A 228,554-nucleotide genomic window follows, 5' to 3' on the forward strand; every position below is an offset into this window, starting at 1 on the left:
TAAACTGATGTTCACTCGTCTTTTTTTTTACGACATACTGACGGAAGACGCGAGACCGTGACCGGAGGTTACGAGGCTTGTTGGGCGCATGCAGTTGCATGCGCCCAAGCGTGTCGCGTCCAGAGACTGCGCATGCAGAGCGACACACCAGCCACGGGAGAAACACAGAAGGAATACTTCTGTATCGTTGCGGCAGGCCTCTCTATACAGAACTCGTCCATCTGAGACAAGCAGCGAGGTGTTTCACAGCGCGGTTTGTGCCGCGAGATCCCTTCTGCGGTTTCTGACTAACCTGCGCTCGACTTTTGCTCGCCATCCACACTTCCCGCGGGACGGAAAGCCCGTGAAAACGAGCGACATGTGCACCGTCCGAGGAACCACAGCGCCCCTCCGGCATCTGAACCGCATTCGAGTGACTTTCTTGGTCTTTGTTTCTGCCGCAGCCTTGTTCTGTTGCTTCGGGACGGGCGCTGTCGCCGCTGCATCTCCGGTCGGGTCTCGCTACGCGCTCCCCCTGTGTGCCGCCTGCCTGTCACGCCCTATTTCGGCGTTGGCCTCTCGCTTTAGAGGTTCCTCCTTCCCTCCTTTTTCTTCACTGCGTGAGGCACGCTCTCTGAGAGTGCCAGCCAGGCCGTCGGGGTCACATACACCCGCGCTTATACCGTCCTTTCTGCTGTCGCGCCCGTCGCTCCACCCGCCGCGTGACACCGAGCACTTTGCTAGCCGCCGAAACTCCAGTCAGTCCACACAGCCACCGTTCGCTGGTTTTAGGCCGCTTCGGGTCGGCAGCGGCCACGTGAGACACCGGCGCTTTCGGGCGTGTCCTGAAGGCGGTGAGCCGAAACCCGAGGCCCGGCCGCGGAAAATCCGCGCGGACGATCTCCTCGTCCAGCGGGGCATCGCAGAGACGCGGAGTCAAGCTGCGTCGCTCATTCTGCTTGGCCGCGTCGCTGTTTTCGTGGCGAAAAAGAAGCCAAAGACCCCAGCGCACGGAACCGGTGACGCGCTGCCCAGCGGGACCGAGGATCCTCTGGGCGCGCCCGGCGAAAGGGGAGAAGACACAGACGCACACGAGAACCAAGAAAGTCAGCCTCTTCCTGGTCTGCAAGAGCAAGATTCAGTCAGGGCCTCGATCCGCCTACTACGGCAGCCCGCGAGCCCGCAGTCCCCGTTTGTGTCGCACCACGAGCTCCTGCAAGCTTGGCATCGCGTGATCTCCAGCGGTAAGCACAGTCTTCTTTCACTTCTGTCCCTCGGATACTCAGCCTTTGGTGCCCGCCCAGGGTGTGCCGACAGCGTGTTGGAAGAAACACCACACGCGCTCTGCTTCTTCTCTCTTTTCCGGCGCAAGGCCGTAGAGGCCGACAGGTTTTCGCTTGCGCGATGGCCTCTACCTGTGATCTTCCTCTCCTCAGCTGCAGGAGCCTAGATGCATCCACCGTGTGGTCGTGCAGGGATCAGCACTCCGTTTTTTTCTGTGCGACTCAGATCCTTCGCGATTTTCTTGTTTTTCGGGGCTTTGCTTCACTGTCGATGTTGTGCTGTCTTTCTGCCCTTCAAGAAGCGAGCCGGCGGTACGAACACGCGCACAGACTGGCGTGTTCGGGCCAAAGTAGGACGCCTTCATTGGAGCTCCTTGGTGTCAGATGGAAGCTCTTTTTCCCATCTTTTCTCCCTGGCGTGCGCGGATTCACTTCTTCGTTTTTCGCTCGTCTGGGCTGCCTCAGGGACCTTCCGCGTCCTCACGAAGGCGGGCGAGGCGCTACGCGCAGTTGACGGCCAGTGGCCTTCCCTCCTCTTGCACCCCGAGCCGCGGTTCGTGAACCGCGCTGGAGAGAAGCTCGAGGCCTTCCTCGCCAGCTGCTCCACCTCCCCCTCGCCTGCTGAGGCGGCCTCTTCTCTGTCTTCTGCCGCGACGCCTGGCGCTCCGTATTTCAAGGGCCTCTCTGCTTCCTGCGCCGCTTCGGCGCCGCTGTCTTCCGCAGCCGAAGGCGCGGAGCTTTTCTCTCTGAGAGGCAAAACCGTCCTCGACGTCGGGTCCTCGACTGGCGGCTTCACAGACTGCTGCCTGCAGCGGTGAGTGGGGTCGTTGCCCCTCCGCCGGCCTCCTCGCGATTCTCACGGTCGCGTCTGGAGTGCATGCATGCGGAAAAAGGGACGCGCGGGTGTGAGGCGCCTGTCTTTTAGGGCGCGTCGGGCACCAGAGAATTGCCGCGCTCGCGCGGCAATTCTCAGCGGGGATGAAAGCTGGCAGACCGAAGGCTGAAACGCATCAATACCTGGCATGCCTCCTTCGCTTGTTCATCAGGTGGTGCCATTAGTGGTTCGAGGCGGAGATGTGTCTGCGTGTGTTTACAATTCACACAGAGAGTCGAGTATTTTGCATTCATCTCAGGCGTAAAAGGCGACAACTACTTCTGCAGTGACAACAACGATACATGAAGTAGCTATGACCGTGATTTCCTACTCTGACCTCTCCGTAGATCAGCTGTTGACCAGGGAAAGAACTTGGTACTCTGTTGTAATTTTCTCGGGGGTACACACAGTTGAAGACGCGTACACGAGTTTCTCGCTCCGCTCCGAGGAGGCGACCTCCAACCAGGAGCGTGGCTAACTGGCATGCGAGACACGAATAACAAGACGACATGGTGCCCTGGAGTTTTTTCGTGTTTTGTAACCTGCAGAGGCGCTCAGCAAGTCGTTTGCGTCGACGTGGGTAGAGGCGAACTACATGCGAGTCTTCGCTCGGATTCGCGAGTGGTTGTTCGAGAAGGCGTAAACGCGCGGTAAGGAATTCATCGCCTTGCTCTACACTCACAAGCATGCAGCCACGACGCCTCGCTGCGGTATCTGTTCGCTGCGACATCCCCTTACAGATATTATTAGTCTCTATTTGTTCATTCTCTGGTGAAGCAGTTACAGAGACCGAGCGAAGCGATCGGTTTTCTGTAACATACTTCGGCGCGTACCACACGCCTGCACATGCTTGCGTCCTTGGGCATAGACATACGCATGTTTGCACGCCAAGCCGCGCATGCATCCGATGTCAATACTTCGCCGCGTGCGCGTGCTTGATCTTTATTTATTTATCTATCGTGACTTTTGCTGCGTTTCTTGCCTGGAGCCCCGCACGTCTCGTGCTCGCGAGCTGCCGAAGATGGATAAGTTTCTGGGCGAAGCCTCTGCTGTCTTTGCCTGGGCGCGCCGCGAGGGCTTGAAGGACGGGGCGCTTGTCGTCTCGTGTTTCGAGTTTTCGCGGCGCGGTCTGAGGACGCGGGACGGCGGGAGAGCGCAGGTGCCTTCTTCTGCACACTTGATCGCTGAGGCCGCTGTGAGAGAGACACACAGATTCACATTTTTGAGGCTTGAGGCGGCGGGCATGTCTTTCCTTATGTATCTATCTATCTATATCTATCTGTGTATTTTTCTTTATCTATCTATCTATCTATGACTATATCTATCTATGTCTATATCTATATATCTAGATCTATCTATATCTATATCTATCTATATCTATCTATCAGTATCTATTTGTGCCTCTGTCTCTTGCTATTTATACTCATGCTTCTCTGTGGAGGCACCACGCGTGAGCGGGTTCGCACCTCCGTCGATCTGTTGTGAGCTGCCCCTGTCTGTGGTCGCGCGTTTCTTTACGTATCTGCATTTATACTTCAGTCTGTTTGTCCCTTCGGGAACGCCCCCTCCGCGGATGCTTTTACCTGCGTCGGCTGCTGCGTTCTGTGGCAGCGACTAAAGGGAGGTTTTTCTGCGTGTGGACTCCGCAGTGGCGGACTCTATGTCCGTGGTATTTTCTATAGGCATTCACAGGTCTGAGCTCTTCGCAAGTTGGGGGGGAACTTCGCTTTCACATGCGTTGCGCGGCTCGGGTGACAAGCCCTCCGCCAGCGCCTGGAATTCAGATGCGGACTGCGAAGCTGCTTTCAACTTTCAGATCTCTTTTCCGCTTCGCATTCTGGTTCGTGGCGCAGCTACCTCACGGCAGAAGACGTGGGCCGCAAGGAGTTCGATTTTGTGGTCGTTGACCTCTCGTTTATCTCCCTGAAGAAAGGTCAGCTGTTTTCTCTCCGCTCTTCTTCTTCGCGGCATCACTCCGCGCGTGGCGACTCGCACGCGCCGTCGTCCTGTCTCCTCTCACGTCAGCGCTCAATCCCTTTGCTTAGCGACGTCCTCAAACATGCATGCTTAGGCTTAGATTGCACTATCTCTCTCTCTGTGCTCACGTTAGAAAAGGAGAGACTAGTCGGGATGAAGTCCCTCCACTGGGGCCTTCTCAAAGGACACAGTTGCTTGCGCCCCACTCTGGCTGCTGTCTGGTTTCGCGCCCTCTGGCCTTCTCACAGCCCGTTTTCTTAGTTTTTTTGATTCCACTGCTTTGCGCACTCAGCAGATCATCGCGGTTGATGTGTCTGCTGGAACGGACGAGGTGCATTTCGGCAGACTGGCTTCTGCGTTCCAGGCGCCTCCGGGGCAAACGAGGCTTGTGCGTCCGACGTGTGGTCTGTGAATCTCTGCTCGCAGTCGTCGAACGCGTCTGGAGTTTTGTAAAACCCGAGGGAATTCTCATTCTTCTGGTGAAACCTCAATTCGAGGTCACGCCGGTGAGTGCGGGAACAGACTCGTCTTTGTGGTCATATGGGTGTTTAGTTCGACGGCTTGTTCGCGAGACGCAGCCTCGCCTACACGCCCGTGTATATGTGTGCCTACCTAAACCTGTCGACCATATCTATCTATCTATGGAACTACCTATTCATATTTATCTATCTATCCATATCTATTTTTCTATCCATCTATCTATCGACACTTCCGTGCTGGAGACACTTGCCTTCTTCGTGGGGCTGCACATCTCAGCCTGAAACGTAGATACATGTAAATATATGTACATATGTATTGTGAGCACTGCTTGCCTCGCGAGATGCAGATGCAGTCGGCTCCGCAGAAACGTTTGAGAGATCAAGAGAGTTGAACTGTGTCGTTGTTTTCTCCGGCGCCGGTGTCTTGGTCGGAACGCACGTTCGATGCGAGCGGCCACGCTGCAGGCGCGCGGGTGTGGTTTTGAGAACGGTGGTGCGAGGGTCCCTGTTGATCAAGGCGTCTACCCGTTTCGCGTGACTGGAATGTTGGCATTTGCCTCTCCAAGTCCGAGGCCGCTTCAGGTCGCGCTGGCCTTCGTTCCTGACGCAGTTTGGTTCATCCTGGCGCTCGGTGTCTTCACCTTTCCGCCGTGCGTGCGTGTCCAGGCTGAGGCTTCGCGCTTCAGAGGCGTTATTCGAGATCCCGGCCTTCGCGCGCGCGTCGTCGAAGAGATCCGCGCCTTCTGCGTTGCCTCGCTGCGCGGCTGCGAAGAGCTGGTGTCTCGCCCGTCTGCCGTCCGGGGGAAGCGCGGGAACATCGAGCAGTTCCTCGCCCTCCGGAGGCGGTTGCAGGGCCAGAGCCCATTAGAAAGAACTCGACTTCTCCCGCCAGCTGAGACGGCGCACTGAGCACTCAGTCCGACCCGTGCTGGTCGCCAGTGTGCGCTGGCAGTCGGTCACACACCGCCGCGTGGGACTCGCAGCGGCAGCCCGCCGAAGAGACGAGAGGACGGAGTCTCTCTGGAAGGCGCTAGCACTCTGCGGCGCAGGGGGGCGCGGACGAGCAGGCACTAAAGACGCGGGAAGACATCGACGTGCAGGCAGACCCGCGTCTGTGTAGGCTCTCCGCGTTTGAGACGTCCGCGATCCTGAGTCGAAGGATCTAGGGAGGATGTGTCTTCGCAGAGCCCTCCGTGGAGGCGACAACTTCTTTCAGTGCCTACCGGAATCCCGCTCATTTTCGCTGGAGCTTCTTATCCGCGTTTTACACAAGCCAAGTGCCACAGACTGCTTAAGACGGAAAAACGGCACCACAGCAAGCTCAGCTTGTGTTTCGATGAGCGAACCAGGATATTCGCGCCAAACCGGAATACACAGACAAAAAATACTCTGTTCATGCTCTCCAGCCAAGAAGACTGACAATGTAGTTGTCTTACCAGTGCCGCCGCAGTGCGGCCTCAATACACCGTACGTAACATACATATATATATATATATATATATATATATATATATATATGCTTGCGAGAGAGCGAGGAAAAACCTACTAAAATACCCACAACATATATATCTATCCATATACGTGTTTACACGTGCAGACGGCATCTGATCAATTACTAAACGTGCTTAGCCACGTAAATTCACGGCGACCACTCAAGGATACCCCGCCTCATGACGACACATCCACTTCACGGTGTACATACACCTGGCAGAGCCTGTCGAGAGACTCAGAGGTCGCCAGAAACATTCGCAGACGAGCTGCCGGCAACTGCAGTGCCCCAAAAATGACTTCCGTTAGCAAAACGTCTCAGCCTGCCGCATACCTGTCTCAACACTCGCACACTCCGTGCTGCACCTAGCAGCACATCATCGGGTGTAGGTACAACTCAGCTCAGAGCCGTGGAAAACTTCGCCTCAAACGCGATCAAAAAGAAAATCCATGCAGAGTTGAGACGCACATCGCAACGCGTGGTCGTGTCTTTGTCTCGGTTATCCCTTCCAGTTCGATGCTGCTGACCGCTGCAGCATCTGAACAACATTCTGGCCTCGCTGTCCAAGTAAGTGAAAACAAAAATCCATCGACGCCGGCTGAAACGCGTCGAATGCGAATTGATATTCGTGCAGTCGATCCTCAGATCCACCACTTTTTGCTGTCGCAGACAGTCTTCAGAGAAGCGATTTCTAGGCCCAGACCTCTTCGACGATGCGTTTGTCTGCAACGAAGAAACACAAATCGAAATCGAGAAGTGAACAGTTGCAAGCGAACTCCTGACCGGATAACGGGAAAGATAACATGAGTTGCAGCATCGACTTGCCCCCCATCTCCAACACGTCTGTTGCCCTACGATGCAACTCGCTTCCCGTCGGTATTCGCGTATACACATATATACATATATGTATGTATATATACGTGCTAGCGTGCACATTTATACTAGAACGTCTACCAGTTAACAGACACAGCAGGCACCACGAGGGAGAGGACGGGATTGCCCTAGCGATTTCCCCTCGCCCCGACGCCTGTGGCCCGGTCCTCTTCACTTTGTTTTTGACGCATCATGTCGTCGTCTTCCTTCCTGGTATTCCTCTTTCCGCACTGCGCAGTCACTCAAAGCCAGCTCCGCCACGTAGGCCTACACCATTGCAATCGCGCCTTCTTTCCCGCGTTTGCACTCTCACTTTCGCGTCTGGATTTTTAGGACTCTCCCTTCCCTCGCTTACTTGTACGGAGGTTGTGGACGAACTCCTTCGCCCTGGCTTCGTCGTTTCCAAGCTTCTCCGCCGCTGCGTGCACGAGTGCCTCCGTCACGCCGGCCGCCATCGCGCTGCGCCTACGCACCACAGAGGAAGAGAAGGATGCGAAAACGAAAACGCTCAGCAGAGAAGGGACGCTTTGCGGCAGACGAGAGTCTGAAGGACCCCGGAAAACCAAAGGACCACGAACTTCTCGAAAGTCGCGCGGGAGAGACTCGTGTCTTCTTCATCGCGAGAACCGACGAGCCGAAGCCACGGTCACGCGAGACAACACCAGAAAAGCAACACACACCTCAACAGGGAAGAGCCTCAGGCAACGCCATTCGCGGCTGCGCGTTCATCACGCGAGGCCGCCCTTTTAGAAACGAACATTTCACCTTAAAAATGAAGAAAGCCCCTCGACTTACCCACAGATGTAGACGATGCCCCTCCGCTCGTGCACGAGGCGCCAAACGAGGTCTTTCTCCTCCTGAATCTTGTCCTGCACGTACTTCCTTGGTTGCTGCACCACACGCACACCTTCCAAAAGCTCAGCTGCCATGGAGACTAAAGTTAAAAATACTGTTTTTTTCAACTGAAGTGTTGCAGGCACGTTTTGTTTTTAAGCCACGAGACTCCCGCTCAATCGAGGAGAGCTCCTGGAGCAGCTTGCGTGACGGCACAGCCTCGAGGCTGTCAAGTGTATGCATGTATGTCTGTATGTATATGTATGCATGTACGTATACATACATATAAGTTCAAGTTCATGCGACTGTTTATTAAAAATATAGGTTGAAAATGCGACGGCGGCGAGAGAGCTGGGTGCGTTTGAGGCTTCTCGACTCCTCACCCCGCTGTCCATGCGCTAGCTGCTCACGAATTTAACGCACTTTCTAAAGGAGCGTCCTCTCAGAGTGACATTCGTACATGACTGAATAGACGCATTCCAAGCTTATTGTTTGTGAACATCGCGTAGATCCGCTCGGGTTGCAGAGAAGGGCAGCCGCGCAGCGACGAACGAACGCCAAGGAGAGAGAGGCAGGACGCTGGAGGTAGACACACTTACGTGTATGCATGGATGCAGATACATACTATATCTATATCTTGATATATCTCTGTTTATATACTTGTTCATACGACTCAGTGTGACGCGCAAGGCTCATGCCAGAAACCTGTGAGACCTTCCGCCGGCTGTCGGAAAAGAGCTTCCGTGGTCAAGGCTTACCCCGGGTTGTCGCGAAAAGGCGAGCAAGAGGTGTGTGAGAATCTTCTTGTTCTTGTGCGAGTCGACGCCCCTTTCTTCTTCGTTCGAGGGCGGCGTGTCGCTCGCCGTCCGCGCCTCGGCGCTGTCCGCGAGGCTGCCCGGGTCTGCCTGCGCGTAGCGGAGGAGTTCGTCGCGGTAAAGGAAGTCTTTGTCCGCCCGCTGGCAGCCGAAGAAGAGCACGACAGGCCCTTGCCAGCCTCCGAGGCTCTCGAACTCGCGCAGAAACGCGATAAATGGGGCGATGCCTGAGCGAAAACCAACAATCTGCCAGCCCTATCTCAAACCATGGAGACTACGAAGCTATTATTTACACTGGTGAGTGCCTCGGTGAGAGATTCAGTCAAAGCAAACGCCATGGTGTATACTACGATCCTTACTGGCAGGAGCACAGGCGAGACCACACAAACGGAGGCGCGGCCTACGCCGCACCCGCCCGCAGATGAAAAGCCCGCAAATCGCGCAGAGGGACGCGAGAGCGATATCGAGCGAGCGCCAGACGTCCAGCGTTGCGTGCAGCGTGCGAAACCCCAAAGGACAACAAGCTGCAGGGCTCGACAGCGACTTTGACACCACCAGCGAGGCGGACACAAGGACAAAACTCCGTTCGATTCTATCTTGAAAAACTGGGAAAAAAGGAAACTTGGAAAGAGAAAGATACCTGTGCCCGCGGCGACCATGATGACGGGCGTGCGGACGTCGGCAGGCAGGCGAAACGTCGAGGGCTTGATCAGGGCCTTCAGGACGTCTCCCGGCCTCAGCTGCTGCGTGATGAACGATGAGCACGCTCCGAGGAAGAGTCGCTCCTCCTGCTGAAGCCGCGCGGGCCTCGTCTCCTCATGCACGGCCGAAGGGCTTCCAAAGATCTTGAATCCTGAGAAGAACACAGGCAAAGCCGCAACAAACACTGGTGCCGGTGATAACTGAGCCTATCCGCACCCGCCAAGCCACCAGTTCTCTGCTTTCGATTCCCTCCTGTCTATCACTTCTTCAACCTCGGTGCTCCTGGAGGACCCTCTCCCTCTCGCAAACAGACACCCGGCTGGGTCGCCAAACGTCGAAGGCCTGTCCCGTGAAGAGGCGCGATGCAGACGCGCAAGGCAGCGCGTCAAAACCGGAAACCTGAGGACGAAGAAACGCGTGCGGCGTGCATCAGCCGCCCCGCCATCGCGCCTCATCGCCAGGGTGAGAACGTCCCCCCTACGCCGGTAAGGCGCTGTCGTCTCACGGGGCGAGCCGAGCTCCGTCGCGCATCCCTACCCTTTTCCTCGAGCGACGCCGCCGCGAACTGGAGGCCGTCTGTCCTCTCGGAAACGAGTCCCACGCAAAGCGACACCGACCGCGCCCCGGGCTCGAGTGCGAGGGCCTTGGGAGAGGAGGCGATCGTGTAGGCCCGCGGGGTGTGCGCGGCGGAGAGGAGCGCCAGCAGAAGGCCCAGCTGGCGAGTCTGCAGAGACGCTTCCGCGGCGCGCTCAGCCGATCCGCCGAAAGATCCGCGCCGAGAAGCTGGGGCCGAGGCACCAGCAGCAGGCAGGCGATCGACGAACGGGCGAGTGAACGACGGCGCAAGCGTCGGTAGAAGGTCTCGCAGCGTGAGCAGTGGAGATCTCACGCAGGCCTCGTAGACCTGCTGGGCATGCTGAGAACCCATTGAGAAGCGAGTCAGGCGAAGGGCGCCCACACACAGCAAACCCGTATGCCTCGTCCGCATTTTATATGCGCAGAGATTTTTCTGTATGCGCAGCCTTTGAAACGGAAGCAAAGCCACCGCTGAGACACGCTCAGCTGCGTCTCTCTCCTCTTCCTCTCTCCGGCGGCGTCCAACAGCGGAACCCGCCCGCCGACGCATACGCATGTGCATACAGATCCACACGTATATTAGCGTATATACATATCTACATCCAACCAAAGAGGGCGTATAACCGAGACAGTGCACTTTTACAACTATATAGAACTATACTATACATATGTAGAGGACAGCCTGGCGTGATAGTCTAGCGAGGTTCCATTCGCCGATTTCGGACACCTCGGCTTTTTCTCACAGGATCGTCACAGCAGAGACGAAGCCACTGCTGCCGTTCTTCGGGGTCTTCGATCCACAGCGACAACGTGGCGAGCGAGAACTTGGGGAGCTGCCCTGTCAGGTTGCAGAAGAAACCTAGAGCGTCCTGAAACCGCGTGACAGACACGCAGGAGCATCCGGGGTGCCGAGGCGACAACGAGTGCCCCAGGAAGCGAGTCTCTACCAGAGGAGAAAGCGCGAAACGAAAGGTGGACTACGGAGCCTCGCTTCGGTGTTTGCATGCGTTTTCTGTAGCGGCTGCGGTTGCGAGAGACGAAAGCTGCTGCCTATTGATTTGCATCCTGCGTGAAACCGCTTCGATTCGCTCTGTGCGTTGGCCGTTTCCAAATCAAAAGCGAACTCTGTTTTCTGAAGATCAGGACGCTTTTGAGACGAACCTCGAGGGTGCAGGGCGTGGGAAACGGGGCGGCGTACGTCAATGAAGCGGCGGACGAAGTCGCGAACGAAGCGCCGAGCACCGCGGCGCTCGGCAGCCAGTGAACGTAGTCAGAGAGCGCAACGCCTTGGTCTTTGAAGCCGAGGAAGCCATGCCACCAGGCGATCTGAATTTGAAAAAAAAAGCACACATGGCGCGTGCGTCTTCCCGACAGTTCGCGGAGTGTCCGCTGAGTGCGCGTAAGATGATAATGATTGTGAATATGGAGCCACCTGAACACCACCTATGAATATATATTATATATCACAGAAGGTCTGCTTCGGCGCCACAGAACTCTTGCGCCAAGCCTTCGCATGCCCCACGCCGCTTTCTGCCGCTTTTAGGGTTTAGGGTTTAGCCGAAGCGCGTGGCGTCCGCGGGGAGTTTTTTTCCTTGCCCGTCCAGCGTATATTCGAAACTCCACAACTGTGAACTTGCTGAGCGCACATCACGCCATCACTTTGGCACTGGCCTTCTTGATGTCAGTCTGTTCGGAGTAGACGGACAGATATGGTGTTGGCGGTGACGCACCTCCTCAGCGGCGTTTCGGTGCAGGCAGTACATGGTATCGGCGGCGCGGTACTGAACGGCGGGGAAGTCGGTGATGTCCAAGTTGACTTCAACGGTGCTCTCCACAGGCGCCTCCTTCCGCCCCGGCGCCTGGCGCGTCGCCCCACGGGCGGGGCTGGTCTCCGCGGCTGCAGGCGGGGAGGTGCAGGGCGTCACGCGCTGCCGCAGTTGGCGCACGGCCTTCACCGGCATCTCCTCCATGCAGAAGAAGAACTTGGCGCTCGTGCCATGGGGTACCTGCGCGAACGGCGCCAGCCAGGCCTTCCCTGCCTTCGCCGCAGCTTCCTCCTCCACCCGCTTCTGCTCAGCAAGCAGCGCCTCCGCCGAGGGCCCCGCCAGCAGGCGGAACGAGGCGTCGGTGTCTGAGAAGCGAAAACGAAACACAGAGAAAGAGAGAGGGAACGACGCACCTAAAGGGTCGCGGCAAGGAGAGTGGCGCCCGCAGGGAAGAGGAGGCCCCAGCGAAGCGCGAAAAGAACTGTAAAAAAGACGAATAGATATCACGAGACGACTGTCCTCGGAGACAGCAACATGAGCGAGGGGAGCGGCAGTGAGCTGCTAACAATGGAGATCGAAAAAACAAGCAGGTGAACCGCAAGGCTTCGCCTCCAGAAAAGCGGAATCGCATCCATACAGGAGGATCCCGCGACTCCCTACGAAACCGTGGCTTTCTGCGAGGCTTGAGGCAGCGAGAAACGCAAGGCGTTCGTTCTGGCGTCTGCGCCGCCCGCCCGCGTGCTGACGTTAACTCCGAGCCAACTGACAACAGCCATGCAGAGTCAACCATAAACGTGACAAAAACAGACTTGTGGGCGTAATACATGTGTAGCTACCCAGATATAAATATAGTGGGATGCATAAGCCGCTGAGGAAGGGCTGCGTCCGAGCCGGACTCAGCGCGAAGACTCCGTCTGGGAGAATGAGGCTCGATTCCGTGGACCCCACGGAGTAACGAAGGAGACATCGAAACAAGGAGAGACGGACAGATGTGTGGCCTGCGAGACTTACGGCGCTTCGCCCACGCCTCGACCCTCTTCTGGAGCTTCGCAATCGCCGCTGAAAACACGCAGAGACGCGAAGAAAGCGAGAAAAAACTCAGCCAACAGTCAGTGCATCATGAAGAACAGCACACACGAGGGCAAGCGTCGGTGAGGAGAGAGCCCTGCAAAAGACGCAGAGGTAGCGCGCGGGGAGCAGAAAGAAGGCTCCAGACACTCTATAGAAGGCCAGAAACAGAATTCTTGTAAGGCGCGAGGGTTTAGGGCTAGCGCAGAAAGCCGCAGACGAGGCAGGAAGCGCGAGAGCCGACCGCCAGCCGGCAGGGAAGGAGACCGGTGACGGAGAGGCCAACGCAGAGAGTCTCAGCAGACGCACATGCGTGCGCGCATGTCTGGCTCAAGAACAAGTCCATCCGCCTCTGCGCGCCACGGAAGCCGCAGCTGGGGAGGGAGGCTTAGAGTGCACGTCGGCGATGAGGAAGCCTTGACAAGCGTTTGACGCGTGAAGCTCCGACAGCGCGAGAAAGAGAGGAGACAAAGCGGCATGGCGTGGAGCGGACAGACGGACAGTGGCAGCCCCAGCAGGCTCTCCCGCATCGCCGGAGGGACGTCGCCACTCCGCGCTTCGGCTCACCGTCTTCTGAGAGACTGCCTGCGACTGCAGCAGCGCCGATCGCGGAAGCGGCGCGCGAGAGGCTGGCGCTCGGGGTGCTTGGAAGGAAGGCCTTGTCGCCTTCGGCGCCGGCCTCTGCTTGCGCCTCGCCCTCATCGCTTCTCTGCAGGAAGTCGAGCGAGAAGCTCCTTCGCCGCAGGACGGGGGTCTCGCCTGCCGCCACCCCGACACTCGACAGCGAGCGCAGCGCGGCTGGAGAAGCCGGAGAGAGAGAGGCCTCTGCCAGCACGGCGGACGCGCCGGAGGCCTCCGCGGGGTTCTGGGTGTCTTCCAGACTGCCGCCCTCGTCCACCAGCGTCTTCAGCGCAGGGAAGAAGAGCTCCTCAAGCCATCGCGAGAAATCCGCGCCCACGTCGCCGGCGCCGTCGCCCAGCCCCAGCGGACAGAGCAGGCGAAACCGCGCCGAGCCGGAAGCGAGGGCGGCGGGCGAGGCGGAGGCTGAAGTGGCCGCCGCTTGCGCTTGCTGGGACTGGATCTGCTCCAGCATTTTGAAGGTGCGGCGCCCCATACGGTTGAAGCGCTCGTAGTCAGTGCTACCGAGGCCAAAGACCGCGCAGTAGCCGCGCATCCTCGGCACCGCCGTGGACCCGCGAACGCTCTTCGAGTACGCCTTCAGCTGAAGCACGGAAGCCAGACACAGCGACCCAGGCGCGAGCATGCCAACGGGGCCAAGCAGCAGCAGCAGCGTTGGAGCTCGTACGCGTCCTCAGGTCTGCCTTCGGACGCGCAGACGACGCCCGCAGAAAGGACAAGAAGCCGAGAAAAACGACACAAACTGCAGGAGAGAGAGGCGAGCACGCAGACCCGCCTGGTGACGGCGAACCGGACCCGTAGGTGCCTCTGGGTTGAGGCTATCGGTCACACATTGCGGATGCTGACTTCCCAGCTGAGCTTTGACATCTCTTTACTTTGACGTCAATGCACTTGGAAATGGACGTTTCATCTCAACTGGCACACCCGCCGCAAGAAACAGCTGACAAGCGGTCAGAAAGCGCATCGGCCTCAGCCGAGAGGCGGAAGACAACAGACTGAATCGGAGAAAGACGTTCAGGAAAGCAAAAAGACGCTAAGGTGAAAATGCGCTCAGCCTACCCAGTCAAAGAAGACGCGTGCGTTGTCGGTGGGCTCGCCCTCGCCGTAGGTGGCAACAACGAGCACTTTGTATCTCTGCGCGAGAAACGCGTCGGGGTCGAAGTCCTAAAAATGAAAAAAAAACACAGAAGCAGAGATCGACACGGGGACGCTCCGCCACAGCGCTGCACTGGAGACAGGCACCTCAACAATACCGGATTTTTCTGCAAGAATAGGCCTCACACACACACAGCAAGCGATGTAGGGTCGTAGAGACGCGAGAAGAGGCCGCGAGCTCGCCGCCGTGGCGACAGCCACCTTGCACACGGCGGGGCGCGCATCCTCGCGTTGCAAGAACGACAATGAACGCAAACATGCGCAGCAGAAGAAATGCGAAGTGCTCGTAGGGTTCCTGAGTTCCGAGTTCAGTCCTGGCGTTGGGAGGCGGCTGAGCCCTAAACCGTACCTCGAGGTCAATCACCTCAACACGCTTGATCCCCTCGACCTCCTCAGTGACGGCGCTGGCGAGCTCCTCGCCAAATGCCTCGGCAGTGCCGGACTGGCTGCCAAAGTACACGAAGAGTGTGTCGCTGAAGACGACATCTTCTTCGGCGTCTCGCTGTGTCCCATGTCCAGCGACACCCGGCTTGCCGCCGCGGCGCCGAGGTCGCGACGGGCGCAGCAGAAAGTAGCAGAGAGCCGCAGTGCCCACTGCGACGCCCGAGATAAGCAGGAGACGGGAGGCAGAGCCGCCAAGAAAGGAAGAAGACATCGCGGCCAGGGAAGGGGAGAGGGGGGGAGGGAGCAGAGAGCCACTGTGGAGGGAATTCAGAGGAAGCAAGGGGGAGACAGGGAGATCGGACGACAAGAGGAAGTGAAGGGTAGACAAGCGGCGCAAAGCGGAGGCGCGGGGAAAACAGGAAAGAAGAGAGAGAGATTAGGCGTCCAAGATGAGAAAACTGGCGAGCAGGAGACGGCACTGAAGCGAGGAGAGACTCGGCGCGCGGCTGATGGAAGCAAGCCAACTCAAGCGGCAAGGAAACGGAAAATGGCGGAAAGAATAAAACCGAAGACCCCAAGGCGCCTCACGAAACAAAGAAAATGGCGGACGAGGCACTGGAAGGGAGCGGACGCGCTTTCCACGCAAGGGGGTCACCCCACGTGCGATGGGGACGGAGACAAGCAAGTATAGAAGAAGACATCAAGAGGAAACGGGATGAAACCGACGACTGGCAAGACGCAAAGATGAGAGCCGAGCCAGGAGAGAGGAAGACGCGGCAGAAAATCACGAGAGTCGGCATTGCTCGTAAAGACAAACCCGGCTCGACGCACACACTCCGCGTGTGGGCTTCTCCGTGGAAAATCTGAGTCTTACGAAGGAGTCAGGAAAAGACACGAGGGCAAGCACAGATGTAAGCGAAGAGAGGGGAAGAGAGAGCGGTTTTAGATGGCACACCATGAACGGAAGCGAGAACGAACGGCGCGCGCTGGGGAACGTAAACTAGCGCATGCACATGCAGAGAGACTGGAGAGACGGTGAGAGACACGCACACGCTCCAACAAGTCGGCAGTTTTAGCCATTCAAATATAAACTCCTGATCTGGCTCTGGCTGAGAGTTCTACGAGATGGAAAACAGCGCTTTCTCGCCTCCGCGACGGTGTTGTGCTGCGGCCCTCCGTGCCGCGGCGCGGACTCTGCGAGAGAAAAGATGCCCGGGCTTTCCACCTCGTCATCGAAAACCCGAGAGGGACGCTTGGAAAAGCTGCAGCTTCCTCTCAAGAGACACAGCTACAGCTTCCTCCCAAGAGACACAGCTACAGCTTCCTCCCAAGAGACACAGCTACAGCTTCCTCCCAAGAGACACAGCTACAGCTTCCTCCCACGAGACACAGCTACAGCTTCCTCCCAAGAGACACATCTGCAGCTTCCTCCCAACAGACGCAGCGAGTGCGGATGCAAGGAATTCGTCACTTGCAAAGACAATACAGCACTGGAGCCCACGCCCCTGAATCGATGCCACTCGCGACCCCTGGAGATTCGGCACTACAGGTTTCAGGGCGACCCTGTCTGCGTGTTTCCCCTCGTAACCCAGAACCAGGTCAAAAAGAGATGTGCCATATTAGAAGAAAGGGAGGCATCTTATAAGGAAGCCTTCCAGTGCGTGGAACGTTCTTTTTGCGCCTCGCGCGGCCTCTCGACGAGGACGAACCCAAGGCCGGAGAAACCCACTGCCAGCGAAGAACTCGAGACACTTTTCGAATGCATCAGAGGCGGTCGCCGCGTGCGCTCTTGAGAGTTGCTGCTCTGGACTGGTTGCGCGGAAAATCTCCCAGGCTTCGAAAGCTTTTATGCACGGTAGAATTGTCGATCGTCTCCGCCAGCAGCGAACTGGCGCGTTGCCACGCAGCGATAGCCGAGGCGGCCTCGAGTTCGCGAGAAAACGGAGAAGGCAACGAACCAACGAACCCATCTGAATTCAACAGGGACTCGCGGTAAAGCTGAACCCGAATCCCTGGCGGGGGCGTTTCGTCCAAGAAGTTTGCGAACTACGACTCCACTTTGACAAATGCATTTCTGCATGGGGAGCTAGCGCTGGTCATCTCACGTCCTCTACAGAGCTGCTTGCCCTCGTTCGGTGGCGGAGACAGGAGTATTCATCGACTTTTTCTGCGGAGTACATCCTACGAGTTGGTTTACTGGTCTAGATCTCGAAGGTCTTCGTACGCGTTCGCATGAATCAGAAGTAGAATGTGGGGGAGGCCGGAACTTTTGCTGGGCTCAGCGGTGCATCTAGGCCTAGACGTAAATTTTACCGTCCTTTCACCTGGCCGGATACAGGCGGATAGTCATCGTGCGTTGGAGCAAATGCCATGGTTTCGATTGCAAAAACTTTATTCACAGACAAACTCTTCTACACGGAACTCCCCCAGTGCGCACGCGGAAACTGAACAGCGGCTTCATCTGCCCGTGGTAACTTCTCTGTATATATATAATACACATCTTTATTTGTATACGTGTATGGCTATATAGGCGCAGGTATGTGTGCAGCTTGGTTTTACACACCCTAACCGGGTAGCCTTCATTGTCAGGGCAAAGACAGCTACGATCTGTCTGCTTTTGAAAATGGTGTGGAGGCAGACGCTCTCAAGAGGGAGCCGCTCAAATATTCGACACCATGAGGTCGCGAACTATAAACGAACGCATCTCCATGGTGAGATGCCTGTGCATAACGCCGAACTACATCCGACGGCTAACTGGGCGCAGGACAGCCGCCCCTATGCGTCTAAAGATACTGAAATACTACTTCCCCTCTCCGCTTGCGTACGCGTATATTTGTGGAGGTCAATGCCTACATGGAGACAGCCCTATCTGTATCCGGTCATACAGGCGTCGCCACAGATTTTGAGGCCAGCATGCATGCATCGATATGCATACATATATATATGCATGCACAGCGGCACTAGATACGGCTAGCTGCGAGAGCTACACCGGCCCTCGCCCGCCTTAGCGTCTTCTTGGGGCCGTTTGGGAGCGTGTCACGTCGTAAATATATGTATATATCTATGCCCCTATGAATGCATGTATGTATGTATGTCTATTTGCATGCTTAATTATGACCCGCATGCTATAGTGATACATCGCACTATGGCAGGTAAGCAACCGCGTAGGTGCATTCAGGAGTATGACTGTCGCGATTGCGTTTTTCGCTTTCGCCTCGATAGTGTCCTGTCTCAATTCTGGCAGCCACATGTTCTCATGGATCAGATCATGTCCTAAACTGCCGCCCTGGCTTGGCTGCCACGCGAGCTTCTTCCGAGACGTGTCTCTCACGCAGGCCAGGCAAGGGGTAGCGAGAAGCCGGCGGAGCAGTGCTAAAAACCATTCGAGTCAAATGAGAAGTTATGTGAGACGTCCACAACACTCTGCTCAAGACACCCTTGATGCGTAGTTCGCCCCAAGTACCCCGCTGCCGACCTCGAGACGTATTTCCCGTCGGCTCCTGCCTCCCGCAAAGCGTCTCTCCACACGCTACATTGCAGGATTTCATCCTCCACAGCAACGGGGGTATGTCCGCACATATATCAGTAGGAATAAACAAGGATGTAGGGGATCATGTGACATGATACCGCTACGCACACGCTCTGAGAAATATACATATACATATATACATATGCATATATACATATATATGCGGATATACGCTTGCCCGCTTGCGCATGCACGACTACGTATATATATATATATATATATATATATATATATATATCAGGACGCGTCGTCGCCGCTTTCGTCTTCCGCCTGCTCGCGTTTGACCTGAACTCTGGAGGCGATCTTTCCTCGGCAGATGGGACACTGGGTGAGGCCCTGACTACAGGGCTGGCAGAAGTAAAAGTGGAGACAGGGCGCCAGAGCGACACTGCGCGTCCGCGAGACGCAGATGATGCATTTGAGAAGGCCCTCGAGCTCGCTTTCCTTCTCCTTCTGCTTCTCCAACTCGACCCGCAGTTTCTGACACTCTGAGGAGAGCGCGGCTTCGCGCTGTACCTGGCGAAGCGCACAAAGGACGCGCCGGCACACCTGAGAAAATCCGAAAGGCCCTAAGACGCGCCCGACGATGGGAAACGCCCATGCAGCGCTCTACATCACGAAGGAAAGATAACAGAGACCCTCCCCTCGAGTCGTGAAAACTAACAAAAACCGGACGGACTAACCAGTATATACATATATATAATGTTCGTCCCTATACATATACATGTATATATATATATATATATATGCGTACATAAACGTGTTGCGAAGCCATGTGAAGACGGAGTGTGGAGCTTCAAAGCAGAGGCCAGTGAGAATGTAGTCTAGCTTCGAAACGCCTTTGGTACGGGGTTCCTTTCGCGCGACTTGGCCGTCCGTGGAAGGCGTCTCTCATTTCGAGGCGCGGCCTTGGTCCTACCTGCGTCTTCAGCCTGGCAAGCTCCGCGCGGAGGCCCACGACGCGCTGGAGGAGCTGCGACTTGGGCAGAAGCGCGAGCCAGGCACGCGGGTTGACCTGCTGAATCCGCGGGTGGACGCAGGCGAGGATGAGCAGCGGCGCGAGCGCAGAGGACGCGAGAGGTGCCGCCTGCGACGGCGGTGCCAGCAGCGGAGCCAGCAGAGGTGCGACGGCCTTGATGCAGTGCCTCGGTGACGCGAGCGAAGACCGCTGACTCCCTGGCGCCCCTCGCGGGCCGCCGCCACCCGCCGTCTGAGCTCTCGGGCTCTCGCTCGACGACAACAAGCCCTTGCTCTTGGATCCGCGCGGCGAACCGTCCTCCGCCGACGCCGCAGATGGCAGTCTCGTCTCCGCAACGGCGCCTGCGCGCTTCCTGCCCCTCGCCGTACTCTGGCGCTCCCCGCGCGCGTCGCTCGAGTGCGTCTCGCACTCAGCGCAGGCGTCAAAGTCTTCTGCTCTCTTAGCCGCCACCGGCTCCGGGCCTCCCAACTCCAGAGACGCAGTCCCCCGGTCGCCCGAGGCTTCGCCATCGGCGAGCGCAAGCTGCTGCCTTTCTCGCGCGAAGGCCGCCTGCCGCACAGCAAAGGCCTCCGCGAAGTCGCTGAAGAACACCGACACACCGCAGAGACAGCGCGACGCACCGGTGCCCGAATGTACGCCGGCGCAAAAGTCGCCGCACGGCCGCGAGACGCAGAATCCCGCCACGCGCACAGCCTACGCACCGTGAGGCAAAGGGAGAAGAAAGAGCACGCGCCGGCAGGCGCGACGGAGTGAAAAACGGCCGAGAGACCAAGAGACAGATACGTGCGGAAACAGACAATGCGACAGCTGTGTCGCTGCGGCAACTGCCAATGAGTTAAATAAGCGGGCGTTCCCTTCCAACTCCCCGGCCTGCGCAGGCATCCTCTCCCCGTCGACAGACTTAAAAAAGCTACAGGACTTCTTCCTCCGAGATAACGAACTGTGGTGCGCAGAGAACTCTGCGGGGTGTGTGTTTGAGAAGGAACGACGTACTCCGCCGGAAGCAGCTTTAGATCCATGGGGTTGCGCTGCATCGCCCCCAAGTGTCCGACTGCGAGTTGTTGGAGCTTGGCCGTCGTCGCCAGCGGAAGCATGTAAAACGTCGCAAACGGCGGGACATCGCCTGCAGACAGAAACACTCCGAAGGGGGAGGGGGGCGAATGAGCTTCAGACCCGAAAAAAACTCGGAGAAAAGGTGGCAGCAGGCAGGCAGAAAGCGCAGGCGTCACGCGACACCGCGAAGCCAGCTCGCGGAGACGCTTGCATACGTCTCTGCACGTGAATGTAGGCGGCAAGCGGAAATCTGTAAGGTGACGTTCGTGCGGAAAACATGCGAACTAAACACGGTAATCGACTACGCTGGATACCCCGCAGATGCGGCGCGGAATCTCCCTCTCTGCGTGGCACAGACGGAAGGAACTAGGCATGCGAGCAGACGAAGCGACGATGAGAAATAAGATTGGTGCTGCGGCGCCGCTTGGGCGCGGCACTGAGCCCCTGCATCAACGTAGCCAAACGCGGACTCAGAACAGGCACATGCGAATCTATACATAAATATATATATGGCTGGACGCCTCCTTTATTTTCCTCTTCGGCTGTAAACGGGGGGTGCTGGTTCTCTTTCTTACGGAAAGAAGGAAAGCGAGAAAGAAGCGCTTCATTTTCCTCTTTCGCGGTTGCCATGCACGCGCCGTCGCCTCGATTCATCAGCGCTCCTCCACTTGCGAAGTGTCTCTCCGTGCCTTGCGCGTTTTGCTCCACGCCTGTGGCGGCCGTCTCCGCCTTCAGCTTTCGGCGTTTATTCGAGTCCTCCTTCGCTTGCTCTGCCGCGGCCGCCTCAGGCTCCCTCTTGACCGCCAGGGCGCGCGTTCCCGTGAGAGTGGAGCCCCTGACCGCAAGCCGCCCCGAGAGGAGACCGCGAGGCGCTCCTTTCTCTTCGGAGACGCGCAGCGAGGCGCGCGACTCGGCCTGCCGCAGGCGAAGTCGCTCGTAGGCGAAGCGCCACGCAATCCATGAGTCCAGGGGCACGACGACGGCGCGGCGAATGTCCGAGCTGTTGATTTGCAGCAGCTGAGAACAACGTGAAAACAAAAGGCCGAAAGGCTCTGAGTGCGCCTTCGAAGCAACGACTAAACACCTCACGCGCTTCGCTCCCCGTTGCAGCGAACTGCGCCGCGGACGCGCGAGTGACCCACCCGCTGCTACAAGCGTGTCCGAACGAGAAACTACGTATCTGCGTTACTCGCCCTCTCTATTCACATATATATATATATATATATATATATATATATATGTATATATGTATATATGTATGTATATATATGTATATATATGTATATATATATATGCATGCGCGTGGGGCGGCGCAACCGTATTTCAGGCGCGATGGAGAGGCAGAGCCGGCGCTACCGCGGAGCCGACCAGACCTCCCCCTCGAGGCATAATTGCTGAGAGAAGCATCTGCGTTGACTGAAAAAACTGGGCGCGAAGGCGGCAGAAACGTCTCACCGTATCATCGTCGTGGTACACATAGCGCACTGCGTAGAGCGGCTCCTCGGAGTTAACTGCCACAACCATCCCTGCGGGCAGACAATAAGGGACAAACACATAAAAAGTCGGGGCAACTGGCGACGCGCCACAGGCGGAAAAGGACGATGAGTGACGCTCACAAGGCCAGCAGGCCGCGTTTGCGTTCAGGGGTCGACGCCGCGGAGGCACCCCGCGGCGGAGAAGCAAACCGAACAGGGAGAGGAAACAGCAAACTGAGGCAGGAGGAGCGACTCTGGGGCGACGAGGCGATAGAGACTCCGCAGCCGCGTAGCGCAGGCGAGAGAAGGGCACATACACTGAACACGAGATGAAGAATGAGGCAAAAGGCGTGAGGCGAAGGCGGGTAGACGGCGGGTTGGTGTCTTACCGACAAAGTCAGAAGGGTCGCTGCCTCGATGTTCTTCTTCGTCTCGAAATTCGCACAACTCCCCCGGCAGAAGGACGTTCCCGATGACGTCGACAGGCATTGTTCCTACTTTCACCTGGCCTCTCGCTTTCTCGTCGCCGGCGCGTCCCTTGAGCGCCGTGGAGGCGCTCGCGAATGAGTCCGTGGCGGCGGCGCCCTTTTTCTCTGTTTCTGGCGCTGACTCAGAGGCTGCTGCAGTAGCGGAGGCGCGTCTCGCACCCCTCCTTTGGACGGGTGAGGAGCCGCGCGAGGCTTTCTTCCTGCTGCCCGCTTCCTCCGCTTCGCTTTCCTTCTCCTCGCCTTTCGCGCGCCTCGTCCCGCTGCTTGCCCCGCCTCGCCTTCGGATCGCCTCTCCTCCCCGCGGCTTCTGCGTCTGATGCATACCCCCCTCGTGTTCGCCCGCGGCCGCCCCGGCGTGTTCGCCCGCGGCCGCCCCGGCGTGTTCGCCCGCGCCTCGCGGGTCTGAAGGCCCCTCACACGGAGCTCCATCTTCGGGCGCCTGCGCGGCGGCCAGCTCGCCCTCCTCGGGAGTTGCGCGGAGATACGTGTGTAGCCGCTGCTCAAACAGATGCGGATACAAGGCCGCGGCCTCAGCCAGATCGGCCGCCGCCACAGGGAACGGACTACAGCAGATCCCTTCTCGCGCTTGCCCCGCTTCCGCGCTGCTGTTCCTCTTTTCTCTCAGACGCCGCTCGATGGCGCCGCGAGACGCGCTGCCTTCCTCCCTCTGCCCGAGGCTCAAGGCTCCGCCTGCCCCGTCCTGCTCGCCAGCGCTCGGGTGCACCGGGCCTCCCGCAGGCGCCCCTCGGAGCACGTCACTTTCCGGTGCAGCCTCGATGCGGCTTATATTCGGAGACGCTGCGGAACCCGCGGCAGCAGACGACGCGTCGGCCGAAGCGGCTGAAGGCCGCTGGCCAGTGGTTGGGTCTTTCTTGATTCTCCTCTTCGCTGCGCAGGAGAAGCGGCGGGCGCCGTCGGCACTCGCTGCACGTGTGTCCTCTGGCGCTTCAGCGGCTGACGCACTTTGTCGTTTTCTCCTCTCGAGGGACAGCTCTGGAACGGGCGCCGCGTCGTTGTTGACATCGGCTTTGTTTGCTGCGTTCCCTGCTTCCTCTCGTCTATCCCCTCTACTTGTCGCGCGCCGCCAAGTCGCCGGTGGCTCCACATTCGCCTCTTCGCTCTCGTCCTCCCCCGCTGCGTCATTTCCTGGATTTCCGCGGCTGCTTGCCTCGCTGCGGCTCGCCCTTCGCGCGCCCGCTGGCCTTCCGCGTCTTGCTCGCGTCGCCGCTTTCTTGGCTTCGCCCTCTCCAGCGGCTGCCTCGCCGTCTCCTCTGAATGCGAGGCGCGTAAGTCGCCGGCGCGTCCTCTCATCTTGTGTGGCTTCGCCCGTGACGTTTTTCACTTTGTCCGCGGCTCGCACCCGCTCAGCTGCTTTCTTCGCGGATGCGCCGCACGTCCCTGTCTCCTTTCCGGCGCCGGCGGCCTCCTCTCCCCGACTCGCGCGCGCCTTGCGCCCTCGCCGCAAAGGCGTCGCAGGCGCCTCGCCCTCCGCCGCGCTCCCTGGAGAGCCAGCGGAGACCAACGCCAAGCGCGGCGACGTGCGCCGAGCATGCAAGCTGTGGGGCGGCGGCGCCGACTCGGGCGCGCCAGGTGCTGTCGACGGATACCGTGCGCGAGACGAGGACGCTGACGAAGCTGAGGAGCACGAGAGGCGGCGAGGCGTGCGGGGAGTCGATCGCGTTGTCGCTGCGGAGTCTTCGAGTCTTCGAGACTTCTCGCTTGTCTGCGCCCTCCCTTCGGAGCTGCCGCCTCCCACCCGCGTTCGCTTCTTGCTCCCTTCTGCGCGGCCCTCTGGCGCCGCAGTCGCACTACTGGGGTCGGGGCAAGATGTGGCGTCTGCCTCCCGTTTTCGGTTCCGCTTTGCATGCGCAGTCTCGCTGACAACTGCCTCGCCTCGCGGGGTCGCCACTCTTCCTCTGCGGCTCCCTCCAGGGGCTAGCTCGGAATGCCCTTTATCCTCGCCCCGCCCTGTTGCCGCTTCGTGCGGTGTCCGAGGCACTTCGCCATCTCCATCCGCCTCGCTGCCTGACTGTTTCTGGCGTCCACGCGGAGCTGCAAGGCCCCACGTCTCTTCGCGATTCGCCGCTCTCGCTTTCTGCGACGTGTCTTCCTGTATCGAGCCACGGCGCGTCGCTGCTGTCTGTGGCCTTCTCTCCTCGCTTCCGGGATGAGCACTCGCCGCCGGCCCCACAGGCGTCGCGTCTTTACGCGCGTCTCCTTCGTCCACGTCTTCTCGCTTTCGCAAGGCGAGTTGACTCGCCACAGACGCGGCCGCGGCGGTGATCGCCTCGCTCGAGACGGGCGCACGCGCAGCGCCGCGCCGGCGGCTTCTCGGGCTTGTTGCGTCGAGCCTCTGGGCTCCAGAAACGGTCTCGCACTCGCGCCCAACTCGCGCGGCGCGCGGAGACTGTCTCTCCGCCGCGGAAGGGCCCTCAGAGACAGGGCGAGGCACGGTCGCGCCTGCGGGTCCGGTGGGCGCCGCAGGGCAGTCTGCAGGCGCGGGGCGAGACGACGCAGAGCTCGACGCGTCTGCGACAGTGTGCGCCCAGCCTCCGCCATACTTGAAGGGGGGGTACGGCTGCAGAAAGCGCAGCGAGATGAAGTCTTCCTCGTTGTTGTCGTAGACGAGTTTGCACACGAGAGTCTCTGGGCAGCCGTGGAGGATGCGTGCGGGCCAGTACCTGCGAGGGAGACACGGTGAAGCAGGCGAGGAACCCTAAACCCTAAAACCCAACTCGACGTCAGACGAGCTTGCTCGCCCTCGAGTTGTCTCCCCCTCCTGCCACTGGGGGGTTCAGGGGTTTCGGTTTCCGCGCGTTCTGTTCAGATTTTGCGCTGCGACGAACGCGTCTCCTCTCCTCTTCCGGCTATCCCTTCGTGGCGCTGCCGCACCCGCGCTCCAACCCGCCCCCCGACATCCCAGTCTCGCTTCCGCTTGCATCTCCTCACCGGCCGCTGAAGTCCGTCCGTTGCGTCTCGCGCGTGGGCTTCCACCAGACCCGAACTTTGGAGCCGACAAGCATCGGGAGAAACGTGCGAATCCGCAGGTACCGCAGCAGAGTGAAGTTCACGGTGGTCGCCGGCAGGCTGAAACGGAGCAACACACACGACAACCATATTGTGGTGCGCAGATCGCACGGCCCCTCCGCAAGGACGCAGCGACCGCCAGGCGGAGAAACATGCGCCAACGTAAGTGTGTAGGGCCGCGTCCGGCCCGCTGCGACGCGCCAGCCAAGTGGATTCGGCGGTCACCGGACAGGCCAGACGACCAGAGGATGCAGAGCTGGAGATATGGCGGAGTGTGAGCTCTTTGTGGATCAACTGCTGGCAAAAGCATCCTACAGTACGAGTTTATGCCGGATCCCAGTTCCCCTGCGCTTTGCGCGACCACCTCTATCACGGTGCAACGGCTGCTGTCGATACCCGGGCGTTTCTGAACGGGCTCACGCACACGCGGCTTCCGCTACGCTGTGCGCCGATTCGAGAGAGATACTTGGATGCATGTGTAAGTGTAGCTGCGGATATGTATATGCGAATCCCTAGCATGCGTCGAGACATGGGCGGCCAGGCACACCTGCGCAGAAGTCGGGGGCGCACCCATCGCCCAGTATCGCGTGCCGTCCCTCGTGAGTGAGCCGCGACGCCGCCTGCGACATCTGCGTTCGTCTTACCGGGAATTTGGTGTCTCTCGGCGCGGCGCAGCGCAGGGAGGTCTCACCTTTTTGCGGTCACTGCCGCTGCGCTCTGGGTGGCGCTGTGAGGCGCAGACGGCGACCAGTGGCTGCCGCGGAGATGCGCGAGGGGCGAGACTGCCGCTGCGGAGCTGCTGCAGGGCGGAGCCGGCAGCGCAGCTTGCATGAAAAGGTGCGGCGGGATCGACAGGCACTCCGAGAGGTCGACGCCTGGAAACGCGAGATGCAACACCCGCAGAAACTCAGCCACGTTACTGCACTGCTGGAGCTGTCCGCGTTTTCTTCTCTCGAGTACCGACAGTTCGTTCCCGACTCTACTCGCGGGAGAGGGCTAACAGGGGCGGCAAGACGCCCGCGAAAAGAAGGCCGAATGCAGAACTGAAGAGCGCGAACCCAAGCCGCGAAAGCGCCCACGCGGCGGGGCAGAATCGAGGCGCAGTGAAAGGGCAACCAACGACCGCTCCAGTCCGGTCGCAGCGGCGGCGCCGAAGGCCCCCCGACCCGGAGTGCACCCAAACACAGGCGTCGCACGTTCTGCTCCTCCTCAGTGGCCAGGGGGCCCAACCGGCGCGGGCGGGGGAGGGGGGGGGGGGGGGGGGGAGGACGCAGGAGAAAGAAGAGACATGCGGTCGACTCACCCTCGAGCCACTGGAGACAGTTGTAGACGCCAAGGCCCTCGACAGCCTTGGCGAACCTTTCCTTGGCTGCGCGGGCCCAGCCGACTTGTGCGACTTTAAGAGTCTGGAGGCGATTGCGTCGCAGAAGAACTTCGAGAGCGGGCACCGCGGAGCGCTCGCCTCCGAGCCTGCAAGCGCAGAGATCCGAGAGGGGACCTCGCAGGACACCGTGCCGCGTGATAAGCACTCAGCGCGGAAACCCCGTCGGAAACGCAGAGCGCTATGCTCAGACGAGGAAGCAGCCTGCGCGCGAGGCGCCAGCCGGAGTGTGAGAGCGCGACAGAGGAGTGCCGCGGCCATCCAGAGAAGGCACACGATGGATCCATCTCGAAAAAACGAAGGTTTTGGCAAAGACCCACGAACTGACCTTTTCGACAAGGTGACAGAGGGAGGCTGATGAAGCAGGGCGAGGAGTGTCACCTCGGAGAGGAAGCAAACCAACGAGAGAAACGACAGAAGCAGATGGAGAGGAGATGGAGGCAAACATATGCGAGTTGCGTCTCCCCTCGCCCTTTGGCTTCGAGGCCTTGCTCACATGTTTTCAGAGACATCGAGGTAGCGAACGCCCGTGGGAAGTTTTTGAAGCATCGCAGTCAGCACATCGCCGTCGACTCGACAGCGGAGCGCCACAGACTCCAGCGTCTCCGCACTCGCCTCGAAGACTTCTCTGGAAGCAAAAATGAAAACGACAGCGTTGCCTGTTATGCCAGCTGAGATCTCAGCGCTTCGCCAAAGCTCCGCCTCTGACAAAGAGAGGCAAGCGACGCACAACCGACTCTTGTCAAACTGCGTCGCTCGACCCCGCGCTCCCCCGTCCTCTTCTCTGCATTTTAAAATAGATACCCCGTGAAGAGACGCACGGAGGCATGCGAAGTTTGCGGTCTGCATGCCTTCGGCCTGACATCTCCTCACGGAGCCCCCTTCCCCCCCTCCTCCCTCCCTCCCCCCCTCCTCCCTACCTCCCTCCCTCCTCCCTCCCTCCCTCCCTCCCTCCTCCCTCCCTCTCCCCCGCTCTCTCCACAGACAAACAACAAACTCCAGCGAGAATCAACCTCTTCAGCGAAGAGACGATGCGCCCGCTGATTCTCCACGACAGAGGCAAGCCTCACCCGAGAAGCGCAATCATCTTCGGCGTCCACTCGACGCCCCAAAGGTGCAACTGGAGTTTGCAGAGCCTCGGGAACGCCCGCAGCTCTTTCAGCACGGCGACGGCGACCTCGGCGGGCGCGTCGTCGACGAAGACGCTCGCCAGCGCGCCGCCGCGGAGCTCCGCGTCTCGCGCGTCCATCTGCGCGCTGTATGGGAGGGCGCCCGACGGAGAAGAGGGCGACGAGGGAGGCGAACAAAAGGTCGGCGAGGTCAGAACAGAAGAAGGGGGAGCTGCCACCGCAGACGCATGGAGAGGAGGGGGAGCCGCGCTCAGTCTGCGAAAACCCCGACGCGAAGAACCCGCGGTCGTCGTCGGCGCGCAGGGCTCGCGCCCGTCGCCGGCACGCAGAGAGACAGCCCCTGGCCCTGAGGCCTCCGCTGGGGGCAGGCCGCGGCCGCAACGAGGCGAGGACGCAGATGACGCGAACGAAGACGGAGAGCTCGCCGACGAGGGTGAGGGCGCGACTTGCCTCTGGCGTCGCTCCGCCGCGCCGGCCGCCGTCTCCTCCGCCTTCTCGCCTTCCCTGTCCGCAGACGGCGGCAGCTTTGCAGCGTCGAGGCTGAACGACGACGGCGAGGCAGTGCCAAAGGCTGAGAAGGGCGACGACGGCGGCTGGGGGCCAGACAAAGAACAAGGCGACTTCGACGGGAAGAGAGACTCCTGGGCTCGGGTGCGATGCGAGGCCAGCGCGCCCGCAGGCGTGGCCGTCACCGCGCAGAGAAAGGACGCCAACCCGGAGACTTGCCGGGGCTCGCGAAGGCCCGAGAGCGTCAGGCGGCGGCTGTCGGCTCGATACATTCTGAAAACAAGGCGAAAGCACTGCGCCGCGCCGCAGCTACTACAGCACAGAGCGCGAAGATCGCGACCCACCCCCCACGCGCCTTGCAGACGCATGTTCAACTGCGTTTGCATCGGCCTTTTTTTGCGGCGAGTCTCGCTGAACCCTGCTCTCTCCGCGGAGCCGCCTTCTTCTGGTCGGCTCAGCAGGCTGAATCGTCTCTGAAGTCCCTCTCACGAGCTCGTCCTCCTGGGGTTCCTTGCATTCGTCTGCGCTCTTCTCCTCCCTCCGCGGTCCTCTCAGCTCGCCTCCTCCGCGGAGCCGGTCTTTCAGTTCCCTCCCTGTTTTTGCAATCTCTCTTTGCGATCTTTGGCTGTCCGTTTCGCGAGGCTTTCTCGTGGCTCTTACCTGTAGAGAGCTGCGTTTTGCGCGCCCTGGCCACCGCGCCAAGACGCTGGCGAGGTGCTCGAGGCGGTGTCCGCGTGCCCCGGCGCAGAGTCGGCCGAGGGCGCCCCGCTCGCCTCCGAGAGTCCGTCCCTCCCTCTCGCCTTTCCAACCGCGAAAAGCTCTTTAGACGGCGCGTGATTGCCCTGGTCAGGTGCCGCCCCTTGGGGCGTCGACGACGCCCCTGTCGCGCGAGCTCGCGGCGAGGAGGCTTGACGCGATGGCAAGGCATGCGAGGAATCTTCGGCAGAGACCTGACCGGCACAGGAGGGGAGACGAGCAGAGGAGGCCGAGAAACGGCGTTTCAAGGGGAGCGAAACCCCGTTCTGTCGCGGCTCGAGCGACAAAGAGGCGCCCGGCCCCACCGCGACCGTCGGCGAGGCGGCCACCGTAGTCGGGACGGTAGCTGTGCGACCTCCTGACTTGTCCATGTCTTAAGTATTGAGTACGAAAGTGTCACAAAGGTCACGGACGAGACTAGGCTAGGGTGTAGAGCCCACTCGCAACGAAGGGGTAGAGCGTGAAGAAGGCGTGAAAGACAGGGCGGACTACGAAAACTTGACAAACGCCACGCGACAACACGGTAAGGACGTCAAAGCAGCCACGTACGCATGACAAGAACACTCTGTTACACGGCAGAATTTACATCCGTGTGAAAGCGGCTATACGCATATCAAGGGTGCAATTCCGTCAGGCCGGAAGCACTCCCGGTCGCAAAGAAATTGCCGCCGCTTCATCGCCAATCACACCGGAGGTTCCACGGAGTAACGTTAGCAGGCGAAGCGCACGCGCCTGCGCGTCAACAAGAACAAGCATATCTCGTGCGTAGTCCCCGATGTACATCGACAGTCTAGTCTGCCATCCTGCAGCGTGGACGAAGAACGACATGTTTCCCGCAAGTTGCCCTTTGAAAGGTCAGCATTCGCCTCGGCGCTCGGTTGAGAGCTGCACACCACAATACGGCTAGACATCCGCAGGCGATATACACGTTTGTATACATTTATATATATATATATATATATATATATATATATATATATATATATATATATATATATATATGCATACACGGTATTTCTACTATTGAATGCCGGTTCTGTCAGAGAAAGCTCACGTATTCATGCATGTGTACACACGTGCATAGATGATGATGAGACCAGGTGACAAATGGGTCGAGGGAGCTTCCCTCCAGTCGAGAGCCCACGCAATACCAAGTTGCCAGGAATCACTGCATCGATTATCATTGAGACGAAAGCCGTGGCGCGGCCTCATACGGCGATGACGGAACCGCTGAAAAAGGGGGCGCTCCAGAGACGAAACATTGAAGAAAAGAGACGTGGGAAACACGGGAACCGTACCCTCGCCTTCTTTCCACTTTCCTTACTTTGGTGCACCGTGCGGAAAGGATACTCGACATCTTCTAGACCGAATGAAAACACCTAAATTAACAGAGGGCTAAAACGAGGGAAGGCTCTCACGCGAATAAAAAACGGCTGCGCCTTTCCGCTGGATCCGAAAACCCATCAAGCATCAAGTCTCCCCATTCCGAGGGCCTGGAAAAAGTGCCCGGAGCACACGCGGAATAGGAGGGGTAACGAGCCTTTGAGAAAAAAAGCTGAGGCCGGAAGGGAGCTGGGAAAGAAGAGAAGGCGCGCAGGGGGTCACGGTCATTGTGGCAGGTAGGGGCGTGTATGAACACTTGCCGGAAATGCTACAGCGAGAATTTTTATCGGCCACAGGCGGATTTGCTCTATTTTTCCACCCGAGAAAGCATATTGCAGACCCAAGCAAAACATTAAGGAGCGAGCCTCCGAAGCAGCTTGTTCAGAGGGCTGCGCCATTCAAACAGCGATACATGTCGCGGTAGCGGTGGAGCCAGGACGACAGTGGACGCGCTTTTCGCAAGGTCCACAAGAGCGGGCACTCTCAAAAGAGCCTCCGCAGAAACGTGAAACTCAAGCCTGCATGCTTGACACGAAAGCGGACTGAAACGATCCTTGGAAGTAGCAAAGGACTCGGAACAGTAACCGGTCTTGAGGGGCCCGCCCGCCCTGGGCAGCATGAGAGCGACCGCAGGACGAGGCGGCAAGTGTCCTCCACGTGGTCTAGGGGGAAAAGGAGGCGTGGCGAGTCCCTTCTAGATGCGCAACCTGCAGTCCCGGAGTCAGCCTGCATACCCTGTCGCGTCGCGATAGACGCTACGAGAATCACGAGAGGTGCAAACACCGAGGCATTCGGAGCGGACACGTGAGGGACGCTCCTGCTATGTGCTTCGAGTCATCGTCTAACACTCTTCTGATTGGTAGACGATAGATTATCTTACGGGTGTTTTCTGGTAATGGGCGCAACGGAAGCAGTGTCACGGCCGCATGTTGGACGCAGCCGCCACCACAGTCGCTAATGCCTAATTTGTTGAGGAGCCCAAGGTCGGAGATAGATGCCAGGCTACCGTCAGTTGTGGTACGTGGGCAAGTAGGAAACAGAATACTCGAGACAGACTTTCTTCATGTCTCTCAGCACGCCACGAGGAACGTGACGCCCTCAATAGACAACAAACCTCCGTGGCAACCCTAGCTAAATCACGGAACCTGCCAAGCCTCTGCTGTTGGTTAAAAGGGATGCGCATCCCTTTCAGGTTCAACAGTGCAGTCACAAGTATGCTCCATTGCAAAGGGGAAAAGGCATGCACCTTGCAAGATTAAGGCATATCGGAGGCAACGCCGGAGACGGGTTCTACAGAGACGACGCACGGGACTCCCACGCCGCGTTTCCCTTTATTTATTATTGAGTCGTGGATATCAGCTTTGAACCACGGATGTACACCACCCAACAGCGACTAGTGCCCCAGCCTGCCAGACAACGCACTGAAGAATAGATCATTATGTTTATGTGTCTGCACACGTATCACAGCTGACGGTGATTAGCATCTCTCTCTCGCCTTGAGTCCATCAGTACGGGCATCTGGTCGTGCGAAACTCGCCGCGAGGAAACAACAAACCTCTCATAATGGGTAGTGGCCCCGTTTGAGGCGGTATATAGTTGCACTGACACTTTTTCGTAGTCCATGTATTGTGCTTATGGCTGTACGTTCTTGGCTCAATCACGAGACTACCTTACTCAATCTTGTTTTGCCCGCGTCGTACAAAAAACACATGGTAGCTGACTGATCGATTGATTTTGATAAAAACAACTACTCGAAAGCTGACAGTATTCTCTGCTCCCAAAGCTTTTGTAAAATATCATGGATCAAGGCACAGGGAAAACATACGGTAACAAACACGTTTTTGAGTCCGGCCTTCTCCATGCGCGGCCCCAGTGTTCGCGATCGCTGTGCGTGTCTGCGGCTGCTTTTTGCCTTCTCTGTATCACAACTAATTCATCGTGGGTGGATTCCCTCCATTTTAAATCCCCCCTAGAACTCATAGTACGACTCAAGGCGTCTTCGGGCTGCACATGGCATGCTCTGCTTCCTTTCAGTTGCAGTCTGCAAAGGCGGGCGGTGCACAGTTTGAGGAGTCACAGCTGACTACAGTAAATTCAATACCAGTATCCTTCCTCCTCCATCAAGATATTCATCAAACCTCTGTTGTAACGTGAATTTGCGTTATTGGAGGTCAGGAAGTTGTACAACGAAGGTATAATGCTGCACATATGTTGTTTCCATTTCCCGAACACTGGAGTCTAACACTTTGTTTTCCCGTTTCAACGCATGTACGTTTGACAGTGTATGCATTACTGCACAGGTAAGAGGTTTCCTAGCGTGAGCCAGCATCTCGGAGTCAAGAAGCATCGATCAGCGCCTTGCTGTTTTCTTCTTGTGGTACTGCACTCGGGAGACAGCGGGCGTTTCCCTCTCGTCCGCTTAGCGGCAGCGCGGAACCGGTTTTGTCAAGCCTTCCTGCCTCAATAGTGCCAGAGTAATCTTGCTTCTTCGTCCCGTCCCCTGCGTCTTACATACTAAAGGAGGATCTCCTCTATCCTTGACTAAAACGGTTGGGAAAGAATTCCGACCGGCTGTCGATTATTCCGCGCTGCCATGTCCGGCACGCGGACACAGCTCATCTTCGGCGGTGCAACATCACGTTTTGCTCGTATACCAACGTTTTTTTCGCGCGTTTAGTATCCGTCAGGCGTCTCCGCCGCAGATTCTTGTTCGCCTTCGCCTCTATCTCTAGGGTCGGCCTCCTCCCCCCGGCACACTTCAGGTTTAGCCTCAGCGTCTTCCCTCCCTCGCCTGTCTCCCATACGCTCAGCTACAAACTTCTTTCTATTTCCTGCGGCCGCAGAAAGCGTCCAGCCTCCGTTTGCACGCTCAGATTCACGGTGCATCTGTAAGCCCTGCTGCGTGCATCGGCATGCTGCCCTCGCAACTGGAGCCGTTCCTGCCACCTCCGCTGCTGCGTCCTTCCGTTGAGCTCCCCGCTCGTGCTGCCCTGTTCTGCACGAGATGTCCGCGCCTGGTGGTGCGTTGCCCGCGTGCGCCTGCCTCGCTGCGCCCGGATCGGGAGCTCGCTTCGCAAGCTTTTCCCCCTCGTCTGCAGCGTAGGTCTCCGCTCCACCATGTGGCCGCCTCGTGGGATAGGCACCGATCAGCAGAGCGTGCGCACAGCCAAGCTCTCAGGGGTGTCTTCTGTGCGACGTGATGACGCGTTTCTCCCTTTTGCCGCGCTGGAGGAACGGAGGTCCCGAGGCTCTCCATCCGAGCGCTTTCCGTGGTCTCGGGGCCGCCGCAGCAGCCCTTTGCTGTCGAGTGCCGACGGGCGCCGGCGCGACGCCGACGTCCGCAGTCAGCTCGGCGGCAACAACAAAAGCTTCGTGGGCTCCACTGTCGCGGCACTGCCCTGGGGCAGGGGCTACCAGCAGGGGTCAGGAGCCCCGGAGAGCGGCGGCTTCAGGGCCTTCCCCTCCAGATGGAGGCATCCCTTCTCATCCCATGGCGGCGGAGGCGGGCACAGTGCAGCAACGTCCTCGCTCGCGGGTGACCGGGGTGTCGGCGGAAACTCGGTAAGGCGCGAGAACAGGCAGGTGGAGGAGAATATGCATAAGACGATTTGCAGAGACACGCTCTTCCGAGCGGCTCAAACCTCGCACGAAACGATCCACAGTTCGATGAGTCGCAGCATCTGCAAGGCCCGCGCTGCCTCTGTAGGCTCCTTAGCCGTTCGCATCGCATTACATTGTGTCCGCTCGTCCGCCGCCGGCGCCTTGCCTATGAGCGCGGTAGACGACAGACTACGGGTAGAGCGCTGGCTTTCGGCACTACACGAAAGTTGAGTTTTCCGGGGGGGGTTGCGGCGGGTCGTGCTGCTCAGCACTTTCGATGGAACAGAAGCTCGTCAACAGTTTGTGTTGCGCGTACCCGGGCGCGCTGGCAGACGCCGAAGCTGGGAAGCCGCCACAGCCCACGGCAAAAAGCGGAGACCTCGAATGTGAGAGGCGCGTGCGCTCACTGCGATCCCCTATTGACTGCCTGCAACACACCTGTGTAAAGGTGTTTTCCAGGGTGGCTAGAGTGCTATCAAACTACTTACACGCAAACACTTGGCTGCATCTATTCTCGACAAGGAACCCTTTTTATCCGTGCATGTCCCGTGTGCCCTTTCCCTCGCGTCTCTGCCGACCTCTGTGTGAGAGCTTTCCCGGCGCCTAGTCCCACCCTTGTGCCTTTTCTGTGTGCTACTGGCCAATTCTGTTGTCGCCTTTCGTCCTGCAGATGATGAACGCTTCGTCGTGCGCAGACATGGAAGTTCCGCGCGCAATGAGCCGCACGTTTTCTCAGCAGGGGTCTTCGTACCTCTACGGGCCTGCTGGCCCGCGCGGCGCGGCGGACGGGGACGCGGCGCCGGGGTTGCGGGCTTTCGACTTGGTTTCAAAGGCGAGCCCGTCCAAGATGATTGAAGAGCGGCCGCAAGACGATGAGAGAGAGGAACCCGACAGTGACGATGAAGAGCGCGACCAGTCCGAGTGTCTGCGCCTCTGCCGGAAGTGGCTGCGAGCCGTCTTTCCTGACTCCTATCCGCTGCTCTGGTTCCTCATCCAGGCCTCCGTCTGCTTCGTTCTCTTGCTCGTCGGCCTCGGCGACGGCAGCAACAGCAGCCGCAGCGATTACGCCCTCGGGAAACTCGACTTCCACTGGATGCCTGGCGAGGACGTCACCGACAAAGCCAGACCGAAGCCGCACATCGTAGGAACTAAAGGCGGGAGGTCTGAAGGGGACGCGACGCCGCGCGAAAAACTCTGCGAGCTACACGAAATTCTGTCTCGCCGTCCACCTTTAGTCTGCTCCACAGTTATCTCCCCTGCACACGTCGCCAAAACAAACACAGAGAAAAAACAAATATATATATATATATATATATATACGGAAGACAATAGTATATATATATATGTATTCAGAGGGGCACGCACGCCAAGAGGCCTTGAGAGAATTCAGGACTGAGGAAAGTGCTGGCAGTAAATGTTTACGGAGCTCAGGGCGTTGCAGTGGTGTTGCTCAAGCGCCTTCGAAGATGGCTAAGCGATCCACGTTCCCCTCGCGTCGCGTGTCTCGATCCGAATCATTGGAGGCACGCCTACGGTGTTACGCGCTGCTGACACGCGGAGATAGACAGGCATGTGTTTGGTACGTTCGCCATGCAGTTGGGCCCGAAGTATGCTGTCTGCCAGGCAGACGTCAGGTGGGGTCGGGGTGTTCGAGTTCACGGCAAGTGCAGACTCAGGCGACAAGAAATGAGTCCTTGGCGCTCGGTTGCTGCCCACTCGGCTGCCCCTCCGATACAAGCAAGAGCCTCTTCCTCCTTCTGTGCCGGCCTTTAGATCGGCGACATCGACAGCGAGAGGCTCTTGCTAAACGGGTCTCTCGTGTTCATCTGCGTGACGCTGCTGAACCTGGCCTTCTGGCTCTGCACCATGGCCGTGAGGTGCGAAGGCGGGGGAAACCGAGGAGGCGCGATACGCTACCAAACGAAAACCTGCGCTCGGAGAGGCCATACGACCGTGGATGCATGCGTTGCTTGTCTGTTCATCCCCAGCTTATATGACGCAGATGCGGATTTCCTCAAATCCCGACTAGGTCGCGCGGGCTGCATACGTGCTGCGGTCTGTAGCGGATCGAAAAGCTTCATCTGCAATGCGTAGTCAGACAGAAACGAATATAGCCGTTATTCCCGCTTACGCACTCGCTGTATTCGTCGTCACGCTCCACACGCCTCCAAGCCGCGTGGAAAGCATCGAGTCCTTGGTACTCCCCCCATTTGCACGTATGGGCATGCATACACCTTTGCGAGTTCGTCTCACCTCAGTGGCTCGTGATGCCCCTTCATTGTTGCTCGCCTTTCCTCTCTCCCCCCCGCACGACCGGGAATTTCGCCTTCGTCGACCGCCGCTCTCTCGATCAATTCCTTCGTGGTTTCCGGTGGCTGGAAATCGCGTCTCAGCCGCCCGCGCTGCTTTGCGTTTGCCTCTCTTCTTCGCGGCAGAGTTGTCGTCATTACGGGCTTGCTGAATTTGATTTGTTATGAACGCCCGGCGGCGACGGCCTTCGCGTCGACTGTGGATCCCGAAATTTTCTACGTTGCCTGGAGCGTCTTCATTTACGCCTTCTGGAGAGGCCACACTCGATCGAGTGAGATTCTAACTTTGAGGGCCTCTCCACAGTTACTACGTGTTCCACCTTCAGTGTGCCCAGCGCAGATCGAGCTTCGTTTTTACCTCTTTAATCTTGTACTTGGACATAAATCGAGCTCCCGGCATGCCTGCACGCGGGGGTTCCCGCCGGAAAAGTCTGTTTTATGCCCGAGTATGACCTGCGACCGTTTGGGAGCAACTCTGTGAATGTTGTTCATATTCAAAACAATCATAGGCTTCTTCCCCAAATGTGTGTGTATCCAATCTCTATCTGCATCGCCCACGAATAACGACTACGTGCATATATATACACACAAATTGCTTATACATACATGTAACGACACACTGGCCGCCATATAACTCTATCCACACGCAAATCCGTTCTCTCTCTGCCAAAGGCCTGAGTACATCTTCGTTCCTTTTACGTTCGTTCGCTTGGTTTCCATCTGCTACCCGCGTCTCCTGGATGGCATCCTGTTTGCGCGTTTTCTGTATCCGTTATTTTCCGCCACTTTGTTGACGCTTTTACGGTTCTCGATTGGCCTTCAGGTGCCGCTCGCCTTTTCAGTTGCGTTTTATCGCTTCGTTCCACGTGGCTATGTGATCTTTGTCTCCCATTTACGTCTCCGCATCTGCCGGTTTCGATTTCGTCGCTGGATTCCCGTTCGTTTTCTTACCTTCAGGCCCTCTAGTGCTTGTCCCGAACAGCCAAGAGAAGACAGAGATCGAGCCCCTCACGTTCTACCGGCTGTTTGGCGACGAGTGTTTTTTCACCGCCGACATGCTGCGCGCGATTAACCTGACCAACGTCGTCTATCTCGTTCTCTCCGTTCGCCGCGCCCTGTTGGCACTCATGCTGTTTTTCTTCGAGCTCGGCTTCCTCATGAACATGAATTCTCAGCTGGTCAACTACCTCACCAAATACGCGCGGATTCGCAAACTGAATGTAAAGTGGTACGAATGAAAACTCCACCTGCAGCATCCATTCCCTTGGCCATAAATCTCCTAAATTGTCATGCATCTCGAAAGGCGCATACGAGCAAGCATGACGCGAACACCTTCTTGATCGTGTGGACAGTCCACAGGAAACGCCAGAAGAGATATGGACTCTGGAGCGATCAAGTATCTGTTGCAGTCATGTGTTGCAGCAGAGAGCAGTCCGAGCGCTGTTGACCGTCTCACACCCACGAGCTTGGCATTGCTTAGGGCACTCACGCATTCGAATTCGAGCACGTATATCCACAGGGGAACTCTCTGGACCCGAGGCGCCTCCCCTGCCGATCGGTGCTCGGACTTCGCTGCGCGTCGTGGATGGAATCATATCTCGTGACTTCACGCTCGACGCGCATTCGAATGTGACGCATTTTCCTTCGCCATGTCTTTCGCCGCTTTTGGCTTGACTATGCCAGTCCCTCCTCACTCGCGCGGGTGTCTCCCTCTCCTCGTTCTCGTTTTCCTCCACCTCCGTTTTCTGTGCCTTCGTTTCCGTCGGCTGCATGCAGGTCGCGCAGCACCCCGCAAGACTGGCATCGCTCGACAGAGTCTGCGGCGTCTGTATGCAGCAGCAACGAAGACGGCCAGCGCAATCTCTTGTCGCAGGTAGGCAAGCGGGGATCCTCACTGAGTGAATGAACAGAACTTGGCGTGGAAAACAGCGTTGAAGCTCTTCCGAGCAAGTGATCGAGATGCACGCTAAACACAAGGCAAAAAGGCCGTAAAGACGTGCCGGGACTCCACAAACAGACAGCCGGAGATGCCGCTGACAGAAAGGGAGAACTCTCGAAGCCGGGAGTCCAGGGTTGTTTCGTGTCACTACGGCCCACGTAGCTCCTTCCTCTCTCTATGCGTGACGCGCATCGGGACGGCCCCTCCTGGTTTCCTGCCTTGCATTCTACACTCTGGCTCTTAGTAAAGAATAGCTGCTTCTCAGCCTTATGCTCTGAACTCGTGATGCGCTTCTCTCCGTGATGTACCCTGCCTTTGAAGTAGGAGGCGAGGCCAGACGACGACACCCTGCGGGTGACCACGACGGCGCAGTCGTCCCTGGGCCCGCTGCCGTCGTTTCTTCCTCTACGAGATGTGTCCGCGAAAGATCTGCTCAATCTGCAGCCGGAGAATCCCTTCCTCCCTCCCTTGTCTTCCTCGTCTGCATCTGCTGCCTCCTCAGCCGCTTCGTCCGCCTCCGCGTTCGCCTCTCCGCCGTCGGCTCGAGCCTTCGCGTCTGCCTCGCCCTCCGAGGCGGTGCGCACCCCTCGGGGCCCTGGCCTTGAGAGACAGCAACTAGAGAGGCAGCGAGAAGAGAGACAGCGAGAGGAGAGAAGCAACAGACGAGCGATGGAGGACGCGGGCGCGCCAAACGTGGGCGATCGCCCAACGGCTGCGGCTTGTCTCGAAGGCGATAGTGCCCCCTCGAGGCCCGGCGCCGCGGCGTCCAGTCTCCACGCACCTTCACAGGGCTCTCGAGAGCCCGCACAGACGTCTCCGGCGGCACACGCCTGCCGCGGGTCGGGAGAGAGGCTCTGCGAGGGAGAGACAGAAGTCGAGAGAGAGCGAGTGGAGCAAGGAGAAAGCGAAGATGTAGTCCCACGCAAGCCCGACGAGGAGGCGGAGGCGCCCAGAGCCTCAGTCAGAGAGGGCAGGGCTCTGCGGGATGCCGAAGACTGGGGAGGCGAGCGAGAAGACGACTCCAGAAGCGCCGCGCCTTCCGCGAGAGAGGCAGCGGAAGGGCGAATGCGAGAGAGTGCCCTGTTCATTCTGCCGCCTGAGGATGAAGAGGAAGAAGACGTGAATGAGGGCACTCAGGCGTGGGCGACGCGGGCGAGAAGAGGCTACGACCGACAAACTCAGATCATGCGGTTGAGAGACAAAGCTCGCAAGTTCTTCCGCGACTGCTGGAGGCGCATCGAACGCTTTCAGCAGCAATACGCCAGGACGCGATACAGCGGCACGTCGCTGAGAAGCCCGCCATCGTCTAGAAGAAAGTGAGAAGTTTCCTCTGCGAGTGGCAACCGAACAGGAAACACTTCTCCCGCTTGCCGTACCCGCCACCCTTCGGGGACTCGGCCCCAGAGCCAAAGACCTCGGGCGAGCGCCATCGGCTGGCGCGGCGAATGCGTAAAACTTAGAAGTGCCTCCGAGGCGGAGAGAGCCGAACTGACGTTTTTCTTGTTGGCTCTTCTCTGCCTGTGCCTTTCACCTGATAGGCGCAGCGTACCCAACTTCCAGCTCCACAACGGCGGCGACCGCGCCGCTTTCTACGCAGCTCATGGTTTCTTCGTTTCCACGTTTTCCCGGTTTTCTGTGCAGTTCGGGGTTCCCCGGCCTCCACCTTGGCCCTTTGTTTTTTCCCTCGAAGCGCGGCGCGGCGGCGTTGCTGGAGCGAGGCCCGATCACCTTCGGCTCGCCGCATCCTTCTCCGCGGCTCGACGACCTGCTGGGCGACGCACTCGAGAGGGCAGACGGAGACCGCGAGGCGGAGAGAGAGCACGAGTGCAGGGGGCTTGGAGGCGGCAACCCAGCCGCGGCGGGGGACAGCGGCAGGCCCGCAGCCCGAGGCGCCTTATTGCCGCTCCACGCGCACCAGCACCGCCCGATGAGCGCCTTCCGCATCCGCCACTCCATCACCAAGAAACGAATCGAACAAGAAGTCCACGGACAAGGTAAGGGGCGAGAGGGGGGGGCACCCCATCCGAGAATCGCTGCAACGCACATGCAAGGTACATAGAAGACACAGTAATGTTCAGGGCTCAGAGTTTAGGGTTGGGAGACTGAGGATGCCAAGGTCAGGCATTATTCAAGGCTCGGTTATGCGAATCAGTATCCGTTTTCACGTTTCGTCCAGCCCACATGAGTTCGCCTCTCCCAGTTCTGTGTCTCAAACGACCACGGGGGTGTGATCAGATGACGGCACGGGCGACCCCCAGAACACGCAGGCAGACAGAAAAATCCCTGCGTAGACGAAGGACAGAGAGAAGCGACCGCACACTGCCTCAGAGCGGGCACTCGCCCGACGGGATCGAACGAAAGGCATGCAGCTTCGTGCGGCCGGCTCGCTGAGGGGCGTCCAGTGTCTCCCGCGGTTTCCACAGGTCTCCCTCGACCTCTGAAGGCGCAGAGCATTGAAGCGACAAAGACATCGAAGGTGCAGAACTGGTTGTCGATTCAGTACGCGCTTCACCACCCGCCTGCGTTGTTTATCCACGGCCGACGCATCGCGCTGACGAACAAGAAGATCACAGGCACGATCGCGGAGCTGTTGTTCAATCAGTTGGTCAAGGAGAACCGACAACCGCCTGGCTCCTCCTGCTCGCCGTCGCTCGTTTCCGAGCTCAACCACGTGTCCTATCCGACGGACAGCCAAGCCTTTGACTCAGCCAAACCCGAGAGCGCCGCGGCCGAGCCGACCAATTCTGCGCAAGCCACGACGGAAGACGCAAGACGTTCCACAGCTAAGCCGACGCTCGCGCCGCCCGCGGAACACATGGGGCTCGCGAGACGCACCACGAGCACGCAGACGCTTGCCCACGAGGGGAGCGACCGAGCGGGCGAGGTCTCAGACGCAGCGCTTCTCCGCCCAACCCGAGGAAGCAGCGACTGCAAGCGGGGCGGCGCAGGTGAGCCAGATGTAGGGTCGGCATCAAGCCGGGGTGCTTCCGTGAGCAGCGCAGGCGACTTGGGAAGGCCTGAGAAGACCCGTCTCTGCGCCTGCCGAGAAGGGAGCCGATGCGCCACAGGTGACAGCGAGGACGCAGCTGCATGCGGACGCAGCGAGCGGAGGAACAGGCGCGGCGCACAGACCGAGCCAGGAGGAATCGACGTGAGATCAAGAGGAGGTCAAGACGCAGACTGCGCGGGCTGGGACAAGCCGCCAAGAGAAACGGCGCCCGCCCTTGCAAGCTCGCAGGTGAAGCTACGCGGCGACCCGCAAAGCAGCGCAAGGAGTCAAGGAGCAGGGGTTGAGTCCGCTGCACTTCGCTCTAGCTCCGAACGGGTTGGTGCCGGCAACGGCGGGCACGTCCCAGGTGCTGGTGCGCCTTGTAAGGGCACGGCCGAAGGCGGAGGCCGGATAGGAAAACGAACCTCAGGCTCGGAAGAGCCTGACGGCAGAAGGGGCGACGCCATGTGCACAGCCACAACGAAGCCCAAAGCGGCATCAGTGGACGCGAGCTCGCCTCCTGCATTCGCCGTTCGCTCCTCCTCCACAAGTGTTCCCTCGGCTGCGCGGCATTCTCTCCACGCCGCCGCAGAACCACGGGGTCCGCGAGGCGGCAGCGTTGGCCTGGCGGGGGGGCCAGAGGGTGCGGAGCCGCTTGGGGCGGCTTGGGAGGACGAGGAGGGATGCGCCTCCAGTGGGGACGACGTCCAGCCTTCCTTCGCCTCTGCGCCTTCCCTAGCCGCCGAGAGGCCGCCGCACGCAAAGAGCGAACTCTGCGCGGCTGGAGGTGTCGAGGAGGCGGCGGTCGCGTCCCGCGTGGGGAAGCGCTCCGTCGCGCTCGAGGGCTGGGCGAGAGCGCGACGCGAAGCAAACGAAGGAGTGAGGAAGAGACACCGAGAGGGGGAAGGGGCTGCGGACGCTGAGGGGGCAGGCAGTGCATGCTACGCCGGCGTCGACAGCCAGCGACGCGAAAAAGCATTGCAGGGAGTGCCAGGCGGCGAGCCAGATCTGCACGCGACAGCGGCACAGACAGGAGGAGTTGGCGCCGAAGCGGATGTGTGGGAAGCTGACGGCAGTGCACCCACCTGCCCAGATAAGAAGGGAGACAAGCGAACTCGGCGCAGCGACGCGTACATAAGATCGCCTGAGTGGAGGGCCCGACGTGCGTCCCGCCCTCGGGCGCCCGTGCTGGGAGGAAGGCACCTTGAGCCATCGGAGACAAGTCCGGCTTCTGCTCCCGACCCACACAAGGGCGACGAAAGGAGCGACCGGTCCTCAGACGAGCCCGAAGAACCCCGCTTCGGAAGCCCTGCGTTTTCTGGCGAATTTGCGCCGATCCCCCTCGCCTTTCGGGCCCTAGGTGCGTCGCTGCCAGCGGAGCCGCCCGACGAAGATGGCGCCGGCGTCGCCCGGGACGAGGGCGAAAGGTACGGCCCCCCCAGTCTCGCCTTATCCGTCCTGACCGAGCCGCCGACAGTGTCTCTAGGGATGCCCCTAGCCTGCGCTGAGGGCCGCGAAGACACCTTATCCGTCGAAGGAGCAGCCAGGGCGCTTCGCGTCTCGAACTCGCCTTCCTTGCCTTCCGGTGCTGGCTTGCACGGGGCGCTGCGGCGTCCCCCCGACCGCCGCGGTCGGGCCCCAGGCCGCACAACCGGGACAGACGCGCCGCTTCGTCGCACGTTGGAAGAGCCTCCACGACCCCGAGCACCCGTCACACCGATTGTCTGTCCGTCGGTGCCTTGCGGCGCCTGCGGACAGGCGCGGGCCGCCTCGAACCTGTCTCCAGAAAAGAGACAGGCGAAGTCGGCCGACGAGGGGCGCTCAACGGCTTTTCCTGACATTTCGCGGTCCGCGAAAACCGCGAGAGACGAGACTGCCGCCAACAGTCTGCGGCCGCGCGCCGGCGCCCCTGCTCAGACCCCGAGAGACTCTTCGGCGGCGAGGCCCCGCAGACGAGGGCAAGTCGAGGCAGGGGGAGAAACTGAAGCGCGCCGCGAGAGGCTGAGACAAGCAGAGAAAGAGGCCCGACCAGGAGAAGACGGAGAGACTGGAAGGAACGATGCGGAAGCGGAGACAGAGCAAGGCAGACGGCGACAAACTGAACCCAGTGCTCCTCTCAGAGGGCCGACGGCCGATTCCAGGCACCATGAAAAAAACGCCGGCGACGAGGAGGCATCTCGTGTCCGCGTTGGCGAGCCCGTAAGGGTCGCAGAAGTGCCGGCGTTTACTTACGCTCCGGTTTACGATACAGAGAGGAAGAAAGAGACAAAGGCGTTCGCCTCCACGGTCGGGCACACGGGAGCTTCTCCGCCGTCACAGGTTTTCTCGTCTGGCGCTTCCTCGTCGAAGGGCGGCGTTGAGGCGGAGGCGCTTCGCCGCTCGTCAGCCCCAGCGCGACGCTGGCGGTCTGCGAATTCCCCGTCCGGATCGTCTTCTGCCGCATCTCAAGCTGCTACTTCTGCCTCGTGTGCTGCGCAGGCGCCCCTCGAGGCTCTAGGATCCACGGCCGGCAAAGCAGACGCGGGGAAGATTTTACGCAGGGACGACGAGGAGCATCTCCTCGCCCGCTCTGCGTCTGCCGAGGGCAGCCAGGAACTGCCAGAGGCAGCAGACGGGCAACCAGGTAGAACGATCACGAGAGGGGCAGAAGGGTCGAAGCCGCCAGCGGCCTCGGGCAGCGGGAGTGGGCACGCTGCGCCTTCGGCGAGCAGGCCCCTTGCAGAGGGAGACGAAGAGGAAGGGCGGTCATCTGGAGACGATAGGTGGGCTAGCTCTCGAGGGGAAGAAAAGCCGAGACCGAAAAAGGACGAGAACAGAGCCTGCGGCTGCAGGCTTGCGGCATCATCAACGTTTGGTTCGGACTCGCCGTCCCCTCCCCCCTGTCCTCCGTCGCCTTCGGCACTCTCAACAAGCCCGTCGTCACGGCACTCTCCACTATCGTCCTCTCTGTCTGTGGCCTCCGGCGGCCCTGTCTCCTTTTCCAGTTTGCCATCCTCACCCTTCCCCCACGCCTCTCCGACCTGCGGGCCGCCTCCACCATGCAGCGCTTATCCTTACCTCGCTGCGCCTTCTCCCGGGACTCCGCTGTCATCATCTTCCGTCCACCTGCTCGCGTCGATTTCGAGTTTGCCTGGCGCCTCGTCTGTGCTGACGCTCGCCCCCCCGCGCCGGCAATCTACGCCCCAGCCGCTTCAGCCGCGTACCCGCAGGGCTGCCTGAAGAGCGCTCATGCAACGATTTCCAGCAGACCCACGCCAGAGCCGAGCAGCTCACTTCCTCCCAGTAAGTCTTTCTCCGTGCCGCCACCGTCGCCGTCGCTGTCGTCGCCGTGTTCTCCTCGGGCTTCGCCGTCTCACGCGACCTGTTCCCCTTCTTCCTCCGCGGCCGTCGCGTCTGCTCATTCGCTCTCTGCATGGGCTGCCTTCGCACGCCAGTTCTCGGGGCCGGGCGGGCCTTCTCGTTCTCCGCCAGGCTCTCCATCTTTGCCCTCTTTCACTGCATCGGGTGCCTCTGCGTCGTCCCCAGCTTCGCGCTCGAATCTTGGGGGAAGCCTTCCCTCTATCGATCCCGCCGCCCACATGGCTGACGCAAACAGCTTCCTCGGAGCCGCGCTGTCACACGACACGACCGAAGCGCTCACTTCCAGGGAACAAGGCCCCGACAGGGGGGTCGCGTCGGCTGCCCGTCTGACTGAGGGAGAGCGCATGCGGAAGGATTGCGAGGCCTCAGCACCTGATGCATCCTCTTCGGTTTCCTCTCCTGCGTCACCTGAGGCAAACGGTGCCCTCGTCGCTACCTCGGCGCCGCTTTCTCGGGGCGCTGCGTGCAAGGGACAAGGCGCTTGGTCATGGGCGAGCCGCTCGGGCATGTCGGCGTCTGCTTTTCACGTTCCTTCATGTGCGTCTGCCTTTCAGCCTTCCTCCGGCCTCAGCCTTCCTAAGGCCTTCGCGGGGGCCTCCTCTCGCCGCAGCCCCGGTCCGCCTCTCCCTCCCTCAGGCGGTCCAAGTGGCTCCCTCCGGCCGCAGCCCGCGGGCGCGTCCTCGGAGGCCGCGCGGGCGCCGCTGGCGCTGGCTAAGCGGCAGGTTCACCACTGCGCGAGAGTGGAGACTGCTGGTCGAGAGACAGGCCGCGAGCCAGGCCGCGAGGAAGCCGATGCCAGTGGGGAGGCGGGGCCTGCACTCACACCCCATTCTGGGCCTACGGTCGTCTCTGATGTACGCGAGGGGGAGCGGAAGGAGAAGGCAGAAGCGCGTGTCACTGAGAGTCGCTCCGCAGCGCAAGGCGCAGGCTGCGATTCTGTGGCAGACGGAAGGGGGGCAGAAGACGCTGAGCGAGCCTCCTTTGATGCCATCGCCGAGGACGGCGACGCACGAAAGGAGACCGCGCGGAGCCGAGAAGGGGAGAGGAAAAGAGAAGGCGGAGACTCAACGCAACTGGAAACCACCCAAGCGGCTGAGCGAGCAGGCGCCTCCGGGCAAGCAGGCGGAGGATGCACGAGTGGATGGCTCACCAGCATGAGCACAGCGAGGCACTGCGTCGAGTCGGTAGACGAGCGCGAGAGGAAAGAAACGGACGAAGTCTACCTGGGCCGGGAGACGATTGAACTGTATCTGCGGCCAGAAGAAGCGGAGGAATTCATGAAACAGGTCGATTTCGCAGGTGAGAACGGAGGGCGTACGCGAGGTACTCGTTTGACAGGTGTCTTGCGAGTCGCTCCTTTTCGTAGAGTAGCGCGCAGCTCTGGCTGACTCTTCCTACCGCGACGCGGGCCGCAGGAATCCAGTCTCACGCGCCGAAACCGGCGATCTGGCTGTGAGATCGGCGGCCATCAAAGCAAAACGTTCAGCGGCCTCCGTATGCCTTGTCACTACGCGCATCTGCGCAAGGGGAAACAACAGAGTGGCGAACATATTGGCTAAGTAGCAGGCGGCCAACCGAAAATAGATACAGTGGCACGTCTAACTAGATGCCATTTTCGGTACACCAATACATACATATCTATACATATACGTATCTATATATATATATATATATATCCACTGTCAGGACCGTTAGAGGAGGGATGACGACTGAGCGTTAGGGATGACGGCTGAGACTGGACTAGTTGCTGTGGTCAGGTCACGGGAAAATCAACGCGGAGATGTTCAAACGCGGCATTCTCAACATCTACAACGCTCGCAAGCGACTCGTCCGCGGTCTCCGAGTGAGTCGGCGACCTATCTCTGCGGGCCGGCCCGGCCCCGTGGCCGCGGCTGCGACAAATACAAGACGCAAATGGAAGCAGAAAATCGCAGAGACGGCCGCTCGCGAACAGACGAGAAGAGGGGAGGGTGAGAAATAAGCGCCTAGGAGAGCTAGAGAGGGCGAAGGGAAAGGAAATTGGCAAATAAGACTGGGCACTAACAAGCCACAGAAGACGCCGTATCAAGCCCAAATGAAACGGGAGCGAGCTGGGCAGCTGGCAGATGTGGTGCGCGGAGCGCAGAGGGGCGTGAAAAGACAGAAAAGCGGAGAAGAGGTTGAGGGCAGAGGCCGTAGAGGCGCCCAAGAAGCGCCACCACATGAAAGGAAAAGAAAAGGCAAAGAAGGAAGCTGGAAGGGCACCAAGAGGGCGCAGAGCCGGGAGCAACACGAAGCCGAAGCAGCATTGAGAAGATGGCAAAACATCGTGCAGAAAGAGGGAACGAAACGCAGCTGCACGATGGCATGTACATATCATCATCGAAGTTAACGGTATGCTCCTGAAAGTAACGGCACAAGCTGTAAACAAAGGATTTCTTAGCTTAAACTGACGAGTCAAGTCAGCACAAACCACGGTGCTAGGTTCCTAGCATCGCCGTCTCGCCAGTTCTGTCTTTTCTCACTGCAGAGTCAAGGCAGCGTCGCGTCCACGGTGCTGCGAATGATTTCTCTCCTTCTCTGGTTCGTGTGCGCCGTCGTCATGCTCCTGGTCATTGGCGTCGACATGAACTCTGTCATCGTCTCCGGGGCGGCCTTCCTCTCAGCTCTCACAGTTGCACTCAGTACGGGAACGAATCCAAGCCTTGCCAGCGTTTCTGTCTCACACATTTGCACTCCCGTCTGGTTCGCCGGCTCTGTATGAAGATTATGCGTGTGCGGATGTCATGTGGAACACATATGTCTCTGTACTCATACGTATGTATATATATAAATTCTGGGAGAAACGTACCTCGACAGTAGCTTGGCATATCTCTACGGTTGCAATTCCTAGAGAGGAAATACGCCTCGCTGTATAGGTTTAGATCTACTCTTCTTGATCACCGCTTTATCCTAAAGCTACGTTTCTTCTGCACGCGTGTGACGAGGTGTTCCATTGCCACGGCCCCTTGCTTCCCCGCTGGATTGCCGCACTACGTAGTGGCGGCTAAAAAACCTTCTGTGTCTGCTCGGATGTGTTAATGTATATGCCTCGCCTCTGCGTGACGGGGTCCGGCGGATGAAGACACGGAGAGTCAGATGCCATCGAGGTGTGTCTGAATCAACGGAAGCGCCTGCATCTTTCTGTCGCGGCTGCGAGGCCTGCAGACAACCTTGCGTCCTCTGTGTGTATCGCCGCCCGAAGGCCGCACCCTCCCGATGCCTAACACAGACTTTGAGCAACTGCATCTGGACGTGCTTTCCCGTCTGTGTGCATATGGTCACTTCTTCAGCGTGGCGGGGATTCGGCGATCTGCTGGCGGTGTTTGCGACTCGCATGCAGGCTACTTGTATCAGCACTTCATCACAGCCGTCATCTTCGTCGCGCTGACGAATCCCTACAACATCGGAGACCGCATTCGCGTAGACGGTGGCGAAATCCTCACAGTGCGAAAAATCCGAACGTATACTACGGAGTTCGACACCGTCCACGGCCGGCCGGTAAGACGGCGGAGAGAAGTTTTCGTAGACTCCACGAAGACCGCGATCCACCGAAAGCCCGCGCGGAAAAGCACCCGGTGGCACCCATTTACCAGACAGAGGGCCGGACGTGTATGCGTGTTACTTGAAGGGAGTTCGAACGCGTATTCGGACGCGTGTATACATACTAGAGACAAATGAGACGACGTGCGTTGCCTGTGGCAAGAAGCAGCGTGGGTGTCGAGCAACATGAACACACACGGCGTCATGTGAGGCGCCGGCATGCTGGCTCTCAGCCAGTCGACAAGATGTGTGTCAGATCATCGAGTGTGTGCGCCGCGACGTTCATTTTCAAGGGGAAGAGGAACGTCTGCATTCAGATAACGCGTTTTCGGGGGGTACTGATATTGTCGTCGTGCGGTCGAGGGTGTGGGAAAGTCAAATCGCAAACGAAGGTGTCCTCCCAAGAGTTCAAAAGAGCTACTCAGCGATGCTCGTGTGGATTCGCCGATCTCACGTTTTCCCAGGTCATTTACAGCAATTCCGTCCTTTTCTCTCGCGTGCTGACTAACGAATCTCGCGCAAAGAACAGCGTCCTCGAGTTGAAGCTCCGCGTCGGCATTGGCACTCCACACTGCCTCATCAAAGCACTGGAAACGAAAATGCGGAAGTTCGTTGAACAGCGACCCATGGACTTCGTGAAAGATTCGTTCTGGGTCGTAGTCCACCATGTCCAACCTGGAGAAAGCATCGATGTCCGTGGGATCCACTCGTGGTGCCTGGCAAATTCTGCGTTGTGCATCGAACCATTCTCCACGTATCAGCCGAACACCTCGCGCAGGCCTCCGCTCTAGCTTCCCCCATCCCTTGCACAATATATAGAGATAGATTCAGAGAGAGAGATATATGCAAATGTATTCGCAGACGTGTGCAGTGTCCTTTTGTATGGTGGGCGGCGAAAGCCGGAACAGGAGTTCGTTGGATGAAACAGAAGACAGCATGCTGCTTAGCGCATGTAATCGCATCAGGCACATTGGTTGAGGGCGAGGCAGTCTACAGAGCGCAATATCGCCGCACCTGCCACGTCATGTTTCCAGGTAGCGTAAAAGAGCGTCGCGCGTCCCAGTGTTTTCGACTGGCGCGCATGCAAACTGCATCGACGCCCTTGCTGTCTTTCTGTTCTCGACCTTCTGCAATGAAAGACTCGTAACGTCTCTTGGCTCTCTTGTTTTGTCCTGTTTCTGTCTCCGCTTTCTCTACGGTGGTCGCCAACCCTTTCGCGCCTCTTGATCCCAGTATTCACTCTGGATGGCATGCGTGGAGGGATGGGGAAACTACCGGCGCGTTTTAGACTTGCGCAGCGAGGTTTACTTCTACTTGGCCAAGCAGTTGACGAAGCTGGGAATCTCCTTCCATCTGGCCCCCCAGCCTGTGTCAATTACAAACGCGTCGCCGCCTCCTGTTCAGATGCGGCCTCTAGGCCGAAGCAGCTCCCCGGTTTCTCCCTCAGCGATCCGGTACATGCACTCTCCCGCGGCAGCGCTCCGCCACCACACGTCGAGTCGCAAAACTCCGTCTCCGCAAACATTTCATGCTCTGGCGGTCCAGGCTATTGTGGAAGGACACGAAAGCAGCAGCGACGCTTCGCTCTCACGAAGATTCCCGCCACAAGAGTCAGCGTATCCGCCACGTAGTGATCCAGCAGAGTCGCTGCAGACCGGTCGATGGTGGCAGACGGGCAGCTACTCCCCGCAAACTGCAGGGCAGTCTCCACACGAGGCATGTCTGTCTTTACACATCGGTCCCTGCGCCTCACAGCCGCACGGATTCCCGCCAGGAGGCGCAGAGCAATCACGCAGCAATCGCCCCCCCTCACAGATGCTGCTGAGGACTCAAAGCGGCCACGTATCTGCAACTAGATTTGACAGAGCGTCCGGCTTGGGCAGTCAGACAGGGAATGCCGCGGGAATGCGATGGCCCAGCCACACCAGCAGAAACACTTTAAATATCGGGCAAGGTCGGCGGGACGGGAACCCTCATCACGAGGAAGGAAGTGGCGAAACACGTGAAAAAACGCCGGAGGGGAGACACTTACGAAGAAGCGACAGTCGGGAACAGAGACGCAGTGGTAAGCAGCGGAGTTACTGAGGGCGCATTCGCCCGCAATACGTATACGAACATTGCGCACTGGGCATGAGTCACTGACGGGCGTGTGACAGAGTAAATGACCACCTCACTATTTTTTGTGAAGGCGCCTACCTACGCACAGAATCCGCGACAGGCACCACGCGTATGCTCGGGCTGCCCAGTGCTGGCGGATGCTTCACTGCACTCTGTCCCAGGGGGGGCTACCTACTATGTCCTGATACTAGGCACGCGAAGCTTTGGGAGCCGGTCGGTGAGAAGAGGAATCTTCACACAGCGGCACCGTACTAAAACGTGAATGCCTTCGATCCCCCTGAGTGACTTTATGTTAGGGAACACGGACCAAGGCGGACATGACGCTCAGCAGGTAGCGACATTTGTCACTATGCCACAGCACCTAAAGCACCGTCCCTCTTCGCGAGCGGTGGTGGCCTCAGGAAGATTTCCCACTAGATTGTCATCGCACTCTCCAAGCCAACGGAAGGACGAGCCTGTTTCGTCCCCGGTGTTCCCAAGAAGTCTGTGTGGATCTCGAAGAACGCACGACAACCCTGTTGATTATCAGGGAGCTCACGTAAGCCTCTTGCCCTATAGTCCCGTTGGAGCGGTTCGCCGTGTGTTTGCGGAAGACTTCAGCTGCAGCCCCGGCACCGATGCTGCTCTTTGTTTCCCCGACGATCCTGGAAACCGGAAAATAGAGGGGGAAAAAGAATTTGGGAGACGACGTCCTGACACTGTCAGACGACGACGGATTCAACATGGCTCGGAGCTTTCCAGTAGCAATTAAGTGTAGCTGGCCTCCAGCTGTCGGTCCATGATGAGTGTCTGCACCCCCCAGTTTTGGTACTTCACAGCAGCGGCATTGGCTGGAAGAAGTATACAGACTTCTTGAAGTACGTATTTCGAAGTTGCCAGGACTTTGCATGTCTTCGTTTCTGCCCCAGTAGACGAGGAGAGGAGTGTGTAGTTCGGCCACCTGAATCTATTCAGCGAAGTACCTGCGTTCCACTTGCCCCCTATTTGAAGTGCTTGACAACGAGTGAACCGTAAGCAACCGCAGCTCTCTCAACAGCGTTTGTCGCCTCCCCGAGTCGGGAACTCAGGGACAGGCAGGACTGGGCTGGGATAAAAGGTCTTGCGAACTCGCGCAATGCCGAGTACGTGCCTTCCACCACGGGGCTACATCAGCGATCCCCGGGAGTGCAGAAAAACTAAAAATCCGGCCTGAGGCCATGGTTCGTTATTTGTTGCCTTGCGCAACTTCATTCCTGTTCCCCTAGTCACCCGCGAGAGCGGGTTTTGGAGCCGGCAGGGCTTCCTTACTCGTAAGGGGGGATGCCGTCTACATAACCCGAGTTAACTTGCGCGTCACCACTCGGCAGTTGCAGATGAGTGTAGGATCCATTTCTACAATCGAACTAGATGCCTCTGGATTTGTGCTGAGGTCTAGCCGTTCAGGGCGTAACTAATGCGGACACGGCCCCCGCGTCGCCTTGTCTGAAACAGCTGCCGAGAGCGTCTTGCAGCCGGAGAGGGGGCAAGTCCGCTGGCGGCTTGTGAATCTGGGGAAGCTTGCGCCGTTTGTTCGAGTTTACTGCGACAACGAGGTTCGCTGTGATGGAAACTCGGGCGCCTTCCGTGGGTAGTCATTGGTGACCAGTGTGCGCCACGGGGACGTCGTAGAAATATTACTCGGTTCTTCATATCTATATTCGTGCCGCGCTGACACCAGTGACAACCGTGGCTAGAGGCTGCGGATGAGCCGTCCCTACCTCGGCGCGATCCGTTGCAGTTTCTCGCTTCTTCACTGTGCCTCAGAGCTGCACGGAAACTGGTCCAGCCGTCTGGCCGCTTGGCCGCCGAAGCAGCACAGCCACACAAAAATGGTGGAAGGGTGCATACAGTCTCGCTGGACTGGCTTGGCCGCTGAAAGCAGACTTGTTCAAGACGTACGCGAACGTAGAGTGGGTCCCTCAGGAAAAGACAGCTGTACAGGCCGCAACTTCACGCCATTTCAAACACGTCCGCGTCGTGAACTATGTCCGCGCAGCCTTGCGCGGAGGCAGCTCAGCAGGAATCGGCGCCAGCAGAGCGTCCCGCGCACAGCCAGTGCGCCCTTGTGTTCACTACCCAGAGACGATTACGCACAGCTGGGCTCAAGGGGCGTTCCGTACCGAGGCTTCCACCGATGCGCGCCGAGCGTCCGCTTGCGCAAGCTGATGGCCGGGCATGCCAGCATTTTTCCTGTAAGTTTGTTGTTGGCGGGTGGTAGAGAGAGTTACTGTGAGGCAGCTGACTCCAGGCAAGCGGAGGTCTCCCCAACCGCGATCGTTTCGTTCTTCCCTGCCAGGCTCTGCTCACCTCTTGTTCCCGTTACCATCCCCTGGGGCGACACCACGCCGACGGTCGACTTCTTCAGCGCTTCGTTCCGCTTTTCCCCCGGCGTGCCTCTCCTCCTCGGCGCAGAGCTGAGTGCCTTTTCCTGGACAGATAATAGGGGCCGCGTTATCGCAGAGAGTTTGCTTTCACGCGCATTTTCAGAGAGGACGCGTCTCTTGTTTTTTCCGTCGGGTTTACCGAGGGAGACATTGCTGCGTGGCCTGCACAGGAAAGATGCCCAAGATCTTTTGCCGTTTGGCCTCAATAATAAACGCCGCGTTTTCTCGTGCTTTTTATGAGGAGGGGTCCCTCAGCTCCCTTCCTTCTCCCTTCGTTTAATTCGTGTATATCTGTTTGGCGGCACGCCCTCGCCTCCCCCGCCCGGGGGCCCGCTGTGCCCGCGAAGAAATCCATCTCTACGCTCTCTGGTACAAAGCACGTTGCAAGGCAAAGGAAAGCGGGGAAGTAGAAAGAAGAGTCTCCCGCTTTTCTCTCTGGGGTGCTGTAAATCCTCTGCCGAGGAAAGTCACGCCGTAGACTCAGGCGATTTACCCGCCATCACGCCGCTTCCGCGTCTGCCTGAGTCGCAGCTCTAGCACGTCGTGGCGGGCCCTGACAACAAGCGGTATCTGGGGGGTCGAGCATCAGGTTCCACGTGAAGCTTCGTTCTAAGGGTGAACTTCTGCTGGTGTCTGCAAACCTCCTGGGCTCGGTTCCTAGCTGTCGGGAAGCCTGGTAGCTCCGGATATCGATGATCTCGTACATGCTTTCCTCCTGTCCCCTGCTACCCTCCGCGGACGGGGGGGGTGAGCCTCATGGGAACCCCTATGTCTTGGTCTCCGCAGCATCGGCTGCGCGCGTATCTCACTAGTAAGCCGAAACACCTTTTGCGTGTTGGGAATGGGAATCCATCTAGAGCGTGCGTCCGCCTCTGTGGCGGGATGGAAGCAGTTCTGAATGCGCATCCTCTCCTCCTCATGGATTCTTTGGCAGCTTATCGTACTGTGAAGCTCACAGGCTGCTGGGGAAATGCTGGCTCTGTCTCTGGTGCACGAGGCGTAGCGTTACAAAAAATTGCACGCATACTGTGGTGCCCCCGCCTCGGGGGTGATAAGTATGAACGCCACTGTTGCGACGCGTCTCGAACATCGGGGGGTTTCTAGCGGAATTTATACGGACAGAGGCTCTGGTATCTTTTGCATGTCTCCACGAACTTTCGCAGATATCCTCACAGCTTTTTGCGGCACTTTCGCATGCCTTCTCATTAGTTATATCTATAGCTAGAATATCACTACACCCGGTCGTGGGCGCTCAAGGGATAGAGACATCACGCGAGAGCCAGTTTCGCTGAGTTTAAGCGATGAGAAGCTGCGCCCCATCCGTGCCCATATGTCTATGTACATATGTACATATTTCTAAATACGCATGTTTGACGGAAGGCAATATCTGGGTTGCTGTATGTTCTGAAGCGCGCTGTGGCGCCCGCTGCTGTGTGTGCGCAGGTTTGGTCTTCTCAGTTTGTTCCTTCTTGGTCCTTTCCTCTGTGAACCGGCCGTTGTCCTCCATACAAGCCCCCCCTCCGACTTCCCTGTCTCGTGTTTCTGCGCCTGGCGCGGCTTCTTGGTTTCCGCTATGGCGCGTGGCTGCTGCGTCGGATGCCCCAGCCTCGCCCGAGGACGACGTCATCCAGGATGATGACGGTGGCGACGGCGATGAGGCGCATGAGGAGGCGGGTGACTCTTCGCCCGATTCGACGGCGACGACCGATTCGACGGCGACGACCGATTCGACGGCGACGACCGATTCGACGGCAACGACCGATTCGACGGCAACGACCGATTCGACGGCAACGACCGATTCGACGGCAACGACCGATTCGACGGCAACGACCGACTCGACGGCAACGACCGACTCGACGGCAACGACCGATTCGACGGCAACGACCGATTCGACGGCGACGACCGACTCGACGGCAACGACCGATTCGACGGCAACGACCGATTCGACGGCAACGACCGATTCGACGGCAACGACCGATGCGTCGACAGGGGAGGTCTCAACGGTCTTCTCCAGCGCAGTGGATCTGCAGGGCGAACGGCCAGTTGTCTCTGAATCGAAGTTCGCAGCCGCCGCCCAAGTGCTGGAGCAAGAATTCGATGCAGACGTGAGCGACGGCCCATCTCCAGACGCGATCCGAAGCGTCGGCGACAACACGCTGGTAGAAGAGCAGGCTGCCACGCAGGCCAACTTCGTCTCCTACCTCCAGTCGCGTATCGAGGATGTGCCTCCAGTAGGCACCGCCCTTGTAGACCGTAAGTCCAGATGGATCCAGTCTTGGCCGCACGTGGAGAGAGGGACCATTCGCCTTGGCGCAAACGCGAGTTCTTCACAAACGTCACTCGCCTGAACAGATGCGCACGTTTCCGCGAACCTGCAGAGAGAGGAGAGTCTTTTCGTGCGATGTGGCGCGCAGATGCCAGATGCCTACAGAGGCGCGGGGGGGAGGGGGGCGGGGGTGGGGGGGGGGGGGGATGGTGTGCGCTTGTCGGCTGACGTCGTCTGCAGCACACAGTCAGCGAGACACTGACATCGCGTTTTAATTGGACATGTCCTCAATGCAGATGTTGGCATGAGCTTTCTTGAACGGCTCCTCGGGGCGTGCCTTGGTGGTCTCCGGAGTTTAAGCGTCGGTGCCTGTTCATGGGTAGCCGACCCAACTGTTCGATGTCGATGTGCAGCCGCTCGCATGCATCTGGCGGAGATTATGCTGGAGCTGAGCCGCTCTGCAATACCCAGCGCCGATGAAGCCGTGACGTGGATGGAGCGAGGAAGGGAGCAAGTCGGCGAAATGGCCGCCATCGCTGACGCCGTTCGGGCAGACAGCGTCCGCGAAAAACTCCAGGCTGTTCTTCACCTGAAAGCCCATCTAGACTACCGAAGCAGCAGGCTAAATGGGCAGATGGAGACCAAGCCACGCAACGCCAACATCATCAGTGTAAGTGCAGGTGCAGCCGCGACGTACACCGCCACTGCCGCGTCATATGGAGCAACGATCTCTTGTTTGGCGCTGCGTCCTGTGAGGAAACGAGCTCGCGCGCGGTCGGCGTGAAATGCATCCTGAGATGAGGGACAAAGCTGGAAGGGTAGTCACTCGGAAGGGAGGAACGAAAGAGGCGGGGCGAGAAGAGGAGGAGTACCGGAATCCGCCGCTGCCTGCGCACTCTGTGCGGCCGCGCGGTTTCCCGCTCTATGTCGTGGAACGAACACGGCGGGCGGTTGTCTCTGGCGTGCGCAGTCCTGCGGACAGCATGGCACCGCGGGGGTTTAGGGTTTCTGGTTTACTCGCGCGTCTTCACTACAGGCACGCATCCCTTCGTATCTCCGCACCCCACGCCTCTGTGGGGGGGGGGGGCTGGTCATGCGGCTGCGCGTGTGGCGGTTTCTGTTACGTGGTTTCTCAGGGTTTTTTTGCTGAACTGAAGCGGGTGAAGCGCTTCGCCATGAAGCGCGTGCAGAAGATCTACGTCGAGGGACGAGCGCTGCGGAAGGCGTTTAACAAGCAGTGGGCGAAAGTCAGGCCCGCAGAAGAGCGCCTGCAGGCCGCCTTGGAAGACGGCAGGGATGCCGTACGCCGCAACCTGTCAGACTTGGCCAAGGTGGCGTTGGGGCGCGCGGAGGCTTGCCGCGGAAAAGAAGACGTGGTCGCCTCGGAGCGCCGCAAGCTGGCGCACATGCTCAAGAAAGCGAAGGATGCCGCAGGCCAGTGTGAGAGCATCGGCAGGGCCGTCGCCGAGCAGCATCGCCAAGGGCTCGTTATGGAGCCGGCTGTGCTTGAGAACGCGGACAGAGCCCAGAAACTCGCCGACAGCCTCTTTAGCGACATGGAGAGCGCAAGACAGAGCTTGACGGAAGGCGTGGCGACCTCGAGCAGCGTCGAGAGCTGCGCCCAGACAGCGCTAGGGCTTCTGGATTTGGAGCCTCTCGCTTCCTATCAGGATGACGGCGTGCAGGCGACAGTAGCAGAGGCACGTGAGGCAACGAAGAAATTCCTCGAGGAGCACACGCGGCAGGCGCAGCAGCTGCTGGGAGACGGCGGCGAGGCGTTTCAAGCAGCTTCAGAGGCGTTCGTCGCGTGTGACGCGGCGACAAATGCCTACTGGGTGGCGGTTGAGGCGGTCACGGAGTCACCGTCGGCGAGCGAGTCAGGTCTGCGGTTGCTGCATGAAGCGTTGACAGCGAAACTGGCGACGGTGCAGAATTTTGTAAGGCTTCTCAAGGAGCTGGAGTCTCTTGTTTCGGAGGTGCTCGCGGCAGAGACGCCAGTCACCGTCGGCGGCATGAGGGCCGCGATTTTGGACTTGAATCGAGCCGCCGCTCGTCTGAAGACGCTCGAAGTTGTGGTCGTTTGGAGTCATATCGCGCGAACGGCCATGGATGTTTTGCCGCCGCTGGAAGAACGTCTCGCCGCGGCACAGCGGCAACTCAGCGCGGCACCTCACAGCGAAGCCCTGCAGCAGCTGAGGTCGGCGGTCGCCGCCGACCTGCAGGTGTGTGCGTCAGGCAAGGCGCTCGCGGCGCCGTTGGCGTCTCAGATCGACAACTTGACAGTGCGCATGCAGGAGACGGTGCAAAAAAAGAGCGATGCTCTCGCGAAGGTCGAGAAAGCCATTTCGAACGCATTCGACAATATCGCGAAATACCTTAAGTTCGTCTACGAGCATGCGAGGAGACGGCCGCTGACCTCTGAAGCGGAGAAGCAGTTCGTGTCTGCGCTTTCGTCGCTGAACCCTCGCGCGCTCGCGATTGCCCGCAAACACTCCGAAAAGAGTCGCGGCAAAGAAATGCGGAAAGCAGACGCGGCGTCTCTCGTGTACTACATGCATGCGTCTCTCTCTGCGAGTGTAGCCGTGCAAGCGTTTCGCGATGTCCGCGAGATGGTCACCTTTGCCGATGCGAGCGGTTTGCTTGAAGAAACCAACACGCTGCGGGCGCAGCTGCGGGAGGTGCAAGACGTGATTGGCAACTACGTCGACCAGTGGACGCCGCAGACGGTGATCAACAGGCTCAACAATGTGCAGGACTACCTCACGGAAATCGAGACGCGCGTGTATAGCGCCGTCAAGTCTTTGAAGAAGCACAAGAGGGTGCTGCACCAGAAAGCTAGAAAGCTCGCCACGTTTACCGGGAAGTTCTACAACGCGACTGGGCAGATTCTCGGCAACGACTTGGCCACTGCAAAGAAGTACCTGTTGGGCTCTTGGGCGAAGCGCCGCGAGGTGGCTCGCGACTTGGTGGAATACAAGAAGGCTGGCGTGGCGCTGATGCGCTTGGTGGATGGGAGAGCAGGGCCGATGAGTTTTGACGAGGGCGAGGCCTTGATTCAGCACGCCGAAGAGCTCAAGTCGAATGCCCAGAGGCTGTGGAGACTGCTCAAGTCAATCTTCCGGGCGGTTCGGAGCAAGCTGAAGACGATGATGCGGCGAGAAGCTTTCATGCCTCTCTCTCTGAAGGCCAAGTCCGTTCACCTGCGCGAGCAGATTGACTCTCTCGTGAATGGCTTGTGGGCTGCGGCGCAGGCGACGTATCAGACGCAGGTCCAAGTCGAGGAAGCTGTCTCAACTTGGAAAGGCGCCGCTAGTCAAGTTCTCCAGCGCGCCATGATGAAGAAGCTCAGCTCGATCCGGGAGAACGAGACCAAGATCTTGAAGCACGCGGCGGCGAAGCTCAAAGAGACGACTCACCAGCTGGAGATAGCGGCGGCCTTTGCCAGAGGGGATCAGGCGCCTGTTGACCACCAGGAACGCAACGCCTGGGACGAGACTCGCGAGATGCTCCTGGGCATGGAGCAGTCGCTGGCGGCGACGTTGCAGTGGGGATCGAAAGCGGCCGCATACGTCACGGATGTAGGTAAGTGGCTGAAGGCTCGCCCGCGGGTGATCGACGACGAGGCCGCCTCCGAGTCTCGCAGAGCTGCAGTGAAGCTGCACGCGCACACCGCCGAGGTTCTCGATCAACTAGAGCGGGCTGTCTACAACTTATCGACCCTGCTTCGCACAGGCATAGCCGACAACGCGGCGGCAGGGTTGGAGATTTTTATCAGCGAGCAGGAGCGCCTCGGAGCGGAGCTCGAGGATCGCGTCAATCGCCTGGATGCCCTCGCGGCGGCCATGGAAGGAGCGATGAAGGAGGCAGCATCAGAGACCTGGCGAAAAAGCGCGGGGGAAGACGAAGCCGCGGAGGAGCAGTTGGCGGCGCTCACAGAGGACATGCGGTCGCTTCTCGCGCAGTGCGATGAAGGCACTGGAGCGCCTGACGACCCCGAGGCGCTTTCGGCCGGCATCGACAAGGCGGAGCGTGGAGCGACGACGCTGGTGGAGAGCGATACGCATCTGGCTCGCGTCTTGGATCATTTCAAGGAGCTTGCTGACGGCAACCGCGCCAAAATCGGCCTCCTTCGGGATGCCGTGGCGAAGGCGGAGAAGACTGCAGATACGCTCCGGCCGGTGCTGAGTTCGCTGGAGCGAGAACTCGAACTCACCGCGCTGATGAGAGCGACGCGCGCGCGTAGCGCGGCTGCAGCCGAAGTGGAGAGCGAGGTGGCGGTTGTCCTTCAGAAGCTGCGCGACGAAATTCCTGCGTTGCAAGAGGCGCGAGGCCGCGACATCGTGGAGGATGAGTGGCGCGAGGTCTACGAGCTCACTCAGCAGGCGATTCAAGTCTTGTACGAAGCCGGGGAGAAAGAGCCTGTGTGGGCGCAAGAGTTGGAGGGGCTGAAGCAGCAGCTGAGCCGAATCAACGAAGAGTGGGAGCAGACAATGCGAAAGGGGCAGGTGAACCAAGATCTGCAGCAGAAGATAGATACCATGTGGCAGCTGGGTGAAGCGATGACAAAGCAAACGCAGCAACTCACCGACTTGCTGGCGGCCGAAAAACGGGCTCACGGCGAGCTCCGCGAGCTGGTCGACGTCGTGTCTAGACGCATCTCGCGCCACACTGTGCGTCTCCAGCTGAGCAAACTGGAAGACATCGCCCGCCAGGAAGCGATTGAACGTGAGCTCATCGCGACTCTCCAGGGGACTGCCGGCGCCATGCAGCGGCAGCTGGAGGATGTGAGGGACTTGCTCGTGTCGCAGAGCGCGCGAGACGAGCAGGGCGACACAGCCCTTTTGGAGGCGGCGCCGACAGTCGATGCCGCTGTGGAGCCAGTCGTCCGCGCCGTAGGCGACGCCCTCTCAGACGCGCAGGCACAGCTCCAAGATGTGCGGAGACCCGCGCTGGAGTCTCTGCTTCGCGCGCTGGCGGCGCCGGACACTGTGGGACAGGAGCCTGTGGAGGCACGGGTCGCCACTTTGGGGCAGAGCGTCGCAGAGGACCAAGAAACCCTGGAGCGTGTTGGCAAAACCCTGGCGGAAGTCGAAGACCTTCGGGCCACCGTACAGCGGCTGGATGCTGAGAGGCGGTCGAAAGAGAGTATCATCGTTCTTCGCAGCCTCCACCCCGATCTCGAAGAGAAGGCCGCGGAGCTCCTTGCCGGAGAGCAGAAGCTGGAGTGGCGAGCGCGTCTGCAAACACACAGAGGCTCTCGCTTCGCTGCCATGTTCGCAGAGTTCCTTGGCACGAACACAGAGGCAGGCGAAACCGCAGAGCTGCAGGGCGACGAGCTGGATGCGGCGGAGATCGACAACATTGGCTCGTGGCTGGAAGAGAGCGTGGAGCTGCTGCAACGCGCTGCGGAGATGCGGACGACCTGGTCGCCGAAGTTGGAGGAGCTGAAGCACGCTTTTGAGCTGTCAGAGGCGCATACGGCTCGCGTGACTCATCCGGATGCCCACGACAGTGTCAAGCCGAGTGCGGACAGTGTCGAAGCGGAGAACGCGCGTGTCGGGAAGCTCGTCGGCGAGGTGCTCGCGGCAGACCGTGCGACCGATGAGGCCTGCCGGCGACTCCAGCGGCATATTGAATTGATTTCGGGGAAGTTCCGAGTGTTTAAGAGCAAGGTCAACATCGTGGCCAAGCGCGACACACAAGTCCAACTGAAGGACTTTATCGCTCAATTCACAGACCGTCTCCGTGGCCTGCGCGGGCAGCTCGACGAGTTCCGCAGTCTCCTGGCGAACCAGCGCCCTGCTCTAGCGAAAGCGGGCGAAGAAGGCCCCGAGGCCGCGATCTCCGCGGAAGATCTGGAAGAAGCAGACCGTTGGGCGCAGAGGGTTCAGGCCCTCAAAGCGCAACTCGAGGAAACGTGGGCGGCGTATGCAGACGACCGTGAGCGGCTCGCGCAGATCAGCGAGGCGCTGCAGTCGCCGCTGGTGCCCACCGAGGAAGCGACGGAGTACGCGGCTTCCGCCAGCCTCGCGCCGCTGCTGAGCGAGCTGCTGAACGGCGCCGAGGAGAATCGCGTGCGCGCGCAAGAGGCAGAGGTCCTCGCGCGCAGCATCGCCGATGACCTGAACTCCCTGAGATCAGAGGCGCCCGCCCTGCTGGAAACTGTTCAGGCTGGCCTCCGAGTGTATAGGCTGACGGTAGATCAGGCGCTGCTCAGGAACAGGGTAGACGAACTTGTGGCGTCAGCGAACGAAAGCGGGCGCGAGGCTGAAGGCCTGATTGCCCAACTGCGAAGCATCGTGGCGTGGGCTAAGGGGCGGGGGACGGTTGTGAGCGCCTTCGACCTCGACGACGATGCGCGGCAGGCGATAGGGACAGCGCGAGCGAAGCTGGCGGCCGAGAGCGTCGCCCGCCTGAAGACGGAGTTTTCTGCTGTCTCCAGCCAGATTGACACGTTGGAAGAACAACTGCAGGACGCGGAGGAGATATCGGGGGGCGGCGGGCGTCTGTCTGAGGAGCTCGAATCTGCCAAGCTGGCTTGGTCGACCGTCACCGAAAGCGTGGACAGGGCCGGGGATGCGGTTGAGTTCGCAGAAAATAAAACCGCCGAACTCGACGCGGCGCTGAGAGCGGTGTTCGACTTGCTAGCGGATTTTTCTGGGTCTGTTGCGCGCGAAGGCGTCTTTGGTCTTCTTGACGCGGAAGAGAGACGGAGGCGAGAGATCGAGCATGTTTGTCAGAATGTCCTCGCCTTGACCCACGAGATGTCTGCCGCGCAGAGGGACGCGGCGAACGCCGACGCCGAAGATGGGGATTCTGAAGAGACGGTGCAGCTGTTTGATCGCGTGGACGGTTTGCTCCGCCGCAGCAAGGACCTCGATGAGGCAGAAGGTCAGGTCGCAAGAATGGCGTGGGAGATCAGCCAGACGGAGGAGACGGCGGATCAACAGAGCGAGTGGGAAGAGCGAGAGGACACGCGAGACGCGCTCGTCTCTCTCCGCGCAGTTGTGTCGCAGAACAAAGCCAGCCTGAGCGAGTGCAGCTCGCTCCTCGCCGACGCCACATCTCGCCTGCAAGATATCGAACAGCTGCGAAAGGCGCTGGGCGCGTCTAAGTTTTTGGCGGAGTTGCGTAGCCGGCAGACTGCCGTGGCAGAGGCTGCTGCGGAGTTGGCGGATGAACTCGAGGCCAGCGTGACGGAAGCCATTCGCATGGCCTCTCAGCTGAAGGCCCTGACTGGAGCGCAAAGCGCAGAACGCGTTGAGGGCGACGACACAGCAGTGGTGCCGCAAGCCGAGGCCCTGCTGGCTGCTGCCTGGCCACGCGAAAAGAGAGCAGAGGAGGCCGTTGCGGATATGTCGGAGCTGCTCAACGGCGTGGACCGGGAGCTTGTGGGTCTGAAGCCGTCTGCAGCCCAAATGCCTGAAGAGAGCGCCGCGCGACTGAGCCGCGCAGAGCTACGACAGACGTCTGTGCGAGACGAGGTTTCCAAGGTCGACGTCCTGCGCATCTCCCTGCTGCATGCCCTCCAGCAAGTCGAGCTTGCGATGGAGGAGGTGCGTCAGTCTCCCGGGACCGATGGCGAGCAAAATGCTCACCAGGAACGAATCGGGTCGCTGCTTGAAAATCAGGAAGGCGTGGCTGAGGAAATCGCGCGCTACCAAGAAAGCGTCGAGCGCCTTCAGTTGCAGATTGATGGCGTGTTGGAGACGATCGCTGCAGTCAACCGCCCAGACGCCACCCTGCTGGAGCGCGCCCGCGAGCTCGGACCCATCGCAGACGATCTGCAGCACTTGGTGGAGGAGGGCTTGGCGAATGCCCAAGCGCTCTCGGCTATCCTTGCAGAGGCTGACAACAGAGTGAACGCCTCGCGTGCGGAGTGTGCGAAGTGGGAGCCGCAGTGGAAGCGGTTCGAAGCGCTCGAGGCGTCGGTCAGTGTCCTCCTTGGCATGGTTGAAAAGAATGCGACAGCGCTCAGCGCGCTCCGAACCCAGATGGCAACTGCCATTGTAAACGTGGAGGCCATCAGCCGTTTCTCACAGGCATCAGGCTTCGCGTCAGTTCTCGAGGGCGTTGAGCAGGCAGCGGAAAGCACGCGAGCCAACGCCGGCGCGGTGGTGAACCAGGCGACGGAGGTGCGGTCTGCTGTCAGCCGCGCGTTGCAGTCGTGCCGTGCCGCGCTTGCTAACGCAGGCCATGGAGAGGATATCGCCGAGCTCGCGGCTGCACAAGAGGCAGCGGCCTTTGTTCTCGACGACGGAGTGAATCGTCTGAACCAGGCGGCGGCGGAGGTGAAGGGCATCGAAGCGGCTTGGGAGGAGCTGTTTCAAACCGGGACTGTGCTTCAGGGGATTGAGCTCGCAAGCACAGAGCTCGAAGAGCGTCGGCGGCAAGTTCTCGAACGCTTGGAGCCCCTGGGGCCTGTCGTGGAGGGAATGAGACTTTCCCTGCAGCAACTTGGCGCACTGCTTGAGCAACTGGGGCAGGAGGTAACAGAGGTGACTAACGGCATCCAGGAGGTCGTCATCAATTTGAGTAAAGATGTTGCCGGGATTGAGTCGGCGCTGGATAGAGCCCGGCAAGAGATCATGGAGATGACCGCAACTGCAACCAGTGTGAAGCAAGAAGCGAAATCTCTCCTGCGGACGCTCCGCGCCCGCCGGCGAGGGGACCTGCCGGCCGAGGAAAGCGAAGCTCTTCGAGAGGAGCTGCGTCGCCAAGTTGCCGCGCTTGATGCTGACGCGTCTGGATTGTCTCAGTGGCAGCAACGCGCGGCCGCGCTCCACGAGGAGAACGCGCGTGTGAGGGAGGCGCTTCAGCAGCTGCGTGCCAGGAAGCTCGCTGGGGAGCTTGAGGACGCCGTCGCGCGATCGGAGGCTGCAGCCTTGAGCAACGATGCCTCCCTCGATCGTCTTCGCAGGCGACTGGACGATCTTCAACGCGGCTTAGAAGTGGTGCGTGCGGAAGGCGCAAGCAGCATCGACGTCGCTGCGGACTCTCAGCTGCGCATTTTGGTCGACAGCATCGACGCCTTGGCGGCGCGAATCGAACGGCAGGAATCCACGCTGAAGGACCTCGCCGCGTCGTTGGCAGAGCGGGTGTTTCCCGCAGATCTCGCGACCACCGAGCAGCTCTGGGCAGCCCGAGAGGCCCTTCGACCCCTTGAGCAAGAAACGGTTCAGGCCTTGGATACGCTCGAGAGTCTTTTGCGTGAAGCCGCGTCTCTGCAAGAAAGACAGGAGTCCTTGGTCGCGGAACTCGAGAAGGCGGAGAACGCCGCCAGTGCAGACGGGCCCTCGGCCCTACACGCAGTTGCCCGCGAACTCCAGAGACACGGAGCTGAACTCGAAGCGGCGCTTGATAGAGGACGAAGCACTGCCGTCCGAGTTGAGATCTGGATGCGTGAGCAGGTCATGACTGACGCAGTGGAGAAGCTGCTTCATCCGATCTTGGCAGCCAGCGAGCGTCTCGGCGACCTCGTTGAGAAGGCGGAAGAAGAGGTCGCGAGCATCAGGACAGAGAGTTCAAAGTGGCGCGAGATAGCTGCAGACGCCGCCCGCCAGCTGGCCGCGACGCTGCAGAGCGGCGAGGCGGCGTCTGCGGCCGTCGACAGAGTGACCTGTCATTGCCAAGAGGAGGGTCGCTGTCCGTTGAATGAGCTCGGCGCCTTGACGACCGGTGCAGAGAGGATCGTGCAGCAGGCGAGTGTGGCTGTGGGCAGCCTAGAAAGCAAAGTGCAAGCGACTCGGAGCTTGTGGCCCAGCAGCAGCATCGCGGCCCCGGAGTACCTGCAGCCGTATGTCGCACGAGCTCAGGATGGCTTGCATGCGGCTGAGGCGCGCGTGAAGGAGCTGCAGAAGGACGTTTCCTTCATCGCGGAAGATCTGCAGGTTTTTGGTGACCAAGCCGCGGCGACGCTCGAGGCCGTGCGTGACCTCATCGAGCGAAGTCTAGGCGAGGAGATGGCAGTTGTGAACGGCGTCCAGGAGCAGTTCGCTGCGAAGAAGGCGACGATCGAGCGCATGGCGGCTGAGGTGAAGCAGCTGAAGGAGTACCTCGAGGGCCTCGCTGAGTCGAGGAACTACTTGGATGCCGTCTTCACAGCTGACGCAGCAGTCGCGAGGGCCGAGAGTGTGCTTCGCGAAGTCAAGGATGAACTAAGCGACATGAGCGAGGTGCAGCTGGCAGAACCTGAAGAGGGAGTTTCAAACGCTTGTGTCGACAACTGTCCTCTGAAGGGGACTGTTCACGAGTGGCGAGGCCGAATCGAGACGACTCGCGCGCAGAACGCCGCCATCGTCGCGGCCGCCAGGACCGTCGTGGATGAGGTTGAAGCGAATGTCTCAACGGCCAAGTCGCTGCGGGATTCTATCGTCTCCAGCTACGAAAGTGAAGCGGCGGATGTGACTGCCGGGGTCACGTTCATGAAGGTGTTGACCGCTGACTTGCACCGATGTCTCGACGGCCTAGGCCGCGCCCGCGCCCTTCTGGGCGTCGTCGAGGAAATCCAGGTCGCGCTGCCGCAGGCAGGAGATCTTGTGCAGGACGAGTCTGGCGTCGTCTTCCAGGCGCTGGAAAACATCGAGCAGAAGTTAGCAGAGGCGGCGGCGCTGACTGACCAATGCAAGGCGTCGTTACCCGACATGGCTCGTTACAAAGCGCTCGCAGGGGCGAACGTGCACGGCGCAGCCGCGGCTTCAGACCCCGCGGCCTCGGGGGCTGAGACCGCCTTCCAGCTCGCAGTCCAGCAGTCTCGCCAGGTGATGCATGAGCTGGAAGAGGTTGCGCAGGCGGTGGAGGCGGCGCAGTCCAGCTTTCTCGAATTTTGCCGAGGGGCCGCGACGCGCACCGCCGACAGAAGCTTCGACGCGGCGGAGAATTCTGCAGTCGAGATGAAGGAACTCGTCTCCGATGTCAACGACATCGCGCAGTCGCACGCAGCGCTGATCCAGTTGAGCACCAAGCAGCAGGGCTCGAGCGCATCTCGTGATGTGGAAACCGAGGTCGCAGCGCTTCTCGAATCCGCGAACGCAGCGCTGGCCCAAGCGGAGCGGCGGGCGAAGCGGATTCAACAAGATGTGACTCTTATTCGGGAGGGTGTGTCTACTGTCCGTCGCGCGGAGTCGTCTCTGCGACAGGCACTTCTCGACGGCGACCGTTCGTTGCAACTCAGTCTGACTGCCGTCGACGCCACTGAGGACGCTGTGCGGCAACAACTTCTCAGGGCCTCGACGCTCGTTCAAGAGATGGACACTGCCGCGCGAGTCATTCGCCAGTTGCCGGTCAACGGAGAGATTGTCACGGCGAGCCACGCCAGCAAAATCAAGCAGACGCCGGAACCAAAGGTTGGGAACGACGCTGCGCCGGCTCCACCCAGCTCCGCAGTGGCTGCCGAGATGAAGCGCCTTTCAGAGCATCAACAGCGAGCTCAAGCGAGCCTGGTGTTCCTCCGTGACCGTATGGCGAGGCTCCAGTCGGCAAACGAATCCATGGAATGGGCCGTTCGAAGACAGGCGGAGGCGGCAGCAAAGTTGGGTCGCTTTCTGCAGGGAACGAGATCCCCAGAAACAAACACCGAAGGAGGGCGTGCGCGTCGGCTAGCAGAATCCGAGGGCGAGGCGTCAGAAGACTCCGCGTTCCTGCAGAAAAACGGTGCGTCGGCTTCGGTAGCGAGCCGCGCGGCGTCGCTCCTTGCGATTCGCCAGGACGTGGCTGTGGCGAGAAAGGCTGTCGAGGATGTCGAGAAGGCCATTGAGGATTTGTGCAGAGGACAGGAGGATGCCGCGAGGCACGTCCAAGAGCTGGAGGCGGCCGCCAGAGAGCTTGGGACGGACGAGCAGCAGCCAACGAGTGATCCGGCGTTAGACACGATGCGGCGGGAGACGCAGCAGATGATAAGCGATGGCATGCAGCTCTACAAAGAGTACGGAATCCAGCTTTCAGATCTGAAGGATAGGCGCGCAAAGATCGAGAGAGCGATCGCCCGGCAGTCTGAAGTTGTCCGGGAGTTGATCGCGGGCCTCCAGATGTCTCAGACCGATCTGTTTGAAGTCTCGCGCGACCAGGTGAGGAGGCTCTTGACAAAATTCGAAACCGACAACGAAAACGCAAAGCGCTGGATCAAAAACATCCGTCGCATCACGACACAACTCGCCAGTGTGCCTGACGAGCGGGAAGCGGAGAAGGCGCGCCGCCTGGTTCAAAAAGTCAAGTCCGTCGTCCGTGAGATCCAGGGCACGGAGGAGGTCATGCTGGAGGACATCAATACATTGCAGACGCTGGGGCTGGGAGCCGACGCAGCGAGCGACGATTCGCGAGACGCCCTGGGCGTCGTTTACCAAAGGGCTCGCGCCGAGGCGGACTCGCTGCGGCAGCGGCTGTCGAAGCTGACGCGCAACATTCGGGCGCGCGAACGGGAAGCCGACGAGTCCCTCCTGCACAGACTGGAGGCGATCAGTCTCCTGCATTCGCTGGATTTCGCCATCCAACACATGCAGCACACGAGCACGCAAGCGGAGACGCGAAAGGCCGCACTCGGCGACGCCCTGGCTCGAATTGGCAGGATGTCTGCAGCGCTGGAGAAGGCGGGCGGCGATGCTCACAGCAGTGGATCGACCGCAGACGCCGCCTTCTGGATCAAAACTGCCGCAGATGTCTCTGCTTTCCGATCCCGCGCCGAGGAAGCGCGTGCGCAAGCGACCGCGCTCATTGGCGGCGCTGAGGCGTTCCTCCGGGTCGCCTTCGAGGACGTGAAAGACGCGCGTGGCGTTCTGAGTCAATGCAAGGTCGATCTGGAGCCGGTCCTCGTCAGTAGATGCGTGGGCTTGGAAGCCATGCTTGGCGCAGTCGCGAGCACGACGCTCCCCGGTCTCGAGGCAAGTGTCATGGAGACGCTCGAGAAAATGAAGGTCATGCGACAGGCGCAGCACGCGCTTCAGGAGGCTTTGATTGCCCACGCCAAGGAGGCACTCCTAGTCAACGTGCAAAAGGCTAGCGAAGTCTCCGCCAGGAGCAACGATGTTCTGAGGGAAATCCGCGACACAGTCAATGAGATGCAGCAAGCAGTCGCGCGTGCAGGGCTTAAGGCGGGCGCGGCTCGCAGGACCCCGCAGCAAGTCGGAGATGCTGCTGCTGTCGCCGAGCGGGATGTCGATGCGGAAGCAAAGCTCATTAAGTCGCTGCAGCGAATGGCTGAGCACGGGGCAGCGCTGGCGAAGAATCTGAGTATTGCCGCGGATGCCATGAGAGCGACGCTGGTGCCGACAGCGATCGTGGAAGTGCTCCCAGACGCGTCGCTCGCGGCGAGCGTCAATCAGCACGCCAACGACGTTGAAGCTCAGACGCGGGCTTGGAATGCTGAAGCGGCCAGCATGGTGGCGGAGATGCAGGATATTGTAGGGGAGCTGCAGCGGACCTATCAGACCGTCACGCAGTCCTGGGTACGCCACGAGGTCACCGCCTACCTCGCGGTTGTCAGCGCCCTTCTTCGCAAGGCAGAACTTGACAGGGGCGACGAAGCGGCCCCGGTTTCAGAGCTCTTCAGAAGTGCCGTACTTCTGAAGCGCGCGAACTCTCTGCTACGCAGCGTCCCTGGGCCGTGGACTGACGACGCGGCGGCGGACGACAGGCGCGCGGGTCTCGTGCAGAAGGCTCACGATCTGGGTCAGAAACTGGAGAGTCTGATGGACCGGCATCAGTTGAGCAAGTTCGAGGGTGTTGTCTTGTCAACTGGGAGTGCCCTGCGTTCTGTGGACGACGCCGCTTTGCCTTCCAACGTGAAGAAGGCTCTCGCCGCTCTCGGCCGGACGCAGGCTGAGGCTGCAAGACTTCTGCGCATGAGGTCGAAGCTGCCTCAGATGGGGAGCAAGGAGCGCGCACGCTCTCAGCAAGAGCTGCGCTCTCACCTCAATCTGGTGGCGCGTCAAACCAAGGAAGCTCTCAGCATGCTGGAAAGCGTTATGCTTAACGAAAAACAAAAGGGCGATTCGAAGACGCAGCGGCTGATTTCGTCGCTCACGCAAGGCGTCGAGCTTGCCTCGCAGATAGCTCGCGATGTCTCGGAAAAAGCTGGTAGCGGAGGTGACGCCGACCGCGCGTCCGCACTGGCGCGCATCCGTGCCCTTCAGAAGCAGGGCGAATATCCTGTCGCCGTCAAGGAGGAGCTTTCTGACGCTTTTGAACGCACAGCCGTTCTCCTCGAGCACGTCCGTCGCGAAGCCGAGCGTGGAGATGGGGCTTACGCCGCGGGCTCGCCTGCGGATCAGTCTCAGGAGATGCCGGAAGCGATGGAAGGTCTGCGGCGTCTCATAAAGGATATGGACGAGCGCAACCAAGGAATGAAGCAGTCGTTGGAAGCGGCCTTGAAGGCGCTTCAGAAGGCGCACGGCGCGGTCAGGGAGATGAACGCGCAACGCAGTGTCGCTGCCGTTCCCGCGGACGGGGACGAAGTGCCGGCGGCCTACGTGGAAAAGCTCACTCACATCATGGAGGCCGCCGACAATGACCGCAGAAATCTCGAGGTTGGATTGGGCATTGGTCTAGGAATTGTCTTGTTTCTCCTCGTTATCGCCAGCGTCGTATTTGTGTTTGTCAAGAGACGACTCAGCAGACGTCTCAGTGTGCTGTCACGTACCGATGACTCATTTGACAAGGAGGCGAGCGCGCAGGTTGCCGCGCCGTCCCAGCAGTCCAACTAGCGGTGTCATTTCATGATACAGGTATGTGTCCTGGCGAATGGATCCTGGTCGGAACTCGTTCATTGGGGCGCCCACTGCTACCAACGAGGGCGGTCATCCGACATTGTGGGGTCATTCAGTCTGTTCGTGGCAGCTGTGAATCACACCTATCGAAGATCTCTCTTCACTGTTTTTTTGTGACTCGCGGCATGGCTCCGCCCCCGTTTGTGCGGGGCAGGGGTTTCCCAGTTCAGAGTTGAATGTGAACTGTCCCGTGTACAACTTCTTGGCGACGCGGGCGGCCGCCGTCACAAAAAAAAATCACTTGTGTTCGTTTTCTCATTGTCTCCGTTGTTGAGGCAACCGTACAGTAAACCCTAAACGCTAAACATATGGTATGAGCTTCAGAGCGTTATCTGCACACATCCTATGTCTCGTAACATTCTCTTCGGAATTCATTCTCAGGAGTGAAAGGTCGGCAGCGACCGCACGCTTTCTTGCGTTGCGGTTTCTCGCAAAAGACCCCGAACTCAGGGCGACCGAAACAGCATCGCAACACTTGATTTCCGTGCACCAGTTGGAGTGGCCGCTTGAGTAGCGTCACTTATTTGCGAAACAGAACCCGCTGAGTGCATTCGAGGCGGTTTCTCCCTTCAGCGGGTCGTGGCGTGATATCGCCCTGGTGCGGAGGCAGTTCAATGAGCACACGCTTGCGCAGAACTCCGACTTTTCCAGTGCAGCAAGAGTTACCCTCTCGCAGGAGTTCGGACGGTCACCACCGTTGAGGCCCATGGAAGTCAGCCACCCGCCTGTGGCTACATTTCAGTATTCGTGTCGAAGCTTGAAGTCGGCAAGTGTGTTCGTAGCGAACGGATCAAAGTGGTGCAAAGTTGTTTTCCCTCTAAAATTATGCAGGTGAGATCGTCTCCCGACGCGCTTCTTTCCGCTCCGGCGGGCAGCGCTGATGGAAGGCTTATCGCGGGTAAGTGGAATTTGGCGCCAACACGAGAAGACAGAACGATGCAAAGGGCTCGAGTCCCCTTCCTATTCATTCACAAAAAACCCCGGAATCTCAACTAGACAGGTTGGTGCATTTACAGTTTTAAAAAAAATCCCTCTCAGTCGGATATGATGCAAACATACACACGTTTATGCGATAGTGACGATGGGACACTCTCTTAGTGATGGCCTCTTAGTGCGAGATCCGGCATCCATGAGTCGCTCCAAGACAATTCAGAACTTCTGCCACGTTGGTGACTTCCTCAGTAGCACGACTCCCCAGCTCGTGTTGGGACAAGTTACTCGATTTCACAACGGAAGTAAAACGTCTTCCAAGTCCGTGTGATTCCGCCACCCTTGTAGAAGGTCAACAAAAGTGGCCTTCAGATACCTCTGTTCACTCACAGTCGACGCCTGCTGCCGTGGTTTGGCGGGACCCAGTAATTGAAGGTAAGGAAGACTCTGTAAGCGCAGTAATCATGGAATAGGTCGAAGAACTATCAAATGCAGCCTCTGGAGGCGCCGTGGAATCAACCAGAGATGTGACCCTTTCAGGCTATCCGCAGCGCTGGACAAGGCGGCAGCAGAGTTCAGTGGTCAAAAGTCGCTCGAAGAACAAGAACTTTCTGTTAGATTATGATACCTGGGAGCAAGCCCTTAGCATTTTTCTCACGCAGCTGCACTCCTCTCTACATGGTTTTCCCTTCGAATGCAGTTATCTACGCTGAGTGGCAACATCAACTGACCTGTCGTCGTCTTCGCAGCCTCCAACTTCGTAGACCGCGCGGCAGGACTGCCAGCGGACGTTTCCTCTTGCCCGCCTTCTCCAGGCGCAAGAAGCAGTGTTCCTGCAGCGTCGAGTCTTTCCCCTGAAGTTCAGGCAGATACAAATAGCAATACCTGCTTGCGCACTGCAACAAGCTCGGCTCTGGGGGTTGATAAGCGAAATTCGGCACAGCGTGAAGTTATTCTTTCGACGGAACCAGATGTCTGTAGTCTCCGGCGCCCGCCACGCACGGTGGTGATACCGTGGTTAGTCTCACCTGCGAGAGAATTGCTTTCCGTTCCAGCCTCGCCCTGTAGTGTGACGCCGTCCTTATTCGGGACGTCGAACTCTGCGCCGTTATGAAGCAATGCCGCTCCGGGGCACTCTTGTTCTCCAAGAGGTTTCGACAACAGTGGAAAGGACGATTCTTCGCCGCCACTGGCGGTCGTCTGCCAATCCGACGACATTGACGCGTCTGTCGACCTTAGCGGGCTCTGCTGGAGGTGAGAGGAACATGTTGCCGTAGACGCAGCCCTGTTCCAAGGGGCTGAGAGGCCGGGTGCACAAAGTACGTCCCCAGTTATTGATTGCAGGAAAGCGTCCATAGGGACATCTGGCTTCGTGGTGTTTGAGGGTGAACCTGCCATGGCCATCGCGACAGTTGACAACAGGCTGGAAAAGTCAAGCATGTTCAGCGAGCTGTCAGAGCTGGGCGGGATGCCGAGAGGACGCGGATGGCGAACAACTTGGCCGTGGGATCCATTTCCCATTTGCCTGAGCCAGCCTCCAGGGTTGAACGCGGCTGCTCGTGGGTCAAAGGAACTTCCCATTCCTGCTTCTCGTGGACGTCCCACTTGGGAGTGGGGCCGAACCCCGCTAGTGGGTGCATTGCTGGAGAGGCTTCCAGACTGACACTGAAGGGACTGCAGGATTCGCTCTATGACGCCTTCGACACCATTTCCCTGCAAGGATGAGGCAGGTGCGGTGCTGAGTTTGGGCGCGAGCGGGTATGTGGGCGTCCCGGCGTTCTTGAAGACAAAGTCGGTCGCAGAAGCTGACATCTCTGGACGCCAAGTTCCGCTGTCTTTATCAAGCGCCAGAATTCCGGTGGTAGGCTGGCGCCGAGCACGTCCTTCAGCGTTCTTCGGAGCGGAAGAACCGTCACCTCGGATTGAGCAACTAAGAGGCACGTGACCTCCCTCGGGCAGAGGCACAAGGACCTGGGCGACCGGAGGAGAAACGATGGGTTCCGACGCGCCACTGTGGGAAGCCTCAGCCAGGCCAGCGATTGCTGCCGCTGCCGCAGCCTTGGCTTCTGCTGCTGCCTTTGCCGTCGCAGCCGCATGGGCAGCGGCAGCGGCAGCACTCGCCGTGGCAAGGGCAGCTCTCGCTTGCGCGTCTTTGCGGCTGATGCCTGCTGGTTGGCCGTTCTCTTTGCTGCGCAGACGCAGCTCATGAACCCCGTGAGCGAACCGACAGCTCGTTTCCATGGGGCAAGACATCCCCTTGATGAAGAAAGAGCAAAGAGAAGTCTTGAATACGTCCGTTGTGGCGCGCAGTTCGGTGTAGTCGTGAGCGTAACGGCACTTCGGATTGCGGCACACGCAGTTTCGAAGCCACGTCGGGCAAAGTTTTGTTTTCGTGAGGTCGACGGCTTCGCGTTGCTCAGAGAGAGTGTGCGCGTAGTTACACCTTGCTCCCCAATGGCAAGAACCTTTGATGTACCAGGGGCACAGCTTCGTCTTGTAGAAGTTGTTGAACGTCAACTTGTTTTTCTTCTCGTTTTGAAGCTTAGTGCCAGAGGTGGGTGGGCAGAAACCGTCGGGTTTCATACCCGACATCGGAGATGCCATTGTGCTGAGGCCGCGAGCTCTACAGGCAATCTGAACAAAATGAGATGGCGCCAGGAAAATGCTAACAGATCGGTGAGCGTGGTGACTCAGAGATTGTCTTCAAGGCACGCTGTGCAGGCTGGAAACGGTCAAAGCCAGGTTTGAAATGGCGAAGCAGCCGGCCTCTTCGAATCTTTGCTTGTCGACGGTGATGTGGACCAGCCCATGGCTTGAGAACTCTACACTTTGGACACACTGCCATGCAGGCATGAGCAGACGGACACACACCCGGTCTTCAGCACGTTTACCGTTGACGAACTCTAAGAATGTAGATAATACACAGACTCCCGCCTTCGTCGTTGCGAGAAAGGACGACGGAGGCAACAAAAGGCAACGCTGGCTTTCCGATCGACGTTGGAGACGGACTCGTTGCCTCGTCCTCATCGGAAACGTTATCCTAGCCGCCCCTAACAAGCAAACGAGGACAAAGGAGGTTGCCAGTAAATGCGATAACAACGAAACCACCCACGTGATCCGGCACACCGTCAGAAGCGAACGAGTTCCATTTGGCACCCCAACATGGATCACCTCTTGGGTCACATGCTCCAAACACGTGACGATTTCATAAAAAATGTCTACAGCACTCAAAACTGGTCCATCGTCAAAGCAAACAAGTGTCGGCGAATTCATGCCGCCTGAGCGGCTCTGGGCCGTCTACCGCGTCACTGGGCTGGAGTCCACTTTGCACGTATGTGTACGCAGTCTAACGTCTCCAGGCCAAGGGCGGCACCGCGCAGAGCTGCTAGCGGCGGCCGTGCAGGCCTGCCTGAAAACTCCTATTGTGTTGAGATTCGCCACCGCGGTACTAGTGGACTACTCAAAAGCCTCTTGCATCCTCCGTCTACAGCGCAAAATGCAGCAGCCGAATATTCGTCTTCCCTCAAGTGCGGGTGCGGGCTGAGGCGCTCGTGGCAGCTGCAGTCCCAGACTGCAGCATCGTTAGTGACGATCGCCCCTCAGTTCTTTTGCATCTCCATCACAAAACAACACGATCAACCGAAATGCGATAGTGAATTTCGTTGGACTCCATAGTTCCGGAACAGCACTTAATAGCAACGCAATAGCCACACTGTCTGTGATAGAGCAGAACTCACCCCTCTGGTATTGAATGATCTGCCTTCCCCACCTTTAAACGTAGAAAGCAAAAATCCGCAGCACTGAAGCGTTGCATGACTTCAACTGACTGTATTTGTGAATTTTGATTAGTTCACAGAGCCAACACAATCCATCCGGGTGTCTGGCATGTGCTACCATACCACAGTCGGTACGAAGTCGAAGCAAGTTAGTTTGCTGTGAACCGCTGCGTACACGAACTGCAACGCCACGCCTGCCTGGGCCGAATCGAAATTTTGGGCGTCCCGCGAGTCTATCGACTCTGATGAGAGACACGGCTTTGCAAGACGCGGTGAGCCTGCGAGACTCTCCGATCTAAGTTACGCAGCTGTTTCGTGATCTCACGTCTGTATGTCCTTGCGGGCTCTCGGTGCGACAGCTGCTCACCGGCACAGCTCGACGCAACGGAACCGCTTATGCTGGCGGAGGCTCCCCGGGTAGTTAGGTTTGCGAAGCGGCGATACCTGATTCCGCGTAGTGTTTCAGGGTTTAGTGTATAGGCAAACCCCCGCGCCACCCCTCGGGCTACTGCTGCATGTCCGCCTGCGACGTGCGGAATTCCCGGTAGTCAAGAGTTTGAAAAGAGTTACTACACCACGGGAACGCAGGTCAACTGTGAGCTCGAAGAGAAACCGACTCGCCACCGCTCCGTAGATCGCAGCAAATGCAAACGTTCTGCTGTTCTGCGGTTCTCGGCTCTCAGCTGCGAGGCGCCTCTGACACGTGTCGCAGTCAAGCGCCTGCCGCACGCAACGAAGATCGTTATGTGGCTCGGCGTAGCGTGTGCGAATCGGTCAGCTCCGGCCTCGAGGTCCGTCCACGTCTACGCTCTCTTGGATGTTTCAACTACCCACGTGGAAGCGAGTTCAGGCGCCCAACGGTGCGCCATGCAACGGCGCATGCAAACTCGGTAGGGATCTGGAAGGGGCCTGGACACCGTGAGCCCAGCGCTGAGGTCTCTTTTTTTTTGTCCGGTGTTCGTTCCCCCCTCATGCCGGCATCGCCGCTGCTGCCTGATGCATCAAGCGCATGCCCAGGGACCTCGGTCAACTCCGCTCAGCAGGTGGAAGCCCCAGCTGCTGAGCGCGACGAAGACGTCGCCCCCTGCGCGGGGCGGCCGCGAGAGATCCTCGCCATCTTCGCCTACGCAGTTCTCCTCAGCTTCCCCGTGGACAAGCAGGCCTTGGCTGAGCGCGCCGACGCCCCAGGGGTCGCCGAAGTCCGGCGCGCCGAGCGACGACAAGTCAGACGGCGTCGACTGAGAACGAAACGCGTAACGCGAGCGCGCAGCGGCAGCTGAAGTCGCGCCGTGAGACACACGAGGCGCGCCCGCATTCTGTATTTCCGCGCGGCGGGGGGGCAGCGCCCCAGACGTCGCTGACCAGTGAACCACGACGTCGTAGTAGTCGTTCCCTGCGTCGGCTTCCCGCTGTGCCAGCAGCTCGGGAAAGCCGTGCTCCGTCCCCGGCGCGGGCGCCGAAGAGCCCTGAGGGAACGCGGACGTGCCCAGAGCCTCTCGCGGCGCGCGCCAGACAGCTCGAGAGGCGGCTGCCGCCGCGCCGCCAGCCGACGTCCCAGTCACCCAGGACCGGCGCACGCCCGCGTGAGAGGCTGCGGCAACGCCTTCACCCCCCGCCAAAGGCGAGGCTGAGACGCCAGGAGGTCGCTGAGAGTCATCCGTGGAGGATATTCGAAATGCCTTTTCTGGCGCCGCGAATGAGCAAGACATTTGTCCCCCTCGTCAGCCAGGCGAGGCGCCGTCGCGCACGCGCCGTAGAGCTCGAACGGTACCTCTCTCTCGAGCTGCTGCAGCTGCTCTCTCTGGACCCTCTGCCTTTCCTCGACTCTGCGAAAGGTCTCAGCTATGCCGCCACCTCTGGGTGACTTTGCGTCTTCTCGTTCATCTCCGTCCCCCCGCCTTCCTCGCGTCGTCGCCTCCGCAGCGCCCGCAGAAAGCAGTCGGACGATATCTGCGTAGACAGCCACCGCGCGCGCCGCGAGCCCAGACGGACTTCGCACCCTGTGAAGGAGCAGACGGCCGCGCGACGGCGAAGATGAAAAAATCACGCGCTCTCGGCTGTCAAACACGAAGCTGCGAGGGTAATCTGGAGACGCAGCGACTGCTGGGCATCCAGCTGAAGAAGAAAACAGGGCGTCGGCGTACGCTTGCGCCTGGCCTTCGCAGGGCAGGAACCGCGTGACGACGCATGGATTCCTGCCACAACCACAAAACACGAAAAACAAAGAGGCGATGAGACGCCGCGACGCCGGAAGCCCAAAGCGCCCCTCCCTCTCTGTGGGCGGGACCGACCCGCCGAGTCAACGGAGAGCCAACTTCGATTCTAAGAGAACGGGAAACAGTTGGGGGTGGGTGAACTCGAGCCCACAATCCCAGCGGAAAAGAGGCTGCTGAGACAGGCAAAGCAGCGTTTGTGTGTGGAGTGCATTCCCTGCTGCCCCCCTTGGTTCGCAGAGGCATCTCTGCCGCACGCGCGCGCCGCGAAGAGAGTCTGCTCGTCGTGACTCGCCTCTTCTCGCTCGAGCGTGAATCCAACACAAATGTTCATATGCATACTACCGAATTGGTTTCAAGAAGCACCAAATCAGCAGGATGCTGTAGCTACATGCACGACATCGACTGGATATCCGCCGGCTCCTCCTCGCGGCGGGGGCTGCTCTTACGTCAAATCGGCGTGCGGCGACCTCCAGCCAGGCCCTTCACGGGCCTGCTGGGCGCTCGCGGCGGCAGTGCGCGCGCGTCGCCAGTCAAGCAGAAAGAGGTCATCTTTGCCTCGCGCAGCTACCGCAGTTGTCTCGACGCTCCACGAGCCTTGGCGCCGAAACGGGCGGATGCATGTGACGCACCCGCCCTCTTCTCCCTCGAGGGCACGTGCCACCCCGCGCTTCGCGCCGCCAAGTCCGCGATCTCGGTCGCCCTCGAGCTGCGCGGCGGAGGCGGAGGCGGAGGCGAAGGCGAAGCGGGCGCGCCGTGGCGAGCGCGGACTCAACACGCAGAGGCCGCTCTGCGTCTCCGGCGCGCGCAGATCGACGAGGTAAATCCCTCCGCTCCGCAGACCCACGAGCGCGGTGTGGCTTCCTCCCCCAGAGACGAACTCGCACTCGCCCGACGGGGACCAGGGAACGCCAGCAGCGGACACCGGCGACGGGGAGAGAGACAAGGCAGGAAGAGCCGAGCGAGACGGCACGCCGTGGAGCCACGCGGCGGAGACGCACGCGCTCGCCGCCAAGCCGCCGCGGGCCTCTCCGGCGCGGCCGCCGGCAGACGCGAGGCACCTCGGCCGCCAGCGCCACACGGGTGTCAGGCGGCCTCCGTCCGCGAGCCGGTAAAGCTGGACAGCAGGCGCCAGGCCCCCGACGAGAATTTCCAGCGCAGCGCCGGGCCCGACGCGTGTGGCTGAGCAGAGAACGTCGTCCGCCGCCTCGGCGGCGCGCGCAAGAAGTCCCGTCCTTCGCGGGAGAAACGAAGAAAGCGGGGATGAATCCAAGGAGGCAGCAGACGCGTGGAGAGACGCAGACGCTTCAGAGGTCCTCGCCGCCGAAACAGACGGGGATGGTGGCTCAACCCGCGCAGAAGAGAAGGCTGCTGCAGGCGAAGCAGGCGGCGATGCAGAAGGCAAGGTAAAACACGCAGGAACCGGAGAGGGTGATACAGCGGAGGAAGTTGGACTGAAGGCCGAAGGTGAAGACAATGACGAAAACGAGACTCGAGAAGAAGAGGCGGAAGAAGAGAGACTGTCGGAGCTTGCGCGAGAGTGCGTTGAGTCACCGCGGTAATCCTGGAACGAGTAGATCGAAAGGACGCCCCTGCGCGCCGCGGCGCCAAAGTGCGAGACGAGACAAAGAGAAGCAAACACCTCAACTGAGGCGATCGGGCCTACCTCCGCCGGAGCCACGGCCGACGACGGGATGGCAACGGCCTGCCTCCACGTCGTTTCCTGCGCCGCAAGCAGGCTCTGAAAATGACCAAGCGTTTCTTCTGCGTGCTCGAGATCCTCGTGACCCTGCGGCTCGCTCAGCCTCGCCAGAGAGTCAGCGGAGGCGCCTGTCGCCGCCTCTCGACTGGCTCGCTCGCCCGCGCCTTCCGCACAATTCCCTTCTCCCTCTCGCGCGCCCTCCAACAAATCGTCCCCCCCTCGCGCAGCGCGACAGCCGGCGACACGCGGCGCGCCGGCAGAAGAGCGAAGGAGGGAACGCAGAAGGCGCCGCTGGCGGCCCTCTGCGGCCGCGCGTCGGCACTGCTCAAGTTCTCCGCCGGAGAAGATCCTCACGCCGTCCTCCACGACCCCCTCCCCAGAGCGGTAGAACAGCAGGACATCGCCCGACGGGGCTGAAACGGGAGACAACGGCGAAGACGAAGAAGCGCGCAAAGAGAAGAAAGACGAGGAAGAGGAGGAGCCACCAGGAGCGGAGACCAAAGCGGTACGCGAGCGAGAGTGGCGCTGGGGGTTGAGAAGCAAAACGTGCTTCAAACGGTTCAGCCAGAGGCTCTCTCTGGGCGATGAGAGGCCTGAATCCTCTTCGTCTTCACCTGGTTCATCGCCACGCGACTCGAGACCGGATCTCTCGCTGCAGACGTCCATGCCGCCGCCTCCTCCATCCCTGCAGCCTGCAGCGTCTCGATCGAGGTCTCTCCTCGGCGTCCTAGCATTCGGCTTTTGGACCCCACCTGCAGGGTGGCTCCGCGACCGGCTCCGGCGCCGCCCGCCTGCCTCGAGCTCGTCCCCGCCGTCTCCACTCTTCCCCCGCTCCCCTGCGCCCGCGCCTGCGGCGAGGGCAGGCCCTCTCGCCGCGTTCGCCGCCCGGCCTCGCCGCGAGCGTCTCGTCAGCGCACCTTGCAGTCGGAGCGCCCGAAAGAGAAGAAAACAGTTTTTTCCTCTTGGGAGCCAGCTGTCGAGCCGCGGAGCGCCCTCGCGCCCGAGTTGAGGCGAGGAGACCGGGGCAGCGCCCGAGGGCGACGCCCGCTCGGAGGGCGCCGGGGAAAAGGCCGTGGCGCAGGGCGGCAGCCATACACACCCTGCAGGCGCGGCAGTCAGCAAAGGAGGAGCCGGCGGCCAACAGCCAGAAGCCGAGGCCCGCGAGACGGACGCCGCGGCGGAGGGGGGAGGGGGGAGAGAGGAGGAAGCGCCGCGGCAGCCGCGCTCCACGCGGAGAAGGAGGAGGGCGCGGAGCCCGCTGAAAGGGCAGCAGACGGCGAATCGCGAACGTGTGCGGCAGGCACGGAAGAGAGGCAGAGAGGCGCGCTCCTGTAGGGATTCTCAGACAGGAAGAAAAGACGAGACGCGTGCGAGAACGGAGCGAAAGCATCGGGTGAGCGGCCGACACAGTCGCCATCAGAAGCGCCCAGACCTCCCGAGGGGCGAGGCGGAGAAACCGCGCGAGACGCGGACGGTTGTCGAGAGACCCGCGAAGGAGAGGACTCACGCGAAGCGGCTGGTGAATCAACAGAGGAGGAAAGAGACGAGGAGGAAGAAGAGGAAGAAGAAGTCGCGGAGGAGATAGCGATCACTGCAGGGGCGTAGTTCTGAGACGGGTGCGCGCGTTTTTCCCTCACCTGTGCAGAGACGCGTCGCTTGAGCTTTCGTCGCGAGCCCGGAGCCTGCTCGAAGAACGCGGTGTGCCTGCCAGGCACATCGCTATCTTCCCCGCCTATTCCGCAACTCCAGTTCCCGCTCACTCCGCTGTTCCCTGCCTCCACTTCGCTTGCTCTGTCGCGGCCTCGCCGCCTCCTCCTAAACCCGCCTCCTCCTCTGCGTCCTCTTCCCCCTGGCGCGGCCCCCCCCGCCCACAGTCCCTTCCGACCGCCGCCCTCTCGCCCTGTCTCCTCGGAGCCCGCGCTGCCGGCTCCGAGCTCCGACCGCGGCCGCCCCGCCGCCTCCAGGCGCCTCTCGCGCTTGGGATCGAGAGTGTCTGACCCCGGCGCGCCGCGCCCGCGCTTTCGCGCCTCGCCTCCTGCCGACGCGAGAGAGGACTCGCACGAGGCAGACGAAGAAGGAGGTCGGAGAGTCGACGCAGAAGCAGAGGACGACGGAGCGGAGGCGCTTGCACACGACGCCACGCAGACCGAGAGCAGCTGTGATGGCGAGCGGAAACCAGACTTGGAGGCGCGAAAACGCGGTCGGTGTGCGTAGGTATGAGCGGCTTCCTCATCGAGAAGGCCTGCAGGCGGGGAAGGCGTCTCGTGGTCCGCGCGTTCGTAGATGCGGCGCAGCGTGCGGAACGAGTTCTGAGGCTCGGGGTTCGCTGCAGAGATCGCTGGCGGGCGCCGCGAACCCAGAGGAAAGTACCTGCCGCGCGCCGCATCCCAAAAAAAACCCGGCAAATCAGGCGGCGTGGAAGCGGCGGACGAAGAAGAGGAGGTGGAAGCCGAAAAACGCATGGCGACGGCCGCGCAAGTGATTCGTCAGCAGACAACGGCGCTGCAGAGAGATTTTTCCGGGCGCACGCGGACTCACAGACGGCGCCGCGAAGCAAGACAAATAACAAGAAGAGGCGGAGACAAGACGCGAAGGAAGAAATCGTAGTGCCGCGGATGCAGACGCGACGCGAGAGGGAAGGGGAAGGCAGGACGAGGGGAGGCCTGATGTCAGAGCGGGTGGAGTCCCGTTTCCTGGACCGCGTCCTCAGGCAGCCTCTCAAGCTGGCGTGACCTCGTTCTGGGCAGCATCCTTCTGACTCCCTCTGCGGAATTCCTCCTCATTCCACATCAGGCGTCTCAGCCAGCCTCAGCCGGCTCCCGCGCGCCTCCGCTTGCCTGCGTATCTGATTTGCCGCAGCGAGAAGAAGAAGAAGACAAAGGCGGAGGAGCCAGAGCTGCCATCCTCTGGTGTGCCCTCGCGTCCCGGGCTCCTGAGAAACGAAGAAGCGTAACGAATGGCAAGGAACACAGCTTGAGGCCACGGAGCTGGCGAGCCGTGAGTCGCAGCGCAGCGCGGAAATGCGCAGAAAAGGGGAGCGATGAGCGCCCAGAAAGGCCTTCTCATGACTCTAGGCCTCTGCAGTGAAGGGGTACTACGGCGGCGCGGCTCCTTCGCGGCCATTCAGGAGAGCCCAAACGCAGCCGCAGAGAGGAGACAGCAGACGCAGAGTCTTGTGCAGGGCAGCGCATGCTGCTTGCCTCCCTGCTGAGCAGAAAAAGAAGGTGAGGAGGAGAGATGAGGAGGAGGAGAAAGAGAAGAAGGAATCTGCATAGAGTTGAGCGCAGCCGCAGTCGAGTGAGGCGCGGTTGGACGCATGCGCACGCACACTGCGATTTTTCGTGCGAGGACTCGCCGTCGGCGCTGCACCGTTCTTGGCTTTCCCTCCTCTCTTTTGAGTCTTCGCTGTCCAAAAAGTGGAGGACGGCGGCTGGAAAATTGGCGAAACGTGCGAAGAGTTGTGAAGAAAGCAAGGAAGAAGAGCAGAAGAGAAGAACAAGACGAGTCGGCGGCGGCTCCGCGCTTGCCAGAGGGTCGTTAAGGGCTCAAAGTGTGAGTTTTATCCTCTTTGTGGATGGATTGTGTATGTCGCGGTACCCTCTCAAATCAGTGTTGATTGCTGTCTTCGTTTCGCGCACATTCGTCTTCTCTTCTTCGCCGCATATCTCCGTTCTGTGTCTCTCGACGACAGGATAGCTAGACAAACCGGACAGCCAACGCCCTAGCCAGGCTGACAGGCGAAGCGTTCCCTCGCTGCGTTTTTTTCTCGCTGTGCATATTGCCGAGTGAATTTCCTTCTTTCTTGGGTGCTCCTCAGCTGCCGTGGTAGCTTCCTCCCGCAAATTCCGTCTCGCGCCTTGAACTCCGTCTTTCTTGCTTCCTTCTCTTTCTTTCCATTCTCCGGCCGCATCCTTCGTGCATGTCCTCTCGATTCAGTCTTCCTTTCTTTTTTCCTCGGTTCTGTCTCGTGTGTTTCTCTACACACCTCACGTGGAAGCCTAGTCGCTCCCTGGGTCGCATGTCTTCTCCCTTTCCTTGCTCCCCGAGGCCTCGTGTGCTAAAGACTTTCTCTTTCTGGTGTCTCCTCGCGTGCCATGGAAGCGCGCGCGTCTCTGACAGCCTCCGCGTCGGTGCTTCGTCGCTTCCTCGGCGGCGGAACCGCCTCTCCAGGCCTAGTAGGTTGATTCCGCGAGTCTGCCCCTTCTGCCTCTGTTTCCTCTGCATCTTCTACTCGTCTCCGCTCCGCTGTCTCTCTCCCGCCAGCCTCCCTCGCAGGCTCTGCTCCTCCCTTTCACGTCTCTCCGCTTTCCTCTGCTATGCTCTCGCCGCCTCTCGGTACCTGTCGCCCGTCTCCTCTCGCTGCCTCCGCTTTGCGCGGCGCGGAGAAGATGCGGCGGATTCACTCGTCTTCAGGCCCCTCGTTGGGCGGCGACCGTCTCTCCTCTTTGCTTCGCCGCATGCGACGCAGAAGCCCTTTCTGCCTCCCTGAGCCCGCTGCGCCTTCTTTCCGCTCGCAGGCCTCCGCCGCCGCCTACGCGTGGCCGGCAGCGCCTTCGTCGCCTCGCGGTGCGACGGCGTTGGGCTCCGTCAGCTGCTACTTCTCTCCTCTCCTCCTTCCGGCCTCTGTCTCTGGGTCGGGTCGACGCGTCGCCTTCTTCTCGCACGCCACTCTGGCTGCATCCAGCGGCCTCCTCAAGCGCACGGGAGAAATGCGAAAAGCGCAGACTTGCGCCTTCTCGACGGGGAGCGGCGGCAGTCAGGTCGTCCTGAGCAAGGAGAGACACAGTAAGAAGCTGCGCCAAGCCGCGATGCCTCTCGAAGAAGCTGAGAGAGAAAAACCGCGAGTTTCCTCTCTCTCTTGGTCTCCGTAGACCAGTCACCAGGCACCTGTGTAGAGCGAACGTCTGCAAAGATTATGGATATATAACTTGAATTCAGGTTGCGGCGCGGGTTTCCTTCTCCCGTTTGCACGGCTTCTTGGTCGTATTCTCCGCGCTCGCGAGAGTTGCTTAGAAGGCGCGCGTATCTCTCTCAACGATGCGCTGTTTTACGTCACATCGGCCTTGTAGAGTCTCTGCGTGTGCTTGCTCGCTTCGCTTTCTCGCAGGTAGCGGCAGGAATGCAGTCGCGCGCCCTCAGTGTGCCTGCATGCATGCTGCCGATGACACACGTCACAGTTCGTCTCCAGATAGATACACACAGAGATATACATAAGTATGGATATCTATGTGGATAAACAGGTAGACAGATAAATAGATAGATAAACAGATGACGAGTAAATAGATAGATAAACGGATAGATCGATAGAGATAGTTGCACACACATATACATGTAGATACACGTATATGTATTTATGCATATATATGTCTGTTTCTACGCACAAGCATCTACGAATGGTTTTTTGAAGGTGACTGCGTCGCGTCTCTGCTGTCGCGCCTCCAGATCAGCTGTTGATGGCGGAGATCACGGAGTTCGCGATGCGGCCGTGCCGGCCTCTGACGCTGCAGGAGATCGCCTACCTGAAGGGTCCCCACATGCCGCCGCACGCATTTCCCAGCGGCTCGACTCCAGATCGCTCTGTGCTGCCTGCGCCGTCGCCAGAGTCCGTGCTGCCCGCCTCTGCGCTGCCCGCTGCGGTGGAGGGCTCCGAGGCTGCCGGAGAGGACAACAGCGTCGAGCTCTTCCTCTCCGTCGAGCTTCCGGTTCGCTTCGCCAGCCGTATCAAGCAAATCGAGGCCGTGCCTCTCTTCAACCAAGAGCAACTCATCATGCAGGTACCCTTACGCGGGAAGGAAAAGGCCGAAGCAGCGAAACCAGGAAGCCCCTCTGAGCACGTAGAAGAGATTACATGTCGAGACAAGGGCCTGGCATGCAGGGCTTCAGTCACACAGATCCTCCTTTCAGGAGTAGAGAATAAGCGGGGCGGCGGGGGGAGAGGTGGCGACAGGCATTGTATGAAACGATTTCTGAGGAGAGGCGCAGCGCAAAAGAGCCAGGGGGGAGGGGAGGGGGGGACGTCGTCAGGAATGGCGCGTCTTTTCGAGGCGGGGTTGGGCGCCCAGCGAACTCGCGTGGGCAGCGCGCTGTCAGGACTTGGCCCTGGCGCATAGCCTGTCTGCGATGCCTGCGCGCTGTTCTGCTCGACTGGCCTCGCCTTCTTTCGCTTGCTTCTGGCGCGTTCGCGGCCGCTCTATTCACCGCGTGGCTGCCGTTTTACGTACGGTTGCCAGTGTGTGTTTGTGCGTCTCAGGTGCGACAGCTGTACGTAGAAAGCTTCAAACAGCTGCGCATGTGCACCTGGACTAGCAAGGAAGAATTCGCCAAGGTGAGCCCGCGAGCGAGTGCCTTCCCTGAACCCTGAATCCTAAGCCGTAACAGGCGGCGAAGGCAACAGGCGCGATTTCGGCACCGCTGAGCGCCGCTGAAGGCGGCGGGGCGTGTGGGCGGCTTGAGTCGCGCGTCGCCGAGGGCAGGCAGCAGCGGGCTGCGTTTAGCGTTCAGTCGCCTTCGCAGACCTCCGCAGTCTCGCGCCCAAGTAGCGGCACAGACAGCAGCAGCTACCCTGTTGCTCAGTGCATGGAGTGCAGATTCAGGGGCGTAGAGGCAGACAGAGACAGCGGGAATGGATTGGTCAGTCCACCTCTGTGTGGGCATGCAATGAATCTGTGCACGTTCTTGCGTGCGCGTGCCTCTGCGATTCTCGACGCGTCACAGTGCTTCGAAGCCTTCAGAGTTTTCCCCTTCGTGCTGCCTTGCCCGCATGAGGGAGCTGTCTGCATCCGAGGCCTGGTCGCGCCTGGGGCCTACTCGTCTTCAGTTTCTGTCCGCTTTTCTGCTCTCTTCTGTCTGGGCGCGTCCATGTGACAAGTTGACTGAGACCCCGTTAAACTTCTTTCGTCCTTTCGCAGCTGCTCAAGAACTTGAAGCGTCGTCACGCGCCGATCGCGCCCCTTCTGGTCACCGGCATGCGCAACCTGAAGAGGCGCTGGCCGCACATTTTCGTGAGTCTTCAAAAGCCACGCGCGTCTCACGTGTTTCTGAAAGCTCCTTCAGCGAGCTGAAGGCGTCCGTTTCCGCGTAGTTTTGACTCTGAAAAGGGCGCTCGATATCACAGCGTTGATTCCTCCTCTTTCGATTGAGCCTTCATGTGTCGCTGCACCCAGCCTGAGCCGCAGCAGCTCGAGTAGCAGTGAACGAACCGATGAAGTCCTCGCGGTCAGGAAGGTGGATTCGAGAAAGTTCTCCGTAGATACTTGCGCGGGGGTTGTCTCTGCGAGTACCGTTGTCTGACTTCGTTCAAGTAGCTCTTTATGCCTTTATGAATTGATAGATATATGTGTGAGTGCTGTGCGTATGCGTGCCAGTTCAATTCTGGTGGCTGTTGTGTGTGTCTCTACGCGGCCTCATCTGCGGATTTCGGTAATAGAGGCAGGTAATGTGCTACATGGATAGACGGATACAAATATATACGTAGATATATAGATATAGATAGGTGGTGAGTTATAGGTGTGCGGACGTCTCGTGGCTATGGACTTTAATTTGTATTTCGGTGGTGTGTGAACTGCTGCAGACGGACGGATTCGTAGACGATTTCCTTGATAGCTTCTTCCTTTCGCGTATCGGTCAGTTCCCTGTCCGCAGATCTCTTCCTTTTTTCATTTCATGCAGTCTTCCCTACATCCGCTGCATTAGAAGACTGTCTATAGTCGTTCTCTTGCATCTTCAGGGATGTGGGGTATATGTCGGTCGGTGGTTTTCCGCTGGCTATATTCTTCACCTTTCTCGTTCGATTTCGAGTGTATACCCTCTGTAGCACCCTTCACGCGCATGTGTTCTGCTTGTCTATGTCACTTTGTTCTATAGATATAAATGTGTATTCATGGTAGTATCGCATGTGTCGCGTGGAGCTGGGTATAGGCAAGTTCAATGTCTTCGTACCAAGGTGTTTTTCCCTCTCTGCTGTCGTCCGCGTGCTTTGCCCTTGTCGCATGCATACGTATAGCCAAGTCTGCGAGTCGCCGGAGTGGTAAACAATTCGGTGAAATGCTTGGGCAGTTTCAATGGATTTTTTTTCTTTCTTTCTCCTGGTCTCGTGTCTGTCGCAGGCACGGAAATGCTGACAAGCGCGTATCTCTCCCCAAAAGGAATCGTTGATTCTGGTAAGAAGCTGAAACCTTTTTTGGCGTTGCTCTGGATACGCGCGTCTCTCAAACGACTCAGAATCACGAACTTTGCTTTTTCTGCGACCGCCTTCCACTTCGCGGCTGCCTTGTCGCCCGTTCACGGTTTCGATAGAGTCGTTTTTCCGCATCCGCTCGCTCAGCCCGGAGGTCTCTTTCTCTGTCATGGGCGCTACTGCCGCCTCGTCTTTTTGACCTCTCAAATCGCCTCCTTGTGCGCTTCACGATCCAGACATTTTGTGGCGATTGGCAGAGTTGTTCAGCCGGTCTCCGCTTGATTCAAGAGGCTATTCTTCGGCGCTCGACGTGCCTCTGTCTCGTTTGAGTCGTGGGTTCCTCTCTTTTGCCTCGTGTCGTTCAGAGTGCGACCCCATGCAAGTCATCAAAAAGGCCGCTGGAGGTGAGTCCTGCATATGCATCTGTGCGCACGTACACGTACGAAAAAAATGCACTGCATGATCTACGTATTCTTCACTGCGTCTGCGTGTGGCGTTATACATACACATACTCATTCTTGTAGCTCTGTTTAACCTACGGCATGCTAGGCTGCTAATGGAGCGACGCGAAGCGAGGTCTCCTCCTCACCGTCGTATTCGACATCGCATTTGACGTTCTTTAGACACTCTGCGGACAAAATTACTTGGAGGCGCTGAGCTTCCCGTGTGTGTGCGCTTGGATTTCTCCGCAGACGCCGAGAGGCTCTGTCACTATCACTACGGCTGCTGTCCCCGGGTCATGGTGAGAAGGCGACCAGCTCTTCTCCAGAAAAGATATCGCAGCGACATGAGAAAGGTTACCAGGCGAAAATGATGCGATAGATATACGCCGCACACAGACATGCTACAGTATGCACGCGTGACTGGATGTCGTGTATGTATGGGTGTCACACCTAACATTGGAAATCCAGCGGCGTCTGGACGGTGGGTGTGTTTGTTGCTGCGGTTTCGTCTGCTTTCGCTTCTGGTACAGGAGTGGGTCGACTCGCTTTGTTTGCTCTTTGAAACGCTTCGTCCACTCCTCGCGCAAGGGAGGCGCGGCGTGTCGTGGGCGCCAGTATGCCTGCGTGTCTGTCTCTTTATCGCTCGTGTTCTGTCTCTCTCAGTTTTTTTTTGCCGGCCGTTTTTTCGTCTTTTTGGCTAAGACGAAGCGCTTGGTCCTTGCTTGCTTCCGCAGATCTGGAATCACGAGAGAGCGCGCTTCGCCTGCGTGCCGCAGTACCTCTACTACATTCTCTTCGAGCTCTTCAAGGCAAGCGGACACCGTAGCTGACGCAGCCTCAGAGGACCCAGGAGACGAGACGCCGCTGGCTCCTGTCTCCCCCCCCCTCGCGAGAGTCGCTGACCAAAGAAAAGATGAGGGAGCTGTCCGAGCCATGCTCATGTACGAATCGAGAACGCGGCAAGCACATACAGATATACATATATATTCTTGTATTTTTATATTAATATATCTTTACGTGTGGAGATGGACGCACGGCTGATGCTCGTGACTATTCCCATCTGCTTTGTCCGTTGCGTCATACGCCTTTTGCTTTCGCTGTGACGGCGGAAGGGCCGGTGCCCACGTCTGGCTGAACTGCGAGGCGCTTTGTGCAGCTGGCGTCTTTCCGCCATTTTCCTTCGTCGCCCCTTGATTCGCGGTTTCCGAATGCAGCTTGCGATGCATTCAGAACGCGATGCGTGCGACGGTGGAGCGTTTCGGCGGGAAGGGAGTGCACCGGTGGCACTCGTGTGCGTCCGCCGGCGACGCCTCCCCCCGGGGCCCGCGCGCGCAGCGCGTTCAGTCAGCTTCTTCGCAGCAGCCAGCGTCGGCTACTGCGGCGGGCAAGGAAGACGAGACGAATGGCTGGGCGCCGCGCCGCAGCGCCGGCACCTGGCACTCCAGTGATAGCTTGTCCGGTGCAGAAGAGTGCGAATACGACGGCTCCTGTGTGTTTTTCGGGCGCCCCCCTCACTATGAGACCCGCATCACCGAGACGGATACTAAGCTGCCTCCTATTCAGATCGTCGTGTCTGGTGACGACCGCGTCATCGCCATCAAGGTACGGACGCCAGATGGCGGGCAAGTTAACTCAAAACAAAGGGCATTTGCTTCTTCTGCAATTATCAACTTATATAAAGTTATGGTTGGCTCTCCGCCAACCTCGCCTAATAGGCCGACCGTCCAGGTAGCAGGGCGGACGCAATCCCCGCTCCCGAGGAAAGGCGAAGGCGTCGGTACCCCCTCCTGGGACACCCTTTCATCCTGTCTTTTCCTCTCGCGCAGTCGCATTTCGTCAGCGTTCTGGGCAGGGGGGCAGTGAGGGGGGGGGGAGAGCCGCGCGACGGAGACTGAGGCGAGACAGCGCCAAGGTGCCTTCCGTGTGTGTCTGTGTCCGCCGATTCGGTGAGTCGCTTCAGATGTCCGACCAAGGAGGCGGCGTCGGGCAAGAGTCAATCGCCAAGATATGGAGCTACATGTACACCACGGCTCGCCCAGTCGAGATCGGCGTCAGCCAGCCGCCGACGACGCTCGCCGCGCCCCCGCCGCACGAGACCCCGTTCTCGCCGCCCACTGTGGGCTCTCTGGACGCCGCGCCTCCAACGATTCCTGGAGCTGCCGTCGTCTCTTCGCCTTCTGGCGCCGACTCTTCCGGGCCTCGGGATCCCGCGCCGGGCCCCGCCGGGTTCCCGCGAGCCTTGGGCTCCACGACGGCGGCCGGACGCGACGGCCGGCCCGGAGCGCTCGCTGACGACTCCGTCTGGGCGCAGTGGAGCTCGCGGCCTTCGTGCGCCACAGCCGGGCGAGAGGCGACGCCCGCTGGGCCTCCAGGCGCAGCGCCGCCCTCTTCCGGCATGCGTCAGCCCCTTGCTGCTGGAGCGGAAGCGCGAGACGTTCGTTCTGCGGCAGAAGAAAGCCGCGCGGCTCTGGATGGGCCCGCCGGCGGCAGCGACGGTCCGGGAGACAGGACCCAGGGGCCGGCGGCTCCGCCAACCGGCTCGGGCTCCATGGGCCAGTCCACCCCACAAGTGTCTCCGCTCGCCGGCTTCGGCTGCGGCCTGCCGCTCAGCCGCCTCTACGCGTCGTACCTTGGAGGGAGACTCGAGATTCTGTCGCTGCCTTTCCATGGGAGCGACGCATATCTCTATCTCAATCGCATTGGCGACAAGGTGAGGGACTCGCGCGCTGCAACTCCCTCGGAGGCCACAAGAGCAAGCGCGCCTAAGAGAGGGCGAAGGGCTGATACGCAGAGCGACGCAGGTTGGGAAAATAGTTCTCGTGTGAGAAGAGGCTTATGCAGGAAAGGGAGTGGACCAAGGGGACGATAAGTGCCACAAAAGAAAAGGCAGGTGTGCTCGCGCCAGAGACGGTTTGTGAGTTCGCCCCGTGAATCTTCAGAAGCACGCGGTCGGCCTCGCTCTCTGCCTCATTCGCTTTTCCAGTGACTTGCCTTGGGCTTCCGCCCCTCGCATCCCTGTCTGTGTGCCAACCCCTCAGGCCAGTTGTCGTGTTTCTGGCTGATTTTCTTGCAGGAACGCATGCCTCCGGACTCGTTTCCTCACGTCGGGCCCCGAGCGTCGCGCGGGCCGCTGAGGAGTCGGGAGGAGCTAGATCTCCTCGGCCTTCCGCGAGACTGATGCAGAGCGCAAGACGCCTTCGACTTCTATCACTCTCTCTCTGAAGCTCGGAATGTCGACGCAGCAGATGCAGCGAGTTCGCGGAGTCCGCTTTGTCGTCTGTATTTTTGCGTTCAACGGGGAAGCGTGGCTCGCTCCAGTTTTGTTACCTTCCTGATATGGACGCGGAGAGGGAAGTTGGAGGCGACGAGTTGTATATTGTTGTATATGCACGTGGGCATCTGTCTAAAGAGTTTCCGCCTTCTCGTCCTTCCCGGCGCACGAAACGCGGTCGCTGCTGCGTCTGCCGCAAGCCCTAACTTGCAGCGACGAGAGTAGCAGGCGGGGTTTCTGCCCAGACCGTGTGACCAGAGGACTATTTTCGAGGCTGTGCGTTGGCCTGTGCTTCTGCAACTCCTTTGACAAACTGCAACCGGGAGCCACGTTGTTCTAGACACACACGAGTGTGTCTCTCTCTCTTCGGGTGCGTATCTTCCCTCCCAGTACTCCAATACCTGATGTTGAAAACGCGTGTCTGTAGCGGTCCGCTTGAAGGTACTATGTGTGGACGGCCGCTTGCCAGCGGCAGGCATTGGCCCTTTTTTAACAGATATATACGCATAAATGTGGCATTTGTAGTCTACACAGTAATATCTATATATATTGAACCCTGCGCAGGCAGCCCTAGTCCCTCTCATGTGGTGCTGTACATGCACACCGCAGCTCGGGAAGGCGGCGCGTAAGGCCACCAGTTTACAACGGAGATAGCCGTTTGAGCAGCCCATCTGGACATGATCTGTGTTGTGTATCCTTCACGAAAATACGACGGGCCGGACTCAGTATCCACGCTCGGGCGACCGCGGGTTCCGGCCGTCGCAAGGCTGGTGGAACACGCTGTGGCTCTCCACCTGCTGTATACCGTCACTGCGTCAGGAGCTTCCGTAGTGCCAAACTTGTCACGCGTGCTCCCTCTAAAGACAGTGTCCTGTGCGAGAGCAACACTCTCGTAGCCTTACTACTGGATTTGTTCTATGCTTGTACTAGCCATCAGCTATAATGAACGCCATCTAGCACGCGAGGAACGGCTGCTTCTGTGTGTGCGCTAGACAGAGGAGCGTGCCTCAGACGCCACGGCCGCGAATTTGAGGCCCTCGCTCCTGCATACGCGAGTTCTCTTAATCGTAGCCGTGCCTGAAAACTGAGACGACTCTCTCTCTCTGTGTCTGAAGGGCACAAGTTTGCCTGGAGTAGCCTGCGTCCAACCACCCTGGAGAGGCGCTGGCTTCGAAGAATCCTCACACCCGCGGTGTCTCGACGTCGCACGCGGGGGGGCTAGAGGGGCGGCTGGCTCGAAGCCGATTTGCAGAGTTCCTGTCTGGGTTCTACAGAGCCTTCTGTGGAGCATGCTCAGGATTGCCAGAGCAAAAACAGCGGAAACTCTCTGAGTGCGAGTCGGAGGCACCCCGAGAGAGAGCGTGGCTTCTTGCCGATTCCCGCGGCACCCCCCTGCCGCAGCGCTCGGTTCTCAGGAGCTTGCCAGCCGGGCGCGAACATCGGCACGGAGGAGCGATCCCCGGAAGTCGTCTCAGAAAGTTTGATTTCTGCGCTTTTCAGTCCTGCATTCCCGTCCAATCGGACAAAACTTTTTTGGCGCGCTCATATCGATAGACATCGCGGTCCTCTCCAACTTTTTTGGAAACCCCCTACGCGAAAATCAGGTACGTCAACTTCCTGAACCGTTGCACGTGCTTCAGTCCGAGACGCCAACTGCAGCTTGTAGCTAATTGAAGAAAAAATGTCGATAAAGTTAGCTTCTGTCTCACCTCAGAGCATCTGGTAGAGGGAATAAGGAGATTCGAGCTGTTTCGTTGTCATTTTAGGCAAGTCTTTCTGTTAGTGTCTTGGCTTCCAGTTCGTGTATGGCACACGGTTACTAGCGGTGGAGCACCTTGCAGTGCCAAGTCAACGGTGTTTTCTTCGCTCTTTTGATAGTTTTCCCGCTCTTTCTTTTCCATATTTGCAATTTTCAAGCGCCTTAAGTTGCCTGGTCGTTTAGTGTCTCTTTTGCTGCGGTCGTCTTTGTTTTTGGCCAAGCGATTTTAGCTGTCCAGTGGCGTGTGGCGGTCGCAGTCGGAGCTTCGCGGATGTGGCGGTTTTTCCGTGTTAGACAGCTGCGAATATCGTGTCTTTCCCCTCGTCAACTCTCCTTTTGTGCATTGTTGCAGTCCGTGGGTTGTATGTGCCGTGTTATCTTTACTCAGGTGTTAAGATGTCGTCTCCTCAGGAATTCGCCAGCATTGAGCAGTAAGTCCCGCTTCCTTGGTCCTCTGTGAAGTCACTCGTATGTCAACGCTGTGTATCATGTTGTTCTCGGGCTCTGGGTAACTTTGTCCCGTCAGATTACGCTAGACCTTTGTGGGTCGGGCTAGAGGCTCGTTAGCACGATGTCTTGTCCAAGTCAGCCACTGGACACCAGAAATCGAATTGTAGTGTCCGTCTAGTGCACTATTGGCAAATGCAGAGAGCTTCCGTACGGCGCTGACTGTCGCTTGGGGACTATGCGGTGGTGCCTGCAAAGTGTCGATGTACGCGAGCTGTTTCACATGTGCCGCTGTGATGCTCAGGGCTCTCAACAAGAACGACGCGTACGACCTGAAGAAAATGGATACCTTCGTTGACAAGTACGGTTGGCGGGCGCGTGGGGTGTTTCGCGGGTGTCTCGATTCTTAATTGTGTAACGATAGCTTTGCACGAAGATCCATTTGTTACTGTGTGGCTCTCCGGGTTGTTCTGTTCATTTTCCATCCTCGTCGTTCCCTGCTCACACCTAACCTAATCAGCAAGTTGTTTGCTCCGGGTATCGCAGCGTAAATACATGTGTGTCATGCTTACGTTTTCGAAGATACTGCTCGCGTGAAAGATGCATACCGGAATGCGGTTCGACCTGTGTGACTATTATCACTTTCAGAGCGGAAATGCTCGAGACCAAGCGTCTTCCTGAGAAGCATGAACACGACAAGGAGGCCACTGGGAAGATGGTGGCCTTTGAGCGCCGCAACTCAGCGGCGGGCGCTGAGAGCCGCAAGTAGATTTAGAGTTTGCGCGCGAGGCAGACTCTAGGGAACAGAAATAAGGGATGTCGTGCGCATAGCGTAGTTTTTTTTTTTTCGCTGATTGTCCTCGACCGTCTTAGTTCACGTCTCTAGACGGCGAAACGTATGTCTGCATGCGATATATCTCGCGTTCTTTGCTGTGCCTCGTCTCTCTTTCCGGTTCAATTGTGCAAGTCGCAGCCCCGAAATGGAGATGGAATGACGTCTTTTTCTGCGGCGTGGGATGGCTGCCTCCGGGTCTGAACACCGGAGTCGCCCGTTCGCGGTCCCTCAGTTTTTCGTTAGGCACGCACGGCAAAGTGCAGTGAGCCGTAAAGCTTTCTAAATCGTGTTGTGCTCTGCCGCGTGAACAGGCTCGGGTGTGCAGCTGATTCCATTCCGTCGGTCATAAATTCGCACAGTCTTCCGTCACTGGAGAGTGCAACCCACGAAAAACCACGGGACTCACCTCGCTCGGTGTTCGTCTTGTTAAAACGCTGTCCGGTACGGCGTACAGCGTTTTGTACACTTTTGCGATGAACATAAGGTGCTCGCCTCACGCATTGCGTCCGGAGTTCTTCTCCACAAAAGCGTTACAAGAACGCCGTGAGCGTAGGACTTTGTGTGCTAGCACGATTCTGATGCTGCCCACTTCAGCGTGCGTGTCTAGCGCCTCGCACCGAAACACAGTCAGAAACCGCTAGGGCACAAAGACTACCATTCTTCATTGAAGTGAAATGTATACGCAACTCGCGCGGCGCGCAGGAACGGGGAGAAGCTTGTCGTGGTCCTGACTTAATGAGATGACGAGGCAGCGTTGCTGCTATTGCACAAGCTAGGCCAAGTGCGACGGTAGCGGCAATGCTAAATGCTAACTTGTCATCTCAAGCTTGTCTTTCTGTCGCCCCTCTCAGCAAACAACCCTGGCGCGCGTTCACTGTATTTCAAGCAGATGAAGTGTAGGGAAGAATGACCTTCGGGGAGCCTCCCGCGCGTTGCTCTGACGCAGGTGGAGGCAGGATTTCCTTAGTCGCTCGAGTGCCGGCCTTTGGTTTAGATTTCATGTGTTCGGGCCTTACCTGACAGCTTAGCTTCCGCTCTCAATCGCTGCTGTGTAGTTAGATCTTGAATTGTCCAGCTTTTTCGGGGGGGGGATATGCGTGAAGACTTGCGCTCGAAGTAGCCTATGAAGGGACCCGCCTCGCGAGCCGGAGGGCGACGCCCGATGCAGAAGGAGCAGCAGAAGCTTTTTTCAGTGTGCTGCGCTGACGCTGATGCGCGAAATGGTTAGCTGATCCGCGGCCTCGAAAAGAGGAAGCATCTCCTGGTGTCTGATGAAAACTCGGGGTTGCCCACGGCAGAATGCCGCTCGTTGGCTTCCTGCACTCAACGCGCGGGTTGTGCATTTCATGCCGCTGACAATGCGTCCAAGTACCTGTTGGTTGTTCTATGGTGCCTGTTGCGGGGCTTTTTCGCCGTTCCTGGCGCAACTCTGGTTTAAAAAAAAAAAAAACTAGAAGAAGTCACAACAGGGGAGTGTGGAGGTGGGCGGAGAGCCTACACGCCGGCCTACCCCGAGTTTGGACTGACTGTAGCTGACGAGTCGCTACGCCAAGTTAGCCTTTCCCTTGCTTGGCGGACGGGCAACGTTGCCAGATCCCGCATGAAATACACATCAGAGTAAACTGCGCATTGAATATACATTGAATATATACTAAGCCTCCTAGGGGGCTCGAACCCCTGACCACCAGCTTAAAAGGCTGGCGCTCTACCGACTGAGCTAAAGAGGCCGGGTACGAACTGTAACGTGAGGTACACCTCCTTCACCCCTTGTTGAATTAGAACTGGGCGTTTGTCCCTTCGAACGACGGAAGAAAGTAATTCTTCATCCAAAAACAGCTTTGTAGTGGAGCACTTCCTCCGTCTGTCACACGCACCCGCCTCATTCGTCTCTCGTGACGCGACGCTCACGCTGGCCAGACGACACATAATGACCGGCTATCCACGTTCCTGGAACTGCTTTCCCTGTTGAAAGTACGAGATAAAGAATCCTCTGAAAGGCAGTAACATTCACTCGCCGTTCTCGGGAGGCTGGTCTCCTCTTCTGCACTTCTCGAGGGGCACTATGTGCCGCCGGTGTGCAGACCCAGGCCGGTCTGGTAAACAATCATTTACGTGTTTCAGTCTTTTATTTGTTGCTCAGATCATATTGCGCCGTTCGTTCTACGTCAGTCTTCGAAAGCCATAACACTCAATGAAGATATGTTTCTGTAGGGGAGCTAGTCCCCCGCTATTCGTCATCGTAATGAGTGCAGGATATATTGTCACGACATATTTGGCAATCTCGCCCACATTCGAATTTTTTTTTTGCACGTGCACGAACTCAGTTACTACAGTCACGTGCCCTTTCCTGGCAGGTTGCTCTCCACCTGCTCATTCATATAATGTTGCAATTTGTGTGGCTGCCACACTCCTTTATTTGATTCTACTGCAGTTGTGCCTCGAAGCATGTCAAACCATCGCCGCTAGCGGGATGATCCGGTTGTCGTCTGCGGTCGTTATCAGCACCTCCAAAACATCTTGGCAGTTTGAGTCGGAGTTCATCTCTGCTTCGACGGCACGTACCGACGGTTCTACTGGCAACCGGCATCCAAGGTTGCCAGCGATATTTGTTACTCACTGAAAATGATGAGCAGACCAGGCACTTATGTGCATGCGACGTGAATGTGGAGACTGCTACGAAATGCAGAAAGACCAACAAGTTGTCTCCGGTGGCAGATTTACGCACAAGCGAGAGTCGTTCGAGCCTCTGCAAGACTACGTCAAAGTATTTGGTCGAAGGGGGAACGCCTCCGTGTGTCTGTGGGCAAACGAGTAAATTCCCTTGGCTTTTCACTGACATCGGGCATTCTGACGGCGGTACATCTGCCACACTAGTTATTTACAGTTACTGGGTTTCCGCAGTTTCCAAGCGGTACCACCTTTCCTGGTGGGGGGTCGATCCGGCATATCTTCGTGGACAGTCAGAGATCGGGTGAAGCATCCAAATCTGAGGCCCCGGGAGAGGAGGGCGTGAACTGCAAAAGACAAGAGCGTATTGATGAACTTTGTTGGAAGCAAAAAACGATACAGGTCGTGAATCAAAGCAAGGTCTTCCGGAGGCCCGTCGAGGGAAGACAGAGACAGAGACGTTCTCAACCACGCAGAGCAAAACAGACGAAGCATCTCCCTCTTCGACAAACCGAAAAGAGTCTATTTCAGGACGAGAAAGTGTTGAACCGACACTTGACAGAAACAGAGCGCTTACTCGCACAGCCACTCTTCGACCCATATCGCAGGCAGACGACGCGTCAAGCTACGCAATGAGGCACGAACATGGATATGAATATGTGTATCATACACGCATCTACAGTTCATGTACGTGCCATCCCTGGCAAATACCGAGCTCTTGCCAGAGCTGAGAGTTTTTTCTGCACACTCGCGTGCCCGCCGCTGTTTCTGCCTGTACGAAACTTTCATTTGGATGCATCTAGCAGGTTCCTCGCATGCACATACATCGGGCGGGTCGAGCACGTCGCAGGAACGAAAAAACCGCCCTTTCCTCATCAGCACGCTTCTGCATCGGCAGCCGTGTCTCCCGCAGCACTCGCGTCACTCGCTGATGCAACGATTTGTGGACTGCACAAAATACCGTCAGCCATTTAGTCTACGCGAACATCTGCGAAACCACAGCGAACCTCCGTCCTTCAGTTCGATATGTGTACCGCTTCGAAGCATCGCTAGAACCTCAATTTTTGCACTCTGAAAACCTGTCTGTGAGCGCGTCGTGTGTATTCGCTTCTGTTCATTTCTTTGAAAAAATCCGATTCCTATACTTCGGGACCCGTTTTCCTGCGTTCATGTCTCGCCTGTCGAATGAGCTGTCACATGCTGTCGAGGGCGCTACAGCTGTGGCGCACACCATACACCCGAGTGGAACTGCGTTTGGCATTCCCGCGGAAAACGCCGCAACTGCGCATTGTCTCCTCCTCAAGTTCCCTCATCTCCTGCTTTCCTCTGTAGGTGACGCCTCGGATCACCACAAGGCGTGAGCACCTGTTTCGAGTCGGAGGTGTTGGCGCATCCCGTGCGTCTGCTTTCGTTGTTGTCTCGTCGTCGAGCTGACGGCTGGGGTAGGTCATGAAACCCACGCCGAAGTTCGCCACGGCTCTCTAGGCAGTTGCGGGCGAGGCGCTCAAGTGGTAAAGACCACCAGGCTTCTTAGTCACGATTTCTGAAACACATGACGCACAGAGCGAGTTCACAAGATGAAAGATTCGTCGCATCTCCGCCCGTGTCGACCAACCTCTCTCATCCGCGCATGCACGCACGTCTCCCACCCCCCCACGCATATACGGGCATTAATCCATAAAAAGACGATTAAGCCTAAAAGAATGGACGCCTGGCGGTCTGTGCGCCGCTGCGGCTTCTTACGGTCTTTCTCGAGGTTGGAGAGGGCCTCAAATAGCAAGTTGGGTTCGACGATTTCGTGCTGGCCTCCGGTTTGCTGGTGCGAGGACAAGAAAAGCGAGCAGAAAGTATGGAGAAAATGCAATTTCCGGGGGTCAGATGTGTGCGTGAACTCGCACATGGAAAACGACGACGACCAGGCACCCCCCGCGAGTCTCCCCACTACTTCCGGTTGAAGACGGTGATCTCCTCTCGGGATGACTCAGAGGCCGGACGCACACAAGTTTTCTGCAAAACTTCGGGAGTGACCCCTGCTTCACGTTGTAGACCTCGCGCAATGGCACGAACAGAATGCACTCGTTCACACGCAAGCGACGGGCGCCTCTGCTTACTCGCATCAACTCCTTGACCTTGACAAAGATGTCTTCTCGGGTCATGGCCGCTTGCCCTGGCGCGCTGGCGGCGGCGGAGAGGACTTCCTTGATCGCCTCTGTGGCGCGCTGGGCGACCATGCGCTGCTGGCGCGTCTGGCCAAAGTGAATCTGATCGAAGTCGATGCGACCTGAGCAACAGAAACGAAAAAAAAACGCACCTGACCAAGCCCCCAGCTTCCTGAACCAGACATCCGCCGTAGAAGCCCTGCTGGCGCTATCCCGCCGTCTCGCGGCCAATCTGCGCCAGGTGTCGCCCCGATATCAGCGCGGCCGCATCCGCATGTCCCCAGATACACTCTCGCCTTCACGCCTGCCGCCCCCCCCCTCTGCATCTGGTCACTTTTCTTGAATTTTCGCGCTGCACAAGCCCGGCGTCTGTCGCCACTGGAGCACCTACCCGTGTACGGGTCGACCAGAGACTGGTACGTGGCGAGGTTCATCAGACGGACAGCCTCGATCGCGTCTGCGCGCGTGACTTCGCGCGCGAGACGGAGCTTCGCCAGCGCCTCAGAGAGTCGAATTAGAGACTCCAGCTGGCGGATGGTCGCCGTCGGGTGCCTAGAAACCGAGGCAAAAACAAGGCACCAGCCAAAAATCGCGACAGCCGCGACAACGCTTAGAAAACCTCAGAATCCGCGAAAACGCGGATGCCGAAGAAGTTCAGCAGATACTTTGAGAAGAGACACTCGGGACTCTACGCGCTCATCGGCGGACGCGGTGCGTCAAGAGCAAAACACACACCGCGAGAAGACACCGCACGCCCGAGGGGTACCAGAGGCCAGCAGAACGGCAAACACGACTCCGACCCCCACAGCCCTCTGGGCTCCCCAGGCTCGCTCGACAGCGCGCGCCACCCTGTTGCTTTATCAGGTTGGGGTTTCCCTCTGGAGAAAGCCCTACTTGCTGGTCACGTCTCTGTGGCGCATGCGGAGGTATTCGTCACGGAGGTGGTCGCGTGCCTCCAACGTCAATCGCGGCGAGCACCGGTACCGGCAGTAGGCAATGTAGATGCCCAGCAGGCCCGCAGGGATCGGCGGCTTGCTGCTCGCTTGCGACGGATGTGGGTCCTCCTGCGGCGGAACGCGAGGACGAAAACGCAGACAAAGGGGGGACATCCAAGCGCGCGCGGCGCCAGGGAGACACGTGTGTCTCCCTGGAGGGCAACATGCTTTCAGTAGCCAACAAGGGCATGCATATATATATATGCATGCATGTATTATAAATCTATTTGTGCCTACGCACATGTAGCCGAACCTCCCTGGCACGCCCACACTCTAAATATATATATATGAATAAATATAATTGTGTACGTCATGGATGCATGCGTTCGAGTACAGGCCATGTGGGGGTCTCTCGTGCACACCTGGTCGTTGTTTTTCCTGCCACCGAAAGATCTGCACAGACGGTGAGCGAGGAGGCGATCTGTGCGGGGGTCCGCAGTGTCGAGAAGCAGGTAAATCAGATCGAAGCGCGAGAAGAGCGACGGCGGCAGGTTGATGTTTTCAATCACTGCGCGGCGCCGGTCGTATCTGCACGCAACCGGAAGAAAGAAAACAGAACATTTTGTGAGTTTCGTAGAATCAGTGACGGCCGGCGGCGCGAAGACAAGAGACAGAGACGAGAAGCGCGAAATGAAGGGCGAAGAGCGGAGGACACAGGTGGGACGAAGGAGCGGAGAGAGGAGAAGCCGCGTGAAGAAGCAAAACAGAATAAACTACAAACGAATGGGAGTGTAAAGCGTGGAGGCGTAATGCTCTGAGAAACCAAACCCGCGCGCCTTTTCACAGAACTCTCTTCGTTCGTTCAGGAGAGAAACTGGTCCCTGCTTACCGCGAGCTAACAGGGTTCGCCGAAGCGAGAATTGCAGTCCGCGCGTTCAGCGAGGCAACGATACCTGCCTTGGCAACCGTCACGGTCTGCTGCTCCATAACTTCGTGCAGAATCGATCTGTGTGCGCGAATGAAACAAAACAGAAGGAATGCGCATTGAAAACGCGGCCTCTTCCACCTCTTTTTCGACACCCGTCGCTGCATCGCGACACAATCCGAGACGCATTCGCTCCCTGCACAGAGTCGCGTCTGCGGGTCACTACCCCGCGGGTCTGAGAAGGGGCGTTGCATGCATCTGTAGACGAGCAAAATGAGCACGGACATATGCGTCAACGCAACGTACCTTCCCGCTTCCTCCATTTTGTCGAACTCGTCAATGCAGCAGACGCCACCGTCTGCCAAGACGACAGCTCCGCTTTCGAGGACAAATTCGCGCGTCTCGGGATCCTTCGAGACGCACACCGTCAGACCGACGGCGCTGCTGCCTCGGCCGGAAGTGTACATACACCTGAGCAATCCGCAGACACGACGCCCTTTCTCGCTTTTCAAATTTGCAACATCGCCCCCCCGCAGCTACACACACATGAGTGCAACGTGCGTACACGTCGATCCGCATGCACCTCAACTTTAGGAGACAGCATCCGGCGACTCACCTCGGAGAGATCTTGTGGACGTACTGGAGCAGCTGCGACTTGGCGGTTGCGGGATCGCCACAGAGGAGAATGTGAATTTCGTGTCGGGACTTGCTCTTGCTCTTTGCGCTCTGCGACCTGCTCAAGCCTTCGCCCGCTTCGCCGGCGCACGCCGGAAGCTGCGTGCCGCCTACCAGCTGACATAAAATGCCTTTCTTCACGTCTTCGCGGCCAAACAGCGACGGCGCAAAGGAGCGAACGAGCAAGTCGTAAACGTCCTGAGAGATGCGGAGCAGACACGCATACACGGTATACAGCCTAGACCCGACGCACGGCTACAACGACAGTCGCCCGTCGACTCCATTCGACTTTTCGGCGAAACTTTGAGATCATGCCAACGGCGAGGAGGGGAACCAGACCGAAAGACTTCATAATGATACCAGGAGACAACACTCGCTATGCAGTCGATGTCATGTCTAGGGTTTAGGGTTTAAGCGGCTTGAGGAGGGAACGTTGAAACCTGAAATCTGACCTAAACCTGCGACTCCAAGATGAGCGTCTACCCACCCAGTCACGTGTGTGTAAGTCGCCCTGTGCTTCATCCTGGCGGCGGCAGTTGCCTCACGCGGCCGACCGACCCCGCTACCCGCGCGCACAGGCTCCTATACAAGCAGACGACGTCTCTGTATCTGCGGAAATACGCGCTGCTGCACATGTAGAGTTGTTGACTCACGGATCTCTGGCTGATTTCTTTGATTTTCGCTTCGATCTCGGGGGCGAAGTGGAAGTCTTCGCCGTCGAGAGGGGCGGGCGCGGCTCCTCCGGAGGACATCGCGGCGGCCGCAGCCGACGCCGCGTCCGCGCCGGCAGCCAGGCGCGCGCGCTCCTGTTCTTCGCGGTCGCCACCCTGCCCGCCCTCCTGGCTTTCGCCGTCGAGCTGGGGTTGGCAGAGCGAGCTGCTGCGCACAGACTCGCGCGTCTCCTTGCGCGCGTGAATCAGGTTAACGAAGGTGCGGAAGACCGCGTGTTGCAGGCGCAGGCGCGGGTTCACGCGCAGAGGGGCGGCTTTGAAGACACCTTAAAGCGCGAAAAAAAGCCGCCAAACAGCGAGCGAGGTAAGTGAACGCGAGACAGCGGGAGCCCTACGGGCTCCAAAAAAGTGTGTTGCCTCATCCAAACGGCGCACGTGGCTCCGCGACACGCCCGTACATCTCAAATTCGAATGCCAGCCGCACATGCTCGGACGCACAGATCCGCGTCGTGCAATGCATTTACGGTTTAGGCGGAATGCGCCGTCTACGATGTCGCTCTTTGCCGCCGAAGCCGTGCACATCAGCAAAAAGAATACAAATATACTTGAAAAACTTCTTTTGTTGGTCCAAGTTTTGAATATTCTACGCATAAATCACGTGTACGTAAGATATATATATAGGCTGCAGGTGCGCTGGCGCCCGCGTCGCGCGCGTGTCGTGCGTCTCACCGGTGAGTTCGACGCGGTCACCGGGGCGGCAGGCGTCGACAAGGTCGTCGTAGGCGAAGACGGAGATGGACTGCGGCGTTTCGCCGGGCTGAAGTTTTTCGGGGAGCTCGACAAGCTTAACGAGCTGCTTGGAGGCGAAGGCACACTGCTCCGTCCAGAGCTCGAACGTGTTGGTGCCGCCGCAGGCCTCGCATTTCTTCGGCTCCAACACTTCGCCGTTAACCACGCACTCGTAGACTTCCTGCAGACAAGGCGTGTATTCGTTGACGTCCACGCGCTTCTGACCTGAAGAAAAAACAGACCACAAGGCTTCAGCGAGATGCAGCGCCCCCGGACAGAAAAAGCAGCACAAGGCGCTCCGACTGAGCGCGCGTCGCCTCCCGGCAGCTCAGCCCTCACAGGCGGGCTGCGTGCCTCCCAATGGGAAGAATCGTTCTTATCAGTCACCACGCACGCACTACCAATCAGACAACAGCTGAAGCCAAGCCTCCGCGAGGTGCTTCTCTCGAGGCAGGGCGTTCGCCTTCGCACGTCTGCAGATCCCTGCGCACGCGTGTCGCTGGGCGCGCCGGCGCCGAAGGCGAGATAGCCCGGCGCTTGTCTCTCTCTCTGCTGTGACTATGATGCTGGATACCAGGTATCCGCCACGTAACTAGGGCACTGGATAGGATATTGGATACGCCAGCTGCGTAGGTGACGCTTCACTGCGCCGCGTGAGCTCGAGAAACGACACAACCTGCCGCCTACCTTGGCATCTGAAGGCGGCCATCGTCATCTCGGGAAGCACTTCACTGGTACGGACGACGATGCCCTTTAGGCACACCAGCCGGTCGAGGTCGATCGAGGGGTCGAGCGAGCGCGCAGAGTCCATAAGCGCTGGCGGCTTCGAGAAGAGACGAAGGCGAGGCGCCTGAACCAACGCATCAAAGTAAACAGAAACAAACGTTGCGTATCTCCACTCTTCGACGACGCCGGCGGAACCGCACAGGCGATCGACAGCTCGTCCTCTAGCTTGTGCTCCAGTTCCCCTTCTCCGCTAATCCTCATATCGATACCTATAAGTATATCTACACATCTACCCTCGTACATCAACATATATATATATATATGCATGTGTGCATACATATATGCTGGCCTCACACACGCACAGCTGACGCCCCGTTCCCGATATATAATAGATACGAAGGTAGGAAAGCGTGTGTGGGGAAGGCTGTGCCGCGTCCGCTCACCTGCTGCAGAAGAAGTTCCTCGGCGCCCAGAGCGCCCATAGTGGCTTCGTCGCTGAAGCAGCCGTGGAGTTCGCGGAGGTCAGCGAACTTTCTTCGGAGGATGGCGTCGAAGGCGGCGATGGCGTCCTGCGGCGCGTTGACTGCGGCATCGTACAGGTGCCGGTCGAAAAGGAAGAGATGCTGCAGCGAGACATCGAAGGACAGGCCTGCGGGGGCCGACGTGTGCCCCGCTGTGACTGCTGCACCGCGCTTCTCCATGTACTGCAGCAGCTTGATCGCGTAGAAGCTCTGGCATCCCGACTCCGCGTACGCCGGCTCACTCGCCAGCGCGGAGATCGCCAGCTCCTCCTCGGAGAGCTCCAAAACTGGCACACAGAACGCGACAGACACTGCCCGCGATGCGCAGGTGCGAGAAAATGTTTGCCATTTATTCAGTAAATTGAATACAATTTTGAAAAAGTACAGCCTCGAACGCACGCCGCCACGCCGAGACACACACGCGAGCGACGCAGACCCAGACGCCACCACGTGGTCCGCGTCCACGTCCGCGCCCCTTCACATCCACTTAACATACACATATATATACATAAACACATACATATGAGACAACTATGTATCTATATATATGGATGGAGCTTCCAAACCAGCACTCTGCACTGAAGCCTGCGCTGATCTGCAGCTGCAACGAAGGGAGGGCTGGCTGGCGACGGCCGCGCGACCGCTGCGGCCGCGCCTTGGGCACCTGCGTACTTCCTTGCGTGTCTTCGATGCGGAAGGTGTCGAAGAAGTCGTTGAACTTCTTTTCCATGTCGCTGTTCACGACTTCCTTGGGGAGTTCAGGCAGCCGCTGCATGTCGTTGTCCTGCAGCAGGAACTCGCGTCCCATGTCCCCGAGATCTGCGCGGGCGTAGCGGACGCGGCGGACCGCGAGCGGCGTGCCTCCGTACTCGCTCGCCGAAGACTCGAGGCCGCGATTGGTGGTGCTGGACATGTGCGCGGCCTGAGGATTCTCTGAGAGATTCTGCGAGAAGCCCTGCTGAGAAAACGCCTGACTCTGCGTCGCTGCACCCACGCGCGGCCACACACTCGAACGCACTGCACTCTCTGCCTCGCCCCTTCAACTGGAATAAATGCAGACACATACATATATATATATACTAGCAGACATACATGACAGGAAGACATACATATATACTGACTGATCTACATAGGAATACGTATATATGTATAGTGTGTATATATCTTTATGTATGTAAAGAAAGATGAATGTGGATGGTGCGGCATCAGGGAGCGGCGGAGACGCGCATTCTTCTCGAACGGAGGTCGACGCCACGCACGAAACCGTGCTCTAGTCTCGGCAAGCAGGGTTTCGAGAGTGCGTCAAATCAATATTAGCGACTACACTCCAACAGCCACAAACACCTGCGCAGATACGACGCACACCGCCGCCAAGCTACGACCCGCAAGTGTATTAACACGCGGGGATCTCCAGCAGCGCAGAAAGCAAACACGACTTCACACGTGAGACCCTTCTCTCTCTGTGTCTAGTACCCGCGCCATGCGCCTATAGGCACGATGCATGGCTGCGGCTGCGGCCAGGCGCCCTGTGTGCATTTTCTTTTCACTGACTCGGTCGTCTGCGTCTGGAGAGTGGCGAGGACCTCTGGAAGGCTTCATCGTCTTCGGGGCCGCCTTGGCTGCCTTCGCCCTGCGTCTCCATGCCGATGAGAGACCTGCGGCCTTCTCTGTCGCGTCGCTCGTCGTCGCCGCCATCGGTCTGCCCGCGTAGGCCGCGCAGCGGGGTCCCCTCGTCGTGCATTTCCTCGTCCAGTTCTTCCTCGACTTCTGGCTCGCGGGCGAGGGCCTCGCGAAAAGGCGTAGAGCCATCGTCGTCCCGGGCGCGAGAGCTCCGCCGCCGATTGCCGTGTCCCTCCTCGCCGGGGGGGGGGGGAGCGCCGTCGACCGTCGACCGCCGCGTGCTGCGGCTGTTGCGGAACGGCGACGACATGGTGCAGAAGAGAAGCTGAAGCGAGAGTCTTCGGAACGGGAACGGAGCGCAGAGAGACGCGCCTCAGGGAGAGAATGCGCAAGGGAGAAGGGGGCACGTTGAAAGCAGCGAAAAGCGGAAGGACGCGCGCAGAGAGCAGGAGTTCACTTTCGGGGTCGCAGCCAAGGGGTCCTGTGGAGCCGAGGCTGGGGAGCGCGGACAGAGGGGGAGAGGAGGCGAGAAAGGGCAAACGAGAGACTCTGGAGAGCGAAGGATTGGAAGAACGGAGAATGAAGAGTGCAACGGAAAAATCTGCAGCATACAAACTCGGGGAAATCGCGCAATGGCCACGACCGGCGGGAGAGAGCCGGCGGGGAGATCAAACGACGGCAAAATGAGAAGAAACGAGGTGAAACAAGCAAGCAGAAAGAGGCTTTTAGATAAAAGACTACGACAAACGACGCCTCGTTGGAAGGATACAAACAGGGAGGAGCGCAACCGCAAGGAGACAGAATGCGAAGACGCACACGCCAGCTAGAGGGCAATCTCGAGAGGGATTCGTTCGGGCTGTCGGCGAGTACTGCCCCCCTTTCATCCCAGTTTTTGATCAATCGTTCTGTCAGCCCTGGCACTCTCCTCACGACACTCGCGAAACGCCTTTTGCGAAAACAGAGAGGGGGAACGAGGCCCTGGAGCTTGTGCAGAAGAAGCGTCGCACAGGTCACGCGCAGCAGGGGGTCGGAAGGCGACTGAGAGAGATAGAGACACGGGCTCGAGTTTGGCCTCAGGTTGTCGAGAAGGAAAAATACGAAAAAACCAAAGGCAGCGGAGCAGCCCTTCTGCGAGAAAAAGATGCGCGCGAAAAGACGGCGTTAATTTTTCACATCCTCGCGCAGCGCCGCGGAAACTCTGGCCGCCCGCGTAGCGGAAAGCTGGTTTTACCTCTCAGAGGGAGGAAGATGCGCATGGGGGGGTCGTGGAAGAACGGGGTCGGCGACGTTTCGAGGGCAGCAAGGGCAGCAGTGGCGTCCACGCTTTCCTCCCAGAGAAAAAGGGACGGGCGACGAGGAGACAGACGCGCCCTTCATGCCTTTTCTTCCTATGTTTTCGACGGAACAACGGAATGCACTTCGAGGCGCGCGGAGGTTTCATTTGTCCTTGAAGCAAAGGTCTTTCACAAAAACGTGCGTCTAGCGTCAAATTGCCAGTTACCCTTCTCAAATTGCCAGGTACCCTTCCCAAATTGCCAGTTACCCTTCGTCTGCCGCTGAGGCGCATCGAGAGACACACTCTTATTCGCCGCGACTGGTGGTGGGCCTGCCGGGGGCGCGGTTGCCGCCTGTCGAGCGGCGAGCTTGTTTTTTCGATTCTGTGTTCGAAATCGTCTTTAAAAACTCTCACACAATCCAGAGGCGGCACTCAGAGCGAGACCGTCGCAACGCCATGAGCCTGTTACTTCGTATGACGCATAGCTCAGAGTTGAGGTTCAGGAAAAGGTCTGCTTTGGCTCTACTAAACCTGACTTGGGTGCTGCTGAGCGAATTGAACTCGTAATGTCCACTACACCCTGCAAGTCCACACTTCAGACCGAGAAATGCGCGACGGGTGCTCCACTGTGTTGGGAGTGCACGGGCTGTGGCACTGAAAACAGGGTGCACGATATGGAAAGAGGGAAACGGGCAGCGGCGAGATCCAAACATGCCAACGACGAAGTGTATGGACGCAACAAACAGCAAGTTGGGGTGTATATACACGTCTCAACGAAGACGAGAGGAGGCTGGCTAACGTCGAATGCGTATAAATGCGTTGTGTGTGGATGAATGGGGCCACAAGGAGCTAGCAGGCACCAAAGGGGCAGCATCGTTGCGGCGTGGCAGATAAAATCTCTGCTTCCGTGAGAGTGACAGGCTGTGCGCTGAAGCGAATGCTACTTGGCATTAACAGAGACAGGTCCAAGCGACACGACTGCAGAAATTTGCCCCAGAATCCCGCCAAATGGACAGAGATCACGGCCGGTGCGTACCTCTCGTTGCTGCATCCAACGGGGCACGGCTCGGTTGCTCGTGAAACTGAATATAGACGAGTTTATGCTTATAGTGTGCGGGTCGAGACTAAAGGGAGGCAAGGCATAACGATTGGCGCGGGGAGAACTGAGCGCTGCACCGCAGGCGTGTACGTATATATACATATGCCATATGCACGTAGGAGGAGAGGGACAAGAGGAGAAAACAGAAAAACTCAAACAGAGGAGAGCAACAAAACCTATCGTAGTGAGAATTCGAATCTGGCGTCACGTGCGCCTCCGGTGGATAGCTGATGAGCGAGACTTCCCTCGCGCTCGCTCCTCCGCCCTCAGTTAGTTCGAGGGCCCGTGTACACCAGACGCAATGTTTGTCAGCGTGTTATGGTTGCGAGAGTATGATTATTTTGCGAAATCGTGAACACCTCCAGATCGGGTGACGCATGGGAATTTTAAACCAACTGAGTCTCGAGGAACCTTTTCTCATTGCGTGTTCAATTCTATAGCGTTCTAGAGGTTTTACTTGCCGTAAATCTTAGATCGCTGCTATCTACGCCCTTGTCTTTACCTGATGCCTTCTCGCCTAGCACCGCCTATCCTATACATGCGTTCGTGTGACGCAAGCGTTCCCTTCCCGCGCTTCTCGTCCCACAGTGATACGCTCGTTCTATGACCCTTTCTTCTCTCACTCTGTCGTCTCCTATTTGCCCTTCCTCATCCCTTCCCTACCTGCCTGTGATTCCTCCTTCGTGTTCCCCCCCCCACCCTCCCCTCCCCCTTCTATTCCTTCATGTATTCTGTGCCGTCCAGTTCATCTTCCATCAGCTCTGTCAGCCTCTCCTCCACGATACTCTCGCAGCTTCTTCTTCGGCTCTCGCTCTCCCTGTGCTCCTTACTCCTCGCGCAGACCTTCTGGTCCCGTTCTCGCCTTCGGTTGCTTGTGTCCGCAGACGCATTACATGCCGCCTCCGCTGTCCTGTTCAGCCGATCAGATCTCCTCAGCGCCTGCAGACTCCGCTCAAACGTCCCTCTAATAACCTCGGGACTGCGTGAGGGATAAGAGAGAAGAAGAACTCAGAATGGGAGCAAATCTTCTAGCGCTGCAGGCGACTGTAGCGCCGTCGAATCGCCGACTCGCGTTTCTACGTCCGCGGCGCGCATGCATCAAAAGGCCAGCCGCGAGAGTGCGCCGGGGGCCGGTGCCTTTTGCTCACCGCTATCTCGGTAAGACCATTTTCCGCTTGTTTTGCTGGCAGTTTTGCCGATTAAGCGACGACGAAGCTCGTCTAGTGTCCTTTCTTGCCGTGGGTCGGGGATTCAGGTGTATGTACACGGCGGTTCGAGAACGCAGATAAGAGAGCCCTCTCCCGTGGCTGCGGAACGGATCGCGGAAAGTGTCTCGCTCCTTTTTTATGGACACACAGATAGCTGCAGCGAGCGGAGAAGCAAAGACTTCTTCCTTTTCCGCTGGTGTGGCCGCGTGTCCGGCCTCTGCTTCCTTAAACGCGCTTCTTCTTTTGAAAGATCAGGGTGTGCCATCCCGAGCTGTACATACACTCCGAGCAACAGGTCTGTTACAGCGATGCTTCGTCTCTTCCTCGACCACGAAGACGAGTCACTTTCCCTTCCCAGCTCTCCCGTTTTTCTCCGCTCCGGTGTCTCCGCTTCCAGTCCTTTTCCTGTCTCGTAGATCGTCCTTTCCTGGCCTCAGGCAAGTCCCTCCGTGTGCAGACCATAGCCCACCCAGCAGGCTCGCGGCACGCTGGCAACCCGACAATAGATGTGTACAGGGAGCCTACGCACGGGAACCGGTGTAGAAGTCGCCGTCACTTGGCCGTCTGCAAGTTACGTCATTTCGTTCTCTTCGCCCGTCACGCGACTTCCGTCCGTCCGAGCCTCTTGGCGCCGTCGCATGCATCCCGCCTTGCTCGCCTGGCTTCTCTTCTTTCTCTCTTCTCGGGGCTTTTTTCGGGGGGTTCCATTCCGGCCACGCCTTGCCGGCAGCCTCGCCTCTAGTTCGCTGCATTCCTGGCGCTTCGCCTTGCCTCCAGGCCGTCGCGGTGCGCGTGTCTCCTTTCGTTTTTCCGCGGTGCCTGTCGCTCAGATGGGGAATGAGGTCGCGCCTCAGGGCCTCGAGGCCTCTGCGCCGAACACTCTGCTCAGGAGCCACGACAAACTCCTGGCAGGCGATCGCCGCAACCACCAAACGCCCGCCGACAGCGGCCGCGAGCGAGCGGAGGCCGGCCTCGCAGGGCTGCACCAGCTCCTCGCCCGCCGGAATAAGTGAGCGGCAGGAAGATGTCTGAGACGACACGTGAAAGAAGATGGGCGTGTGCGCGGCTCTCATGCGAGGATCAGGGAGGTTTTGCGACTAGTTACATGTCACGCGTTCGATGCGGGTTGCTATATACAGACAGGTACACCTACAGAAACGTAGCTGTGGATGCGTGTCTTCTTGCGGGCACAATCATATATATATATATATATATATATATATACAACTATATACTTGCATATTCGTATGTGTGAACGTCTAGGGGTACTCGCGAAAACGCTGTTTTACTCTGGTTTTGGCGTTCTGCCTCTCCTCGACTCTGCTTCAGACATTCGGGGGCCTCTTCGTCTGCGTGCGCGGCTGAGCTGCCCGCCGCTGTGGCCGTGCTGCGTGACCGGTTTCCGCTGCTTCTCTTTGATTCTTCCGAGCATTTGATCCCTTTGGAGGCTGCGGTTGCGTCTTCCGCGTTGCCTTCGTCCTCTGGAGAGGCAACCCCCGAGGAGGCCGGGCGCAGTCCGCTGCTGTCGCTGCTCTCCTTCCAGCGCGGAGGGGCGCGCGTTCGGTCCTCAGAGACGCTCTGCGACGTCTCCACGTATGACGTCGCGCTCCTCAAAGACGCCTCCTCCGCGGCCGTGGCTGCAGAGGGAGGCAAAGAGGGCGCGGAAGACCTCCTCGCGTGGCCTCCGCAGTTCGCCCCGTTCCTGCCACCCGGCCGCGCAATCGAAGCCAATCCTACCTTCGTCGCGTATGGCGTCCGCGGCGGCGTGCGCGTGATGCCCATCGTCGGGAGCTCAGACACAGGGATCGAGGAAACGTTCAAGGTACGGAAAATGCGGGGAGAAAATCGGGCAAAAACCCTGAAAAAGCCGAGGAAATGGTCCCGAGCCCTCGGAGGGACAGGGCAGCCTCATCGCGTGCACACGCAGCGGGTTGGCGGACCTTCTCCGCCAGCGAGTCGAACCCACCGCCTCGACTGAGGAAGACTGGACTTTGGTTTTGAAGAGGCGGAGCTGCACACAGACAGGCAGCCGCTTCTGCGGCAAATCACGCACGGGAGTTTAGCGATTCGCTCTTTCCGTCGGCGGCGGGCGAGGCCGTCACGCTTACCGCCCGAACAGCTCGGAGAAGACGAAGCTTAAAGAGCCTGAAGCGGTGCGCCGTTTGCGTCCCCGTCTCCGCGTCGTGCAGTGCGATTGTGCTTGGTGTGGTGCGCGTGCTGCGGCTGCAGGCGTCTCTGTACGTTCCGCCGTCGCCGCCCGCGGGACCGCCCTCGCCAAAGCCCGCAGCTGTCTCTGTCTCCCTGTACCAGGGGCGGAAGCCTCAGTTCTTGCTGGTCGCGGACTCGAACAACCTCGTCTCGGTCTTCAAGCTCTCCCCGCCGTCGGCCGCTGCGCCCGCCAAGCACGCGGGCGGCGCGGCGGCGTTTCTACTGCTGCAGCTCCCGCAGGCCTCCGAGCCCGAGGGGCCTTGTCTCTTCACTGCGCCCGTGCTGGGCTCCACCGGGCGCGCCTCCTCAATCTTCGTCGCCTGGGTGCCGCCGGTGCGCGCCGGCGAGGCCGAGGTGGCCTGCTCGGCGGGCGCAGGGACGGCGTCGTCGTTCGCAGACGCCGGCGACGTCTACTTTGTGACTGTTCAAAGGCACCAAGTGACTCTCTGGAGTCTCCCCGTCCTCAGGAGCTACTGCATATCGCAAAACATCAAACCCGAAGAGCAACCCCTTGTGGTGAGAAGTCACCTGCTGCACGCTTCCTCTGCAGCCGCGCCGAACTCTCGCGCGCGCGCCGCGGCGCCACAAGGGCGAGGGACGAAAGCGTGGGCGATCACGATTGGCCTGATGAGGGCATGAGACGTTGGGGTCGTGTGTGAGGAATGCGCACATGCGCCTCGCGGTTTCGCACTTCACGGAAGTGACTCTTCCCTCTCCAGGAGCCTCAGGCGAGGCTCACGGCGAGTGTCGCGTATGAAGTGAATTTCAAAGCATTCTTTGATTCGCGGAGAGAGTCGACATGGAACGCCTGAGCGAAGCCGCGATGAAAGGGAAAAGCGATGCTGCGACGCGGGAGGCATCGTGAGAAGACCTGCCTGCGACGGCCGCCAGCTCCTCACCTGTGTTCCTGGGCTGCGCGCAGCTGTCTGTCTGCGTCCTTTCTTTTTCGCGGGACTTGTAATTTCTTCTGTTTGCCTTTTTTCTCAGGTGGACGAGTCTGTCTTGAGCTGCTGCGCATGCGTCCTTCCTCTGCGCGAGGCGCTGGCCTCGGCGTCGGTGGATCAGGCCCGAGGCGCTCCCGCGGCCTCAACCACTTCGCCCTTTGACACGTTTTCGCTGTCGACTCCACTCGCTGCCGGCAAAGCAGCTGCGTCGCCCTTCGCCTCCGCGCCGTTCCTTCCGCTCGGTGGCGCCGGGCAGCCGCCAGCCTTTTTCGCGCACCCGCAGAAACCCACCAGCGCAGACGCGATCTCCGTGAACGGCGTCTCCTTTTGCCCCGTCTCGCGCTCAATCCTGGTCGCCTTCAACGACAAATGCGTCGCTGCCTGGCGGATCGAGGTGAGCCTCGAAGCGGCAAGTTCCCTAAATCCGCGGTCTGCTGCTTCTCTCGCTCTCGGTGCACGTGCAGCTTTAGCCTCTGGCGATAGAGGGCTCACCGTAGGCCCCGCCACATCCATATTTCTATTCACATATGCATATATATGTATATTTTTGTATATGAGTGTATGTGTATATGTATGTATATGTATATATGCATATGCATATACGTGTAAGTGTCTCTATATGCATGTAGAAGTGTGTATGTATATATGTGTGTGTATGTGCTTGGGCGGTCGCTCGGCGTTGCGTTCTGTTTTGTTGGCCAGGCGCCACTTATGCGTTTCCAGCGACGGCCAGCTCTCTCGCAGTCTGTCTCTTGCCGTGATGTGTTTCGCAGCCCACACACAACAGAGTTCCGCGGGTCAGCTTGGTCGCCGCGCAGTTCCTTCCGGCGCCGCCGATTCCCCCGTCGATGAGGGAAGTCGCTAGTTCGCTCCTCGGCGCCGAGCTTCCTTTGTCGCTGTCGCCAGAGGACACGCCCTCGCGCGCCTCTTCCTCTGAGTCCAGCGGCGAGGCCGTGGCTTCTGGCCTCTTCTTCGGGCTCGCTGTGGGCGGCGCTGCTGCGGAGGCCAGGGAGAAGAAGGCTGAGTTCAATCCGTTTGACGCGTTTCTACTCAAGGCGATCGCCCCGTCTTCGGCCTCCTCGTCTTCAGGCTCCGTCCCGAGCGACCTCGAGGGCGCGGGGCTGCTGTCGCGGCGCTCGCCCGGCGCAGCGGAGGAGGGCGCCGCGACGACGGCGCCCTCCTCCGTGTGTGAGACGGTAAGCGCGCGTGGCGGCCGCGAGTTCCTCGCCAGTCTCTCCGGAATCACCTCCATCAACGTGCTCTACGCCGCCGCGTCCTCGACAGACGCGCAGGAAACGGTCCTCGCGGGAGAAGACGGCGAGGCGCGCGCGGAGTCTCGCGCCCGGGCGGGCAGCTTGGCGCCGTTCCTTCTCGTGGGCACCGCCAACAATTGCTGTCTCCGAGCCTTTCCGCTCTTTCTGCGCGGCGGCGCCGCGGGCGAAGCGGCTGCTAGCTCGCCGCCCCGCCTTCTCGGCCCCGCCGCGCAGACTCTCCTCCTCGACGCCGCCGCGCCGTCCGCCGTCGCGGCTGTCTGCGGAAAGACGACCGAGCTGCCCTGGGCGTTCGTGCACGCCGACGGCGCGCGGCGCTCTGTCGTGTGGGGTGTCGCGGGCTGCGGCGAGCCCGCGGCGAAGGGCGACCGCGTGGAGGCGCAGGAGGAGGACGCGGCCGCGGAGAGGCGCGCGAGTGTGGACTCCTTCGTCTTCGTGTTTGAAGTCAACCAGCACATGCGCGGCGGCGACGAGGCGCCGGAGGGCGACGCAGCAGCGCGCGAGGAGAACGCGGGAGACGCCGAAGGGGCTGTCCAGGACGCCCGCGAGAAGAGGGCGCGAGACGCGCTCCTGAGGCGCGCCTCGCGGCTGCCTCTCCCCGCGCTGCTGGTCCTGCCGTCGGCGTCCCGCATCAAGAATATCTCTTCCGTCTTCTCGCTGTACGCGCCGGCCGCAGCCGCGTCTGTGCGGTCTGCCGCGGGCGACGCCGACACGCTCGACTCCCTCGGCGCCGGCGAAGTGGCGCTCTACAGCTTCTTCGTGAAGGCGGCGGATCGCGACGGCGGAAAAGGACAGAAATACGACTTGATTCAGGGGCAGTCCCACCGCACCCTCCAGCAGCTGTACAGACAGCCCGACCTCCAGTGGATGCTTCTTCAGCCGTCGCCGGCCTCTCCGCGCGCGACCGCGGCGGGCGAGGAGGAGAACGCGAGCGCAGAGAACGCTGCGGCGGAGCTGGTTTCTCCAGCGGAGGTGTACGCGGCGCCTGCGGCCCTTCTGGGTGAGGCTTCTTCCGAGGACTGCGGGAAAGACGGCGAGAAGCAGGAGGGCGCCGCGACCGCGCCGACGGCCTCGCCTGCGCCGGCGGAAGACTCCCCGCTGCCCGCGTCGCGCGAGGCTGCGTCGCGCGACATGCTCATGCGGCTGCTTGGGAAGACGCCGCTGCCGCATCTCTCCACAGCCGCGCCCACGCTCGCGTCCTCTTCGCTCGCCTCAGAGGCGCCCTTCGCTGCGCCGGCATTGGCCGTCGAGCGCGGCGCGGAGGCGCGAGAGGAGCTTCAGGGCGACGCAGAGCGCGACGTGTGCGAGGAGGAGAAAGCGAGCCTGGACGCGCGGGCGGCAGACGGCGACGCCGGCGCGAAAAAAGAAGAGATCGCGTGCTCCGCGGAGGACGCAGAAGCCCCGCAGGAAGGCAGCACGCCGGCGGATGGCGCTGGCGCTGCGGTCTCGGCAGGGGGGAAGAAGAAGAAGGCGCAGGCTGCCTCGGCTGTGGTGCCGCCTCCCAGTGCGGCCGCGCCGGCAGAAGAGAGAGCAGGGGCCAAGGCTGGGGCTGAGGCAGGGGACGACGCGCCTGCGAAGGCCTCTGCGAAGGCGGACGGCAAGCGGAGGACTCGAGAGGCAGCAAAAGGCGAGCGCGCGCACGAGGACAAAAGGAGCGCGGGCGCCGCGCGGGCGCCATCGGGAAAGATCGAGGCGGACGGCCGCGAGACTGCGAAGAAACGGCACAGAGCCGCCGAAAACAGCCAGGAGGAGCCGATAGAGATCAAGGCCTCTGCGTCCCTCGAAACGTCTGTGCGCGAACTCATTGGGCTCCTGCGCAGCGGCCACGCCCTTCTTCCCGATGTCGAGACCGGGGTACAAGGCGATAGCGAGGTAAGCGAAAGACGCGGTTTCGAGAAGCGAAAGAGACAGATGAAACGATGCGAGGAGGCATGGATGCTGGTGAACACATCGTCAAGTTCGTGAATCGGGGTATGCTTTCGATTCGCTGGGCTCTTTGCTCGATTTCCTCCGTCACTTTGGTTCTCTTTGGCTTTTCGGTGCCTTCAGAAGCTGGGGAGCGCCGCCGCGTCGCCGTCGCCGCCGGGGCCTGCAACGAGCCTTGACCGGGCGAGCGGCCGAGGTGAGCAAATGACGCGCAGAACGAGAGGGCGTCACTTGGGGGCGAGTCGCGCCGCCCCAACAGCGAAATCAGGGGAATGACAATCGTTTTTCTGCGCGGTAAGACGCGGCAGATCTGCGGCATGCACAGCAAGAAGGATTGAGGGAAGGGAAGGCTGGCCACGACCTCGACAGCAGCCTCGCGAACTGTCGAGATGCATATAAAGCGGTAACAGTTTGACTGGCAGCACATGAATATACGCAAATATACTCATATTTCTTCATATATACACACACATATGTCTGAAAGTGCGAGCGTGATTTCCGTGTGTTGCACAGACGCAGTGGAGAGGGCGGTGGAGGACTCGCTGAGCCGCTCGTTTCAAACACTTCAAGAAACCTTTTTTGCGAAGGCGCTCGTAAGGAGAAAGAAACACAGCAAAAGATGTTTCGACCGGGAGCTTGTCCTCTTCTCTCTCGCAAATGTTCGCTTCACTCTCAAGGTCACTGACCTGTATCTGACGCCGTCTTTTGCGTCGCATGTCTTCTCTGTCCTGGCTGTGAGCGACGGGCTTTCTCCCGTCTTTGTTCCCTGAAGCTCAAGAGAAGGAGGTCAGCATCGCAGTGCTTGTTTGCTCCATTCTACTGGAAGCGCAGTCGAGACAGCAGTTGCTGGATCAACTCGAAGTTGAACTCGATTACCCATCATGCGGGGGTTGACACATCTGCGGACGGGAGGAGCGTCTCTGTCTCTTTTCGCGCGTCTCAGTCTCTGCGGCAATCTCTGTGCTGCCCGTCCGGCCTCGCGCCTCGCGTCTGGATTCGAGCCTTTATCCTCGTATGAAGACAGCCTTTTTGTCTTCTTTTCGCAGAGTTCTCTGGGCGAGGAGGTCTCGTTGCGTGTCGCCGCCTCTCTGCGGGCGTCGGGCCTTTCCGCCGCCGAGGAGAAGCTGAACCGAGCGAACGACGGAGCAAAGGCGGAGGAGCCCGACGCTGAGAAGCAGCACACGAGCAAGGCGGACGCGAAGGAGCGTGAGAGGCAAAAGGACATGCTGAAGGCAGTCCTCGCGCCAGTCGTCAGCACTGAACTCGGCGCCCTCTTCGCTCAGCACGTCGTCCCCGGCCTCAAAGAGGCGGTGCGCGCCGGCCTCGCCGACGTCAAGGCTGTCATCGCCGCCGAACTGGTAATTCGGAATAGATCGAGAGAAAGAGTGTTTATCTCTATATTCTCTTAGATATTATAAAAAATAATTTGCAATTATTTCAGGATAAAAATGTCAGGTGAATAAGTCTCACGAGTCAAAAATAATTCTCCCTCTTTTTTTTCGCCTTGATTTTGCCTTCTGAGGGTCTTTTGCGGCCGCCCGCCGGAAGGGCGTGCCCACACACGCGCGCGTGGAGATTTCGTGTCTCACCGCGCACGCAGAACGGGCTTTTCGGGCGCTGGGAGTCCTCAGACCGATGCGGAACCCCTGGTTTAGGGCGCCGCAGCTGCACAGACACGCGTGGTTTGATTGCGTTTGCGTGCCTCTTAGGCGGAGTTTCGGCGGCAGTCTGCTCAGGAGGTCGCGGCCATCGACCGCAGCGTGCAGCAGACGCAAGGCAATCTGCAGCAGCTGGCGACGAAGCTGCAACGGCAACTGGAGAGCCAGGCGCCGCTGCAGAGACAAAACAGCCTGAGCGCCCAAAGCCTCGACGCCGTGAAGCACCAACTCGACGCCCTCGAAGAGAGCCTGAAGGCGCAGTCCGACGCGGTCGCGCAGGTAAGTAAGAAGGGCGAGGGCGTGCGGCGCCGGCGGAGACAGTCCGCGCCCGCGCTGAGATATGCACGCCGACGAGACGCAGCAGCACGCGCGAGGACGGGCGGCGAGCAGGAAACGAGAGGGGAGCGACGCCCAAATGTGCTACGAGTAGAGCCCTTTGTTTACAGATAAAGAATCCGCTTTTAAGGAACTGGCATTGTGACTGTTATGTTATCGTAGGGCGCCGGAGGGGAGGCGGGACGGTGGCGTGTGCTGGCGGCTCTGGCCATGGCAACTGAAAGACACGGGGGGAGGGGGAGGGTGGGTTAGGGGAGGGGTCGCGCGTGGGGGTTTGTCGTAGTTCGTAGAAACAGGAAACGTGCGGGGACTGAGTGAAAGCGCAGGGGAGAGGCAGGCAGAGTCATGGATGACTTGTGTGATAGGGCGTCTGTCGGTCTCTGTGCGTGCTTTCCAGTCGATGGAGGGCGTCTCGCAGACTTTGGCGGCCATCCGGCGGCATCAGACGCAGTACCAGACGCAGATGGCGCAGCAGTTTCAGCAGCAGCAGCGAGAGCTGCAGGCTCAGAAGCAAAAGATGGAGCAGGTGTTTCAGTCCTTCCGGCAGCTGCGTCTCGATTTCTGCGCGGATCTGACCAAAACCGAGCAGACTCTCACCGAGCGCTCCGAGGCCCTGGCGGCCTCCGCCGCCTCTGCAGCGGTCTCCGCCGCCTCTGCAGCGGTCTCCGCCGCGTTGGGCGCCAACGCTAACGCCGCGACCACACCCGCGGCGGCTGCCGGGGGCCCCGAGGGGCCTGGGGGCCGCGGCGGAGACGCAGGCGGCCGCGGAGACTCTGCGGGAGGCGACATGGGCGGGGCCGCGAGCGGCGGCAACCGCGAAGAGAGTGAAGAGGAGAAGCTGAAGAAGAGACTGGTGCACTGCCTGCAAGCGCAGAACTTCGAAGAGGCCTTCTCGCTGGCGATCGCCGCAGACCTTCAGCAGTCGACCGGCGGCTCCTGGCTCCTCTCCGTGTGTTCCTACTTCTATCCTTCGCAGTTCTTCGAGCGAGAGCCGCTGCCCCTTAGCCAGGCGGCCCTTCTGGGTACAGTCAAGAGTAAGTGATGAAGGTTTCCGCTTTTTTTTTGAACGGGTAAACGAGGTCGGATGTGCGTAGCAGCGCAACGAGCAGCGTGGGGGCCTGGCGCCTTCGGTGTCGCGCTTCTGTGTACGGGTTGTTTTGTTTTTTTCCGCTTTTTTGCAGTTTTATCTGAAGGCCTCAAGGAAGACCTCGCGGCACGCAAGCGCGCCGCCGTCGAACAGAGAGCGGAGTGGATCTCCGAGGCGCTCTTTCAGATTGATGGACCCATGCCGCAGATCGGCCGATCTGACTTTCTCGACGTAAGAAAGAGGAAATCTTCAATCGCTCCCGGTCTGCGCCTTTTGCGAACGTTTTATTCATGACCATGAATCACCAGAGATTCCCAGAACTCTAAAAAACCGCGGAAATGGAAGACGAGGGCGGAAATGTATTTTGCTTTTTTCGCAGCTGGTGGAAGAGTTCAGGACGAACTTGACCTGGGCTCAGCAACACATGAAGGCAGGCGGTAGCCGCGAGCGTTTCAGCCAGGCTGCAGAGGAGGGACTTGCGCTTTCGCTAAAACAGCTGAAAAGGTGCGTCTGCATGTTCCCTCGCTCAGTTTGTGAGCTGGCGGGCGCGGGGGGGAGGGGGAGGGGCAAGTACCTATCGTCTCACAGTATAAGCAGCTAAACCCTAAACCCTAAACCCGCCTCCAGGAATGATCCCAGATCGAGAACTGTGGATCACAAATCGAATCAACGAAGGCATCATAGTTCGTGGAAAGCATTTTGGGCTGCAAGGCCTTTTCGAAAGCATGCGATTTGTGCGCGTCTCGCCCGCCGTAGATGCGGCGCCTCAGCGGCTCCTGAACAACACGCGGAGTGCGAGGGGATTAAGGTGTAGGGTGTCTTTCGTGCCTTTTCCTAGGCGGCCCTGCTGTCGCAGAGCTTTTCTTCTTTTGGGCTCGGCTGAGGAGAGCTGCGGAGTGCCTTTGGAACGCCGAGAACAGAGTGCGCGTACCGCGAGTTGTCCTCTGATTGTGTCTCTTGCTCCCTTCAGACTTCAGAGAGCAGCGGAGACTGGGCGCGGCGCGTGAGACGCCTGCCGCGATGACGCGCCTCCTTGCCCTCTCGTCGGGCTGTGTCCGTTGTCGCCACCAAGGGAAAATGCTGCATCCGGATGTTTTTCCTTTCTGCTCAGATCACTCAATCTCCGTTTGTTTCTCTGCTTGCGTCCGTGCTTTTAGTTTTCACTTTCCCTAGTGTCTAATTGTCCTAATGTCTCTTTTCGTAGTGTCTCTCTATCGAGGGTGCGCCGTTCGCTTTTGTTGTCTCTTTGCCCCCGATTCAACTCCCCACTGACGTCGCTCACTCCTCGTTTCCCTTTTTTCTGGCTCTCTTTGCCGCGTGGCCTTGTGAGCGCCGCATGCTCACGATGTTTCTGGGGGTGATGAGGCCTGAGCTCTTTGCTCCCCCAAACCTTGACATGCGGCGGATATACATATCCACACATATACATTTATACGCATATGTGAAGGGCAGCAAAAATTCAGATGTCTTCATAGCCTCAGGTTTGATAACTTTTGTAACCATGGAACTCAACGCGTTTCATGAGCAGCGTGTTTAAGCCTGCGAGTCTGCAAAAATTGTAACGCAAAAGGCGGCGAAAAAGATTGAAAAACGGGTGTGGTGTCGTCTGGAGAGCCCACCCGCTTTAGCGTAAGGTGTTCGTTCCCCTTTTCTTCCTCGTAATGTGCGGATCCAACGAAGAAAAGCAAGGACTGCATGCTTGCCTCTCTACACGCATACATATATATAAATATATGTATGTATCTACATACATACGGATATGCGAAGGGCAGCAAAAAGTTAGTGTTTACATAAAGTTTAATAGTTTTTTCATCTAATTTGGTAGTAGTCAAGGCTAGAATGGATGTATATATATTACAGATATAAAATTGCAGCTCGCGTGTGGATATGAGTCTCATTCTGCAGAGCAGTGCGATTCCGCAAAAATTTTATGCAGATGTGTGAATGTCTGTAGACATGCACGCGGGTGCCTGGGGAGCGCGCTGGAGACTTCCTTCTGTGCAGCCTGTGAGGCAGGCGCCCAGGCGAGAGACTCTTGATTCGACACTTAGGGTTTCGGGTTCTGCGCAGTGATCGCGACCTAGAATGGCCGTAGTTCGAAGCATAGCGTCTCAGAGAAAGCGGAAAGGTAAATGCAAGATGGAGCAAAGAGAGGGCTTGCATGAAAGAAGCCGCGCAGACGAAACAGGCAACTCTTCTTTCATCCCGCGCTGGCCTCTCTGGAGCCACGCGTCGAAACCCCCGGCGCCAAAAAAGAGGGTGAGCAGAGTACCCGCCCTCCTCTCCTCTGACTGGTGAAATACGTTGAAATGTAAGGCCCTCTACACAAAAGCGTGGTCCCCCCCCCGCCCTCCTTTAACAAGTCGACTTGCTCTCTCGAGTTGGAGCGTGCGTGTTCCTCGCGGCTTGTTCATTTTCTCGAGTGTTTTTGGCACTGATCCCGCTTCGCTGTCTTCAGCTGCCGCCGCCGCAGCATGAAAATTTGCCTGTAAGGCCCCCGGACTGCTTCTGGAAGGCAGGGTCGTCTGCAGTGAGTTTGACAGTATGTACACCGGCGTTCGCGGCGCCGACTGCGCTGAGGGGTTTCTCAGGGAGCCGCCGGGCGATCATGGAGAAAAGTTGCTGGACGTTTTGTCCGGTTTTGGCGGACGTTTCGATGAAGAGGAGTCCGTTTTCTTCGGCGTACTGCCGGCCGAGGCTCAGGTCGACTTGCTTGTGCGGCAGATCCATCTTGTTCGCCGCGAGGGCAATCACGATGTTCGAGTTGCCGCTCAGCTGCAGCTGTTGAACCCAGACTTGTGCGCGATCGAAGCTCGCCATGTTGGACTGGTCGTAGACGACAATGGCCGCCGCCGCGCCGCGGTAGTACATCGGAGCGAGCGAGGAGAATCTCTCCTGTCCCGCCGTATCCCAGATTTCGAACTTGACGGTGCGCCCGTCGATTTGCAGCGTCTGCGTGAAGAAGGCCGCACCGATCGTCGTCTCCATCGTGTCTGAAAAGGTGTTTTTCACGAATCGAATCACCAAGCTCGACTTTCCCACCGACGCGTCCCCAAGGAGCACCGTTTTGTACGACGGAGGCCGCCCAGCAGAGGCCTCAGAGAGCGAGGCAGAAGACCCCGAAGACGTGCCGCCCCCCCCAGTTAAGTAAGAGGAGACCCCGCCGGCTCCGCCAGACCCGCTCCCGGCGCTGTAGGCGTGAGAAAATGACATGATGCCGACGCAGAGCGGAGGACGCGCCGAAGAAAGGCCGAGAAACAAAAAAAGTGGAGCAGGACAGCAGGCAGAGAGGCCTCGGCACGGACAGAGGTAGGGCGAGTCGAGAGACGAACGGACGATGAACCAAGCCGGAGCTGGAAGCCAGACGAAGCCAGGAAACACGAGACACGAGGGCAGAGTAAAGAAGCGAAGATGAAGATAGAAACAGGTGTAGCCTGTGTAGCCTCGGTTCAAATGCCTCGGTTCAAACGACGTACAGATGCAGAGGCGCAGAAGATACACAAGAGACAGAGAAGGCGGCGAAAAGACAGAGAAAGAACAAAATGCGAGCTTCCCAAGTGGAGAAAGGAGGCGACGAGTTCAGGCAGGAGGAGTTACGGAGAAGCGAAAGCGTCAGTCGTACTCTGTGGCAGGAGAGAGGATCGTGGACGAACGTAGAACGCCGCCCAGGGGCTAGGCTCCCGATGCAGCAAATTTCGAAGTCGGCAGCTCGCCGACACTCCGTCCTCGAATATACGAGAGTTATCTGCGGCGACCGCAAGCGCGGGACTTCGAGAGAGAGGACTGAGACACGCAGAGACGACGGGACCTCGCTGCGCGGCACCCTGAGTAGCCGCGGACGTAAAAAACGACAAAGCGCGCAAAGCAGAGATATAGAGATCTAGCTGAATGAAATGCGCACACAAATATAGATATACACTTATGTCAATGGAAAGATGTTGTAGTCAGATACAGGCACACATCGCTTTACTTTTGCATGTACGCGTTTATCTGAGACTTTAGGAACCGACGGGTCGCAAGACGAGGAAGAGGGAGACGCGAAGACAGAATTCGGAGGCCATGAAGATGAAGGGACACGGCTTTAAAAAGACCTGAACTTTTGGGCGAACGCGGCGGTTGGGGCGCCGGGAGGCAGGCAAGGCAGGCGAGAAGAGAGCCGCGGAAAGCCACAGACATCCGAGGCCCTACGAGATGTGTGCTTCACTGCTTCTCACGAGTTCGTCGTCACCATGTGGCAAGAAGCCGCCTCAGAATGAAGGCATAACTACGGGGTGGAAAGCATAGACAAGGAAAAAGCAAGAAAGAGCGAAAAAACGGGTCTGCGCGGCCTGCGGACGCCGGCAAGCTGCCTTTGTCTTGTTTCGGCGATTCAGCCGCTTCTCGCTTGCGCGTACCCGAAAATGACACTCTGGATGGGCGCAGGAGCTTCGATGCAGAGCCTGCAGATCCGGAGACGCCCAGGACGAAGCAACGAGAGGAAATCCGAAGCCTGACCAAAATTCAGTCTGCGAGTGAAGCCGTGTCCTCGTGGCGACAGCGGAGGGGAAGCTAGTTCCGGGAGCGCATTGTGAAACGGCACAAGATGCCAATGTATCGACAGAAAAATCGCAGGGGAACACCTGCCTCGTTCTTTTTGTCGCCATCCGAGTGTTTCGTCTCTCTCTGAGTGTACGCGAACAAGGGAAGCAGCCAAGACGAAGACTAGAGAGAGCGAGAGAAAATTCGTCTTCCTGTGCTGAAGGAGGGTCGGCGGAGTCGGGGGGTCTATAGACGTCAGCGCCGACAGCCGAACAACAAAGAGAGAGAAGACGCTGTGAAACAAGAACGGTTTTCCCTCAAAAAGACATGGCCGCGTTCAGTCGCACAGAAATTCAAAAAGGCAAAGCCCCGAAAAGAGTACGCTGCTGTGGCTCCGTACAGCGCGACAGCGCGTCCGGCGAGGAGCTAGGCACATGTTCGCTATATAAGCTTTCCAGCCACGTTTTCGCGTCTCTCACGAGAGTGCTTCAGCCTGCCCTCTTCTAACGCGATCTGTTCGCGAGGGCGAAGGCGAGTGACGCCACGTACGAGGCGAAGTCAACTTGGAAAGTGTGAGAAAGCGTAAGGCTTCCGGAGCCGAAGCGCAGAAAACGACTTTTGCATCAAGACGAAAGCAGGGGTTCCGCCGCGCGCGTTGATTCTGTGTGTGCCGGTGTCGTGTTGAAAATCCTGCGATAGAGCTCGTGGATGGCCTTACGGGGCCTGAGGAGGCCGCATCGCTTGACGACTCGAATGATTCGCGAACAGGAAAGAAGAGGCGCACGAAGACATGAGCCACGGGTTTGTGCGAGTCATCGTCGCGGGCCTACACAGAGAGGCTGATCTGCGTCGGCTTGCCGTTTGCTGCCTAGAAAAGGAGTGCTTCTTTGACTCACGACGCCAGTCCGCTGCGCGTGAGCGAGAAGCACGCCCTGTCGTACGCGACGAAGAGTTTCTTTCCAGGCGGAGGCCACCATTTTGGGACGCTTCGCCGCGCGAGGGGCGTTGCGTGAGTTTAAAAAAAGTAAGGCACAGCCCCGAGCAGGAGCCGCCTCGCTGTACTCCTTCTGAGTCCGCCTCGCTCAGGCGCAAGCTGACTTGGGTGCGCATCTGACTGCCGAGGAGTGGGAAGTCTCGATACCGTGCTGCTGACACTGTCGCTCGTCTATTATGAGCTCCTCGGCTGACCCATTCGCACGAGATATCCTATCGGCTAACGACGCCCGCCACTCCCCTCTAGCATGCTTAATAAGCAACTGTTTGATGCTGAAGACTGTCTGCACGCAGGTATGACGTCGCCTTCCTGGGCAGTTCGCGAAATCGAAACGCGCGCTCAAGGAAGTCACTCCGACCTTCAAGTGCAGCCCTTTGGCTGGCAGGCGACGAAAAACTTAGAAAAAACATGCCGTCTAGGAACCCGGCACATCGCTCTAAGCAAGATGACGCTTTGACGATATTGTCGTCAGGATGTTTGCGTCTGGTTTTTACATGGAATGCCATCAATGGAGACTACTGTGGGAAAGTGGTCCGCCGTAGGCAGTATAGGCTACACCCGCTAGCCCCCCCCCCCCCCCCCCCCCCCCCCTTGTTACACCGTCCTTCCACATTCCGCTCTACACCGCTCACGGGAAGAGTATTGCATCTACGGAATCTATGCAGTTCTTGCTCGTCCCTTTCTATCGTGCAATCGAACAAAGTAGCCAGCCACGAGGACAGAGCCAGCTCACCCGTACGTAAACCCTCGCGTTCTCGGACGCAGCACACAAGAGAACGGCCAGAGCACCGACGCTTTCAAAGCGCCTGTGTTTCCGCGCAGTCTCTGCTGCTCAGTGACCGCAGTAACTTTGACTCGTGCTCGGGGTTCTCGGGCTCCTATTGTGTTATGTGTCGTCGGCGAACCCGATACTGTATTGCCTAGTGGGACTTCTCATCCCTCTTCCACCGGTACAACCCTTCCTCCACACCCGCACAGTCCCGAAGCAGACCCCGCGGCGACATGAAAAACGGAGTCGACAAAATCAGGACTCTTTCATCAGTTATTTTCAGCAGAAGCTGCGATGCGGATAGAACGGAATATGAAGTCGAACGTTTTCGAGAAGTAGCACCAGATCGAAAGTTACGAATGCTTTTGTGTTTAACTACGGAATTATGCAAACATGTTGCTAACGGGGCCCTCTCCCAGTTTCTGGCGGGTGGTCCAGCCTACTGCGTATCTCATCTAACCGCGCCCGCAGCTCCTGCTCGCGAGCCACGCAGTTCACCAAAGGAGCATTTGACCGGGGCGCCTCCCTGACTTCTCAAAGAAGGCGCGACGGGCGTCTCCTTTCTTGCAGTAGACGCGCGAGGGAGTGCGCCCTTTCATGATTTCTCTGGAGTTGCGGCTGTGCCAGCTCAAGGCGCATGGCCCTTTCCCTCCGCGCATGCTGCTTCTGCACGCGTTCCGAAAACAGGAACAGCTTGTTCCTTTCCTCCCTTAGTCCCTGGAGCAGACGATGCAGACCCGCAGTACTCGATGAAGCCACTGCCGAGCGTATCCTTTCTTCACGACGCGCTACCTCTAGTTCTTCCCCAACCGCAGGCGTAAGCTGTGCTGCAGGTAAGCCGCGCTCCGCCATCTCTCCTGGCCAGTAACTTTGAGCGCTCGTCTCCTGGAAATGGCGGTTCTTGCCTGCATTCTGTGTGGGAGTGAGCAGCCCCTCCTGCATCCGGCGATGCTGCCGATTCTCCGCTTCCTCTATTAGCAACCTAACGCGGTTCATCTTGTCGATCACTGCTCGACAATCCGCTTCTCTTTGTCGGCACTGTGGACAGCACGGATCCAAAAAATGCCTGTCCGGGACATGCGGGTCGCGAGGGAGCGGGCATGTGGTGAGGGGTTTGGCAGCGCGTGGTTCCTGGACTCCTGGAGTCAGCTTTATCGCCGATTGTGCGTCCAATGTACCCCGAGCGCTTGATCGCGCCTCCTCTGCTTTACCTCCTCGCCCGCACGGATATACGGGAACCGTTGCCAGCTTAGAAGACATGGACGGCACCGAGCTGGCAGGAAGATCTAAATCAAGCTGACGAATGAACTCCTCTAACTCTCTGACGTCGTCTGCCGACCCTGATAGCCGCCGCGGCAGTGGACCCCCGTCAGCGGGCTGGTATTGAGATACGCTTGCGAAGGTAGCAGTGCCGCTCGGCGAAAGATGCTCCGGCAGCGCAGTTGTCGGCGTGACCGCGTGAGTTCTGCGAAGAAGTCCACGACGACTACTCGCCACGCTTTCCGCGTTGTCCCGTGGTGAATGCGCAAGCTCGCTGCAGGCGCCGCAAAAAAGCGCAAAGGCAGTTGCAGCTGCAATGAGCGTCTGACACACACCTCTCCGCGTTTCCATTCCGCTCGATCCCGGTTGCGAAGTGTTTTCACCACTCTCTCCACACACGCGAAGTCAGAGCACTCACGCGCCAAAACTGTTTCTACCCACAAAGCCGAAAACAGGCCTGCAGCCCAGGAGGCGAACCCGGAGTAGAGGAGTTTAACCCCCCTACGGTGCGCAGCCTTGTCCACAACGCCAAGGCGAACCGTCTTCCGAGGGACGGTGGGGTTCTCCGTGACGTCGGGGCAGGCGCGAGTCGGTTTCGCAGTCATGTGTGGCCTGTACCCTGTACATCATTGGCAGCAGACACGGCAGCGCAAAACAAAACCATATTCTGATGTGTCCGGCAAACCCGTTCGTCTCCAAGCGATCATCGGTGCGCGTCATGCTCTGCACGATTGAGAGCGTTGGCGTCACGGAGTCCTCCCTAAAACGCCGACGCGAGTACGAGTGTTCCCGGAAACTCACATGTCGTTCCGGTGTAGGGTGGTACGATGACCCCCATTGGGCTCGGTAATCTGGCGTATTTTCGGTAATTCCTCGACGGCAGGGAGAGAGTCCGCTAAACCGGCGCGCAGGTGCGGAAGCTCGCAGCGACATCCGAAGGACCCTGCTGTTCGGTAGGCCGCATCGCATCACAATCACACCTGACTTCCTCCTCAGGTACTCTTTCAGGAGACGTGTCTTCTTCTATTAAGGCGATGAGGGGTTCCCCGCTTCGCAGCGAAAGGCACGGTGGCCGGTTCAGGCAACTGGCACAAGGATCCATGTGAGTAAAACCCCGTCACATGCAACGAACACCTTCTCAGGAAGACGAAGTTCATCCTCCGGAGACGGGGCGGAAGAGAAGCGAAGTCTCGAGATTGGTGAACTAGGCGTCGATGCCGGCGACGGGGCCCCCTCTCAGGCTGCACCGCGGGCGCGTGGCGACGCATTAGTCCACCCATCTTCTCACACGTCGAAGCATCACAGAGTTTGGGCTGGCGGCGAATGCTGCACACACCTGGAAATCGGGTCTCTTCGTTCCTACTTGTGAGTCGTTGATGGTAGGCAAAGGAGCCTGAAAAGTTGATACTCCAACGCAGCATGAAAGTTTTTCCTGTGCCGCGTAGCACCCCCGGACCTAGCCACCCACCATGCGGGTCGACGTGCGTCATCAAATCATGGCAGCCCTGTTCCCGCTCGACAGAAGCAGTTGAGGGAGTACAACGTGTTGACGACGAGTCAGTCACAGAGCGCCTTGCGTTTTCTTCGTGGTGCAGCCTCAACGGAAACAGACAAAGCCCAAGCGAACCCGTTCTGAGAAAGGCCGCGGAGGGCGCGCAGCCAGCCCCGCGGGAGGGTACCTAGCTTGAAGAGGAAGTGTTGCGTGCGTACACGTGACGCTTTACCTACCAGCGCCTTCTTAGCTTCCAGGCTCCTGGAAAAAATCTTTGCGGGGTACTGAATTCGTGTAATGAAAAAACATCTCCTCGGCGTGCGTTTGTGTGTGACGAGTCCCGGCAGTATAGACGTTCGCCCTACGCACCTGGACGTGTCTGCAGCATATGCGACGACCTCAATCTCGTAATTCCGTATCGAGCCACGAGTCCGCTCGAGCGTGACAAGTTGCTGTCCAGGGCTTTCTGCGGGTGGGGTGTAGGTCCTTGTTTGACGGTCTCAGGTCTCAGGACCCCGTATTTTCCGTTGCTGTGCGTGGAGCCTAGACCGTGTGCCAGTACTTCCCAGGTGCACATGCTCACACGGGTGATCTTCGTCACGATGTTCACTGTGGAAGAAAAGCACTGCGTGGTTTCCGCTCGCGCACCGCCGCGATTTTGTTCCCAAAGCAGATACATCCGCGCCGAGAACCCGCTTCACGCCTTCGCTCTCTCTTCGCAGGAGGCGTGCTCTGCCTGTCCGTCGCAGAGTTTTAAAAACGGGGCGGGCGAGGCCTCGTTCCCAGGCTGGACTTTGTGGGCTCTATCTCACCGCTACTCGCTCTGACGCTATCGGGTGCGCGTCACAGGCGACGACTGAGCATGCGGAAGGTGCCGCTGACTGTTTCAAAAAACCGGTCGGCGCTGTGGCAGCCCATCCGTTGGCGGGATAGCGCCAGATCGGCACGCAGAGGCGAAGCAGACCAGAAAACACACCCTCGGCAGAAGAAGAAAACGACCAACTGCAGAACTTGTGGAGTTTCTTTGTTCTCTGATAGCAGCGTGTGTAGTAGCCAGGGAGCGGAGGCATGGCCTAACCCCAGAAAACGGTGGACGCCGAAGAAACACGCCATGAAGAAACACAGACTACGGGAAGGGGCGAAGGCGCGAGGGTTCATTCCTTCAAGGCAACTCGCGTGGAACCATGGCGCGGAAAACGAAAGCCGTGGTGTGCATGTGTCTGCTTTTACTCCCTTAGGCGCAGCCGAAGAATGCAGCCCCCCCTAAATCGGGCTGGAACGGTGGCAGCCTGAGACACAGCGCTCTGCCTTCACAGGAAGGCAGAGCGCGCGCAAGCTACGATGTCGCCGCACATTTGCGTCTCTCCCTTTCTCCTCGCTTCAGAGTTCGGCTCACGCACGCCGGCGGAAGCGCGGGCGCTAGGGCTAGGCGGCCGCAGTGCGCGAGCGCGAGAGCGTCGCTAGCTGGCGCTCAATACAACGAAGCGACAGGCCCGTGTCGCTCTCAAGATTGAGCTCTTTCGCAGCAGCCGGAAGCTGATGACACACACGCATTCGCACGTGCACCCACGCATACTGCACATGGGGAAATTTCTGGCTTCCTCGGGTTGTGCCGCTTGTGCACGTCGCACCGCACTGTCTACCCGAAGTCACGTCTGCCTTGCATGCGCTGCCTCTTGATTCGGAGCACGGCCCAGAGAGAGCGTCCATAAAAACGTCACTGTCTTTAGGAGCCTCACTGTCCGTCCATGAAACACAAAGGCCGGTCTCTTTTCTCCGCAGGGTCTTCGTTCACCTCTCAAATTGTCACTCATAGCCGTTTCTAGGCCCCTTTTCCCCTCTCTGTCCCTCGAGCGCGTCTCCCGTTCATACCAGAAGGCCCCGGCGGGGGATGGCGGCGACTCGAGTCACAGAACGGCCGTCCTCGCTCGTTTCTGAGAAACCGGAGTGAGTAGGCCTTCACGAAACCAGCCCCGGATACGTGTTTCCGCTCCAGCCCCAGCTCTGCAAAACAAAGGCTTACTGTGTCGTGAAGTAAGTCGTTGCAAATGCGCGCCACAACTTGGAAGCCCTGTTCATCTCTACACAGGATAACCTCCCATTCGCGTTCTTCATGCTCCCTCTCCTTCCTCTCCATAGCGTCTAGGATTTCGTCCGGCGCTTCGTCTCGCGTTTCTTCGTCGGCATCGAACTCGCAGCTCCCTTGCCTCCGCTGCTGGCCGCCCCTCGCCCCGTTTTTTAGCGCGAAAGGCTCTGAAAAAGACGAAAGGCCTGCGAGTGCGCCGGCGCCACCTGGAGTCGCATCTCCTCCTCTCTCACTTTCTTCAGCCTCGCCTCGTGCGACGATGCGACGCCACAAAGGGAGTTTCGCCTCTCTTTCTCTCCAGCGCTCTTCGGCCTTTAGCTGCCGATAGAGGCGCAGCCAATGCATGCGGTCCCCCCGACGAGCTCGAAAGTGTGTCTCTGCCAGGCTCATGCGGGCGCGGCGATGCAGCTTGAGGACGATCCCCAGGCATGCCAGTAGCACCTGGATCGAAACACGAGAAGACTATAGATTACATGTGGGTCGCCGGCGACGCTTTGCAGGCCGCGGAAGCCACAGCTGCCAGCCAAAATTGAAAAAAGCTGTCCTACCGCGAGACAGGAGGGATTCACGAACACATCGCTGCATGCATGCATATTCGCCTACATGCATACCGTTGCACGTGTGCGTAGAGAGAGTCGACGATGTGGGTAAAGTAATTTCAAAAGCACACCGACTCAATGCGTATGCACGCATATATCTATGCTAGTGTATGTATATACATACATGCACACGTGTGGCTGTCGTGGTGCTTTAACACGGGCATCACACGCGCAGGCAGCACACATCGAGCGGCAGTCGCGTCTGAAAAAAGGGAATCCGCAGCAGACAACTCACCTCGACGCGCTCCCGCCTCGGGCGGCTCGCGTCTTCGTTGTCTCCTCGCGCATGTGCGACCGGGCCTGCTGAGACTGGTCCCTGCCCTTCTCGTCCGGCGCCGCACGTCTCCCGCGTCGCTTTTTGACTGCCCGCCTTCCGTTTCTCCTCGAGTAGAAACGCATCTATCCGCGGCAGTGCGCACGCCTGCACCTTCTCCAGCGCTTCTTGGGTCTCGTCGTCCTTCGCGTCCGCGCGCCTCGCAGGCGCCTGTTCGCATTCCTCCGCTTCGCCTGCCACGGGCTCCGGCTGCAGCGCACCGCGGAGAGCCGCGCGCAGCAGCAGGTCGACACTTCGCAGAAGGAAGACAGAAAATCGAAAAAAGTGGGCGAAGAAGCGCACAGCGCCGTCTTTTCCCGCGTCGGCTCCGGCTCCCGGCCTGTCGTTCTCTCTCGCGCGGCTCGAGAGGCAGGGACAAAGCGAGGCGGTGGTGCAAACGATGTCAAGGAGCAACTCAAGAATGTGGCGCGTCACTGCGTGCTCACCGGCATCCGCGGCCGAAGGCGACTGACACCCTCGCTCGCGCTGCGCTTCTTCGGCGCCCTCAGTTCCCAGTGCATGCAGCGCAGCTTCCAGCGAGAATGCGTCGCTCTCTTCGTCGCCGCGTTCCTGCCCCGGGTCGCTCGCCTCTGAGGTCTCCTCCTGCTCGGCTGAGCGGCTTATGAGGCTGAGTGAGAGGCGCGTGGCGGCGCCCTTCGACTCGAACAGCAGCCGGCGAACGTCCCCGGCTGCTGCGGCGACTACAGGACTCCGTTCGTCGAGCTCCCACGCTTTCGAGTCTCCAGACGCAGTCGGTGAGAGACTCCGCGGCGGCAAGGTGTCGGAGGAGGACGCGGACGAGCCGGGCGTTGCGAGGGCAACGAAGAGAGGATTCTGGAGAAAGAGGAAGAGGAGATGCAGGCCGGCGGAAAAGGGAGCGGGGAGGAGCGGGTCGGCATGCAGCCACTGCGTGAGCGTCGCTGTCTCATTCTCGGCCGCGGCGCGGGCTTCTCGCTCGTCTTCGCCCTCGCGGGGTCGTTCAGCCACAGCTACCGCCGCTAGTCTCCTGTATCTTTGAGTCCAGGAGTACGCGTAGTGACCCTGTAAAGTCACCGGGGCGCTCGAAGAGGGGGCTAGACGCGTTGCAGAGGCCGTGGCGTCTCCCTCGCCCCGCTGAAACAACTGGAACGCAGGGCCTGTCCTCGCCAGGGCGTCGCGGAGACAGAACAGAGTCCCCACAACCGCGTGCAGACGTCCAAACACGTGTGCGTAGGCGGAGGAGGAGGCGGTGAGCCGCCAGTCTCCGGTTGGCGCCTCCGAGAGCGGCAGCGGAGTCGTGGAGAAGTGAAGGACTTTCTCAGCGATTGAGCAGACGCTCGAGCCGAGAATCGCGCACCGGACGCAGGCGCCGGCGCATTCTGAAAGCGCGTCTGCCTTGGCAAACGCCTCCCCGCTGCCCGCCGGCTCAGCGCGGCCGTCGCCAATGCTCGCTCTCGGCGAGCCTGCCGACTTCGCCGCGAAGAGCGCCGGGCACGCCAGAAGCATGCGCTCCTGGAGCTCCGTGTGAACGCCGGCTGCAGTACGCAAGAGCGCGAAGAGGTGCGACGGCAGCGAAAGGCACGGCTGGAGCTGGGATGAGGGAGGCGAGAAGAGAGCCGCCCCTGGAGTCTCCTCGCCCTCGTGACTCGTGGTACCGGCCCCTCCCTCGCGTCCTGCGCCGTCGCCGGCGACGGGGCGGCCTTCCGTCCTGTCTCCATCCTTCTTCTCTGCCTCGCGCTTAACCTCTCTGCGTTTCTTCTGCAGCCTCGCCTCGGCGGCGTCCTCGCCGCACTCCGCCGCCTCCTCTCGCCTTCGCGTCCGACGGTCTGTGTCTTCTCGTTTTCCGCGTCTCCCTGTCCCTGCACCCGCGGACAAGGCGAACGGCTTTGTGGCGCTGCAGAGAAGCGAGAGGAGGATCTTTTCGTTCCTCTGAGCGGCTTGGAGGAGGTGCCTTCTAACGTCCGCCTCGGGGGGCGCGGCACCTGCGTCACTGCTGAGCGTCGAGCCGCGAAGCAGCATCTCCAACAACTCGCGGCGCGCGTCCAGCTCGCCCTTCGCAGGCATCGGCGAGAGAGTGACCAGCGAGCGCGCAGAGTTGGGAGGCGACGGAGGGCAGCAGGACGAAGAGAGAGAGGAAGGCAGCACGAGACTGCGCAGGAGATGCGGCAGCAGAGCGCCCACAGACCGCCCACCCAAGAAGGAGAGGAGCGAGAGCGGGAACTGCCGGCAAGCGGCTGGAAGGCGGAAAAACAGAGACGCAGACGACGTGCAAGAAGGCCGTGCAACCTGGCTGCCCTCCGCGTCAGGGCGGGCGGCGCCGTCTCTGGCTAGCGACAAGCCGCTGCGGCCCGAGCGGCCTCGGGAAAAGCCTCCCGGCGCAGAGAAGAACAGCGCCAGAAGCGAAGGCTCGAAGGCCCGGAACAGCAGAGAGAAGTCGCACCTGCAACCGTGAATCCCGGACAAAAGAACGAAGGAATGAGATCTGCCGGCGGCCCCAACAAGCACACTCTCCAGCGCAAACACTCGCACTTCCGAAACACACATATCCGTGTAACTAAGTAAAATGGATCTGCGCACGGACGAATACGTGATCACGAGATATGCATGCATCCACAAGTATAGTAGATTGATGCGTGTTTATGGTGCCTGATGCTCCGGTCACCGCATGCAGACTTCACGGGCTTTTGGCTGCCATTTGCGCTTACGACCATGTGAGCAAACGGGCATTTGAAAAAAACAAATTCATGCAAGCCCGTGGACGTGAGTGAACCAAAGGCTCTTTTTCCGCAAACCAAACGATGGAACCAGAAGAAAACTTCGCTCAGCATTTTGTCACGGAAGGCCCACCAGGAGGTGCTGATACCGTCCGAGGATTAGAACTCCCAATAATATCTGACCTGTAATCCCCGGCGTACCTTACGACCGTTATATGATTTATAGATACAGGAAGGCAGGCAGCGTATGCTGCATCACGGTCTCCCCGAGATTACACCTGAGGTCAACGTCTACCGCGACTGCTCCATCTACTATCTCTCGGCAGAGCTAGATCCATGCATATCTGTAAATGTATGTGTATATGTTGCATGTCGTAGAGACTAGGGAACAGAAGACACGTCGTCCCCTTTACAAGCACATCGATGAATCCCTTCGCTGAACGACGAACTCAGGCGCGATGGGGAGAGGCGCGAGGATGACGCGGAGTGCAGGACACCTCGGGAGAGAGTGAACTGTGCAGCGTGCGCCTGCCTCACCTGTCTCCGCTCCGAAGCGCAAAGTGCCGCATGACGCCTGCGACCCAGTTGGCCATCTGCGCAACAACAAGCGCGACCTCGTTTTCTTTCTCCGCGGGCCGCGGCGACGGGCGGCCTTCCGGCGCCAGGTCTTCCGGCGCCTGGCCTTCCGGCGCCTGGGCGGCTCGCTCCGCGTCTTCGCGCGGACTCGCCAGAGCGGCGACCGCCGCGCAGAGCTTCACATACACCTGCCCAATCCGCGGGCTCCATTCCAGGCAGTAGTAGGGGTTCGCGGCGCCCGCGTCTGGCTTCCTCGGCTGCTCCGCGAAGCCCTTTCGCAGCGGGGAGGGCTCCCCGGAGGGGGGCGTGTCGCGGCGCGAGGGTGCGAAGACGACGGGCGAGGCGACCAGCATCGCGGGAAAGAGCGGGCGGTACAGGGATGAGAGAAGCGGAGGCATCGTCGCACAGAGCGCCGTCGGCGCGGCGCCCAGGAGAAGAAACGAGAGAGGGAGCAACGTTACCGACAGCTGAGTGACGCCGTCCACATGCAGTGCCTGAGACGGCTGGGAGGAGTCTCCCTTCTCGTCGGCTGCCGACGCAGACGTAGACACAGCGCCTTCTGTCTGGGCGCCATCGGCCTCTTCACAGCCACCGTCTCCGCTCCCGCCCTCGCTGCCCTCCCCGGAACTCAATTTCGGGTCTGCTTTGGTCGTCTCCTCGGGCTCGCTCGATTCTCCCTCCAAGGACGCCAATGCCATATCGCCCTCTTCGTTTTCTTCCTCTTCACCGTCCCCACCTTCCTCTTCAACTTCCTCTTTATCTTCCTCGCCGTCCTCCTCTTCGTCTTCTTCCTCATCTTCATCATCTTCCTCTCCCTCGCTGTCGCCTCGTTCGTCTTCGGCTTCTGTCGCTCGTAGTCTGCGTCGCTCGGCGGCGAGGTCGGGGAAGACGAAAGGCAGCGAGATGAGAAGCGAGACAGTTTCGAGAAGGATGGCCTGTATGGCGAGGATGCACGCAGAGGCCGCGTCGTTCGGTTCACTGGGCGCAGGACTTGCTTCCAGCGCCTCGCTCTCGCGTTCTTCGCCTCCCTTCTCCCTCTTTTTTTTCTCCTTCTTTTCTGAGAGAGAGGCGAGCTGACCGAACCGATTTCGGCCTTCGCTCTTGCCCTTCTGAGACCAGGAGGAAGACGCAGGCGGACCTTCGCTGCGGCCCTGGCTGGCCTTCGCAACCGAGTGATGCAGCGTCTCGCAAGCCTCAAGGATGCCGCGCACCAGACAGGACGTCGTCCTCTCTCCGTTCGCGCTCTCTTTTTTCTCCCCTCCCTCTCGCGTCTCGGCCTCGCGCGCGTGGGCGTTGTCGCCGTCCTTCACCTCCGCAGCGCCTTCCTCTCTCAGCAGTTCGTCCACGAATGCGGACCGCTGCATTTCGCGGAGGAAGGTCTGCAGCACGGAGGGCGAGAAGAAGACTTTCGTCTTCTTGAGTCCGCCGAACGCCGCAAAAAGCGCGTAGGCCCCCTGCCGCCCCCCGAGCGACTGCCGCTGCACCGAGGGCGACGCAGGGAAGAGCGACGACAGAACTACCGAGAAGAGCGTCGGGGAAGACAAAGAGAGAGAGAGGAGCGGAGACAGCGCGGCAAGCGCGGTCCCCCCACGAGTCTCTGCGTCCACGAGTCGCTGTGAGAAGTCGCGCAGGTGCATAGAGGGGTCGACCGCAAGAGGCGAGAAGAAAGAGACGAAAGCTCGAAGCAGCAGGTCCGTGAAGAAGACGGTGCGGCGCGACAGCGGCGAGAAGGCGTACTCAGAGGCAGTAGAGAAGGCGTTTAACGCGTTCGCATTCAGACCCAGCGAGGCAGAAGTCTTCTCCACTCGCCCCGCGCTGAGTCCGTTGCAGCACGACGCAGCGCCGAGGCCCGAAGCCGCGGCGGCTGCGGCTGCGGCGGCGCAGGACGCGCCACTGTCAGAGTCCGGGGGAAGGAGCGCTGGGACGCGTCGATCCGCCTCGGTGCCTCTGACGTAGAAAAAGATATTTTCTTTCGCAAGTTTTCGGTGCGCGCTCGAGGCTCTGTGGCAGTCGCGCAGCTCTTCCGCCTGGACGTCGTGTACGCTGCGCTTAATCTGGCGCGCCGCGTGGAGCAGAAAGAGCGACGCAGTGAGGTAGCAGCCGAGGAATAGCGACACGAGAGGAGGCGGGAGACAGAAGGAAATCTGCGTCGCACGCTCCGCGGCTTTGCCGTCCGTGGCGCTCTCTGCAGACGCGCCGCCGCCAACGCCCGCCTTCACTGAAGACAAAACGAGGCGGCGCACGTCTCCCAGCACGCCGACGGCTGGACGAGTCAGCAGCTCCTCGCCTTCGTAGCGAATCGATGAGTAGGCGCCCCTCCGAGCGAAGGGCGAAGGCGGAGCAAGGCCGCGCCAGGAGGGCGCGCAGGACGCAGCGGAGGGCGACAGCGACCAGCCTTCGTCCTCAAGAAGAGGCGCGAGGGGGAAGGACGCGAGGTGAAACGTCAGCGAAGCCAGAGAGAGACGCACTGCGTGGAGGAGGGCGCCGCGCGAAGAAGACGCTGGCGCGCCCGCCGCGCTCTCCGTCGGGAGTGTGAAGGACAGCAGGAACGCAAGCGACGACAGGACGTGCTTGACGAAAAAGAAGAAGAGATCTTCCTGCTGCAGGGAGCAGAAAAAGACACTCCGCCGCTCCCGCCGATGAAAGCGTTCCTCGCGGGTGCGCGACACCGCCGCTCCACCAAAGAGCCACTGGCACACAGTCGCCTTGCCTCGGCCTGCCATCTAGACATCTCGAGCCGCTTATATGAATATATACAAAGAATTCACCAGCTAAGGCACTGCACAGAGTTTGAGGGAAGGAGAGTGGTCAAGACTATTTCGCTGCGAGAGTCACAGAGAGGCGTGCGCCTGCAAGAAAGCTGCCGCGGCGGCGAATGGGATCTCACACGCGGGATCTGACGCCCGAGGTAAGAGTTTCGTGTCGCGCACGTGTGCCTCGATCATTGACACAGGGCTGTGAGCATATCCGCACGCAGCTGATATGTTGCTACCGCGTCCAGTCTCTCTCCCGCCAGAGTCGTTCGCCCGCGAGATCGAAACTAAAAAAACTGACAGGGGCTCGTACACGCGGCCGCGCGTGTGCTTACTTCTAAAAAGCCGCGACGCACATCACGGGAACTACTAAAAGGGATTGTGAATCACGACTATGAACTGAAAAAACAAGTGGAATCTGCTCCGCGGACTCCGAGGCGCTTGAGAGTCACTGCCTTTGGCCCCCCGGCGGCGTCGCTCCAGCTAGGAGGCATGTCTCCTCGACAGAAAAGTAGCAACGTGCTCGGCTCGGCTGCGGAGTAGTGGGCGCCTCCGCGGGTCGTTTGTCGTCGGCTCACCGTTTTGCCGTGGCTCGCCTGGCCGGTTTTTCCGCCCTCCTCGTTGTCCTTCAGCCTCTGTCCTTCGCTCTCAGAGACCTGCAGCAGCAGCAACACGAGGAGGAGACAGCTCCGGCAGCCCTCGCCCGCAGAAGGCGGGGCTTCGCAGGGCGCAGCGCGCGGGGCCGTCGCGAGGGCGCGCCGTACTTTGCCGTCGCCCAGGGCCTCAGCGCCGGCGTCTCTCTGTCTCTCTCCGCCGCCACGGGCGCCCTCCGTTGCGGGTTCCAAGAGGAGCGACACGCGCACGTCTGGCGGCAACTGCGGCGCGCCGAGAAGCAGCAGATGGAGGAGTCGTAGACAGCTGAACATCTGGAAGAGCAGTGACGCGACCTCGTCGCTGTCTCTTCTCTGCGCGCGACGGCTCGGCGCGCCGCCCTCAGAGGAACCCCTCGCGCCTCCAGAAGCCGCCACAGCTGACGAGGCGCTCGACGCTGCGCGACACTTCTGAGCAAACCGAAAAAACAAAAGAAAACGGCGCAAATGAAGACATGGAACGCCGAAAAGCGCTGAAGCCGACGTAAACAGCCGGATGCAGCCGATATATAAATATTACTATATATGGATGCTTGCGGCCTTTTGTGTAAAGAGAAAGAAAAACTCTCAGGGTGGACTTCTCGCGTCTCTTCCCCGCAGTGTGCAAGAGGACGGCTACCAGCAGCGAGCTGCAAGGGCGCCAGTCTTCTGTGCCCGCAGACATCCACAGATGGATGAATAAAGACGTATCGCATACTTCAGCAAGTGTAAACGACAGATCGGCGTCTCTCGGTCGTCTGCACGGAACTCTACACGCACAGAGAGTCAGAAACGGCCGTTTATCCCCAGTCCACTGTTCACGCCCCAGAGCAGACCGTAATATATGCATGCATATATACTAATATATATACATATATATATGCCATATGCCTATATATATGTATATATGCATACATGTATCTTTGACAAACCCGTTCACTGGTATGGAGTTATCTGGGTGCGATAATTCGACATTATATACGTAGAGGCTTGCAGCTGCGGCTGTCTCGCGTGCTTACGGCCTTCAAATCCTCGAGAAGCTGCAGCCAAATTCTGCATGTTTTGCTGAAGAGCTCCCGGAGCTGCTGCACCCGCGACCTCTGCTGCGCAGACAAGCCGGCTAAGACCTGCGCGCGCCGCGCCGCCCCCGGGACGTCCTCGGAAGATTCCTCGCGCCCAGAAAGGCTTGCCCGCGCCGCGGCGGAGAACGCACTCGGAGTAGACGACGCCGCAGAGACCGAAGGCAGGTGCGGGGGGAGCAGCTGAAGCAGCAGCGGAAGCGCGAGAGACGTGAAGGCCGAGACGCTCGCCGAGCCGCACGTGAGGACGCTGATGACGCTGAACGGAAGCTGCAGAAAGCAATCGGCAACGCGAGCGAAAACTCCCTTGGCCAGGTGGATATCTGCTTCCTGTCGAATGCGTGCAGATGCGGGAGACGCGCAGGCGTTCCTCGATGAGATTCACTGCCTCAGGAGAGAGACACGAAGAGACAACAGATAAACCGCGCAGACAGCCAGAGAGGACGACAGAGTAGATGAAAAAAACTCGGCGTCGCCCGGAAGCCTCTCCCTGAGGAGAAAACACGGATACATGGCACGACGGAAAAGCAAACGAACAGAGGAGAAAACTGCGAGGACGTCAGCACAGCGTTGCCCAAAGAACCAAAGATGCCTTTCCCTGGTATGAAACTGATCGCACTCGCAGCTGAGTCGTACGCGTCGCGCGGCCTGCCTTCAGCAGACTGGCGCCCCCGCTCACGCGCATCTGCATGAGTCGACAGCGCGTATGTATAATTATGGTGTAGGCATTCGCAGACACAATTATGCATATACGTGGGTACATATAAATATGTGTATAAAATATAAAAATACATTTATGTATAAATATGTAAGCGCTTCTTTCACTCGCACCTCTTCTTCTCCCAGAAGCAGTGCAGGACAGAGCCGCCGCGCGGCGTCGATCAGATGCAAGGAGTCGAGGCGTGCCTCCGGCTCCAGCGCAGTCAGCCCGCTGAAAAGAAAAACACCAGAATTTGCAAAGCTAAGAGCCAAAAGAAACCCTCAGCCCCGAGAGAGGGCACAAAGTCCCTTAACCCTAGATCCACCTCCGGTTGCATGCGCGTTTTTCTCGTCTCCTCTCTCGAGGCTTTCGTCTCCGCGTCCTCCCCCTCGTTTGTTACAGGTTTTTCCTCCCGCACCACACCGTAAATTTCCATGTTTTTCTCGCTATACCAGGTCTTTTTCCTTCTCTTCGTGTCAGCGCTACGGTGGAAGCGGACATACTTTTGAAGGAATACCGCAATACTTTTTCGGTGGGCGAGAAGAATCTGTTGGTTTTCCTCCTGGCGCTCTTCTTCCGTTCCTCCCGCCTCCCCGGGGCCCCTCTCGCCTCCGACCGCGGTCGCGGCGGAGGCCGCGCGCCGCGACGCGCCCTTTCGGGCCTCCCTCGGAGACAACAGAGACAGAAGACTCGTCCACGCCGAGCGAACTGCAGTGCGCGCAGCTGGGTCGCGCTCAGAGATGCCGCTGCCAAGCAGCGCGGGAAGAAGGCCAGGGAGGAGAGGATTCAACAGAAGGGCGACGGAGGAGGCAGAAGACGAAGAGGCGAAAAAAGGAGACTGCTCCTTCTGATCAGACAAGGCGGCGAGGAGCCGGGAGAGCGAAGCCGATAGATGGACAAGCCCTGTGACGCGGATTCGCGGCGTAGGGTGACGGATCTGTCAGACACACGGAAGCGACAAACGCAAGCACAGCCGAGTCGCCTCGCTGAAGCTATGTCGCTAGACACATCCGAGGCCGAATACACTTTGCGAATCCTCACCAGACATCTGGCTGCCTTCCTCAAGCAGGGCTACCGCACACGCAAAAAAGACGCAAGTTGGGGGTTACGCATCAGTCGGTAAATATGTAAAATAGAAAACGAGTAAATCGCTGTTTCGAATGCACTCCATCCCCATCGTGGCTGCAGAGCGTCCTCTCTCTGTCGCCGCGTTTCGGTCGCGCAGTCGCTCTCACTTTTTGCAAAGCTTCTTCGATTTCGTTCACGAATGCATGGGGATCGACGGTGCCGAGTGCCTTCTTTTTCGCTGACGCGTCTCTGCGATCGCTCTCTGCTTTCTGTCTCCACTGCCGAGCAAGCAGGAAGTTACTTTTCGCAAGGACGCGCGTGTCTGTGAAAGACCCTGGGCGTGTCTTCGGGGCTCCAACAGTGTTTTTTTTCTTCTCGAAGGGCGCGGGCGCCTGCTGTGCGCGCCGCGCAGCCGGGGTCGCGGGCGTGGCTTTTCTGTTCTTTGACGGCCGCGATTTCGCCATCGTGCAGCGGAGAAGAGAGAAGGGAGCAGGCGAAGAAAACGAGAGGAATTAGAAGTAGGAACGAGAGAGACAAGCGCTCCAGAGGGTTCAGAAGAACGCGCGATTGGCGCGGCGCATGGCCTCCTCGCGAGGGGATTGAGCGGCGACAGCCGCGGCGGGGGACGAAACGAGAACTCAACAGAAAGAAGAGGAAGGAAAAAGAAGGCAGAAGAGAGACAAGGACGCGCAGATTTCGAGAACGCTGCCGCGCCGACCGGCAGTTGAGAGAGCCGAGAAACGGGGCGAGGAGATAGATGGAGAAAGCTGCGCGCCCGCTGCTCAGAGGGACGACGGCGGAGAGTGAGGAGCAGATGCGGGAAGAAGGAGTTGTTGACAAACGCAGATGAATCCGAAACGCCTTTTCTCCCTCCGGAAAACGAGCAATGAATTGTGCGAAGGGAAAATAACGCATGCAAAAAAATCCATGCGATATGCGCATGCAATCCCCAGCCCGTACTATTCGCAACTGCACATGCAAGTCGATGCTCGGGTCACTCGAGTGTCGGCTGGCTGAGTAGACCTCTGCAAAACAGTCGTAGAGAACGACTCCGTGTTGTCGGTGCGATCGATGCGGACGAACGCACGAGAGGCAATCGAAGGTTTCATCGGTTGTCTGTAAGGGAGTTTTCGAAAACGCAGAGGCAGGTTGCCGCTGACCTCACGCCTCGTCGAGGCGGGGTCGATGCCAGGGCGCCAGAGTCATGCCCACCCGCTCAGTACAACTCCTGCACTCAGAGGGCGCACAGGTTAGGGTTTGCCTCGAGTGATTTCCTCCTTCCCCGCATTCGACCACACGTCGCTCCACAAGCTCGACTGCTGACGTCTTCTCAAAAAATCTGCGCGCACACCGCAGGGCGGCGCGGCCTGCCTGATCTACGAAAGTGTTCCAAGCACGCGCCGCCCAGGTTCGTGCCGCAACGCGGGGACGCTCGGAGCGTCCCCGCGTTGAACTTGCATGTCGCCCGCAAGCGAGCAGGTGCTTGACCAAGCTGGCTCAATCGCGACTGCGAGGCGGCGCCTCATCTGTGTTCTGCGTAGCTGAAAAAGTCTACTTTCTGCCTTTCTCCTTATCCGAGTGGAAGATCGCTCTGAGCGGCGCGCAGAGCGAGAGCTCAAGGCCGCACCTCCAGAACGAGATCGCCCTCTGATACGGAGAAGGCAGCAAGTAGACTTCTTCACCAGCTCGACTGCGGAGCCCACGCCTCTGCTGCGGTCAGGACGCTTCCGAGACCTGAGTCGGTCTGTGATAGGCAGAGTTGGAAGCCGCCTCTCGGCGGCCGCTAAAGCTGCGAGGCGATTCCCGCCTCCGTTCTCTGCATCCCAGGGCGCGCGCTGGACTGCTCCATAGCTACTTCGCACTTTGCACTACAAGTTTCACTCGGAAAAGAGCCACTTTGAAGCGAGAAAAACGGAAACCTGGAGGCACCCTGGCCTCCACGGCCATACCCCACACAACCCGAAACGACGCATGCGTTCAGAGACTTTAAAAAAACAAGGTGCAGCCGCACAGCGCTCTGCAGGCGTGTTCTTTTAGGCAGGACACGCTCTCCCGAAAAAAGGGTTGACTCTGTCTCCTCGCCACGAGCGACTGCACGGAGAGTGGCGCGGTCTTCGAGGCCGCGCCGGACAACCTCTGCTTCTCGCGCACAGCGGTCGTGTAGGAACTCTTGGCAGAAAGACAAAACTCCTCGTTGATGCTCTCTTCTCGCGTACAAACCGCCACGCACCTCGTGCGCGTCTGTCAGTAGGGGCTCGCGTCCCGCCTCGGATCATCGTGCCAGCAGCAGGATACCGACAGTGGCGAGCGCGGGCACGCCCACAGAAAGAAGCAGACTTCCTCCGTGTCTGTCAGCATCGTTCAGCTTGTGGTTTTTCGGGTTGCACGCCGCAGTGATGCCTTGTGCGGACATATCTACTTGGTTTCTGCACGGCACTGCCTTCGTTTCGTTGGCTTCCCAGCGCTTGTACTGCGACTCGTCGCAGACGCATGCCCACGGGTAGTCCGTGCTTTGCGGATACATAAAGTCAAAATAGGAGCCTTGGTTACCTCCCTCGAAGTTCTGCGGATTTGTGATGTCAACGCCGTTGCCAAATATATCCTTGATCGCGGCGAAAATGTTCTGCGCGCCCACCTCGGCGAAGGCCTGCACACCAAGACGCACGAGGCGCGTACACGTGAGTAACTCTGGGACGCCTCACGTCAGCGCTGTGTGCACATCTTTGTCAGTTTCGAGCACACTTAGCAAGACGGGAAGATCCCCTCCTACTCTGTATCCAACACATATCCTAGCACCCCGGAGAGGCTGCCTTCTCAAACTTCGGTCTCTCCGGGCCCCAGCGGAGGTTTGGTGAGTTTCAGCGCTCGCGCGGGGGAGCAGATCGCGCAAGTGCACTCACCTGTGGATTCTCAGGAACGTGCGATCGCGATCCGTCTACAATGGGGTTCTGCTCGCCTCCGACGCCTTCCTCGGAATGCTCTTTCTCGTCGTCGTCATGCAAGGCATCCGCCTGCATGGCCTCGTGCGCGTGGCCTCTGTCCCCAGCCTTCGATTCATGGTGCTGCGCCTCACCATCGCTCTCGGGCGCCTCGCCGTAGGGATGATCGGCTCCTTCGCCAGAGGTGTGTTCAGTGGCATCCGTGTGGCCGTGTACATCAGCCCGTTCGTGCACAGCGTTATCCATTCGGTGCTGCTCGCTGTCTCCTCCCGAATGAGGCATCTCTGAATGGGACACGACCTCCGACACGTGCGACCCCGGGGGATGTGAATCAGCGGTGCTGTCGCCGTCGCGCGAAGACTCATCCCCGCCAAATGACCCAGCCTCGTGCGTCTCCGCTTCGCGATCCTTTCCGCGGGAGTAGGCGTGCGGCGCGGTCGCCGGGAGGTCGCTCTGCTGCCTGCCGAGCTGCTCGGGCTCTCCGTGCCCTTCCTCCGCTGCGGGCTCCCTCTCCACGCCGGCCGCCGGGTGCGACGAGTTTTCTGAACCAGACTGGTGAGGCAGGTGTGGGGTGATGGCTTCTGCGCGCCCCGTGGTGCCCTGCGACGTCTCGTGGGGGGGCGCCGGTGGCGTCCCTGGCTCGCCGTCGCATGCGGCCTCTAGGTGGAAGGTCTGGATCTTTGGGCAGGCTGAACCGCACACGCATTTCGCAGCACGCAAGAGTCTCAACGACAGATGCCTCTCCCGGCTGCCGGCAACCTTCGCGGCCTCCGGCACACTCTGGCTCTTCATGTCGCCTAGCTACTCCGTTGAAGAGAGGCCGCTGATACACAACTACGAAGCGGGACCTCCCGCAGCAAACCCTCGGCGCGCAGGATCTTTCTTCTTAGTTCCCAGGGCAGACAGAGACAGCTGCACGAGTGCTAGAGGTGCGAGAGGACCTGAGTTACCCTGTGTCCGGTCACGGAGAAACTCGCTCCCGAATCCGTCGCAGCCGGCTGGAGCAGATTCGAAAAGTATGCAGGTGAGGCTGAAACGTGAGAGCTGACGACAAAGCAGCGGACGCTGTTTCCGCTCGGCGAGCCGCAGGCCGCACACGGGCGTCACAGGGGTGGGTGCGGCTCCTCGGATGTACGCCTCTGCGAGGTATCGGCCTACGCTCTGGTTGTTGGAGTCCGAGCGCTTCCCAGATCGGCTTGTCGGGTGTTTCGCATTCGTTCTCTTGGCCAGAGGCGCAGCGCCGAGCTGCAGTCCGTCTCCTCTGAAAGACTTGCTCGACGAACTGCTCAGTTTCACGCCGACTCTTGACTTTAGTCTTGGCGCTGGTGCTCGCGCCGTCGTGCGTGAAGAGATCCAGCGAGCACCCGCCGGCTGAAGAGGCTCCCGACGACGACCTCCAGTGGCGCAACTCCGAAAAACTACGCGCATCCAACACGCCTGAGCGCGGCCAGCGACGAAGGTTTCGTCGGTCCGCGACCGCTGAGAAGTTGTCCGCTGCAGAAACAGGTCCACACGAATGCGCACACGCTGTGAAGACCCGCGACCTGGAGGGCTCGCGGCTTCGGAGTGGCGTGAAGCGTGGCTCCTCCTCGACCTGCTCGACACTTTCCCCACGACTAGGAGTATGCAAGCAGCATTCTTCAGGGTGCAGTCATCTTTCGCGCGGACGAGCCTCTGCTGCTTGTTTAGAGTTGCCTAGTGGGGCGGCTTGTGTGCCTGCAGCGCGAACGCACGCGTGGTGACTGCACTAGACAGCGACCGCGAAACCCCTTGAAGAAAGCAGGAGGAGATCGCCGGCAGCGCGGCCTGCGTGCCACAGGGCCCGGCTGGCGGCACTTCAACTCTTGTGGAGAGAGAACGTGTTGTGTTGTGCACCAGAGGAAAAACAAATGGCTCACCGGTGCGCCACACCACACACACCCGAGTGAGCAGTCGGTGTCGAATTCTCGCAGTGTATCGGCACTGCCCCCCACCCGCGTCTGTCGACTCGTTGTCCATACCTGGTGCGAAAAGCAGAAAGAGAATTACGGCCGCGGAGGTGAGGAGTTTCATGGTGCCTGAAGCAGCCCTCTGGAAACTGCGGCGCGCACGCCAACAGTGTGCCAGCCAACCCCCCGCGGGATCCGCACAACTGAGGTCCCTCGCATAAAGACGGCTGCTGCCTCCGACAGTCGAAGACAGCCGAGGGAAGCGTAGCGGAAGCTAGACGCTAGAGCAGTTTAGCAGCAGCCAGAGGTCCGCGAGGGAGGGCGCCGCGACGTCCGCGAGGGAGGGGGCGACCGCCGTCTTACACGCGAACTGCCGCAGGGCTGCCGGCGCTCACGGGCGAGGGCGCTATTGACGGTCCAAGTTGAGCTGGTTCAGCAGAGCCTCGAGCACGACGTTTTTGTCAGAAGCGTCTTTGGAAACGGACGAGGAGGACGAAACCGTGAGCAGCATGCCGACGCGTCAAAGTGGCGCCCATACGCTCAGGAGAGCCCAGCGACGGGGCGGCAGGGGGCGGCAGGGGGCGGCAGAGGGCGACAGGTCGTCGGTGACGGAGAGGTGCGGAGAAGCTGAGCTCCCGCGTCCCAGGAAAGAAGAAAAGAGAAACGGAAAGGAAGGAAGCCCGCGGTGCTTCGTCTCAATCCATGGAAGTGGCCCGTGCTCGCAGTCTTGCAACGCGACGGACGACCGACGGTTGTCGTTCGCGATGCGCGCCCGCGAGCGACACTGTGAGGGCGCACGTTGCACGTTCCGCGGACTGTTCACCCCGACTTCACGGCAAATTGGCAGAATAGCCAAAGAAGGGTGCGGGTCGGGCTGAGAATCGGCTTGCGCCGTACCAGGCTCTTCGCAGATCGAGGGAAACGACGCTCGACAGACTTCGAGTGTGTGTGCCGGTGAACGCTTGCTGCTCCACGTCGCGCCGCCGCACGGTCCCCGGGAGACAACGTAGAATTTCGCAAAAAAAGGGGGAAAAGCAGTTCGCACCCACGCCGAAGTGGGAGGGTCCGTACCTTTAGGGCCCCCGCTTGGAAAAAGGAGATTCATTCACGGTTTTCCAGCGCGCAGCCCGAACGCGGGTGCCAGGGCCATACTGGCAGAATCGTCGCAGCTAGTCGGCGGCGGTGTCATGCGGCAGCAGCGTCCTGAGGACAGGCGCGATTGAAAGCAATGTGAATCTTGGCCTGCAACGGCCGTCTTCGCGCGCTGTCTCTCTGCAAAAGTGGCATGCGGGTGCAGCCTGCCAGAGAAAAATCTACTCACGTGGTCACCTGCGAATTTCGCTGTCGGCTGGGCTCCAACTCTGTCTCGCCTGTGCTGCGTCGCGGCCTCAGATCCTCTCCACGTATCTAGCTGTCTATCGCTGTGTGCGTCCTCGCTGTCATCTCCCGCTGCTCTCTTTTTCCTTGGCCATGATGCACAGTAGTGTCTCAAGCGCCTCGGCGCGCATGATGCGCCAGCTAGCGGGGGATCGGAAGCAATCTGCCAGGAGTAATCACGTCGATGCTGCTACGCGGAGCGACGCCGTGTAACCGGTTCGCCTGCGTAGTAGATGCCTTCTGACCGACAACACGGCATGTGACGGCTTGCTCAAACGGAAGCTCAACCTGTTAAAATGTCGATCCAATGACAGGAGTGTGTGGCTGCGGTGCAAAACGATGCAGAGAAGGACGGCTGCCTTGTTTATAGGCCACTGGTGATTGCTACGTCCCAGCAGCACTGCGGGAGGAGCTCCCGCGTGAGCATGAGACAGTGGCAGTCTAGCCGAGTTAGCGTGACTCAAGGATACGCGGAAGCTCTCAAGCCTTACGAAGGCTATTGGTAGGCGCCAGCCAGGGACTTGGGAGTCATGGTGCCTGACGGAAAATCCGCGGAGGATTCGGATTGGTTATGAAGGGCTTCTACGTTGTCACTGAGCTACGCAACATCAGCTTAGCATGGAGCTGGCGAGACAGTAAAAGCCTACTGGGCATGAACCTTTGCCAAAAGAGACTTTTTCAGAGTACTGTGGCAGCTGCGTAGAACACAGGAGTCGACAGATTTCTAAGTGATCCATCCTTAACAGGGGTATAAAGTTCAGGGTTGCGGCTTGGCGCTGTTCGCGGAGATAGATACGGATTAACTGAGTCATGTTCGAACGGTGAAGGGGGTGTCCCGCAAATAACAGAAAAGCATCTCCCGTGAAAACACGTAGGGTCATGTGCGTCGAAGCCCTTTTTTTCGGGGTCACAAGAGTGCTCTTTCGTTTTCCACTGGGAACGTCAGACCTGGTTGGAGTATTCCAGGAGCATCGTTGAACAGTCTTCCCTATACGGTTTTCAGGCGTTGTGCAGCACTCGGAAACGAAGGCAGCAGATGCAGGACGGTATTTACTGCAGCAAGCGGGTTCGTGTTGGGAAGATGTTTGCTCCTGTGCGTGTGGATTTGTGTGATGGTACTGAGTAATTCCTGCTGTGGGCGGACAGGCTCGCAAGAGGCGTGTTAGAACGATTTGCTGGAGCGAAGCAACCGGTGGTCTAGAGCATGTGGAGGGGGCGGATCTGTCGGCAGGGCGCCTGCGGAATTCCTCTTTGCTTGGATCGCATGAGATACCGGCCGTGGCAGCTCAAGAGTAGGTAGCCAGTGGGTGTATGTTTCATCAAATTGTCAGAACGCTACCACTCACGCGATTTTCCCTGGCTCGTCGGACGTCCTCAGAGACATAGTCGCGGAAGGAAGGCAAGAACAGATCTCTAGAACACAACTTTGCGACACCCTCATATCCGGGAGTTCCTTGAGCAAGATTCCGACTGTTGTGCGCACAGTGCGTTTTCTGGGAGCTGTAGCGGAGTCAGGGGCAACTGCTGCTCTCTGGAATCGTTTCACATGTGAAGGATGACAGCCGCGGGCCATCCAGCGGGGGCTGCAGCGCTCCAGGTGAACCGAACTGCCCCTAAACGAGTTTGTTGGATGTAGTATGTGACAATGTCTTCCATCGGCAGCGTGTCAGTTGTAGTGCGTTATCTCCTGAGGCACGAATGATGGCGTCGCACGCACGGAAGTCACCCAGGGAACGCCGGTTCGTGTACGCCACGGGCGAGCGATTTCAACACGGGTTGTTTGTCCAGGCCTTCGGCGACAGCCTGGCGTTTGCAGGGTGTTGCGTCCCTCCAGTTCTTGAGCAGGGGGACGCATTGAGCAGCGCCTCTGCTTGCGATGTGGTTCGCTGAAAAGGACACCAACCCTGGAAAAAAAGACTTCCAGTGGTTTCAGTCCGCCGAGGGAAATGCCTCCAGCGCAGGAGCAGTACGCACGCGACGGAATAAAATATTTGGTCAGCGGTACGGGCGCATCTACCCCTGCTGTCGATTTCTAGGCCTCAACCCCATAGGGGCGGCAGATATCGGTGTTGCATGCAGCAACAGTGCAGGTTACGAAGCATAGGTGGGAATCCCGGGTGCGCGCCAGGGAAAATCGAACTTCGGGAGCAGCGTGGTTCATTGTCCAAATTAGTTTGACTTTCCTCTTGTAGGACTGTCTTTTGTTCAGTCGGACACGCGATTTGCTGTTTAGGGCACTCGAGCCGTCTTCCAGGTTTGCCACCTCAGAGGCAAAATGTCGCGCGCTGAGCCGGACGTCGAAGTTCCCGCCGGTGATATCAAAGCCGGCGCGAAGATTTTCAAGGCAAAATGTTCTCAGTGCCACACCATCAACGCCGGTAAGCGAAGTTTTCTGCGGTCTCTCCTCTGTCACAAGCGCACAGTTCGCAATTCACGCTCCACGCACAGACGCAGTGCTACGCATCTGTAAAATTCAATTGCGTCGCCCGGGTGCCCGCGCGTTACCGCTTTTGTGTTCACTGTGTGAAAGGGCGGTTCGTTGTGATGGATCATGCGGAATACGGTTTTTGAGAGTGTCAGCGGTGCAGAAAATCGTTTCTCAGGAGAGTGTCGTAGCCGCCGCAGTACATGCCTCCCGGGGCTTGGGCTTTTTGCTTTGAAAGGGTGACAACCGGTTTCACGTTCCATTCATCTCCACCAGTAGATACCCTCTGGTGGCAGGTTTATCTCGTGAGTGGTACTGCACGCGTTCCACGATCCAGAGTAGAAAAGATGGAGAGTCGAAGAGCTGGGCGGTGGTGCAGAGCTGCCGCTGAAATTCGAGACTCGGTTGGCGTGTTCGGGGCGACGTCCGGGGCTTGGTGTGGATATGAAACAGCTGCGGGAGCCGCGGCAAGAGACGGTTTGCCGTAGTGCAGCTGCTTCTCGGGTCTAAACCTGTACCAAGACTGGGCTTCGCATTCGAAGCGGAAATAGTGGCGAGAAAAAACAGGTGAACGGAAAGTGAGAAGCTTGTCCGATCCACTTTTTGTGTGCAGGAGGTGCCGCGAAGGCTGGTCCCAATCTCCACGGCTTCATCGGCCGTGAGAGCGGCAGGGCGGACTTCCCGTACTCGGATGCGAACAAGAGCAGCGGCATCATCTGGACTGAGAAGCACTTGTGGGAGTACCTGCTGAACCCGAAGACTTACATCCCGGGCACGAAGATGGTTTTCGCTGGTATCAAGAAGGAGAAGGAACGCGCGGACCTCATTGCTTACCTTGTTGACGCATCGAAGAAATAGGCGTAACTAGCCAGCGAACGGAACCGTTTCACTAGCAGCAGTTGCGCACACGGCTGTTCAATTTTCAGCCTCTCACCAGCTGCTGTTCTCTGTTCGTCGCCTCGTTGGTCCGACTGCGTCGAGCCGCGGATGTGATGTCCCTCCTTCCGCGGATACCAGCATGTCTCCCTTTTGTGCAGCTGCAGTTTTTGTTCTCTTTGGAGAGGAACTGAATAGTGTGCTCTCTGAAGCAAAGCCACTAGTTTTCTGCGAATTGTGGGACGCACGCTGTTGGCCATTGACAAGGACTTCACTCATGACGACTGTCGGTAAATAGTACTCTTGGACTGAACGTGTCTGCCCAAATGCTCGCTGCATTCCTTGCGACCCCGAGAGCAATACGAAAGAGCTTAAAGTTTCAGGGTTCAGCCGTATTCCCTGTTACATTCTGCTGTCGGTTCGAGACGTGTGAACGCGACTGTCGTTCACCGCAGCTGCAGATGTGCGAGCGAATCACCCCACGTAAAGGCCGTCGCTCAAAGAAAAAAAAACACCGAAACCACAGCGTTATACGTGGCTAGGGCTAGTCACCAGAGGAATTTTCGAAAGGAGGGCGGCTGGAGATTCTCTGTGCGGGAAGGTTATTCTGCAATGGCACTTCTGCCTTGTATAAAAACACTACGCGGGTGTGCCCTGCGGCAACTTGGTAAACAGCTTGATATCAAGAAAGCCGGAGCGCAACCTGTGCCGGATGATTCCTAAAAGCCTTTTGTGAGTTCTCGGTCAGTGAAAATGAATTTGACCACAGAAGTGAATGGGGCAACTTTGTTTGGTTTCCCCTTCCGGACTGCGGAGGGGCTCGTCAACCACGGCAGAGATGGGCGCGAGAATCATCATCTTCCTTGCTTCTGTCCATGGTTTTCGCGGATGTACGCAGAAGCCTTGCAAATCTGAGGCCCCGTAGTGGTTCGCCGCGCTCGTCTACGTCGCGAAGTGCACACTTTTTTGCGAGAGAAAAGAGGTCGGTCGCTCAGGAGCATAGGCACGGGGATCCAGTGAGGTAGACCGCGACCACACATCGCACAAAAATTCTTCTGGACGAGCGACGCGATTGCGTCCTTTACAGGGAGGCCGGCACCCCTGCGGTGTCGTGTGCTACAAGCATCTCCACGGGCTCGTCTGGGTTGATTATCTGTTGTGTGGTGAAGTGCAGGTCCGTATCTTCATCTCAGCCGCACAGCGACGCCTGCCCTCTCCACCGCTGGGAGAGGTCAATCTACCGCACCACGTGAAGATGCAGTTCGCCCGAGCGAGCACATCTACTCACTCGCACCGCGCCACACGCGGTCGACGATACACACGCCTCATAGCTGATAAAAATGAAATGTCTCCCTGTGGGAACGCCTCCGCGTGTCGTGCACTTCGTGCGGGTGTGGAAGCGCCAAGCAACGTTTGAGCTGGCTGTATGCAGAACGATCTCTTTGTGTCGTCTAGACTTCACTCAGCCTCTTCCCTGGGGAACCGGCATATCCGGCAGGCAAGACAGATGTGGACATTCCAAAAGTAGAGGCTGTTCGCTTCCAAATGGTAAGATGCGTCCCGTAGCGGGCAGAGTGCCTCATCTGCACACTCATCTGCACACGGTCCCGCCGCATTCGACGGCCTGCGACTGTTGGAAGCAAAACGCAGTCACAAGAGGACTCTCGCTCTTCACTCTTCGGCGCGCTCACGGGCTGCAGCACAAGTGGCGGGAAGCACGAATACGCAGCTGGCTTCGCCGTATATTCGTGTTCCTCGATCGAACCTCCTCGGTACCGAGTAGTTACCAGCGCACCGTCGGCTTCCAGTCCCCCCGTCAGCGCCTCTCTGCTTCGTCGCCCTGAGAGTGCAGCAATGCAACGTGCAGCGCGGCGATCGTGCGCTGAAGTGTTCGTCATCATCCCCCTCTACGCGCGTAAAACAGTGTCTCTCTGGCTTTGGCTGCGCTCGCGGTGAAAGAGCCTTGCGCCGAGTGCCGGCGATCGCTTTTTCCCGTAAGCGCATGCGCACCGATTCGCATGCACACGTTCTTCGCCTTTGGGCCGTCCGCCACGGCGCGTTCCTCCTCCTTCTGTTTCCGATGCTGTGCAGCTCCTTCAGCGTTTTTATTCTCTCCCACTTTGCTGTAATTCTGGGGGATGCCAGGTGTCTGAACGCCGCTGCTTGCCGGTTTCTTCCCGTGCGGCGCGTCTCCTCTTCGACTCCTCGCTCGTGCCGAGTCGCTTGGGTGGCGCCACGCGCCTCCTCGTCGCCGCGTTCTCCTTTTCTGTCTCTCCCGTCTGCCTTCCGTGCCTTTCTCTGTCCCCTCGTGTGTACCGAAGTCGTCGCAAAGATGGCTACCCTGCGTCGCGCGGACCTGTTTGACTTGTTCGCCATGCAAAGTGCGAACCTGGTCAACCTGCCTGAGAACTACGTGATGAAGTACTACTTCTTTCACGCAGTCTCCTGGCCGCAACTCCTCAGCGTCGCCCACGACTCTGGCGGAAAGCTCGTCGGCTACGTTCTCGCGAAGCTGTAAGTTGGGGCGAAGCGGTGAAGACTTCAGCTGATTCAGCAGACGCGTGGTGAGCCGTTCTGTAGTTGTTGGCTGCCGCGCCTCTAGCTCGCCTCTTGGGCTTTTCTGCTCTCCCCGAATGAGCGTCCTCACTTGCAGTCGCTCGTCGACTCTTCCTCTTCTCTTTCTCTCCAGCCGTGAGACTCTCAACAAGCCCCTGCCTCTCGCTGAAAGCGCAGCCCGCCGCTGCCGGCTAGGACGCGTCGCTCGCTTGTTACTGCGTCTAATTCCTCTCTGTGTGTGCATATGGACTCCTTCTCGCTGGCATGCCGACGCACAGAGAAGAAGACGACCCTGCAGATCGCCACGGCCATGTGACCTCCGTCGCAGTGCTGCGCCAAAACAGAAAGCTTGGTCTGGCGTCGAAGCTCATGAACTTGACGCGTACGCCGGAACCGCAACCGCAGTGCGCCTTGTTGCATCTCTCCGCTCTTCTTCTCTGGGCGTGTGGGCTGCGATAGCTACGGTTCAGGGAGTCTACGCAAATGTATAAATGACGTCGAGAGTAGAAGTCTGTCGGGCGTCGGTTGTGCATACTCGCGTACATGTGCATATGCATAGATATATATATGCATTCGTGTATGGATTTTAGTGAGATCGTCATCGATGACCCGCTGAAGGTGCCCTGCTGCACTTCTGTCCATAGCGCTTATCTATCCATCTATCTATATCTGTGTCTACCTGTCTTATCTCTATATAGAGGTGTATATGCATATGCGTATATGTTTGGAGAGAGCGGTTGTAGCCGCGCACCTCGGACGGTCGTGTTTTGCAACTTTGTGCAACTTTGGGGATTTTTTTTTCCAGAGCATGGAATGGAGGAAGTCTTCGATGCGGAGTACGCGTCGCTCCACGTGCGCGTCACCAACCGCGCAGCCTACTCTCTCTACAAACACACTCTTGGCTACAGGTGCGTCGCTTCGTCCGGACCCCTTGTTTCACTCGTTATTCTCCTTTCCCCTTCCTTTCTTCCGCCTTTCTGTATTCGCATGCGCGCTCTGTCTTTGTCTGCGTGTGTGTGTGTGTGTGTGTCTCTGCCGTCGTCTGTCGCACCGCCTCCTGGGACGCTGCTGTCCCGCTTGGTTCATTGAGTCTCTTATGTTTACTGAAGATAGAATATCAAAATAATTGCAACGTTTGAACTTCTAGAAAAGGCTTGGTTGTATTCTGAAAGACTTCTGATACATTCCTCTAGCTGGCTGTCATTTTTGTTTTTTCTGCCTGGGTGAGTGCTTCTCCCGGTGTCAACGTGTGAGCGAAAGCCCTGCGCGCCCTCGTTCGTCACGCATGCGCATGCACATAGGCAAAACACATATGTCTTTATGCTTGTGATTCTGAGTTCTTGCTCTGAAGATACCCGACGTTGGATAGTTGTATGCATGCACCCAGCGGAGCTCTGCGCAGGCCCCTGGCCTTCGCGTCTTTCCTCCTGCTTCGCGTGCATGTGCGTGGACGTATGTGGCGCTGTTGATCTTTGTGTCCCTGTCTTCTGCTCGCGGAGCTCCTGAACTTTTTGTTTTTTCTGTCCTCGTTTGCCTCGACAGAATCCACGATGTTGACAAGGAGTACTACGCGGACAAGGAAGACGCCTTCAGCATGAGGAATTATTTCTCTGCAGGTGAGCGTGCAGCACTTGCCGCACAGCGACTTTTTCCTTCGTAGGCGGCTGAAGAGGGTCGCGACAGAGAAAGACAGATTGACAGCCTGTGCGATTATTCGACGCGCCTTTCCCGTTCGCTCTCGGGCGTAGTGTGCAACTGTCTTTAGGGCATCGTTTGGAGCGTCGGCAGCTCTCTCGGTTTTCGCGAGGTTCGCTTGCGCCATGTCGCCTTGTATCCTTTTTTTCGATTCAGGCGCGTGTTGAGCGCCTTCCTCCTTGTGTGGGGCGTCTCTTCTCGGTCTCTGACTCGAATGCACGTCCAGGTTGTCTCGACTTTGTCTATTTTCTGGATTTGTTTCGTCACAGACAAACGGAAGGCAAAGAAGAACGCCGCGGCGCTGACCAGCGCACCGCGAGCCGCCACAGACGCAGCAAAAGCCGCCGACGGGGAAAAGGCCGCGACGGCGTCAGCCTCTGCGGAAGTAAGAAAGATACCTCTTAGAGTATTCGTAGTACTCGCATCGCACCTTCAGACGTGCGCAGGCAACTCTGCAAAGGGCGCCCGCGGCGTGTGGTGTGCCAGACCCCAGCGGGAAAATAGAATAGAACGCTCTGGACATGCATCGAATAAATGAACATGTGTGTCTGTAAGCAGTCTGTATTTTGTTCAAGGTTGCCTCGATATGTATATGCAGGTATGAAACGAACTTGCGGATGATGAAGAGTATTTTTTCTTGCGTGCGTGACGTCATTTACATCTGTATACGTAAGTATATGGTATATTTATATATATATATATATATATATATATATATATATATATATATATATATATATATATGTGGGTTGTGGGGGTATCCATGCGGCCGCTCGGCGTGGAGCCGTCCGCGAGACTGGCCGTGGAGAGTCGGGGAAATCAGGAGGTTGTTTGCCGCGAATTCCAGACAGAGAAATTTTTTTTTCAGTTTTTTTCGATTTTTCAAATTTTTTTCCGGTGCAGGCCCTCGCCGCCGCGACGGAGACCGAGGGCGCGAAGGGACAGGAAACGGGTGGCGGCGGAGGCGCGAGTAGCGCAGGGAAGAAAAAGAAGAAGAAGCGATGAAGATATCTGGTCTGGAGGATGTTACTTTTTGAGTCGCCTTTGCTTTCTCGTGTCTCATCTTGTCTTCTCTTTTGCGCATCGGCTGATCAGCCGAGAACTTTTCTTTTCTGTCTGCTTTCGCGTCGGCTTCTGGCTGTCGCTCGTCCTCGTCTCCATACTGAAGTCTTTTTTTAAATCAAAGCTTTTTCTCTCGGTCTGTCGGGGGGTTTGCCTCGTAAGCTCGCCGACAGTTCGGCTTCCACGATTTTTCTTTTCCTTCGTGGCGACTGTTGTTCACCCTGTTCACTGCGCCCTTTTCGGTTCCCGAACAAATCAAAGCGGTTCGCATCTGAGTCTGGTCGCTTCAAGTCTTCTCGCACTCCAGCGACTCGTTTCCTGTTGGTCTCTTTTGTCCGACGCGGCTCCCTCAGGGTGCTCGCGACTCTGGTGACACTTCTCGAGACTCGCTTCTCCCACGGGCACAACTCTCTGTCTCCGTTACGTCTGCGGTTCCTTCGCTCTCGTGGCGTGCCGCTTTCCTCTCTCAGTCTCCCTGTTTTTCTAAGTGACGTTTCCTCTGCTCTGCGCCCCTGGCGCCGGACATGCTGATCTGGTCGCCGCTGCAAGCGCTTTTTGTTCGGCTTCGTTTCCCTGCTTTGCCTTTGCGCTCTGTCTTCCGCTTTCCGCAGTCGCGGCTCTTCCGTCTTGTCTCGCGTCGCATGCGCCGTTGCGCTTTTACTGCCGTGCGCTGCGTCGTTTACTACCTTGCGCTGCTACGCACCCGTTTCACGCGTGGGAGCTTCTCAGAGACACGCAGAGGCCTTGCGCTTTCTGTTTTTTCCGCTTTCGCGACCGCCGCACCAGTGCTCCTGTCTGGCTAGGCTTAGGCAGGCATCGTCTCAAGGTAGCTGGTCACGACGCCTCACTGAGGAATAGGAGAGGGAGCTAGATTTCAAAAATCTACATCATCAGTCCAGAGTTTGCCGCAATCGGCGAACTCTTTTTCTCTACTCCACTTCACTTTTTCTTTGGAACACAGGTGCTGCAAGGCGAGAAACCTTAGCGGCACTAGACTAAATTGACTGTAAATTGTCAATTTTGATTATACAAAAAAGACAGGAGGTCCCCGTCAGTTCCTTTGAGCTTCACTCTCAAGGCGAGACAGCGGTGCCTAGAAAAGGGTGTCAGAAGCGGGGAAACGCGTGCGTCGTTTGGGCGCCTTCGGCTTCCTCTTAGACATAGGAAGAAAACCACCCGGCTCAGGGTTTGCCTATCAGCTACGCTGGGACGCCTTGTAAAGTTCGTCAGAGTCTGTCGCGCTTGTGACTCGAGCAGCGCAGGCGCGCAGAAGGGGGCGCAGAGGGTCGCGCGCACGGCCTCCCGCCGCATGCGATTGATTTAGAGAGAATCGCAACTCTTTCCCAGAGAAAAGATTGAAAAATGCGAATCACCACAAAACCGAAACACCGCAGCGCGAGCTGAAGGTTCGCAGCCAAACTGACAGCCCGTGCGCAACTATAGGCAGATACACATATATAAACAATGTAATATGCGCATGTGCACACATATGCGTATACATAAATATATATGTATACAGATGGAGCGAGAGAGAGAATGATTTCTGAGACCTCGTTTGCTGCGCGTCCAGCCCAGCAGTCAACCGTTTTCTTAGCGTCTCTCGTCGTGTGAAGAGCTTTCCGTCGTTGTTCTTCCCCCCTCAGCTTCTGCCGCAACTTGCTCTTCGCAGAAGCGTCCACGCACGTCCCTCTGCAATCAAGTCTAGAAAGGGCTACATATATATATATATATATATATATATATATAATTGGAGAAGCAGTCGGTGCACAATGCATTCCAAGCCAAGGAGAGAATTCCTCTCGACGATCCCTGCACGCACCGCGTCCATGCTCTCACGTGACTCATCTACATATATACATATAGGTATATATATATGGATATATAAGTATACCCATATATCAATATGTCAGCATATATGTATAGCGGTCTGTCTACGAAGTGCCTTTGCACGTGTATATAAATATATATATCCATATATATGTATTTAGGTATATATGTCTGTCTGCGGAGTGCGTCTGCAGAGCTTTGCTCAGGTTTCTTTTCCCTCGCGTTGCATTTTGAGGCGATACCACTTGTTGAAGAGGCGCGTGTGTCGCGGAACCTCTTCGTCTTCGGCGAGGGGGCTTGTTCGCATCTGTCCCTCCTCGTCTTTCCAAGTCATCCAGCGAAACTGATTGAAGAGCTCGCGATCCTTCTCCACGGTCAGGTGCTTGTTGTTCCATCGGTGCAGCCTCCACTCTTTCTTCTCCGACGAGAGCTTGACGCCGTACTTGGAGCGCTTCCGCTCGCGGTTTTTCACCGGCAGCAAGTCGCCCACGCCGCGCACTGCTTTGTAGTTGCTAAACGCAAAAACCGCACGCACAAGCAATCATTAGGGTTTAGGTCACACTGCACGCAGCTCAAGAAGGCATAGACAGGTATACACATTTAAATATGAAAACATATAGAGGGAGAGGAGAACGGCGGCGGATGCATGATGCAGAGGGTGACACGTGTGCCCTCTTCGGTCGCAGATCTGCCTCCACACCTGCAGAGACAAGGACGCGACGGCCGCGCGGGCTGTGAGGAGGCCTTTCGAGCACACGCGCACGAAGTTGTGCCTTTCCAGACTCGCGCCGCGCAGCATTTTTCACAAAACAAATATCAAAAAATCTTACAAAGATGCATAGATGCTTTACTAAAATCGAAAGGATCTGCGGCAGCTCCGGGCGCGACGCCTTGGCATTCCAGAGTAGGACTCTCACGCCGCCGCACCAACACAGCCTCCTCGCGCCCGCAGAAACCTCTGCTTGCGCAAACGGCAAAAAAAAGCGTTTTCCCAAGCCGTACACCTAGGCGCATCTAGGAGCAAGTGCGGACGACTGAAAAAGTGAGGAGTAGGAGGGAGGAGACATCTGTAGAAGTGTGCGAGATCTGTGCGACGGCGGCGCGGCATCCGCGCCGCCGTCGCACAGATCAACAGACGCTGTCGGATGGCGAGTACTTTCTGCAGCCTTACCAGCCGGGGACGTCCTTGCATCTGCCGCCGCGCACCAGAACGACGGAGTGGACGTTCAAGTTGTGTCCGATACCCGGAATGTAGACGAGGACGGTGCGGCCTGTGCTGAGGCGAACGCGTGCGACTTTGCGCAGACCTGAGTTCGGCTTGCGAGGCGTTTGCACGCGTACCTGCGGAAAGACGCACGCGAGGCAGACGCGAGGCAAGCGAAAAAATGAGGCTCCACGCGAAGTGCACTCACACATACACACACCTATGCGACTACATACATACAAGCATACATATACATACATGGATAGATAGACATAGAGATAGATACAGATAAATACAGATACAGATATGTATAGATAGATAGATAGATAGATAGATAGATAGATAGATAGATAGATAGATAGATAGATAGATAGATAGATAGATAGATAGATAGATAGATAGATAGATAGCCAGAGAAATATACATATATATAGACAGGTAGATAGATGTGAACGTGGGTAGAAATATATAGGTACGTATAGCTGTGTATCCCGCGTAGTCACAGATGCTGGAGGGAGAGGAGGGCGAGAGAGCGAAGGAAGAAGCGAGGAGCGGACGGCGAAGCACAGAGAGGAAAGAGAGAGATATCAACTGGAGAGCCCGGTCGGGACGACAGTCCGAGAGAAAACTTCAGAACGAAAAACAAGATACCTGCGCACGAACGAGGTAGGCACAGGAAAGGGAGACAACGGCTGAAGAAAATGAAGCGCGCGCTTCTTCCGCGCGAGAAGAGCGGCAAAGAGAAAGACGCAAAACAAACTTGAGATGCGAGCAAAGGGGCGTGGACCGTATCTACTGAATCGCTCGGCAGAAGAAAAAACGCAGCTACGCCGTTTGCAGATTCTGATGCTTGGTGTCTCTACTTCTCGCCCACCTTGACGCAGATGCCTTTCTTCTGCGGCGCGCCTTCCAGCCACTTGCTGCGAACGCAGAGAGGAGAAAGAGAAAATAAGCGCGGAAGAGAAGAAGGCACGCGAGAGGAACGAGGGGGAAAGGCCCGGAACGGGGACATCCCAACGCACAAAGAAAAAACTGCGAATGATCCTGTCGGCTCTGCGTCTTCGGCGTGCTCGAGTCCGCTTGGTCATCCCTAGAAGCCGCTTCTCTCCCTGTGCGTCGCTGCGCTCTCCTTGCGCGAACCGCCGGTCGCCCTCTCCGTCTTCTCCCTCCCACTCTCTCCCTGAGTGTCTCTGCGTTCGTTCGCGTCTGGACTTCCGGCTGCGCGCCAGTTTCGCGCGCAGCCGCGCCCGCGCTTCCTCCTCACCTGCGCATGTTTGGCGGCTTCAGCTTGGGCACCTGCAGCGGCCGGCGCTTGTAGAACAGTCTGCCGCTGATGCTGCGCGTCGAGAAGCTGCGGACGAGGGGGGTCAGGCAGGGCAGCAGCGGCGCCGCGGAGAGCGGAGAGACGCGGGGGGCGCATGCAGCGGCTGGCGGCGCACCGGACCGTGCAGCAGAGGGACGCGACAGGCGCGGGCACGCCTGGGCGGCGGCGAGACGCAGTGGAGCCGCAGGGGCCCGCGCAGAAAGAGGCGAGAGAGACAGCTGCGAGGGACGCGGACAGGGCTCTGGGGAGAGAAGACTGCAGGGCATGGTGGCTCTGCGGGCGGCTGTCGCTCCAAACGAGGCGCGAGATACGGCAGGAGCGGCGCGGAGAGCTTGCAGCCGCGACGAAGAGACTGCGCGCAAGCCGCACGGCGGAGATGCCGCGGAGGCGGAACGAGAGAAAACGGTAGCACGGGTCGCCGCCGGGCGGAGGAGCTCTCCGCCCAGGCGGGAGAGAGACGAGACGAGGCGCTGGAGCCGCATCGCGAAGAAGAAGTCGAGGGCCTGCTGCTGCTGAGTCGTCTCTTCTTCACTCGCTCTCGCTTCCCGTCGCCCGCGCGCCTGTCTTTCCGCGAGACATTCGAGACGCAGGCGCCTTACCAGCTGGGCAACTGTGGGCGAGGAATGCAGAGATCAAGTCGAACCAGGCGCCGCAAACATGCACTCCTGTGCGAAGAGTCGTCTATTTGCGGATGTGCGCTTCGACAGACTCGCGGGCCTGAGAGAGGCCGCGCACGCAGACGTGAAGATGTATCTCTTGAGCAGAAACGGAGGGCATCTCAAGAGAAGAGAGGCCAACAGCAACGAGCCGATCGCGCGAAGCAGGAGACTTGTAGGCGGACGCCTGCGGGCGTCTGCGGAGAGAGGAGTCAACTTCAGAGAAGCTGCCTGACCGAGGAGAGCAAAGGAGCGAAAAAGCGCGCGAGAGACAACGCGCAGAAAAGCAGTAGGGCAGAAAATCGAGAAGTCGAAAAGAACGAAAAGGCCCGCAGATGAGAAAGTGAAGCCTTCTGCCACAGCAGATTCTTTGCAAAAGAAGCAGCGGTGCATGCAGAAGAGAAAATATCAATGCAGCACCTGGTGTATGTAGTTCCTTGCTTAACACCCCCGACCCTCCACATTCCATCTCTTTTTTCTTCTCCATTTTTGAAACGTTTCTCACTCTCGCTTGCGAGTCTCTTTTCTTTTTCTCCCTTCTGTCGTCACTCGGCCGCGGGTCGTTCCAGACTCTCTCCAGGAGGGACTCCACGCGAAGAGCGTCCTTCCCCTTTTCTTCCCCCGCTTTTCTTCCTCCCCCCTGCCTTTCCTCTTCTTCTTCTCCTTCTTCTTCTCGTCCTTCTTTTCTCTGGAGCGCTTTTTGTTTTTCTTTGAGGCTTTTCTGCGCCCCTGTCTCTCCCTCCGCCCCGGGCCTCTCGCATCGGGTCTTGACCTCGGATTCTCTGCGTTGCGACCCGCGTAAATCAATACCAGTAAATCATCATCGTTCATCTCCGCTTTGCTTCAATCGCGGACGCGACGCTCTCTAGGCTTCCGGCTCAATCCGGAGAGAAGAGACATCGCTGGGGAGAGGGTAAGGAGTTCGCAGAAGGCACCTGTCGCCTCGGCGAGTCCGCAGAGACGGCGGAGGCGAAAGAATAAAAGGAGGCGAGAACGAGTACCGAAGTGTGTGTGTGAGAGGAGGAGGAAGACTCGTGAGGTGTGGACGTCCGAAAATGGAGGCAGGGAAAGACTCAAACGGAGCTGTGAAGGCAGCCGCGGAGGAAGGCCCCGAGGGGTCGAAAAAAACGCGCCGAACGCGATGGGGGGAGATGGTAAGTCTATTTTTTTCGTAGAACTGCCGCCCGTGCATCCTTGCCTGGTTTCTATTTAAGAGGGGTGGAGCCTCCTCCTGGCTCGCGCCCTTCGCGTCGCTTTCCTCTTTAGGTGCCTGCGCGCGAAGGCCTGTCGACCGCTCTGTGCCTGCCTTGTCGCGCAGGTCTCCTTTCTCGTGTGGGTGCCTTCTTCTCTGCGTAGACGCTCTTCTCTGACTGTATGGACCCTACCAATACTAGGTTTTTCAACGGTTCACGTACATTCATGGCTAACCGTACAACTACGATAATTGTAGACCTATGGGCTGCCCTCAGTACCTGCTGTTTACTCTAGGTGGTAATACGGGTGACGCTACGGGAAACGCTGGTATGGAGATTGCCCTACACAATACATATTATATTATAGTAACCGTTTTCTTTGCATATCTTTCTCCCAGTTTCTGTGGAGTCTCTGAACTTTCCAGGGGTTAGGGTGCGTGTCTCTCTGTCTGCATTTGCTCTCCGTTCTCTTCTCCCCTTCTTTTTCTCTTCTTCTGGGCACCTCTGCCTCACCTCGTTTTTCCTCTCTCTGAGTGCGTGGCATGTTGTGCGTCGTCATCTCCGTTCATCTCTGTCGTCGTGTCTCTTTTTCTCTCTTAGACCTCGCAGCAGCCGGTCTCCGCGGCGCCGGCGGCCGCGCCGGTTCCGCCGTCGCCTGTCTCTTCGCTGCCTTCTCTCTCAGCGTCGCTGCAGGCGGCGGCGAGCGCGGCGCGGCAGGCGCTTGAGAAGGCGAAGCGCGCGGCGCTGATCCAGAAGCAGATTCAGGAGCAGCTTAAGGGGACGACCCTCGCGCCCAGCAGTCGCCCGCAGGGCCCAGCCGCGACCGCGGTCGAACTCACGGGCGAGAAAAAGGGCCCTGGGGCAGGCGGAGTCTCCGCGATGTCGGCGATCGCGGTCGCACAGGCGACGGCGCTTGCGGCGGCCGCCAAGGCGAAGCGCGACCAGCTCCTCGAGGGCGACAAGAACGCGGCAGCGCAGCCGCTGACGCTGCGGGCGATTCTCGGCGCGGCGGAGAGCGAGAAGGCGCCGAGCGCCGCGGCGGGCGCGGCGCTGGCGGTCGACCGGCCCGAAGGGGGTCTTGGGGGGGGGGAGATGCTGGCGGGCGTGGACGCGTCTGAGCGGCAGCGGCAGCTGTTCCTCATGCTGCATGATCAAGAGATGAAGAAGAAGCAGGAGGCGGAGGAAGCCGAGCGCCTGAAGCAGGAGAAGCTCGCGGCGGTCCTGAAGGCGCGGCCGCGGCCGCTGCGCATCGACCAGTTCGGCAGAGAAGTTGACGAGGAGGGAAAAGTCATTCCCATCCAAAAACGGATCATCCACAGCGACCTGAAAATCAACCGCAGGGCGCAGACTGAAGCCAAGGTGAGACAGAGCGGCCGCCGCGGAAGAAAACAGCGAAAGTGGTCTACGGTGGGGGAGGGGGGGGAGAGGAGAGGGGGGAGGGCAGGCAGAGTCGCGCGGCGGCGAAGGCGCGGGAGAAGACCTCGAAATTTTGTTTTTGCTGGCTGCTGTGCCGCACAGAAAGAGGAGTTGGCGAAGGCCGCGGGTGCACCAGGCGCGCAACACGCTGCGGTCGTGGACCTCCAAGATCAGCCCTGGTTCGATCCTTCCATTCCTGTCAAAACTGCGCGAACCAAAGTGAGTCGCCCTTCTTTGTCTTCTTCCTTGCCGCCCGATTCGTTCACTTCCCCTCGTTTGCGCGATTTTTTTCCGTTATTCCGCGATTTTTCTCAAGCCCGAGTCAAGTTCAGGGTCTTCCGGCGCGTGCGCGACGGAAGTCTCTCACGCAGACGAACCTCTCTCTCCGTGCGGGTTATCTCCGCTGACGTCCCAGCACTTCATCGGGGTGTGGCTGCATGTCGCAGGGAGTTGAGCTTCGCGTCTCCTCTTCTGCAGCGTCATCCGTCTTCCTTCTCTTCTTCAACTTTTTAGTAACGACACGAGCTTTTTTTCTACGCTTGAGCCAACGCAGACGATCCGTGCATGTAGCACTGCTTCTGCCTTCTCTGCTGTGCCTTCTCTTTCTCTGTGCTCCTCTCCTCTCTCCCGCTGTCTCCGTCTATCTGACATTGTCCTCTGCGTCGTTTGCTGTCCGCCGTCGGCCTTCCTCGCCTTGCAATTTCCGCTGATGCGTCTGCTTTCGCTTATTTTTCTCTTCTTTCTAGCGGAAGCGCAAGGCGTTCGAGTTCGTGGAGCAGGGCCGCTACGTCCAGCAGGAGCAGCAGATGCTTCAGCATCAACAATTTCTTGAGAAGAAGGCGCAGCATCGTTCGCGGGAAAGGGGGCAGGGCGCGGATTCGCAGCCGCCCGAAGAGGGAGCTTCACGAGGCTCCGCAGACTCGCCAGCTGAGCAAGTCATCAAAGAAGAAATCGACGCGAAGGAAGACGAGGAGCCGCATGCGCCCGACTTTTTGGCGAAGGCCTGGGTGAGGCATGCGCGCACAGGAGAGGCGTCGCTCTAAGAAAACCTCTCGCGCTCTCGAGTTTCTTTTCAGCTGTTTCCTCGGCGCGGCGGGTTCGATAGGCGGCGTGGAGTCGGCGATTGAAGCGGCGGCGGCATTAACGAGTCTCAAACGCGCGGGCTGAGTCCGCGCCCATCGCTGTGATTCTCGCCCTTCAGGCTTTCGCTTTTGCGTGCGCTCTCTGGCTCGGATTTGCTAGGGGAATTGTATTTAGGTTGTGGTGCTTTCTGCCACGTCGGGCTTTGCCGTTAGTCGATGCTTCAGCTCGTTTTGTTGCCGTTTTCGCCGCATGTTTCCTCTCCCGCGCGATCCCTGTGTGTTGTCTTCCTGCGGGCGCTTCGGATTCAGTCCGCACACCGTGGTGCTTGCGCGTCTGCACCTTTTCTCTGAAGTCGCAGCAAGCTTGTTCTGTCGAATTTCTTACCGCGTGAGAGGCGCGCCTTTTCTGTTTCTCTCTGCAGACGTCGCAGGTTCCGAGCGTGGAGCCGTGGGATGCCGCGATTCTGAAAGTCGACCCTAGCCAGCCGGAGGCGATCATCCCTCAAGACGTAAGTCGTAAAAAAACAGAACGATTTCTGTCAACATAGAGCTGTGCATGTCTCAGTCAGTTGAAAATCTTCGCACCGGTAGGAACTGCAATCCCAATAGTCGTAGCAGCGAAACAAGCTTGAGTCCGCTGCTCGCCCCTCGCTCGCGCTTTAGGGTTCCTGGGGAGTCGCTCAACGCATGCGCGACCTTTGGGTACCCTCTATTTCTTATTATATCGGTATGTGTGTGATTGTTTGAATATCTCTTCCCGACATGCCTCCTGGTTAGAGAACTGTCACTTTCAAGGCGCTCTTCGCGCCTGCATCTGCATACGCACTGCTCGCAGCGTTTTTTCTGAAGATGCTAGTCTACTTACTGGACAAAAATGCCAGAATTAGGGCATGTGTCTCTCGAGTGGACGTTTTTTCTTCGTTTAGAAGCGAACGCAAGCCTCGGGATGCTTATTCTGCCTTTTGTTCGAATGCAGGACGCCCTCAATGTGCTCGTTGAGCACCCCGTGCCTGTCAAGCCGGCGATCGATACCGCGACGAATGTCATCATCAACATGTATCTCACAAAGCAAGAATGGTAAATGAAAAATGTTGCCACTTCCTACTTGGACACTTCCTCGCCGCACAAAGATGTGTATATCCCCGAACAATCAACCCCAAATGTGCCTATAAAACCAGGCAGGTGTCTACATATACATATATATATATATATATATATATATATATATATATATATATATATATATATATATATATATGAGTATGTCGACTGTATGTGTATATATACCCACGTGGGTTATGTGTATTTTTCGGTTCACATCGAGTCGTATATCCAGGCATATACATATGCATACATAATGCATACCTTACATGCATACACGTGTATATATACAGATATATGTGTAGATCCATATATACGTGTATAGTTCTGAAAATATAAGATGCTTCGAAGGTGTTTGTGTTTTTTGGAGTGTTTGCCTTCGTCTGAAGCGCCTCGCTATCAGCCTCATGTCTGCTGGAATTTTTTGTTGTTTTTTTCAGGAAGAAGCTGCGGCGACGGAAGCGTCAGGAGAAAGAGAGAGAGAAACAGGACAAGATTCGAATGGGTAAGTTTTTGCGAGAAAAAAAAACACAGTTTCGTGTCTCGACTCCTTCAGATTCAAGACGGACTTCATCGCCGCGCCCGGCTGCCTACGACGGCGTGTGAAGCACACGCAGAGAGAAAAGCCATGATTCGAAAATGAACCTGACGCTGCGTGCAGACGGCTAGGCCTCTACGTATTCTGCCTTAAACACACAGAACCATACAGGCACCGCGAGGCCAGACAAGCATGCACCCACCGAACGTGATCGTGTCAACGACCACATATATATTCATATACATATATTTGTGTGCATGTCTTTTTGGGAATTTTTTTTGTGACCGCTCCTGAGCGCTGGAGTGGAGGCGATGTGGCGCCGTGTGCGCCGCTTCACCTGTTCCTCCCTCATACAAGCATGTGCATCAGGGGGAATGGCCGCTGTGTAGTTCAGACAGATGAAAACAAAAACAGAGCTGACTCGATGTTTTCTTCTCAGGGCTGTTGCCCCCGCCGCCTCCTAAGGTCAAGCTGACAAACTTGATGCGAGTTTTGGGCGACCAGGCCGTCGCGGTAAGTTTCGTTCTCGTTTCAGATACGACGCTCTGAGTAGTCGACTCTTGATTACGATTTTCCTTTGTTTTTTCATGTTTTTCGTGAATACCTTCGCGTTTCTGGTCTCTTCTTCTTCGCTCGCGTGTGTGTTCGCTCTCGCGTCTCTCTCGCCGCTTTTCTTTTCGTTTCCTGCGTTTCGCAAGCTTCGCTTTCTCTGAGTTCTATAGCGCGGATTTCTGCTCGATGCGCGCAGGATCCCTCGAAAGTCGAAAAGGAGGTTCGCCAGCAGATGGAGAAGCGCCTGAAGGATCACGAGGCTCGCAATCAAGCCCGCAAGCTCGCCCCGGAGGCTCGCAGCAAGAAGCATGCAGCCAAGTGGCAGGTACGGCAAGGTTCCTCCAAGTCGCCTTGTCTATTTCGTCTTTTTCTCGTGATTACCAAGCTCTTCACTGCGCGGCCTCTCTGTCTTTCCTCACCGTCTCCATTGTTTTCAGAAAAAACCAAACAGCGGCGAGTTCCAAGTTCTTCTCTTCTGCCTCAAAGACCTCACCAACAAACGACATCTCTACAAGGTATGCTTCAGGGGCCTTGTCACACAGCCTCTGCAGTGCGTCTACATACACGTATATGCATATACATCTCCATGTATAACTATGTGTTTCTGTAGTCACACAGGCGGAAGGACGAAAAAGACTTTCTTTGGGACGGCGCAGGCTCTCAGTCTGCGCGACTTGACTTTTTCCAACTGCATGCACGCGAGGGCAGCGCCCAACCTCTGGCTGGTGTGTGCGCATGTGTAGGTTTTGTTCCCTCCTTATCAGCAAGCGTATGTCTATGTGTTTATTCTCATATATATATATATATATATATATTTGTGTGCCGTGGCTGCCGCCTCGGATGAGGCCGTGTCTTTTTCTCTGCTTTTGGGAGTTTCAGCGGCCAAGATAAAGACGTGTCAACGGGGCAATTTCCGGTTTCGCGTGCACAGAGTTCAGCGGAGATCTCCGGCGAGTATGCCTGCTGGCCTCTTCTGCGTGTCTGTAAAAACGTCTCGCCTGTGCGTGTAGATCTTGTATCAGAACCAACTCAAGTTCGTGTGAGTCTGCATGCGGCTCTTCAGGTCGACGTAAATGCCCAACAGCTGCACCTCGCGGGTGTCGCCGTCATTTGTCCCAGCTCTCTCAGGACGATTGTGCTCGTTGAAGGTAACGAATTCGAAGTGCAAGCTTCACGTCTGCAGTTCTTCGAAGTGTTTGTTTCAACGCTGAGGGCTGCGCTTTTCCTGCCTCTGTGCTTCCTCTCGTCTTTTCGATCTTGTGTTTTTCCTGTATCATTTTTGAAGAGTTCTCGTCTGTTCCCGCCCAGTTTGTTTGCTTCTCTCCCCTCTTTCTTAATTCTCCGGGCTTTTTTTTTGTAGGTTCGCTTCGGTCGATCAAACGCTTCCGAGCCCTGATGATGCGTCGCATCAAGTGGCGCGAGCTGGAAGGCAGCTCCGCCGTCAACGACGACGATGACGACGTAAGGAAAAGTTTTTAAAAAAGCTAAAAATCTAGAAAACCTCGAGGAGGCACTCGGGACGAGAATGTAGCCACGGAGAAGCCATGCTTTTCCTGTCTCAAGTCTCGGCGGGGGCCGCTTGCCGGTGATGCGGCGACGGGGAGGATGTTCACAGAAAGGATGCGAGACTGACCGCAGAGCAAAAAACAAAGAAAGTGTGAGCGGAGGGAGGTGCTAAGGGTTTCCATGAAGGAAGCGGTTCGCTTGTTTCTTCGTTGAAGTATCCGCTCGGGCGCGCTACTCTGAGCAGCACCCCGCAGAGGGTGTCTCATGGAAGGCAGAGCGGACGCGCAAGAAAGTCGAACTGTGCTTCAAATGGGGAAATTCAAATGTCTTTGTTTCTTTGTTGTTCATTTTTTTTCGCTCGGCAGGACGACGAGGATAAACCGGAGGTCAACGACGACAGCTGCTGTCTGGTGTGGCAGGTAGGAGAAAATCCAGAGACTGGAAAAAGTTTTTTTCACGAAAGAAAAGTGTGTTGGAGGTGACGCGCGTCAAGGCGGGTCTCTCACAGGGCAAAAATAGATATAGACAGAGCTCGTGGGAACCCTCGATTTTTTTAAAGGACACGGAAAACGCCAGCCAGCTTTTCGGTTGTGGAGTGGAGCGAGCCGCGGTTTCGCGAGAGGTGCGAGTCTGCATGCTGAGGCTGGACGTCGCGTGAGAGAGGCACCGGGGGCCTTTCGCGGTGCGGACGCCTCGTCTCTAGCTCCTCGGAGAAGCGGGAAAGCCCTCGTGCGCAAGCGTCTGTGGGTACTTTTTCGGCCCTGTGTCTCCTCGCTTGCGCGAGCTCTTGCGGAAGAGGTTTCTTTTTCTAGAAGAAACGCCAATCCATGTCGCGCGAGATCCACGTAGAAGGCGGTTTTCTCTTTCTGCTCCTCGTTTTTCCAGGGCGCAGTTCGCACAAACAGCTTCTCGGGATGGAAGGTGCATCGCGTCGCAGGCGAGGCCGACGGGCGAAAAATCTTCAAGTCCGCACACGTCGTAAGCGAGCAGGAGGAAAACTGAACAGTGCACTGGAAGAAAAACACATGTCGGAGGCTCCCTTGCCCTCCAGCAACGGAGCGGCATCAACGCGGAGCCACGAGAGGTGTGACTGCAAAAAAGCAGCAGTGAGGTGGACAGCGCGCGGCGCCTTCTTCTAATGAAGGCTGGAAAGAAGAAGAGTAGACTGAAAGGACCGCGCTGTGCGGTAGCTACGGATACGTGCTGCTGTGTGCATATTTTTCGGCGAGCACAGACACGACACCAATGCGTGAGGCGCCGCTTGTCGCTACAATGTCCTGCACGAAATATAGATATTTTTGTTTTGTTTCAGTAGTTGGATGTGCGTTCATATCAATATTTGTGAATATGTATATATTTGGATGTAGATATTCATAATTGTAAAGGTACATGTAGGAGGGCTAGACAGGAAGAGAGGCAAGCGTTCTCGCGTCTGTAAGTGTGTGCAGGGGGCTTGGTCTGGTCTGAGTTTGATTTGTTTTTCTCTCTCTCTTCAGGAGCACTACTGGGATATGGCTCAGAAGTTCCGGCGCGTGAACGAGGACATGTAAGGCGACGCCGCGGAGGCGTGATTTCCCCTTTTCCCAAAAATGCAAGCGACGCAGCCACTTGAGAGACACTTTCAACGTGGGCTGCACGCGACAGTCTATGTCGGTTTCCTTTTTTCGGCAGCGCGTATCTCTGCGAATCTGCTCGTTTCTTTAGAAGCAGGTGAAGCGGTTTTCTTCTCGTTCCCTGGCGACTGTGTCGTTCTCCACGCTGCCGTTTTCTTCTGCGATTCCGGGTGGATTCTTTCCTGACTAGGCGCCGTCGTTTCGTCTTCTCTTTGTCTCTCGTACATTGTCGTGTCGCCTCCCCTCAAGCGACGTCGATCTGTCGAATGAGTTTTTTTCTTCAGCTCGAGTGCGCAGCGAACTTCTCCGTGCTCTGTCTTAATGCCTCGCTGTCGAGAGAATCCGTGCTTGCTGGCTCCGCGTCTTCACTGACCCTAGTCTCTTCGCGTCCTTCGTTGGATGCCGTCTGGGCGCCTGCGGCGCGTCGCTTCCGTCTCCTGTTTCTCCGTTCGCCGCTCGACACTCTGCTCCCTAAACTGCCACTGCCACAGGTGCGCGGGGGCTGAACTGAGTTCAGCAATTTCGAAATCAAACACGCTGTCTCGCGTTCAGTTTCTGAAACTGCAGACTACGTATGCCTTAATAGGTTTATGTATCTCGGTATGTCGCACCCCCCGTCGCTGCACAGCTTCGTGTAGCGGCGCAGCCCACACCGCGTGCAGACTTACGTGCGACTATTCGAAGGCGAGAACGTGTTCCGAAATCAGCGGATAATCTGCGCAGAACGCTGTCTGCGGGCACTGCGAATCGCGTTCCGAGCGAAGGCGGAAACGATTTCCGCGGGTCAGCGCGGAGCTGACGCCGAGGCTGATTGTGAGGCGAGGCGCTTGGCGCTGCGTTTGGCAGAAGGCAGAGAGAACGAGGTGAGGAGAGGGAGAAAAGAGAGACGCATGTGCGTGTATCTTCGTTCTGCAGTTCGCGGACACAACGGGCCCTCGGGAGAACGCGTCGGTTTTCGTCATAATTCGAGACGCATCTCTGCGGTTGAAAAGAGATGAACACCGAAGAAAAAACGGAAACAAACATCGAACGCACCATCAACAGAGAAACGACCACAAAGCAAGTGCATCCACGTGCCGCCCTCGCACGCATGCATCTGCACATGCATCCAACCGCATACACATGGACATACACACGCACACATATATACACACATACACACACATATACATGTACATACATATATATATGTATATATGTATATATTTATGTATGTGCATGTATCGTAAATGAAAGCGTAGGCGCACACAAATGACCCGACACAAGAGTCCTCCACATGCTGCATAGCCCTAGGCATATCTGTACGCCGAGGCAGCGTCTGCACTTCGAAAACAGAAGGAAGCTGCGCACCGAACAACTGAACAGAAGACAGACGACAAACGCCCTCCGTACAAGAGTCGCATGTACGCTTTACACGCCGACGAACACATATACATGAAGATACACGTTCGGTTTCGAAGGGCGTGGACACGATTGAAAAATTCCATTTTCTCTGCGTTCCTGCCGGTCTCGCTTTGCGAGCCAAGGTTTCCCGCCCGCGCGGGGCCCCATGTTCTGTGTCCTCTCTGTACGCGTTTCGTTGAGGCCGCGTCTCGCACCAAAAAGACGGCGTTTTGCAGTCCCATTTCAGGCGCACTGACACTTAGGACACGGCGTCGATACTTTTTTCACGCACGCATACACACCATACATTTATACATATATATGTATGCCTGTGCGTATATGCATGTGTAGGTAAGTTATACACATGCGTGGATTCGCATGCAGGCCCGTTCTGCCACGGCAAGGAAATCAAGACGAGGGCGGGACGCGCTTGTCGTGTCTTTCCTGCTCCTCCAGATACTTGTCGCGGGGGTAGAACTTTCGGAGTTCTTCTTCCTTGATTTTCTTGAGCATGTCTTCGGGGAAGATACGCAGCAGCTCCCACGCAATGTCCAGCGACTGAAACACCGATCGATTCTCGTACGGGCCTTGGCTGAGGAAGCGGTTCTCGAACTTATCCGTGAACTCGAGGTACAGCAAGTCGTCGGGCGACAGCGCCTCTTCACCCACCACGGCCTTCATCGCGCGCGTGTCTTGACCGATGGCGTAGTTCGCGTACAGCTAAACAACGCAGGACGCACGCACACATAGACAGTTCTGTCCAGGCTCTCTCATCAACAAGAAAAATAAGGGTTTACATATATATATATATATTTGTGTACAAATATATACACATACAAATGCATACATATACAGTACATGCTAGATGAACAGCTCGACGCAGAGCGACAGAGGGTGGGTGGTAGCGTAACCCGGCGACGACTTCTGCAGCCTCAGTCCGAGTACTCCAGGTAAATTCTCTTGAAAAACAAAGTCGTTCTTTTCACAAATTCCTCTCTGCATGCCCCCCGGAGGCGAGAGAGAGACGCGAGGACGACCCCCCCCCCCCTCCCCCCCCCCCCCCCCGCCCTCGGCGCCTGCGCGCCTGCCGGCGTCGCGACCGCGAGGGGGCAGCCCCTTCAGCAGAGACAGGTGCCCGCAGCTGCGGGGGAGACGCACCTGGTCAGAAACCTGCGGATGATCTTCGCGAGTCATGCCGCGGCCGATACCGGACTTCATGAGGCGGCTGAGCGAAGGGAGGACGTTGATCGGCGGGTAGATCTGTCGGTTGTAGAGGCCGCGGTCGACGAAGATCTGTCCCTCGGTGATGTACCCCGTGAGATCAGGCACGGGGTGGGTGATGTCGTCGTTGGGCATGGTCAAGATGGGGAACTGCGTGATGGAGCCGTTGCGGCCCTCGACTCGGCCGGCGCGCTCGTAGATGGTGGAGAGATCGGTGTACATGTATCCGGGGTAGCCTCTGCGGCCGGGGACTTCCTCGCGGGCGGCGGAGACCTCACGCAGCGCGTCTGCGTAGGCCGTCATGTCGGTCAGAATGACAAAGACGTGCATCTCGCGTTCGTACGCGAGGTACTCGGCAGTCGTGAGCGCGAGGCGCGGCGTGATGATGCGCTCGATGGTCGGGTCGTTCGCCAGGTTGAGGAACAGCGCGACGCGCTCCATGCTGCCGTTCTCTTCAAAGTCCTGCCGGAAGAACCGCGCAGTCTCCATGTTCACGCCCATCGCGCCGAAAACCACGGCGAAATTCTCATCGGAGTGGTCAGTCACGTCTTTGCCTGACACCAGACTCGCCTGGCGGCAGATCTGCGCGCCGATCTCGTTGTGCGGAAGCCCGGCGGCCGAAAAGAGCGGAATCTTCTGGCCGCGGACGACGCTGTTCATCACGTCGATTGCCGAAATGCCCGTCTGAATCATCTCCTTGGGGTACACGCGGCACTGCGGATTGATCGGGTAGCCGTTGATATCCAGAAACTCCTCCGCCAGCACCCGCGGGCCGCGGTCTATCGGCTTGCCGCTCCCGTTGAACGCACGCCCCAACATCTCCTCGCTAATGGGCATCTTGAGCACGTCCCCGGTGAACTCCGCGTGGCATTGTCGGTTGTCGATCCCTGACGTTCCTTCGAACACCTGGACAACGGCGCGCTTTCCGCGGACCTCCAACACCTGAAGCAACCCCACAAACGCAACGAAACCTAGGTGCGGCGCCTGTCAGACGAAAAACGCACAGAAAACAACCGACAGCTCGCACGCAGCGACCGCGCGCACGACGACTGGGTCAGAGTCACGCGGCAGACGACGCCGACGCGACGAAGCAGACGCCGCGATGCAAAGCCGCGGCCAGAGGACGAAACGGCTCACACACTGGCTCTGTGACAGGGTAGTGTAGTAGATGTATTTGGAGTGCCTCATTATTTGGAGAACGCAGAAATGAAACTGCTTCACAACAGCAAATTTACTGCTGGTTCAAGGTGGGCACGCGACAGAGCGAACCAGCGAGCGGCGCGGGCGCAAGGCGCTCAGCGCGGATTCGAAAGCAAACACACGCAGGACGCGTGGAGCAGAGAGGCGCTCTGACCCGTTGAACGTAGAAAAAACCGAGAAAAAACAGACAGAAATGCCACCCAAAAAGGAGAGAACGAGACAAACGGAGAATGGGGCAAAGAGAGAAAGGGACGCGTGTTGGAAAACTTAGTCAGACGCAGAAGGAAGGCGGTGATGAGTGACGCAAAGAGAATGTGGAAAACACTGTCTCACGCCAAAGGGCGCGCGTAGGCGGAGAGCAGAGGTGCGCAGGGTACCTGTCCCTCTCGGATGGAGCCGTCGCCGAGGTGGATGTTGACGATTTCGTTGTACATGGGAAATTTCACGTCGTCGAGAATGACCAACGGCCCTTCGACGCCTGCGACAGTCCGGTAGTCCAGCCGGGGAGCGACGCGGTAGTCGCGCGTGGCGGCGGCCGCATTCACCAGGGCCGCGTCAGCCTTCGCCTTGTCCGATGCCGACGCCATCTCGAGCCTTGAGAGAGGAAGCTCAGCGCAGGGAGGAGCTTCGAGAGAAGAAAAGAATCGGCAGCGCGGGAGGGCGCGCGAGCAGCACCGCAGCCGGAGCGCCGAGAGACACAGAAAGAGAGAGAAGCTGAGGCGTCCGCGGACAACCAAAGGGCGACGCAGGTGCGGCTGCAGCCCTGGAGGGGGCAGATTTGAATGGAAAGCCGCAGCCGGGCACTGACTGTAAAAAAACGCTCGGGGCGGGAGCGGAGAAGGAGCTTGGAGACGAAACAAGAGGGAAAGAGAGGGAGAGAAACTCACGGAGAAACAGAGAAGAGCTAGAGACCGGGAAAGCGCGGTACGTACCAGGGCCTGCAGCGAGAGATTACAAGCGAATGCGAGAGGCATGTATTTGCAGAGTCGACACTTGATGTATCTCGAAGCGGGGTTCCGCTTTCTCACTGCGTCACGCCGGCAAACGAAGAGATGCAGAGGCCACGGAGGCTTCCCCGAGGCGGACAGTGAGGCGCTTGGCGGCACACACCCCTGAGAAGCGACGGGAGAAGACAGCGGTGGAGGGGAAAACGCAGTTCCTGACCTTGCGCGCGGACTCTGGGTGCGCAGATGCAGCCGACGATGCGGGAGACGAAAGCGGAGAGCGGCAAGCGCCGAGAAAAGAGAGGCGAAAACGGCTCAGACGGCGGAAAGAAAACAGAACTGGGGTGGCGTGAGGCGGCGGGCGGAATCCAGAGGAGGAAAGGGCGAGCGATTCTCTCGGTCCGCTTTAAAAGGCGAGGAGATGAAGGAGCGCGCGACAACAGGGAGATCCAGCGCGCAGAGACTCGCAAAGAACCGCGGCAGAGAGCTGAAAAACGCAGAATGCCACCCCGACCGTCAGCGGTTGTGGCTGGTCTTGGAAACTCGACAAAAATCGTGCGTGATACCGCGCTCCTCCGCGCTCCTCCGCGCACGCGCCTCGCGCTGTGCTGGCGCTCGCCACCCGACACACACACGCTGTGCCGCCGCGGCTTCGCGCACTATGCGCGGATCGGGCTCCGCCGTTTTCGCGGCTTCCGGAACGCCTCTCGCCGTAAACGAGCGCCCTAGGCTTCTCGGCAAGCGCTCTCGCAGTGGACGCGAACACGAATCGAAAAAGGCCGAATCAGACCGAGATTCCCGCGACTCGCAGGCACGTGCGACGTGGACGCGTGAAAAGGGCGACAGAAGGTACGCAGGCGGCGACGCCCGCCGACTCGACGTCTCCTCTGCGACCCCAATCGGCTTATAAGCGGCGGCGCCAAAGAGACCGGAGTAAAAAATGCCGAACTGGGCCAGAAGAGGCTTGAAAGAGATATCAACTTACGACACCTGCTTGGAACCAGACAAGTAAAGCGCAGCAGAGGCCGAAACGAAACGGGAGAGAGCGCGACGGGGCTGCCTACCCGGCGCCTCCCCCCTCTGTCGTCGTCTCCCGTTTCACTGCCGCAACGGATAGCCGCGAAAAGCGTTCATTGAGTAAATATCTGCAGAGCTGTGTGTGTCTTAATCTCTAGACGCCGGTGCGTGTGCGTGTTTCCGAGGGACGGAAGTAGGGGGCATCATAGCAGGGGCCGCGGTCAGGCCTTCGGTACAGACCAGAGGGAGCTCACGGCCGCGGCAGAGAAGGCGCTGCCGCCGGCTCCTCAAACCGAAGAAGCTGTTGATGAACAGGGAACGCCTTGAGAGGTGCGTAAAGGCGTACGGGGTTGCTACTCCCTTCTCTGAGTTTCTACAGTGGCTATCCCCGCCAGGCGAGTGGCTGGCAGAGCGGAGACGCGGCGAGGACTGTGGCCTCAGGAGGCAGCGGGGAACACCGCTGTCACTTTCTGTGTTGCGCGGCGTGGGAGATACCTACACACATCCGAGGTAGATGCGGGAGAATTCGGGTCCTATTCTCCACGAGACTCCGAGGAGAATGCTAGCGGGCCGGCGCTCCTCCCCGTCCGCTGTCGTCTCCCTGCCCGTCTCATGCGCGCGCCTCAGGACTAGGAGGGTGAGACGCAGCACTGGCTCGCGCGTTCATCTCGGTGCTTTCTCTCTACGACTCTGACATTTTGTCAGCTCCGTGCAGGGGAACACATACTTGCGGCGGCATGCGTCCTCTGCAGTCTACCGCGAAAGCAGTCCCACGCGTCTCTGTTTCTTCGATACTGGCGACCCCTGCGGATGTGTACGCCTGTGCATGTGTGAACGGCAGCTGCTCTAGAGGAAGCGGCAGGGGCGTCCCCGCGCCCTATATTATCTGCTCCTCCGTGTCAGCGATGCTGAAACACCCGTAAACATAGAACATGCTCACGCACAATTATGTGTATATATATATATATATAGGTAGGCTAGCACCTCCGCGTGAGTTGACCGTGTAGCGCCCACAAGAAGAAGTCAATGAACTCGCTCGCTCGCCCGAGTGCCGCGGTTGACTGGCGGCGGCCTTCCCCCCCGTCGCGTTGCCACCCTCACCTTTCCTTCCAAGCACTGAATGCACTGCCTGTATCGCGAGCGGGTGGGTGCATTCATGAATAGAGTGTACCTGTAAAAGCGGTGTCCGCATCGCTGCGGAAGATCTTGTGATTGTCGCCGTTGTTCTTCCCTACAGGGAGACACCGGCTTTGAGCCGCAGACGAAGCGGACACGACTTGTAGTCGCCTGCTTTCGGCCGGTTTGACTCGCAGGTGTGGCGAAGGAATCGCGGGAAGAAGCTGTTTCTGCTCTCGTTTCATGTTATTCATTTTCCCCCACTTCTATTATCTTCCAGGTGCGACTTGTTCCCGTCTTCTTTCTGTCTCCACCAGTTCGCCGTTTTTACCAGCAAACCGAGACGAGCAGCGGATAGAGACGCATGCGAGCCCTTCCTGCCAGAGGATGGAGTCCCGGTCTGTCCGCGCCGGCGTGGCATCGCCCGGTTGGCGAGTGACCAAAGGCGGCTGCGGAGAGAGCAGAAACTCACGTTCGTCTTCCACGTCCAGTCGTCGTGTTGCCCCTACTTTCCCATCCCTCCTGCGGAGTCCCTGCTGCATCGCCCTGCGTTCGGCCTCCTTACTCGGCGTCCTCGGCGTCCTGTGGGCGGCGTGTGCGCTCGGGGGGCCAGAGGAAGGGGCGCCGCCTGCAACCAGTCTGCCTGAGCTGGCGACAGGGGAGGAGACCCGTGATGTATCAAGCGGCTTGGCTTCGTCGACTGGTGCCGGAGGCCCGGCGGCGCATGAAGACAAGACCAGCTTCTTCAAGGGGTGGAAGTTTGCCTTGTCGAACCGCGTAGTTGTTTTTTCTCAAGTTGAGGATGTGTTGGTGTCCACAGGGGGCGCCAGGGTCGGCGAGTCGTATCTGTACGGGGATGACGCCCGTCTTCCGCTCGGGGAGCCCACGCCCGGCCTCGCTTCGCTCATGTATCTCCTCGCACGGGGGCCGTACCCCGCCGGCAAAGTTGCGAGAAGCAGCATGGGGCGGCCCATGGCAACTCCGGCGATCTCAGTCGCCTATCCGCTCCTCCTCTCGTCCTTGAAGAAGGAAATGGCGAGGAGAAACACCGCTCTCCACAGAGAAGCGCCTTTTACGGGGGGGCCTGGAGAGGCTGAGTTCCCCAGAGGAGGCGGAGCAGTAGAGGAAAAGCGTGAGAGTGCAAGCGTACAGAATAAGGAGGCGACGCATGGGGGAGGCGAAGAAGAGGGGAGAGCGGCAAGCGCCGAGCAAGCAGAGAGAGGAAAAGAGGAAGATGCAAACATACAGGGAGGCTCATTCCCGAACGTAGGGTTCCACATTCTCAGCGAGATCGTAGACAGGGAGTTCCGCGACGCGGCGAAGAAGGTCACAAGGCTGGCGGCGAGTTCGTGGCAAGCGGGAACCTGGTGGCCTGATCTGCCTGACGAAGTGGACGATCCCACTGGTGAGGCAGAAATTGCCGGAGAAAAGGAAGACAGGGCGAAGCCACACGGGAAGAAGACCTGGCTTGCGGCCAGGTCTTCTTCCCATGTGGAAGACTAAGTATAAGATACGGGGCGTGCATGAGGACTGGCGAAGGAAGGGCGCAGCAGGGGAGGAGGAAGGGTAAGGTTGTTGCCTCGTCCCTGAGTACCATTCTGTTTCCTTGATCGCTCTCTTTCATGCTGTCGTGCGCATACCTCCTCTTCTCGTGCGTTGGTTGCTCCCACATGTGTCTTCAGCCTTCATTTCACGTATGAAGGCCGCCTCGTCATACGTTTCTCCTGCGTTGCATGAGTTTGTGCGGGCATTAGTGCTTTGTTCCGGATGGCCCTTCTTCTCCAGCCTCCGTCATAAGGTGAGTTTTATATGCAGTTGTGTCTTCTGGCCTCTTTTGCTTCTCTACAGCTTTGGCGGCCCACAAGATTGCGACGTATCTGATTCAGGTGTCTCAGAGCGCGATTCAAGCTTTAGGGCTGCGAGACTCCTTCGTCTATTTCTTCTCTGCCACTGCCGCAAGGTAGGATTCTTATCTCATTTCACTGGTTGTTGCGTTTTCAATCCGTGGCGTGTACTTGTCGTTTTTGGTCCTTACTTTGTGACGCTATCTCGCTTCCGCCATGCCAGTAGTCCTGAGCGGCCGTGTCCCTTCCTTTTGGAAGTTCTGGAGCAGTCAGCTCTGAATTCAGCGCTCACCTTCTTTAATCGTCCGTCGCTGGCATTGCTCTCAACTGCCTCCGGTCAGTATCTCCCACTGTTCCCTTGCTTCGATGTACGTTTGCCGCTCTGTGTTGCGTTTCGTTGAGTCAAATGTGCCGCTCCACCAATGGCTCAGGTCGCGTGCTTGTCGTTGCTCGTTCGTCCTCGTGGGAGGCGGGTGGTGTCACTTGTGCATCTCTGCTCTCGAAGAAGAAACGCGCATGGTGTCACTTGTGCATCTCTGCTCTCGAAGAAGAAACGCGCATTCAGCGTCAGCCGTGTTTACTGGATTTTTACTACATACATATTCTTTGCGAACGTAGGTGTGCGACGGAACACACGTTCTAGGTACGTCTATTCTCGTAGAGAGGTACGAATACGGGTGTGTCAATACGCGCCTCAACACTATGGAACGCAAGTACGTTTATGCTTACAACTGCACTTCTGACTGTAAGCATCATGGGTTTTGTTGGTCCGACTTTGCTGTTCCGCTGTTTCCGTGGTTGTCCAGAGGCGTCTTGAACGCGTGCGCAGCAGCGCTGGTGGAGCGAAACCTAGGCGTCTTCTTGCAAGTTTCATCTTCTCCTCCGCCGCGAGAGAACGCGCCCCCGTCTCTTCCCCCTGAGGCGCGTGTGTTCACTATCGGGTACGTGTTTCTTGATATACTCGAGGAAGACGGTGGCTGAATGAGCGGGGCTTCTGCTGTTTGTTGCTTCAGATAGCACTGACAGGTCGGTTCAGAGTGTCTGCCGTGTCCATTCTCGTTGACCGGGATGGCTTCCTCAAGGGCGCAAAGTCAGTCAGAGATGCTTTTCAAGCTCTAGTCACGCCAGAGACGCAGAGATGCGAGCGGCCACCGTGCGGGTGAGACGCATCCACCTCTTTCGGGGCCAGAATTGCAGACTCCAGACATTTCCCCGACCATGGATAGAGGCGGGCGTGGAGAGACGGGGAAAGGCGGTACGCACCAGACGGCGTGGTTTAACAGCAAGCGTGTCTGGGGAGATGTGTCCATCCTTGAGTGTGTTATCTCTGTGAAGAGGCCACTGTCTATTCAAAAGTACTGGCCCGCAGTGAGGCCGTAGGCCCGTGTTGCACTGTGGTGAGTGCCTTGAAGCGGGTGTAGCTCTTTTGAACCGGTTCCACCTACTCGGGCCTGCTTGCCACGCAAAAGGGGCTCGGTGACTGTCTGGATTTGCTTTGCTTCAGAACACTGGGCCAGTCGAAGCCAGCGTCGATCACCGGCGTGGTGCTGACGTACGATGTGGCGGTTCACCAAGTTGTCACTTCAGAGCGTTCCGCGGCTTCTCCTTTGAGCAACATCTCTTCCCACCTTTTAGGGCAACTTGCAGCCCAGTTGCTGCCTAGTGTGCAGCAGGCTGTTGACGCTTCAGCGCGCGGCACTTCTCCCGACGCGCCGCTGCCAGTGATCTTCATCAAACTTCGCGACATCCGCGTCAAGCATACTGTGGATCCGTGGCACGGTCATCCGACAAAATACCTCGACATGCAGCAAGGCAGAACAAGTGGGGGCGGATATGAATATGCTCAGCTGTTTCCTGTGGCAACCAAGGAAGCCGAAACAGAGGAGGGAGAGAATTCAGGTGTCCTCGACCCTGCCACGCACTTACGGGGATCAGTGCCAATCATGCTTTATCGGTAAGAGCGTAGCAGACAAAGACAGGGACAGAACAGCCTCCGAAGTTAACGCGGGAAACTACAACAATTAAGGAGGCCCTGGCGCGCGTTGGAGAGCAAAACTGTAGCAGCAGGAAAGCACCTCTCATTTGTGCGCCCCGAGACGGGGAGGGGGGCGTCGTCGTGAGGGAAATAATTCATATGCCCTGTCATCTTGTACTTCATATGTGCGAATACGTACGTCCGGCTCGGAAATACTGTTTGAACAGGTTGCTGCATCGATGCAGATTCAGCAGAGACATGTATCCACTTGTCGGAAGGCTGTGGCTGCCAGCGGTAGTCGACACGAGCATGACAGTGTTCTCTCCGTATCAGTCAGCTGGTTCTAGAGCATCCTCGCTTCTATTCGTGTGAGCATATCAGCTTGCTTCTTATATTCACATCGGTGAGCCGATCGTTCTCCACGTCTGCTGATTTGCCCTGTGTATTTCCTGGATGTATCTAGAACGCCGATCTCCGCTGCCGCGCAAGCATATGTGATGGATCTTATTGGCAGTGCTGATTTTGCGGAACTGCTTATCACGGTGAGACCAAAAATGCGGTTTGGGTTTTGAAGTGCAATACGTCTGCGTTGTGCCGTGTTCTGTATGGAATTACTGCGCGTTGTTCTTGCATTGCTAGGCGTTTCTCTAGATGTGTTAGTTCGTTGAGTCCACTTTTCGTCTGTTTCTGTCGCACTCTCCGTCGCGTCGTCCCTTCCCTCAAAGCCCCTCGCCTGTTGATTTCTCATGAGAACGGATTTTGGTTAGTGTGCGTTCTCTGTTTGTGTGCATCTCTTGGATGTACCGTAACTCGAGGCTGTGTTTGTTCTGGCTCGCCGATGACATCTCCTCTCTAACTCGATTCTTCTTCAGTATTCACTTGTCTGGCTACCGCGTTGTGGCACAAAAGAGATCTGGACTTCGCTATCTTCCTCTTGAGTCAATACCCGTTGCATCTCAGTGCCTCCCATCCTATGCGTTGAGCGTGAGTGTCCCTCCGCACACATTCCTCATTCTTTGGGTTCGGTAGTGCGCATGTGTGTGCTCCATCTCCTCTTAGACTGTGAAAGATCTGCGAGGTCGTGGTCCGCTTTTCCAGCCAGCGACAGAGCCGTTCGTAGTCGATTTAAAGAGAGACTTGGACGCGTACATTAGCATTGCCAAAACTCCGAGCCTTGTTATGGACAAGCAGCTGGTGGAGACGCATGCGTTGCTCTCTCGGGTCAGCGACGACTTAGGGCGGCAGCGCGTACGCTGCGTCAAGAAGTACGTAGTTCCGCTAAATGCAGACGATCCGTTGTTTGATTTTACAAAGGATTTCTGCTACAACTATCCCGAGATCCTGTACCCGTCGAGTGCTGGAGGGGAAGAGTTCATTTCCAATGCCGTCTCGGTCGGCCTGGCCCTCAGGTCTCTCTTCATAGCCACTGATTGGCCCGGTCTCCGCTCGATAAGGGGTGATGTAGGCGGCGCCCGACTTTCTGTGCCGGCTGTCAGTGAGGCAGTGGAAGGTGAAACTCAGTTCCCTATCCAAGGGACACGCGACTACAAGAGAAGCAGAAGCAGTCGAAAGCGGGCAGCATCGCCCCGTCGGCTGTCACGCGGAGGCGAATGGGACCGAGACGGAGATGAGAGCGCAGACGATGAGCTGTTGCAGTTGGAGGAAACCTTACAGGGAGAAGACCAGACGAGGGAGGCCCCGTCAGAATCATTCTTCAACAACACAGACGACGTTACCCTTGACGAAACAGATTTCGGTATCCAGCCCCCCGCCGTGGACGCCTTCCTGCATGATGCCGCGGCCAGCCATCTGATGACGAGAGGCGACGTTCGGGCAGGCGATCATCGGAGTCTGCCGCAGGATGGCGAACAGGCGAAAAGCAAGGGGGAAATAGGTGCAGTTGGGACCACTGGAGAAGAACTGTCAGCACAAAAGGCCGTCGAAAAGCTAGGGAATGACCCTGTGGGCCCCGAAGCCAGAACACACGAGGATCAGAAAGATAGGGAAGGCGCCGAAATGCAAAGTGTGGCGACGTTCCATGGAATGATTCCGGAGATATTCGCAAAAAGTATGCAAGATCGCCTTGGTCCCCGCTGGATTTCGTTGCTGCAAGTTTTAGGAAGTGTTAGCCTCCTCAAGGACTACCACAAGGTCCTCGCATGGCTGGCATTATCTTCGGATGCTGATGTCCTCATCCTTTGCACGAGGAGGCTGCTTCTCCGGCGTGACGCGGCAGTTTCAGTGGGTAAGCTTGCAGCACATCGATTGCCGTAGAGGACAATTGTTGCTTTAACTCCTTTGCTCTTTCATGTTTGTGTGTAGTATGTGTATGTATGCACAGTGGTCATATCTACAGTGTGTTTCCTGGTACACGAACGTGTGCATAATGTGGCTTCTGCTCGCAATTTCCAAATCTTCTTGAGCGAGCTCGTGACACGAGAGGCCTGTCGACATCCGATTCAAGTCATGCACTAGTCGAAGACGTAGAACAACTTGCAACTTTCGCGTTGTCGCTTTGCTAATGTTGAAGTTCTCTTATGCTGTAGGACCATTTCGAGTCTCACTGACTCACAGCCTGTAGCAGTGATACTTTGCGTATATGATTGGTGGTGCAGCTCTGTCAGTTGGCCTACGGCACCACATCGTCGTAGAGTTTGAGGGTAAGGTGAGAGGGAGTCTTGCAAATCCGGTGGTGCACAGCTTCCAGCGGGCGTACACGATGGCACAGGAGGGGCTGAGGCAGTTTCAGATAGCCCTTGCGTTTTATTCCTCAAAGGGGTTGACGGGCAGAGGGGGTCGTAGTTGATGAAAAACATGCCGTGTGGTGAAGTATAACAACGGTGTGCTGGAAGTGAGGCCGTTGTATGTGGCACTTTCATGAGTCTGTCATGCGGCGAGACAAGACGCGGAAGCAAGAAAAACGAGGCGCAACACGTTTGAGTGCCTCTAGGAAATGGGGCCATTTTGGAAGCTTGTCTCGTCGTACCGACTCTCGTGCTGAACAAGGACAATGCTCATGATGCCAAGTTGGCGGCACCGTCCAATCCTGCCAGCTACTTGTCGGTGCCTCGGCTCGCGTGATTGTAACACGGTGTGACAAGTTGTTTTTCAAGTTCAACGTGTCGCGAAGGTTTTTTCGAGGGTGTGAATAGCCGGGTAAATAACAGTGAAAGACACTGTGTCTACCAAGTCTGTCAGGAAACCATGACGGTTGTAGGCGTAAGTCATATGTGACGCTGAAGAGTGTGCAGATGCATTCGGCAACGCCCGGCAAACAACAGGTCGGGCGTCTGAGGTGGGTCACTTTTCGGAAACGGGTGAAAATTCACCTGACTACCTGTTTCTCTGCTCATGTGGGCGCCACTGCTCTCCCTGATCCATTGACTGCGCAACATAGATGTCATCGCGTGGATATACCAATACCGCCTGAGCTGTATATTGATTCTGACGAAGAACTCGACAAACAAACACGGTTTAGGGCACCAATGGGATTATTAGAATCACTCGTGCTTATTAGATTTTTCGCTGTTAAGTGTTCTTTTTCTTGGACCGGACCCCTAGCGCATACTCAGTAGAGCCCAGCAATCATCGCCGCCCTCACCCCCAACTCACCCCTAGACAGCTGCCCTCCGCCCCAGCAAGTACTAACTTCACCACAGCATCCGAACGATGCTCGGACTCCTCACACCTGCGCATGTAATGCGCACATGGTTGATGCTACACAGAAGTACGCGCTGACGCGCCTCCACTACTGCGTATTTCAACGTCGTTGCGTAGTGCGTAGCGTCCCTTGAGACGATGGTGTTCGCAACAGGAAAGCTACATTTCTGCAATTAGCAGTAATCTCCGGTACCAAGAAGGGATGGCGGCTGTGACGTCTATTACCGATGCCCGTCTGTGTGCATCTCTGCGACTTCCACCCCAGAACCAGTTTATATGAAATTGAAGACACACATAATTGTGATATTTTTGTATGGTACGCTCGCTACCGCTTCTGTCTACTGGCCCGCGGTCGGTCCCGGGGCAGAAACCTGCCTGCCACGCCATTCACTCTGCGCACTTAAAAAAAAAAACCGAACCTCCGGTGAAGAACTTGAAAAAAACACGCGTGGCGTGCTTGGTTCATGAAGTAAGGCTGTGTGCGTCCGGCTGAGGAGGCCGCTGTCTCTGGTGACGGAGCGGGTGAAAAAAATACGCAGGCGAGTTGTAAAGGAATGGCCAATAGCCACAAACAGGCAAATAACGGGAAAGATGCAGCACGTCAGGAGACAGTATGCCTAGTTGAAAAAGCACTTGATTCGATCACTCCGTCTCTCGCAGCTTCTTCTGTAACTCACGCCACTGGTCTGCTTCGTACTGCATCACTCGATTTCTCAGTTCCTTGTACTCCTTCCTGTCTGCTTCCTGGTCTTGCCGTATGCGGTGGCGGTAGTAGATCGAAATCAGATACTCTGTTGCAGCCATCACCCCGAGCACCACCCGAAGTTCTAGGGGTACTGGACACAGAGAAGTTAGCAAGGCCAATCCCATCAGCGTTCCGCCCCGCAGCCTGGGCAGTGGGCCATTGTCTGGTCTTTCGGGAACGACATTTCCCCGAAAACGTAACACTAGAGAATCTTCGTAAGACTGATTTGTTTCGTCGGTATCCTCTGTGGACTTTGTCGTGTTGTGTCTTCTAGAAGGCTCACTGTTGTCGCGGCTTGGCAAAGACTTTGTATCGCTGCTCCTTCGCGACGTACGATGCTCAATAGCCTCACTCGTTATCTGCGTGGCGGTGATTACACACAGAATCAACCACACTCCGTAGTAGTTTCTCATCGCGAATGCAATAGAATACACGACGCTGTATCTGACAGGCCCCAAACTTGTGGTTCCACGTACACGATTAACTCATGGTCCATATATCTCTAACACGCTTCAGGATAACCAGAGCGTCAGAAAACAATAAATGCCCCCGTTTCTGCACAGCAGCTACTCGTTACCTTAAGAGAATTCGATGTTACATGCGTACGAGGACATTGTTCCGTAATCAAACTCAGCAGAAGCGGCCCTCCCTCTTCAGTCACTGGCACGGCACAATATGGTTTGTCACGGAACACGGCTTCAAAGTAGTGCGCCAGTAGAAGCGCGTAAACCCCTCGGAAGACGAGGCAAAACCACACGGACAACGACGCCACATTTTTTCCATAGAAGATGTTCAGCTAGGAAGGCTAAATTGGGAAACACGCACGGGCTTGTGTATGGTGGGCGAGCAGCGACGCGACGAGCATGTCTCGCAGGCATGTGCAAGTTTGCAGAGTCTCCCGACGAAATCGCTAGTCCAGCAGTAGTTACAGTTTGGATGTTTTGTCGGCTTCTTTGCAGTTCCCCTCAAGAAACTATGGAGAGACGAGTGCTCTAGCACCGTAATAGAGGAGGCTGTGGAAGAGCCGGCGGTACGTTAAGAAGCAGCAGAGGTCCGAACTTCTCTCTACGGAGGGCCTGCTCCCACTGTACAGCCTGTAGGGGGTTCAGGCATATCGGTTAGCGCACGGATATAACTGAACATTCTGCCTGTCATCTGTCCGGACTGCATAGCAGACGTGAACGAGTAGCTTGCGACGTATCGAAGGTAAGACAGTAAATGCTTTTTCTCCTACGGACACAGTAATGCTCAGGCACTCGCGAAGTGCGGTTACCATTCACCGATTCCCCTGGCTCTGGTGCAGGCCAGCATTTTACTGGACTGGCGTTCTTAGGGCTCCCACCCTTTCTTATCACGAGAGGAACTTATGAGGCGACCTCTCTACAAAGCCAACTTCGCTCTGATCGTGTTCTTGAGTTTGCGATGCCGTCCGTGTATGCCTCTGCTATTGCAGCAGTACACACACCCACAGCGATGGCACACCTACGTCATCCTCTAATCTCCGAGAACGGCGGCGCAGAAATTTAAGATAATTTCTTCCCTGCTCTGCAGTGCTTCCTTCTCCCGTCCTGTGTCTGCATGTTATTCGGGACCCTGACTGCGAGACAGGCGCGCATGGGCTACGACTTCGCGCTCCTCGTGGGCGCATTATCTGTACGCGCACACGAACCTGCGGGTGAAAACCCCACTGTATGGTGAGACCGGTAAGCACGGAACCGCACCTGCACGCTGAAGGCGGCCGAAGACCGATGGTGCACTTCTGCTGTAAAAAACGCATCGCACACGGCTGGCCTCCAGCAGTGCGAAGAGCAACTGAGCCTCGATCGTCACCCCCCGAGGGTGGGAAACTCTCTAAACATGGACTGCTGCAACTACAGAACTTGCTTCGCTGGCGTATGCACGAGCAGACGCGCGTGGCATCTTTTGAAGGCATCGCGCAGGCGACTCGCTTCCGCCCCTGCTACGGTTCGGTGCGTGAGCTAACGAACGTTGCATGACTGTAAAATTGTAAGCAACCGATCACTGGTCCGCCCTCGCAGCCTCTTGTTACAAAGTCCAGGACCCCCAAGAGAGACACGCTACAAACGAGGGGCACACTAGCAGAAGGATCAGCCTCATCTACGTGCGTCTTCCCCTCCGGTGCCTCTTTGACGAGGCGCAAGTCGTCAGTACTATGACCGTTAGATATCGGAAGGCGTATTCGGAGTAACGACTCTCCCGTCGTGCTTCCAAGAGCTACCATACAGTATCCATCCCTGTACGGGGTCATGCTGATACAAGAGGGCACCACACCATCGTAGACGGCCTTGCCGACACCGCATACGCGTCGTGCTTCCCCAACCACCCCCCTGGAAGTATGCATGCCGCCTTGTCGCCCACGGCCTCTAAGGCTGCCTCCGCAGAAAGACGCTGAATAGTACCCTCTCAATTCTACCTGTGACGAAAAAGCGGGAACGCCCCCTAAAGATGGCTAACGTTATCTGACTTCACCTCAATGATTAGGACCAAATTGCGGAATGCTCCCGCTACATTGGTTTTCCAGAGCGTATGACACACGGCAGCCGCCGATGCCTCCAGTGGTGAAAAGCAAATTCAGCCTCGGATTTTCTGCTTATGCCTGCGTCACGCTCGTTCACCCTAGCTCGCTCTGGGAGGACCACTGTGAATTCGCTAGCCGTCTGCAAATGGCCTGTGGCCACCGCCTTGGCGACGGTTGCGACCATGACGCAGCAAACAAACGCCCATCCTCTAAGCTTACAGCAGTAGGCCTGCTTCATCCGTCTACAGCCATCCGGACGCTACAATATCACAAACCCCAGGTTCTCCTTCCACCCAAGAATCAAGGCAACAAGGATGACATACACAGGAGAAACGCGTTTTCACGCACGGGGGGTCACAAGGATATAGTTAGTCGCACGTTGAAAGGTGCGAAGGTGCGGCGAAAAACCTCTATCTCCCGAACTCAGTCTGGGCTCGGATCGCACCCTAGAACTGAAGAGCGACATTAATCCACGAGCTAGACTTTCCATTCCACAGGCGATTCTGTGAGCTAAACGCAACGCAGTTCACGGCTGCTTCGTAATTTGTTGAGCTGAAAACAGGGAACAGAAGCCACTTTGTCCTATCCTTTCGTTTGAGACAGCGGGAGCCACAACGTGGCGGTGCACCCCCTTCCCAAAGCATGCGTCTAATGACGTTAAGCAATAAAAACGTGGGATTCCGGTGTGGTTTCTCGGGTAAGCGGAAACCCGCTGGGAAAAGAAGTGTGGATGCCGATGCTGATCCATGCGCGTCGTCCAAAGACGGCACTGGTCCAGTCTTATGAGCGGACTCGAGCGTGCGCGGTGGTAGAAGTCGGTGGTAGAGACACGCGTGGCAGTGGGCTGCCTCCCAAGAGTTGTAGATCGGTACAACCGGGTGGTCATGAGAGCGGCCTGATGTTCTCGTCAACCTACGTGTCATGACACCGTGTAGAGTGGTCGTTGGTTCAGTGAGTCAGTGCTTTACATTGTTGAGTTACCCGTTCCTCGGTGCTTTCCGGCGGCTCCTGCTGTACCGTCGGGTTCGTTTTTTTGTGGAGAATTTGTGTCTCTACCACTCTTTCTCCTCGCTCTCAAAAACACGGCACGCCGTTCATTCCGTCGCAGCTGTTTCCTGCGGTCGCTTCTTTCTTACCGAGTGGACGGCTCCAGTTTTGGCCTGTTGCGGTTTGCTTTCTTCCTTTTTTGGCCCTTTTTAAGCAACTTTTTGCGTCTGCTTGGGCTTCCTACTCTGGAGAGCCGGCTCTTTTTCCGCGTAGTGTACTAAACCGTTTTCCGGTGCCACATGTATCGCCGCTCCTTCGGTGGCCTTACCGCCTCACACCAGGAGTCTTCCGCCCGCCGGCTCTTTGTTTGCGACGTAAATTTCCTTGGCTGCGGTCATCGCTGTGGTTGTAAGTTCTTTCTGCCAAAATGCAAATCTTTGTGAAGACCCTGACGGGTAAGACCATCACACTTGATGTTGAGCCGTCAGACACCATCGAGAATGTGAAGGCGAAGATTCAGGACAAGGAGGGTATTCCCCCTGATCAGCAGCGTCTGATTTTCGCTGGCAAGCAGTTGGAGGACGGCCGGACTCTGTCTGACTACAACATTCAGAAGGAGTCGACTCTTCACTTGGTCTTGAGACTTCGTGGAGGGATGCAGATTTTCGTGAAGACCCTGACGGGCAAGACCATCACACTTGATGTCGAGCCGTCAGACACCATCGAGAACGTGAAGGCGAAGATTCAGGACAAGGAGGGTATTCCCCCTGATCAGCAGCGTCTGATTTTCGCTGGCAAGCAGTTGGAGGACGGCCGGACTCTGTCTGACTACAACATTCAGAAGGAGTCGACTCTTCACTTGGTCTTGAGACTTCGTGGAGGGATGCAGATTTTCGTGAAGACCCTGACGGGCAAGACCATCACACTTGATGTCGAGCCGTCAGACACCATCGAGAACGTGAAGGCGAAGATTCAGGACAAGGAGGGTATTCCCCCTGATCAGCAGCGTCTGATTTTCGCTGGCAAGCAGTTGGAGGACGGCCGGACTCTGTCTGACTACAACATTCAGAAGGAGTCGACTCTTCACTTGGTCTTGAGACTTCGTGGAGGGATGCAGATTTTCGTGAAGACCCTGACGGGCAAGACCATCACACTTGATGTCGAGCCGTCAGACACCATCGAGAACGTGAAGGCGAAGATTCAGGACAAGGAGGGTATTCCCCCTGATCAGCAGCGTCTGATTTTCGCTGGCAAGCAGTTGGAGGACGGCCGGACTCTGTCTGACTACAACATTCAGAAGGAGTCGACTCTTCACTTGGTCTTGAGACTTCGTGGAGGGATGCAGATTTTCGTGAAGACCCTGACGGGCAAGACCATCACACTTGATGTCGAGCCGTCAGACACCATCGAGAACGTGAAGGCGAAGATTCAGGACAAGGAGGGTATTCCCCCTGATCAGCAGCGTCTGATTTTCGCTGGCAAGCAGTTGGAGGACGGCCGGACTCTGTCTGACTACAACATTCAGAAGGAGTCGACTCTTCACTTGGTCTTGAGACTTCGTGGAGGGATGCAGATTTTCGTGAAGACCCTGACGGGCAAGACCATCACACTTGATGTCGAGCCGTCAGACACCATCGAGAACGTGAAGGCGAAGATTCAGGACAAGGAGGGTATTCCCCCTGATCAGCAGCGTCTGATTTTCGCTGGCAAGCAGTTGGAGGACGGCCGGACTCTGTCTGACTACAACATTCAGAAGGAGTCGACTCTTCACTTGGTCTTGAGACTTCGTGGAGGGATGCAGATTTTCGTGAAGACCCTGACGGGCAAGACCATCACACTTGATGTCGAGCCGTCAGACACCATCGAGAACGTGAAGGCGAAGATTCAGGACAAGGAGGGTATTCCCCCTGATCAGCAGCGTCTGATTTTCGCTGGCAAGCAGTTGGAGGACGGCCGGACTCTGTCTGACTACAACATTCAGAAGGAGTCGACTCTTCACTTGGTCTTGAGACTTCGTGGAGGGATGCAGATTTTCGTGAAGACCCTGACGGGCAAGACCATCACACTTGATGTTGAGCCGTCAGACACCATCGAGAACGTGAAGGCGAAGATTCAGGACAAGGAGGGTATTCCCCCTGATCAGCAGCGTCTGATTTTCGCTGGCAAGCAGTTGGAGGACGGCCGGACTCTGTCTGACTACAACATTCAGAAGGAGTCGACTCTTCACTTGGTCTTGAGACTTCGGGGTGGATGCTCAAAGCAGTTGTAATGCTGATGTAGCTTGGGACGATACTTCAGGAGCGGTTTCGAAATCGATGCAGTATATCTTTTCTGTCTGCATGTTCGGGGGGACAGGGATTTTGATTCGTTTTTTGGCTGTTCGCAAGAGTGCGATTGACGTTCTCCCGTACGTCGTGTCCCGTCGTCATCGCGACTACCCAAACTCTCAGGTTTTCCAGCAAAGGTTGGAGGAGCTGTTGCTCCCTGGTGCCACGCGCAACCGTGTCAGAAGTTTTAGATTGCGAGTTGGATTCGCGTATCTCACCTGCAGTTGTAGAAGAGGATCATAGGACTGACTGGCTGTCGCGTATGAGACACGTAACTGGCACCGGCGGGAGCCTTTTTCGATGGCGTGATGTAGGACGGTAGAAGCTACGGGTTCTAATGAGAGCGACAACCGAGAATGACCAGACAGCTAGCGGTATTGAACTGCAAGGGACCACAGTTTCCACTTTGTGAGAATGTGTAGAATGCCAGGCCGAGTTCTGCGTTAGCAGATACAACCGGCTGCCAACGAAGTGTAGTATCACTAGAGCTCAGTTTTCTTCGCGCGTGAAATGCTTCTCTTATCATGCTGATTGGATGCCGTGCCTCTGACTGGCGGACTCGATTTCTCTGCTTTCGGAAGATTCCAGCGGCGTACATCTAGTTTATCATAGTCGAGGCGAGCGTGTTCCTGGCAACACGTCGTTGCTCCCTGCCTCAACAAGCTACGCAGCGCGAGACCTAGGACATGTGTGGATTGCCACGGGGTTGAGGAGTACGTTATCGACGCACCGTAGGGGAAATGTATTTGTTAGTGGCTACACTCTCCCGCAGGCGGCGCGCCAGGGGAGCGTCTGATTCCACTGCGGGTTTAACCCGGAAGGAGAGCCACCTGCGGAGGTCGTCGTGGTCACAGGAACTCTTCGCTGACGCAGAAACGCGCGGTTCAGCATCCGAGTTCCCCCATCTGCACGACCACCACAAAACGCTCAGTGCGATCTACTACACATTTGAAACGAAGATATGATGTGCTACCAAAGCGTTAGCCCACAACTAATAGCTATCAGCAATTCCTCAACAGAAGGGAATTTGAAAGGTTGCCGCCGCTTCCGCCGGCGGGCTTGGGCACTCTCGTACCGAAAGGGAGAGCACTTAGTTGAGTTAGGAGTCACTTGACCCGATTGCAAGGAAGCCAGACTTCACTTCCACGAACATTCATGGAAGGTTGCGCGCCGCTACAGCCTCCCAACTTGAGAACACAGCACGAGGAAACTGTGTGGAGGTAGGTGGTGTGACAGACTGCTACCTGCCCTGTTGCCACGCCGGACGGCAGGAGAACTTGCGTGTCACGTGTAAGCCGGAGTGACGTTCTCCGAATCGGCGGCGCTTAACAGTCGGGTCAGTTGGCACGGGCAAAGACGGACTTTACGCTTACGTACAGGACAGCAGGTTTGTCTCCGCATCCTTCAAAGTGAACAGGTGGTATGACCGGCTCCGCTATCACGACAGACGTGAACCGGATAACCGATTGTGGGAATTCCAGAGGACGCGGCCCTCTGCGCCACTGTAGCGTGCGTGAGGAAAATGCGTCTTTCCACTTTCCTGCGATGCGTACTGGCTGTGCTCCGACATTGCTTGCGATATCTGCGTGTATGATGGTATCTTTTCTTCGCCTGGAAGGCAGTCTTCGCCTGGGAGGCAGCGCAGGTGTCTTTCAGAGCGCTGCTGCTAAGCGGCGCTCGCTCTCCAGAGGCCTGCCCGGAGTCCTTCATCTAACAAAGTCTCACACTGCGTGCGATCTTCCGTGGAGGCTGGAGAAATTGCGTTTTTGAGTTTGCACAACGATATAATGACGGCTTCAACGCGGAAGGACCTCGACTTTCTACTATCGTCAGTTTTGATACTGTGGGTACCAGGCAGCACACTCTGTTGGAAGCACAGTCGTGCGATTGCGGATAACACTTTCTTTGGGAATAGCTGGCCATCAGTTGGAAGTTTCAGGGCCTCCTTCATTGTACGACGGAGAGCCCACACTGTATTTTACGCCCGTTGCCATCTAGGACGGTGTCAAGCGGAAAAAAAGTTGGCCCGACCCTTCACATGTCACTTTTCTAAAACTGTTCACTGACATGTTTCTCTGACAAGTGAGCCAAGAAAACAAAATTCCTCCAAGCCCTCAGCCCACCATGAGTTACAGTGAGATGTCTGACACGCATTGGTGCCACTAGTTTGTTTGTCCCTTGAGCACGGGACGCAAGGACCTCCCTTTGAGAGACGACCGTTTGTGGACTCGTTTTCTGTCACCGCATGGCCGGAAAAGCAAGAGGCTATGGAGCAAGAGACTCCCCGGATCTGCCATTGGTGACCGGCACAGATTACTGCTCATCCCATCAGTTCTCGATCTACCTCGGCATCTAATGGACGTTCGCCTCTTTCATTCATTTCTTTTTGTTGTAGAGAGACATCTCTCTCTGGTATCTAGCCTTCTCCTGCTCTGCTTTCTTTTGGTACGTGAGTTTTTGAGAAGAGCTGAGCTTAGCCCACTCTTCTCCGATCATCTTTCCCACCTCGCCGATGTCGGATTTGAGGCTGGGCTGTTTCTTGAGGATTTCGGCGCGTTTGTCCTTGGCGAAAATCATGTACGACGAAAGCGGTTTTTTGGGGGCGTTAGGATCTTTCTTTGCGCGCTTCTTCTTCCCCTCCGCTCCTTTCTTGGTGACCTTCTTCGGCGCCATTTTCCGTCTATGCGGACACGCAAACTGCTGTAGTCTGCCGAGGTGTGTTGTTACTCTAGCAAGTGCTCCAGAACGCGAGCATACGCGCACACGTATTTCCTGCGGGAAGAGCAGTCTCGGGGAAAGGCGCGCCTTCCTTCACGCGCTTAGAGATAAAGAGACTCAAAAGACAATGATCTGACTCTAACCGATAGACCCGCGTTGTAGTGCAGGAAAGGTGCTGCGGCGGCAGCGTGCGAGCTCCGGGAGGGAGCAGCGGCGCTGCGATGGGGCCAGACGCGTGAAGAGCGTTGTGCACCATCCAGCTGATTCAGTTGGTGTGAGAAAAGCCTTTCGCTTGTTTGCGCAAAAAAACCGAGCCGCTCTCTCGCGCGCCCGGCAGGAACGGGCTCGAAAGCAGCTGCGGATTTCTGCGATGTGCCGCAGCGTTCCGCCCGGCGGAGAGAGGCACCAAGCGCGAGCCGAGGATAGTGTGCACAGAGAAAACTCTCCCAAGCGGGGGGGATATGCTTTTATCGGGAACGCGCGTACGCGGGAGTACGCAGATCTTTGAGAAAAGAAACATACGAACGCACTCTATCGCCCCGGCTCGACTCAAATGCAGCGTTCGCGCAAAGATCTACCATACTCCGCAGTACTGCTGCCAGCAGGGGAACGAGTTGGTGACAGACGGTGTCCAGAGGCAGCCATACGCCACAGTTTTTCTTTTTTCCTAAGGATCCAGACAGCCAGTAGTTCTGCCTCCGCGAACGGACACGCCAGCCACCCATGAGAATCGCAAAGCACGCGAACTCACGGGATCAACACAAGTTCATATACGGAAAGGCTGACACCTTGAGACCTCTCGAGATCACTTCACACTTCCACGACTCATTTCTACGAGCGGCATCAAGGATTCGTACTTGCTATCAGTGACTCGTCATCTCACCCAAGTGCAAGGCGCAACTGCCTCAATGCGTTTTTTGACCAAATATTCCTGATTTCCAGCAATCTATGCAAAATATTTTTGTCTCGGTGTCGTACACTTACCCCCTTCCTGTTGATGGCTCGACCGTCGAAAAAACGGAGCGGAAACACTTCTTCCCTTTCCGTGCAGAAACGCGGTTTGTTCTAGCAGAACACGGTCCGGTGCCGTTTCGCACCAGCTGACGAAAGCTCAGCTATGACGGCAGTAGTGCGTCCGTTCCGGCGCTCGAATCCTCATCCCCTTTGCACATGCAGAATTCTCTTCCCACACCCTGTTCTATCAATCCCCGACTATCCCGTTTCTCGCGCGCTCTCATCTATAATAGACAGACCTCATGAGTGGGGCTGAACGAATCCGCCTTGCCGCGAACAAAGTTCTTGTCGGTTCGTGACGCAGCACGTCACGCCGTGTGTCTGTTTGAAGAAACGAACACCGTGCGCAGAAGGTAGATACATTTTCACTACTTCAAATGAACGCATAGAAGGTTGCTGTCGGAAAGGCTTCCACATAGTCAGCAGTCCATCCTCGGTAGCCTTGGGGGAGTTGAGTGAAACACGGCACTTCGGACTCTTCCTCGTCTGCGTGACGCATCAGATGACAGTCTTGCTTCGCCAGGCGGGCAGACTGAACAGCCGTAGCCGCGAGTTTCATTCCCCTGGCCATCTCCTGAACGGGAAACACAACGAAGAAAACTAGGAGCCCTGGCTTCGATTCGGTAACGCAACTTCTCGACTTCATAGATACACAAACCCAGAACACAACTGTAGAAATTTCGGCAGCCGCCTCGCTGTGTAGGCGCCCGTTCACGACATTTCCGCTCGCCAACGCACACGGCTGGTGTCTACGAGATGGGAGATACCAGACAGCTCTGTCCGTACTCTAAGGAAGCTCTTCACCTGCCTGAGAAGATGCAACACTTGTATCCTCTCTCATACTGGAGAGGTGATACCTGAGGCGCTTCATCTTCACTGTCGACGGACATCTGTCGTATCCCGGAAGGTCCGTACGTCGTTTCCAGAAATTGTAATGCCAGTTGACTGTCTGCAGATAGGGTGGCAGCCCTTCGCATCTAGCCCGCCAAGACACGTGGTAGAAAGGCGATTTTCAACTCGTTCGGCACACAAAGGCCGTCTTTTCATTCACATGCGTTTTCCGCCTCTTATCCAACAGCGATTCCCCTGTATGCACGACATGGACCCTCGCCTGCGGAGTCAACAAGTGGCATTCGTGCAGGCGCGCCCGTTTCACATCCTCAGGAGGCACCTACCCTGACTAAGGCGTTGCGTATGCAGTCATGGCGCCGTGCGGCGAAAGCCGCTGCTGGCGAGGGAATGCCTGTCGCAGGGTCTGTCGTCTTCGGCCTGGACACGAGGGCAAACACGGCCAATACACTTCCAGCTGGAGCCAAGAAGAAACGGGCCTCGTCGCGGAGCCACCGACGGAAAACGTTGCGCGGTAGAGAGCCAAGTTCCAGTATACCTTCCTTGCGGTGAGTTCGGGAGGCAGGCAAAAACCTCCCAACAGGCACCCTGTGCGTCACTGTCCCTCTCTCCCTGTAGCAGTATATCCTTGGCCGCTCCCCTTCTCGATCTGCCTACGCAGAGCTCTGTCCCTCTCGAGGCAGATGCGCCACATGCCTATCTGTGCACTCGCTGAGGCTCTCACAGAGCGAACTTCAGAGCGTTTACCCAGTGATTACAGAGCATCCGCAGCATGAGACCAGTGCCTCGACTGCCACGTGCTCAATGGATCCAGCGACTGAACGCTGGATCCATTGAGCTAGACTGCGGATCACCTGGCAAAGAAGAGCACGTTTGGCTCGTAGGCGCTCCAGCCTCGGTGATCCCAACCGCAGCTCATTCTGATCTGAGGCAACGGAAGACCGACGCCGAACCAACTCAAGCCTGGCTCATATGAAACTGGGCCTGCCACATGCGCAGGCCCAAATCTCGCCGCGCTTGCAGGTCGATGCAGAAAGAACATGACATTTTCAAGTATAGAGACGCTCGCGAGAGCAATCATATGAACTTACCCATATTTGTATATTTGTGTGCCTCCAAGAGTGACGACCGACGTACACATGTGTGAATATGTGTGCAGACACGCATATACTGTCGTCGTTTTGTAAGGAATTACGCGCGTTCATGAATGCATTGTTTCAATCGCGCTCCCGCGCAGACATCGCACCGGACACGCTTTCCTCGCTCTGCACAGTGGCGGCCAAAATCGAGGACACGTTAACAGCGAATCGCGAATTTCATCTCTGCAGATATACAGACATTTGGTCTTGCGGTCTGTCAGGCGTACCCCTAGAGCTCTCCACACTTCCTCAGACATGCATCGCCGTTCTCTTCGAATCGTTTCGCCGAGCGGGGCGACGCCGCGAGACAGAAACGGATGCTGCAGCGGCAGAGTAACAGCTCTGAAAAAAAAATCGCAGAGAGTTGCATCCCCGTGTGGAGGCCCAGGAAAGAGACACACAGCGTCGGTCTAGAGGGGATATGCCCTGCCGCGGAAGGCGTTGGGGGTCGCCGCTGCTATGCTTTCGCCGGCATCCGCAGGCAGTGGAACTCGAAAGTTCTTTCCGAAACGTTTTGTGAGGAAGGTGAAGGAACCGCTCCCCCGCAGGCTCCTGCGCGAGCTCTCTCAGTTTCGCGTCTCCGCTCGCTTGAGAGAACCGAAGACTCGCGCCGTTGCAGGCAACTCCATCAGACGCTCAGCACGTCCACATCGGCGCACACCTACCGGTATTCGTAGGCGGAGTCTTGGTATTTGTCTGAGTAGAGAATTCGCTTCGCCATGGTGTCTGTAACAGCTTCCTTCAAAGCCGCGGAAAGCTGAAGTGCGAGGGAAAAAAAGCATGCTTGAGGCTTCAGGGAGCGTATGCACATCCGTTTCAGCGTTGCACCGCAGAGTATATAGAAAACCGTACGTGCCTTAACAAATCCTTTTGACCCAACGCGCCAGTACTCCGTAATATCCTGCACGGCCTTTTGTATCCACGCAGGGGCTTGCCAGGAGATATGGACATACAGATGCATATCTATATATATGTAGAGAGAGAGGAGGGGACACGCACTCTCGAGCGAGCGCGGTGTGCCAGCGGCAGCGAATCTCTCAGGTAGCACAAAGAGCCGGCGAACTTCCTAGCACTAGTTTGCGAATGTATGGATGCGTCCCGTACTGACGCTCGATGAGGTTGATCTTTCTCCATCTCCTTCGCTGAAGAAGAAGCGACGATCTTACCTCGGCTTCGGCGAGGATGACGTTCGTTTCTGGCACGCCCAAAGCGCCGGCAGCAGACGCGGGACATTCTTCCGCGTCGTGGCGCCGATACTCATAAAGCAGAAGCCAAGGGTCGTCTTCATCGAACTCAAACAGCGTCTCTTCATCGGTGTCTCGCTCTGTTTCTCGCTGGTTGTCTGTTTCCTTTGCCCCCAGCTTTGCGTCCCCGCGGCCCTCTTCCTCGCTGTCGTCCTCGCTTCCTCCATGATGCTCTCCACCCAGCCTGCCGGCCTCATCTTCTTCTAGCTCCGCCTGCGCCTGCTGCTCTTTGAGAGAGTCCCAGCAGCTTTCGTCGCTTCTCGCAAAGCAAGATTCGCCGCCTGCTTCTGCTGACCGGGGTCTCGTTGTAGGCGGAAAGACATCGAACGCTGGCGCTGAGCCAGACTGAAAATGGAAGTGTGGCGGCTCGCAAAGTGAACACGAGAAGGGAGGAGAGGAGGCCGAAACTTCACGGGAGAGGAGAGAAACAGACGACGGAGAAGAAGCCGGCATGTCATGAGCGAAGAGAGAGGAGGATGGAAACGTCGACGTAGGAGAGGAAGAAGTTAGGACAGACGGCGAAAGGGAGCGCCGTGTGTTCACCTGCTCAGCGTGAGGCGGGAAACGGAAGCCGTTCAGAATGTTCAGGGCCCTGTCACCTTCACTCTCTTTTCTGCTCACATGGAACTTCTTTCTCTCTCTCCCGGGGAGGAGAGCAGAGCCCTCGACAGCACAGGGGGCCTCTGCGTCTTTTTCATTCGCCTCTTCTCTTTGCCGCTTGCTCCGCCACTCATCGCGAGCGGACGAGAGTGAGTTCTGCACGTTCTCGTGCATGTCGCCGTCTATTCTCTCTCACTCGCCTCGCTCCCTCGCTGATCATGCGGGGTGAGGACGCAGGAGCCCCGAACACAATATTTCTGCCCAGAAAAAGGAAGACAGCCAGGAAGAAAGGACTTAGTCGAGGACGAATAACAGAGACGACTTCTGCTCACTAGGAATGGCAGGGAAGAAGAGAGGAAGGCGTACAGACTACGGAAGGAAAGAGAGCGAAAAAGTTGAAACCCGTGAAGAGGTCGCACGTCGTGAAGCTGCTGCAGCCACGTGTGACGGCTGCGACCTCAATCGAACGCCGCACATCCCCTGGCCTCCTCACCTCCAACCACAATAGAAGCAAGCCCCTAACACCGAGAATAGCCTTCGATGCCCGCTTCCTCAGAGCCATGCACCCGGCAACGCACACTTTGGTGAAACACAGAAGCAACGCGACGGAAACACAGATCTTCGTGAGCCTCGCGCAGAGCGCCAGACGCGAGAGAGCCACGCAGAAAGGAACGATGCGTATCGATGTTTCAAGCCCGATGAAACCTGGGGTGAAACGAAAGCTGCAGAAGGAGGTCGTGCGTGGAGTCGAGACGTTCGAAGCGGCTTTCAAGACAAAGAACAGCTCCTGGCGGGAGAGGGAAAGCGAAAGACGCATTTGAACCGCTCATCAGGGAAAATGGATGTTTCTTTGAGGAATGCCAGCAGGTCAAAAGCGTGTAGTGACACGGCGACGAAATTCGAGTCTGAGGGCTTGACAGAGGCCACGGAAAAACCCAAAAGACGGCTAGCATTCAATATACAAGCACCACGGGACATCCTGCACCTTAAAACACTATCGCGGGCTGGCTATGATGTGCGCCAACGTGACAATGAAGTATCGGCACGTTGGAAGACACCGATCGAGGTCTCAACCAGCTACAGGTCATCCGGGAGCAAAGCATCAGACAAACGGTTCTTCAATTACGTGTACAGCTATGGGTGGCCTTTGAGCAACCTCATGAAAGAGAAAAGCATCCACACATGCCACGAAACTAAGGCAAATCTGACACTGGAGAGAAGCCAAGGTCCTTGCCTAGTCCTTCACAACCAACCCGGAATCAAACTGAAAACAATCAAAGGTATGTGCAAAAGCGAGACGAAATCGGCAATAACGTGGTCTTTACAGGCAACGTAACTCATCTTGCCTTATCGCAAAGAGTTCAAGGACCTGTTGAAAACACATTATGCACCGGCGAAAATCCCATGACACGCAGCGGCACTACAGTGCCGAGGGGAGTCAAACTTGTGTAGATGCTCCCTCTCCGGACTTTACTTGGTAAAAGCAGACATAATCAATGAGAAGAAATGATTCCCCGCGGGGTAAGGGCTCTGAAAGCCATTTCTCAAGCACTGCAGCGTTGAGAGCAGGACGCACCGGGGAACACCCCAACAGAACAGCTATTAAGTCTCAGCGAAGGGAGGCCGTTTACATGAGTTCTGCCTCTTTCCCACTCTCTGCTGTCGAAACGGAACCCTGGCCGCGACGGCGCTGCTGATCCCACGGATGTCGGCGGGTTTCCTCTTCACCCGACGAGCGGCAGACGACATCACAGAACGCTGAAAAAGAGCGTCAGCAAGCGTCCACGCGCACGCGGGAGAGAATCCACTCGTCGGTCTCAGCTGGTTTGTCCCATGTTTTTGCCGCACGTTTCAGACCACGCCTCACCCACCTTTCCGCTCTGACGAACTCAAAACGCGTGGTATCAAACCCGCGCAGACTCGGAAGACATGCCTATCGAACACGCCGACAGAGCTCATGAGTGAAGACTTAGCAACCACCTCGTGAGATGCCTCTCAAAAAGGAAGGCATCCGAGAGGATCTCGCGAACATTCTGTCGCATGTTAAATACAACAAGGTTTTCTCCGGCTCTCCACTGGGCTCTCAACTTTGGCGCAGCCGTGTAGGAGAGAGGCAGACCTCCATGGCGATTGCCGCCTCGCGCAGGATTCTACTGGCGTCGCGAGTTATGACGCGTGCGCGGCAACCGGATACACAGAACAGGCCAAAGAAGCTGAGGTCCGCTGCCGAAAACTCCGAGACTCACGTGCTAGCGTCTGCAGTCTGCGACCATCCCAGTTCGGTAGAATTCAATTCACTGACATTTGCTCATGCCCCCACACAGCGCAGGCCACTCTTCTGACGTGGAGTTCTCAGTGGCTTATTGGGAAATCACTAACGCTAACATGGTTGATATGCGAAGAAAACCCTACAGCCACCTCGCGGCGATACTCGGCAGTTCGCAGCGAAGGGAGCAGTCCCATGCAGCGGCTGAGAGACTCAGCCGACTTTCAGTTCTCTTTCCTTGAACGCAAATTCCACAGAAAGAGCTCGAACCTGTGGCGTGCGCATATCCATTCGAGAAGCGGATACAGGTTCCAATCGAAGCTCCTGTGAGAGCACCGTAAGAATGCTCAGGACGGAATTGATCGAGAAAGCAGCTACCCGATCGGAAAGGAAGAGTTGCCTCGGCTAGTGCGTATACAGGCGTGTGTAGGGGGGGCATGATCTTTTACACAGTCCCGTTCGAGAGGCTGTTGCACACAAAATGGATCCCGCTCGGCATTCAGGGCCGGTAAACAAACTCCGGCTCACCAACTATTAATCCTTCCGGGGTATTTCCTCGCAGAGGAGAGGTTCGAAAGACAGAATCCCCCTCGTGGACACCGCAGCGTGGGGCGTTCGAGTGATGCGCTACAGTCTACGAAGACTGAAGTTTCGTGACCGACCGTGACGCTCTGGATGCTGAAGCTCGATCTCCTCTCTGTGTACTTCAGATGGCGTCTGAATTGCCTCTAAAATTACAGCCGCGAGATCGCGACTGCTTTCGCAACCCCTTTGGCGCTTGTGCGGTAGTCGTGCGTCCTTCAGACGCAAGAAGCGAAAGTTCCTCGGTAGCGAAAAGAGGCCGAACGGGCGCGAGGCTCGCGCGCCAACAGTCTTTGCCTGCCGCTGGCGCGCTAGAAGTTCGAGCGCTCCCGGGGGGAAGGCTGACACCCAAAACAAGTTAGCGTAAATAGAAACACGAGAAACAAAGCGGTACCCCTCCACGTGTATAGAGTGAAGGAAACCTTCACGGGAAAACAAAATCGACGCTCCCTCGACAGGTGCACGCCCGCGCCTGGCTCTACATAGGCAAATACTTGAAACTTCTTGAGAAGATGTGTGTCGCGTCAAACACTGCGGCGCAGGCTTCAGAACTTCTGAACGGCCATTAAATGCATTTCTGCATGCATGCAGGCTGCCGAACAGAACCTCCGCGCTCCCCGTGTTGCCTGCTCGCAGCTCGCATGGTTTTTCAGCGGGGTCCTATTTCTTCTTTGCGACCGGCCGCTTCTTCTTTCCGCCGCCCTCCTTCTTTTTCTTCTTTCTCTCCTTCTTTACGCGCTTCACTCGTGGAGGCGCATCTGGCCGGCGCGGCTCAGGGACGTACGGCGCGTAGGCGTCTCCATTCGGCATGAGCTGCAGGTCTTCTGCATCCATGCCGAAATCGCCGAAGAACTTCACGCGCGGCCGATACGGAGGCAAGCCTCTGCGGCGACGCGCCACTCGCTCTCTGTAGTGATTCTCAGCTCTGCACACACAAATTAAACTCTCACACGAAACAGTATATGCTTAACAAACGCAGACACCCATATCTATCCATTTCGATATTTATCTACTCTATCTACACATATGTATACATCTATGTCTATCTCTATCTATATCTACCTATAGCTGTATCTATCAATATATATAGGGATGTCCACCGCCCCACGAATACTCCCGTTTAGACATCCATGCAAGTAAGAGACACCGTGCCGCAGAGCGCAAAACGAGATGCACCTTTCTCGGCAGCAGCCGCGGCTCGCAGCGACCTCCTAGAACCCCGAAAAAAGATGCTAAAGAACATCTGTGCACCTGGCGGCAACGACCGCGCACGCCTGGTAGTGCCAGACTGGTTTTAGACGAGGCTTTCGGCTCGGCTTCAACGCGAAAGATACCGGTTCTCGCCTCCCCGAAGGCCCCAAGGCTCCAGCGCTGCGCAGCTAGAGAGCGGGAGAGAGCAGGCACTCACTTTCGAATCATCTTTTCGATTTCAGCGACTTTGAATTTCCGGAGTTCATGAAACGACTGCGGCCACGTGACGAGACGGTCGTTGTCGTACTTGGGCGAGAGGAGCTCTGCGATCAGTGTCTCCTTCTTTTCCATGTCCTGCGAAACCACAGCGACGCAGCCGAAACATAGGACCGATGGACTACGGTTTTTATATTTACAAGTGTGAATTTATATTTGCTGAAAAAATCAATTTTACTTACCTTACCATTCTCCAAATTTGAATATATACAGAACGATCTTTAGTATTCCTAATAGTTTTACCAAAAACGTATTTGTAAGCTTGACCGAGGCACGCACACATCAGATACCTGCGTAGAGATATATGCATACTTCTACGTCTTTATCTCTATTCTCTATCTGTAGACTTGAACACATGCACACACTGCCCTCAAAAACAAAAGAGCGACGAGAGCGACCTTCTCCGAGGACTGCTCCCCTGCCAAGCGCATCCATGAGCCCCCCGCTGCTCGCACAGAAAACTTTATACACACACACTGCGTAGCTGTCATAGATACAAATGACAGCCACGCACGGATATATACCTGTAAAACTGTAATGCGTGTGTATGCGGGTACAGGGGGCATGCGTATCGGCCTCGGCTCTGGCGATGAACACGTGGCTTCCAAGCTCCGACAGAAGGTGGAAGCGCATGCACGGGTGCGCATCTGTCGCGTGGAGCGAAACTCCACGTAGGAGTGCGGCGTGATCTTTCGTGCGCTGTCTCTTTTGTTGAGACATGCGTCTGCCTACGTTTTCTCTCTCACCTGTCGGTACTCCAAGTACTTCGAAGTCCATTTCTCGCGGTAGCGCAGGCGCTCGTAGATCTCCTTCGCCTTCAGCGGCCTTCGATAGGGCTCGTATCGCAGGTCGTAACGAACGAGATCTGGCAAGTCGATCGTGAGCAAGCCCTTCACAGTCGCGTCGGCCTCCTCTTCGACGCGCTTCTTCCCCTTCTTCCGCCCTTTCCTCAACCCTGCATCTCCACTCCTTCGCCCTCCTCCGACTCCCTCGCTCACGCCCCGTCCCGCTTCCTCTTGTTCTCCGACGTGACCCGTTTCGTCTGCGACCTCCCCTTCTTGCTCGTTTTCTCCTTCTTCCTCTCCCCCTTCTCCTCCTTTCTTCTCTTGTTCTTCGCTGTCTGGCTCGGACTGCCCAGTGTCCTGCGGGACCTCTTCTCTGCTTGCCCACGGCATTTTCCCCCAGCGCGAGGCGCTTCGTTCGCCGCGTCGCTCGGCCTCTGCGAGGAAGTCCCTTCGGTGGACGTCGATGATTCGGCGCCGTTCGCAGATCTCGAACTGCTCAATCGCCTTGCGGTGTTTGTGCGGCGACTTGGGCACAGAGAAGCGCCGGCGGACAACGGGCAGTCTCGCAGGAAAAGAGAACAAATACCGCGAACCCGCTCGCTTCAACGCCTCCAGAATGCGACGACCTGCACGCCAAACACGCGACAAACGCAGCCAGCCCGAAGCGACACACTTCCCTCTACACGCGCACGCTTCTCCGCACAATTCTACACATATATACCTATACACATATTCACCTATAGATGCATGAAAGCCCGCCAGCCAGAGCCCGGAGAGCGATCGCGTGCACTTCCGAGCAAACGCGATGCATAAAGCCAGCGAGGTGAGAGAGAGAAAAACAGCACAGCCTTGCCCATAAACGCGTGAATACATATAGATACATGCAGCGACGGCGACGAAAAAGAGAAAAGAAGACTGTATGCATGTACGTAGGTACTTATGTATGTACGTATGTAGGAATGTAGAGCTCCTGGTAGTTCGGGAGAGCCACTTGACTGCATATTCCTGTGTTCGCTGCCCTGATGGTCAGCAGCAGGCGCCAGCCCCCGCGGAAGCCTGCGCCTGCGTCGGCCGAAGCCCGCGTTCGCTCAGAGACGCCTGCCGAGACCTTACCGGCTTCGTCTGCGTCGTCTGCGCGGTTTCCGCTGAATTCGATGCGTAGGTAACAGCCCGGCGGCCAGGCGAAGGCGGTGAGCGGCGGGGGCTGTTCACCGGCGGGGTCGTCTTGCGGGTTAAAAGTGATTTCCTCCGCTGTCTCTTCTTCTTTCGGCGCCTTCTCTCGCCCCTCTGTCTCTGGGCCCCCGTGCGTGGCACCACGTACGACCGGGCTCTCCTTCTTCTGCGGCCGCGGCATCCGGGGCGGGGGGAAGCAGCGGAGGACGCGCCGGCGCGAGTGCGGACTGCGATGGTGCTGGTAGCGATTCGGCAGGTACACGTGGATGGTATTCAGCTTGACTTGCCGCGGCGTCCGCGGGAGCAGCGCAATCTTCTGCTCGTAGGTGCGCGTTCGCCGCTCCTTCTCGCGCCACTTCTCGAACGTCTGGCGGACGTCCAGCAGCGGGTCGACGCCCGACTCATCATCTCGGCGGCCGCGCCGTCGCGGCCCGCGCTCAGCGGCCGACTTGCCGTCCGCCGAGAGGAAAGACAGATTCCGCGACGATGACGTGGCGTCGTCCGGAGGGAACAGAAGAGGCGGAGACGCGGCCGCGCCTCCGCCCCGCCCTCGGCTCGCCTCTGCAGCGCCACTCTCGCTCTCGCCCGGGCCCTGCGGCGATCCGGCAGCCAGCCACGTCCCAGGCGAGGGCGCCGGAGGCTGAAGGGACAAAAGTGACCAGGGGGCAGTCCAGAAAGGCGACAGAAGAGGAGAAGGATAAGAAGAGGCGACGCGGACGAGCCGCGCCGACGCAGCGGACAGCGCGTAGCACGCCGCGGAGCTCTCGGGTCGCCTGGCGAACGAGAGAGAGGAGGAGGGAGAGCAGGTCAGCGACGGCGGAGAGACGGCATCTGCTGGAGTAGAAAACGAGCGAAAGGGAAATAGTGGAGACGCCAGAGAGGATGCGGAGAAGGGCGAGCCGGCAGCCCAAAGAGAGCAGCTGGAGCGGCCCAGTTGCAGCGCGTCCACGAAGGCTGACGAAGAAAGCGTTCTAGCGAGAGAAGGAAGACGACGAGAGGAAGCAGACCAGAAACGCAGAGAGGAGCCAAACGTGGCGAGACTTGAGAGGAGAAGGAAACCAAACAGCGCGCACATTCGCAACAGGCGGCGCCCGCGGAGTCGGAGGGAGCGATGGAAGGAGATACGGAGGGAAAGACGTGGAGAGAGACGAAGAGGACTCCTCTTCTTCCCTTGTCCATCTGCTGCTGGGCTCCTTTCTCTCATTGTGGATTTCCTGAGAAAACAGACAGCCTGCGAGATCGAGCGGGTCACTGCAGAGGCCTCCGCCAAACAAACTCAGCGCTTGCGCTTCCGCGCTCACCAGGTGTCTGTACACCGGAGCCAAGACAAGAGGAGACGCCCTCCTCAGCGGCCTTCATTTTCTTCCGGAGTTCAGCTGTCGGGGGCAGAAGCGGCACACATGCAGACACGCAGTTCCGTAGAAGGCATTCGAGGAGGGCGCGGACGGCACAGGAAGGGAAAAGCGCAGACGAGATCGCAGAGAAAAGCAGCGCGGAACGGCGGCGACGGATTCCTGCGACAGGAAGAGACTGGGCGCACACGCGAACGAGAAGGGCGCAGAAGGCGAGAAACGAAGAGATAGAGACAAATGCCTCGACGTCTGCGAGCGTTAGACATTAAGCTTAGAGAGCGCAAATGCGGCGGCGCGGAGAAATCGAGACGAAATAAAGCCGCACGCATCTACACGCCCGGGCGATCCGGTGAGGCCGGTGTGCGGCGTAGGGCAGGAAGAATGCCGCGGAAGTCTTTGGAGGCGAACGAAGCGAGGCAGGCGGACAGAAGAAAAGAGAGTCGCCAGTCGCCCTGAGAAAAGGGAGACATTCAACCTTTTTTGCTGCGCACGCCAAACCTGGGTTTTGTGAGCGCCCAAGAGACTCGAGCGCTGTCGACAAGCTGTCTTTCGTAAAGGCGTCTGCGCTCCTGTCTAGCCAGCCCTGTGTTTTCTCTCGCGCGACCCCAAGAGATGTTTCCACGGGGGCTGTCTCCTTCCTTCTGTCAAGCATCGGGTTCCCGGCCACGCACCCCGCTAGGAAGAAAATTTGGGTAATTTCTGATAAGCAGAAGCTTTGAATAGCGGGTGGTTTTTTTCTCTTTCTAGCCGAAATCTCGTGCGAAGCCAAAAGGTCTTCTCCGGATCTTGAGGAGCGAGAGAGCGCCCTCCAAGTGTCCGCGACGTTCCCGTCTTGCGGTGCCCGCAGGCTTGTCTTTGGTTCTCTTCTCCTTTCCTCTCTTTTCTTGATTTTTCGCCGCTGGCTTTCTCCCCTTGCCATCCTTCTGCCGAGGTTCCCCCTCGCGTCTCCGCCCAAGGCTCGCCGCTGCATGCTGGAGATTGTGCCCTCGAAACCGGGACGCTGTCCCTTTCTTCGCTCCTCTCTCTTCCTGGGGTCACTTTTGTGCATTTTCTGGGGCAAACTTCCGTGGCTTTTTCCGCTTTCTTCGCGCGCGCTCCTCCTCCGACATCCCGTGCCTCTCTGCGCGACTTCAACGTCTCTGAGAGCGCCGCTCGCTGCTCGCCCAGCCTCCTTCCTCGTCTCTCCTCACTTTTCGCACGCGCCCCTGCACCTCCGCTTCCCTACTTCGTCCGCTTCGGCGTTCTCGACTCAGTTTCGCTCGCCCGATAGGCGACTCCTCGCAGACTCGTGCCCAGTGTACGTACACCGCAGGGCTCTCTCCCACCTCTGCACCATGGCGGTCAACGGCGACGTCTCGGCTGCCGCGACGGCGGACGAACAAAGAAAGGAGGAAGTCGCCTTCCAAAAGCTCAAGGAGCTCGGCATCGACTACACAGTAAGACAGCCATGGACGCGGAAGTTGACTTTTCGCCCGGCGTCTGCTGGGCCGTCTGCCACGCTCTCTGCAGAATGCCGTGCCCTGTGCGTGATCTCTCTCGGCCTCCACAGGGCGTGTCATCGCCCCTTCGCTCGTCGCCCGTCCCCACGCGTTTCTTCTGTTCTCGCCGTCTCTCGTCTTTTAGCGTGTGGATTTTCTTCAGCTGTCTCTAACGGAAGTCGCAGAGGAGGGAGTCGCTTCGAGTGTCTTGCCTCAGGAACCTCGCTCGCCGTTTGTGTCTCTCCGCCGCCGCCCCGAGAAAACAGTCTCCCGATGCTTCTCGAGACTGAGGCTAAGGGCCCTCCACGAAACACGTGAGGCCAACTCGACTCAACTTTGACGCATGTCAGAGGCGCAGCTGCGCCGACAGGGCCGACGAAGAGGATCTTTCCCATAGTTCGTTGTTTTTATTTTTTTGTGGACTTTTTCAGGTTCACCGCCATGACTCGCACCTCATGACGGTCGAGGCGATGCTGAACGCCTTGTCGCTCAAGGAGGGCCTCGTCCTCGGCAACCTGTTCCTGAAGGACAAGAAAAAGGGATTCTTCCTTGTCACGGTTGTCCACGTAAGCTCGCATCTCCCCCCGGCGTCCTCTGATGATGCGCCTGCAAGGGCACATGCGCCAATACATCCATCCATATATGTATTTGTATCTGAAAATTTATTGCTGGGTTCGGCGTATCTATTCATATTTGTGCACACAGGTTTACCTTTGTCTCGTCGTTTTTACAGTTTTGCGTTTGCATATGTGTGCTAGCTCCCATGATGGACTGAGTACGCAGGTGTGTGTGATCCTGCGCAGCTCCGCCGGCGCTGCATGCGCGACGCGCTAAATTTCCATGGCTCTTTTCTAATATCTTCATTTTTTTAGGATTCCCCCACCCCGATGAAGGGCATCGGCAAGTTGCTTGGTGCCACGAACCTGCGATTCGTGGACGACGAGTTGCTCGCCCCGATGCTCGGAGTCGCGAAGGGCTCGGTGACGCCGCTGGCGCTGATGAACGACGCAAAGTACGTGAGAGATTTTCTGGTTTCGCACGAGATCTGCCTTCTCTCCGTGTCCCCCAAAACCGGCGGCTCTCGTCTGCCGGTTTTAGCGTATATGTGTGTATGTATGTATATAGCTATACGCCTATATATCTATCTATACGTATACATGCATATATGTATGTTTGTACGCATACGTGTATGTACATATATATATGAACGTATGCATGTATGTATGTATATCTGCATGCATATAGATATATAGGCATGCATGGGGTGAGCTGCGGAGTGTGTGTGCCTGCTTTTTCTTCTTCAGGAAGGAAGTTACCTTCGTGCTCGACAGGAAGCTGAAGGATTCTCCCGACAGCGTCGTGTTTGTGCACCCGCTGCACAACAAGGCCTCCGTCGGCATCAAAGTCGCGGATCTGCTCAAGTTTGTGGAGTCCTGCGAACATCCGGTTACGTGGATCGACTGTGAAGGTAAGTCTCTCCCTCGAGCGGGGTGCGCGAGTGTTGCGCGTAAATTTGTTCTTCAAGTCACTTTCCACACTCACACTTCTCTCTCCACACGACGACGGATCTTTGCATCGGAAGAGAAGCGTCTTTCGCGCTTTGACAGAGCAAATTTGAGCGAATAAGAGTTCCGTCAGAAAACGTCTGCGGAGGTCTGAAGGCCGCTCCAGGCGCCGCTCCGCGCTGCAGACAACTTGCATCTTGTAGAGCGCGTGGGGCCCTCAAAATCCGCGTGCGGCTCCGGTCTCTTCTTCGTGCCGGGTATTTTCGACTTTTTATTTTTAAAAAATTTTTCAGAGGCCGTGAAGCTGGCCGCTGCGCCTGCGGCGGGCGCGGGCGTGGGCGCTTTGAAGGCGAAGGCCGCTGCTGCGCCGAAGGACGCTGTGACTGACTCGAGCATGCTGGGCGTCACAGTGAAGAAAGCCGAGAACTTCTCGGAGTGGTACACTCAGGTCAGTCCTCAAGGCTTCGGATTCGATTTCCACGTCTATTCCACCATCTGCGAATTCAGTCTTCGTCATGCGTGGATGCCTCTATTATGTCTAGGCGCCGATCGCTCTTTTCTGTTTGCCGCCCCCTGTACCTCGGATATTCTACCGGCTGCGTCTTCTCTCTGCGGAAGGTGACCGGCGTATAGGCGCGCGCAGCTCGTTCTGCCTGCCGCGAGCTTCGGAGATACGCAGCGAGGCGCACTTCCCTCGATCGAATCCCACGTGGAGGGCGACGCTGTGACCTGCGGGGAGGAGGCCTCCGGGCGTAGAGAAGAGACGCCGAGGCGTGCTGCGGATGCGCAGATGGACATGCTTTATTTAGCCTTGTACGAACTGTCCCTGCGTGACTCGTCGGTTCATGTTAAGGAGTCCTTTGATTACATCGTGTCCTCTCGCGGGCACCACGTTAAGCAGCGTGCTTGCCTCCACACTTCTCTCTGTCGGGAGTTCTCTGTCGAGCCCCGTAAATTCCGGCCTGCAGAAATGTGTGGGATTGCGCCGTGAAATCAGGTCATCGTCCGCAGCGAGATGATTGAGTACTACGACATCAGCGGCTGTTACATCATGCGCCCGTGGGCGTACCACATCTGGGAGAAAGTGCAGCGCTTCTTTGACGACGCGATCAAGGAGATGGGTGTGGAAAACTCGTACTTCCCGATGTTCGTCTCCAAGGTAGATTCCGCCACCTCAGATATCCACACTTGCTACAGTAGGCCTGCATTCCCCTGAGCCTGTTCCCATTTTCGCGCAGGCACACTCGGACATGCAACTATGCATGCATATAGGCGTAGGTAGATGCATATGTATGTATATGAATGCACGTGTATGTATGTATGTATGTATGCATGTATCTATGCACGCATGTATATATGTATCATGCATACATACGCAAATCTGTCTGTATGCGTATGTATGCGTGTGAAGTGAGGCGTGCCCCTGTGAGGCCGGAGTCCGCTGCGGAAGTGGAGGCAAGTCACCACCCGACCAGGCCGCGCATACTGTGTCCCAATTTTAATTTATTTATTTAGTGTGTCTCTGCATGCGCGGCGCTGCCGTCTTTTTTCACAGCACAAGCTCGAGAAGGAGAAGGATCACGTTGAAGGCTTTTCGCCGGAAGTCGCCTGGGTGACGCACTACGGCGACAGTCCGCTCGCGGAGAAGATCGCGATTCGCCCGACCTCGGAGACTATCATGTACCCTGCGTACTCGAAGTGGATTCGGAGCCACCGCGACCTACCGCTGAAACTTAACCAGTGGTGCTCTGTCGTCAGGTAAACCCTGGGAAGCTGCGTCTCAAGGAAAAACTGTAAACCCTAGACGCGTTGCACCCAGAGGAACACCGCGGCCGTGCAAGGCGGATTTACGGCCTCGTCGTTTCTCGTCGAGCTTGAGGCCCGCGCAGACGCGCGTTGACAGCGAGGAGATACTTTCTCCCACGTGGAGTGCATGGAAAACCTGAAACTCGCGCGTTTGATTGACAGTTGGTGCCAATATACAGTCACTCCGTGTGAATAGGGTCTAGGGTAGGGTATGGTAATCCACTTCGAGTACGCAGGGTAGAAGACTAAAGAAGCAACTGTTGCACGCGGCATCCTGGATTCCCATCCTGCTGCTACCTCTCCAGCTAGACGGTGAGCACTCACCCGAGTGGAGGCCGGCGTCTGTGTCTTTGCAGGTGGGAGTTCAAACAGCCGACGCCGTTCCTGCGCACCCGCGAGTTCCTTTGGCAGGAAGGTCACACGGCACACGCGACTGAGGAGGAGGCCTGGAAGCTCGTGCTCGATATTCTCAATCTCTACGCGCGGTAAGCTTGACAGACAGACCCGAAACGATCGACAGAAATCAGAGGGCGCATCACGCGAGATTCTCTCGGCGCCCACCCTCGCCCAGCTGGCTTCAGCCGAGGCACGCACTCCGCGAAATGCCTCCTTGTTTGCCGGTAGTGACCGCGACGACCTGACCGGATCGCGCGCGTCGAGTCCTGACTTTTGCCCCGATTTTGTTTTAGTCTCGGCGTGCAGCAGCGCGCCGCAGTTCTTTTTCTAGGAAGTCAGGCTTCCGCGAGGCCTGCAGCGAGCTCCTACCACGTGTGTCTGCTGCCCACCTCTTGTATGCCTCGCTGGGGCTGGTTTTTGTGGCGCGCGTTTTCATGCAAAAGTCTCCTTTCTGCGGTTTCTCAGCTGGTACGAAGAGTGCCTGGCGGTCCCCGTGATCAAGGGAGAGAAGTCTGAGAACGAGAAATTCGCCGGAGGAAAGAAAACGACGACGATCGAGGCGTACATCGCTGAGAACGGCCGCGGTATTCAGGTGAGACGCAGCAGACTAGAAAACGAAGAAAGACCCAGCTTCTGCGCTCTTCCAGTCGCCTTGGAACAAAGGGATGCGCGCAGTGAAGCAACAATTCAAGCTTATATCCAAAGACGAATATATGTATAGATATATGGAGGTGGTGAGAAACGCCTATTCCTTCGCCCCCGCCACTACGCCAGGCACATTCTCGTAAGCTTTCAGAGCTGAGCGTATATATACATATATATGTATATGCATATATGTATGTATTTATATACATACATGCATACGCTCATGCATCTGCGCGCGCTGTTGCGTTTGCTGCGTCGTAGTCCGTGGACGGCCTGATAGACGTGGTTGTGTGTGTCTCTTTGGATTCTCTCTGTTCTTTTCGAATCTTCCCTGCGTGTTTTCATTGCACTACTCCTGTCCTTTTGTCTATTTTTCGTCACTCCAGGCGGCGACGTCTCACTTGCTCGGCACGAACTTTGCCAAGATGTTCGAGATCGAGTTTGAAGGTTCGTTTCACGCAGAAATTCGCCCAGTCTGTTGCTGTTTTTGTGGCTGGAAGATCGAGACACTAAAGTGTTCTGTTTTCTTTCCTCGCACAATATCAATGATGGCTACAGTTTCCAAGTAAACACGACTACACCGATATCGAAATTCGCCACTTTTAGCTGTCTTAAGCACCCTCCATTGGGGTGGCGGCGTCTTGCAATCTTACGGGATAGTTGTCTGTATCTCATAACCGAGTCATCTTCAGTATTCTAGGATTGTGTCGTCTTAGTTTATTCAACTGCGTAGTTCTGTGTAGGGCGAATGCCACACTTTGCATGCAGAGAGCTTGAACCACTTCGCTGTGAACAGGCGGGTCAGCGTGCTGAGCGACGCAGAGCGCAGGCGTCCACAGTCAATGAGAGATTGGCGCCGATGTTCAGGCGTTTGTGGATGGTCGACGATGTGTTTTTCTTTTTAGATGAAGAGGGACACAAGCGCCTGGTTCACCAGACCAGCTGGGGCTGCACCACGCGCTCGCTCGGTGTGATGATCATGACGCACGGTGACGACAAGGGTCTTGTGCTGCCTCCGCGAGTTGCGTCGGTTCAGGTCATCATCATCCCCATCTTCTTCAAGGTACAGCTTTAGCTTCCGCGCTTCACAAGATGGAGTTTGGCGCCCGCATGCGCATACGCATTTTGTTCTACATCCCTAGGTGCCTGTGTCTTGAACCACGTATGCGTGCGTGTCCATTTTTGTGTCTGTTTCTCCACCAGAACTCTGCACGCATCTGTCATCCCCGTTTTGTCGGTCGACTACTCCGAAGAGGCATCTTGTTTCTAGTCTATCCAGCTGAAGGCTTTCGGCGAGTGCGGTTTTCGGGATCAGTTTGTCGCGCCTCTCGGGGGTTCGGTTTCGCGTGCGACTTCAGAAGTCTGCGTGCTGGTGTCGCGTGTGCGCAGGATGAGAAGATTCAAGAGATCACGGCTAAGTGCAACGAGCTGAAGGCGATGCTCGACAAGGTCGGCGTCCGCACGAGAATCGACGACAGAGTAAGCGGCCTGCGAACTCGAGAATGCACCAGATTTTTGAGCGATAAGCAGACAAGGCCACATGCGAGACACCGCGGATGCACGTCGCTGAGAAGGCGAACGGCACGGAGAAACAGGGAAAGGCAGAGAGGGGGAGCCACTCAGAGATGCCTTGGCATGGGTTCCGGCTGAGCGTTCGGGCGGTGTTCTTGTCGCACTGCGGAAACTGATTCCCCCCCCTCTCCCCCCATATATCTGTCTACCGATCTACCTATATATCTGTATCTATCTATATCCGTATTTAGTTATCCATCTCTCTATCTACAGAGGCACACGTGTATGTGCACACATGCCCAGTAAGCGCCGTGGGACGGGGATTCCCACCCTGTGCGGGGTTTCTTTCTGCGCGAGGCTGCTGTGCGTCTGCGGCTCGCCCTCGGGAGTCACGCTTCCCGTCCTAGCCGCGGTCGCTAATCCTGTTGTCGCGCGCTGCAGCCGAACTACACGCCGGGCTGGAAGTACAATCACTGGGAAGTGAAGGGCGTGCCGCTCCGTCTGGAGCTCGGGCCTAAGGACTTGGCGAAGGAGAGCGTGCGCGTGGTGCGGAGAGACACCAGCGAGGCCTCGGAGCTCTCCTGGAGCGCTGTGGTTGAGAAGCTGCCTGCGCTGCTCGAGGACATCCAGGCGAGTCTTTTCAAGAAGGCCAAGGCGGTCTACGACCAGGGCGTCGAGAAGGTCATGACCTTTGACGAAGTGATGCCCGCGCTCAACCGCAAGAAGCTCATCCTCGCCCCCTGGTGCGAAGACCCCGAGTCGGAGGAACAAATCAAGAAGGAGACTCAGAGACTCTCCGAAATCCAGGTAACGGCGAAAAAAAACCTAAAAACATGCGCCACCGCAACGGGGATTGCATGTGAAGCCAGCAGCAGGCTTGCGACGCGAGGCTCTTGAAGCGGCAGCATCGCGAGAGGCAGAGGCACTGAAGGCGTGACACCGAGGGAGACGAGACGGTTTTCAGCTGGCAGCATAGACGCGGATATTGGAGAGAAGAGGAGAGAAGATTAGGACGCACGAGTATGTGTGTTAGAATCGGCTTTATTTAAAAAAATATCTTTAAAACTACAATCTATTCGTATATTCATTCGTTTTCAAGCGAGGCAAGAGCGAGTGCCTTCGGCAGTTGACCAGCGCACAGAGCACGCGCCACGTTCGTATCATTCCAAGAGTCCTCGTCTGAAGGAACTCTTTGTCTGTGAGCCGGCAAAGACCACGTGTGAGAGTTCACTTTGATTCGTCGTCTTCGTCCAGGCTGCGCAAGCTGGAGCGGACGAACAAGTGATGACTGGCGCGATGAAGACGCTCTGCATTCCGTTCGAGCAACCCCCGATGCCGGAGGGCACCAAGTGCTTCTTCACGGGCAAGCCGGCGAAGCGCTGGGCGCTGTGGGGCCGTAGCTACTGAGCGATTTCGTTTGTACCAAGGCACGCTCGAAGCTCCCAAAGCGAGAGAGGGGGGATGCCGACGAAGATCCTGCCGACGCGCGCGTTGTGAGCCTTTCTCCGCCCTCGCGCTTGCATGCGGGAAGGGCGCGTGCAGATGCCGCGGCGCCGGAAGAGCGAGAGCGGCAGTTTTGGGATGGGCTTTTGTCGCGGCACACTGGAGGAGACGGGGGACGCAGGCGACCGCGCGGCTTCGGAGGCGCAGGCGTGTGCATACGTGCGTGGGGGAGCGAGAAAGGGACTTACATGCTTCGCTATCCATCTCCAGAGTTAGGCTTCCGGATGATCCTGCTCGTAGGCCCCGCTGATCGCAGGATGATGCGGACACCTTGCAGCGGATGCGATGCGCCTTGGGCGTCTAGACGTGTATGCACAAGTACCCACGTGGGTCGCAGAAGCCCCCTAAGCCACACACACACATCTGCATTTCAGGTACGCACACATGCTGCGCGCGCGGACGAAGGTCGCAGAGAAGCACCACACACGTTCAGTCAACCAGGGGAATCGAGAATTGAGCGTCACAGACACTGTGTGAGGGTGACGCATGTATGCAAATGTAGGTACATATACCCCCACGCAGATACATGAAAGGCTGCTTTCTAAGTCGAGTTCGCGAGTGCGGCCGCGAGAGGCCCTGTGTCTGTGGAAGAACGGCGACAGGAAGCCGCAACGAGAGGCGAGACGCGTTTTCCCGCGTTCCTGTACCTCGTTTTGCAATGCGTTTTGTTTTTCTGCCTCGTGCCCAAACCCGCGCGGAGTTTTCTACCGAAGAAGCAAGAAGCGCGTGTCTGGAGCCAAGGGGGGCCCCCTGTGTTTCTGTCTTTGTTCCGGCGGAAGAGCGTCTGCGCAGCTGCCGTGGATTGTGTGGAAGACGCGAAACTGTCCAGCCTCCTTGTTTCTCTGCGGCGTATCTCCAGTCTCTCCTCGGCTCTTGCGCGATTCCTTTTCCACGGCGGGAGGTGACTGCGCGTCCTGTACCGAGCTGTTCATACGACGCGCACCTACACGCAAGCAGAGTGACAGACACGAGTAGCCGACCCCCAGACGTGAGACTGGAGAGATCTCGCGCGAGCTGTCTGTCTCAGCGTCCCTAGGCTGAGAGGCGAGGCAGGCGCAACCGCGTGCGAAACTTTCACCGCTCCACACGTCAGCATATATTCAGAATTTAGAAATGTATGCATATATATACATATGTATGCGAACCGCCTAGGCTAACCATGTTCGCCGCCCCTGCAACTGAGGCCTTTTTCAAGAGGCCTCTCAGTTTCGGCAGCAGCTCGACTGATCAAGAGTTCTGCTGGGCGACAGAGGAGGGGGAGAGCCGCAATGCCCTCGACCGGACCGCGGCTGCTGTGAAACCGACAGAGAGGAAAGACGACTGCGGCGTTGGCGTTTACATGCAGAGAAATCACTCCGCGCAGCGGTGGGGGCACGGCCCCGCTCGTTCTGGACTTCGTTCACACGCAGCACGATGGAGAAACTGTGGCTTTTCGAAGCAGCCGCTGCCGACGAGATGGCTGCCCAGTTCAGACGCGCTGGCGGCTTCGAGTGTTAGAAGTCTGCGCGGCGCGCACCGCCTGGACTCTGCACGCGCGCCAACTGGGGTACAGTGCCCTAGCGGATGCAAATGAAATCTCAAGCATCTCGCCGTAGAGCGGAACTTCCTTCATAGCGCAGCTGTCAAGCGACACGCGCTGTGCGGCTACGATGCCCACGCCGCATGGCGTCACTCAACTTCGCCCTCTCACGCGAGCGGTAGACTCGCAGAAGCAAACAGTCACTCTGAGCCCTAGCTGTCTCCCGACTCTCTGTTGGGCTCCGGGCAACCTAGCCCAAAGTTTCGAACGTGCCTCGCCAGGCGTGACATTTTAGACCTGCTGACTGGCCTGTGCTTCTCAGACCCTTCTAGTCGCTCGCCGTCCGTCCCCCGCCGTTTCTGGTTCACTACAGCCTCACACCGGCGTCTCCCCGTCTCTCTTTTGTGTGCCGCCTCCGCAGAGCTTCGTCGTGGGTTGAGAACGCAGATCACGAGACGATCGAAGTCCTTAACCAGAAAGGGCTAGTTTCTAGGCGCCCTGCGCTCACGCGTTGGCGGCGAGAGACTCGTGGACCCCCGTCCCCCCTCTCTCCGTTTCCGAGTGTTTTTCTCCCTTTTCCTGAGGCTCTTGCAGAGCGAAGGGACACCGCAAGGCGGTGAAGACGTAATTCCTGGCTACAAAGCGAAAAATCGGCAGGCTGGCACGTATTCTGTCAGGATCTTTCCGACGAAGTTGCAACCTCGCGAAGCCCATCTGCGGATGCTGGGTGTTGCGCGCGCCTTGGGGGGTGGCGGTGTGCGCAGGCGAGCAGGTGGCTTGCGAGTCACTGCCGTTTTTCGTGAATTTTTCCGACTTTTCTAGGGAAAGTCCCGCCTTTTCCCGTCCTCAGGGTTCGGCCTAGACCAACTCGTGGGAGCCCAGCTTGAATTTTTCTCTCTGTTGTCGAGTTTTCTCTCTCTCTTGACGGCACTCGCCTGCAAACGCCTCCGCATCTGCTCTCTTCGTCCTCTCGCCGTCGCCGTCGGCGTATCGACGTACGGGCGGGGTTGTCTCTTCTCTCTCCTCCGCCTCTTTCGTTTTTTTTTCTTCCCGTACCGCTTTCAGGCGGCCTCCCGACACGGACGCGTCTGCTCTACTCGATTGTGGTAAGTTGCGCGGATAAAAAAAACTCGCAAACACGCTGCCATGGTGCTCGCGTGCACAGCTTGTTGCCTCGACGTCGTCCAGGAGATTGTACAGAAAGGAAATGGATGAGAAAAATAAGAAAGCAAAACGCCGGGATGGGACGGGAAACCCCTTCAAACGGAGACGACAGGGTGTGAGCGGACTTCCGCTCTCTGCGCCTCCTCCAGCTACGTACGACAGGCGCGAAACGGTCGCAGCTCTGTTTTTCATGGCGGATGAGAAGCGGCGTCATCTCACTCCCCCGTTATTCCCTTCCTCTATCTTTTTCGTGTTGATTGGTCTTTCACTCGATTACAAACCTCTGCCTGGCGGCGACGGGCTTGCGCAGGTCTTACGCACTGGACTCCTGAGCCGTGTGCAGCAGCGCCTTTGCCTCCACTCCCCTCTCTCCAAGCCTCCGCGTGGACGCATGGAACACAACGGATACAGCTTTCTTTACGTTGAAGACGATCTGAAAACTCGCGCGCCACACACGGTGCGGCAGGCTCGTCTGCTGGGTTCATCAGGGGAAAAACGCGGGCTGCACGCATGCGAATCGTCCTCACCGTGCGCCGTCGCCTCGTGTGCAGTGAGGCGGTGTCAAGGACGCGTTTCCGCGTGTAGGGGAAGCCCGCGCGAGCTTGAGCTTCCCCGGCTAGGAGAGTGCTCGACATGTGTTCTTCTCTCTGCTTTCTACAGACAGCTGCTGTGGTGCGTGCGTGCGTTTTCTCGCAGGAGTCCCCCCCCCCCCCCCGCAGCCGGCAGCAGGCGCTTCTAGGCGACTCGAGCACCCTTTCATTTCTTCTGTCATCTGGACTTTTTCGATCTTTGTCTCTCATGTTCTGTCTTCGACGTCCTCTTCCCCTGCGTCCTCTCCATTTTCTGTGGGCCTTCCGCTGTCTCGTCGTCGCTCTCGAAGCTTGTCGCTTTCGTCGTCTGCCGGTCAGGTTCTTCTCGGCTGCGTCTGTTCGCGTCTCTGCTGCGCCTCTCTCTTGTCACGCGTCGCCTGGCCAGCGCGCGGCTCGCAGGCGCCTGTTCGCCGTCGTCGCTGCGTTTCGTCGCCGTCTTGCTCTCCACTTTCTGCAGCTGCAACTCGCGCAGCTTCCGCTCTGTCTAACAGCCGTTTCACCTCCTTCTGACGCCCGGTTTTGCGCTTTTTTCTCGCGGCGGACGCGATGGAGTCTCTGAGCTCTCCGGCTCGCGCGCGGGCCTCGGGGCGGGCCTCGGGCTTTCCGCTGAGCGGCGAAGACGGCCGCGAGGAGAGACAGTCAGCCAACCCGGCGGGGAGCTTCGCGCCGTTCGCCTCTCTGGGTCAGACGCAGCGCGGCGCGAGTCTTGGCGAAGGTGAGACGGGCGTCGGCGCGACGAGTCTCGAGAACGGCGACGGCCGCGACCCTGCGCGCATGCAAGACGAGAACTTTGCAAACATCTTCGTGCACTTCCTCCAGACCTTCAAGCACGAAGACGAAGATGAAGACGCAGACGAAGAGAACGCGCCCTCCGCGATCGCCGACCTGCCGGCCGAAATCGCAGGTGAGCGACCGGCTGCCCCCCCGCGAGGAGACTCACCAGATGGGAGGGAGTCCATCGAGCGAGGGCGGAGGGCGCGAGAGGAAGAAAAGAGCCGCGAGGACACCACGGAAACAAGCAACAGACTGAGAGAGCGAGTGCGCGCGAAGAACGACGAGGAGACTCGGCGCCGCGGAGGCGAGACTGAGGCAGGGGCAGAGGGCGAGCGGAGTGGAGAGTGGAGACATCGAAGCGCACGGAGGAGCGGGCACTCGCTGAGACGGGACGCGAAGAAGAGAGCGAACTCGCAAAGAGAGAAAAAAGCGAGAACTGTGTGCGACTGGGTGCGGCCGTGGGGTAGCTGCGTCACCAGTTCTGCGTGCGTGTGAAGCGGAGCCTGTCACTTTCCAGTCACAGGCTGTCGATCCAAGCTGGCTGACGCTGCGCCTGGGAGAGAGGAGGAAGAAGACATGAGAAGATGGAAACGAACCCGGTGGCGCGACCGCTTCGAGTTACCAGCGGGGACGGAGGGGCGTGGGGGGGAGAGGAAAGGGGGGCAGCTGGGCGGAAAAAAAACTGCGGTCTTTTCGTCTTCGCGGCTCATGCTTGCTTGCACAGTCCCTGTCTTCTCTGTTTGTCTGCAGAGGCTTACTACATGCGCGCCATGGCGCGTCTGATTCGCGAGTCGCAGGGGAACCGCACGCTAATTGTTCGCTTGGAGCACGTCGAGAGCTGGCAGCCGCAGGGCGCCCCTGTGCAGGACGCCGGCATGCGGCTCGCCGAGCACATTCGCCGCAACTACATAAGGTAAAACTCGTTCTTTCCCGCCGAGGCAAATGCGAAGCAGATGCTTCTTGCCGTGGCTCTGCGCTCGCATTCGCCTGCCCCTGTCTCCTTGCGGTGTCGGCGAGGCCCAAAGATCGACCAGACAAGCTGCGAGGACGAGACCTGCAATTCCGTTTCTCTCCAGATTTCTCCGCTAGTCAACCAACTGTTGTCCCTTCCGTATGGCATACCTATCTCTGTCAATACGTCTACCTGTATCTACTTGTGTCTATCTATATGCACGCATATATCTGCATGTGGGCGAATGTGCGCATCGCTGGCGCGAGCGTCCGACACAAGAGGCGGAGCTCTTTGTGGCTGGTGCGTGCTGCTAGCTCTCTGAGGTCAGGTGTGGTCTAATTCGGACTTTGAAAATCGTTATTTCAGTTCTCTTCTGGCAGCTGCGAACTCTTTCCTACCTCATCAGCCGCAGGACGCTTTGCCACATTTGCCGTGCGTCTCCTTTCTCATTGAGTTCTTTTCAGAATTCGAGGCCGCCTTCAAGAGTCCTTCCAGCTGCTGATGGAGAAGCTCGCCGCGCAGATGAACGCGCCGCAGTTCTCCTACGTCCTGCAGGTCGTCGGCTCCCAGAAATACGTGTACGAGTGAGTGAAAGGAACACAGAGAATGCCAAATGGCTAGAGAGGCGCTGCAGCTGGACGGGCGCAACGGAGGGCGCAGAGGAGCAACACCAACGTCGAGTTCCCGCGCGGCTGCCTCCCCCTGCCTCGAAGCGGCCATGATGAGTTCAGCTCTTCGGAACGTTTCATATCCACGAACCGGTCGCGCCTCCGCGCGTGGGTCGCCCCTTGGCGAGAGCTTTTTTTGGGCCGCGCTTCCCCCAAGCCTGCTCCCCTGGTTGACACGCAGAGCCACACCGGCTTTCTCTCTCTCTCGTTCTGCGCGCGTGACCGTTCGCCGGGATTGAAAAGGCGCTCGGCGTCCAGATACGCAGTCGACACAGCCGAGGCAGCTGCTTCTCTACGAGGCCCAGCGGGCGCGCATGCGTCCGCGCTTTGCTGTCGTCTGCGCGCGAGGCCTCTGCTGCCTCGACCGACTTTGAGTGTGGTGGCTGGGTTATGACGAGTCTGCCTGGTCGGTTTTCTGGTTTTTTTCTCGCAGAATCGGGAGTATTCGCTGCAACATGCTGGGAAGCTTGTTGAGCATCCGAGGGCAAGTCACGCGCACGACAGATGTGCGGCCAGAACTCCTCAGAGCGGCCTTCAAGTGCCTCGAGTGTGGCTCCATCGAGCCCGATGTCGAGCAGCAGTTCAAATACACGCAGGTGAGCAAGGAGATCCATGCAGTAAACGGCGCACCTAACTCGCAGATGGACTCGGTTCCATCCGCCCGTAGTTCGGCTGCCCTTGTGTCTATCTCACTAGTGGTTCCTGGGTTAAACAGTGTCATCTGAGGCTGCATTGTTTGTTGCGAGCTTCCGCGTGCTCCATGTCTTACAACGTGTCCGGAACGTCCACTGTACGCAGGGTCAGCAACACATACATATACGTATATACATATACGTTAGCATATAGGCATACGGGCATGTGCATATATATATATATATATATGTATTACCCTGCTAGAGTATTTTTTTTCGATACCGAAATGTGCGTTGAGTAATGCATGATGTTTCTGTCCTTCGCGTGTTTCTGTCTCGCAGCCGCGTCAATGCCACGGCGTGAACTGCAACAACACGACCAACTGGGAGCTCCTGTTTGAGCGCTGTCGGTATGGTGACTGGCAGAAGATTCGCTTGCAGGAGCCGTCGAACTCGTCCTCGACCTCGTCGGCGGTACCGCGCTCTCTGGACATCATCGCGAGGCACGATTTGGTGGACTCCGTCTACGCTGGCGACGTAATCGTGGTGTCTGGCGCCCTCGTGGCGCTGCCGGATCTCGCGCCCCTCATGAAACCTGCCCAACTCGGAAGGTGAGAAAAGTGCGGCGCCCGCGGGTGTCTGCTTCTGCTTTTCGTGTCTGTGGCTCGTGTACCGCTACAAATGTCTGCGGAGATTTCCCCCTGCGTCTCACCCGCTTTCTCTAAACTTACACAGGACACGAATGCGCGCGTGCATGAGTGAAATCTGTTCAAGCACCAGAGTACACACTTTGCGTGTCGTCGAACCGAGGCCCTCCCGCTTCATCCAGTCGGCTTCGCCCTAAACTCTAGGCGCTTCCCCGTGAGCTCATCGCCAGCTAAAGGAGATGGAGGAAGGAGCTCAGGTGCGCACTCGCGCGTGGAGGTGTCAGTTCCTCGCTCAGCGGGAAATCAAAACCAGACAGGGAGCAGACCGGCAGCTGGCGAGGCTGGAGGACCTTTGCGCTCCACGTGCTGGAAGCCTCGAATCACCTTTGTTGCTGCAGGAGCGATCGTCCGCGTCGCAACGAGGCGGGCTTGGGCGTGGTGCCTCTGACGGGTTTGAAGGGCTTGGGTGTGCGCGAAATGAACTTCCGCATCTCCTTGCTCGCCGTCGATGTCCAGGCTGAAAGCGAGACGAGGAAGGACTCCAGCGGCGCCCAGGAGAACCGCGAGGTGAGCTGCGAGATGTGCTGCGCTGCCGGCTGCGCCTTCGAAGACCTTAGTTCTTGTATAGCCAGGTCGACAGTGTTGCGGACTTTGTGGCGTTTTGGAAGTCGCCACGCCTCGCGTTAGGGTTGAGGCTATGTCGCACGTCTCTTTGCTACCTAGGCGGCGCTCTCCGCCTAAGGCGACCACTGAAGTGAATGCGATTATATTCGTACAGCGTGTACGCGCGTGCTGGGTTTTCAGAGATTCGCTTCCTGCCTTTCCACTGCGTCTCGCGTGCCTGTTGCCTGTCGCAACTGGATTTCGTCTGCAGTTTTTCCAAGCGTCGGACTTCCTCAACACTGGAGCCTTCGAGTGGCTGCGCGAGATCGCAGAAGATCCTCACACCCTCGACCGCCTCGCAAAGTCCGTCGCGCCTCGCGTAAGTGGAACCCGTTCAGTTCAAAAACAGAAACAGAGAAAAAGAGTGTACACGGAGTTTGCTGAGGGTGTCTGTGCCTGATAAAGAGGCGTGCGCCTGCGCCGCCCAGGTGCAGAGAAGCGCCGGCGGTCGAGCGAGGCAGCGCTTACGTGAGTCGACGAAACTGCGCGCGATGCTGCGGTGGCGTCTTTTTTTCTTTCACGGCTTCAGGTCTGGGGCAACGATGACATCAAAAAGGGCATTCTGCTCCTCATGACTGGAGGCGTGCAGAAGAGCACCTCCAACGCGCGGCTCAGGTAGGCGCTGCCGCCGACCTTGAAAGCGAGGGACTCGAGAAAGGCGACGGGGAACACACGCAAAGCAGACTCCAGGGAGAACAGAAAGGAGTCAGTGCCGAGAGACAATCCGGCTGATCGAGACTCAGAAGCAACGTATACCAACGACGACTTTGCGTTGTGTTTCTGAAAAACAGGCTGCACACGACAGCGCCCCAATGAGCATGCATGTCCAGTCATACCAGACAATACACAGATATATATAAATATATTTATATGTATACAATGACTTGTGCAGACCAAGCAAGACCCGTGGATTCCTCCAGATACGGACTTTGCTCCTGAGAACCGTGGCGTGGGTCCGCTGTCGTTTTTAGCGGCATTATTGTGGAAAGGCGCCTTCGAGGCTCACGAGCAGCTCCGCGAAGGACATGAAGAGAACGCAGTATCTATAGTGTGTATAGTTCCTGTATCTACGCGCGGTTTTGGTCGTGCGGGCTGTCGTAGTCTTGCGGAAGAGGCTGTTTTCTGTCGAGTGGTTTCTCTCAGAGGAGACATCAACATGTGCATCGTTGGCGACCCGTCAACGAGCAAGAGTCAACTGCTGACGTGGGTCGAGAGCTTCTCGCCGCGCGCGGTCTTCGCCTCGGGCAAGGGAAGCACAGCAGCGGGTCTCACCGCTGCGGTTGTCAGGTCAGTTCCAGAACGAGGGGGAAAAACCGGGAAAAAGAGGAGATTCTTTCGCGTCTCGTTCGCTCACGTCATCGGGCAGAACCGAGAGCTTTCTTTCTGGCTTCAGTGCGTGAAAGGCCTCACTTGGTCTTGCGCGTCTCGCTTGCCGTCGTAGGCGATGCGCCCGACACACGGGCAAGGTGGAAGGTCTGGTGGGTTTCCCGGCTCTCGGAGGCCTTCCGCGTCTGCGTTTCTCCGCGTTTCTCCGTTTCATTTTATCGGCAGGCGGAAATCTCCGCGTGTCGAATCCGCGCTTTCCTCTGTCTTTTTCAGAGACACTGACCAGGGCGACTTCGTGCTCGAGGCCGGTGCGCTGATGTACGCTGACCAAGGTGAGCCGAGCGGCTTCTCTATAGCGCGAAGAACATCAAATAAAAATGTTTTCGAGTGAATACAACTGTTTTTTCGTGCTGTGCGGCTGCACTCATCCGGGTTGCCGCGGAGAGCGGTATCGCAGAATACGCCATAGACGTGCAGCCACCCTACATACATGCTGCCCAAAAGTGAAATCGGGAATCCACATACATTTTTTTGTTTGTCAATTTATTTATATTATGTTCTTTTCTAGGTATTGACTGCGTAGCGGCGATGTACTACCACGGTGGGACATTATTCCTACCTACGTACCCATACATTTGTATGGGTTGCGCTGGGAGAGAACCGCGTCTATGCTAGCCATATATCTACCAGATATCTACATACATGCATACATATATATCATGTGTATCTGTACATGCGTATACATATATTTTATATATGTGTACTACGGAGTGTGATTTTGGGGGGGCGGTCGGCAGGCATCTGCTGCATCGACGAATTCGACAAGATGGACGAGAAGGATCGCGTAGCGATCCACGAGGCGATGGAGCAGCAGACGATCTCGATTTCGAAGGCCGGCATTCAGGTAACGCGTGGCGCGGCGCATGCAGACATGAACAAGCGTCACATGAAGGGATATTGCAAGCGAAAGCTTGACTTCGCGGCACGCAGTTCGGGGAACGCGGCCGGCGTGACCCAGCAAAAGGACATTCCGAGGCGTAGCCTCTTTTGTTTACCTAAACTCTAAACCCTCAATGCAGATGAGCGCTGCAGCCGCGTGTGTCTCGAAACCCGTCGCGGTTTGTGTTCTGTCTCTCCTCTCGTGTGCGTCTCGGTGTAATATCTGGCAGCTTCGTCACCTCTTTGCGTTTGTTTCGTTTACAGGCGACGCTCAATGCGCGTGCGTCGGTGCTGGCGGCCTGCAACCCGCGCTTCGGGCGGTACGATAAGAGCAAGAGCTTCGCGGCGAACGTCAACCTGCCGCCGCCGCTGCTGTCGCGTTTTGATCTTTTCTTCACGTTGATCGACGAGGCGGACGAGGAGCGGGACCGCGCCATCTTTGAGCACGTGGTACGCATGGAGACCCAGCCGGGGGGCGTGTTGTTTTCGCATCTTCGCTCGATTTTAGCGGCCGCCGCTAGGCGCAGGGCTCTCGCGAGCGGATGACGAAGGCGGGTTCCGTCGGGAGAGGCGCGACGCACAGGCGCGTTGGATTCAGAGAGAAAACTGCGTAGCGAGTCGTGCGTGGCTTCCCTTTTCAGGCATCGTATCACTTGACTGACGAAGCTCGTGAAGAAGCTCTCGCGCGACAGAGAGCAGAGCGAGCAGCTGAGATGGAAAACGCGCTCACAGCCGACGAACTGCGCGTGTACATCCAGTGCGCCCAGAAGCTGAAGCCGCTCATGACTGGTGAGTGGACGGCTGATTAGTTCTCTCCCGGGGTCGCTCACCCTGTCGCCCTACATTCGAGCAGGAACACAGGCAGAGCGCTCTCGTGCGGCGCCTGACGAGCCGATACTGGCGTCCCTCTGCAGACATGCAGCAGCTTTCGCAGGAAAAACAACCCGACGCACATCTGTCGCTGTCCCTGCCTTGTGAGTTTCCAGATGAGGCGAAGGCTAGGCTCGCGGAGACTTACGTCTCGCTGCGCCTCATGGACGGGCAGCCCGGGCTGCAGCAGAACATGCGCATGACAGTTCGTCAGCTCGAGTCTCTCGTTCGGCTCTCCGGTGAGATGGGTGACTCGCAAGGCGAAGGGAGCTGCGCGTTTTGAAATGGCCTCAAAAAGAACATGTGGAGAGCTCAGCAACCCCCGAGGCAGTGCATGCAGTCTGCACGGCTATCAGCTTCGGTGTATGCACTCCCGCAGAAGCAAGCCGTCACTCGTAGGCGCGGTCTCCACCGAGTTGGCCTGTTCTAGAACTTGCGGCTGCGTTGTGGATGATTTCCTGACAGACTGTCCGCCAGACGCAAGTCTGTTGTGGGTTTTCCACGCGCGTGCTGGGAGACGGTTGCAGGTCGGGGCTGCCTGTCGCTCCTGGGTACAATTTTTTGTTTATCCAGTTGTATATACATGCATGCATAGGGGTGTAGACGCTTGTTTAGTTTCGTGGAGAGGCGTGTCTCGCGGATGCGTCTTGGGGGGTTGGGGGGGGGGGGGGGGGGGAGTTGCGTAAGTTGCGCGCGAGAGGCTGCGTGCGTGTTTCGAGACGGCGTGAGTGCGCGCGGCTGCGAGAGCGAGGGAGTTCAGCGTGTTCCTGCGCGTGCTTTTCAGAGGCCGTCGCGCGGCTGAAGTTTTCAGACTTTGTCGAGATCGAGCATGTGCAGGAGGCGGTGCAGATCTTCCGCGCCTCGCTGCAGCGCATCGTTTACACTCGAGACGTGGTACTGCTGGACGAGTCGATGGAGAGCGAGAAGAAAGACGAAGAGGCGAGAAAGCGCCAGGACGGCGACGAGGGCGCGGAGACGGACGCGACGATGCCCGCAACAGGGGACGCGGACGCAGACGCACAGCCGAAACAAATCCGCATTTCGCAGCAAGACTACAGACGCATCTCGTCGCAGATCGTCGACTACGTCATGCAGCTCGAGCGAGAGAAGGAAGACCAAGGGGACGCGTTCACTGGCGTCAACAGCTCCGCCGTCATTGAGTGGTACGCAGAGACGCGAATGAGCGATTTCCGATGGCGCTCGAGTTCACGAGATCAACCAGTGCCTGTGTTGTGCCCCCAGCCTTATTCATTTATATTTCTTAGCATTTGCCTGCGGTGTCTGCGTGGTGGTATGCATGCACTGGGTGTGGCTCAGGCTGTGATGCTTACAGCGTGTCTTCGTAGACGTCCGTGCATGGCATGTAGTATATGTTTAGGTATATAGATTAGCGTTTTGGCAATCAGGGCCGTGTTTAGGCGCACGAGTAGACAGGCGAATGGCGTTGCCACTGTCGTCGTGGGAGACACCGAGATGCAAGCTTCGTTACATGTGTGTCTCGTTTTTTGTCTGTCTTGCGCAGGTGGCTTGATGAGATTTTGAAGTGCGACGACGTGAACGAGCTCGAGGGCTGGGCGCGGAAGCTGCAGCTGATCATCCGCCGTCTGATTGAGCACGAGGGCTACCTGGTTGTAAGTGCACACGCCGGTCGCGGGGGGGGCAAGGACGAGAACCCGGCGTTATTTTCGCGGATTCCCGTTGCTTCCATCCAGTTTCCTTCCGAATGTCGTCGCGAGCGCAGCGTTCATCTCGGCACGCACGGCCATAAGCGCGCAGGTCTGTCGCGCGTGGCGGGGGGCATCAGGGGGTGTGCGCGTGTGTTTTGGTGACTCGGCTGCCGTTGCTCCGCCGCGCCTCCTTCGCTGACTCTCTCGTGCGCGTGTGCCTTCCTGGCTGCAGGGAGAGGCGGTTCCCGAGGGCGGCGCGGACGAGCTGCTGCTGCGCGCGCATCCGAACGTGCCCGATGACCAGTTGTCGCTCCTGGCTTCAGGCACCACTGGGCGCGGGCGAGAGAACCTGCCGCCAGGCACCTTTGCCTCTTCGTTCGGCTACCGTTCGTTCGGCGACCCGGAACACGAAGAGGCCGCCGACGGCAACGCAGGCGAAGAGGGCGACGGCGACTTGCCCAGCGAGGAGTTCGACAAACTAGAGCCGTGAACGTGAACGCCGTTCTGAGTGGGCGACTCCGCTCCGGGGGAGGGGGCGGGGTGGGGGAGGGGGAAAATGGAGGGGTTTGGGGGGAGATCACGCGAGGCAGTGCGGAAGCGCGCGCAGCGATCGATTTGACGCCGCTGGACAGGCGGAAGAAGGGACCTGTGCAGGGGAACTCATGCAGAGAGACACCACGGGAGAGGAGAGAGGAGGAAGACGCCGCAAGCGAGACGAGCTCACCGCCCGCGGGCAGCCGCCTGCCATGCAGATCGTGTTAGGAGCGCACGCAAGTCCCGTGGAAAGCCGTTTTTCAAAGTGGGCGAGCTTCGCGAAGCAAGAGGAAACACGCACAGACTCTGTTAGATGTTTTCGTGGGAGAGTTCAAGGCGAAAAAGAGGGTGCCACCACAAGCTCGCCCGACCGGAGGAGGCTCATGTCTCTTTGAATGGAGGACACAGCTGGAGTGAACAGACACGCGAGAGTTCTGCGAGCGAGGCAAGTAGACGCCGCCTGTATCTGAGTGCCTCAGTTTTCTTTCACTTGTGTTTTAGAAATTCTGTGAGCCATGAGTGCGTTATGGCCGCATTTCGGTCTATCTCCGCGGGCCCGTGGAGGTGGTAAGCATGTCTCGACACCTCTAAAAATGAAGACCCTAACCTGTCAGCGAGATCAAAGGCACTGCGCTTTCTCGTGACTTCAATCTCATGAGCTTGCAGAAAGCAAACACGGACAAAGAAACGAATGCGGTCTAATCGCACCCATCTCTCTCGCCTGGTCACTCAAATGTAGTTTACAGCCGCTCTGCTCCCCAAGATACACCGAACCACACGTGCGTGGTAATACTGCGAGCCTAGATTTAGGAGCTGCTCGCCTCTAAGGCACGCTTTGGCAAAGCAGAAAAAACCCCGGGTTGCCTACGGGCCGCTGCGGGGAGTTTACACGTCTGTCTTCCCGCTGAGTGCGCGTCGCCACACTTTGCATTCAGAAGCTCACTGTGTCCGTTCGCGGTCACTCACAGAGTGAAATCGCGGCCTGGCAGTCTCTATGGAATTCGAAACGTCGCTTCGTATCGTGCCTGAAAGGTACTTTTTAGCACATTATGCTGTGTTAAAAGTAATCCCATCCAAAATCGGTGGTTTGTTAGTACGTTTGTGATCAACGTGTCAATGAAATATTAACAACGATGAGATTTATTTGGTTAACATAACAACGTAGAGGGTAAAGCTGGATTACGACCAAACTTCACACTGGCTACGTTTCACGCATACGCTGCCAAACACTCAGCTATCTCGCTTAACGCGCGGGAGTGGTGATCGCGATCGCGCAAGTCTCTCTGGCGCCTCCGGCGCTAGTCGCTGCCGCCCATGCCTCAAACAAGGTTGGGCAGGGGTGGATCTCGCCTCTGAAGTGAAGCCACGTCTTCCTTTCGGTGAGACTGTCGGAGCACTGCAGTAGCGCTTTGATGTGGGAGGCCATGGAAATCGTTTCTACTTCAGAGCCATCGCAGTTGCGCGCGAATGGGAGAGCTCGGTCGTGGGCACGGGCCGCCGGGCTGTCTATAAGGGTGAGTCAGACGTTATTCCCAAACAACCGGATCGTGTGGGCTAGGTGATCTAGTCACGTTTCATAACTACAATCAGTGAAAGCTCTTGATTTCCGTTAACGCGCAGTGCTCAACTATGGAGAAGCACCAGTGTTTACATGGAATAGATTCACAGTATCTCCGACGCTTTTCATGACCGTCACGTTAACTGCATTAAGGGTATAGTGGTGTCCAGCATATATTCGAAAACCACCATATGTATACAAGCAACTAGCCAGACTGCTGCGCTCGCCCTGTGGCGCCTCGACGGGGACCCCGTTGAGCGGCTAGAGAAGGGTCTGCGCTATCCTGGCAGTTCTCAAGAAGACAAAAAAACTTGAGATGAATTGACTAGACAGGCGCAGCCCGCGAGACTCGTGAGCGAGTGGAAGCACGCCGGAAATAACACGCGAAGCACTGGAGTCAGGTTCTGAGACAACGCACACTCTCATCCCCGCCAGAACGCAGCACAGCTGCCCAGAGAGATCGAAAAATAGGTCAACGAAAACACACGTCAACATTTCTATCG

General features: G+C 57.8%; 27 protein-coding genes and 1 non-coding gene across 28 annotated transcripts; 13 read left to right on the forward strand and 15 right to left on the reverse strand.

Moving 5' to 3' along the window:
• Positions 1-358: 358 nt before the first annotated feature.
• On the forward strand, positions 359-5,501 carry BESB_040160 (uncharacterized protein; the record flags this gene model as incomplete). Its single annotated transcript, XM_029362602.1, has 6 exons — positions 359-1,223; positions 1,728-2,076; positions 2,685-2,786; positions 3,990-4,069; positions 4,540-4,619; positions 5,259-5,501. The coding sequence occupies 6 exons, from the start codon at positions 359-361 to the stop codon at positions 5,499-5,501; spliced, it is 1,719 nt and encodes a 572-aa protein (XP_029221567.1).
• Positions 5,502-6,772: 1,271 nt separating this feature from the next.
• BESB_040170 (flavodoxin domain-containing protein) lies at positions 6,773-15,164 on the reverse strand (the record flags this gene model as incomplete). Its single annotated transcript, XM_029362603.1, has 14 exons — positions 6,773-6,804; positions 7,310-7,419; positions 7,750-7,844; positions 8,547-8,830; positions 9,244-9,456; positions 9,843-10,053; positions 10,096-10,221; positions 10,625-10,750; positions 11,043-11,207; positions 11,612-12,012; positions 12,659-12,706; positions 13,283-13,937; positions 14,414-14,518; positions 14,859-15,164. 14 exons carry the CDS (start codon positions 15,162-15,164, stop codon positions 6,773-6,775), a joined length of 2,877 nt encoding a protein of 958 aa, XP_029221568.1.
• Positions 15,165-18,659: 3,495 nt separating this feature from the next.
• BESB_040180 (uncharacterized protein) lies at positions 18,660-29,589 on the reverse strand (the record flags this gene model as incomplete). Its single annotated transcript, XM_029362604.1, has 12 exons — positions 18,660-18,938; positions 19,342-19,981; positions 20,395-20,524; positions 21,030-21,471; positions 21,910-21,980; positions 22,319-25,098; positions 25,367-25,504; positions 26,136-26,319; positions 26,748-26,914; positions 27,322-27,453; positions 27,896-28,735; positions 29,123-29,589. The coding sequence occupies 12 exons, from the start codon at positions 29,587-29,589 to the stop codon at positions 18,660-18,662; spliced, it is 6,270 nt and encodes a 2,089-aa protein (XP_029221569.1).
• A 4,129-nt stretch (positions 29,590-33,718) lies between these two features.
• BESB_040190 (uncharacterized protein) lies at positions 33,719-50,732 on the forward strand (the record flags this gene model as incomplete). The annotated part of the gene is made up of 16 exons (XM_029362605.1): positions 33,719-34,162; positions 34,872-35,342; positions 35,975-36,078; positions 36,637-36,782; positions 37,468-37,738; positions 38,287-38,383; positions 38,774-39,765; positions 40,091-40,443; positions 40,873-44,200; positions 44,686-46,097; positions 46,556-46,641; positions 47,308-47,461; positions 48,160-48,317; positions 48,824-49,051; positions 49,593-49,969; positions 50,669-50,732. The coding sequence occupies 16 exons, from the start codon at positions 33,719-33,721 to the stop codon at positions 50,730-50,732; spliced, it is 8,685 nt and encodes a 2,894-aa protein (XP_029221570.1).
• Positions 50,733-53,635: 2,903 nt separating this feature from the next.
• Positions 53,636-69,841, forward strand: BESB_040200 (uncharacterized protein; the record flags this gene model as incomplete). Its single annotated transcript, XM_029362606.1, has 4 exons — positions 53,636-53,690; positions 54,323-55,132; positions 55,559-55,815; positions 56,282-69,841. The coding sequence occupies 4 exons, from the start codon at positions 53,636-53,638 to the stop codon at positions 69,839-69,841; spliced, it is 14,682 nt and encodes a 4,893-aa protein (XP_029221571.1).
• Positions 69,842-71,216: 1,375 nt separating this feature from the next.
• BESB_040210 (zinc finger (CCCH type) motif-containing protein) lies at positions 71,217-73,438 on the reverse strand (the record flags this gene model as incomplete). The annotated part of the gene is made up of 3 exons (XM_029362607.1): positions 71,217-71,281; positions 71,566-71,688; positions 71,863-73,438. The coding sequence occupies 3 exons, from the start codon at positions 73,436-73,438 to the stop codon at positions 71,217-71,219; spliced, it is 1,764 nt and encodes a 587-aa protein (XP_029221572.1).
• A 2,173-nt stretch (positions 73,439-75,611) lies between these two features.
• BESB_040220 (uncharacterized protein) lies at positions 75,612-80,987 on the reverse strand (the record flags this gene model as incomplete). The annotated part of the gene is made up of 4 exons (XM_029362608.1): positions 75,612-76,256; positions 76,382-76,805; positions 77,273-79,854; positions 80,163-80,987. The coding sequence occupies 4 exons, from the start codon at positions 80,985-80,987 to the stop codon at positions 75,612-75,614; spliced, it is 4,476 nt and encodes a 1,491-aa protein (XP_029221573.1).
• A 1,854-nt stretch (positions 80,988-82,841) lies between these two features.
• BESB_040230 (putative pyruvate dehydrogenase kinase) lies at positions 82,842-90,322 on the forward strand (the record flags this gene model as incomplete). Its single annotated transcript, XM_029362609.1, has 12 exons — positions 82,842-83,310; positions 83,968-84,299; positions 84,776-84,850; positions 85,434-85,526; positions 86,096-86,147; positions 86,631-86,684; positions 87,067-87,105; positions 87,394-87,443; positions 87,879-87,953; positions 88,375-88,746; positions 89,105-89,854; positions 90,218-90,322. 12 exons carry the CDS (start codon positions 82,842-82,844, stop codon positions 90,320-90,322), a joined length of 2,466 nt encoding a protein of 821 aa, XP_029221574.1.
• A 2,248-nt stretch (positions 90,323-92,570) lies between these two features.
• Positions 92,571-93,390, forward strand: BESB_040240 (uncharacterized protein; the record flags this gene model as incomplete). Its single annotated transcript, XM_029362610.1, has 3 exons — positions 92,571-92,605; positions 92,926-92,982; positions 93,270-93,390. The coding sequence occupies 3 exons, from the start codon at positions 92,571-92,573 to the stop codon at positions 93,388-93,390; spliced, it is 213 nt and encodes a 70-aa protein (XP_029221575.1).
• Positions 93,391-95,110: 1,720 nt separating this feature from the next.
• BESB_041400 lies at positions 95,111-95,183 on the reverse strand. The gene has a single exon. It is a non-coding gene; the product is annotated as a tRNA-Lys (tRNA).
• Positions 95,184-97,604: 2,421 nt separating this feature from the next.
• BESB_040250 (putative DNA replication licensing factor MCM4) lies at positions 97,605-105,454 on the reverse strand (the record flags this gene model as incomplete). Its single annotated transcript, XM_029362611.1, has 15 exons — positions 97,605-97,666; positions 97,867-97,939; positions 98,235-98,404; positions 98,674-98,834; positions 99,177-99,346; positions 99,640-99,805; positions 100,107-100,223; positions 100,449-100,613; positions 100,759-101,015; positions 101,471-101,814; positions 102,218-102,502; positions 102,965-103,127; positions 103,447-103,811; positions 104,197-104,508; positions 105,076-105,454. 15 exons carry the CDS (start codon positions 105,452-105,454, stop codon positions 97,605-97,607), a joined length of 3,189 nt encoding a protein of 1,062 aa, XP_029221576.1.
• A 4,103-nt stretch (positions 105,455-109,557) lies between these two features.
• BESB_040260 (uncharacterized protein) lies at positions 109,558-118,758 on the forward strand (the record flags this gene model as incomplete). Its single annotated transcript, XM_029362612.1, has 12 exons — positions 109,558-109,736; positions 110,057-110,549; positions 110,957-111,451; positions 111,923-112,273; positions 112,653-115,022; positions 115,200-115,272; positions 115,590-115,669; positions 116,123-116,434; positions 116,786-117,013; positions 117,468-118,104; positions 118,252-118,388; positions 118,537-118,758. The coding sequence occupies 12 exons, from the start codon at positions 109,558-109,560 to the stop codon at positions 118,756-118,758; spliced, it is 5,577 nt and encodes a 1,858-aa protein (XP_029221577.1).
• A 1,853-nt stretch (positions 118,759-120,611) lies between these two features.
• On the reverse strand, positions 120,612-121,370 carry BESB_040270 (putative Ras-related protein Rab-5C; the record flags this gene model as incomplete). Its single annotated transcript, XM_029362613.1, has 1 exon — positions 120,612-121,370. One exon carries the CDS (start codon positions 121,368-121,370, stop codon positions 120,612-120,614), a length of 759 nt encoding a protein of 252 aa, XP_029221578.1.
• Positions 121,371-128,615: 7,245 nt separating this feature from the next.
• Positions 128,616-140,150, reverse strand: BESB_040280 (uncharacterized protein; the record flags this gene model as incomplete). Its single annotated transcript, XM_029362614.1, has 9 exons — positions 128,616-128,726; positions 129,214-129,717; positions 130,111-132,607; positions 133,419-136,057; positions 136,789-137,271; positions 137,859-138,188; positions 138,750-138,849; positions 139,122-139,555; positions 139,854-140,150. 9 exons carry the CDS (start codon positions 140,148-140,150, stop codon positions 128,616-128,618), a joined length of 7,395 nt encoding a protein of 2,464 aa, XP_029221579.1.
• Positions 140,151-141,958: 1,808 nt separating this feature from the next.
• On the reverse strand, positions 141,959-144,677 carry BESB_040290 (uncharacterized protein; the record flags this gene model as incomplete). The annotated part of the gene is made up of 4 exons (XM_029362615.1): positions 141,959-142,333; positions 142,587-143,314; positions 143,784-144,119; positions 144,626-144,677. The coding sequence occupies 4 exons, from the start codon at positions 144,675-144,677 to the stop codon at positions 141,959-141,961; spliced, it is 1,491 nt and encodes a 496-aa protein (XP_029221580.1).
• A 3,528-nt stretch (positions 144,678-148,205) lies between these two features.
• Positions 148,206-149,213, forward strand: BESB_040300 (putative cytochrome c; the record flags this gene model as incomplete). Its single annotated transcript, XM_029362616.1, has 2 exons — positions 148,206-148,308; positions 148,969-149,213. The coding sequence occupies 2 exons, from the start codon at positions 148,206-148,208 to the stop codon at positions 149,211-149,213; spliced, it is 348 nt and encodes a 115-aa protein (XP_029221581.1).
• Positions 149,214-151,563: 2,350 nt separating this feature from the next.
• Positions 151,564-154,487, forward strand: BESB_040310 (N-acetyltransferase family protein; the record flags this gene model as incomplete). Its single annotated transcript, XM_029362617.1, has 6 exons — positions 151,564-151,745; positions 152,066-152,169; positions 152,593-152,695; positions 153,330-153,403; positions 153,752-153,867; positions 154,386-154,487. 6 exons carry the CDS (start codon positions 151,564-151,566, stop codon positions 154,485-154,487), a joined length of 681 nt encoding a protein of 226 aa, XP_029221582.1.
• A 2,086-nt stretch (positions 154,488-156,573) lies between these two features.
• On the reverse strand, positions 156,574-159,381 carry BESB_040320 (putative 30S ribosomal protein S12; the record flags this gene model as incomplete). The annotated part of the gene is made up of 4 exons (XM_029362618.1): positions 156,574-156,883; positions 157,543-157,712; positions 158,450-158,495; positions 158,840-159,381. 4 exons carry the CDS (start codon positions 159,379-159,381, stop codon positions 156,574-156,576), a joined length of 1,068 nt encoding a protein of 355 aa, XP_029221583.1.
• A 675-nt stretch (positions 159,382-160,056) lies between these two features.
• Positions 160,057-160,386, reverse strand: BESB_040330 (uncharacterized protein; the record flags this gene model as incomplete). The annotated part of the gene is made up of 1 exon (XM_029362619.1): positions 160,057-160,386. The coding sequence occupies one exon, from the start codon at positions 160,384-160,386 to the stop codon at positions 160,057-160,059; it is 330 nt and encodes a 109-aa protein (XP_029221584.1).
• A 224-nt stretch (positions 160,387-160,610) lies between these two features.
• On the forward strand, positions 160,611-168,493 carry BESB_040340 (pre-mRNA processing factor PRP3; the record flags this gene model as incomplete). The annotated part of the gene is made up of 15 exons (XM_029362620.1): positions 160,611-160,709; positions 161,349-162,107; positions 162,267-162,383; positions 162,911-163,171; positions 163,669-163,755; positions 164,223-164,323; positions 164,788-164,852; positions 165,325-165,398; positions 165,634-165,762; positions 165,875-165,952; positions 166,501-166,585; positions 166,798-166,898; positions 167,309-167,362; positions 167,829-167,921; positions 168,440-168,493. The coding sequence occupies 15 exons, from the start codon at positions 160,611-160,613 to the stop codon at positions 168,491-168,493; spliced, it is 2,157 nt and encodes a 718-aa protein (XP_029221585.1).
• Positions 168,494-170,347: 1,854 nt separating this feature from the next.
• Positions 170,348-172,947, reverse strand: BESB_040350 (putative vacuolar ATP synthase subunit b; the record flags this gene model as incomplete). Its single annotated transcript, XM_029362621.1, has 3 exons — positions 170,348-170,659; positions 171,098-172,102; positions 172,738-172,947. The coding sequence occupies 3 exons, from the start codon at positions 172,945-172,947 to the stop codon at positions 170,348-170,350; spliced, it is 1,527 nt and encodes a 508-aa protein (XP_029221586.1).
• A 2,877-nt stretch (positions 172,948-175,824) lies between these two features.
• On the forward strand, positions 175,825-181,837 carry BESB_040360 (uncharacterized protein; the record flags this gene model as incomplete). Its single annotated transcript, XM_029362622.1, has 7 exons — positions 175,825-176,842; positions 177,286-177,397; positions 178,088-178,222; positions 178,786-179,235; positions 179,720-179,798; positions 180,316-181,501; positions 181,803-181,837. The coding sequence occupies 7 exons, from the start codon at positions 175,825-175,827 to the stop codon at positions 181,835-181,837; spliced, it is 3,015 nt and encodes a 1,004-aa protein (XP_029221587.1).
• A 5,777-nt stretch (positions 181,838-187,614) lies between these two features.
• BESB_040370 (putative polyubiquitin UbC) lies at positions 187,615-189,456 on the forward strand (the record flags this gene model as incomplete). The annotated part of the gene is made up of 1 exon (XM_029362623.1): positions 187,615-189,456. The coding sequence occupies one exon, from the start codon at positions 187,615-187,617 to the stop codon at positions 189,454-189,456; it is 1,842 nt and encodes a 613-aa protein (XP_029221588.1).
• Positions 189,457-191,890: 2,434 nt separating this feature from the next.
• Positions 191,891-192,187, reverse strand: BESB_040380 (HMG (high mobility group) box domain-containing protein; the record flags this gene model as incomplete). The annotated part of the gene is made up of 1 exon (XM_029362624.1): positions 191,891-192,187. One exon carries the CDS (start codon positions 192,185-192,187, stop codon positions 191,891-191,893), a length of 297 nt encoding a protein of 98 aa, XP_029221589.1.
• A 1,432-nt stretch (positions 192,188-193,619) lies between these two features.
• BESB_040390 (cyclin-dependent kinase regulatory subunit protein) lies at positions 193,620-197,252 on the reverse strand (the record flags this gene model as incomplete). Its single annotated transcript, XM_029362625.1, has 6 exons — positions 193,620-193,820; positions 194,422-194,515; positions 194,950-195,020; positions 195,462-195,576; positions 195,900-195,991; positions 196,401-197,252. The coding sequence occupies 6 exons, from the start codon at positions 197,250-197,252 to the stop codon at positions 193,620-193,622; spliced, it is 1,425 nt and encodes a 474-aa protein (XP_029221590.1).
• Positions 197,253-200,586: 3,334 nt separating this feature from the next.
• Positions 200,587-204,426, reverse strand: BESB_040400 (cyclin-dependent kinase regulatory subunit protein; the record flags this gene model as incomplete). Its single annotated transcript, XM_029362626.1, has 4 exons — positions 200,587-200,851; positions 201,335-201,471; positions 202,140-202,804; positions 203,292-204,426. The coding sequence occupies 4 exons, from the start codon at positions 204,424-204,426 to the stop codon at positions 200,587-200,589; spliced, it is 2,202 nt and encodes a 733-aa protein (XP_029221591.1).
• Positions 204,427-206,037: 1,611 nt separating this feature from the next.
• On the forward strand, positions 206,038-213,452 carry BESB_040410 (prolyl-tRNA synthetase (ProRS); the record flags this gene model as incomplete). Its single annotated transcript, XM_029362627.1, has 14 exons — positions 206,038-206,139; positions 206,613-206,747; positions 207,054-207,193; positions 207,486-207,649; positions 207,980-208,134; positions 208,684-208,845; positions 209,242-209,444; positions 209,849-209,977; positions 210,354-210,480; positions 210,920-210,980; positions 211,439-211,596; positions 211,923-212,012; positions 212,487-212,852; positions 213,300-213,452. The coding sequence occupies 14 exons, from the start codon at positions 206,038-206,040 to the stop codon at positions 213,450-213,452; spliced, it is 2,145 nt and encodes a 714-aa protein (XP_029221592.1).
• Positions 213,453-217,367: 3,915 nt separating this feature from the next.
• On the forward strand, positions 217,368-226,449 carry BESB_040420 (putative replication licensing factor; the record flags this gene model as incomplete). Its single annotated transcript, XM_029362628.1, has 17 exons — positions 217,368-217,725; positions 218,346-218,508; positions 219,012-219,131; positions 219,649-219,811; positions 220,190-220,458; positions 220,893-221,061; positions 221,369-221,476; positions 221,687-221,772; positions 222,301-222,444; positions 222,757-222,815; positions 223,281-223,387; positions 223,687-223,872; positions 224,064-224,211; positions 224,409-224,531; positions 225,077-225,455; positions 225,815-225,923; positions 226,192-226,449. The coding sequence occupies 17 exons, from the start codon at positions 217,368-217,370 to the stop codon at positions 226,447-226,449; spliced, it is 2,949 nt and encodes a 982-aa protein (XP_029221593.1).
• Positions 226,450-228,554: the final 2,105 nt, after the last annotated feature.

Source organism: Besnoitia besnoiti, chromosome II, assembly GCF_002563875.1.
Source record: "Besnoitia besnoiti strain Bb-Ger1 chromosome II, whole genome shotgun sequence".
NCBI lineage: Eukaryota > Apicomplexa > Conoidasida > Eucoccidiorida > Sarcocystidae > Besnoitia > Besnoitia besnoiti.